Raw genomic sequence first — 288,358 nt, 5'->3', positions numbered from 1 at the left:
TCGTACGTGAGATGGCCCCCAAGTCGGACAGCAAGCTGAAGTCCATCTCCACCACGAGGCTCAACCCCCAGCACCACCTGTGGTACGCAGGCGAGCCGGCGTGAGCGGCGCGTAGAAGCAGCACCCCGCGCAGCGAACCCATCCCATAATGACCTGACAAATCCAACTGTCTTGACGTTTACCTGATGGATCCAACTGTTGTTAGAATCCGGTTGTATACAGAAGGCTAAAGGGCTCTGCTGCTACGTCCACGTCGTCAAACGCCGGCCACAGAACTCACATGTCGACGTGTTCTGCGTGGCTACTGGATGAGTCACACCTGCTAGATTACATCTCCTGCAGCCAAAGTCATTTTTAGAAATGTAAAGTAGCACGGTGCCCCAGTATATGAATGAATTTGAATTAATTAATGAATTTATGATGAATTGAAAATGGGGGACCCTGATGTAAACAAGACGAAAGTCTTTCTCTGGTCTGCATCCCCTTTCTGCAACCCATTCTGCAATCTGTTAATAAAATGTTCAATCAATCACTCAATCATATAGTTGAACTTATCTCAAACCCTGCCCTCTTTTCTCGATCCTCCAATGACAGCTGTTGCTGTCTGAGGGAAGCAACAGTTGTTATTGGAGGATCAAGAAAAGAGGGCGGGGTTTGCGATAGGTTCAATTGAGATACGTCTCAGCCGTATTTGGCTGCTTTCACCGGTAGTCTCAGCCTCTTGGTGGTGCGCCATTGAAAAACCCAACTCGCTCACCTCACTCCTCTGTCTCCTCCTTGGGAGAACATCTAGGAGGGTTATTACAGTGAATTAACTGGGAGGCAGGGGGTAACGCAGTGGGCGTGAAGGACAGATATACTGGATTCGATGCGGCTTGATGTTGAAAGATGTGGAAAGAATAGCCGCAGTGGGGGGAAGGCCGCAAACCACCTCAAAACACATTTCCACACCATATTAACTCAATTTTACTTAGCCACGCTTCATTCATTGGGGTCTGTAGTTCCAAGTTTAGTGAAATTGCCCCCCCGCCTTAAATTAGCTGCTAAACCACAAGTTAATTTGGAACATGTGCTTCCCTTACATGTTGGTTAATCAGCCTCTCTCTAAACACTGTGCTTCAGTTGACTAAAACCAGCTCCTCGCTGTCTCTCCTTTGTCTCTTCCCGGCGTCAGAGCAGCCCATCTGTCCCTACGTTACCATTTATCTTTGTTTTGTTTCTTTTTGGCCAACATTATAATACAATACTTAAGGGAGTTACTGCGACGACACTTCTTGCCCTTGTGTGCCGAGCGGCCTCAGCCCCGCCGGGATCTGCTGTGAGATGAGTCACCGCCGGTCTGTTATTATCGTGGCCGTCGTCCCGCCGCTCTCCCTCCATCTCTCCAGTCAGCGGCTCCATTTCGAACAACAAGAAAACACGGACGGCTCTACGGCACACCCCCCTTGCCAACCACAAAACCACTGCGACGTCCGGCGTCAAACAAAGTCAAACGGGTCGGCCATTTTGGAAACCTGAGTCAACCCGTGTATCGGAAAGCGTAGCCACGAAGCCGTGTGTTTGTATTGTGTGAGGTGTGTCGTGTCAGGTGTGCGTGTGTTTGTATCGTGTGTTTGTGTCGTGTCAGGTGTGCGTGTGTTTGTATCGTGTGTTTGTGTCGTGTCAGGTGTGTGTGTCTTTGTATTGTGTGTTTGTGTCGTGTGAGGTGTGCGTGTGTTTGTATCGTGTGTTTGTGTCGTGTCAGGTGTGCGTGTGTTTGTATCGTGTGTTTGTGTCGTGTCAGGTGTGTGTGTCTTTGTATTGTGTGTTTGTGTTGTGTTTGTGTCGTGTCAGGTGTGCGTGTGTTTGTGTCGTGTGTTTGTGTCGTGTGATGTGTGCATGTGTTTGTGTCGTGTGAGGTGTGTGTGTGTTTGTGTAGTGTGTTTGTGTCGTGTGAGGTGTGTGTGTGTTTGTGTAGTGTGATGTGTGCATGTGTTTGTGTAGTGTGATGTGTGCATGTGTTTGTGTCGTGTGAGGTGTGTGTGTGTTTGTGTCGTGTGATGTGTGCATGTGTTTGTGTAGTGTGATGTGTGCATGTGTTTGTGTCGTGTGAGGTGTGCGTGTGTGTGTGTCGTGTCAGGTGTGTGTGTGTTTGTGTCGTGTCAGGTGTGTGTGTGTTTGTGTAGTGTGATGTGTGCGTGTGTTTGTGTCGTGTCAGGTGTGTGTGTGTTTGTGTAGTGTGATGTGTGCATGTGTTTGTGTCGTGTGCATGTGTTTGTGTCGTGTGTTTGTGTCGTGTCAGGTGTGCGTGTGTTTGTGTAGTGTGTTTGTGTCGTGTGAGGTGTGTTTGTGTCATGTGAGGTGTGCGTGTGTTTGTCGTGTGTGTTTGTGTCGTGTGAGGTGTGTGTGTGTTTGTGAGATGTGCGTGTGTTTGTATCGTGTGCATGTGTTTGTGAGGCGTTTGTGTGCGTGTGTTATTGTGTGAGGTGTGTGTGTTCGTATTGTGTGTTTGTGTTGTGTTTGTGTCGTGTGAGGTGTGCGTGTGTTTGTATCGTGTGTTTGTGAGGTGTGCGTGTGTTTGTATCGTGTGTTTGTGAGGTGTGCGTGTGTTTGTATCGTGTGTTTGTGAGGTGTGCGTGTGTTTGTATCGTGTGTTTGTGAGGTGTGCGTGTGTTTGTATCGTGTGTTTGTGAGGTGTGCGTGTGTTTGTGTCATGTGAGGTGTGCGTGTGTTTGTGTCATGTGAGGTGTGCGTGTGTTTGTGTCATGTGAGGTGTGCGTGTGTTTGTGTCATGTGAGGTGTGCGTGTGTTTGTGTCATGTGAGGTGTGCGTGTGTTTGTGTCATGTGAGGTGTGCGTGTGTTTGTGTCATGTGAGGTGTGCGTGTGTTTGTGTCATGTGAGGTGTGCGTGTGTTTGTGTCATGTGAGGTGTGCGTGTGTTTGTCATGTGAGGTGTTTGTATCGTGTGTGTTTGAGTCGTGTGAGATGTGTTTGTATCGTGTGAGATGTGTGTGTGTTTGTATCGTGTGCATGTGTTTGTGAGGTGTGCGCATGTTTGTGTCGTCTGTGTGTGTTTGTGTCGTGCGAGGTGTGCATGTGTTTGTATCGTGTGCGGTTTGTGTGTGTTTGTATTGTGTGTGTGTTTGTATTGTGTCTGTGTTTGTATTGTGTGTGTGTTTGTATTGTGTCTGTGTTTGTATTGTGTGTGTGTTTGTATTGTGTGTGTGTTTGTATGGTGTGCAGTTTGTGTGTTGTTAAGGCATGTTTTTCTTTGGTATTTTCTTCCATGCGTCAGGTCCCTGGTTTGTGAAGACATGCAGACGGACGTGGAGGACGGCCAGCTTCAGTTCTTCTACCTTTTGGCTTTCCTCCTGCAAGGTGAGAGGGGGGGGGGGGGTAGCCAGGTAGTGTGACTGAAAAAAGATGCTTTTTGTACCTGTAGATATCCTAAAAGCATATTGATCCTCTTAATGTTTTCACTCATTCATCATAACTCTTTTATTTTATACTCTGAAATACAACTGAGAGACACTTTCATTTTCAATGCAGCCAAGAAAAAGCATTAAGAAGTAATACATTATAATCTTAACACAAACCAACAATTAAATAGGCTATAAAACAAGACGGCATAAACAAATAAATAGTTCAGACTCCACCATATATATATATATATATATATATATATATCAATTAAAACTGTTGATCAGAAACAGGAATGTTCAGAACACGTGGTCTGAACTGCCCATAAGTAGGTCAAGTGATGTTTCGAGAGCTGATGTTTGGAGCTTATTCCCCAAAGAGAAATGCTGACCTCCCAGGTTCCGAGGGGCCCTCATGGACCTCAGGCAGGAGCAGGTCATCGGAGCAGGTTACAGAGGGACCCGAGTTCCATTCCAACATGGATGTAATATATAAGGAGGGAGCATTCTAGCAATGTCCTTTTAAAAATGAACGGGTACCAGTGTTTATCCCACCTCTCTGTCAGAGACCATCCCTCTCCAGGGACCATCACTATCGCCAGTAATACATCAATATTCTAATCCTACGTATGTGTTTTGATCTGCAGTTTCAAATAAAGCATTTTCAGGCGGCTGGGTGGCGCAGCGGACATTGCGCTCGTCACCAACGCAAGATACACCGGGTTCAAATCTGGCTGTCGGCGTTGCCTCCGGTTTGGGCCAGCCGCCATACTAACTCAATTGGCAGAGTCAGCGGGTGGAAGTCGATGGGTGGTAATCTGGACGTTGTGGACAGCGACTCCTACAGGTCAGTTGGGGACGCCTGCACAGCAGAGACAGGAAATAGCGGGGGTAGTGTGAGCCTCCCACACGTTACACCTCGCCAATGAGAGTCCGCGCTGGCAGGTGAAAAGATGTGACAGGCTGCCTCCTCGTGTACCGGAGGGGACACGTGATGCAAGGCTTCTATCCTCCCTACGACCGACCTGTGGGGGGCATATGCGAGCAACGTTCAAGACAGGGGAGGGGAGAATTGGAAACAGCGAAATTGGGATGGGGGAAAAATAAGGAGAAAAAGTGGAGAAAAAAAAAAGCATTTTCAATTACGTGTGTGTGCGTGCGCAGGTACCGATATGCACGCTTGTTTTTCTGAGTTTTGTTTGTATGCGGTAAGCCGTGGCATCCTTGACAGAAAAGCGTGTGTTGATGTGGCGCGCGTGTCTGCACTGGTGGCAGACAGACATCTGTGGTGAAAACCCCTAGCTGCGGGCTACTTTGGCCCGTGGAGGAGTGCATGGAATTTCGAGAGCTGTAATTGTAACACGCGGCGACCTGCCCCCCTCTCACCACTTGCCCTGAAGATGCCGGAGCTTAACCCGGCGTTTAGAGCGGAGGCGAGAGAGGGGGGGGGGGTTGGGTCCTTGTTGTGACGAGAAACCGCGTTGTAACCTTATTGACCCCTGAACGGGTTGATCCAGGTTAAATCACTTGAGAAGGGATCAGGGACTTGGTGGAGGACAGGCCCACCCACTCAGTGCACACACCTGAAAGTGGAGAGGGATGATATGAGTCTTCCGCAGTGCAGAAGGAGATATGAATCTTTAATCCATAGTACACAATGCGTTACAGTAATTGGCGCCAAACAGATGCAAGTTACATGACCATAGGGTATTTTCTTTTTGAAATAGTACAAAACTATTTAGAAAAACCCACCCTCTTTTCTTGATCCTGCAATCATAACTGTTGCTTCCCAGCGATTGGAGGATCAAGAAAAGAGGGCGAGGTTTGATTTGACCACTGCATCACTCTTGACGAGTGTATCCGTGATCCACGGTGATGTATTGTATCATCTTCCCTTCAGAGGACTGTTGGACTCCGTTGACCGTCCTGGCGACCCGGCAAACCTTATACTTGCTCAACGAGGATCACCAGTGGAGCAAGAGCCTGGTCGACCCGCCAGCCAATGAGAGCGGAGAGCCCTGCAGCGGGAGGGTGGACGTCCTGGAGACCCAGCCAATCAGCTGTGTGAGCTCAGTTCACCCGTGGGCGTCTGACCCGTGCAGAATGGACATCAAGCTGTACGACGAGGCGAGTCCAAAAGGGTATTTCAGGGCATGTGATTGGTTAGGAATCAGGAAGTACTCACAGTTGACACCTAACTGTCACTTAATTTCCCTCCCACTGAACAGCTGAAGGACGGACCCACACCCCTAATTTCACAGTATTTCCACTATATGTCCGCACGCAATTTCCTGATTTGTCTTAAATAAACTTGTCTTAATAAACAAACTTGAACTTGCCCCCGGGAGACAACCGCTCTCTCCTAAAGCCAAAATAGCAGAGAGAGAAAACTCTCCAAGCGGTGACATCACTACGATATCAAACCTGGACTCGGAGCAGAAGTAGAGTAACGGCATTGACGGCGCTGTGTTTCTTCTTCTCCTCCCCTGTAGATGGTGAAGCAGGAGAAGACGTGGTGCGTGCGCTCGGAGAGCGAGGAGCTGCTGCAGGGCCTGCTGGCCTGGGTCCGAGCCCAGTGGGAGGCCATGTTCGGAGTCAAACTCACCACCCGCCTGCGAGACGCCACGGCCTGACGAGAGAGAGAGCAGTCATACCGCGGAGAAGAATCCCCACCGTGACGAGGCTTGTGTCGAGTCTTAAGATCTCACTTTCAGAAACAGTGTGTGGTCAAAAGGAATCTGCCAATGTGACGAGAGGATTTCACTTCCCTTCCGACCCGGCTGGACCCGCTTCAAGACGTTTCCAGAACCACGAGACATTATTGTGTTGAAACAAGGCAGATCAGTCTGTTTCAAGAGGATCCCTTGAAGACGTGTTCATTTCTATTGGAACAGGTGAAATAACCTCAACCCCCACTGGCAGATTTCTTCTCACGTATTTGAAGAAGATCTGGGTTTTTTTAGACTCGACAACAAATTGCTTATTAAGATTAAAATGTTCTGCAGAGTGTGTGTGTGTGTGTGTGTGTGTGTGTGTGTGTGTGTGTGTGTGTGTGTGTGTGTGTGTGTGTGTGTGTGTGTGTGTGTGTGTGTGTGTGTGTGTGTGTGTGTGTGTGTGTGTGTGTGTGTGTGTGTGTGTGTGTGTGTGTGTGTGTACTCTGTGAGCACAAGCTTGTGTGTAAATCCAGTATATTGCATAAGCGAGCGTCTCTATTTTTCTTGTGACTATAGACGGTTTCACTGGAATTCTATTGCTAGGGAACAGTCTGAACCCAAGTGTACGTCAATTATTGCATCAGCAAACATTGCAGCAGGAAATAAATGTGGGCCATTTTAGAATTGTATTGCTTTGAAACTGTGTAAACCACTTTGAAACCGTGAAAACCACTGGTTAAATAGTTTTTCTTCTGGGACACCGTCCGACTGAACCGTTCTGATGTCGAAAAAGGAGGCGTGCCTTATTTCCTTTGCAACTCCTGCCACGTTTTTTTTTCATTTTTTTAATATCGCAATGCACCTTAATGCACGCTTGATAATTATGGTTTTGAGCATGGAGACCATATGGAGCTGGGATGGGATGGGGAGGGTTTTTAGGGATTGGGGTGTGTTTGATGTTGTAGAGGATTACAGTGACGAGGGTGGAGCTGAACAAATAAGAATTAAAGAGGAAGAATGTGTGTGTGTCTGTGTGTCTGTGTGTGTGTGTTTGTCTGTCTGTGTGTGTGTGTGTGTGTGTGTGTGTGTGTGTGTGTGTGTGTGTGTGTGTGTGTGTTAGTCCGCTCCCTCAGTCAGGCTCAATCGAGTGTATAGCTGCCCCGGGCCTTCAGTGCAGTGAGTTGTGACATCACGCGCTCGACATAAGACCAACATCACCTCACAAGGCTTTTAAGTCTTGAAAAGAAAAAAGAGTATCCAGCTATTGCAGTGTGGCGTGTCATCTTGCCTTGCACTGCTACTTTGAGGTCTACATTTTCCGACACCATAAACTCACGCCTGAACTCCATTGATGCCTATTAATCAAAGTCCATTTAAAGAAACCAATATATATGTGTGTAACTTAATTTATTTGTCCAGATGACGGTAAAAGAAAAAAGGTTCCTTATGTTTTTTTTTTCTTTTTTACCTTTTTTATATAAATAAAAAATATATGATGTACAATTAACAATGAATTGTGGTCTTTTTTTTAACCAATGAATTGTGGTATTTTTTTTAAGCAGACAGTCCCACTAACTGATAAATGTCAGAGAGAGACAGAGACGACAGGTTCAGCCTCAGCATCAGGTATTGAAGAGTTAACTGAGTCTGTTCCCCTATACCCCCCCTCGGGCATCAGGGGCTTCCACTGAGGGGTGATGCAAATAGGGATGGGGTGTTATGGCAGCTCATGATGGAAAGAGTGCGCACCGAGTCTGATCCCGAGTTGAAGAATTGGCTCCAAAAGAGAGACAACTGGATGTCCAACAACATCCAAAACGAAATCTTACAGCTGTTTGCCCATGATATTCAGCGACAAATTAGAGGCAAAGCATCCAAAAGCCCATTCTTTGGCTTGAGCGCTGACGGAACCACTGATGTCACTCACTGGAAAAGAACAATTCTTGTGTAATATACAGTTCGCGGATGACAACTTGGAAGCTCAGAACTTCTTTTGGGGTTTTTACAATGCCCGGCCCAGACATGACAGCCGAGACGCTGTTTTTGTGTATAAAAGACTTTTACGCCTCGACCTGCCCATGGAGAGGCTGATAGGATACTGTTTTGACGGGGCCAGCAACATGTCTGGGGGGTACAGGCTAGACCAGTGGTTCCCAAACTTTTCAGGCCGCGACCCAAAAAAAACGGTGTCAGGAGGGGGGGGGAATTGAAATGTATGGGTGAAACATGCAAACGTTCAAACGCACACACACTAATAAGCATTGGAGGCTTTTAACCAGGGCCCGACTGGGAAAATCATTCAGGCCAGGAAATATAGTGCAAAATATAGCCCCAGTCAGGCCACTTTTTAAGCAGGGGGTCTGGGGGTCCCCCACCAGGAATCTTTTTGTTACAAAGACTTAATTTCCTGCATTCTGGTGTAGGATTTTTTTTATTTGTACCCTTTAAATGCCAGTGTTTGTGATGGCATCACAAATTATTGTTAAAAAACAGGCTAGCATATGTATGATTAGCAACAACACAGATTTTTATGGATTTTCAGTTTTTTTGTAATTGATAAATACAATTTATTCAACTTCAGCCCTGATCATAACACCACATATTCATTTTATAATTCTAACCATTTAAATGCCAGTGTGTGTGATGGCATATATTTGCAATATATCAAATGCAAAGTAGATTTTTCTGGGGGGGATTATTACAGGCTAGCATGTGTCAATGATTAGCAGTTTTTTGTAAGGGTCCCGCCTCCACCAATCACATGCGGCTCCCTTTGTGTGTGTGTGAGAGCAAGAGAGAGAGAGAGAGATAGTTCTCCAACTTGTGTGAGTTGCAGTGATCTCCTGGTTGTTCCCCACTTAGGTTATCTAACTATTGTGCTGCTGCAACTAGAAACACTGTCCTGGCCTGCTTCTAAGTTCAGTGGCCTGACAGCAAAAAAAAATAGATTTTTTTTTTCATCTGGCGACCCCCCGCGGCGGCTTTTTTTTTTCATCTGGCGACCCCCCCGCGGCGGCTCAAAGGCCGCACCCCCTACCGATTTAAAGTTCCAACGTGCCTGGATGGAATCTACGTCTTTCCAAGATGCTCTTCACAGACTTATGTCCGGTAATCAAACTGGCCCTTCCCTCCACACCCAGCATCTTGGTACAGTTCCATCTTTTAATGGGGTTCCACCAAAGATGTACATATACTGTAATACACTGTATTTTAATATTTAAACGGCGTTGCCTAAATCTTAACACCTCATTTCATACACGTGGAAGATTGAGCGTCATTGCTGCCCTCCTATGAGCACCTCCCTGTTCAACTGCTCACTCTACTGATCTCAACCACAGCCGTTAACAGTAAGTATGCAGATCTTTCTTCTACTGTACCGTTTTGCTCTTATGTCATGCTCAGGTTGGCTTCCTTTCCACCCTGTTCCCACCAAAGGAACCCAACCTGAGCATTCCCCTTGTTACCAGTAGACTTTCCCTCTAATTGACCATAATGCTTGTGTTGGGTTCCTTTCCACTCTGTTCCCACTAAACTAAAGGAACCCAACCTGAGCATATGGACAATTAGAGGGAAACTCTACTGGTAACAAGGGGAATACGTTCTAAAATGTGTGCTCTAAACAGGTACTGGCAGCCCCTCTCATCCTCCATTCAACCAGCCCATCTAACCCTACATCAAGTCAATGTTTGAACAGATTATTTTTCTATTTCCAGTTACTGTGTGAGTTAGCTGTTTCTATCCTTACATCCATCTCGAAAGTCATGAAAAAAATAGTATACGAACAGGTCGAAAAGTACCTCGCGGAAAAAAATCTAATCTACGAATTCCAATCTGGCTTCAGAACATCCCACTCCACTGACACGTGCCTTCTCTATTTGAACGACCACATCAAACAAGAGGTGGACGCAGGCAAATACTGCGGCATGGTCATGCTGGACCTACAAAAGGCCTTCGACACTGTCAATAACACCATTCTGATTGACAAGCTAAAAGCAATTGGTTTTGATAGTCTATCAGTGAGCTGGATACAATCCTAGCTGGAGGGGAGAGAACAGATGGTGGAGGTAAATGGTACCCTATCCCCCCCCCCCCCTCCCAGTGAGCTGTGGAAGCATACTAGGACCGCTACTGTTCCTAATTTATGCAAATGACATGTCGTCAGCTTGTGACTGCAACTTGTTCCTGTTTGCGGACGACTCAGCCCTGCTGGTCTCTGACAAGAACAAGTTACAGGTTGAAAAAACCCTCAGCTCAGAACTAGGCAAAATCTGCATAATATGGCTCGCCGACAACAAACTATCATTACACATGGGCAAAACAGAGTCCATTCTCTTCGGTTCAAATAACAAACTCAGCAAGACCGACGGCTTCTCAGTTACAGTGGGTGACAATATTGTCACAAGGAAAGATGAAATTACCTACCTGGGTTCCATCCTAGAGGCTAATCTTTCCTGTGACAAAATGGCATCCAATGTAATTAAAAAAGTCAACCAAACGAACTCGATTCTTGTACCGGATCTCCTCTTTGGTAAACAAGAATACCCTGAAGACTCTGGCAGGAGCACTCATTCAAGGCTACTACGACTATGCTTGCACCTCATGGTACCAAAGCACCTCAAAGGCACTAAAAACCAAATTACAAACATCTCAAAACAAACTAGTCAGACTACTGCTTGACCTGACTCCTAGAACCCACCTCACCCCTGCCCACTTTGACAACCTAGGATGGCTTAGAGTAGACGACAGAGTACAGCAACTTGCAATAGGCCTGGTCTACAAGATACACTACACGACCAAGGTACCCATGTACATGTCAAAATACTTCCCAAAGGTCAGTGAATACCACGATCACAACACCAGAGGGAGCTCCACAAATCATGTTAAACCCAGATTCGGCTCAAACAAGGGACTAAACACGTTTCGCAATTATGCCACATCAATGTGGAACGCCCTACCCAAAGCTGTAAAGGAATGTGAATCACTACCCACTTTCAAAAACACTCAAAGAACACCTACGGGAGACTGCAATTCGAAACTGGCCCCTACAAATGTCCTAACCCAGTTGTACAGTAAGTCAATCAATCAATCAGCTGGTATTATGGTATAATATCTGTGTATTGGGGTGTGTTGTAGATCAGCGGTTCTCAAACGTTTTCACGTCAAGAAACCTCCAAATTGGACCCCCATTTATTTAATCCCAGCGACCCCCATCTGTGAAGACTTTTACATAATGATTTCATCATCTGTTAGATAACAGAGGAAAGAGCAGAATAGTCACTCACTGTACTGTACTAACTTCTAGTGATGAAGATATTGGTGATATTAAACTATTCTCCATTTTTCCCGGGACCCCCTGGCACCCCTCCAAAGACCCCAGGTAGCCCCCCGGACCCCACTTTGAGAACCACCACTGTAGATGACTGGGTGGTGATACATTTGACATGGAATGTTTCAGGAAATAACTCTCATAATGTCTGACACAGAACACCCGCAAAATACAGCAGTCTTGTCAGGAACCTTGGCCGGCCTTTATGCAGTCAGACGTTTTCCCTCTGAGTTATGACTGTTGGAATCTTGACACGCGGCCTAAGCTAATGGCTTCTGAAGACAGCGCGCAGAACGTCTGGGCCATTTTTAAAAGCCCCATTCCATATTTTATTTCAGACCATATAAATGTGGTGTATGTTTCATCACATAGTCTGCATTTTTTGATGAGTTTGATTTGTAGATGAGAGATAAGCTTTTTTGGAACTTCCTCAACCCGTCGTAAATCAGAAGATGGGCCTGTTTTTACCCCAGTGTTGCTTACAAACGCTACCAACATAAACACTCATGTTTAGCTGTTTATTGTTAACTTATGTCGAGTTCAGTCAATCAACTAGACTAGAGAATGAAAACATGTCTCCATTTATGTATTTTGAGCGATTAAACCGGCAAATGGATTAAGTATCGGATTCAACGCCCATCCTGTTTGTGTCCTTACATGGTGCCGTCTCTTCATGCTCGCTCCACTTAGGAACATTGTCCTTCTCATAGCCTATAGGACAGAGTCCAACAACAGAGTCCAGCAACCCTCTCTCTCTCCCGAAGCCAGACAACTGGAACACTGGCCTGCGATGGAGGCTACAGCCTGGAGCTGCTCCTCTGGAAAACGGGGACGAATGGGAGTCTGTCTGTCTAAACATCCTGCATCGCAAGTGAAGCTTTATATTGTGATGGTGCCGTCTGTCACCCTGTTGTCACAGCCACCCTTTCCATCTTTGAATATCAACATCACAAATATACAATGGCAACTGTTAGAGAACTGTTTATAAGTGTCTGACTCCTTAAGGGTGGCCGGGTAGCGCAGCGGACTAAGCGTCTGTCTACCACCACAGAGACAGTGGGATCGAATCCAGCTGTGGTGCTTCCGGGTTGGCCGACCGTCCATACTAACACAATTGGCAGTGTTAGCGGGTGGGAAACCCGGTGAGGGTGGGTCCTGGTCGTTGTAAACAGCGACTCCTACAGTTCGGTCGGGGCGCCTGCACAGCAAGGAAAGGATCTAGGAGAGGTAGTGTGACCTTCCACATGTTACACTCTCCCAGTGAGAGTCCGCGCTGCCAGGTGAAAAGAAGCGGTGGGCTGGGTACACATGTGTCGGAGGAAGCCCTCCCAGACCGACGGTAGGGGGTAGAGTGTGCAACGACCAGGAAGGGGATTGGGAATTGGCATAACGACTAACATTGGGATGGGAGAAAAATCGGAAAAAGAAGGATGAAAAAGATAATATAAAAAAAATCTACTTTGCATTTGATATATTGCAAATATATGCCATCACACAATGGCATTTAAAGGGTTATAATTATAAAATGAATATGTGGTGTTATGATCAGGGCTTAAGTTGAATAAAATATTGTATTTTTTTCAATCTGACATTACAAGAAAACAGAAAATCCATCAAAATCAGTGTTGTTGCTAATCATATGCTAGCCTGTTTTTTAACAATAATTTGTGATGTCATCACAAACACTGGCATTTAAAGGGTACAAATAAAAAAAGTCCTGCACCAGAATGCAGGAAATTAAGTCTTTGTAACAAAACATGTCCTGGTGGGGGACCCCCTGCTTAAAAAGTGGCCTGACTGGGGCTATATTTTGCACTATATTTCCTGGCCTGAATGATTTCCCCAGTCCGGCCCTGGTTAAAAGCCTCCAATGCTTATTAGTGTGTGTGCGTTTGAACGTTTGCATGTTTCAACCATACATTTCCATTTATAAAAAATAAAAATTATAATATATATATATACCGTACTTTTCGGACTATAAGCCGTGGCTTTTTCCCCCATTTTTCGACCCTGCGGCTTATACAACGGTGCGGCTTATATGTGACTCGACGTGACCAAACTCGAAAGTGTAAACATCTAAATATTGCTTTTTTGACTGCATTGAAATGTTATTTATCTGTTCCCTTATTTGCTAAACTTAATACAACTTGTAAATGAGTTAATGCTTGTTATTTGTCCGACAGTATTGTGTCCCAATGCTAATTACATATGGTAATTAAACATTAAAACACCTGCGGCTTATAGTCCAGTGCGGCTTATATATGTACACATCATTCAATTTAGCTGCTGCGGCTTATAGTCAGGTGCGGCTTATAGTGCGAAAAGTACGGTATATATTTTTTACCTCCTATAATAGTGGGGGTTGCGGCCCTCTGACACCGTTATTTCGGGGGTCGCGGCCTGAAAACTTTGGGAACCCCTGCCTTAGTGCAGTGTGTATTATGACTCTTTACCACCAAACCCTAGCGCAGTGTGTATTATGACTTTACCACCAAACCCTAGCGCAGTGTGTATTATGACTTTACCACCAAACCCTAGCGCAGTGTATATTATGACTTTACCACCAAACCCTGGTGCAGTGCCTATTATGACTCTTTACCACCAAACCCTAGTGCAGTGTGTATTATGACTCTTTACCACCAAACCCTAGTGCAGTGTGTATTATGACTCTTTACCACCAAACCCTGCAGACTCTAGCACAGTGTGTATTATGACTCTGCAGTGCACCTTCTTTTTTTTCTACTGTTTACTTTTATCCATATGTTTTATATTGTCCTTTAATTAATGTTTTTTTGTATTACCTATATTTATTGTCTTACATTCCTGTCTATACCTGTACCTCCCCTCCCCCGCGCTGCTATGACACCTGGGTTTCCTCCATGGAGTTGTAAGTCAAGTCAGGTCAAGTTTCTTTTACTACCAGGCCAGCGGAATTGGTTTCCAGTAGAGGTTTAAAAGAGCTCGTTTAAATTCACCGCATACAAACAGCGTGAGCGCAAAAGGACAGGCAGGACCGTATAAAAGAACATATTCACATGTCATGCTCAGGTTGGGGTTCTTTCCACCCTTTTCCCACCAAAGGTGCATGACATGCGAATAAAATGGCCACTGTGTGAATAGTTCAAAAGTCATTAGTAAATTGGTACGTTTGGGTGCTCAGACTTTCTTGTTTCTCGCTATGAGGGTAAAAGGCTAGTCACTCTTCACCGTGTGCTTTGATTAAGCCATGTGTGGTGTTCGTGTTTTTGTTACTCACAGTGTTCTGCGGGTCTGGTGGACCCACAACATTATTGGGATTTTAAAAACAATAACGCCAAAAAAAAGCAGTAGGTGGCATTAGGTGGCGATGTAGTTCAAACATGAAGGCAATTTTCAGAAAAGTTGAATGTGCCAATACACTTCCTGCTAAAAATCAACAATCCACCATCTTTAAATGCCATTTAGCCACCGTAGCATTTATTTTTCAGCAAAGAAAGTGCAATAAAAGTGCAATAAACAAAACGGATACATTCACTGTGTGTTCTGCCTCTCATGTGTTGATGAAACAAAACTAACATCAACACAATTGACCACCAAGAGCGGAGTTTAGTCTCACAAAAAGATTGTCGCCGATTTTGTTAGCTTACGTGCTAACGTGATTGGGATATGCCAGTATAACAGTATAGCATTGTGGCTAGCAGCGAAGTTTGTTAGCTTACGTGCTAACGTGATTGGGATATGCCATTATAACAGTATAGCATTGTGGCTAGCAGCTTGTAATGTTAATGCTAGCAGAATGAATGGATGTAAACTTTATTTAACAGATTGCAGAATGGGTACAATACAATACGGCTCAATACAAACAATTGTTAAGGGAATGCAGACTGTTGTAGCTTGGACTGGGCTCCTTATAACAATAACTTGACAACACATGGTAGCCGCAGCTACTTTGGACAGCTCTGCTGTAAACACTGGAAATAACCGTGCGGGTCTCTACTGCGCATGGGCGTTGAGCAACAACGGCTCCGTATCCGGCTCACGCAGATTACATGGCACCATTGTCTGAGAGTTTTGGCGAGTATCCAAAACGGAAACACCTTTTCAGCGTTGCCAGTAGGACAACGCGCTCTCCTGCCAAAACGGCGTTTCTTTTTTATTTGGACAGCAAACGTAATCATTCAGCAACAAAAACGTTGCTGTATTCACCAGTGTAACCATGGCCTAAGAAATATAATTCATTGTATCATTTCTCTTTTAGTAAACATTGAAAACGGGTCCCACAGACCCGAACGGCGCACAAAGGAACACGCCAACATTTGGGGAAATTAGCTTACCGTCTTCTCCAGAGAGAGACAAGAAGATAGATACCAGTTTCCTCTTTGTGCGTTCAGTAGAAAGCTATCTGGCTGCATGTTAGCCTAGCTTAGCACAATGAATGGAAGCGGACATGGCCGGTTAGCCTTCGGGAGAGGTGTTAGTTGGACAATGCCTAGGCTAACCGGCCATGTCCGCTTCCATTCATTGTGCTAAGCTAGGCTAACATGCAGAACACAATGGAGTTGGTTGAAGGGAAGCTTCCGTAGTGCTGAACATCCCTTCACTGGTCTCTTACTCTCTTATCATGATGTTGATCTGAACGACTGAAGCGTCTCATTTTAATCAGTAGGCAGTTCCTCCGGGCAGACTTTTTCTATTTATTTCACAAGATAACATACAAAAATAATGCTCACCTTTAAGAAGGAGAGCTGAAAACCCCCCTCTACCCCCCCCCCCCCCCCCCCCCCCCCTCCTTTGCTCCATGCACGCAAGCTGCCGAAACTAAAGCTCCAAATACACAATGTCCAAATACATCAAAGTCTATTTCTGAGAGCAGTTCTGAGAGCAAGCGAATGAGGCGGTTTCTCGATGCAGACTTGAAGGCGTACCGTGCTGTTTCAGGGTCAGGGAGATTTCTTTACATTTGAGTCTGCAATTAGTCTAGAAAAACATGTTTACACTATACGTGTAATTCTGTACGTCGTGGATACAATAATGTTTGTGAACACATTTTGTGAATAACGGTGAAAGAGATAACGTCTCGGTTGGCTTCAAACTATCTTCCTCTGAGAACAGTTTATTCAGTTATAAAAATGAAAGAAAATGTTATTATTTCACTTCTCTGACTCTCCCAAAAAAATTCAAATGCACCTTTAACTGTTCCAGGGTGCAGAAGTAGCATATTTGAAAACAGAAATTCTGTGTTATTGCCCTTTGCACTATTCACTATTCCAACTCTTTCCTATATTCACAACAAAAAGCGCATTCTTTTTTTTTCCCCCTCTAACCAAAGCTTTTAGTTTGATCCGTGGTCTCAAATGAGGTCAGTTTGCGTGGAAAGGATGTCAAGTAATCCGCCGGTGTAAATACGTCTCTGACCGGCATGTTACTGCACATGTGCAGTACACATGTTTGGAGACTTGTTTCACCTTCAATTACACCCACATGTCTGACGGAGTCCTGATTTCAAAGGGGGCGTTACAGTAGCTGCTATATAGGCACACATGACTCAGCAACCACTGCTGCAGCCCCGGCCTCGGCTCCTAATAGAATCTGTTTTCATTTTTCTCCTACTTTCTCCTTTAAAGAATTTTATAGTTTATCTGGCAATTAAGCCCTCGCCGGGTGTTTTCCGCTGCTACGAGACCACTGTGTGAACCCACATGTGATATGCATTACAAGCTGGCGGCTCGACGAGGTATTAGGAGGCTTAGACAAAAGAGGAAATGTGCAAGCCAGTCAGTCTTATAGAAAGCGCGAGCCTAGCAAATGTAACACACGTTGACTTGTTACGTAATCCCAATGTACTTGTTTATTTATTTATTTATTCAAAATGCTAACGACTGTACAAGTACTGACAAGCCGAATAAGTCTACCTTAGTAATGATGAGCGAGGGTTGGAAAGTACCTTCGCTCAAATACTGTACTTATACACCCGCATTTGAGGTATGTCTACTTGTACTTTACTTCAGTACTTACTCTTTCCTGTTTTCATTTGTACTCCACTACATTTATTTGAACCCTACTAGTTACTTTGGAAAAAGAAGGTGCAATACAGTTGGATAAAAATGATGCACTTTCAAAGTTCAAAAGTCAAGATTGTCATATACCTGTAGAATGCATACTTTTACTTTACTTTACATTTTGCACATGAATGCATTCAGCATCAAACACATACGCTGTACGTTTTTGAATGGAGTGCAATTGTTTAACGTTAGTGCTACCACAGGGTATATGGTTCCCCCAGGACAGGGGGTGAATGGCGGTGCAATGTGTGCCTGTGATACAACTGCTAACTGTACCGTGATATGACATCCATCATCATTGGTGCATTCAACAAGGTCCATTAGAATGTAAACTGTACAGTCTTCGGCAAGAGTATGACATGTATACAGGATTAGTGAGCTTCACCATCTACACTTTTTTAAGAGATAAAAATGTGTGCAGAACAGGACAAAACAGTGATACAACGAGACAAGACAATAAAGTGCAATGGCTAATTATCTGTTTTCAGTGCAAAATTTAGTTACAAATTCCAGCCCTAGCAGCTCCCCATAGAGGGGGGGGGGTTGGAGCAGGGGGACACCTGACTCATTTACTAGGCGAGCTGCTGAGGGGAAGAAACTGAGTGGGAAACTGTGGCGGGTTTTCAATGTCCTGGGCAGCCGAAGCATGGTGAAAAGGTTGTGACCCGGGTGGGCGGGGTCTGCCAATATCTTCCTAGCCCTCCTCAAGGCCCTGGTGAAATATAGAGACTCGAGGGAGGGAAGGGCGCAGCCGATCACCCTCTCCGCCGAGCATATCACCCGCTGCAGCTTGGCCTTGACCATGGCCGCAGGAAACCAGGTAATGATGGAGAGGGTGAGGATGGACTCGATGATGGAGGTGTAAAACTGAGCCATCATGGTCCTCGGCAGCCTGAACTTCCTCAGCTGACGCAGGAAGAACATCCTATTCCGGGCCTTCTTGTTGAGAGCGTTGATGTTCAGCTCCCATTTCAGGTCCTGGGAGATTGTCAAGTCAAGTCAAGTCAAGAGTTTTATTTGTCACGGCATACGGATATACAATGAAATGCGGGTGGTCTTGCCCGCAACGATGTGCAATTGGTACAACATATAACATATAATAGAATCCAATACAAAAAATGTGTGCAATAAAATTGTGCAATAACAGGTAGCAGGTAACAATAAATTTGTGCAATGACGGGTAACAGTTGACAGTTAACAGTAGTAGTAATAGTAGTGCAATACACTGTTACTGTTGCTAATACTAATTTAAAGTGGCCTTTCCTTTTGGCAATAAGTGAGGGTGCGTGCGGCCTGAGTGTATGCCCGCTCATGCTAAAGTGTTACAGTGGTACTCAATGTTCATTGTTCAGGACTCTGATGGCCTGGGGGAAGAAGCTGAGCCTAAGCCGCTCTGTCCTAGTAGCTGGGGTTCGCAGGCGTCTGCCTGACCTCAGCAGCTGGAACAGGCTGTTATTGGGGTGGTGAGGGTCTTTCATTATCCTGCAGGCTCTGGATTTGCACCTCTTGTTGTATAGAACCTGCAGGGGAGGTAGTGCAATACCCGTGGTACGCTCGGCTGAGCGCACCACTCTCTGTAGGGCCTTCTTGTCTTGTGCCGTGCTGTTTCCATACCAGGCAGTGATGTTTCCGGTCAAGATGCTCTCTACAGCTCCTGAGTAGAAGGACTGGAGTATCTTCCCCGATACTCTGAACTTCCTTAACTGTCTCAGGTGGTAGAGGCGCTGTTTCGCCTTCTTTACTACTGTGTCTATGTGTGTTGACCATGTCAGATCCTCTGAGATGTGGACCCCCAGGTACTTAAAGCTGCTCACCCTGGTAGCCCTGTTAATCATCAGTGGTGTGTGTGTCTCCTGCTGTCCTCTCCTATAATCCACGATCAGCTCCTTGGTTTTACCAATGTTCAGGAGCAGGCTGTTGTCCTGGCACCAGCGTTCCAGTACCTCAACCTCCTCCCGGTAGGCCTTCTCGTCGTTGTCCGAGATCAGCCCCACCACCACCGTGTCGTCTGCGAACTTCACTATGGAGTTGGAGCTGAACTTGGCCACACAGTTGTGTGTGTAGAGTGAGTACAGCAGGGGGCTTAGAACACAGCCCTGGGGGGACCCGATGCTCAGGGTGATGGTGTTGGAGGTCTGACCCCCCACCCTGACCGCCTGGGGTCTTTCACTCAGAAAGTCCAGTACCCAGGCGCTCAGGGCGGAGCTCAGACCCAGCTCGATCAGCTTGTCCACCAGTCTGGTGGGGACTATGGTGTTGAACGCTGAGCTGTAGTCAATGAACAACAGTCTCACATAGCCCCCCTTCTGACGGTCAAGGTGGGAGAGGGTGCTGTGCAGTACCTGGGAGACCGCGTCGTCAGTGGACCTGTTTGTCCTGTATGCAAATTGCATAGGGTCCATATCACTGGGGAGGGAGGCACAAATGTGGTCCTTGACCAGCCTCTCAAAACATTTCATGACCACAGAGGTGAGTGCCACCGGTCTGTAGTCATTTGGACATGTTGGGGAGGGTTTCTTCGGTACAGGGATGATGGTAGACATCTTGAAGCAGGCAGGGACCACCGACTCCGCCAGGGATTGATTAAATATGGCGGTGAACACAGGGGCTAGCTGGTTGGCACAGGACTTAAGTATGCGTCCTGTTATTCCATCTGGGCCAGCAGCCTTCCTGGTGTTCACCTGCATAAATGCTCTTCTCACACTGTGTACCATCAATGAGAGAGCGTCCCCGCACCCCCGCCGATGCCCCCCCCCCTCCACAGCAGCCGGCGCACCAGTGACGTCACTAGCCGTTGGGCTAGCAGTGCCACTGTTTGCACCAAACCGAGCGTAAAAGGTGTTGAGCTTGTCCGCAAGGGAGGCGTAGTCGCTCCCCATTGAGGGGGCGCTGACAGAGGATGGCGCTGCTCCGACCGGCTGCCTTTCTGATCGCTCCGTCGAGACTGTGCTTACTTTTGTTAATATTTATAGTTTTAAGAGTTTTGTCTGTACCAACAGTAGGTGCATTTAATGTGTATGACCGTCAGTCACTTATAGACATCGGATTACGGGAAACTTACCGATTGGATTACTCCCTGGATCAGCTTTCCGAACCGCAGCAATGGCCTGTGGAGATTCTCCGGACATGGGACCAGATCCTGACCCCAGGAACAAAGGAACTACCAGACGGCGTGGGAAGAGAGCTGGGATCCGTAACAGGCTGAGATCCAGACGACACCGAACGCCACTACCCAGTATATTGCTAGCCAATGTACAATCAATTGACAATAAACTGGACGACATCCGAGCAAGGATTCAATACCAAAGAGACGTTAGAGACTGCAACGTTCTCTGCTTCACCGAGACGTGGTTGACGCCGGACGTCCCAGACCACGCCATACAACCGGCCGATCACTTCTTCATCCACCGCAAGGACAGATCAGCAGAGTCCGGCAAACAACGTGGAGGAGGTATCGCCTTCATGTTTAATAACAATTGGAGCGATCCAGCTAACGTGAAGGAATTATCGAACCACTGCTGCCCAGACCTGGAATATATAACCATCAAGTGTCGTCCTTTCTTCCTCCCGAGGGAGTTAACGGCGATCGTCCTGGTCGGAGTGTATATTCCACCGCAAGCCAGCAACAGCGTCGTGCTCTCCAGACTCCACGACGAGGTAAATAGAATACAAGCGGCGAACGTTAACGCCGCCATTATAGTGGTGGGTGATTTCAATAGCGCCAATCTGAGAAAGGTCTTACCTGACTTCTATCAGCATGTGACTTGTAACACCAGAGGCGGTAACATCCTAGATCACTGTTACACGCAATTTAAGGGTGGCTACAAGGCTCATTCTGCTAGTGGCTTTGGTAAGTCAGATCACGCGTCCATTTTCCTTTCACCAAAGTACAAACAGAGAATCAAAAGCACTCCTGTAGTCTCGCGAGAGGTGCAGAAATGGGATTTGACGTCAGAGGAGACGCTCCAGGCTGCGTTTGACTGCACAGACTGGAGCGTGTTCCGCGACACAGATAACATTAATGTCTACACGGAGACAGTGCTGGACTATGTTCGTACTTTGGTGGAAGAAACAATCCCCACTACCACAATGAGAGTTTACCCAAATCAAAAACCCTGGGTAGACAAATCCGTCCGTGAAGCTCTGAGAGCGCGCACCAAAGCATACAACGACGGCCTAGTGGCAGGCAACATGAATGACCACAAGGTGGCGCGATACAACGTAAGGAGGACAGTGACAGAGGCCAAACGGCGCTACAGGGATAAAATTGAACTCCAGTTTGAACAGGCTGACTCTAGAGCTATGTGGCAGGGGCTCAAAACGATGACAGACTACAAAGGCGCCTCCCTCAAACTGAACAGTGACATCTCCTTAGCAAATGACCTCAATACCTTCTATGCGAGGTTTGATGCTGGTAATAACAACACCAGCCCACAAGCCACGGCAATGGGGGGGGGGGGGGTCTGCTGCTGATGGAGACTCAGTGTTCAGGGTAACAGAGCATGAGGTGAGGCGGACCTTTAAAAAAGTGAATATCAGGAAGGCAGCAGGTCCGGACGGCATCCCCGGCCGCGTCCTAAAAGTCTGTGCCGACCAACTGGCCCCGGTATTCACTGACATATTTAACCTGTCCTTAGAACAGGCTGTCATCCCCACCTGCCTGAAGAAGTCCACTATTATCCCTGTACCCAAAAAATCCAAGCCTGCTTGCCTCAACGACTACCGCCCTGTAGCTCTCACCTCCATAGCCATGAAGTGCTTTGAGAAGCTAGTAAAGGGCTACATCTGCTCCTCCCTCCCCATCAACATGGACCCCCTGCAATTTGCATACCGCCCCAACAGGTCCACGGAGGACGCCATAGCCCATGTGCTGCACACAGCAGCATCACACCTGGACAAGAGGCAGGGGAACTATGTGAGAATGCTATTCATCGACTACAGCTCGGCATTCAATACCATAGTCCCCTCCATACTCATAGCCAAGCTCAGGGACCTGGGCTTGAACTATGACCTCTGCCAGTGGGTCTTGGACTTCCTGACGGGCAGACCCCAGGTGGTGAGAGCAGGCAACTGCACCTCCTCATCCATCACCCTCAACATAGGGGCCCCCCAGGGCTGTGTTCTGAGTCCCCTCCTCTACTCCCTGTACACACACGACTGTGTGGCTCAGCGGAGTAGCAATACAATCATCAAATTTGCTGACGACACAGTGGTGGTGGGCCTGATCTCTGCCAACGACGAGAGGGCCTACCTGGAAGAGGTCAAGGTCCTGGCGGGATGGTGCCAGGAAAACAGCCTCTCCCTGAACGTCAGCAAAACAAAGGAGATGATTGTGGACTTCAGGAGGTCGGGGGTCAAGGACTACAGCCCCCTCAGCATCGACGGGGCACCGGTTGAGAGAGTCAACAGCTTTAAGTACCTCGGAGCCTACATATCCGAGGACTTGACATGGACCACACACATTGACAGTGTTGTGAAGAAGGCACGACAACGCCTCTACTTCCTCAGGCGCCTAAGGAAGTTCCAAGTCAGTCAGAAGATCCTTAAGAACTTCTACTCATGTACAATAGAGAGCATCCTGACTGGCAACATCACCTCCTGGTTTGGGAATAGCACTGCACAAGACCGAAGCAGACTACAAAGAGTGACACGTTCAGCCGAACGCACAATTGGAGGGGGGCTCCCCACCCTCCAGAACATTTACAACAAGCGTTGCAGGGGCAAGGCTAAGAGAATCATTAAAGACTCCAGTCACCCGAACAACTGCCTCTTTGAACTGCTGCGGTCAGGCAAGCGATACCGGAGTCTCAAGGCGAGCACAGAAAGACTCAGAAGAAGCTTCTATCCCCAGGCCATCAGGCTGCTAAACGAACAATGAACACTACACAACAACAACCATCAAACGCACATAGCACACACATCCACACGCACACACTCACTTTAAACAAACACACTGTAGCACCCACTCCACACACTTTATAGCACACACTCACTTTAAACAAACACACTGTAGCACCCACTCCCCACACTTTATATTTATTGATGAAGGATTGCACTACAACTCGTACACCTTACTGTAAATTGTACCTAAATTGTACCTCATCCCATTTCTGCTTTGCACTATATAGTACTGTACATTAGTACACTGCATAGTATTGTATATTATATGGTAACTCAGTTACGTCTATTCTGCATCGAACATTGTACATATGTCTATACTGAACACTGTGACCTCATTTTCTACTTTTCTACTTCTAAATTACATGCTATACTATGTTATTTGATACTATCTTGTCTAGCACAGTCTCTGGAGCGTAACAGTAAGAAGCATTTTGTATGAAAGTATTCTGTACTTCTGTATGACAACTATTAAAGAAACTTGAAACTTGAAACTTGAGTTATAGCCCTCAGTCCTTGCCATAATCCTCTTGTGTCATTCTGTGCCATTTGTGCCTCCATCTTGTCGGCATACGTCCTCTTAGCAAGTTTGACAGCCTTGCGCAGAGTGTAGACTGTTGTCTTGTACTCTTTCATGTTTCCTGACTCTCTGCCCCGGTTATAAGCAGTGGTGCGAGAGTTCAGGGCTGCTCTGATAGTACTGTCCACCCATGGTTTCTGGTTTGGGAACACCCTTGCCTTTTTTGTGGGGACGATACTATCAGCCAGTGTTGTTATGAATGACACCACAGCGTCTGTGAAATCGCTGACGTCACTGTTACTCCTCCTGTTACATCCTATGTGTCCATTGTCATTGTCAATTGACAGTATAAACCTTCCCTTCAATATGCCATAAAGAAATAATTTTTTCATCAATACGTTCCCATTTTATAGCGTCGTGAATATGAACGTTATACCAGAATGGTCTAGGCTAATTCCTGCAAAGCTAGTTACAGGGTGCTAAGCTAATAACGTTAAATCGATTGGCGTTTCGGCCATACACAAGCTAGAGTTAAAAATCTAAATGCATATGATCGATATCATGTTCCACCATGAATGCATGAAAGGGGGGGGGGGGGGAAGTCGTTTCTGATTATTGATTACCAATAACGGCATTTGTTATTGCAGCATCATACGCTGACCAGAGGCTTGGCTATGAGAGCAAGGCCCGATCGCTCTTACCTGTGGCCGGTTGGATTCCAAAAAGGATTTCCCAGTTATTGATCGCCATCTGGTAGATTGATATGTCCATTGGCTGATGCTATATTCCTTTACTGCATACTGAATTCAGCGTCGCAATAAGTATTCCATGCGATCTGGTGACGCTATAGCTTCAGGCTAACAGAAAAAGTTGCCCAGAATGGAAAATAAGTTACATCCGGTCTGCAACAGGGAAACAATTTATATGAATATTACTATTCTACAAGCGTGTCTAATGTGAAATATATAAGCGTGTAAGCAAAACTAAATTTTAGGTCTGTGATGGAAAGTGATTGTTAACATTCTATTTATTTTTATTTTCATATATAAAAAAACAAAAAAAGATAATTTTTTTTTTTTTTTTTTTTATGCCTCCTAGGTGCGAGGCCCTGTGCGACCTCGGAGCAGGTCCTAAATTAAATTAAATTATTTACAGGATTAGTGAGCTTCACCATCTACATGTATATAATTATTAGGAATTAACTATTGGGAATATACAGTATGAGTACTACTCAGTTCAGTAAAATTCTTTATTGTCTATATTTATTGTAACATATAATATAACCGTTTGTTTATTTTTCTCATATTTTTATATTCAGAGTTAATTATATTGTGTACACCATTTATCTTTTCTCATATTTTTATATTCATATCTAATTGTATTGCCTATATTAATCAATAAAGGAATATCTTATCTTACATGTACAGGATTAGTGCCCTTCACCATCTAACTGAAGATCTCAAACAACACATGCAATAAACACTCAAATTAACCAAACCCATATGGAAAATATGTATACAAATCTTACAAGATGTTTATGGCCTGCATCCACGTAGGATTCTTGTGAAATGAGTGAAGTAATGATATATGAAGGCAGAAACTATATGTTTCCTATAAAACTTTCTGAAGGCAGAAACCACAGAATGCGTTTCTTCTTTTCCATACGGGCATGTAGGCCTATCAATATGATAGACAGTGAGCACATTTCCCATAATGCTGCTGTGTTCTTTTAAGGTATCTTTAGAGTCACTGTTTCTCATTACTCAGTACTCACACATGAACGAAGGTTATTCTATAACCCTAGTTATATGAATTATGGCGAGCGCTCTGCTCTATTGGAACTATCCCTTTAATCATATACTATCATGAAAACGTTCACCCACGTGTACGCACCCACCTGACCACGCCCACATCCGCTCACATATAAGCGGGGTCCTGGCCATACTACCAGCTCCTTCCCCAGTCTTTCACCACCGAAACGGAAGACTGTGGGGTCCTCAGTGAGTCAGAGCAGAGCGCTCGCCATAATTCATATAACTAGGGTTATAGAATCACCTTCGTTATATTTCATTTATGGCTTTGCGCTCTGCTCTATTGGAACACAAGAGTGGAGCAGAGCGGAAAGCTCGACAGATGTACCCACTGAGATCCCCTACAACCATCAGAATCCGGGGAGGATCCGGGCCCCCCGGCCCCCTCTAATGAGGGACGGGAGGGAGACCGGACCCGACTGTGCGAAGAGGGTTTAGCACCTCAAACGCACAGGGTGAGCAGACCGTGGGACTTACCGTCGTATAGAAGGGCCCGCGACTACTCGGACACGCATCCCGCATGCCACCAGGGAAGGGACGTGAAGCAAAAAAAAAAACGTCACAGCCCCCAACATCGCGGGGTCGGGGTAAAAAAAAAAAAAGCCCCGTGGCAAGGCCGTAGCAGCGGGGCGTGGAGTCGGTCCCAGGCCCAGACCACATCCCGGGGGCTAGGACCCCCTGAAAAAAGGGGCCTGGTGAGGTCAACGAGGCCGCGGCATCGAGACCCCACCAGACGGTCACTGGTGACACCACCCCCAGCGTATCGGACAGGGCCTAAAATAGGTGAAGGCCCTTCTCCCCCTGGCACACCGCTTTCGTTTGTGTAAAAAACTGGTTTTATTTCACGGCTCTGGCTTATGTGTGAAAAACTTGCCACCCACTATTTTTATCATTACCCTTAAGCAAAGAAAAAATATCAGACTAAAGAGAGGGACTCAAAAGGTCCTTGGTTCATATGCCACATATGTACAACTCTGTAAGCTAACACCCATACCAGTTGTGGACTCAATGCAATGTTTCCTAAACGTATTACATGAAACACACACAACTCTCATCATACAATAAAACCCCAAGTTCACTTTTACTCACGTAAGAAAGAACGCTGTCTTAAGTAGAGAGAAGGACATAAGCCCTGTGTTAGAACTACAGGCCTTGCTAAGTTATACACAATAGCAACCAATGCAAATTTTCTGAGAAAACTGCACAAACTCCAAGCAAGAAGGCGCCCCCAACATTTGTAGCTGCGGGTTCACATAGCACACGTCATAACCCCCAAAATACAGTGAAGTAAACACATGTTTTGTTAAACAAAAACATTGTTATTAACCAAAAACATTTTGGGGGGAGGGAGGGAGAGTGGGGCATAGTGTAACGTGTCCTACCTGACCCCCGGACGCAGGATGAATGGCCACAACAAATGGCTGGTCCACCATGTTGACGAGGCCTCTTGCTGGCGGGGCCAGAAGTGGCGACAGCTGGAGTTGGTCCCCGGGGCGCGGCTCACGTTGACGCCCTATCTGCTCCCGGCTGCCCATGGGGGGAAGGACGACGGGATGGGTTAGGCGCAGAGACTCTACCGCATCGGCGACTGAGGAAAGACAATGCATGTGTGTGTGTGTGTGTATCCCGGTGTGTGTGTGCCGCTCCAATTGCATGTCCAGTTCGTTGCATGCTGATTAAAGACCCCCTAAAGAGGTCCTGCATTATTATTATTACCAACGGCCAGCTACCGGCTAACAGCTAGCTCTTACCGGCCCGTCGATAGCCACCGGCTTACGTAGCAGCAAGCTAACGGTTAGCTCTCACGGGCCCACTGTTAGCTAACGGCTACTACTGAAGCTGTGCAATGTGAGGAATAGTGATGCAGGCCTGATCACTTCAGACAGCCGACTGCCTCTTCTTTAGCCCAAAGAAAAAAAGGGCAGACAAGACAACACCCATCTCCCTCACAGGACGGCGTTACCAGAGATACAGTGGCGTCGGCAGCAAGCCCTGTTCTATGCGGGCTGCTGCCGCCTTGAGTTCGGGCTAAAAAACACGCAAACTCGCACCCCTCTCGCCGGGAGGCTGCACTCACTGTCTCCATAGGATAGGCGGGAGCTAGCATCCGGTGCGGCTAGCAGAGGGCATCCCTCCTCAGAGACTTGGGACTCGAACCCAGACTCGGACTCGGGGCTCCCAGGAAAACAAAGCCTCTGTTTACGTGGGGCGTCAAACAAGAACCCCCCGTCCCCTCCATCCAGCGATGGGGAGGCAACGGAGGAATCCCCGCTTGGAGCCAGCTATCCTGCGGGGCCGCCCCGCACAACTGACACACCTGAGGCCCGCGTCGCAAGACACCACCATAGTATCCAGCTGCACAGCCGGAGTGCAATGCTGGCGGTGGAACAAATGTGAAACGCCGGTGGAGGTCAGAATAATCCTCTAGACTCTCCGGTGGTGACGACATTATCCTTTCTCTCTCCCGTAAATTAGTGAGAGAGGGAGAAACAAAAGACAACGCCAACACAGCTCCTATAACTAGCTAACTACTTTAACACATTAATTGCCAGTAACGAGTATACTCGTTATTGGCCGCCATGCGTTGAGTGCCAACAACGAGTAAACTTGTTTTTATGATCGTTATTTCTTTTCTTCGCTATTGGCATTCATAATTCATCCAGGAAGCCTCCGGGAGCCAGCTGGACCCTGTCTGATATTGCAACGCCGCAATACCGCTGCCTGGTGGATTTCGGGCGATTTACACTCCACTCTAAACCGGAAGTGGCGCTCGGTGCATCGGGGGGAAAAGCGCCGCCAGAGATATCTTGTAACGTGGATCAATATACACACCTCGAGTGCATTGGATCTCTTTCGAGACGCAAGAATCAATATTGTAGCTGAGGGGCTACAAAACCCGGACTGTATTAAAGATTGTTTAGATTAAACCACTACTAAATATTATTACTTGCCAGACAGTACAGTTAGGTAAATATGGCAGACACTCAATTGACGGCACGGGGACAAGGATATCAAGTTTACAGTATTTTAATAGTAATCAATATACAACTGAATTATCACGTTGCTCTTTAATAGTGGAATGATAGTAGAATGTCAGAGTATCAAAGTCAGGGGGAATGAATATTTCCTAGGTTAAGAATACTCGACCGGAGCTCTGCAGGGAGTGAGAGAAGGCGATACAGGGCAAAGCATGGTGGGTAGCTGGAGACGATGATTTCCCCTGTGGAGTTGTAAGCTCCGGAGGAATTGAAGAATAGTCGGATAATCCTGTGTCACTGAAGAAAAGGGGGTCTCGTACGGATCCAGTCCTTGTAATCCAAGTGCCCGATGGCAGGGTTAATAGCTCTTAATCCAAAGCCTGATGGCAGAGATGGTAGCTAGCTAGCTTTGTTTGTACTAGAAGCTAGCCCGATGTCTTCAGGGGGTAGTTAGATCCAAACGCTGATGGTCTTAACTATGCGCTTCTCCACGTTACTTCGCTTACACAAGTCACTATACTGCACCAATAATGGCTCTACAATATTAGGGTTGTATCTAAGTAGCTACTAGCTATCCGTAACGATACACCGCGGGTAGGCTTCCACTGCTCACATGTTCACTCGTTCTGTTGTTAGGTTAGGTTACTTCTCGTTTCTCTGCTTTCACTTCACACTTCACCTGCGGCTACTTGCGCCTTCTACAATATATATACTCAGAGTGATTTCTAGAACGCAACTGAATTACTTGTCCGGAATCAATGCGCCTGCTAAGGGCATGTCTGAACTTGCCCGGACACGTCTTTGAACTTGTCTGAGGGGCGCGTCTGCTGGCGCCTCCAATGTCAAGGGCGGTGCCCAGTGGGGCGAGCGAATAATACTATGATTCAAACGGAAGCTTAAAGGTATATAGCTTATATATATAAACAATATACAAGTTATACAAAATAATAAACGCAGATTCTCAGTGTTAATCTGGCCCTTCAGAACAAATATGCTTTCTGCGTTTATTGCGTCATACAAACGGAAAATGGATCTAGCAGATCGACGTCAAATAATTGGAATTTCTTTTCTCCAGACGCATCGGCCAGAGGTAAGAGGAATCTAACGTTATTTCCAGCTCGATTGTCCATTTATTTCATTGCAATCTGTCCGATCAACTTATGGTGTCTTACTAAAGAAAGCTGTTAGTGACAATCAAGGAATCATAAACGACCCCCCCCCCCTTTCCTTCACGCATGATGGAGCATAATGTATAGCGATCATATCCATTTGAAATTTTTTATATAGCGTGTTCTAGGAATTACTGCTATACAGTCTAAAAACATACTTATATTCTCGACGGTACTAACACGACAATGTATGAATGGAAAAATATAACATTCCCACATCCGGAACGATAGATACCCGATGTTGAATGGGCCATAGTAATGTCGATATAGCTATAATATTTAAAAAGTTATAGCCCTGCAAAGAAGGTGAGCCACTCCATAGGCTTACAGCACTGGCAGAGAGTGGTAAAGACGGGCATACTGCATGGCACCCAATGTGTTAAGCACTAAACTTGAAGCGGTGCTACAGTATACACGTGGGTGAACGTTTTCATGATAGTATATGATTAAAGGGATAGTTCCAATAGAGCAGAGCGCAAAGCCATAAATGAAATATAACTGATTATCCACTATGCAAAAGCTCCCCTCTTCCAAAAACCCCAATCCTCAACGTTTAAACCCTTTCACTGCTACACTACTAAAGGGTTAACCCTTTCACAGCGACAATACAGAAGGTTAACACTTTCACTGCCACACAACAAATGGTTAACCCTTTCACTACCACACTACAGACGGTTCCTTTTCACTACCACACTACAGTGGTAGTGAAAGGGTTAACCTTCTGTAGTGTGATTCAGATTCAGACAACTTTATTGATCCCGCATGGGACATTTCATATTGTAGCTTCACGAGTAACAAAAACAACAACAAAAACATCTCAACGACAGCACGGCAACAACAACATTCCATGCAATACACAATCCAGTAAAAGTTAAAAACAGACAACTAGGTGTAAAAGGGTACTTAAAATGACTACTGCCTGTGTTTAAAAGTCTGATAGCCGAGGGGACAAAATATTTGGCATAACGGTTGGTCCAACTTAATGGAACGTCATAACGGCGGCCAGAAGGCAACAGCGTAAACCGCTGAGACAGAGCGTGGAGAGGTTGATTTGTGACGCTCGTCCCCTTCTTGACCACCTGGTCCGTCCAGAGAGAACATAGGTCTCTCTGTTTTTTTTTGGAGCACACTTTCACAATATACTGTAGGCTGTTCTTATATTTAATAGATAGGCCACTGAACCAGTGGTATTGAAAGGGTTAAACCTACCGGTGAGTTCGGTGGGTTTGCACTTCACCGGAGAGGGATTGCGAGGCAATAGGCGGGCAAGAGCTTTTGGCCCTCTTCAGTGTTGGGCCCACGGCCATATTGGCTATTTGGTCCCGTGTGCACATCTGGCCTGGTGAGAGTTCCCACAGCTTTTAGTTTCAGGTCCCCCACTGGAGTATGACCACACCAGCTGTGCTGTGCATGTATATAGGAACTGACAGCAAGAATTCTGTAGACGACACTGTGGTTCTTCTCAGACTGGGCAGTCGGGACTCCCACAGAGTTCAGTTGTGAGATGACTATTTATAATATTTGGTATCGATGTCTTTTTCCTGTGAAATAGTGAATAGGGCCTATTTGAAGTCTATGGTCTGCCTCCAATTACAAATCAAATATTAAATGGTAAATGACTGCATTTATATAGCACTTTTATCCAAAACGCTACAATTTGTTCCTCACATTTTACCCATTCACTCACACATTCACACACCGACGGCGGAGGCGACCATGCAAGGTGCCAACCTGCTCATCGGGAGCAGTTAGGGGTTAAGTGTCTTGCTCAAGGACACTTCGACACGCTGCTCGGGAGGAGCGGGAATCGAACGGGGAACCTCAGGATTACCAGATGACTGCTCTACCTCCCGAGCCACTGTCGCCCCCCAAAATCAACTAGAATCACCTGGCAAAATGTCCAAGTTCACCATTCCATCTATGCGGGTCATGCTGAGGGTGGGGGGGCCACGAGCGGTTGGGAATTACTGGTTCTCGACATGGGGTCCTCGAGGAGGTTTCAGCGGGTCCCAGAATTCTTTTTGAATTTCACCATTTTGTTTACTAGAAGTTAGCCCAATGAGAGAATATACTGCACAGGGGCGAGACATCTTCTGAAGGAGGGGTCCCTGAGACTAATTCTAAAATGATGGTCTGTGGTCTTATGTGTATCAATTTACATTTACATTTAGTCATTTAGCTGACGCTTTTATCCAAAGTGACTTACAAGTTCTGTACGACAAACTCTTTTACCTGAGTAACAATGATCAAACAGTGCTGAAACTTGGGTGCTGCAGTATTGAGTGCATAGACATAAGACATATTTAGTATAGTAGGATGAGTGCATGGTAGTATAGGACAGTAAGAAGGTTAGTTATTATTTTTTTATTTCAAATATTGATTGAAGAAGTGTGTTTTTAGTCAACAGCGAAAGATTGGTCGGGATTCGGCTGTTGTGACTGTGGTGGGAAGCTCATTCCACCATTGTGGAGCGAGGACCGAGAATAGGCGGCTTCTCTTTGATGACCCTCCCGGAGCTCGGATTGGAGTAGGTCTGAGGCGGCCAGAGGATGTAGAGCAGAGGGTGTGTAGTTAGAGACCATTGATCGGAGGTAGGCGGGAGCCGCTCCCTTCGCCGTGCGATATGCCAGGTTGAGGGCCTTGAAGCGGATTCGTGTGGCGATGGGGAGCCAGTGCAGGTCCCTCAGAAGTGGGGTAACATGGGCTGACTTTGGGGCTCCTCCTTCACACCAAAAAGTGGGAGAACCACAATGTGAACCACTCGCTCAACCAGTTCCTAGAGAGGATGCTGGTCAACAAGCTTCAGTCAACAGTTTTTAGACTTCTACGTTTTAGCGGGAGTTACTTAGCCTATAGTTATGGGGAAACTTAAACACGTTTCTTCCACATAGCTCTACAGACTAAAAAAGGTGTCCTAGCTAGATAGGATAAGATATTCCTTTATTGAGCCCATTGGGGAAATTCTGTGTCATAGCAGCACGGGGGAGGGGAAGTACAGGTACAGGTATATAGGCAGGGTAATAGTAGAAATAAATAAAAATAAACAGTGTAAACAAGGTGCAGATGAGGGTCTATATATGCCCTATCGGTTATAGTATATTTACAATAAATAGATGTATGAATGAATGAAAACTTTATTTAACAGATTGCAGAATGGGTACAATACAGTACGGCTCAATACACACAATTGTTAAGGGGATGCAGACCAGAGAAAGACGTGCGTCTTGTTTACATCAGGGTCCCCCATTTTCAATGTAAATAACACTACATTGTGTAAATAATAATAATAATAATAATAATAATAATAATAATAATAATAATAATAATAATAATAATAATAATAATAATAATAATAATAATAATAATAATAATAATAATATTTTTTTTTACTTTTTTAAACACAATACACCATAGAAGAGAGACACAGACAGACAGCAAAACAGTAGTCAGTGTGTTGCAGCATCTCGGGTTTCAGGCAATTAGGGCCCCTCCTAACTGGGCCGGGCCAGGCGGAGGTGTGGGAGGAGGCAGAGCGGGTTTCAGGAATCAGGATTCTTCTCTTTTGTCCTCTCGTTGGTTTGGGACCCCGACACGGCAGGGGTCACATGGGCAGCCTAGCAATGGGTTAATAAAGAAGAGAGAGAGAGAGAGTTCAGTTGGTCGAGAGATGCCGATGAGACAGACGCGCTAATTAAGAAAGGCCCGTCCGTGCAATCAGAGAGGAGCCGAGGAGACGGACGCGTGGAGCCGCAGAAGCAGAAGGTAAGAAGCCGACGGTTTGTTTGAATCTTTTGACTGCATGGGGAACACTTTTTTTGTTTGAGATGAGTTGCTGAAGTTTTTCCACAACAGGTTGGTTGATCATGTAACATCGTGGTTACAACATTCGAGTGCGTGTTAAATGTTTTGAAGTTTCTCTGAAGTTTGTTTAACGGTTAACTTCTTCTGCTGATTTTCTGAGAGCCATGTGTCACTGTGGTGTCGTCGGGGTGATTATTAATCTTTAACAAACTCGCAGTGTCTTGAGTGTGTTTGCATACATTATCATTTATTTAATCTTCTTTTAAACGAACCACCAAATGTGAGTTATTTTTTTAAACCAAGGAGGCGAAAGACTGTTTGTCATTCCAGTGCAGGTTGACTGGACACACAGGTGACTTCATCACCGCCACCTCCTCCAATACTGAGTGTAATGACAATACTTTATTAGCAAAAGTATGTCAATACTTGGATAACTCAAAGCATGTTCGCTTTGCACGATATGCGGTTAAATAAATCTCTCGAAATTGCAACATGTGCCTCCGGATAAACTTTGATAAACTTATCGTTCAGCTCAGAGTAGGTAAATAACCACCCTGTGCGCTCTCCTATAGTAAAAGCGGTTGGAACCCCCCCCCCTGATGAATTGAAAATGGGGGACCCTGATGTAAACAAGACTAACGTATTTCTCTGGTCAGCATGCCCTTAACAATTGTGTGTATTGAGCCGTACTGCATTGTACCCATTCTGATCTGTTAATAAAGTTTTCAATGATTGATTGATTGAAAAGTTTATTAACAGATTGCAGAATTGGTACAGTACAGTACAGCTCAATCACCCCCCCCCCCCCCCCGCTTCAGAGTGACCCCACTGAAGTTGGGTGATTGACATTTGTAGTCTAGTATTGTCTCCACAGGCCCGTATAGATGGCAGCCTACTATACAGGGATCTCTTGTGTCCTCGGCCTGCTCCCTGGACCCTAAAACCCAGCGTTCTGGTTTTGGTTAGCCCAGGAATGTTAACTCGCCGTTGCTTTGTGTCCAGATGCCTTCCCCCCCCCCCCCACCCCCTTTAGCTGAGTGACTCGTTAAGCCCAAACAAAAAAAAGAGCCGTTAAACTTGGCTTGTGTTGGGATTAGCCCAGATGAGCAAATAGGCTACTGGGCTACTGTTAAACTTTATCTTTGGTCAGCTGGACGAGGACATACATGGGGGTGTTTGTCCTCCATTATTTGTGTTTACACGTCGTGTGTGTGTGTGCATTCTTTCTTTCTAAAATGCAGACTATAGGGCAGCATTTCTGCAGACTGGTGTGGTTGTCCCCTGGATAATGAATGGTCCCTGGGATAGTTGGCCTTTTTTTTTTTTTGTACTGTAGTATTGATGTCAACAAGTGTTACTTTTGATGGAGGCAGGCCCGTTAGATCAAAAGGCCTTCACATAATGATACTGGTATGCGTCTGGCCCAAACAGGGTAATTGGTATCGGAGCATTTCCCCCCAATACTAAAACCCAACACCAAAAGCCATGTGTAACACATGTCAAATCAAAGCAAAGATACTCGATCTTCTACATTTTTGGCACCTAATTGGTAGAAGCATCTTGGATCCCTTTCTAATGGAGAAAGGGGTATTGTATATCGGGATTTTACAATGACTCCAAACGATGTCTGTGCCGTTCGTTTAAATGAGTGGATCAGATCAGTAGCCAATAACATTACTTGTCTTTTCCCTGGACAAAAACAATTGCCCCGAAACCAACCAAAACATTTTAGTTTGAGAAACTGTATTGTAGAGGCATCACTGCACAGCCCCCATGACCAGAAATTGAACCATGGGCGGCCCACGTGTGTGTGTGGGGGGTTCACATCAGTTTGAGGGTCTGCTGACCCCCCCCCCCCCTCCCATCACGCTGTCTCATCCATTTGACTCAACGCTAGTTGTTTAATGGACCGGACAGTCTGCTGAAAGCCCATCTCTAGTCTGGTCGATACTAGGGTCCTCGACTCGGATCATTAGTCGACGGAATAGTCGTAGGACTTGTTTCACCTAATGGATTAGTTGATTTCATCAACACAATTGTGTTTACCTCATGCAGAGGGACCTCTTTAGATCTAGTGCTTTACCAGAAATGTTATTTTTCACAATGTCGTGAAAAATATCTCAGCATGGTTGATGGGAAGCATACCATTCAACTAAAGTCGACTAAGACCAACAGATTTGATTCAACTAAGGGCCAGTTGACTGTCTTGACAGGCTTTGGAAATTGGGACATCTAGTTTGGCAAGGTTAACTAAGTGGAATGACTCCTACTGCAGGGGAAACTGGTAGTCAGATTACTAAACTTTGGAGATAAGAGGTTGTATAACGGGTGATAAGGGGTTTGAACTATTTAATCTGACAAACACGGCCCTCTTTAGAGGTCAAGTCTAACGCGTATGAACTCTCGTCTCCTTTTCATAGTCAGTCATGCACTTCAATTTCATACCCCAGTGTAAAGCAAGTTTTTATGCAAACAACACTTTAATCCTGTGTTTATTGTTAATCCTGCTGTGTTGTCTTGAGCAGCTTCCTTGGAAGTGTTCTTTATGGAGAACGTTTTGAAGTATGATTTGATAACTGTAATTATGTAACCTGGATATGAAAGGGTGCTTTGCTCTGCTATATAATCAGAACCCCACCTGAGCCATTTTAATACAATGTGTAAGTAATACCTTCATTTTTCCAGTGTCCTTTTCTGTCTTCAATGGCCCCCTTTTTTTTTTTGGCTTATGCGATAATTCACACAAAAGGTAGTAAATCCGGGTTGAAACGGAGATGGCTGAATATTGGCTCACAGCAGAGATTTTCTCTGCAACAACAACCCAGACTCCCTTTTAATATGGGACAAGTGGAACTGGATGCCCCTTTTTTTTAAAGGGACAGTCCACCTCGAAAGGGCAAAGTGTCGAAACGCTCTTGTTACAGGTGCTGATGGTGTTAGCAGCAGAGCCACAATTCACTGGCAGATCATTGTCTCGTGGGACTGAAACAGGTGTCACTGTTGTGTTTTCCTCAACGGTTTAAACATGTCGGGCCTAGAGTGGAGTAAATGAGTGTCGGACTGTCCATGACTTAAGACATTCTTGGTCGACAAATACAATAGTCATAAGATTCTATTGATTCCTTAATTTAATCAACAAATCTGTAAAATTGAGTCGTCCAGTCATAGCTGTGCTTGTTGACTATGTTAAACAGGAGAAGTATTTACCAGGGGTTATTGTAGTAAACGGTTTCAGATTGCCATGTCTGATTACCCCAGGGCTGGCCTTTTGTTTTGGTTTTAGCCGACGAAGACTTGTAGTGGATTAGTCATTTGTATGCTTCCATCATGCTGTGAGTGACTCATTTCAAAGAGACTTCTGAACACATCCCTGGTGAGCAACGCATCCCTGCTGAGCACCAGGTCTGAAAGAGGCTCTCTTCTGTAGTATATTGTATGGGATTGTGGAGCAACTCAATTTCACAGATTTGACTGTTAGTCAACAAAATCCTATGACTTGTTATTCGACTAAGACATGTGAGGACCGCTGTCATAGCTTACACTCGAGTGCTGATTTACCCTTTGATTTATCACTTTTTCTCGAGTTGTAGGTACAGCTGTCCTTAGCCTTTTATTTATTTATTTATTTTTTACAAATGACTAGAATCACCACATTTCTCAGTTGTTGTGTTTGCCACTACCAGCTACACAACTCTCATCTGATATTGTTAGATATTCCAGTACATTTACATTTCCGTCATTTAGCTGACGCGTTAACCAAAGCGACAAGTCAGCAGGAAGGCTACAACTCAGCGGAGTAATAATGTTCATCAAAGTGTTGAGTGCTACAGTGTAGGTTGGTATATTAGGACAAGTGCATGACAGTAAGGTTAGTTAGGGTTAGTTTTTTTTTTTTTTTATATATATATTGATTGAAGAAGTGTCTAGTTGACGGTGAAAGATTGGACGGGTTTCGGCTGTCTTAACTGTGGTGGGAATTTTTACACTGAACTCCCAAGTCCCTCCTATTCTAACAGAATAATCACGAACTGAGAAGGTTTAGTCAAGAACCTAGTACCATGACACACTGAATGTAAGAAGAGGATGGCGAGACTGTAGGTAGAGTGTCGGTAGGTAGAGGATGTGTAGACTGTCGGTACATAGAGGATTGAGAGACTGTCTGTAGGTAGAGGATAATTTTTCTACTAAACATGGGAAAGCAGGTTCTATTTCTATAAGTTAAGGGCAAGTTTTGTTGCTGCTTTTTAACCAGATTTCAACATTAACTTGATGTGAATTTCTCATCAATCCAGATGCAAAATATCTAATGATGTGGGATTCTACCGAATAAAGTACTAATCTGAAGTTTGCTATAATACATTTTCTTAGCTCTTGTGATAATTTTTTTTTTATCAGCATATTTTCCTTTTCAGCATTTAACGCCTAGTTTGAGAAGACGCGGGCTGGGCAGAATTTTTATCTTGGACACTGTTTGAGGAGATGCATGCTCAGCAGAAGGTTTTGTTTTTAGTCTACATGACATTGACCTGGCATAGACCAGGCTCTTATCTCTGGATGCCAAGGTGGCTGCATGGAAACGGGGAGGATTTGACGAGATAAATGACTAAGCTGGGTAGGTCCCTGCATACAAATGAGACTGGATCAGTTCTCCAGGTGCAGCAATGGATAACTCCTCGCTCTGTTGGAATCTTAATTATGAAATGCTCGTTGTGTGACCAGTAAACCAAAGTCATGCACACTGGGTATATTCAGGGAGGACTGAGGCCAAGGGGTCACGATGATAATGGACTGTTCTGTCTGTTGCGCTGGAGGAGGCATTTGGACAGAACCAATGTTATTGGGTCATTATACTTCACTCGGATATCGGCATCCTGATTTTCTTAATATACGGATATTGTTGCAACAGGAAATGGTGTGTATAAATGGAATGTTGGCATTGAAGCCATATGTTCCTCAAGATATAGTAGTGTTCAAACTACCTGTATGGCATCCATTGAAGTACTTGATGAATCGCACGGTGGTGCCGGCCCTTGTTCTGGTAGACGTTGATTCAAATGAACACCTCAGAGGTGGTCCCTGTGGTGTGCGTGTGTGGGGGGGTCTGACTGTTTTGGAATTGTAACTCTGGACCTCCCATAGGCTTTAATGAAAAGGTTTCACATGGCTGCCATGTAGCTTAGCTAGGGGGGATTTTGTTGTTGCATGACGAGTAGAGTTTACATTTTCTTAACAAGTCGGCTCAAAGAGAGAAAAAAAACACACACCAACTTTCCTCTGTGAACTTTGACCTCACTGCTGCTTAGCTTCTCTTGGTGGGCCCACGGCCTCCCTTCAACACGGCCCCTGTGGCGGGTGACTCCCTCGCGGCTCGCCGAGACCTGCCCGCCGACACATTGTTGTCAAGAGTGAGCTGCTGATGTTTTGGAATGACGGGGAGCTGTCGGATTCATCGCTGCTCTGCTAGTTCGTGCCACTATAGTGGAGTTGTTTCTGATTTAGTAAATATAAAGTCCTTTTGATATTATTCACTTTTTTTCTTAATTGTCCTGGCATTTGGTTAAGTTCCTGCCTGGTTAAGTTCCTGGTCAAGTGCAGTGTTTCAAATCTCTATAAACTAAGGCTGAGATGATATGCCATTTGGAAGAATTGATAAATTGGGACAATTATCGATAAATATTATTATAATAAAATGTTGTATTATAATTATGGCATCTTCCTGGCAGCGTGCTCAGCACGACTCGCTGTCGTGGGCCAACTACAGCATCGCAAAAACTACAGTGAGTGCACGTGACTGACACGCACATGAACTAACGTTGAATAATGTATTTTAGTTAAGAAAAGTGTGCAAAAAAATTGATAAGTGATGCCACTTATCGATTTCATGCAGTTATCGATAAGTGGTGTCAGCCTTACTATAAACTCAATGGTCAAACTCTCAAATCGGCTCTACCAATTACCTATGGTGTGGCAGGAAACTGGATCCCTAGCCATGTTTCTTACTTGCCAATGATGTTGTTGATCGGTAGAGTCCTTTCTCGGCACAATCATGCTCATAGTAGCTCCGAATAGTTAGCCGCAAAGTCAGTGGGGTCAGGGTCCGACTCGGGGAACAAAATAAGCACACGCCATTCGCCAATGGCTTGTAGATTTAATGTTTGGCGACTAGAAATTAAGATCTGCCTGCCACCTGGCGGCTAACAAAATCCACTGCATCAGCTGAATTGCCAATGGCTGAATTAGAGTACTGGTGGGTTCTGTGGCTCTGCAGCTGGATGCTTCTCGCAAAATCCAGCACCAAGCTCCCGCTGACAACATCGTTGACATTCCTGCTTGGTGAAGCAACGATGAAACAAATGTAATGATTGTTTCGTTCACCGCATAGGCTTAATTTTAGCCTATTTTAATACAATTCAAATTGTGCTTAGAGGGAATTATTTTCACCGGACATTATGACCGGAGAGATTTAAATGTTCGGACTTCAACAGACTTCAACTTTTTTCTCACAACGGGTCAAGTGCATCTAACATGCTTTGCACCGTCGCCATTCCTTTATGCCCACATCGCCCGAAATGAACGTTACGTTATCAGAGGCAGAGCAGAGCCATAGAGAACAGTGTGGACTGAGGAAAGGGAAATAAGGGGGGGGGGGGGGGGGGATGCGTTTGGAAAGACGATGAAGTCAGTCAGGAGTATATTATAGTAAACTGAGGATTACTGAGGATGGAGAGATAATGTTGATATTCAAATATAAAAAAGTTTCGAGAAGAGTGGAAGTTTGAAGACAGACTAGACTACAATATGATGCGCGGGTGGTGAGTTGAAACAGTGTGATTGATTGATTGAAAAGTTTATTAACAGATTGCAGAATGGGTACAGTACAGCTCAATACATACAATTGTTAAGGGGATGCAGACCAGAGAGACTAGTCTTGTTTACATCAGGGTCCCCCATTTTCAATTCATCATAATATGTGTCCCGACCCCACTTCTATGTTTCAATAAATTATTTGTATTTAAAACTATTAACACTGACTCATTCCTTCAGTCCACTCAAAATTATGCTAATATTCCTTATGTTGTTTATGATATTAATTGAAAATAGCATATGAGAGTATTATAGTAATAACACATGGCGATATACTAAAAAGCTATTTATAATTTTTGGCTAGTAAAAATTCTGCCTGGCTGGTAGTTTTTAAAATCTACCAGCCAGCCAAATGGCTGGTAAGTTAAGTTTGTTCCCTGAGTGGGGTCTCTCTCCCGTCTGTACAAGCTGACCCGAGGCTCGCTCAAGTGTACTCGAGTGCCCACAAAGTGTTTTTATTGAGCCTCAAAATGACTACTCGGGTTTGACTTGCTGGTGCTAAAGGCAGTTTCGTAGAGCAAGTCTCGTCTTGTGGACTGGGCATAACAAAAAATATTGTTTGTTTCCTGTTGGTTGTGAGTTAAGGCCATGGGTAGGTAGGGGATTTATTTTATTTTTTATTTTATTCTTTCCCACGGCGACTATGGATAGGGAATTTCTTTATTTAATTAGAATGTTTACAACAACATGGATGCATGTACTCTGCCAGCATGTTTAATATCAAGATTTTTATGAAACTTTATTGTAAAAAAAAAAAAAAAAAATGTAATCTTTTATTTTTTATTTTTAAACTCATAAAATAAATTGGCAGGGTCGGTCGGCAACCGGAACCAAACCATTATTTTCGTTAGGCCCTATGACAAATAAGATGGTTCAATTACTTTATCTAAATCCAATCAATATTCCTAATGCCGTTTCAATGTAAGGTTATAAAAATAAACGTTCATATAATAATACAATAACCTAAATATACAGCTAAGCCCCATGTATTCTGAAATGTAGACTTTAACAGTGTAGGCAACTAAGCCAATAGAAATAAGGTATAACTCATGAGTGCTTTGGCTCATATAGGAGTCCTTAAGCTTTTAGTTTGTTTTAGTATTACGCTACATTTAATAATGTCATTTATCAGCTATCTGTGATAGGAGTGCAGATGTTTCTGCACTCCCTGCAAGAAGAATCACATATTAGTTGTTTCTCATGAGTGGGATAATTGGGATTCATCCAAAAACTGAGATAAGATTGTTCTTCATTACTGGAAGAGATTCACTCGGAGGCGCTTTAACAATGGATCACTAGAAGGCTTGCCAGGGGCAAGGTCATCTCTTTAGACTGAGGAATTTAATACCAATACTTCAGTTGCTTGAAGCCGTGAACCCCACGGCGACTATGGATAGGGAATTTCTTTATTTAATAATTTTTTTTACAACAACATGGATACTCTGCCAGCATGTTTAATATCCATAATACTAAAGGTTTGACTAAGATTTCTATGAAACCTTATTACATTTTTTTTAACTCATACAATATATTGGGTCGCACCTAAATCGGCAGGGTCGGTCGGCAACCGGAAACAAACCATTATTTTTTTTAGGCCCTGGAGGTCAGAACATGTTGTTGGTACGGCATGTCAACGTTTTTTGACGTTGAGCTTTCACTGTTTAATCAATTTTCAGTTCGGTACGGTTCAGCTGGGAGTAAAGATTAATTCCATTGCTAATAATTGCTGTAAAGCACTTTGGTTGGCTTAGTCATTGTAAACGTTAGGGTTGGGTACCTTTTCACATTTGAACCGGTACCTTTTTTCGCTACTTTAGTCTCAAAAAATTTAATCTACCTACCTCAGTTGTGAAAAAAATAATCCAAACTTCAAATAACCACACTTTCGACCGTCTTCGGCTTGCCATTGCCCCGACTGCTTTGTTGTTTAATCAAGTCAAATCCTAGGTGTAAGCGTGTATTGTGCGTGTTGACTTAAAACGTTTATTTTTTTAATCTTTTTTTACGGTACCGAAATGTGGCACAGACGGATCTCACGTGAATCGGTACTCGGTAGTACCGACGTGATTCGGTACCCATCCCTAGTAAACGTGCTATATAAATCAAGCTGACTTGATTAATTAAAAAAATATTTGATTAAATATGGTTGTGTTCAATGCATTAGCTGAAAGCATAAGGAACAAATATGATAAATAATTTGTTCATAATAATTTGTTTTGTTCATATTTGCTCTGGAGTCTATCCCTCTTTGTCAGTCTATAGTGGACATGTTGGATAACTGATAACAAAATGGCCTCTTGTCTGTTTCAAGTTTGGAAATTATGTGTTGTGTCTCAACGTTATGCACTGAAATGACAAACGTGACTGCATTGGGCAGGGCTGCATTAGGGGTGGGAATCACCAGAGGCCTCACTTATTGCGATACTAAATATATTGCGATATGCTGAGTATTGTGATATTAATATTGCGATTTATTACCTTTTTTCAACTGTCAACATGTTTTATCTAATAAAATAAAGTTCAGTCTCTTCATCTCACGTCAATAATTTTTATTGCAGAACATGGTATTTTCTCAAGCAGACAGATGTAAACACTAATGTACCTGACAAACTGAACTGTTTGTATTACAGTCATATTCCAACTTACTGAATGCACACGTGTGTGGACTACTGTACTATTACAGGTATTGAAATGAACAATGCAACTTCCTTATAAAAAAATATGATTTTTTTTAAAAATAATTAAATATCGATACTTGGCGTGACGTCCCTGTATCGATACAGTATCGCCACGCAAAGTATTGCGATACTACTACGTATCGATATTTCCCCGCACCACTAGGCTGCATGTAGTTCGATATAAATAACATTAAGGATTTGCTGGATTGTTAAATATATTAACGCTTGCATACCTGTGTTCTCCCTCTTATCATAGACTAAACCAAATCTGTAATGCACCCAGACAGAAATGATTCCAGATAATGTGATATAGCTCATCTTACCAGTAGCCTAATAGCCATTTTTCAAGACTGAATGACTCGGCTGCACTCACCACCTCGCCTGGACAAACTAAACGGTCCCTCTCAGTTTTGGATTTAAATGCAGCAGACATCAATTACTAATGTTAACTGAACTTGGTATTACAAGGACGGTCCATGGAAATAGTCAAAGGTCAGTTATACGAACAAATTAAAGCACTATTATACACAGCCCAGGAGTGACTCATTAGGCAAAGAGTGCCAAAGTAAACCAGTCTCTAGGTGCCCCGCCGGTTGAACTGAACGGTTCGAATTAATTTAAAAATGTTCCATCCCTAGTGCCCTCTAATGGTTAATTGATTCTATTGCAGGGGAAATCTGTTTAGCATCGCCATGGACTAGATGTGCTGATTTTTTTTTCCGTAGCCTGTGTGCGAAGACGCTCTCTGATTGGCTAGCCTCGTACAGCGAAGACCCTATCTGATTGGTTTAGCGCCGAAGGGTCTCTTCCGCCTTGTACATATATATTCTCTGCTTCAAAGTGGTTATGCTTTGGCCCTCTTTGGAAGTGGGTTATGCTTAGAGTTAGGGTTGGGGTTAGGCGGAAGAGACCCTTCAGCGCTAAACCAATCAGAGAGGGTCTTCGCTGTACGTGGCTAGCCAATCAGAGCGTCTTCGCACACATAGGCTACGGAAAAAAAACCATGCATGCAATGTTTTCATTTTGAGCCAGTTTCAGAAATATTTTATATTTACCCCAAGTACTAGGGGTGGGGGGAAAATCGTAGTATAGTAGTAGTATCGCGATACTGTATCGATACAGGGACGCCAAGTATCTATATTTAATTATTGAAGTTGCATTGTTCATTTCAATACCTGTAATAGTACAGTAGTCCACACACACAAATGTGCATTCAGTTAAGTTGGAATATGACTGTAATACAAACGGTTCAGTTCGTCAGGTACATGCAACACCGATTACAGTGTTCACATCTGTCTGCTTGAGAAAATACCATGTTCTGCAATAAAAATGATTGAAGTGAGATGAACAGACTGAACTTTATTTTATTAGATAAAACATGTTGACAAAGTTTTACTTTGCAGTTGAAAAAGATAATAAATTAAAAAAAAAATCGCAAAACATCGAGATTTTTAGTATCGTGAGGTCTCTGGCGATTCCCACCGCTACTAAACACTGGAAAAGGCCATTAAACATGTCTGGACCGATCTGTCATCATGAACATTCAAAAGAACTGTTTGATGTTAGAAGTTGAACCACAGATTTTTTTTAAAGTCTATATTATCACAGATAGTTTGGAGCAGTTAAGGCCATATCACCCCAGCTGCACTCTGCTTTTGGCCATATTTTACACGTGACTAGCATAGATTAGCTTGGCTGTAAAGATGGGTCTTATGTTGTTCAATTGAGCCCATTTTCATTCAATAATCTTGAGGTGAGAAGTCGAGGGACCCTTTTGAATGATAATGGCATTTTCCTCCCCATCAAATTGGAAGCCAACTTTGGAGCAAGATCTGCCCCATCTGCCAGTAAGCCATCATGACATGGCTGGTGCCTGTTTGCATTCTTATCTTCATGCTAGCTTAAGAAATTAGCCCGCTAGAAATATATTTTATAAAGACTGCTAAGAAAATGATGGGATTATCGGTAACAAACTATGGCGGCAATAGTTTGTGAAACATCTAGTTGAAATGTGTTTTTTAATTCATGTGACTAATCTCCATCTCTTTCTGTCCCCCAGAGCTGAACTAGCTCCCCGGGTCACCTTGGCACCATGAGCTGGAGCTTCCTGACCCGTCTGCTGGACGAGATCTCTAACCACTCCACCTTCGTGGGCAAGGTCTGGCTGACGGTCCTGATCGTCTTCCGCATTGTGCTGACTGCCGTCGGCGGGGAGAGCATCTACTACGATGAGCAAAGTAAATTTGTATGCAACACGCAGCAGCCGGGATGCGAGAACGTCTGCTACGATGCCTTCGCGCCCCTCTCGCACGTCCGTTTCTGGATCTTTCAGGTGAGCTGAAGGAGATTTGATCAGCTGTCGACGAAGGGGAAAGTATTGCGCTTCCAAGAGAACTGGGTCGTTTAGAAGAGTGCTGAACCTCAGAAATTACTAGAATATCTGAGCGGTTAAGCCAGAACATTAGAAATGCTCCAATACTATTTCACTGTCTATGGCAATTGGAGATCTAACATGCTTCTATCAATGCAGCAAATCTACATTGCTTTGATTTCTAGCATGTTGCATGTTTCTTGGCATTTGATTTTAGCATTTTCTTTTCTTTGAGTTGCCGACCTAACCGTGCTCTACATTCATGCTTGTACGTTGTCCTCCTCACGTGCGCCATGCTGACACCTGACACTGACTCCCTATCCGTCCAGGTCATCCTGATCACCACCCCCACGATCATGTACCTCGGCTTCGCCATGCACAAGATCGCCCGCATGGATGACTCGGAGTACAAGCCTCTCCACAGCGCTCGCAGGAAGAGGATGCCCATCGTCACCCGCGGCGCCGTGCGGGACTACGAGGAGGCGGAGGACAACGGCGAGGAGGACCCCATGGTCGCCGAGGAGATCGAACCCGAGAAGAAGGAGAATAAGAATAAGGAAGCGGGTACGTTGCAGAGAGAATTGATCGGAGAAACCCTGAGATTCTTGGCAATTGGTGTGGGAGAGCTTCCGGGTGAATCGGTAATTGGAAGGCTGTAATTGCCGTTGGGTATTTGGGTTATTGGCTACTAAACCCTCCCTCTTCCTGAAGTGTCAGTAAACCCTCACTGACCGGTCAGTAGGTCTGTTAATGTGCTGCACAGCCCCTGCTGTGTTTTGTCAAAAGCAGTCAGTTTGGTTTTAAAATGTCATTAACTTGAAGCGCCTCCTCCACAGGGTCTTTTGAGTCATGAGACTAAAGATGGATGATCATGTGACCAAAAGTAACTTGGTAGGCCCCTCATTTTGGCTCCGTTTTCAATTACTTAGAATAGGGAGGTGTAGTGGTTACGTCATTGCGGTTTTTCGTGTTCCACCCTCTGTCCAACGCAATGCATTTCCCCATTTCTAAAACGTCTCGTTAAAAACAAATAAAGCATTAACATTTGCATGGTGTACCTTTCTGTGCTTATTCATCCACAATCTATAGCTCAACATGGAAATATTCGCATCGCAATTAATCATAGAAAAAAATCACAATTTTATTTCAACCAAAAATGCTGAAACAATAATGTTAGTGATAGAAGGGAACTCATTTTGTGCATAAAAGGAAAGCTTTTCTATTTCCATGCAGCAGAATTGTTACAATAGCTGATAATCCATTTTCCCAATGATAAATCCCTATACGGGTGGAACAACCAGTGACGTCAGACTACACCTCCCTATTGTGGACGGGGATTAAAAAAACAACGGTTGATTTTCCATAGAAGGCGTACATCTAAAGAGAATTTTCCTATTAAAGTATGACTGGGATATGAGCTAGAAGTTGGTCCTCTCACCTTAAAGGAACGCGCCAACATTATGGGAAATGCGTTTGTTGTCTTCGACAAGAAGATGGATGCCAATTCCCTCTGTGCGTTCGGTAGAAAGCTATCCGGCTTGGGAGGCAGATACCTGGGTGGAGCTGAGCAGTGCTCTGCCCATCACTAGTCCTCCAACAGCATCCCTGCTCTCTGATGACCGGGGTGAATTTAGAGAAATCGCAACGGACAGATACGGGGCAGACAAGCCACATGGGGTCAATGGCACTCTACCTACAAACTGCCACTCCACTGTTAACCCTTTGTAGTGTGGTAGTAAAAGGGTCAACCCTTTGTAGTGTGCTGGTGAAGGGGTTAACCATTTGTAGTGTGGTAGTGAATGGGGTTAACCCTTTGTAGTGTGGTAGTGAAAGGGTTAACATCAATGTGGAACGCCCTACCCACGGCTGTAAAGAAATGTGAATCACTACCCACTTTCAAAACTACTCTCAAAGAGCACCTACGAGGGACTGCAATTCGAAACTGGCCCCTGTAAATGTCCTAACCCAACCCCCTCCAATGTACAGTAAATGTCCTAACCCAATAATACACGAGACCCTCTTCTTGGGACCAAGTAAGGTTTCGTCAATAATCCAATGTACAGTTACCCCCCACCCCACCTACCCCACCTACCAACTTCCTCCAATGTACAGTTTCTTCGTCAAATGTATATACTCTTTTTTTTTTTTTTAGACTCTTTTTGTATCACAAACGGTACTGTATTTGTAAATATGGTATGTCGTAAATGTATAGATGTAGCAGTACTGTCTATCTGTATGTCATATATGTTATGATTTGAAAATGGGGGACCCTGATGTAAACTAGACTAAAGTCTTTCTCTGGTCTGCATCCCCTTAACTGTACCATATTCTGCAATCTGTTAATTACATTTTCAATCAATTAAGGAAATAGCATGGTCATTGTTCATCACGTCACTTCCGACTGAGAGAATGTTGTGCACGTTTGGCTGCCGCTTATCAGTTTGTTTTTGTTGGCGGCAACACGTTAAAGTCCATGTACTGTGTTTGTCCATGTACTATAATTCAATGTCTGTATAGTGCTTTGAGATGCCTTATGTAAGGCGCTATATAAAATAAAGCTATTTTATAGCTAGCTAGCTTGACTACTTGCACAATGAGACAGAATGGCCATTTCTGCGTCACCGGGAAATCAAAAAGTATGTCCAGTAAAAAAAATTATAATTAAAGAGAATCTGGCTGCAAGCCTAGCTTAGAAGTTAATGGAAGTGGATACAAACCAGCTAGCCTAGCTGTTGGCCAAAACACCCCTCCTGGAATTTGAAGCTACATTTGTGCTAAGCTAGGCTAGCTTGCAGCCGGATAGCTTTCTACTGAACCCAACAGAGGGTATTTATTTACCTTCTTGTCTGACAATGGAGAAGACTTAATGTGCATTTCCCATAATGTTGGCATGTTCCTTAACATTGAAACCGGGGAAACACATTTGTGTCTATATGGAGATGCAATTTGTCAGTAGACCCTTGTTACTAAACCAGAATATCTGCCTTGCCTCCTCCCAGTCTCCGTGAGGAAGCACGACGGCCGGAGGCGCATCCAGCGCGACGGCCTGATGAAGGTCTACGTGTGCCAGCTGCTGGCTCGCACCGCCTTCGAGGTGGGCTTCCTGTTCGGCCAGTACGTGCTCTACGGCTTTGAGGTGGCGCCCTCCTACATCTGCACGCGCTCGCCGTGCCCGCACACCGTGGACTGCTTCGTGTCGCGTCCCACGGAGAAGACCATCTTCCTGCTGGTCATGTACGTGGTGTCCGTCCTCTGCGTGGTCCTCACCGCCCTGGAGATCCTGCACCTCGGCATCGGAGGCATCCGCGACACTTTCCGCCGCCGCGCCACCCTGCACGCCCACCGCCCTCTCGGCCCCGGCCGCTCGAGGGGCCCGCCGTCGGCCCCGCCCGGGTACCACGCGGCGGTGAACAAGCTGAAGAGCGACTCCGGCGGGCCGCTCGGCGACTCCGGGCGCGATAGCCTTGGCGACGAAGGCCAGTCCCGGGAGCTGGAGAGACTGGACCGCCTGCGGCACCTGAAGCTGGCGGCGCAGCACCTGGACCTGGCCTACCACGTAGAGGACGGCTGCCCGTCGCGGAGCAGCAGCCCCGAGGTGAACACGGCCTCGCTGGCAGCCGCCGAGCAGAACCGCCTCAACTTCGCCCAGGAGAAGCAGGGAGAGGCCAGCGAGAAAGGTGCGGCTGGCATGAGATGCTCTAACTGGTTTTGTTTTATTTGTCACATATAAGGTGCATGTACATTGTAACTGAGGGGTACAATTCCCTGACTGTATTAATCAAGTACTGATATCATTAAATCACTACCGTCTATGTACTCCTGGCCAATACTGTACATAAGTATTTTAGATTAGAACACTCCCACAATAACACGGTTTTCCACACAAAATACTCGTTTACAATATTTATTACATAAAGGGGATATTAGATTACATCACTTTGTCACTTTGGATGCGCTTATAAGGCAAATAGAATGTGCAGGCAAATCAATAATGAATAGTAAGTAATTAGATCTAGTATTCTGGGATAGGGGTGTACTACCCGTTGTAAGCCAGTAGAGGGGGGCAAAGCTCTAGGAATGTCAATGGTTCACGGAGCTGTAGCAAGGCACCTGTAGACGGTGTATTTACTCCCTGAGTCAACGGGGAAAAGCAGCCTGGTCCCAGGATGCGCGCCGTGTAGGTGAAAGCTGTGGAGTCTCTGGTACGACAAAGACGGGCTTGAGTGACGTCCCTACGGGCACGTAGATCCCACAGCCGTGGGTGTAGATGGTTCTCTGCTTCCAGCAGCGTGGTGAATAATAATCCTTGCCCGAAAGTGGCACTGCCGGTGGGGTGTAAATCCCCCGTGGTGCTGCTGGTCCGGTGTAGATATCCTCCGGTGCGGTAGTGCACGGTTGACCTTGACGTTACTATCCTTATTAGCACAGGCAATAAGTGCTCTATGTCGACGCACAATTACTCACTCCACGTGGTCTTTGACTCGTAATGAAGGTTTACTAATAAATAGAGAACGATACGACAAACAGACGTATTAGGATAACACGAGACTATCTTGGGGCGATGCGAGCCCTGCTCTGCCCACGTTGCGTAGTGGGTGAGACGTTGCTTGGATAACTGAACCAGACTGAACTGAAGGCGAACTGAGAGGGAACTGCAAGGGGGGTTCTGTATTCGCCGCGCTATATTTATATGTGCGGGGGGTAAACGATGGTGCCAGCCTGCTCACTGTCTCGTAGCCGTGGGCGAAAGCGGGCATGTTTGGGCAAGTCCTGGCGGTAGCTTTCAAGTCAGCTCGAGGGGGTATGGCGCTGGCGCCTAGGGGATCGCTTCCAATAGGAGAACGAATATTATGGTCTGTCCTGCTACCAGGTAAAGGGATATTCCGTATATATTGTACAAGGAATATACAGGGGATATCAAACGGTATACGAATATTATACATGGGATCTCAGGCAATAAATATATATATTCGGTTTAATCTGACCCTTTGTAACATACATAATACATTACAGTGAAATGCTTGGTTCTGTATGAGCCTCCCGAGATTGTGCTCCATTATACGCAACGTACTTGCGTTTCCACAATAACGATATGTCTCTCTCCATATGACATTGGCCCCCTAAGAAGTTCAGGTCTCCTAGAGTGTGGTAGCTTGTGTGTGTGTATATACAATCTAATGTCTCTCTTCCTCCCGTAGGAATACATGCCTGAGACGGAGCTTCCTGCTTAAAACGTCTGCGCTGCCGTTCCTACTGACCCGAGGCGTACGGGAGGGAAGCACATATGGGAATGCAGTCAAGACCACTGAGGAGGCTGGAGTCTGTCCGTCTGTGTGTGTGTGTGTGTGTGTGTCTGCCGGATGAGAGGATGAGAGAAATGTGCCTTTCAGTATTAAGGGCCCTTGTAGAACTAAGCTGCACATGCAGCGTTGTGGCCACAAGTACAGCTGTGCATCATGGCCCGCTAAACTTGAAAGCCTGCCAAATACTTTTGAGTCTCGAGTTTCAGCTTGCCGACCTACACTCCCTCACCTTGATGCTGCCTTGTAGCTGGAAAGCCTCGCCTACGCCCCGACTTCATTTCGCCCCCTTTTTTGTTTTGTTTTTTGTTGTTGTTGCCATGCAACATCAGTTGTCCATCAGAAACCATAAAATTTTTTTAAGGAGTTCATTATGGGCTTCAAATTCCTCTGTTCAGTTTTTTTTTGCTTCTCCTCCAGTCTTTCAGATGAAAGATGTTCAGAAATGTCTCGGAACGCTCGCTGCACGCTTTGCTGTTAAGTCGGGACTTGTTGTGTTTTGGCCTCGGGAGAGCGGGGCGAAGAACACAGCCGTGGGTTAGCTACCATATTGTCCCCAATATAAGACCTCTTTTTCAAGACTCCTTTTTCTTTTTTATACTTCTTTGAAGACTATCTTAAAGGAAATAATTTTATTTGAAGATAATGATAATAAAACACTTGTCTTATCGATGCACCACTGGTGCAGGCGTGAGGAGACTGTCGGGAGAGGCACGCTGGGAACCCGCTGACACACGGGGGGCCGTGGCTGGACAGAGCCCTGCAGAACAGCTGTTTGAAACCCATGGGGGTATGGTGCGCCTCGGGCAGAGGGAGGGTCCCAGCTCCAACCTCCACCCGCCGACACCCCTATTTCACTTTGTTTTCACAAAACGGTCTTATATTCGGGACAATACGGTATGTCAGTTTTGATTAAGTGTGTGCAGTGTTGTATGCCTTGACTGGCTTTGACTTAACCATTGGTAAGGCGAGATGCAAGTCTTACTTCCAACAGACTTGAGGAGCTGTTTAAGATTATTATTATTAGTGTTGGCCAATAGCGACTCTTGTTCCGTTTTCTTTTGAAGTCCAAGTCTTTTGTATAGTCACTCGAACTAAATTGGCCAAAATGTTTACCTGGGAAATGCTTGAATTCTTTACCGACTAGAAATGTTCTTTCCACGCTGTTTTAACATCTTTTCAAGTATCGTTCTTAAATAGCTTTTTTTTTGTTTTTGTAGTTGCTAGTTTTTTTGTGTGCGAATGGCACCAAACGGTTCAAATAACTCAACATTCCTGTCATCGCTATTATGCTGTCTTGACTATTCTGATCAAATTTCCAGTCTTATCTTTGTTGAGTCTCAAAGGAAATGTGTGTACTATTTTGTGTACTATTTTGTGATCCTTTCTCATTTCAAACCACCCCGGAAATATCAGCACTTTGTTGTTTTTAGAATAAAGACAAAGGGCACACTGTAAGCTTTAAATCCAAGTCTTTGCATCTCAACATGTGTCACTTTGTTTGTTTTTTCCGACTGCAGGGATTGGATTTGTTTCCTTCCATCTTAACCTTTTCAGCTGCTGTAACATGTATTTTTGTCTTGTGAAAACATGAATTATTTTAATTCCACACGTTTTCTGCCTCTACGTCCTTGACTCGTCTTAAAACCCCCACCCTCTCTTGATCCTCCAATGACCACCTGACCATTGCGCAATGTTTGTCAGAGGGAAGCGATTGTTGTGATTGGAGGACCAAGAAAACAGGGCCTGGGTTTGAGATGGGTAAGTTGGATGCACCCCCCCCCCTTTTTTTTAAAGCATGTTGTAAATGAGGCAGGAGAGGATTGTGGGAAATCATAAAGTCTCTTGATGCAATCTGTTGTTACCTGAAGGATAAGGCCATTTGAGCCGGTTCTGAAACACTTTGGTGCCATTTCAACTGTTCGTATTTGATTTAGAAATTAATTGAGCCTCCAATGTTCATGCTGGATACATTCCTTAATTCCTTCTCATGATTTGACATGTTGAAAGACTGCTTTGTTCTTGGAATGACTTTGAAAAATGACTTTGAAACTGGCGAGTGCCACGCGCCTATTTCATATGCTGAGTTATTATTTTTATACTTCATCTCACTTAACACTTGCAACAACGTTCTCATTTTTGAATATGGTACTGCTTTAACAGTTTGTTACTTCTGCAATTTGTTTCTCCAAGTTTTGTAGTTTTTGTAACTTTAGAGATTATTGTCCTTCAGAGAGAATTAATAAATATATTGTGAATAGAAATATTTGTGTTTCTGCATCTGATTGGTCCTGTTTGGCAAAGGTTGCCCCTCCCCTTTTACTGTGTACAATCGTGTTAGTCCCATAATGACTGCAGCCATGTAAGATGTGGACTTTGTAATGGGACTAGGCTATTTCATCAACTCAATTCAATATGAAGGTAGCGGGGTTATATTGTATGACCTTTTCTGGATTTAAATTGAGAGGTCTAGTCATTGAAATAATCTAAATGTACATGGGAAAACCTCCCAAGAATTAGTTACACACACACGGTTCAAAACCAGAACATTTAAGAATCCTCTTGGCTATTCAAGGAGCACAAAATGGTACTGTAGTATGTCTAGGGCAAAAAAAGATTACATTGTATTTAAGATTTATTTTGGAAACCTTTACTGTGTATTTGCTACACTTATTTTGGATTTGGCGCATATTGTCTACTTGTTGAGCTGTAGATTTTCAAATCAAAAGAATCATTGGTTTGGTTTGAATTATAACTCAGTATAAATGATTTATCTGGATCCATGTCAAATTAAGCCTACACTGCCCTCTACAGGTGATACAGAAATTACACATGCATACACACACTAAGGAAAATAAATCCATCAAGCACTTTTCATCAAACCAAAAGGTTTAATAGTTTATTTGATCACCAATTGTTATAGAGGGAATTATATTTGATAAAAGAGAAATAATTTCTCTTAAGTATAACATCGATAAGTATAAACAATGACTCAAGCTCGCTGAAAATTGTGTTGCTGCTACTTCAACAAAGCCCTGTTTTTATTATTTAAAAAGGCACTTAACAATTTTTTGCACATAATCTCGTGCTTTTATGTACTTTTGAGAGTAAATTAGTTTAACTATGGCCACCAGTGATGTCCTTGTGTTGTGTTAACAGCTAAATTAAATGACATGGTAGCAGTCCCTATGAGACAAGGTATTGCTCGTTTTTCCATCTACATTTCATGGCGCTGTGATTAACACAACGCAAGGATGTCCCCGATGACATCACTGGTGGCCCTATTCAAATTAATTTACTCTCAAAATCCCATTATTTTTATTTAAAAAATCTGACCTGTATCTGATTTACATATGAACGTGACAAATATAAAATAGAGTCCCATTATGAGCAAAAAAAATCACATTTGGGCCACTGTAGCCTGCAGTCGGAGCGTAGCCTGCTCCAGAACACGCGTCACTTAGATGCAGGTGCACTCCTCTGGCGTGATGTTGGGCAGGGTCTCGTACTGGAACGAGTACCCGCCATCGGACGTGGTGGTGACCCTCAGTGACCGCATGGTCCCCGGGACGGGGGCGCAGCACCGCCTGATCCCCGGCGAGGCGGTGCGATTGACGGCCGAGCAGTTGCCGTGGCAGTAGTGGAAGGTCAGCGCCTTGGGGTGCACGATCCAGTGCTCCCAGCCCAGCTCTTCGAAGCTGACCTCCATCTCTTCCCGTCGGCAGTCGCCGTAGTCTTCTCTTTCCCACAGGGGGCGCTGTAGCAGCTCGGCGGCGTTTGACGACCAGGGAATGGTGGTGGCGGCGGCTGCACGTGGTGAGCGCTCGGGATCCCGGGGCTGAGCACTGAGGTGGAGGAAAGGCGTTTTGTCCGGTTCGTCCGCACGGCACTCGCAGGTCGGGCAGCGTACCTGAAACACGAAGGGACCTTGGGACGCGGCGGCTCGGAAGTCCCACTCAAGGCGGTAGGTGATCCAGCCGTCTGAGCTGGCCGTCGACGGAGCCTCGGCCGCCTGAAGAAGCTGCTGCTCTGAAGTGAGGATGAAGAGGGGCGCGGAGGAGTTGATGCTGCCGGCCCCGGCGTAGAACCAGAAATGGGCTGAAGTGACCGTGAGCTCCTGGTTGTTCATGGACGGCTGGAAGTAATAGGTGAAGTGGCTGGTGGCCGTGTTTTCTGCAGAAGAGCCAGACCTGGTACAGGGTGAGTCTGTCGACGTGAGAAACCGAGAGCAAAAAGAGGTAGGCTAGATTATTGTACAGATGAGCATGATAAGCGTTTTCTTTTGCTCGCCCCAGACATAGACACACATGCACACATGCACAAACAATACTACATATGCCCCTACACGTGCAGAGGTCATGGGTCATAGTGTAGATAATCCATCGGAATATGAAGGGGAAGGGACAATGCAGACTAGATTAATATAGGCTTGATTATATTATATATATATATATATATACTGCTCAAAAACATAAAGGGAACACATAATCATTACAATGTAACTCCCAAGTCCATCACACTTCTGGGATATCAACCTGTCCAGTTAGGAAGCCACACTGATTGTGAATCGATTTCACCTGCTGTTGTGCAAAGGGAACAGGCGGAAATGAGAGGCAATTTGCAAGACGCCCCCTAAAAAGGACTGGTTTTGTAGTGGTGGCCACAGACCATTTCCCTGTCCTCATCCTTTCTGGCAGATTTAGTTACTTTTGCATTTTGCCAGTGCCCTCACCACTAGAGGTAGCATGAGGCGGTGTCTGCAACCCACAGAAGTTGTAGTGCAGTCGGGTAGTGCACCTCATCAAGGATGGCACATCAATGCACGCTGTGGCAAGAAGGTTTGCTGTGTCTCCCAGCACAGTGTCAAGAGCATGGAGGAGATACCAGGAGACGGGCCAGTACACCAGGAGACGTGGAGGGGGCCGTAGGAGGACGACAACCCAACAACCCACTATCTGGTCCTTTGTGCAAGGAGTAACAGGAGGAGCACTGCCAGAGCCCTACAAAACCACCTCCAGCAGGCCACTAATGTGCATGTTTCTGCTCAAACTGTGAGAAGCAGACTCCATGAGGGTGCTATGAGGGCCCGACGTCCACAAGTGGAGCCTGTGCTCACAGCCCAACACCGTGCATCCTGATTGGCATTTGCCAGAGAACACCAGGATTGGCATTCGCCATTGGCACCCTGTGCTCTTCACGGATGATAGCAGGTTCACACTGAGCACATGTCCGCCTACAGGTGGGAGATTGACCATCTGCTGACCTGGTGCAGCCAGAACAATCTGGAGCTCAACGCTCTCAAGACACTGGAGATGGTTGTGGATTACAGAAGGAACCCAGCCCCACTGAACCCCACCACCCTGTGTGACTCCCCAGTGGACACTGTGGAGTCCTTCCGATTCTTGGGAACAATCATCTCCCATGACCTCAAGTGGGAGCTGAACATCAGCTCCCTCCTAAAGAAAGCACAGCAGAGGATGTACTTCCTGTTGCAGCTGAAGAAATTCAACCTGCCAAAGACGTTGATGGTGCACTTTTACACAGCCATGTCCATCCTCACCTCCTCCATCACAGTATGGTACGCTGCAGCCACGGCCAAGGACAAATGCAGGCTGCAGCGTGTCATCCACTCTGCTGAGAAGGTGATTGGCTGCAATCTGCCATCCCTCCAGGACCTGTACGCCTCCAGAACTCTGAAGCATGCAGGTAAGATTGTGGCCGACCCCTACCACCCCGGCCACAACCTGTTTGAGTCACTCCCCTCTGGCAGGAGGCTGCGGTCCATCTGGGCCAAAACTTCATGCCACAAGAACAGTTTCTTCCCCTCTGCAGTGAGCCTCATCAACAAGGCTTGGGACCCTCACTGACACCCCCCCACTGTGTTACATTAACACACCCTACTGGACTATATACTTGCCCACTGTATTATTACTTCATTCTAATTAGTGTATATAATTGTATAATTCACCACATCTGCCCAGTTGCACAGCCCTGGCCTATTCATATTCCTACTTTATTTTTACTTAAAATGTATATATCTATTGAGCTATATCTAACTTAGTTTATATCCCACATAATTGTATTCAACCTCTTATACAGTCGTACAGCCCTGGCCTATATTTTATTTCATAAATATATTATTCTATTGTGCTTAACTTAACTTCATATTTCATTTTACTTTACTCCACCACTTTATTGTATTATCTGTCTGTTAATGTCTGTCCGCTAATGTCGCACCAGTAACGTCCAAAGCAAATTCCTTGTATGTGTAAAGTATACTTGGCAATAAAGACCATTCTGATTCTGATGTGACAGAGTCTGGAGACGCCGTGGAGAACGTTCTGCTGACGGCAACATCCTCCAGCATGACCGGTTTTGCGGTGGGTCAGTGATCATCTGGGGTGGCATATCCTTGGAGGGCCGCACAGACCTCCATGTGCTAGCCAGAGGTACCATGACTGCCATTAGGTACCGGGATGAGATCCTCAGGCCCATTGTCAGACCATATGCTGGTGCAGTGGGCCCTGGGTTCCTTCTCATGCATGACGATGCTCAGCCTCATGTGGCTGGAGTGCGTCAGCAGTTCCTGCATGATGATGGCATTGATGCTATGGACTGGCCTGCCCGTTCCCCAGACCTGAATCCAATCGAGCACCTCTGGGACATCATTTCTCGTTCCATCCGCTGACACCACGTCGCGCCACAGACTGTCCAGGAGTTGACTGATGCCCTGATCCAGGTCTGGGAGGAGATTCCAGTAGGGAGTGCATACAGGCACGTGGAGGCCACACACGTTACTGAGCCTCATTTGGAATTGTCTTGAGGAATTTCCACAGAAGTTGGATCAGCCTGTGATCAGATTTTTCCACTTTTATTTTGAGTATGATTCTGAATCCAGACCTCCATGGATGATTTAGATTTCCATTGATCATTCTGATGTTGTTTTGTTCTCAACGCATTCCACTATGTAATGAATAAAGATTTTCAACTGGAATATTTCATTCATCGAGATCTAGGATGTGTTGTTTAAGTGTTCCCTTTATTCTTTTTAGCAGTGTATATATATATATAGGAAAGCAGTTGATTAATTATGGTAATTGCTATGGCATTGTGTCATCAGCATATAACGGGACTATGCAAAGACGTGGGTAAAAGTATCTGTCCACATGATACCTTAACAATGAGGTATGAATGCCTTTTTAAGCACTATCTTTTTCATAGCATATCCTGCCCTGTTGTAAATTAGATTCACATTCAGATTTATTTGCCATATGCAACAAGTACAATGGAATTCTTACTCAGGATTATGAGAGATCAAATTCATAATCAAATACACAAATGTGCACAGCCTTTTTGTGTCAGGGGCTGAAGCCCCCTTTTCACTGTCCCTGTCTGTCCACATGCCTATCTATCAAACCATACTTTAAAGGAACACGCCAACTTTTTGGGAAATTAGCTTATTTGCCATCTACCCTGGAGTTAGACAAGCAGATACATACCCTTTTCTTCTCCGTGCATGCATTAGGCTTAGGGAACAGCCGATCCGTTAGCCTAACTTAGCGTCATTCACTGGAAGTAGGTGTGCCAGTGTAGCCTAGTTCCCAACAGTCACGAAATACACTCCAAATACAACTCAAACATTCCTGTATACATGTTGTGATGACCTGTGTATTTACCAAATGGAGAATTTTTTTTTAAGAATAATTAGACATTTTCGTTTTCTAAGCAGATATATACTCAAACATTTTTTGCCGAACCACTGCTGCCTGGGCGCAGTGATTTCATCACCTCAAAAGCCCTGTTTTTTTTAAAGCTTTTTGCAGTTGTATTTGGAGTGTATTTCGTGACTGTTGGAAACTAGGCTACACTGGCACACCTACTTCCAGTGAATGACGCTAAGCTAGGCTAACGGTGCGGCTGTTCCCTAAGCCTAATGCATGCACAGAGAAGAAAAGGGTATGTATCTGCTTGTCAAACTCCAGGGTAGATGGCAAATAAGCTAATTTCCCAAAAAGTTGGTGTGTTCCTTTAAAAGCAATGACATGAAAAATACTAGAGATTCAGTACAATGATGTTTTAATTCAGTCTTATTTTTTTGCTTATTGTATAATGTTATCGTCAGTTAAGTATAATTTCTTTCAGCTTCAGAAGTATCATTTTTGTTTTGATATAACTGTTTTAAGTAAAGTCACCCAGGCCAACTCCCTATGTTGAGGGGGTGTGGCCTTTTGTTCACTAGACACTATAGATGCTCGATAGGACTACGCTGATCAGTAAGCACCACTCAGCGAGATGTGACTGATGGGCCAATCGGAGTAACCTGTGTATATTATGCAATATTTCAGAGGAAGCAGATTGGATATCTGAAATGGCTTGATTTTGTTATCTGAAATAGCCCTTGATATCAAAGGGCTTCAGTCATCATTTTCACAACAGCTCTAACATGTTGGTTCATTTTATGCCATAGCTTCTGTTAAAAAATGCAACAAGCAAGATTGAAACAAGATTTAAAAACAACTTAAGTAAATGGAACAAAGTACTATAAAAGTACAACACACACAGATTAAGAGAGGAAGAGTGATATTCCATTCAAATTCCATACAAATTCAGACAAAGCTTCTCACCAGAACTGGGGAAGAGGATAATCTGTGAGTTCTCTGGGTGCAGCTTGTGGTGGTGATGGTGGAGGTGGTCGTCTACCCAGGCTGCCCTGCGAGCTCTGGAGGACCTCCGGTGACCTCTCCCAGCCCCCGCCTCGCCCCGCTCAGGGCCCTGCGCCCTGGATGCGGGGGGCTCCTCCAGCCCCAAGCCCTCCAGCACCCGTCCTTTGAACCAGGCCAGGACTTGGTCACGGGGCAGCTCGTCATCCCGGCAGGCTTGCGTCAGGGTGCAGGTCCACAGGGGGCCCAGGAAGACCAGAGCAGAGAAGATCAAGACCTGATTGCTGCACATGGTTAGGTATGAAGCCACTTGCGGTTACATCAACTAATATGGTGATGAAATACAAAAGAAAAGACGGAGAAATTGTAATATTGTGGATCGGATCCCGAGGCCTCGATATGCTATCGCAGACTTCACTGAGTGGGAAATGAGACCGTGTCAGTTTTCAAGGTTCAATATCCTCTAAAATGCGTGTTGACCTTTTTGTTATCTTTCTCTCAACCAGTCAGCTCCTTGCGTATTCCAATTCAACGCGAGAAGCTCTCCGCTCTGTTGCCGGGTTTGTTTTGATAACATCTATAGCTATCCGTTTGTTTTGGAAAAGCTGGAGAGAGAGAGATTTATGTTGCCAATATCCAGCATAGCTAGCGAAGGGTGACCTTGTGTGATCTTAAAGTATCTGCTGTTTCTATCGCCAGGAATGAGTCTTTCTGTTATGGTGTACTGTGTTCTGTACTGAGTAATGTCTTTGTGGTGCATGGTTCACAGTCCAACACATCATAAGGGTGTAGTTTGAGAAAAAAAATATATATGTATGTATATATATATGTGTGTGTGTTTTGATGCAGTAAAGTGTTTTTTCATTGCATGCGTCCAGTCAGCCCAACACAAAGTATGGTAGCTTTCATTCTATTGTGTTTTAATGTGTTATTTCATCAGCAAAAAAACGAACTCTAAAAACACTAACATGTACTATTACAAATTATTGAATGATTGGATTTCTGGTACAGTGGTCCTTTAATTAGGAAAGTAACAGCTGCACACTCAACCCCCCCACCCTCATCCTCCTCCCATTATTCCACAGCACCTGTTTTCCCAATAAACACGGAGGCGTTATCTAGCTTGCTGGTAAACCCTCACGTCTTCTCATATCTAACCGGCCTTGAATCTGTCCCACCTGGAAGCCCTTTCAGACAAAATCATTTTCATAATCCACTATTTCTAAACGTAGCACTACTGAACATGTTGTCGCTGAGGACGTACTGTAGAAGGAGGGGCTTCTGCACCAGGCCAAAGGGAAACTGACTGTTCTGAAGAAGAGGCTACAATTAAATCTTGTTTCAAACTTGCTCATAAAGGACACAGATGGATGGAATCCCTGTGGTGTGAAACTTGTGTTTTTCAGCCCTTGGAGATCTTGATATAGACTCAGGCATGCTTGGTGATATTTAATAGGCTTTTTGGGCAACATTTAAATTACACACACACACACACACACACACACACACACATGTTAATGCGCTTTAAAACTTAATTAATTTGTATCTATTGATCCGTTTAAATCTTTAATAACAAACCACAGTCTGCAGTTGTTTTTAATTATTTTAAATGTTTTAATTGATTGACTTTCTGTTTCTATATGTTCTTATGTGTTGTCTTTCTCGATGTCATTGTAAGTGAGAGCTTGCAGTCAATGATCATTCAAAATTAAATAAAGATTGAATGAATGAATGAACATGTTTACAGCCAACATTGACATGCATTAATTATCTAACCCCTAACCTTAATCCTAATAAATGCATGCCTATAACTACTAGCCTTAATCCTGCCCTAACCTTAACCACTAACCAGAAAATCAGCTTTTTCCAAATAGGGGATGGCGGTTTTGACCCCTATTGGACACCCCAATCAAAAGTTTGTGGACTACTGTATGTGTCCCCCCAATTTTTATAGTTAGAGAGAGAGAGACACGCACACACACACACTCACTCACTCACTCACTCACTCACATAGACTGTTGTAATGCAAACATCCTCTGACCAGGGGGTAAGTTTAGGCCTGGTCCGTGCCTCTTGCACACGATATTGATAGTGTCTCAGCAGACAGCCAGTCTGCACCATGACTAACTAGCAGTCACACCTCTTATCTGGGGCCACTGACCATTATTCACACCCTGCCAAGGAGGGAACAGGAAGGAAAGAAACCCCAACCTGAGCGTGGCATAAAAGTAAAATGGCCACCGTGTGACTGTGGTCAATTATCTGCTCTTTCATGTGACGCGTGGCACAGAGAAGACATGGAACCACTTCATGACGTACATGAAGACTCTTTAGTCGAGTAAAACAAACAAATAAATAATATTTAGTTAATTCTACCCAAGTAAAAAAGTATTTCAAATGAAATGTAGCCTATTTATGGTTTTATACCCTTAGAAGTAAAAAGTTAATTTTGTACCATGTTACTACCGGTTATAGTTTACTGCCTTGTCTCCATTATCTGTTCAGCCTGGCTGGGGCTAGCCATGGCCAGGTTTGGTATGGTATGATTGTGTTTGCGTCTCCATTGTGTTTCTTGTAAACTCTCCAGTTGCTAGGCAACCTTTCAAAATTCACACCACCAACTGTGGTGCACAAGCTAAACCATGATGATACAACGGTCCCAGCCTATGGCCAGGTTGTGAAAGGTGGCTGTCTCAGCCGGGGTCCAGGTTCTAAAGACGGCTAAACCCTGGCTAGTGGAGACGAGGCATAATTAACTGTGATGATGTCATGGTAAAGGTTATGTATCACCATGGTAGCCTAGCACATTTGTACTTCAATAATACCACAGTATAATCCAATTTAAACCACGACACTGATGGTAATATTATGGTATTTCCATACGTTTTGTTCACTACCATCATGGTGGAAATACCATGATGTTTTTTAAAGGGTCAAAATCAAATGTAAAAGGTTATTTAGTATAATATAATGTCCTCTCATTACAGTGACAGAAGGCTTGCCGTCTTCGGTATTCGAATAAGCTATGATTCTGATTCAGTCCATGACTTTTATGAACTGATCACATATGAAACACAGTATGTTTCTTTCTTAAAGGTAACTATTATAAATGTAATATGTATGCAAGTGTTATAAATGTAGTGAATACAAAAATATGATATTGGCTTCAAAATGTAGTAGAGAAAATTTTTCCCATGCAAGTATGCAAGTACAAGTACCTCAAAACAGTACGTAAGCGTCCCTGAGGAATAGTATGTTGAATTAAAAAAAGAATCGTTCATAAATTACATGTATTTTTTGTAAATGTTCAACTGTGTCACATGGCATTCAGAAAATAGACACTGACCTATATTCTGGACACCTGCTGTTAAAAGTGCTTTATTCTTGCCAGCAGAGGATGCTAAAATACAACATTGTTTTGCGTGTGTGTGTGTGTGTGTGCACGGGTGGGTATGTGCATGTGTATGTTATGCATTCTTGTGTGTTTCCAGGGAGCTTGTACTGTCATGAGACACTCATAATGTGCATAAAGGTACTCTTTATACCTCTTCTGTGTCTACTGTTGACCTAAACCTACCCCCTATAAAAAGAAAAAAAGAGCACTAGCCTAATGTCGCCCCTGGTACACAGTATTATTGCTTTTATGTCTTCATATATACCTTGTTCACAGCTGCTATTCTTATGTGTCATAGCAGGGTAAACACAGGTGTAACTGATAATGTTAAAGGTGCTATAGAGTAATCATTAAAAAGAATATATCAAATAAAAATGATAATAAATAGAAATACATCCACAGAGCTTTTAGAAAGGTGCAGAAAAAAAGTTAAAAAAAATTAGATGAATGAATTTATCATTTTGAAAGTTTTGGCAGGTCCAAAATGAATGTTGTTGTTTACATGGTGTGTGCATGTATCCCCTCCCTACTCCCCATTTCCCCACATGGAATGCACCTGATTGCATAAATGACATGTTGGTGCTCTAGTGTCACATCTAGTGGCTGAATGTTATCTATAGCACTTTTAATTATGGTTCCATTCCATTTAGGTCTTCCAGTCCGATACCCCTGGAATGTTGCTCGCAGGTTCGCTAGAACGGCTATGGCAAACCTAAATGGAACAGAACCCTAATTAATACAATTAGTTACACCTGACTTTACTCCGCTATGACTCATCAAAATGGCTGTGAGATGCTGTTGGACAAAGTGTTGGCCAATGTCATGGCAGCCATGTTGGCACCTGATTAATGGGTAGAAGGAATAGGAAAAGACAGATGGTGGCGATGAGAGGCTATACAACCTCTGGACGGCCTCCTATAGACACGTTTGAAAATCACAACAATAACCTTCTAAAAGAACCCACGTTTATTTCCTGTTGCAATGTTCGCTAATAGAATAGTTGACAAGGACACTATAAAAGAAGGAACGGTCATCGTGTCACTGTGTAGTTGGTGCCAAGTGTGGAAACTTTGAGTTCGGCCGACATTGAGTTGAATGGGATCAGCCATTTAAACAGGTTATTACCTCAGATCCAAAATCATCTGCAATTTGTTGCATTGTTAACTAGCTAACGTTTGATATATTGGTTTGTGTGTGTTTCCTCAGATAGCTTGTATATTTAGTATATTTTAATTCAGGCTTCAATAGAACTAGCACCAAAGTCTGACACCAAGAAGAGCATAGAACGCTGGTATTCTGATGTGATGACCCTTCCTTCTTGTATAGTTTCCTTGATAGTTGACAGGAAATTTTAGTTTGAGTCCAACTCCAAACAACAGAATTCCAGTGAAGCCATCTATTTAACATGATAGAACATCATCCTCAAGGGTTACACAGAGTATTTAGATAGATAGATAGATAGATAGATAGATAGATAGATAGATAGATAGATAGATAGATAGATAGATAGATAGATAGATAGATAGATAGATAGATAGATAGATAGATAGATAGATAGATAGATAGATACTGTATATAGAAATGATGGGAAATTACAACATTTTACATTGCCAATCTTTATTAATGAAACACTCTCAAAGTTGAAAGGTCATTGTTATAAATTAGAGTTGGATTAATTTGGAAGTGGTCAGGGATATTGCGTTCTGCTCCTCTACAGTCATCTAGTTACAATTATTTGCAAACGAAGGAGAAACAGCCACAGCTCTTTTTCACCTGTTGGGAGTGCCCCAGGGCTCAGTTCTTGGGCCAATTTTATTTATGCTGTATTTTCTCCCCCTAGGATCTATACTTAGAAAACATGGCGTCTCATTCCACGTGGATAACAGTCAAATCGACCTGCCATTGAAACAAAATGATCCTAACTCTTTAAAACCTTTGTTAACATGCCTTAAAGATGTCAAAGCATGGTTGGCCTTAAACGTTTTTGGTCATTTGGTTGAAGGCAGCTAGAAGCCGTTGGGTAGTGTAGTTCTTCGAAATTCCAATGCTCATTGAGAGCTCTGGATGTCCTCTTCTCAAAATTACTACAATCGTCATCATTCAGCGACGGCCGCTAATTCAAAATGGCGGATCTCTGCGATAAATATATACACATTTCAAAAACTAAAATCTCACTATTATTGCTGAAAATATACACTATGACTGCTGTTGTGACATGGTTAGGATGTTTACTCTTGAATATGTTTTTTTTTTATATACACTTTTTCTCCTCCTATTTTTCTGTATTTTTCTTCCATCCCTATTTAGTCGTTATGCCAATTCCCCCCTCCCCTTCCTGGTCGTTGCGCAATTTTTTTGTTGAAATGGTTATATATGCTTTTAGACCTCTCATCTTGATTATTGTAATGCCTTGTATGTTGGCATCAGTCAGGCCTCCCTCTCTCACAGTTGTAATGCCTTGTATGTTGGCATCAGTCAGGCCTCCCTCTCTCACAGTTGTAATGCCTTGTATGTTGGCATCAGTCAGGCCTCCCTCTCTCACAGTTGTAATGCCTTGTATGTTGGCATCAGTCAGGCCTCCCTCTCTTGCTTGCAGTCCTGCTGCTCCATCTTAACTGGTATACGTAAGCGAGAGCACATTTCCCCTGTACTGGCTTCCTCCACTGGCTTCCTGTGCGTTTTTGGATTGATTTTAAGATTTTGCTGTTTGCTTTTAAGTGCCTGAACGGCTTGGCACTGCTCTACCTCTCGGACCTGCTGGAACTTTATGTTCCTTCAAGGTCCCTCAGGTCGTCTGATCAGCTCCTTCTGGCTGTTCCTAAGTCCAGGCTAAAGTTTAGGGGGGGGGGGGGGGGGGGGGGGGGCGTGCTTTCCCAGTGGCAGCCCCAAAGCTCTGGAATGAGCTGCCTCTGCATGTTAGGCAGGCCCCCACTCTGCAGGTGTTTAAATCACGCCTCAAAACACATCTATTTTCTTAGTTCCTTTTAGACACTTGCCTTTTTATGCCTATGTACAGTATATGTGCTTTACTGTGTGCTTTTGATATATATTTTTTTTTTATACTTGTACAGCACTTTGGTCAACTTTGTTGTTTTTAAATGTGCTCTATAAATAAAGTGTATTGGATTGGAGTGCTGCTGCTTTTCTCTCCTCCAGCAATGGGATCTTATCTTTTAGTTCAGCCTCTCTCTCCCTTCCTCCACATGTCCATCACCATCCAGTTGGCTTCTTTCCAGAGGTTGAAGGTGCTCGACTTGATCCTTCTACAAGGTGTCCCTGTCTGCAGCCTGCTCCTCAAGGGGGGGGGGGGGGGGGCTATTGGCTTATGTTCATTAAAATGCTACAGCCAATCACCATTTATCCCATTCTCCAATCGTATTCCTCCGTCCGACAGCTCTCAGTATCGGATCTGTCTTCTTGCATCGCACCACCACCTCATTCTCCTCCTTAGATTTTAGAGTTGTGTTACTTGTAAAATAAAATAAAAAAAAATTAAAAAGAATACTAATAATAATAATTAAGCACAACCTAGGTGTCTACTACCTCGGGTTGATATCACCCTGCTGCATACAAGCCAAACCAGCCTTCACCTTCTACCCCGATCATCCTCATCAATCATCATCCTTTCATTATCAGTTGATAACAAGAATCTCAAACTCAATGTGAATTCTCACCTTCTCAGTGAACAGTTTCTTTCTCCTTCTCCCACTGGGTCAGCTGGCACCCCAGTTGTTCTTGGGTTACCATGATGATAGTGTCCTGGCTGGACTAGATGACTCTCCAGCTCAGAGATGGTATCATGATGAGACCTCAGCTGGTTTATAGAACCCACTATTTTCAACAACATGCTGGTGAGCTGAGCATGTATATCTTTTGTATTTTGTATTGTCTGTGAAATGTGGTTATATTTTGTGTTTGTGAAATATATGGTTATATTTTGTTTTGTCTGTGAAATATATAGTTATATTTTGGATTGTCTGCGAAATATATGGTTATATTTTGTATTATCTGTGAAATATGGTTTTCAGTCACCATGTTCCGCTGAACAACAGCAGTGTGACAACTTCCTGTAACATAATGTTCACTTGTTCCTTGAGTCAGCTCTAAAATAAAAAATATATATCAATTAGGCTGGTGGACTGGCACAGTAACACTAAAACACCTTTAATAAAGGATATAAATTCTTCTTTGAAGATTTCATCTTAACTGTGAAGGTGAGTAATTTCGTTCACTATGCCAGTGTTGGCTAACGTAAGCTAACATCAGCTAGCTAGCTAATGTGCAGAACGAGGCTGAAACACTGGGTCGCTGCTTTATGAAACGCTCGACACTTTTACTCGACAGGGACATCTGGTGGCAAACATAGTCATAGCAGGGGACCCTGATGTAAACAAAACAAGACGAAAGTATTTCTCGGTCTGCATCCCCTTAACAATTGTGTGTATTGAGCTGTACTGTATTGTACCCATTCTGCAATCTGTTAACATTTTCAATCAATCAATATTGGGGGTCCTGGAAATCTACTAGCCCGCTGTTGTAGGTAAGACACGTGGTGCAGGGTTTGTTATTGACACAACAACACATGTCTTGACTTTGTAATGTGACGTTAAACAAGTGGCATAATAATGTATATTGTAGCCTACTTTTGACAAACGCACGTTTGAACGAGTTGATTTTGAGCAAGATGTTTCATATTATTTGTTCAGATAACAATGCAAACTCGAGATGATAACATTGAATGGGATTCCCTATGTTCCCCGGGTTCTATGTTCCCCGCTTTGATTGATTAAAGGGGAACTATTTTACTATTTCTTACACTATTTGGGCACTTTTACACAATTCCTGTGAGTCTATGGAACACCTCTGTAATATATATATATATTTTTATTCATTGTTTTGTATTTCTAATCAAGTCCTCAAAAACAGCATTTTTCTACCTCAAGATCTCAAGCCGTTTTGAGCCTGGGCTCCAACCACTGTGTGCAGTTCATCTTGTACCTGATGCCACACAGCCACATTAACATGCAGCGGTGTCTTTCTGACATCACAAATCATCACATTTTCAAATGACTCAGTTCAGTGAAGGTGAATATTGTGAGAGGAGAATTGGAAGAATGCGCCAATATGAGAATTAGAGACATAGATCATATTAATATAAGTTCACATAGCTAGGAAACAATTTTTTATTATTTTTATTATTATTATTTTATTAATTATTAATGTCCGCCTTGTTTCGAACGGTTAAGCTTAGGCCCTCTTTCGAACTGGTTAAGGTTAGAGTTTGGAATCAGGGCTGGTGGTCTAAAATCTTCAATCAATCAATCAATCAAAGCGGGGAACATAGAACCCGCGGAACATAGGACCCGGGGAACATAGACATGCTCCCCATTGAATTGTGTTTCCATGTGCTTGTGCAATGGAACAGATGAGGGGGATGTGTGATGATAATTTTAACATTTAACTGTATTGATATATTGATATTGGGGGTGGGGGGGTTCAAGTGCTTGTGCAGTGGGGCAGGTTAACGCTCACAATTCTCAACAAACTTGCACCATGCAGAAAGGATATTGGGGTTTGTAGAGTTGCCAGAAACATACCTGAACATTAAAAATATGAAAAATATTGTTTATCAAGAGAGTAGAGTACCACATGCACTCTCAGAACAGAACCCGTACGTGTGTCCACTCCATAACTCAGTTATCTTCATGGCTATATGGCTTCATATAAACCGAATTCCCTCTGATTGATTGATTGAAAACTTTATTTGGTACAGTACAGTACAGCTCAATACATACAATTGTTAAGGGGATGCAGACCAGAGAAAGACTTTCGTCTTGTTTACATCAGGGTCCCCCATTTTCAATTCATCATAACATATATGACACACACGACATACAGATAGACAGTACTGCTACATCTATACATTTATGACATACCAGATTTGCAAATACAGTACTGTTTGTGATACAAAAAGAGTCCAGAAAAGAGAGTATATACATTTGACATAGAAACTGTACATTGGAGGAGGTTGGTGGGGTGGGGTTGGGTGGGTGGGGGACGGGACGGGACGGGGGGGACGGGGGACTGTACATTGGAGGTGGTTGGGTGGGGGGTTGGGTAGGGGGTGGGTGGGGGACACTGTACATTGGAATATTGACAAAGCCATACTTGGTCATTTACTGTACATTGGAGGGGGTTGGGTTAGGGCATTTGCAGGGGCCAGTTTCGAATTGCAGTCTCCCGTAGGTGCTCTTTGAGAGTGTTTTTGAAAGTGGGTAGTGATTCACATTCCTTTACAGCTTTGGGTAGGGTGTTCCACATTGATGTGGCATAATTGCGAAACGTGTTTAGTCCCTTGTTTGAGCCAAATCTGGGTTTAACATGATTTGTGGAGCTCCCTCTGGTGTTGTGATTGTGGTATTCACTGACCTTTGGGAAGTATTTTGACATGTACATGGGTACCTTGGTCGTGTAGTGTATCTTGTAGACCAGGCCCATTGCAAGTTGCTGTACTCTGTCGTCTACTCTAAGCCATCCTAGGTAGTCAAAGTGGGCAGGGGTGAGGTGGGTTCTCGGAGTCAGGTCAAGCAGTAGTCTGACCAGTTTGTTTTGAGATGTTTGTAATTTATTGATATCAATTCAGTTGTTTTTATATCTTTCCATTAGATAACACTCCCAACTGGGGGCTCCTGTGCTGCTGGGAGGTCCATGATGTGACCACCTCAGTATGCTCCTCTTCCAGACAGACGGCCCCTGACAGTGTGAGGAGGTTCACTCCAGACGTGGCGTAGAGGTAAAGCATTATATTGAAACTGATACTGCGTTCCAGACAACTCGCTACTGGGGATTTTACAACCTCCCTCCTACTTGGAAAAAGTACACTGGAACGATCCTCAAAGTCAGAGTTCCTACTCGAAAAATGGTAAATAATCAACTAAAATGTGCTTTTAAGTATACATTACATTTAAATTTTTACATTTAGTCATTTAGCTGACGCTTTTATCCAAAGCGACTTACAAGTTCTGTACGACAAGTCATCAGGAAGGGCACAACTCTAGCAGCTGAGTAACAATGTTCATCAAGTGCTACAGTGTAGGTTAGTTTATTAGGACAAGTGCATGACAGTAAGGTTAGTTAGGCTTAGATAAAAAAAAAAAAACATTATACAGTATCTGCTTGTATTTAATTGAAATAATACATACTATCCCATAGTAAAACATATTCTGTCTTGTCACATGCCACAAAAAAATATAACTGTTTGTCACGGTCAGCCATGTTTTTTAGTTTGTTTACATGCACCTGGAATGCTTGGAGGTCGGAACGAAGTTGGAATTTTCAACCGGGAAATCCCCTTCATGAGTTGTCTGGAACGCAGCATTAGATTGTTTACAGTGTTGCAGCAGCAACGCATCTCGTATGGGCTCCCCTTCCTGCTGGACCATGTGGGGGAAGAAAACCAGAGTTTCAGATTTGATATACAGAGTTGAAAATTAAATGTTATTTTTTATGTTTATTCCTACGCCACAATGTTATTATATAGAGCGTCCCTGTTTATTCCTCAGCGTTGTGTGAATCACCATGTCTCACAGTATCTGCACTGCTTGGACACCCTTTTGTTACCTCATCCCCCTCGTAGGAACATAAATACATACACACACAAGCTCACACAAACACTCTCTCTCTCTCTCTCTCTCACTCTCTATCTCTCTCTCTCTCTCTCTCTCTCTCTCTCTCTATCCCATGCACGCATACACATGGTACATAGCATAATCTAAAAGGGGTGGGCTCTACTAGTTTGCGTGTAGCCTCTGTGCGTGTGTGTGGGGGGGGGGGGGGGGGGGGCTGTCAGCAGCACATGGACAGTCCAGGAAATGTGACCTATCCATGTTGCAGCTGTCATTTCAAGGCTGGAGATGTGTGTGTGTGGGGGGGGGGGGGGGGTTGAGGTATAGGGGCTTGCCAGCCTCATAGCACCAGGGGTGCTTCACTGAAGGGGGGAACAACAAGAAAGAGAGAGAGAGACACCAGGGTGGGGGTTCTAAAACAAAATTTGGGGTCGCACAAATTGTGCAAAAAAATTAAAGAGAGAGAGAGAGTGCTTAAATGGTGTTGACATCAGTGACACCAGAGTTCAGTCTTGACAGAAGTGTCAGCCTCTCTCTCCCTCTCCCTCCCTCTCTCTCTATCTCCCCCTCGCTCTCTCCCTCTCTCTCTGGTGTAAGCAGACCCCAGCCTCTCAAAGGGGCCGTGGTGTGTTGGCTGCTAATGCTACTTGATCCTGGTGGGACTTACACCTCCAGCCTGAGCACAGCAAAGGACAGACAGAGTCGCAGGCTTTAGTAATTCATTCAAGATGAAATAGTTTGCTTCGTGGATCTCGTTTCCTTAACTAGGACTTTGCAAGGATGTCAAAGGGGATTCCTATCCGCTTTCAGGATGATGGTGAGGTGCCGTAAGTTACATTTCCTTAGGTTATCGGGCAAAGGCTATTTTAGGCAACACTTTTTTTAAGCATTATTTTTGGGTATCTATAATGTATAGCTTTGTAAAGTACAGCAAATTATTTCACAAGTATAAGTTCATAGTTCATTATTATTTAACTTAATAAAGATTAGACTACTTAAAAAATGGCTACATTCACTGAAATTAATTAGTGGCGGTGTTGCTACGGTGTGACATATTTTAAAGTATAACTATAATATTTATATTTACAAGTATATGATTTTCACTATGAGGGTAATTGCAATATAGGATCAACAGTTGGTCTAGTGCTTGGAGTGTTATGTGAAATGTATGACTCTTGACTGCCATAACTACTTACATCTAAACACTCACAGCCCGACTGAGAAAATAATCTTGATGCGCAAACACCCGCTGAATGTATAATTAATTAAATTACATTTCTGATTTATTTAATTAATGTGCTCAACATGGTCACAGGTTCTACAGTCTGGATCAAAATGGAGTTCTCCACAAGGATATCTGAACCAAGATGGGGTTCTCCGTACTCCCTGTGAACACAGGACTATCTGAACCCATGGAAGACTCCAGTTCACACCCCGAGGGCAGTCAATGAATGTCAATCTGAGACTCCCTTCAGCCACTAATCAAAAGTCCAACCTCCAAACCCAAAAATGATGTCTGAAGCCCAAGGAACCAGCCCCAGCCCCAGCCCCAGCCCCAGGATCCCCTCAAAGCGGGCCAAAGTCGCCAGCGACCAGGTGGTTCCAGACACCGGGGCTTCAACAGACGAGCCCACTCCGCCGGTGTTCATCCGTAAACTCCGCAAGGCGGCAGTGGGCACGCGGTGCGATATCCGGCTGAGGGTGTCCGTGGGAGGCCGTCCGAAGCCTTTGTTGACCTGGTACCACAATGAAGAGCTGCTTCCCCCGTCGGACTCCCAGGACTCAGGGGGGCTGTGGATAAGGGACTGCCACACCGGCGACGCCGGCCTGTACACCTGCGTGGCCAGCAACCACCTGGCGGAGACGAGCACCAGCGCCGTCCTGGCTGTCATGGACCTCGGCGATGGTAATTATTATGTCTTACTTAGATTCAAATGCAAAGCTCCCCAGAGACCTGCAATGTTACTAACTCACTCTGTCACACATTCACTCACTCACTCACTCACAGTTTGCCATTCTACCCCTTGTGGCGGTTCACTGGGCATGACACTTTGTGTAAGACTGGTGTTATGATTTAAAGGAAAACTCCAACATTTTGGGAAATTAGCTTATTTGCCATCTAGCCTGGAGTTAGACAAGAAGATACATACCTTTTTTCTTCTCTGTGCATGCAGTAGGAGTAGGAAGACACACACCGTTAGCCTAGCTTAGCGTCAGTCACTGGAAGTAGGTTCCTCCATTAGCCTAGTTCCCAACGTCTTCCTACTCCTACTGCATGCACAGAGAAGAAAAAGGTGTGTGTCTTCTTGGCTAACTCCAGGGTAGATGGCAAATAAGCTAATTTCCCAAAATGTTGGAGTTTTCCTTTAACTGGTGCCCACTCCATCTGGTGAGTAATTTACTTACTGCAGTGAGCACAACTTAAGTGATTGTTGTCAGTATTATGAAGACCAAGGCGTCCATCAAGATGGATTTGATTATTTGCAGCAATCGTTTAAAAGCGAAATAGACAATAGAACGTTTCTGGAAATTGGCAAGTCTTGCTCACAGTCTGATGCACGTCTGCTGCAGTAGTTCCAGTAAACAGAAAGTAAGGTCGGGTGGCGTCTATACTTTTACCAACCCATTTCCAGTTCCGCGTTCGCGTTCTGCGATCTGATTGGCCACTGACGTTTCTGGTCATGTGACATGTGCGCCAATAGCGTGACGCCTGTTTCTGCGCCTATTTCCGCGTCGAACAGCCTGCAAACTACCTAACGCCTAGTTTATCACTGGTTAAGCTTAGGCGACTCTTTCGAAGTTGGTTAAGGTTAGAGTTTGGAATCAGGGCTGGTGTTCTATCGCCCTGCTCTAAGACAAACTCTGACCTTAACCAACTTCGAAAGAGTGCCTAAGCTTAACCAGTGATAGAAACAGGCGTCACACGATTGGCGCAGATGTCACATGACCAGAAACGTCAGTGGCCAATCAGATCGCAGAACGCAACGCGGAACTGGAAATGTTGGTAAAAGTAATGACGCGGTCGGGTGAGACATTCACAGAGGTTAAAGGTAGAATCTGCAATGTTGTCAAACAGTGACATCTAGGCAAAAGAGCCCCGTTTGGAATTGCACTTTGTTTAAATGTCTTTAGTTTTGGTCTGATGTGCATGGGTTAGAGTTGAGCGGGGATAGGGGGAAGGGTGGCTACTGGTGGCCACACCCCATGCTCTGCCAAGAGAGGTCTGGATAAACTCACAGTGTAATAAGTTACTGAACTCCAACCCACACATCAGACCAAAACACAAAATGTTATGTTAACAAAGTGTAATAACAAGCACGGCTCTTTTGCCTAGAGGTCGCTGTTTGACAGCATTACAGATTGTACCTTAAAACTAGGCAAGAAACTAACAATGAGTCCTTCCCTAATATCCCTGGACATACAGCAGGACTACAGCAATGTGTTGTTGTTGTTGTTGTTGTTGTTGTTGTTGTTGTTGTTGTTGTTGTTGTTGTTGTTGTTGTTGTTGTTGTTGTTGTTGTTATTTACTGTGTAGGCTACTGTTTCTGTGCTTGTGTAATATTGTTGCTGAAATCTATGAACACCAGTAGCTAGCTACTCCCAACAGAATGCCGTTTGGTTTGATGATACTGCCTTTTATCATTCCTATCTGATCCCACAAATCATTAAGCACATCTCCAGACAAAACATCCCTCCAACACACATTGGAGGCGGCTTCTGTATTTGAGCAACCAGTAACACTATATTGTCCCATGTCTGTGGAGAAGGCTTAGGAGATGGGCTTGTTAAAATTAGCCTGTGAATGTAAATAGACGCTAAATGTTCAGGATGGGGTTGGTGCGACCACTATCATCTGCTGTTGCTTTCTATTAGCAGCACAGTTGACCTCTTGACCTTTTGACCCCCTGGGGGGGAATTGTTGTTGTGATTCTTGAGCTGAGGAACCTGAGGGCAAGAACATGGCAGCCATTTTCGTTCAGAGGATTAATGTTGCACGCAATCAAGACAAGATGGGTTCTCGGAAACTTCTGACTAATAAGCATCCTTGTATTCATAATCTATATGTAGGCTGTGGAAACAGCTATGGTAGCTAGCCTAATGATAACGTAAATGGACTGCATTCATATAGCTCTTTTATCACAAGCACAGAACTCACATTCATCGGGAGCAGTTAGTGTCTTGCTCAAGGACTTTGACACGCTGCCAGGAGGAGCGTGAATCAAACCGGCACCCTTGTGATTACCAGTTGACCGCTCTACCTTCTGAGCCAATGTTGCCCCCATAGCAAAGTTGGCAGCTTGTTTGCATTCAAGTCAGAATTCCAAGTAAGGACACTCTGACGAGTTCTATTTCATCTATTTCTTAAAGCACTGGATCTTCTATCTCGCGCACGCCCATGACCCGAGCCAGCCGGGGTACATCCCCCAGTGTAATCAGTGGCTCGGCTCATACAGAACCGTCATCTAGGATCCATAGAACCTCAGTTACATACCTAACTACTTGAGATGCATTTTTTTTTTACATCATGTCAAGATGGAGGCATAGGCTATAGGCTACTATAGTGAACAACATGGCTTTTAACACTTTCCGTGCCAGCCGTGCCAGTCCTATATACCCCGTTACGTGCCACTGCTCTATTCAATGACAGAGCACTCACATTTGTGAACGCATAAACTATATCTTAAATTATGGCTATGTGTCTAATACGACCGTCGCTTATCAATGACTTGTTTGCAGTCAACATTGTCGAAACGGATTGTTTTTTAATCGGTTCATTTCCGTTTTATACCATTTAGAAAAACACTCGTTTTTTGAAACTTTCAGAAAAAAAAAGATTCTGCAGGAATCGTGCTTTACTGTAATACACAAAACACAGTGTAATTTTTCTGCCTATTTATGAATCGTTTTCAAATAAATGCTAGATTATCGATAGTATATGTGTACTTATGCACGCTATAGAAGCGGGCTGAAAAATCCATTATCTTATTTCCTGATCAGCTACACACACTCACAGCCACATACACATATAGGGGGACACGTTGATATATAGGTGAAAACAGCTCTGATTATCCCAATACTGGTCAAATAGATTCCTTACCTCAGATCAGATGTTCTCCAAAAAGATTATTCCAATTCCTGATCGCCATTCCAAATATCGATCGCGTTTATTGATCCAACGCTGGGTGGTCGAAAGACATATTCCACGCTGTTCTGATGGTGGGCAATGACTGGGATCGTCTCCGGTTACTTGCCTGACAAGTAAAATGTGGAATCCGGACTCTTTTTTCCCCATGCGTTTCATTTAATCCAATCCAATGGGGTGCAGTACCATCCGGAGAGACGATAGGGGTCGGTATTTTCCCTGTTCGAGCTCAGACAGATCCCCACTGGTAACATGAGGCTATATTGATGAAATATGAATGGAAATCGATAATAAAAAAAATAACGATTAAACAACGAGAAGTTGGCACTCAGCGGTTGGCATGAACTAACGAGATTTCCCGTCGTTGGCACTGAAAGTGTTAATATAGTTATACTATTTAGAATACACTTTAGTTCCATTTTCAAAATGAAATAAATAACACTTTATTAAATAGTTTCTCTGCATATTGCTGCTGCTCCAAAGAGTTTAAAGCGAGTGTATAATACTTCCGACCTACACAGTACAGCCAACGCCTTCCCACTGCTGCCCTGCCATTAGAGGCAAGAAGACTGCTTCTTCTACATTTGAGATTCAGCTGTGGTTGGAACACTCAATCTTCTGCATCGCTTAGTGTAGCCCTTTCACACCGGCAGGGCTCCGTGCCGGTTCCCGAACCTAATCTTGAACCGGCCGGCGTGTTCAGATCGTAAATAATTGGTTCGGAACCTGAAAAGTCGGTTCTCAGCTGGAACCAAAACATTTTTGGTTTTCCCTTGCGAACCGTGACATCATCAGTGGGCGTGTCATATTCTAGGCTGTGAAGACAAGCGAAAATGGCGAAAGTGGCATTGCACTCAATTGATCCATTCAAGCGATTTGCGACTCATCTCAAAATGAGATTAGATTAAAATGTATTGTTATTATAGAGCACAACAGTACAGTACAATACACCATCCAACCAGAGTGGATAAATAAATGCTCCAGAAATAAATAGATGCGTGGAGAAAGGCAGCCTCAGCGTGCGAGCGCACACACACACACACACACACACACACACACACACACACACACACACACACACACACACACACACACACACACACACACACACACACACACACAACACACAACACACACACACACGTCTTCTTTTTTTATCCAAATTAGGGCATTTGTGTGGTGGTAGGTGAGAGTTGGGACCTCTGTCACCTCTCCACTTCTGTGGAGCTTCATTCATGTAGACAGACAAAATTACTATCTTTACTGTCATTATTATTCTTTGTTTTGGTAAATTGCTTGTACAATGTGCATGGAAGTATTGTTTTATTCTGATTGTACAATGATTTTATGTTTGAATGTGTTATGTTATTTTGAGAAGAGCCCAGGAAGAGTAGTTGTTACTGAGGTAACAATGGGGATCCTGAATAAACTAAACTAAACACACACACATACTGTATATGTGCGAAATGAATCGTTCCAGCAAAGTAGGCTTCTATTATTCGAATGAATTGTTTTATTGGGTATTATAGTAGTAAGTCCTACTGTAGAACATGACATAATTAGCATGACATCTCTTGACAAGTGTAAACTATAGATTAGTCGGTCGCAGTCAACCAGCACCTCCTAAGGGGTTGGCCCCTTTAGCTCAACTGGTTAGTGCGGCTGCCTGTGGATCCTATGGTCACAGGTTCAAATCTCTCGGTTACACAAATTAATTATTTTTTTATTTCATTCATTTATTTATGGAGCATTTATTTATCCACTCTGGTTGGATGGTGTATTGTACTTGTGCTGTATAATGACAATACATTTGAATTGAATCTAATTTCGCAAATAGTTTCAGGCTACCTGTTGAGTGGATCAGCATGGTGCAGATGCAATGCTGAACCTTTGAATCTGTTTTGCACACGGCACATTTAGCCACTGTTGTGTTTACTTCCGCCTGAGTAACGCCCCCCATTGATGACGGAGGACGTGGAACGTTGGTTCTGCTTAAATAGGTGTAAACGCGGGCTGGTTCGCCAGAAAGCACCAAGGTTCAGAGGCTCCAGAACAGAGCCAGAGCTTGAACCGGAGCCCTGCCGGAGTGAAAGGGCTAGTGGAAAGAGTGATGGGGATTAGTATCCTCATTTACAGAATAAATCGGGAGCCTCTAGGTGACAATATACACAACAGTCAATTTCCTCCTTAAACGTTGTAGAAGATTCATAGCAGTGTCATAGGGGTTTTCTGAGCCACAGTCTTGGAAATCACTAGGGCTGTCTTAAATACTTCGAAGCTTCGAAGCTTCGTTCGATGGCACAAGCTTCGAACATAAAAAAAAAAATCGGAGTAAAAAAAAAAGAAATCAATTTCTTTTTTTCAAATCTTTATTTTTTATTTTTATTTTTACTTCGGTGTGTGTGTGTGTGTGTGTGTGTGTGTGTGTGTGCATGGGGCCATTGGGTGGGGCCGGGGGACAAATACACTGGAGGAAAGGAACCCAGCTCAGCACTGCCCAAATTATATCATCACTATTGCCTGTTTGAAGGATATCATCCTCAAACACATATACACCACCTACATGCCTATTCTCAGTCCTTGCCCCACAATGGTGGAATGAACTACCCACCCCAGTTAGGACAGCCGAATCCCGTCCAATCTTTTGCCGTCGACTAAAGACGCACTTCTTTAAAAAAAAAAAAATACAAATAAAGTTATTATTCTTCAACCATTATCTGAAATAAAATTAACTAACCTTACTGTCATGCACTTGTCCTAATAAACTAACCTACACTGTAATACGCAACACTTTGATGAATATTGTTACTCAGCTGATAGAGTTGTATCCTTCCTGATGACCTGTCGTACAGAACTTGTAAGTCGCTTTGGATAAAAGCGTCAGCTAAATGACTAAATGTAAATGTGAATGTAAATGCCTTGTAGAATTCCACACATAAGAAAGAAAGATACTGGGATGAATAAACAAAATAGGAAATAAAATGTAGAAATGCATGCAATACATAAATAAATATGAATCTCCATATATGAAATAGAACATTTAGATAAGGTGCTACTGAGATGTTTTGGTGAGTTCTTTGTTTTTTTGTGGAAGTAGCCCTTCTTAAAAATGCATGAACATTCACTGATAATTGGTCTGTACGTGGAGTCTACAAGGTCTACATTGCCGGACCATGTAGAATCCGGACCTTGTAGACTGACATAATTCTGTGCATAGTTTAGTCTACACGGGCCATATTTCAAATAATCAAAATCTTACTTCATTCATCTTAACACTTTCAGTGCCACCAGGTGGCGCCAGAGTTAGCGCTTGAATGCCACCATCCACTTTAATGTTAACGTTAATATCGCCTAATCTATGTTTTAAATTATGGCTATGTGTCTAATTTGCCCGTCGCTTATCAAAGAATCATTTTCCAGTCAGTGCTGTCAAGGCAGATTGTTTTTTTATCGCTTCATTTCCGTTTGAGAGCATTTTGAAAAGCACCCGTTTTGAGGTAACAAAACAGCCCATTCTGGGCCATTCTGTAAATCGTCTTTTACTGGAATATTCCAGAACGTTGATATTTGTCTGCCTATTTATGAATCATTTTCAAATAAACGCTAGATGATCAATATTATACGTACACGCACGCCCATTCGAGGCGCGCGCTGATAATAGCCGTGTTCATTTCCTCATGGATTTTACAGTGAAACCGATAGAGGACATTTCACAAAACAGCTTATATCTTCATCAAAATGAGTCTGATTATCCTAACACTGATAACATAGATTCCTTACCTGACATCAGATGGTATCCAACTGGTATATTCCAATTCCTGATCACCATTAGAAAAAATCGATAAGTGTATAGATCTAACGTGTATACAGTAGAATTCATGATCCGCGGCGCTCAGAGGATCCATAATGAACTGTGGTAACCCCGGCTGCATCAGTGGACTGGAAAATGTGGAGTACAGGATTTTTTCCCCCATCCATTTTCATTGAGTCCATTCCAAAATCCCTTATGTCATCTGGGAGACGATAGGGGGCGCTTTTTTCCACATCTGATCGCCGGCGGCTCTCGGGTAGACTAGGGTAGGCTCGCGTGATGCAATATGATTTCAGATCGCTAAAAAGAAATTTAAATAAAAATTCTGAGAAATCTCGTGAGTGGCTTTCAACATAACTATTATAAATCCGAGAAAACTCGTGAGTGGCAATCAAAGTGTTAAACATTCTTGATTTGGGGGATTGGTAGTTCCCATGAAATCTGAAGTTGTTCAAACGACAACAGCGATCCACCTTGGATTAAATCACACAGCCGTGTTGGCTGCGTCACAGTCACGAAAGGGGCTACTTAATTCATTAATCCAATCCACTTTATTTATAGAGCACATTTAAAAACAACAAAGTTTACCAAAGTGCTGTACAAGTCCCACAACATAAGATAAAAAAATAAAAATAAAAAAAAAATTATAAAAATAAAAAAAAAATTATGAATTTTCTTTTTAATTCAAAGCTTCGAATTAAAATCGAAGCTCGGCCCCGAAGCTTCGATTGCCCAAAAAAAATTCTAACCCGGGAATATCCAACTTCAAATGGGATGCAGCATGTCATTACATTTCCTACTTGGAACTTCAGAGTTAAGTGTCCATTTTAGTGGTATTTGTCCTGCTTTGAGGGCAAACAACTTGTTCTGGGTTGTCTTGAATGCACAGTCACCTGCAGGACAACTGGTTAAAGCATGGCAGCCATCTTGGTTCAAACGATACTTTTGAAGGACAAGCGGTCACTACGTGGCAGGCCTTTTGTTTTAAACGTTTTGAGAGCAACTGGTTTAGCATGACGGCCTTTGGTGAAAATAATTTGGTGAAAATAATGCACACCAACTGTTTCCAAGGATGCATTAAAATCAGATTTGAAGTGGAAATTAGTTTGATAATGTATATTTGAAAAGCTCTCCATGCAAAGATTTTGCTTGATAAATTAGGCCTGTAGACTTTGATGTGAATCTGGTGAACAACACCAGGAGAATGTAGTAATAATCTGATTATCCCTTTTGTTGAGAAGACAAGTCTACCGGCGAGGTTTCTTAACACCTCTAAAATTAGAGCGCTGTGCTGGTGGCTGTGGGGTAGCTATGCGCAGGCAGGGTGATGGTTCTGTCAACATAAATTATCTCCAAGACTGAAGCCTGAGAGAGATGAATTGGTCTTTTGAAAGTCTTCCGTAGGAGTGAGGCGCCACTTGCTGTCTCATCTCTCTCACCCTGCTGTCTCATCTCTCTAATCATCTGACTAGAAGCCTCCTTCTCTCACTTATTTTCTCCATACTATCTCATTACTCACTTCCTTCTTTCTTTCTTTCTTTCTTTCTTTCTTTCTTTCTTTCTTTCTTTCTTTCTTTCTTTCTTTCTTTCTTTCTTTCTTTCTTTCTTTCTTTCTTTCTTTCTTTCTTTCTTTCTTTCTTTCTTTCTTTCTTTCTTTCTTTCTTTCTTTCTTTCTTTTGCTTCTGTTCTTGTTACATCAACCATAGCAAATTCTTTACATTTAGATCTAGATCAGGAGTGCTTAAAGGCCCAATCAGTGATCCAAATGTAAAGAAATAGTTAACCCGTCCACCAAAAGAAAAGAGAAGAAGAATGTCTAATTGTGGGCTTATCTCAAATCCTGCTGCACCACCCTTACATACTTTGCATGACCCCTCATCTCTCTCCCCCAGAGTCGTTGGCATTTGTCCTTATTTCAAGCTATTGGATATAATGGACCTTTCAGACCACAGTGGTGGAGTTATCTCATTCTAACTGAGAGACCCTGTAGCACCATCACTAGAACACAGTAGTGGTGGGCCTGATCTCTGCCAACGACGAAAGGGCCTACCTGGAAGAGGTAGAGAACCTGTCACAGTGGTGTCAGGAGAACTGCCTCTCCCTGAACGTCAGCAAAACAAAAGAGATGATTGTGGACTTCAGGAGGTCGGGGGTCAAGGACTACAGCCCCCTCAGCATCGACGGGGCACCGGTTGAGAGAGTGAACAGTTTCAAGTACCTCAGAGCCCACATATCCGAGGATTTTACATGGACCACACACATTGACAGTGTTGTGAAGAAGGCACGACAACGCCTCTACTTCCTCAGGCGCCTAAGGAAGTTCCAAGTCAGTCAGAAGATCCTTAGGAACTTCTACTCATGTACAATAGAGAGCATCCTGACCGGCAACATCACCTCCTGGTTTGGGAATAGCACTGCACAAGACCGTAGCAGACTACAAAGAGTGACACGTTCAGCCGAACGCACAATTGGAGGGGGGCTTCCCACCCTCCAGAACATTTACAACAAGCAGTGCAAGGGGAAGGCTAAGAGAATTATTAAGGACTCGAGCCACCCGAACAACTGCCTCTTTGAACTGCTGCGGTCAGGCAAGCGATACCGGAGTCTTAAGGCGAGCACAGAAAGACTCAGAAGAAGCTTCTATCCCCAGGCCATCAGGCTGCTAAACGAACAATAAACACTATGCAACAACCATCAAATGCACACAGCACACACACCCACACGCACACACTCACTTAAACAAACAACACACTGCAGCACCCACTCTCCACACTTTAGATCACACAAACACACTTTATATTTATTGATAAAGGATTTGCACTACAACTCGTACACCTACTGTAAATTGTACCTAAATTGCACCTCATCCCATTTCTGCCTTGCACTATATAGTATTGTATATTAGTACACTGCACAGTATTGTATATTATATGGTAACTCAGTTACGTCTATTCTGCATCGAACATTGTACATATGTCTAAACTGAACACTGTGACCTCATTTTTTTTTTACTTCTAATTTACATGCTATACTATGTTATTTTATTTCATACTTATCTTGTCTTGCACAGTCTCTGGAGCGTAACAGTAAGAAGCATTTTGTATAAAAGTATTCTGTACTTCTGTATGACAACTATTAAAGAAACTTGAACTTGAACTAGTCTCCAGTCCTGGTAAATGGCTGCATTTATATAGCGCTTTACAATTTGTTCCTCACATTTTACCCATTCACTCACACATTCACACACCGATGGCAGAGGCAACCATGCAAGGTGCCAACCTGCACATCGGGAGCAATTGGGGGTTAAGTGTCTTGCTCAAGGACACTTCGACACGCTGCCCGGCAGGAGTGGGAATCGAACCGGGAACCTCTGGATTACCAGACGACTGCTCTACCTCCTGAGCCACTGTCGCCCCTTAGCATCAATAACAGTCTCCAGTCCTGGTCCCAGGATCTAGCCTTAGCACCAATACTAGTCTCCAGTACTGGTCCCAGGATCTAGCCTTAGCACCAATACCAGTCTCCAGTACTGGTCCCAGGATCTAGCCTTAGCACCAATACCAGTCTCCAGTACTGGACCCAACACTCAGCCTTAGCAACGGCACCAGTCTCCAGTGTCATCTTCAGCTTCAGCCTATAGTTCCAGTCCATCAGTCTTAGTACCTGTCCCTTAGAGAAAGATGAGTCCATGTGTCACCAGCTCTCAAACTGTAACTATGCCAGGCACCATGGTCCAGCTGTCATATCACTCAGCACCTCTCTCTCTCTCTCTCTCTCTCTCTCTCTCTCTCTCTCTCTCTCTCTCTCTCTCTCTCTCTCTCTCTCTCTCTCTCTCTCTCTCTCTCTCTCTCTCTCACACACTTTCTCTGTCTCTCTCTCCCACTCTTATCTCTCTCTTTCTGAACTACTGTCTCTTCTGAGTCACTGTCTCTCCCACTATCTCACCCTCTCTCTCTCTTTATCTCTCCCACTATGTAACTCTTCCCCTCTCTCTGTCTCTCTCTCCCACTATGCCCCCCCCCCCTCTCTCTCTCTCTCTCACTCACTCACTCACTCACTCACTCACTCACTCACTCACTCACTCACTCACTCACTCTCTCACTCACTCTATCGCCCTGTCTGTCTTTCTCCTTGGTGGTTAATTATGGCACGGTATGTGCCAGGGGTGTCAGGGTGGGGGGTGGTGGGCCCGGTGGGGGGTAGTGGGCTCTGTAGTGATGTGTGAATGCCGACGGACCCCCCCCCCCCCTATTCCACCGGCAGACGTCACAGATAATTATAGCGCCAGCGTGGTCAAGATGCCACACTGCCACACTCAATCACTATCACCATGATGAAAGAGCCATAGAGGAGGTGTGTGTCTGTGTGTGTCTGTGTGTGTGTGTGTGTGTGTGTGTGTGTGTGTGTCATTTTCAGAGAGAAAGCATTTACTTGGCTTTAATGGCGGTAAACGCGATAGCGGCGCTGAACAGTGATTCAGTCCCAGATGCACGGCGGTCTGACCGTTTACAATGTTATCAGCTGACGGGATTCAGACTGACGCTGTGACCAGCGTCACGCATCACACGAGTCCCGCCGCTGCCCTTCATTGACGTCACCCCTTTTATTTCGGCGTATCGCATCTGATTGACACATTGTCGACGCCGCCTGAAAGCACGACTCGGTGGTGAGACAAAAGCTCCAGAGGGGGCGGGGGCTGCTGGGGCTGTCAGTCACCTGAGGTTTCTTTATTTTTTTCTTTTTCTTTTTTTGGGAGACACAGAGGAATACTCTTAATTCTGCATACGCCCGACGTGTTGAAAAGGATAACACTTTGTCCTTCCAATGATGAAATACCTGTGATATATTACATTCTTATATTATATTCAATTAATTAGGTTAATAGATAATTTAGTTCCATGAAAGTATTGTAGATAAGAAGAAGGTGTTGCATGGTTTTTATAATTGCCAGTCTGCTGATAAAGGTGCTTTGACGTCACCAGCTGTTTAAAAAAAAGGAGTTAAATTGTGTTATTGCCATCACATAGGACAGGCCATTCTGTATTTTTAAAACGTATTCAAGTATAAACATCATAACCATGTCACAACAGCATTTATAATGTATATTATCATCAATACGTTAGTTTACCAATAGGTTAAAGTGTTATTAGATAGATTTTCGTTTTGGTGTTGTATAGTTCGCGAAAGTCGACCATTTTGGAAAATTTGAACGTCGGGAATTGTAGTGTCTTTGCGGCGATTTTGTAGAGGACACCGAGATCTTTCGATGATCGTTGGAATTTTTCCGAAACGACACATCCCAAAAGCCTCTATGGGGTTTCAAGCAAATTACTTCTGTATGAATTTTTTTAATATCTCTTATTATTCTGGATAATAAACCACACAACTTAACGTTATTGACATATATTGAAGCACAGTTAGTTTATCTTCCCTATTTTTAGCATGTAGCAACAATTAGATTTGAAATTAGTTTCAAAATGGTGGCACCCTGATAAAAATAAAAAAGCTACTCTACATACAGTAGATTTCATTATCTGTTCTTATGCACACCTGGTGATACTAAATCCAAATTGAACTTTGGCATTTGAAATATAAGATTTGGCACAATCCATAAATGTGTGAATTGGCTATAATAAGGTAATTTATAAGCCTGCTATTCTATATTCTTTATTTTTATTTTTGTATTATCTTTTTCCCAGCTGGATTCGATCCCACTGTCTCTGCGGTGGTAGGCAGACGCTTGGTCCACTGCGCTACCCGGCCGCACCCTGCTATTCTATATTCTTAATAATATTTCAAATAGCATTGGTCCGGATGGGAGAATTCAGTACTGTATCTACAAAACCTTCTGTTTAATCATCTTCCCTTTATTAATTTCCTTAGATTTTTGTACACATGATCTCAAGAAGGTACTGAACGAAGGTACAAGTTTTTCATGTCTGGTCATTATTAAATGGTAAATGGCTGCTTTTTTATATAGCGCTTTTATCCAAAGCGCTTTACAATTTGTTACTCACATTTTACCCATTCACTCACACATTCACTCACACATTCACACACCGACGGCGGAGGCAACCATGCAAGGTGCCAACCTGCTCATCGGGAGCAGTTAGGGGTTATGTGTCTTGCTCAAGGACACATCGACACGCTACCCAGGAGGAGCGGGAATCGAACCGGGAACCTCTGGATTGCCAGACGACTGCTCTACCTCCTGAGCCATTGTCGCCCCATATTAGCATGGTGTTATTCACTGTCAAAGATGCAAAGAAAAATCATAATTCATATTCTCCTTTGTTTCATCACAATTTAAGCAAGCCTAGTAATAGACACAATATTTCGGACACTGGGAATACATTCACTGATGTCCATAGATGTCCCTAGATACCAAGCATATGCAAATGGACCTTGTAGAAGTGGAGCAATATTCCATTTACTTAGGTATGTATTTTAGGCGGATTTTCAGAAAATAGGGCTCTGGGCTTAAGAGGTTAAAGGGGAATGCCACTCAATTTAGGAGTTAAATTGTGTCATTGCCGTCACATATGACAGGCCATTCTGTATTAATGATGCAGTAAAGCTATTCCAAAGTATCCATTTTCATAATAGGTCCCCTTTTAACACATTGGACGCCAGAGGTCACTGTGGGCATATGGCCGTTTGTGCCAGCGCTGTAATGCAATGTAGATGCCGGTGTTTGTAGTGCTAAAACTATATTAAATATTATAGCTATGGATCTAATACGGATTGTCAGTGAGTTTCTTCAACATGCAACATGCAAAAAACAGATACTTTTTTCATCCATACATTTCCGTTTTATACCAGGGTGAATATTAGTATAGTTCTAGAGTGATTCTGTGTAATCCCAGGAAACTCCGCCAAACAGCGCTTTACTGCATTCCATTATAAATCGCGCCACTCCTCGCCTGGATCAATAATCATCCTGAAATCAATGCTAGATTATCGGTATTATGTTTCATCATCGATGCATGAAGGGGGGGGGGGGGGGGAAGCCGGCCCTCCGTGCTTTGATCGCAACCAACGGGACACGGCCCACACACACACCACAGACACACGCTCTGATCGCCGGAAAAAAATTATCGGATCAACGCAAGATTGATAACATATAGTCCTTACCTTGTCTATGATGTACTGCAAAAAGAATAATCCAATTATCTGATCGCCATTCCAAATACTGATCGCGATCATGTGCCCAACGTTATCCACCCTCGTCGATGCCATCCCTATAAGCGATTGTCTTGCTGGAGTGTTTAGACCCCGCCTGCACACTGCAGCTCGGCCAAGAAAACAAACCACATTGTTTCAAATGGAGTGCAATAGCGGCTGCAAGGCGTTAGGCGGTGGTATCGGACCGTTACGGTCTTAGACAGAGTGCCACACAGTCCTACAGCATAGCAGGATGAATTATGAATGGAAATAGCGAATAAGAGAAATAACGATCCAATAACGAGTTTATTAGTTGTTGGCGTTATTCGATTGGCGGGGCTATAACGAGTTAACTCGTTCTTGGCAATTAATGTGTTAATGGGGCTTTCAGACTTTAGTCTCTTTGACTCTCTCTGACATTGACTTCCTAGAAGGGACGCCTGGACGTAAAGACTATGTTACATGAATCCTGCCATGCTAGGTCCTTAAAATGGCTATGTTAAATCCACGCTCACGCTCACTTGATACTTGAACCCATACAGGTTGCACCAAATATATCTCATATGAATATTATGATGTCAGTGAGGGACGCTAAGCAACAGCTTGCAGTTGAAGGGACATTTTAACCCAGCATGCGTCTAGACTCTGTTTTGTCAGAGCTGTTGGTGTCATTGGTTACCGTAATTTTTGCTGTGTTCTTTCGTTCATAACATATTGTGCAGTTGTGCTTTGTTTTGATTTGTATTCCAATAAAGTCCTACTCAGTCCACCAAATACATCAACTTCCCCAAAACCAGGCTTTTAGACCCTGGTATCTTTTTTAATTATCATTTCAATAAGCCAAATGTGACGCCATGTAGATTTGTCGCCTGGATGACAATTGGTGTGGGACAAATTCTGTTAGGACTCGGTAACAGGTAGGCTCAAATACAAAACATGGGAGACGGGATAATGTTCAACCCCGTAGGCATTTACTAATAAGTTGAAAAAAGGGAAAAGAACAAGTGCAGTGTGTGTGCATCTTTAGCCTGGCGGCCGGATGACCGGTGGAGAGCACGGGAGTATAACTGTGAAGACACAGAGGGAGAAAACAAAACGAGTCTTCACAGGATTAAAAACTCAGGCACACAGGGAAAAGCACAACGACAAAAACACCATAACATAGAACGTCAGAAATCACAGATACACGGGAACACAACGGGAAGAGGATTAACACAAGACAGATGCAAAAACATTATTACGAGAAGTAATCTCAAATATACTTGCCAGGCCGTTCTTAAAGAAGATCTGACGCTGATGCCTCCATCCATCAGCGTGATTAGTATCACCTGTGCCGATTGCGCGCTTGTAGAGCGAGTGCCGAAGTGCAGGGGGTGTATGGGACAGACAGGGTGAGACGGACACGGAGGGTGAGACGGTGGTAGAGAGAGTTGTGGAGGTGGACATTGTTGGACATTGTGCACATATTAATTCAGCTTTGTTCATCAGTGCAACGTTCCTTAAAGGTGCTATAGATAACATTGAGCCACTAGATGTCCCACTAGAGCACCAGCATATCAGCGTGTCTCAACAGCACGTTTATCCAATCAGGTGCACTCCACGTGGGGACATGGGAAGCAGGGAGGGGATACATGCAACAACATTAATTTTGGAATCCGCCAAATGTTTTCAATGATAAAATTGAAATGATGATAAAAGCAATTATTTTATTCTGCACCTTTCTAAAAGCTCTGTGGATTATTATTATGTATATCTATATTTTAAATGATTAGTCTACACAATAAAACATGACCTGGCGAGTGGGTTTCATCCTAACAATTCTCCTATTTTGTTACTAAATCAAATTTCAAATCAAATTTATTTGTAAGGCCCGACAACAGGAGGAGAGAAACCTTAGAAGGGCCGTTCAAGGGGGGATCTCCCTTCTTAGATGTCGGTGATAGTAGTGTTGCTATGAATGATCGATGGGCGGAGATTAAAACAGGCATACTACTGAATGTTGAATGAAGAAATAGCCACAGCACTTCAACATTTGATATCCTCACACGTGAGATTGTTCTAGTCTCCGGCATAGCGACATATAACCGGCGTACTCATATTTAGAGCCACCACAATCTCAAAAATACTGTCAGTCACACACATGTCTAGCTTACAGTGGTGTTTTGACCTCTTTAAGTCCAAGGTTTATGGGTACCGGGGCACGGTCTGAAATAGATCAATAAGTCAGACTTTAACCAACGCGCCTGCGACTGTCCCTTTGTTCCGTGTGTTTAGCTGCTACCGGACCTCTTAATGCTCTTTTACAACATGTCGTCCCGCTGCGTTCCGCTGACCAAGAGAGCGACGCCGCTCAGTCCAAGCGGAGTGACCGACACGGGACAGTTAAGGTCGCGCCGTCTGTGTGTGCAGCGGTGAGAGTGTTTGCATGCTCGTGCGTGTGTGTGTGTGTGTGTGTGTGTGTGTGTGTGTGTGTGTGTGTGTAATCTCCAGCTCTTACTGGAAGGGGGGGTTGGTAAATGGGGAAGTACAGTACACCAGGAGGGGGTGTACGACGCCCCACTCGAAATAGACCGCGGGGGCCCGGCGGTCAAAGTTATGGGGGACAGCGGGAAGGAGGGGTGGGAGAGAAAGATATAATAAACAATAAACAGACAGGGGCAGCTAGGAGGCAAACTGGAGGGAACTATCAAGACCAGCAGCCATCTTGGGGTGCACACATCCACGCCTGGCCAAGACCACAACAAACTCAGAAGCCATTTTAAAAGACCTCATCTTTATCTCGGTAGGAGTTGTTAAGCAGGCCATGTTGGAGAAGACTCTCTGGGGATAGTTTGCCTTTCTTTGAGGAAGTTGTCTTTGTTTCTTTTTCGTTTTTTTGTATGGGGGGTGCTCCAGGGAGAGAAAGTGGAGAGGAGTTTTCACAACCAGAGTGGTTCTTCTTTTTTTGGATTGGAACATGGACACGGAGAACAGCATCCACTGAGAGCAAGTAGTCATCTAAAGGGCCTTGATCTTTTTAAAAGGAACACGAGCGAGGGAACGGCACAGAGCACAAGACAGTAGCCATGATACGGAAGGAGTATTTGGACGCCAGGAAGGCTCTGAGGAGTGTGAGGGACAAAGTGAGCGGGTTGAAGATGAAGAAGAAGAGAGGTGAGTGTGTGTCATACTGAGAAAGACACTGAAACACCTTGTCAAAGTGTCTGCTGACGGAGCCACCACGGGAGGTTAAGGTGACAACAAGGTCGTGTTTTCGCAGATACACATCTTAAAGGGATATTGCACTCTGAACATTTTGAAATGTAGCTGGTTGTTGTTATTCAGTCACATTGGGTAAATGTCTCCGGTTTCCTCTGGTTTCAATGAATGCTAACAATGCTAACATCCGATTTGAGGGAAACTGAAGGACAAAAGTAGAAGAACGCAATGTGAGGTGTCTGGTGCATTAATTTAAAGTATCACTTTAAAGGGGCACTTCACCAAAAAAAAACAATGCTGATTTATTTTGCACATAAGCTCACACACATCTCAAAACTCTAAACAGAGAGTAAATTGTTATGGAGAGTAAATGAGTTTGAATATGGCCACCAGTGATGTCCTCGGGGACGTTGAATCCTTGTGTTGTGTTAATTACAGCTCCATGAAATGATAAGGTAGCAGTTCCTACAAGACGAGGTATTGCTATTTCTTTTTCATCTACATAATTTCACGGAGCTGTAATTGATTAACACAACACAAGGATTCAAAGTCCCCCGATGACGTCACTGGTTTTGGATGTGCGTGAGAAATAAATCAGCATCCGTTTTTTGGCGAAGTGCCCCTTTTAAGAGTACAGCGCAGGTACAGTTGACTAAGCACTGTGGTCATCGTCAACCTTTATTTATGCCTCGGAAATGCAACTATGGCTCTCGTGAAAATCAAAGTGCTACAAGATAATGCACTTGATGCAGTTAATGTTGGCACTTAATTAGCTTCATCTCATATCTCCTTTTGGCTCTGACTTAAACTTTTGACAGATCCTTTCTTTCTTTTTGCTGACCCTTCGTAAAGGAGAGTGCCCACAGCCTCTCCCCTTCCACTAGAGTCCATTCCTCCAAAAGTGAGCAAGGAAGTCTTAAAGGAGCACCTCGCTGAAAAACAAAGAGTTATGATTCTCTCACAGGTGTCACAAAGCTGTCAACACTAAACAGTCGATTCAACGGCAGTTATTGACAGTGTTTGAATTTGTAAGTTGTTATACAGTGTATACTTGGAACAGTGAATTTGAAATTAAAACGGAGCATTATTAACAAATATCTAATGGACTAACTAAATAGTCTAACTGAAGATACTTCTGAAGGACAACACAAACTAGAGAAACGTGTTTTGGATGAATTGCCCCTTTTTAAATAGAAAGGAAAATATAGCACGTAAAAACCTTAAAAAATTGGCGTCGCCCGGCGTGTATATTTTCCCTAACGCACTTTCACTTCCGCGTTCGGGTTCCGCGATCTGATTGCGTTGCGCCTAGTTATGCCTCTAACAGCCTGCTAGCTAGCTAACGCCTAGTTCTATCACTGGTTAAGCTTGGCGACTCTTTCGAAGTTGGTTAAGGTTAGAGTTTGGAATCAGGGCTGGTTGTCTATCACCATGCTCTAAACCAAACTCTAACCTTAACCAACTTCGAAAGAGTCGCCAAGCTTAACACTTTGACTGCCGGGAAACGCTGTACAGCGTCATTCCCGGCCATGCTCAAGTTGCCGGAGGACGCTGTACAGGGTCCTTATATCAATATTTCAAAAATCTGCGATCGGATTCATATTTCCCCTCCGCTGGCCTGAGATCCACCAGGAGGACCCACTGAGCTCTCTGGCGTTTCAGGAGCGCCAATCGGCGCAATCGCCAAACAGGAAGTGCTATGGAGGTTGTGCTGGTCGGCCATATTACTTCCGGGCACTCTGTTTGGCTCCCGGGACTCGATCTCGACACAATACATAGCGATCGATTGCCAATAACTCGATAAACAACATGATTTGGACATATATACTATTATACAAGCTGGAAATGGACCCGATATTTCTACATACCATAATAGGTAAATGACTGTTCCACGCTCATCGCCCAACGGCGCGAGGAGGATACGGTAAGATTCAGCGTTATTTTTGATCGTATTCCATATAAACTGTTATGATGAACATATCACCCACACTAGATGAATGATATAACGCTGCCCACGGAATTATAAACGATCCCCCGCCCATCCGGTCATCATCAGATCATACGTAGATCATTCTAGAAGTACGTCCAATTGAAATTTTTTATATCGCCCCGATTGCCATCAAACTGTATTTCATCATCAATATAATGCATTTGGGGCTATATATCACGTTCTGGAGAAAGCTGCAGAAAGAGATGAAAACATACTTATACATTAGACCATACTTTACTATGAATATGTGAATGAAAAAGTTTAACGTTGCTACACAATGAACAATACATATAGGACTTTGAATGGGCCCTAATAATGGCAATGTAGCAATAGAATTTAAAAAGTTATAGCCCTGCAAAGAAGGGGAATTTCTCCATAGACAAATAGCGCTGGCAATCCACAGTCATTTTCCGGATTTCTGGCCGGCACCCATAGTGTTAACCAGTGATAGAACTAGGCGTAACGCGATTGGCGCTGAGAGAAACGTCAGTGGCCAATCAGATCGCGGAACCCGAACGCGGAAGTGAAAGTGCGTTAGGGAAAATATACACGCCACCCGTCCTAATCTCAGACTGCTTCCGGGAGAATCTCAGAAGGTTATGATGTCACTGCCCCATCCTTCTTCTTCCCCCAGTTTTAATCTTGAGACCAGCAGCTGTCTGCCCATAAGAGGCATGTTGTACATTCAGTGCCACACTAATGAGCAGGCTATTCGCAGAATTTCCCTGAAACTGAACAGCTTACATTCAAAGGTCCAGTGTGTTTTTACCCCCCCCCCCCCCAAAAAAGGAACTTTATTTATTAAAACTTTGATCCGAGACATGCTGAAATGATATTTATTTCAGTTTGTTTTTGTAACACACACGTCAGGGTCACATGCGCGCCCCACTGAGCCACAGGCATCTATCTCTATGTCGAGGCTCTCCATCTGCCCAGTCACGTTAGACGATCGCGATCACGTTTTAATGACTAATTTTAGCCCATTAGGGCACAGTTTAGCGTCGCCACTCTCGCCGTCTCTCTTATCGGGCGGCCCCTCTCGCCGGGGCCTGTGAGTGAGGCAGAGATACGCTCCGGACGTCTCAATTATTTCACATTCCCCCGAAGATTGCGTTTCGGAGCTGAGATAAAAAGGAACAATTATTGCCTAATTAGCTTCGATGTTCTCATGGTGAACGGGGGGATCTGAGGTGATATTTCAAGGGGAGTGGTGGAGGGTGTTGTGTCTGGCACGGCGTGTGTTTGGTGTTCCATCCCTCCTCGCGGGCACGCGGTCGTCCCAACAGGCTCCCTCAGGGGGATCTAGCCGGGATTAGTTGATAGGATCAGGTTGCAGTCAGCGCTGCCCACCGCCACGGCCGTGTATGTTTCTGAAGCACCGCGACTTGTGAAGCGAATCGGCACACGGCATACCACCGGCCGTCACGTCGGTCACCGTGACTACAGGGTTGATAAGCGACCCGGTTGTTCTCGTACTCTCTCTCTGTGCTATTAAAGCTGTGATTAATATTCCACAAATGAGATTGCAGAGAAAGTTAAAGGAACACGCCAACATTTGGGGAAATTAGCTTACCGTCTTCTCCAAAGAGAGACAAGAAGATAGATACCAGTTTTCTCTCTGTGCGTTCAGTAGAAAGCTATCTGGCTGCACGTTAGCCTAGCTTAGCACAATGAATGCAAGTGGACAGTGGCGATTAGCCTAGGCATTGTCCAACTAACACCTCTCCCGAAGGCTAACCGGCCATGTCCTCTTCCATGCATTGTGCTAAGCTAGGCTAACGTGCAGCCAGATAGCTTTCTACTGAACGCACAGAGAGGAAACTGGTATCTATCTTCTCGTCTCTCTCTGGAGAAGACGGTAAGCTAATTTCCCAAAATGTTGGCGTGTTCCTTTAATGATCTAATATGGTTATATTGTAATAAAAGTGTGTTATCCCAAGATTAACATTTCCACCCACTGTACAGTGGGGTCGATCCCCCCACATAAAGCACATTCATGTTATGCCACTTGTAATACTACAACTCTATACCTCTGATTAGCACTATACTACACTCAGTAGTACTAATTTATATATTTTATACCCAGTTTAATATCCTGTACATTGTATATTACTATTGCACTTCACTGTTACATTTGAAAAACTCTGGTTGGATGCCAAACTTCTGTTCATTGTACTGTATAATGATGACAATACATTTGAATCTAATCATCATTGGTGCCAAATGCTTTTAGCTACAAACAGCGACTAGTATAGGTTGGTCTGTTGGGGTGGGGGTGGGGAGGGGGGTAGTCCGGACTGTGTCTCCCTGAAAATGTAAATGTATTCAATATGTTATGGCAAAATAACAATATATAGCACCAGATATATATATATTTCTTTTAACCCTAAGATTTATATATTTCTTTTAATCTTTCCTCCATATCCCAATTTAGTCATTATGCCAATTCCCTTCCTGGTCGTTGCGCTGCCCTACTGTATGAGGCACCGATTCCCCCCTTGGGAAAATTCAGGAGTACACCACTTTATTCTTTTAAATAAAATAATAAAGTCACTGGGTATCCCGCGCCGCCCAGTTTTGGTCTGTGCCTGATCTGGTCATCTCTCGCGGACCAAAACTGGGCGGCGCGCGCGGACCAACTGGGTAGGCGTGTCTTGTATTCGACAGGCTTTTGTCCCAATCGGCGTCTCATACTACTGTTGGTCTGGGGAGGGTGTAGACTACCACATGCTGCCCTTCTGTTGGTCTGGGGAGGGTGTAGACTACCACATGCTGCCCTACTGTTGGTCTGGGGAGGGTGTAGACTACCACATGCTGCCCTTCTGTTGGTCTGGGGAGGGTGTAGACTACCACATGCTGCCCTTCTGTTGGTCTGGGGAGGGTGTAGACTACCACATGCTGCCCTACTGTCGGTCTGGGGAGGGTGTAGACTACCACATGCTGCCCTACTGTCAGTCTGAGGAGGGTGTAGACTACCACATGTGGACCTACTGTCATTCTGTGGAGGGTGTAGACTACCACATGCTGCCCTACTGCCATTCTGTGGAGGGTGTAGACTACCACATGCTGCCCTACTGTCATTCTGTGGAGGGTGTGTAGACTACCACATGCAGACGTTGCAGTTTATTATGAATTCCGTGCTTGTTCTGGGCAGCCTCACTGTGATAAGAACACCATGTTCATCCACCCCCACCGCTAATGACCTTTTAGTGTGTGTGTGTGTGTGTGTGTGTGTGTGTGTGTGTGTGTGTGTGTGTGTGTGTGTGTGTGTGTGTGTGTGTGTGTGTGTGTGTGTGTGTGTGTGTGTGTGTGTGTGTGTGTGTGTGTGTGTGTGTGTGTGTGTGTGTGTGTGTGTGTGTGTGTGTGTGTGTGTGTGTGTGTGTGTGTGTGTGTGTGTGTGTGTGTGTGTGTGTGTGTGTGTCAGAATGCCCTAAGTAACGATGTCCAGATCATTACAGGTGTGTGGTATTCAACAGACCACCTGCTGCTAACAACAGGACAGCACACACCAGCTCTCATCAGCCTATCTCTCTCTCCATCCACCCACTCATCTGTCTCTCTCTCTGTCTTTATTCTTCTCACTCCTTTTTTTTCTTACCTACTTTTTCTCCTCCTTTTTCTGTGATTTTTCTCCCATCCCAATTTCCTCTCGTGCCAATTATCCCTCCCCTGTCCTGACCGTTGCTCGCATGTGCCCCCCACTGGCCGGTCGTAGGGAGGATAGAAGCTAGGGGTGCACCGATGTATCGGTTGGGTATCGGTATCGGCCGATAAGTGCCTTGTTGACTGCAATCAGCCTATCGGCCGATAAGCTCGAATGTGCCGATGGCAGTAGCCGATAAATATCCATCAATTTGTGTAGCGTCAAAAGACAAAAAAAAGTTCACTCGCGACCTGCACAACGCCGTCCCCAGTCCCCCCCACACACAAGCTACTGCATCAAAGTTACTACTTATGATTAACAAGGCATTCGTTTTGTGGCATTAACGTTATATAGTTAGTGTAACTGAGGGGTACAATTCCCTGACTGTATTACTAGATATGATACTTACTACCACTACCTTTGTACTTAATATTCGGCCACCCAGTACACGGCATAAATATATTATCATGAACACTCTCACGTAGATGAAACGGATCCAACACAAATGTACGAATTAGAAACAGGTCTTTATTGCCTACACAGCGATGGTGTGTAGACTAAACACTTAATCACTTAATTACATTTATGAATTGAAATAGTATGCACTTTTATGGCAAGGAGTATTCGTCGGTATATCAATAGATAATGTCCAATCTCTGAAGGCGCAGGTGGTAAATATACGACCTGGAATAGTTAAGGAATAACAGCAATGATACTTTAATGACTATAGGCTGGATACACTAGAGGGGGTTAATCCGGTCGCTTGTAAGCCGACAGGAGTAGGAGGGGGGGGGGGGTAGAATCCAGCTGCCTCGTCCGGCCAAGGGTATCCCAGGAGAACCCACTGTAGTGCCGTTCAATGCGCCGGCGATCCTTGGACCACAGATGAAAGCAGGTGGACTCTTTGTGGGCCGGCTCTCTCTGGTCCACGGGGGAGAGATGTGGAGAGACCTCGTCTTGCAGAGCGTCTCCTCAACTTGCGTCCTCTCCAGGGGGGGGGTGTTCCAACACACAGTAGTGTCGGGGGTCTTTATCCATAGAATAATCAAAGTATCCAAAGCATAATCCGTGCCTGGGAAGGCGGGCTGTTGTCGGTAGAATAATCCGGTATACAGGTCCACTCGCTCGTCGGCTCTGGGGCTCCTCGGGTGCAGCTTCACATAGGGTCAACCACCCTGGGTAAGCAGCCAGTTCTCTGCCCGAAACGATGGGGTACTGACTACGGTAGTATTCTCACCGCACGAAGCACTATATATTAACAGACTATTATTAGCTTAATAGACTACGTCCAACTCGACGATATAGTGCCAAATATGACTATTCAAATATTAATATACACGATGTCTCAATACCGATGGTAGGCGAACTTGGCCTTACTCCCACACGTGGCATCGCGGGGAGGCTTTACGTCTGTGACTCTATTGGAGGGTAAGAAACTGGACTGAAAAGAAAGTCCTACTTTAGTAGCGCAGTATATATACGCACTATGAACAAATAGTCCCATTAGTGGTGCGGTAGCCAAATTCCTACGCGGAACTAGGACTTGTTCGTACATGTCGAGCGGTACGTTTGAACTGGGTCTGAGGGGTATGGCAGCCTGGCACCAAGGTCTCGACCAATAGTAGAATGGAGACTATTATGGGATGTTCAGTAGGCTAGAATGGATATTCAATGCATATTGTACAAGGAATATACAAGGGATATCAGGGAATATTAGAGAATATACAAATACAATTAAATATATATATATAAATAAATATATATATTCGGTTTAATCTGGCCCTTCACAACAGCCACCCCCTGAATAGGTCCCGGACCTAATCAGTTAAACGGAGACAGATTAATCGCGTTGTCTATTTACACATAAGGGTTTGCTGTAGGGGTCAGTCAACTTCACAAAGTCATAGGGTTGTAGGGTCATGGTCATCATCGATTGTGTCTGGGAGTCGAGGCAGTTCTATGAGCCTTGCCACGGGACGGGTGTAAGTGCGACCCTGGACGAGCACTTCAGCTGCTCGGACCTTGCCGTCGGCACCGGTGATCACTTTGCTTACGCGGCCGGCCGGCCACATAGCTCTGGGCAGTGATTGATCAATAATCATGACGACTGTTCCTTCTGTCAAATTGTCTCTCTCCTTTACCCACTTCTGGCGGGTCTGTAGAGACGGTAGGTAGTGCAGTAGGAAACTGTTCCAAAACTTGTCGGCTAATACTTGGCTGTACCTCCACATTCGTCGGCCGTTCGCTTCTTCAGGCCGGTACATTGTCTGGGGTAATGTGGGATCTAGCCGCCCCATCAGGAGTGTGTTGGGGGTAACTGGGTCGATATCCGCCACATCACTGGAGACATATCCGAGGGGCTTCGAGTTAAGTACTCCCTCAATCTCCGTGAGGACTGTCATTAGGACTTCTTCCGGTAGATTGGGGGCTCTGCGTAGGCGACCACCCACTCTGATGAGGGTATGAGCGTCGCTCTCGGGGGCCAGGTGAATTAATCTGCTGTCGGATGGGACGGGCTTTCCTCCCTGTAGACAGGCCAATTCATCGGGGAACGAGTCTCTCTGGGCTCGCTGCAGTAGAAGCAATTCTGCTTCCTCGTAGTTAGCTGCTGACATATCAGCGGGGGACTTGCACTCCGGGTGGTACCGCAGGAATGTTCTTTGTTGTGCACTCTCTATGGACGTGCAATCGTTTATGTTAGGGTCGGTGGAGGCTACGGTGCTCAATCCACAGAACACAGACTTCTTAATTTCCACCTCCTCTGGACTGGCTTCCCTCGGGATAGGCATGGGCCACTGTCCTTCCGGGAGTCTTAGGAATGCGGGGCCGTCACTGTAGACATTGCGACGGGTGAGGTCATCCAGGGGCATCCCCCGGGTGATGACGTCAGCTGGGTTCTGTTTTGTATCAACGTAACGCCACTCTGTTTCTCCGGTTAACTCTTCGGTTAAGTCTTGAATCTCGGTGACTCTGACTCCCACGAAGACTTTGTACTTGCATGAGTCCGATTTGATCCAGGCGAGTACCGTCGTGGAATCTGACCACAGGATTGTTCTAGACACCGGTATGGTGAGCTCACGTTGGATGAGCGTGGCTAGGTGCGCTCCGGCTAGGGCTGCGCAGAGCTCTAGACGTGGGATAGATTGTTGCTTGCGTGGGGCTATTCTCGAACGGGCGAGGACAAATGCTGTGTAGATCTCTCCCCCTTGGTCTTGGGCCCGCAAGTAGGCTACTGATCCGTATGCGACCTCTGAGGCGTCACTGAAGACGTGTAAGTCCATTTTACATGTCTCTGGCCTCACCGTGGGTGGGAAGTAGCTTCGGCGCATATTAACGCCTGGGAGTGAGTGGAGCTCCATCTCCCACTCTCTCCAGGTGGATGCAAGGCGTGCGGGAATGGGGTCGTCCCAGCCCTGGTCCTTGTCCCACAATGCTCGTACAATCATTTTTGCCCTGGTGGTGTACGGTAGAATACATCCTAGCGGGTCATATTGTCGGGCGAGTGTTGTGTACACACTCCGTCTGGTGGTCGGCGCCGCCGCCGGCCTTCCCTGCTCCGTAGTCAGGGGCTTGTGTCTGTAGTGAAGCGAATCTGTTTTGAATCGCCACACCAATCCCAGGGTCATCTCCTGGGCTTCTCCCGGGATTGTAGCCATCCAGGTCTCGCTGCTGGCTGCCTTGTCCTCGGAGGAGAGGCTGCGCAGTACTTGCGGATCGCTGCTGGCCCACTGCCTGAGATCAAAGCCGCCTTTGATCAATGAGGCGCGGAGTTTAATCAGGAGAGCCTCGGCTTCTTCCTGGGTTGAAAGGCTTTGTAGACAGTTGTCTACGTAGAAGCTGTTCTTTACGCTGTGTCGGACCTCTTCGTCCGCTGCTGGGTCCTCTGCTACATGTTTCTGTAGTGCAAATGTAGCACAGCAGGGGCTGCACGTCGTTCCGAAGGGGAGGACTTCCCATTGGTAGATGGCTGGGTGCTCATCTCCTGGCTTCTCTCTCCATAGGAACCGTAACAGGGGCTTGTCCGCCTCTACTAATCTCACCTGCAGGAACATTCCTTTAATGTCCCCGCTGATGGCCACCTTTTCCTGGCGGAAGCGGAGTAGAACGCCGAGTAGGGAGGGGCCGAGTGTGGGACCGGGCAGTAACTCTTTATTCAGATTTTGGGATCCGATCTGGTAGCTGCAGTTAAATACTATGCGGTCTTTACCGTTGTGATGGACCTTGTGGTGGGGCACGTACCACGATTCAGTGGTCTGGTCAGCCTCTTTAATGTCCATCTTTGTGACGTGTCCCGCTGTGATGAGCTTCTCAATCTCAGCGCGGTATACACTCTCTTGGGCGGGGTTCTTGGCTAAGCGCCGCTCCGTGTTCAGCAGGTACCGTTCTATGGCGTCTGTCTTGGCGTGGAAAGTAGGCATTCCTTCTCGCCGTAGGAGTGGCGTGGCGTATCTCAACACGCCGTTGACCGGGACTCTCTTGGTCCCTGTCTCGAGGAGGTGAATGGCGTAAATGTCATCTTTAGAGCGAATGTCTTTCTTTCCATTCTTAAAGGGCATTTGTTCCAAGCTCCATAGCCGCTCTACGTGTTGCAGGAGTGCGGTTTCTCCCTCTGTGACTCGGGAGTGGAGACATCTAGTGGCTGTACTTCGGTTGAGAGATTTGGCGAGCGGGCCTTGGAGAGTCCATCCCAAACGGGTCTCGACTGCTGCAGGACAGCCTCGGGGTCCGGTATGAACCCGGTCTATCGGGACAATGAGGTCTGCATGGTCGGAGCCTATCAACAGGGTCGGCATAGCATTGTCTATGAGCGGGATCGGTAACTTGCGCAGATGTGCATATTTCTCCATCAGCTTGGCGACGGGGTATGTGTACCGCGACAGTCCTATTTCTTGGCTGGTGAAAGCGTCTGCAATCTGGTACCGTTGCTCAGGCTGGCCGCTTGCTGCGATAGAGAATGAGACATTCTCGCCCTTTATCGTCTTCAAATCTCGTCTTATTGTCCGAATTGTCATTTGGGTTTCGCTTCCCCGCAGCCCTAGCTGGGCCGCAGCGGAGGCGAGCAGCAGGGTCTTCTCTGACCCGTCATCGAGGACGGCGTAAGTGTCCAGGACTTTATTCTGGTAGCTTAGTGTCACACGCACTACTTTTAGGAGTACTCGGGCTCCACTGCTGCTGGCGGGATCGATGTACATGACGCTCGCTTTGCGGCTGGATGGTGCAGGTGAAGGGCGCCGTCTGTTACTGTCGTGAAGTATGTCCAGATGGGCTCCATCGCACTTGGTGCACCTTTTCTTTAAGCGGCATTCGGCTGCCATGTGTGAGCGCGCACAGCGAAAACAGCGCTTGTTGGACTTTATCCATTGACCTGCTTCCTCCGCGTTCAGCTTGGGGAAGGAGTCACATTGCGCTAGCCAGTGTTCTTTCTCACAGTAGGGGCACACTATCTTCCACTTCTCCGTTCTGGAGGGGGTACTGTGGCTCCTGCTGCTCGGTACTGACTCCGATTGGTGCATCACAGTCACCGATCTTCTTCCATCATTTAGTCGTCTGGTTCCTTCTCTGGAGCCAGGGGTGCTCCGTCCGAATGTATCTAGCCGTAGGCTGCTGACTTCTCTCGCCAGGAAGTCTGCTAGATCGAGGAGGTTCGGTTCGGGGCCATTCGGGTCTCTGTGGTCCCTCTGCCGCCTAAAGCGCTCCTGACGAGCGGGCGGCAGCTTCTCCAGGATCCTTTCCACATTTGAGTTGGCGTAAAGTTCATACTTCCCCTTCTCTCTTTGCGCTCCCAACATCCCTACCAGGGACTGCACTCTGATGGACAGGTCGTCCAGTGCTCGATTGTCTATTGCTGGGGGTAAGCGGTCGATGTGTCGGATCTCCTGGATCACGTAATCCCATATGCGCCCATACCTCTGGTCCAATGCTACCAGCGCTGCTGTGTATGGGGTGGTGGAAGTCGCGTAGGCGAGCGCTATATTATGTGCGCGGGGCACCTTTAAGTGCTGCAGTAGGATGGCGTATTTGTGGCGTTCATCCAATACATCCACCAGCATGGTCTCCAGACACATGCGGAGTTCTGTATACTGGGCCCGGTTCTCTTGGGTGAAGTCGGGTACCATAGGCGTGCCAATGTATGACGCTGACTGTGGATACATCGGCGAGCGTTGGGGGAGAGGCCTCCTAGGCGAGTCTCCTCCCGCTCCTTGGTATGGGCTGGTACCGGCAGTGTACCATGGCCCGCTTGTCCAGGTGCTGTTCCTCGGTGCGGGTCGTGCGTCGTGCTCACCCGTGTATAGAGTCGGGGGTCTGTAGCGCAGCTCCGCAGGAGTATAGCCTGGGCTGTACCGGACCTCCTGGTCCGGTAGAGTACTGTGCTGTCTTCGGGCGTGGTTCTCCTCCTCTTCCTCTTCGTCTTCAGTTAGGTCATCCAGTGCTTGTAGTCTCTGGTTTAGCCTCTCCACAGGATATGCTGCTCCTTCCCGGTTGCTAGGTCTCGCTTGGACCGGTGGGGGGAGGTGGTCTGTGGGGGGTATAGACCTCGTCTGTTGGTCAAGTTCAGGGTTATTTACTCGGCTAGGGGATGCCGCCCTGGAGGTGTGTCTAGACGAGTTCCTGGAGCCTCTGGCGGAGGGAGAGGGTGTTGTCCGTCTGATCAGCTGTTCTATTAGTTGCGCTTGCTGTCTGTCGCGCTCTGCGTCCCGTAGAGCACCAGCAGCTGCTCGCTGGCTGTCTGCTCGGTCTCGGGCCACATTCTCTTCCATCTGAATGCGTCTTATTTCCAGGCGTATGTGCTCTTCTTCACTCCGTTGCTGTATCTGCAATCGATCGCGTTCACCCTGGAGTCTATCGCGTTCAGTAGAGGCTTTCAGGCTGACGAGGAATGCCTGCTGTAGGGTCCTCTCTGCCTCGCTGGGAGAAGGCGGTTGTATAGGGGAGCCTTCCCTCGGGGTACTCCTTGCGGAGCCTTGGAGCTCTATCTCCACGGTGCTCTCCCCGTCTTCTTCCGTGCCGAGTTCTCTCTCGGTAGCGTTGTATTCCTCCCGGGACTCATCGGGGACTACTTCTTCAGTACTGGCGGGGTGTGAAGTCATGTCTGGTTCCCACTGGTCCCCACCGTGAACTTGGTCAGTTACATTAGAGCCCGTAGGGGCCTCTATGGTCGGGGTAGTCTGGGCGTTGGGGTTAGACATACTTTTACTTTCTAGTTTTACCGCGTTTACTGTTAGTAGAAGACTAGGTTGTTGACTGACAGCGTAAGCCTCTAAGTACTGAGGGAGCCGTCGTTCGCGCTGCGGGCGTTGGTTAGGAGGATCGTTTCGTGGAGTGTTCATCATAGGCCATTTCAATATTAATAACACTATATTAATATTACACTGATTACCATCCGGCTCGAAGGACCAATTGTAACTGAGGGGTACAATTCCCTGACTGTATTACTAGATATGATACTTACTACCACTACCTTTGTACTTAATATTCGGCCACCCAGTACACGGCATAAATATATTATCATGAACACTCTCACGTAGATGAAACGGATCCAACACAAATGTACGAATTAGAAACAAGTCTTTATTGCCTACACAGCGATGGTGTGTAGACTAAACACTTAATCACTTAATTACATTTATGAATTGAAATAGTATGCACTTTTATGGCAAGGAGTATTCGTCGGTATATCAATAGATAATGTCCAATCTCTGAAGGCGCAGGTGGTAAATATACGACCTGGAATAGTTAAGGAATAACAGCAATGATACTTTAATGACTATAGGCTGGATACACTAGAGGGGGTTAATCCGGTCGCTTGTAAGCCGACAGGAGTAGGAGGGGGGGGGGGGGTAGAATCCAGCTGCCTCGTCCGGCCAAGGGTATCCCAGGAGAACCCACTGTAGTGCCGTTCAATGCGCCGGCGATCCTTGGACCACAGATGAAAGCAGGTGGACTCTTTGTGGGCCGGCTCTCTCCGGTCCACGGGGGAGAGATGTGGAGAGACCTCGTCTTGCAGAGCGTCTCCTCAACTTGCGTCCTCTCCAGGGGGGGGGTGTTCCAACACACGGTAGTGTCGGGGGTCTTTATCCATAGAATAATCAAAGTATCCAAAGCATAATCCGTGCCTGGGAAGGCGGGCTGTCGTCGGTAGAATAATCCGGTATACAGGTCCACTCGCTCGTCGGCTCTGGGGCTCCTCGGGTGCAGCTTCACATAGGATCAACCACCCTGGGTAAGCAGCCAGTTCTCTGCCCGAAACGATGGGGTACTGACTACGGTAGTATTCTCACCGCACGAAGCACTATATATTAACAGACTATTATTAGCTTAATAGACTACGTCCAACTCGACGATATAGTGCCAAATATGACTATTCAAATATTAATATACACGATGTCTCAATACCGATGGTAGGCGAACTTGGCCTTACTCCCACACGTGGCATCGCGGGGAGGCTTTACGTCTGTGACTCTATTGGAGGGTAAGAAACTGGACTGAAAAGAAAGTCCTACTTTAGTAGCGCAGTATATATACGCACTATGAACAAATAGTCCCATTAGTGGTGCGGTAGCCAAATTCCTACGCGGAACTAGGACTTGTTCGTACATGTCGAGCGGTACGTTTGAACTGGGTCTGAGGGGTATGGCAGCCTGGCACCAAGGTCTCGACCAATAGTAGAATGGAGACTATTATGGGATGTTCAGTAGGCTAGAATGGATATTCAATGCATATTGTACAAGGAATATACAAGGGATATCAGGGAATATTAGAGAATATACAAATACAATTAAATATATATATATAAATAAATATATATATTCGGTTTAATCTGGCCCTTCACAACAGTTAGTGTTACACGTTCAATAACATCAGCATATTATTTACCCGAACGTAGCAAGCATTACGAGTTCATACTAGCTCAGTTCCTTCCGTTGCTCATAGAGCCCTGAGTTTTACCCATTCTGCAATCTGTTAATAAAGTTAACATTCGTTGCAGTAAAATCATTATGCCTCGTTTAAGTCATCCTGCGGAGCTAAAAGCTAAACGTCGGCCGCGCCGCCATTGTTGTTGTTGTAGAATACCGCTCGTCAAAATCAATGGCGGACAAAAGCGGAAGTAAAAAATGTATACGCGCTTGCCGATTGGTGGTAACAGCAGATATTACAAATGTATTCATTTTTTTTGGTTCATTATAAAACTGTGGCGGGACCAATTAGGTAATTAATGGGAAACACTGAACACTACCTTATGCATACTGCACCTTATGTGAATACTGTGATACTGTGAATACTGTATATTTCAGTTGGTTAGATAGTAAATTATATTGACATATTTGTTTACACTGCTTGTGTTTTTTTTACTACCTGTACCCCCCCCCATCCCCCATGCTGCTATGATGCCTGAATTTCCCCAAGGGGATCAATAAAGGAATATCTTATCTTATCATGTTGGGTTGTGGTAGCCATTAGGTGCCATGTGGTAGGGTATGTATCATCTTTCTATCTACATGTTGGGTTGTGGTGGCCATTAGGTGCCATGTGGTAGGGAATGTAGCGTCTGCATTGTCAATACCTGACATCAAAGGGGTCTGTTGAAGTTGACAGTGCTGTTTGGGAGCCATTATGGGCCATATAATACAGTTATAATACAGTGTGTAATAGTGATGCACCGATGTGAAAATTGTGGCCGATACCGATAACCGATATTAATATTGCTGTTCTGGCCGATACCGATATTTACCGATGTCGATATCTCTGTATAGAAAACACTTTTTTATGATAATCAAATAAAGAGCTATTTTCCAAAACGCATAATTCTTTTTACTTTTGTAACTTATTTTCAGAAATGACTGATATTTTGAAACTATTTAAGGCCAAAACATGTAAAAAGAAAAAAAAATATTTTTTTTTTTTTTTTTTTTTTTTTATATCTGCCCTATCTTGATATCGGACCGATACCGATGTGTAAAAAAAACTGCCATATCGGCCGATATTATATCGGCGGCCGATATATCGTGCATCACTAGTGTGTAATTCGATAGTATTTATAGACATATGTAACGGGGAACCCCATGGGTATGTCCACAGTCACGGAAACAGGTGTGTTGACGAGTGACTGTGGCAGTGCGGGCTGGTAAATTAAACTCACTTCCCCATAACAGGGTTAACAGACGCATAGGTACGGTAGTTAGGAGTGAATTCACTTCTTAGTGCAGCGGCCTGTGTCGTCGCCCGCGGACGCGGGAGCCCCCTGTTCGACTCCCCCTCGGGACATTCTCATTTAACATCAAACACAACACAGACCAATATGATCCGTCACAGTGGTGCCGTGACCCGGATGTCCTGAGGGGCGTGAGTTTAGGGAGGTGAGTGTAACGGGGAAGCTCGTGGGTATGTCCACAGTCACGGAAACAGGTGTGTTGATGAGTGACTGTGGCAGTGCGGGCTGGTAAATTAAACTCACTTCCCCATAACAGGGTTAACAGACGCATAGGTACGGTAGTTAGGAGTGAATTCACTTCTTAGTGCAGCGGCCTGTGTCGTCGCCCGCGGACGCGGGAGCCCCCTGTTTGACTCCCCCTCGGGACATTCTCATTTAACATCAAACGCAACGCAGACCAATATGATCCGTCACACATATTAGACTTTCTTTTGGCAATGGGAGTGGGTTTCTTCAGTGAGGATTTATCCTTATCATCAGGGCACAAGTATCTTGTGTTTTATTATAAATGTAATAATTATTTTTCCAGAACCTCTTCCTTCACTTGTATTGAGCATATTGTTTTTGGTGGCTATAGCAACACACCACATTTGAACTAATCAGGTTATTTCCTTTCCTGCCTGGCTGCTCCACACACCCAAGAGTAAAAAAAAACATTTACAAACTGGGCAGTACATTGGGTAGGCAGGGTTCCTGGCTCCAAAAAGCACAGCTAATTGATTAATCAAAGCTAATGTATTGTTTGTTTCCCCCATGTGACACAATGAGCAATATTTCTGCTCAGACTTCAACGCCTGGCCAAATGGCAAGGAATGCCTATTTTCCTAAACACCATGTCAGACTGCTGCCAAGACTAGCCCTAACCCTAAACACCATGTTAGAATCTAGAATAGAATAGACTTTTAATTGTCATTGCACACAAAGTATACAACGAAATTTCAGGGGAGCTCCCACATGACCGTAGTACAACCATACATGTAACACATAACATAACACTGTACATATAACAGAAATATTTTAAAGTGCATGATGAGCGGTAAACATAATAGTTATCAAGTCCAGGTAAGGTGCATGGTGCACGTGAGGGGACAGTCAATGAGAGTTTAGCAGTCTGACTGCTTGGGGGGAAAAGCTGTTCATAAATCTTGAGCTCTTAGCATTTATGGACCGGTATCTCGTCCCTGAGGGAAGGAGCTGAAAGAGGTGATGTGCTGGGTGTGACTGGTCCTTGATTATACACTTGGAGCGGTGATGTTTGGTAGAGGATATAGATTCTACAGATATCTTAGATTTGAGATATCTACAGATATACAGTATCAGAATCTTTGTTGTCAGCCTTGTTTAAAGAAAGGAACAGTGCTTGGTCTCGTGCCAGACTCTCAGGTGGCACTTCACACACTATCATTCAAACAGATTAGAACTACATGCACATCTGCAGTGAGAAAAGACAAGTCAGAATTTTTTTTAGATCTCATTCCCAGCTTCTGCTCTAATCTGGCCAATTTCTGGAATGCAGCTAATTTAGGCGTGGCAGTCGTCCCGGTTCGATTCCCGCTCCTCCTTAACCCCTAATTGCTCCCGATGAGCAGGTTGGCACCTTGCATGGTTGCCTCCGCCGTCGGTGTGTGAATGTGTGAGTGAATGGGTAAAAATGTGAGGAACAAAATTGTAAAGCACTTTGGATAAAAGCGCTGTATAAATCCAGCAATTTACCATTTAATTTGAACAAAAACGAATTATTTGCCTACGCATATCAAGTATTCGATCTGGGACCGAAATTAGATTTGCCTAACATTTACCAAACTTTGTGGATGCACAGCATCAGGCACGTGCACACATAGAGCCCAAGGGGTGCTTGAGCACCTGCCCTTTTGAGCCTCATAAAAAAGTGCCGTTACGCATATAGTTAGACTGCCCTTCCAACAGAAAAATGTCAGGATAGAATCAAAATATTAGGTAAAGAGAGAGAGATGCCCCATATTCCATTGCAGTTTGCACGGCCTTCTCAGCGTACCTCTCCGCGGACCTATATATTTTATGCATATGCGTGGGTGGTGATGATGATGATGATAGAAACTGCTGTGGCGCATACAGTTGAATGCTGGTATTACACTCATTGAGGTACACGAAGAAGTCAAGTCCGATGGGATTTGGGAATCTCAAATACAAATCGGGATTGGAATAAAAAATGCATTTATATTAAACAATACAGAATATACAGCACTTCTTGGGGTCTGTAGGGTAAGCACTTATTCCCTCCCCCCTGAACATTTATGGAGATATATGGGCCTTTTAAGTCAGTGATAAAAGTGTCTTTCAAGGATAAGTGAGCTCCTGCACTGATTATTAGTTCAATATTCAATATTTGATCACCAAAACCCCAGAAGAAGCATAAAAAGGGGGCCCCCTGCCCGAAAAGGGCCCTTAAAATTCGGGCTTGCACGCTTCGTGCGCTCGGTTAAAACAAGTTCAAGTTCAAGTTTCTTTAATAGTTGTCATACAGAAGTACAGAATACTTTTATACAAAATGCTTCTTACTGTTGCGCTCCAGAGACTGTGCAAGACAAGATAAGTATGAAATAAAATAACATAGTAAAATTAGAAGTAAAAAAAATGAGGTCACAGTGTTCAGTTTAGACATATGTACAATGTTCGATGCAGAATAGACGTAGTTACCATACAATATACAATACTGTGCAGTGTACTAATATACAATACTATATAGTGCAAGGCAGAAATGGAGAAATGGGACGAGGTGCAATTTAGGTACAGTTCACAGTAGGTGTACGAGTTGTAGTGCAAATCCTTTATCAATAAATATAAAGTGTAAGTGTGTTTGTGTGATCTAAAGTGTGGAGAGTGGGTGCTGCAGTGTGTTGTTTGTTTGAGTGAGTGTGTGCGTGTGGGTGTGTGTGCTGTGTGCATTTGATGGTTGTTGCATAGTGATTATTGTTCGTTTAGCAGCCTGATGGCCTGGGGATAGAAGCTTCTTCTGAGTCTTTCTGTGCTCGCCTTAAGACTCCGGTATCGCTTGCCTGACCGCAGCAGTTCAAAGAGGCAGTTGTTCGGGTGGCTCGAGTCCTTAATAATTCTCTTAGCCTTCCCCTTGCACCGCTTGTTGTAAATGTTCTGGAGGGTGGGAAGCCCCCCTCCAATTGTGCGTTCGGCTGAACGTGTCACTCTTTGTAGTCTGCTACGGTCTTGTGCAGTGCTATTCCCAAACCAGGAGGTGATGTTGCCGGTCAGGATGCTCTCTATTGTACATGAGTAGAAGTTCCTAAGGATCTTCTGACTGACTTGGAACTTCCTTAGGCGCCTGAGGAAGTAGAGGCGTTGTCGTGCCTTCTTCACAACACTGTCAATGTGTGTGGTCCATGTCAAGTCCTCGGATATGTGGGCTCTGAGGTACTTGAAACTGTTCACTCTCTCAACCGGTGCCCCGTCGATGCTGAGGGGGCTGTAGTCCTTGACCCCCGACCTCCTGAAGTCCACAATCATCTCTTTTGTTTTGCTGACGTTCAGGGAGAGGCAGTTCTCCTGACACCACTGTGACAGGTTCTCTACCTCTTCCAGGTAGGCCCTTTCGTCGTTGGCAGAGATCAGGCCCACCACTACTGTGTCATCAGCAAATTTGATGATGGTGTTGTTGTTCCGCTGTGCTACGCAGTCATGTGTGTACAGGGAGTAGAGGAGGGGGCTCAGAACACAGCCCTGGGGGGCCCCTATGTTGAGCGTGATGGATGAGGAGGTGCAGTTGCCGGCTCTTACCACCTGGGGTCTGCCCGTCAGGAAGTCCAACAGACACAGGTATAGTGCGCTTTTCAGCCTTTGAGCACCTGCCCCTCTAAAGTCCTGTGCACGTCCCTGCACAGCATTGTTTAATAAGATCTACACAGGGCCCGCTCTGGCTGTTGATGATAGTATGTGCTCAATGGATCATGCTCCCAAATTTTCCTTTAATTCATTCACCCCTAGTGTTGTATTTAGAAGCATTGCAAGCCGAGCATAAATTGGATTCCTCTTTTTTTATAAAAACCTCCAATTATTGCGGAACAATTAACTCATATTTAATCTTTCCATTTTAGGAGGTAGTTTCCCTAGTGTTTGGAAAACAGTACACTTTTATATAAAGGTGGTGATAGAGAGGACCTAAGCAACTATCGACCAATTTCTAAATTACTCTGTTTAGCAAAAGTCATGGAATCATTAGTGAACAACCAACCCAAGCCTTTTCTCTCAATTTATTCAGTTTTATACCTGCACCAATCCGGTTTTAGAGCAAATCATAGTACTATTTCAGCTGTCACCTTAGTCAATAATGATTTAATAACTGCATTAGATAATAGAAAATAGGGATGCACCGATACGACTTTTTCAGTCCCGATACCGATACCGATACCTGGGTTTGGGTATCGGCCAATACCGATACTGATCCGGTACCCATTGTCCAATTTTCTTTTCTAAAAAAAAAAACCAAAAAAAAAAAATCTAAATTGAATCCACGTTTTTTTGTTTTTTTATATTAAAATATATTTTGTTTTTAAGAATTGTAAAGGATCACAATTGTGTTTTGGATTTGTTGTAAACAAAGACAGAAAATAAACTTCATTCATTCAATTAACACTTTCGCGGCCACTGGGATGAGTCTAATTAATCTCAAGAGGACCGGGAAATGTAAACAGACGTGGGGCTGTTTGTAGAGCTAAATCTATACTTTATAGTATTGCTATCTGTCCATTCTCATTGTGAATTGAGACCATAAACCGTCCCTTCAAAATGGCTTAAAGAATTTTTTTTTCATCAATTCTCATTTGGTCTAGTATATTTCCTGGAAGCTGAGATAATGGGCTAATAGCTAATAACGTTAAATCCAATGGCATTTCGGTTATAGATACGCTCCAGTTAAAACTCAAACTTATGATCGGCACGATCCTCACGCATGTATGCATGAAAGGGGGGGGCGGGGGATGTTGTTTCTGATTATTGATTACCAATAACCGCGTTAGCCTCATTAGCCTCATAGGCCGAACGCCTGGATGGCTATCAAAACAAGGCCCGATCGGGATGTACTTTACGTGAAACAGATCTTACCGTGGTCCGGTGGGATCCCCCCGAGCATTTCCCCGTTATCGATCGCCATCTGGTAAATCGATATGTCCATTGGCTGATGATAAATCCCCTTATTGCATGGTGAAATCTGCGATGCAAAACGTAATCCAAGCTACAGGCTGCAGATCCAGAATCGAGCTAACATAAAACTCCATTGAAAGTAAAAAAAAAAGAGTCCACCGTTCGGCCACAGGGAACACTGCAGTATCGCGATAGGGCCCCTAAGAGGATCTGGCTGGTATTGCACCTTCTCGAATTCAAAGAGTAGGGCACATCTGCAGTGCCGCTCGGCGACCTTGAATAGGTTATTAAAATGGAATAAAAGCAATAACAACTTGCCACAGATTTATCCGTGCTTCTGTCCACAACTGGTGGAATCGAAACACGGATATATACGTTGTTCGTCCCCATTGTGTTAATAAACTGTATGCCTCACTGTCACTGTGTGGAAGAGACTGGGATCATTCTTTTGTGCAAGGCAACATCAGGCTTGACTTAAAACATTACTTTCCTAACTTAGTGAAACTAAATGTAACAAATTAACACATAGATATAAATGTACTGAATGGTTATTTTTTATTTAAAAAAAGAATAATATGAATAATCCGATATATAATTTTTTTTTTACCGATACCCTATCCAGCTATTTTACTGATATCGGCGGCCGATACCGATACCAATATCGGATCGGTGCATCCCTAATAGAAAACACTGCTACCCTCTTTGTTGACCTGTCTAAAGCATTTGATACAGTTGTTGTCGACCATCATCTGCTCTTGCAAAAACTAGGTAATATTGGTCTTGATACAGTGAGTCGTGACTGGTTCCATCAGTGTGTGAAAACGGGTGATGCTCAGTTTTTGCAGATAACAAAGGGTGTACCGCAAGGTTCAATCATGGGCCCAGTCCTCTTCACCATTTATATAAACAATATAGTCTCTACATTGAGTGGTTGTCAAGCTCATTTGTATGCGGATGATATTACAAGTTATTGTATTGCTGTATCTGTTCAGCTAGCAATGCATAACCCCCAACATTCCTTGATGCTCTGCAGGAAGCCCTTGTCACCCTTAAACTGGTGCTGAATGCTAGTAAAACGAAATAATTGTTTACGTATATATCTACTAGGGATGTCCGATATTATCGGCCGATATCGGCATTAAAATGTGATATCTGAAAATATCGGTATTGGTTTTCATTTTTTTTTTTTTTTTTTTTTTACATTTCTATAACCTTTATTTACCCAGGCAAGCAAGTAAGAACAAATTCTGATTTTATTTATTGTCAAAAGTATGCATAATGTTGTGTTAATTCCACAACAAGAGATATGTAATGTTAATTACCTGAAATTATTCCATTTTTTGGGGGGGGGGAAACCCTGCATATATCGGTATCGGTTGGTATCGGTTGATATCGATATCGGAAATTAAGAGTTGGACAATATCGGTATATCGGTATCGGTAAAAAAGCCAATATCGAGCATCCCTAATATCTACTTTAATACATCTATTTTATATAGCGCTTTTCCAGGTGCTCAAAGACGCTTTACATGGGCAGGAGAGACAAACTATGGCAAAACAAAAAACAGAACAAAACAGAACAAAATAATACATGACAAAATAAAATAAAATAAAACCGACAGAATTAGAGGTCAAAAGCAAGATTGAAAAGGTGAGTTTTGAGGGCTGATTTAAAAGATGTCAGGGTGTTTGCATCACGGATATGGCTGGGGAGGGCATTCCAGAGGGAGGGGGCAGCAGCAGCAAAGGCCCTGTCGCCCCAGGTCCGGAGCTTGGTCGTGTGACGGTGGAGGAGGTCGGACAGGTAGGGAGGGGCAAGGTTGTTGAGGGCTTTAAATGTGATGAGTAGTATTTTAAAATGTATCCTGTATTTGATTGGAAGCCAGTGGAGGTCTTGGAGGACAGGGGTGATGTGATCAGAGCGACGGGTGGAGGTGAGCATGCGGGCAGCAGAGTTTTGGACATATTGGAGTTTATTGAGAATAGTGTTTGGTGAGCCGTAGAGGATGCTGTTGCAGTAATCTAGTCTTGATGATATGAATGCATGAACCAGTGTTTCAGCAGCGGAGAGTGATGGGGAGGGGCGAAGACGAGCAATGTTCCGGAGGTGATAGAAGGCCGATTTGGTTATGTGGTTCACATGGGGGAGGAAAGAAAGGGTGGAGTCCAGGATAGGGGTGGGACGATACATCGATCCAGATCGATACATCGATGTAATTATCAACAATCGAATCGGATCGATGCGATGTAATAAGATCGATTCATATCGATACTCTTATTTTGAAAATCCTGTGGCGAGTCTCATATCCGCCCAAGAACAACAGCAGTAGCTCCGTGTGTGTAGATGTTACAGCATAGCATTCTCCCTTTCTGTGTGTGTGTGTGTGCGCGCGTCTTTGGAAAGACCAGATGAGGTCAGAGGAGTTTGATGTTTAAATGTTATTTAAACATAAACAATATAATACATAATAAATGTAGGCCTATACATGATCATGCAACATCAACAAATTGTTGTAGGAACGGTTTGGGAGAGGGAGGTTGTGAGTTTTGAGTTCCAAAAAATGTAGCTTAAAGTTTAAAGCTCAATATATAAAAACGTGGCACTTTACAGTGAACAGGAGGTCTATTTGTATTAAAAACAATAGATTGATTTTCCTTTAAATGTCTGGAAGAGCTCAAAAATACAAATGTCAAATGATATTTTCATTACCTTTTTTTTGTTGATCTAAATGTTACTGATTGTGTTAAATGGGCATATGATATCATCTCATATCGATCGCAGGCACCTGAATCTAATCGTATCGTATTGTATCGTGAGAGACTTTGTGATATCGGCAAATATCGTATCGTTGTCCAAAGAATCGATATCGTATCGTATCATGATGAAACTGGTGATTCCCACCCCTAGTCCAGGATGATGCCAAGGTTACGGACGTGAGTGGAGGGGGTGACAATGGAACCATCAATATTTAGGGTGAAATCCTGGGTGTGGCTGGTGAGGGATTTTGGACCGATAATGATGATTTCTGATTTATTGCAGTTTAATTTGAGAAAGTTATTTTGCATCCATGTTTTGATGTCTGTGAGGCAGGTGCTGAGGGTGGAGAGAGTGGCTGGAGTGATGGTCTTTAAATTGATCTACTATCCAGAGAGAGAGTCACATATAAATATCTTGGCATTTGGCTTGATGAAAAACTTACTTTTAAATACCTCATAGCCAATTTCACCAGCAAATTGAGACTCGGTTTCTTTTATAGAAACAAATCCAGCTTCCCTATGATTTGCAGAAAGAGGATTGTTGAAGCAGTCTTTATGTCAGTTTTGGATTATTGGATTGTGCCCCTTCCACTGTTTACCCCTAGACACCATCTATCATTCTGCTCTTAGCACTCATCATTGCATCCTGTATGATGAGGTGGGTTGGTCTTCTCAATCAGAGAGGTGAAATAGGCATTGGTATCTGTTTATCTTTAAGGCCATTCATGGAAAATTGCCACCATATCACAATAATGCTAGATTGGAATTATGGACCTTATCTGACCTGCTCAAACGATTGGCGAACACTTAAGGTTCAACGGGTTCAGTCTGAACTTTGAAAGTCTGAAAGCCTTTTGTTTTGATGCACCAGCTTCCTGGACTGATCTTCAACTCTAATACTAAAAAGCAATACCCCACTATCTTATGGACAATTTAAAAATATGATAACAAACCTCCCTACCTCAGTATGTAACTGTTTTAAATTTGATTAAGTCTTTGTCCTATTTATGCAAATGTATTCTTCCTTTTCACATGTGTTTTGAACTGTTTGAACCTACTTGTAATCTCGACGGCATTGAAAATAAGGGTACAACCATTTCGAGAATAAATACAGGTTTCAAGCAATCAATCAGTCGATATGATTTGATAATCTTACACATAGTAATAATTATCGTGAACATTTTAATATAAATTTAAAAATAAATAAATGAAAAAAGTCTATTTTGCCACTCTCTATCGCCAACTGATATAACACAACCGTTCTGTATCGTATCGCTCTCGCTCGGCATCGCTCTCTGCACTATCTCGCATATGTGCACGCGCACTGAATAAAGACCACAATGTACCTTTAATCCCAATATTCGTCTGACCACACCCCTATCAGCTTACCCATATAAGCAGGGGTGGGGCCACCCACTCGCCTCCTTCTCGCTTTCACCACAAGGAATAAGTGCCTCGGTAGATCCCCACACTTGACACCATGATGGAAGAAATTGGATTAGGAACAGCTTTGGGAAACAAGGATACGTTGACATCATATCTTTATTTTCTCTCTCACTATTTTTCGAGAAAATACGGCGATATTGTCTTCGTACTGGAGTGTCTAGAAGATGATGATCATTCTAAAAACCCTCCACCGGTTTTTCGTATTGGGAGCACGCCGCTGCATGCTTCTCAACTGCAGTTCCTTGCTGTGTTTGTTGGGGTGAAACCTGTCAGGCCACAGCTGAACTGTCGGACATGCCGCTGTTGTGAGAAGCGGTGCGTTCCAGGTTGGGTGAGTAGTGTTTGCTGGCAGGCTCCACTTGTCTGTTAGTGCTATGGGGGCTACTTGACAATGTTTATGGAAACCGGCCCCAGGCTAGGGTCCTTTGTTCAGCCACCTAGGCGACAGGAGACCTTGGTCTGAAGACCATTATAGTTTTAACTAGTGGGCCGCGACCATTGACACTGGTGATCCCTGTGTGTTTTGGACGAGTGGATTCTCTCTGTCACCGTGTTAAGGCCCCATCTTTCATATCCAAATGAGAGTATTCCTTCACGAGGGGATATGTGCATGAATGTGCGGTAGCGGCAGATTCATGTTCAAAGTCAGCTACACAGGCCAGTTGGTATTGTGCTGATTCCGTCGGGTGTGGTAAAATCACCGTTGTGAAGCGGTGTTGACATCTTGTTTTCTCTTTTCTCTTAAAAAGTGAGGAGAGGTTCAGAACGGCGGCCTGTCTGGGTGAGTGTTATGTCATTGTTTACATGTTCATAGCTTACGGTTAGCCAGTCAGCTGTTAACTGCTGCGTTAGCCTGCTGGATCGCTGCATGGCCTGCTTAGGTTGGGCCTACTATTAGCCAGTCAGCTGTTAGCTGCGGGGCTAGCATGTCGTGGTCGCTAGGTAACGTTAGCTTGCTACTATAGGCCATGGCCTGGCGCGGGGTAGCTTAGCTTCTCGCGCGCCGCCGTGAGCTCGCTTCTGATCGCGTGCGTCGTTAGCTCGGCGTCTCGCGAGCAAAGTAAGAAGCAGTAGCACCCGAACGGTTGGAGCGGCCGTTAGCTTGATGCTATTCTGTTGAACGTGCTTTGATTTTAACATGTTTTACACTCTTGACCACGACGTCATCCTTGACAGGGGATGTTTCGTCGACCCTGCCCTGAGCCAGGACGGCAAGGTTGCATCAACAGGGGACTGTAGTGCGGGTTGGGGCGGTGACGCTGCCCAGTTCGGACAACACAGGAGCGGCTGTGTTCCTACGGTGTCTGTGACTGCACTTCGCTGATCTGCGTTCCGGGTAGGAACGGGGTTGACCAGACCTCATAACACGTCTTCTGGTTTTACTTTGCTAAATGTATTGTGAATAACGGTGTTTTTCCCAAAACGTGTGTTGCTACAATGCATTTAGGATACGTTGCGGGTTATGTGTGAGCTGTTTTTGTCACTGGCAGTTAGCTTCTCCGTGCAATTCGGGATGTAATGATCTGGTTGTTGTGTGAGAAACATCATGGTGTTTATATGTACCGTGTACTCACAACTAAGGTAACTAACCTATGAAGCTATGCTTGGTGACAAGTGAGTAAAAGAATGTTCTTTCTCAGACTGTGATGACAATGAACAGTGTGTTCACATATTAACAGGTTTTCCTGTTTTAACTGGCCGTATTGAGGGTAAAATAGGAGGATTGTGTTTTCCCCCCCGGTTCCCTGGGGACTTTTTCATCCTCCTATCAGACATGTTTGTGCACTATTTGTGTCTTTTGTGTGGTAGGGATGCGATGTAACTCTTAGCTTGATTGCTGAGGTTGTGCTAAATCTGCTGGAGAGACTTATTTTCCTAAAAAAAGAGAATGGTTTGGTTGCTGTCATGTGTGCTTGGCAAGGCCTGTGGCCGATACTAATCGAGAATGATGTATTCTCTCATTGTGAAAAAAACGGCGTTCCTCTGTTGAGTGTTTTTGCCATTTTTTGTAGGTGATGATGGGTTGTGTGTGTCATGTGACCTACAACTGGGTTGGACTGGCCACAGAAGCACATGTGTATGTTGGACCGGGGCTCTTAGAGCCCTCTCTATTCTGTGTTTTTCCTTAGTAAAAATCAGATAGCAGGTTAGCTCATGCGCTGTGTGGAGCTGTAAAACGCTTCATAGAGTTGACTATGACTGTGTCATATTCTCTTTTTGTCATTACATCGTATCATGGGTGTGGGGTCGTAAAGGGGTGAACTGGTAACCTTTCCTCTCCCCATTGTTTCTGTCGGTCAGGGGTACACCCCCTGTCCTTCAAGGTTCCCGTCACGTGGCGGTTCGGCACGTTACGGGGGGGGGGGGGGGGGGGGGGGGGGGAGGGAGTTCCTGGTCCCACGGCCTGGTATATTGGGCGTGTGCACCGCAGGAATTCCCCCGCCATAGAGTACGTCACCGTGCGCGTCTCTGTTGGTAGGACTTCCGTGTGCTGTTCAGGTCCATGTGATGGATCTGTTTTCAGGGGGGGTGGTCAGGGCTCCTCCTCACCAAGCGCCTGTTCAGGCCTTCTGTGAGTTCGGACTCCTTCTTCCATGTGAGGAAGCCTCCATCAGAGTACAGAGCCTTCCTCCTCAGATTGTCAAAGTGAGTGGACCCTCTAGAAGGGTCCTTTTTCTATTGTATGTGTATTCGATTCAATTCGTTTATTGAGTGTGTATGGGTTCAGTGTAGGGCTGGGCGATATGGCCTAAATATGATATCACGATATTTTCTGACCTTTCGGCGATACACGATACGCATCACGATGTTTTTCTTTTTTTCCCCAAACAATTCATTATGAGGCTTACCAAGACAGTATTTGAGTTTGCAAGCTAACATTAAAGACAAAATAAAATACCCATGCATTTAGCATTTTTATATTATATATTAGATTTAGATTATTGGATTATTAGATTATATATTGCATATATTTAGCAATGAGATATTATATGATTTAGATATGAAATATGATGAATTGAAAATGGGGGACCCTGATGTAAACAAGACGAAAGTCTTTCGCTGGTCTGCATCCCCTTAACAATTGTATGTATTGAGCTGTACTGTACCCATTCTGCAATATGTTAATAAAGTTTTAAATCAATCAATCAATCAATAGGATTTTAGCATTTTTATGAAACTACTGTATATTTGTATGTCTCTAAATGTTTTGATGAATTGAAAATGGAGGACCCTTATGTAAAAAAGCCGAAAGTCTTTTTCTGGTCTTCATCCTCCAGTCAGTCCACTGTTGTTGTATTGAGCTGTACTGTATTGTACCCATTCTGCAATCGTTAATAACGTTCATTCATTCAATCATTCAGCCGGCAACACAATAATTTTGATTGACAGTCGAGTCTGCCAATTACGTCACACCGCTTGTACCCGCCCTGCTGTTCTTAGCACCAATCGGCAAGCAGCGCTATTCTTTTTTTACTTCCTGAATGCCCTCCTTGATTTTAACGAGAGCTCAGCTCAACGACAACAACAACAGCTCACCGCAGCCGACGAGTGATTACTAGCGCACCGCAGCATGACAACGAGGCATAATGATTTTACTGCAACACATGTTATAATAAAAGTCTTTCAATACATCCGTCTGATTGAAAACTTTATTAACAGACCGCAGAATGGGCACGCACAACTCGGCACGGACTGAGATATGAACAGTAACGCTTGCTATCTATGTCGTCATCGGACGTTGCTATGTTTGGGTAAATACGCTGATGTGTAACTATATAACGTGTAACTATATAATGTTGATGCCACAAAACGAATGCCTTTGTTAATCATAACAAGTACTAACTTTGATGCAGTAGTGTGTGTGTGGGAGCGGCGTTGTTCAAAAGTTTGAACGGGGTGGACCAGATTGACGCGACACAATCCTCTTGGGCAAAACATCACGATATCCACGATACGTTAAAAAAGTGTATCGTTAATGAACTGTACCCGATATTTATATAATATCGTCATATCGCCCAGCCCTAGTTCAGTGCCTCTTCCCCGGAGAGCCCTAAAACCAGTTTTTTACATGGCTCAAGGTGCAATATATTCTTTTCAATCTGTACAGCTCGCGTGGGAAGTCTCTCTGGGGATCCCCGTCTCCTTCCTATGGGAGGGTGGTGGGATGTAAAAATGTGATAATTTTTTACCCCGGCTGTGTAGACTGGGATACATACTGTTGATGCTTCCTTCTTTCTATTCCAGAAGTGTTGGAGTTAGGGAGTGTCACACCCCTCTTGTCGTTCCCCTGGGCGCCTTGGGGATTCAATGACAGGTCTAAATAGCCTGTTCATTGATGGGGGTGTGTCCCGACGCACGTATAGTGCTAGCTCGCTGTAAACAGGCGATTGACTGGCACGCCTTGGTTGCTTGTGGTTGAAACAGCGTTTTTATAAAGCAACTGAGATGGGGGTTTTTCCTCTTCCGACGACCACATCCCATGACCTGGGTGGGTTGTCGACGGATTCTCGTTCATGTCTGGGGGATGATGACGGAATGGATCTGAACATATGTGGAGGGGTCTCACGCCCTTGGGGTGGGCCACCAGGCGCGGTTCGCCCGAACGTCTGGGTGGCGCCTTCTTTTCATGTTAAGATCGACACGCATATCTGCCCTTCTCCTGGAGTAGGCATGTTGGCGTGGTTAGGGCACGGGACTGGTTCTGGTCACGCTGGTCCAGATCAGTTGAACCCGTTGTCCGCCGGGGATGCAGATCTGCTGTTCTGGTACCCTGAGGGACTTGGGCTTTTTTCAGGGGGAAAAATGCCAGGTCGGTCTGGGTGTCACAGGGTTAAGCGCTATGGAGACCCTGGTTGGGTATGTTTTTACTCAGCACTGTCGTAATGGCTTACAGCCATGCCATTCTGTACACGCTCGATCTCGTCGGATCTCGGCCGCTACACAGGTTGGTCCTGGTTAGTACTTGGTTGGGAGACCGCCTGGGAATACCAAGTACGGTGTGCTTAGGGGCTGGTTCTCTATTATTTTTCGCTCCTCTCTCACGCATGGCGAAGAGGGGCCTGTGGGGGTGGTTTTTTGACCTCCTCTGGTGACCCTGTGCTTCCCGTACCGCCAGGCCCGGTCCGAAGTGATGTTTGCGACCCGTAGGCCTGGGTTAACCCTTTTTTGAAAACTGAAACACTTGTACTGCGGTATAGCCGGTGTATACCCGCAGGTGTGTTTTGGAGTTTTTTCTTGAGGGGTTATAGGAACAACCACCGCATTGGGTAACACCGAGGTGGTTGATTCCCTGGTGTGTTGGAGCAGTGTCAACTCCCGGGTTCACCGGTTGAGGGTGCCCCTGCACGTTCATGACGTCTGCCAATCGTGTCAGCCTTCTCTGCCTCGACCCCTCTGGGTGGGGTTTTTTAAATGGAGGCTTGGTCATGCAACAACGCCAGCATACGCCCCTTCCGCCGGGGCAGCTGTGTTCAGCTGTCCCCTCTGGCGCCTGTCTCGTCCGCAGTCTCCAGGCTAGGGTTAACAGCCTGTTGCCTGGTTTTTCCCCGGTGCGCTGCCTGCTTCCGTTGGTTAACCTTTTTTGTGTGCTTACGGCCATGCTGACTGCCTGTTCTGCAGGGTCAGTGTGCCAGGCGGTGTACTATTGGGGGGACGGGGCCCGCTCGGCTTACGGCCATACCGACCTGAACACGCCCGATCTCGTCCGATCTCGGTAGCTAAGCAGGTTCTGGCCTGGTTAGTACTTGGTTGGGATACCGCCTGGGTTACCAGGTGCAGTAACTGGGGGGCCTTTGTCCGAATACGCTGGCGATGTGGGGGGCGGGGCACTACGTGCCCACCTGGTGGGGTCTTGATGCTGGCATCATGGACTTCTCCGGGCCCCCATTCCAGGGAGTCCAGTCCTTTTGGTGGGTCTGGGTCTTCCTTCGCGCCACGGGGTTGGGTTTGCCCTTGACCCCGTGATTCTGGGGGCGGTAACGAGGTTGTTCCTCCGTTCGTTCCCGGGTGGCATGCGGGTTGTGCGTGTGTGTAGTCGTGGGGTCAAGCCACGGTCTGCTCACCCTGTGCGTTGAGTTGCTTGAGTGCCTCTTCGCACGGTCGGGTCTGTCGCCCTCCCGTGAAGCCCCTGATAGGGGGGGTGCCCGCCATTAGGGTGGGTCGGGGGGGCTCGGCCCTCCCTGTTCTGATGGTTTGTGGGGGGCTGTCAGCGGGGTGTATTTGTCGGCCGTTGGCTCTCGCTCGGCCTCCCTTGTGCAGAGAGCGATGCCGAGCGAGAGCGATACGATACAGAACGTTAGGTTATGACTATAACCAAGTTCTGTTAGTATAGCGACGCTCGGCATCCGACGCCGCTGCAGCCTTTGACCTCGCCTTGTGGCGAAAGCTTGGGAAGGAGGCGAGTGGGTGGCCCCACCCCTGCTTATATGGGTAAGCTGATAGGGGTGTGGTCAGACGAATATTGGGATTAAAGGTACATTGTGGTCTTTATTCAGTGCGCGTGCACATATGCGAGATAGTGCAGAGAGCGATGCCGAGCGTCGCTATACTAACAGAACTTGGTTATAGTCATAACCTAACGTTATTCTACCTATAACCAGATCATGAAGGTTTTTACATTTCTATTCTATTCTATTTTGGTAGGACATTCCTGGGGAAATCATCTGTCACACAGGAAGGGATGTGTTTTACGTCGGTTTGTTTCAAATGACTAGAAGATCAACTCAGTAGTTAGCGTGTATTTTCAAGATGGAAAGCAAGTCAATACAGTGCAAAACTACAACAACAAGGACCACTTATCACCAACCGGGATCTTAAGGATTGCCACTTTAATCCTAGCGTCTCTTATACTCTCTCCATGGTGTTAGTTTTGGTGGAGAGGGCCTCATCCATGATGTGAGCTGCTGTGGTGGCAGAGCCTTCAGGGGTCAGGGGTCAGGGATGGGGAGGTCAGCCATAGGAGAACCTACTGTTAACTTGGTCCAAATGTGCCCAGTGAAGTCAGCACTGTGCTGTAATTCCTCTGGTATAGTTTCACAACATAATGGAGACATGAAAGCAGATGAAACGTTTCTGTGCAATTATACAGTATTTCAATCATGAACGTTTTCAGTATCATGGCATGCATTTTATATTCATTGCATTTGTCATCAATTGTCTACTTAATTAGTGCATAACGCTAACGTCTACAAAAAACAAACTGGCCGATTGATACGTACAAAATATATGTAACCGGCCGCTACGGAAATATGTCCTTTACATTATTTGACGTGGTCATTATATATACCCAATTGTACTTTTCCGGATGACAACGTGTTGCAAGGTGGTTAAGTTACAAAGGATCGTCTAATGGATGTAAAACCACTGCCTATGAACAAAATATAAAACCCAGTGGTTTTAAATCCACATAGTAAAATACAGTAAAGCCAGGTAGATACAGAGAACAGGACGAGCTCCCATGCAGGGACCGAGTGTTCTGACGCTGCACTACTACAACAACGGCATCAACTTGATTAAGATGCACCGGTGCTGAGGCTCTGGTCTTCTGCGGCGGGCGTATGTCAGACGTGGCGCGGCTGATGAAGCTGTACGGTCTGGGGCATCCATCAGGGTGGCCCCACAGAGAGCTGCCCCCCCCATGTCACATAATCAATGCCTTTTTGGTGAAGTCTGCTCACTTTCTCATTGTTTTAAGCTAATTAAAGTGTAGAACGCTCAAAACGGTACCAGCCCGAATGGGGCCCATCTTTAAGTCAGTTTAATTCACATTCGCTTAACTTTAATCCCCCCCCCCATCTCATCTGCAAAGTGGGCCATCACTCCCTGGACGTGTAGGGATCTCTGTGCTAAGCTATGCTAACAAGAAATAGGTTGTACATTTCATCTAGCTGCTATGCGGATAACGATATTCTTTTTTTGTGACCAGACCATATGGGGGGGGGGGGGGGTTAGATAGTGATTAATGCTCTCTCCCCTTTCTCAACAACTTCCACCGAAGTGCCCTTGTGCAGGGCACAGAGTACCGGACTGCTCTGGCGGAGCGTCTCAGTGGGCAACAGTAGGGAGCTGTGGCTGTGCTTGGCAGCTCCCAGGTCTGGGTGTAATGTGGAACTGTAAGGTTGTGTATCCCGTAGCAGGGTGTAAGAACAGACCTGCCCAGCAGCATGGTGTAAGAACAGACCTGTCCAGCAGCAGGGTGTAAGAACAGACCTGCCCAGCAGCAGGGTGTAAGAACAGACCTGTCCAGCAGCAGGGAGTAAGAACAGACCTGTCCAGCAGCAGGGAGGGAGTAAGAACAGACCTGCCCAGCAGCAGGGAGTAAGAACAGACCTGTCCAGCAGCAGGGAGTAAGAACAGACCTGCCCAGCAGCAGGGTGTAAGAACAGACCTGTCCAGCAAGAGGGATTAAGAACAGACCTGTCCAGCAGCAGGGTGTAAGAACAGAACTGTCCAGCAACAGGGATTAAGAGCAGCAGGGTGTAAGAACAGACCTCGATCGAATTTCCGCAATTTTATCGTATTTCCGAATGACCCTTTGGCCGTGGGGTCAATTCGATAGGCGCAGACAAAAGGGGCAAAAATGGAAGGGGGAATTCTTCCATTTTCCATTTAATGGGATCTTTAAAAATGTTTACGTGTGCAGAACATGATTGACTATGGAAAGACGCAGACGTGAGTTGGTTCCCATGATGCTCCACAAAGTTGGCCCTCTCTCTCAGTCTTAGGAAAACCCAATGACCCTTTTGGTCCTAATGGCAGATGTTGGGTCGTCCACCCCCACTCCCCAGTGCCTGAATCCTAGAGCTTGCGATCCTCAAAATGGCAAAAAAACGGCCAATCTCATGAGGGGCGTTTTTCCCCAAGCATCGGTGAAATGAGCGCTCTGTCGCCTTCTCTGCCACATCATTGGACGACGGTCACGGAAGACCGTGTCCTGATTGGTTCATTGATTCCGGCCGAGTGAACTGTTACTTAAGGGGTGTATCTTATATCGCGCATAAAGCATTGGTATTGATTATGGCACTCTCTTCCTCTAGACCGAATCCCTCTCATTGGAGATGGGTGGGGGGAGGGTGGAGAGAGAGAGAGAGATACAGGGGAGTGGCAATAATAATTGAAAATAGGTGCCGCTACAGCCATCTAAAATGAACATCTATACATACACTGATATATATATACACAGTAACCATCACTTCAGCATTAAAAGGAGATCAAAATTAAACATCCTTGATTTTACAGAGCAATCAGCTGTCACTGGTTTATGGCAGTAATAGGTCTCACCATTGATTACCTGTTTCCGAGGCCCTAAACAGCGGCCACGCCTCGCTAAACAACGATAAAAGCACATTGTTCAGCAAAGCAAGTCAATATGGGGGGGGGGGGGGGGGGGGGGGGGGGGGGGGGGGTTGATGCTGTGGTGAAAATGCAAAAAATTTGTTTGTGGATGGTTAGCTCTTATGCTTAAATCGGAGTCTGCCTGTAATTGGCTTTAGATGCCATCTGATGGACGAGGTGTGGAGGATACAGGACAGGAGAGAGAAGAGGGGTGGACAAAGGAGGGAGACAATAGGAAGAGAGAGGCAGGGTAGGCAGGGACTACAGATGAAAACTAGCTCATTAGCTAATTGTGGCACATTTACATTGACGTGGAAAATGAAGATGTTGATTAATGTGCACTGTCTTTGGGTAAAAAATTTATAAATAACTTAACTTAGAGAGAGAGAGAGAGAGAGAGAGAGAGAGAGAGAGAGAGAGAGAGAGAAGGGGGTTAGATAGGAAGAGAGCGGGAGGAAGGGCGAGAGAGATTAATAGTGAATAGATTAGACAGGCTTAATTTTTCTGACCCAGATTGATAAGTGAGATGAGAGCAAGACAGCGCTGGATCATTTTACCCATTATACTTATAATGTACTCTTATAGATTCAGACATACACTGTCTGACTGACAAGCAACACCAAGCTAACACATGGTCATCAGTATCGGAGAATACTAAAAGCCAATACCAAGAAATGTGTAACTTGCCAGGAATCAAAACAAAGTGACTTGATTTGCTGCATTTCTAAACTCATTGAAGCACGTTAGATCCCTCTAATGGAGACACACATTGATTATATCATTTTCATCCAATGGCCCCAAACTGATACGTCTTAAGTATACTGTTCAGGAAAGGTCATTGATTGGATCGGTACTGAAAGCTCAGGACTCTGAATGGGTATCTGCGGTGAAAGACTCTGTATCCCTGTTTGTATGGTTTTTCATGCATCTTTACGGGGAATCATCAGCATCAATGTGTCTCGTCGCCCCTCAGACTAATTCCCTCTTTATTTCCGTTATCAGTACCGACCTGTACGCCTTGTCGAACACGTGTACCGTATGGCATTAATGGACGCGAGGGGGTGAGTGAGTGAGTGAGTGTGTGAGTGAGTGAGTGTGTGAGTGAGTGAGTGAGTGTGTGAGTGAGCGGGTGAGTGAGTGTGTGAGTGAGTGTGTGAGTGAGTGTGTGAAGTGAGTGAGTGAGTGAGTGTGTGAGTGAGCGGGTGAGTGAGTGAGTGAGTGAGTGAGTGAGTGTGTGAGTGAGTGAGTGAGTGAGTGAGTGAGTGAGTGAGTGAGTGTGTGAGTGAGTGAGTGTGTGAGTGAGCGGGTGAGTGAGTGAGTGAGTGAGTGAGTGAGTGTGTGAGTGAGTGAGTGTGTGAGTGAGCGGGTGAGTGAGTGTGTGAGTGTGTGGGTGAGTGAGTGAGTGAGTGTGTGGGTGAGTGAGTGAGTGTGTGAGTGAGCGGGTGAGTGAGTGTGTGAGTGTGTGGGTGAGTGAGTGAGTGAGTGTGGGTGAGTGAGTGAGTGAGTGAGTGAGTGAGTGAGTGAGTGTGAGCGAGCGGGTGGCGGTGTGATGCTTCAAGGCTGCGATCAGTCACCTTCCACCACCTGAGGACAGGGGGGGACAGGGGGTTGGAGAAGGGAGAAGGAGACAAAGGAAAAAAGAGGAAGAGGGGGATTATGGATGAAGGGGTTCTGGTTTGAACATATAGACAGCTCCTCGTCTACATCTCTCTCTCTCTCTCTCTCTCTCTCTCACAGCTGATATTCACCCGTCCTCTGACTCCATCCCGTTCCATCCCTCTCTCGTGCTCCCCACTCCATCCCCTGCTCTATCTCTCCTCTTTGTCTATTTCTCTCTCTCTCTCCCTCTCTGTATCGCTCCCTACATCATCTTTCTCCACCTTCTCTCTCTCATTCTCGCTCTGTGCCTGCGCTTGAGAAAGACAGAAAATTCTCTGCAGGCGGTTAATGTTTTCCTTTTGCCCCCCCCCCCACTCTTTCTCTCTCCTCTTCTCTCCTCGTTCATCGATGCATCAAGCTCTCTCTCTCTCTCTCTCTCTCTCTCTCTCTCCTCTCTCTCTCTCTCTCTCTCTCTCTCTCTCTCTCTCTCCCTCTCCCCCGATTTGTCATAACTGTCCTCTCTCGCTCTGAGGAGGACAGGGAGACGGAGTGGCTTAGAAGAGGCAGGAGAACTGCACCTCCCCCTCCTCTATTTCTCCCCTCCCCTCCTCCGTCAGCCACCATACGTCAGAGGAACGCTGCTCACATCACGACGGACACACATACACACTCTCAGACACACACACACACACACACACACACACACACACACACACACACACACACACACACACACACACACACACACAGACACACACACACAGACACACACACAAAGACACCTGGCTCCTCCAGTTTATTTGGATCTCCTCTGGGTACCGCTCTGTGTGTGTGTCTCTCTCTCTCTCTCTCTCTCTCTCTCTCTCTCTCTCTCTCTCTCTATCTCTCTCTCTCTCTCTCTCTCTCTCTCTCTCTCTCTCTCTCTCTCTCGCTCTCGTTTCCCGACCGGAGGATAACTACAGCCACACACACCCGCAACCAAAACACCAAAACAGCCGAATCCTACACCGTATTTTGACTCTGAATTGTTGGTGCCACACCTTGTTTTTTTTTGTTTGATTTAGCTTTTTTTGTAGTTTTCTTTTTATGGGGGGGTCGTTGCGAGGATGTTTTTGTGAGCGGAGCGCCACAGGTAAAGAGAGAGAGAGAGGGAGAGAGCGAGCGCGATAGAGAGAGAGCATCGCAAGCACCTTCTTTTCCTGAAAGATGAAGAAAATCTGGTCCAAAAAGCGATTCCAGGTGAGTTTTCTCCATTCAGAGAAGGAAAAGAAGAAAAGAAAAGTAAAATGTAATAGTGGATTTTATTTCAAATAACTGTGTTGCTTTTTGGATTTATGATATATTTTGACATATTGATGGATTCATACTATAGGATGCCATGCCACGCCCTTTTATTTAAAAACAATAGTGTTGATGCTAAGAAAAGAGAACAGTATAGCTAAAGTAAAGCCTGGGACCGATCTTTCATGCAAAATCTATATTTCATGAGGCTATTTTAAACAAACTAAGAGAAGGACAGGATGGATAGAGTGCAGCAGAAATATAACATTTATATGTATATAGAATATACATTTGAGCTCTGTAGAGTAGATGCTTCCTGCGTCTCAGAGACCTGCCTCCTCTGTTCCCCCACATCCCACAAAGGGTATAGCTCAGGACACAGCAACAGAGACGGTCACCCCAAGGGAACCGTGCCGTGTGGTTGCCATGGGTAGCGACGGTGGTCTGGGACAAGCGTGGAGAATCAAACCAACTTTTGCGTTGAAACACCGAATATGTACGTAATTCGAGGAATACCCTAAAGTCACAATATACACGGCTTGTAAACAAAAATATTCTTACTTAATTCAAGAAATCTAATTTGTTTACAGATAATTATTTTACTTATTTCAAGCACATATTTGTTTTTATTTCTTATTTTTACAATATGGAGTTCTCTCTCCTGATTGGATAAAGTGGGAGAACAGAAAATGTATCGTCTATTTTATTTCAGAGCGGAGGGACCGGGAGACCCGTGTTACTGACCAAAGACTCTGTGTCAGTGATGGCAGTTCGGAATGTAGAGCTATTATTTGTAGATGACTTATTTCATCAAAGGAAAACACCACTCACAGCACCTTTAACCCTTTCACTACCACACTAACCGTCTGTAGTGTGGTAGTGAAAGGGTTAACCCTTTGGTAGTGTGGTAGTGAAGGGGTTAAGGTGCTCTAGGTGTCACGCAGACGGAGCGGATGGAAAGTGTGTCAGTGGGCTACTCGGTCTGCAGCGACATCAGAACCAGCGCACACCCGGTGGAAAAGAGCACGTTGTAGGAGAGACACTTTGTTCGACCCTCTCAGAGTCTCTTCTCCAGCCGCGCTCAAAACCTCTGAGACACATTGCCCCCCCTTGTTGCCCCCCCCTTGTTGCCCCCCCCCCCCCTTGTTGCCAGAGATACAATTGTAATCCAGAGTTACTGGATCCGATGTACTGCTGGTAGGATTAGGATTAGGCCTACGCGTTGAATATTTCTCGAACCCGCTGCCAAACGCTTAGAAAAGGAGCAACAGAAAAAAGCCTGTGTTTGTGGCTGCCGTTAAGCTGATATGATTGCCTGGGGGGGGGGGCGTCACAATAGGGATCGAGAGACAGCGATGGAAGCTTCTGGCGGATTTCGTCACACTACAATAGCCGCCAGGCAACGCTTAATCTAACTGGCTGGCACCAAAGAAGGGGGATAACCAATGGGAAGGAGCACTGTGGTGGAGCGTGGGGAGAACTGTGAAATGAGGCTTCACACTTAGTTAACTTCGGTTATCTCTCCATTCACTGCAATGCAATGAGTCACTCCGAGGAGCTCTCCATGGTCCTGGTCGATAGAATGTCCAGGAAAAAGCCTTGGGTTCTTGAGCACTGCCCCGGTCACTGTTAGAAACCAGTATCTGCTTTATTTATTTAGTTTTTTTTTGTTAGATTTGACAACCAAATGACCAATATCCAATACATTTCCGCTGCTCTATGGTACAGACGACGCACAGCCATACTTTAGGTACCATCTGAGTCTTGACTGATGGCTACGGTAGAGCTGAGTTCTCTCTCAAGTCCAGTGTTGTAACCGTCAAAGTTACTGCCGGCAATAGACCTGTCTCAAACCCTGCCCCTTTTCTTGATCCTCCAATCACAGCTGTCGCTTACCTCTGACCTCTGAAGTTTGTACGAGGAAGTCAGAGGTAAGCGACAGCTGTGATTGGAGGATCAAGAAAAGAGGGCAGGGTTTTGAGACAGGTCCATTACGATATCTTCTATACAGCTAGGTTTATGATGTTGAGAGCTGCTTGGGTAAAGTGAAAGACTTTTTTTCCCTGTGCATTGTAATCCACTCTAGTGTGTTTTGTTGAACTTAAGTCTTGGACCGTCGCATGGTGTGTTCTGTTTTGAATAATACATGGTATCCTGTCTTGTTTCAGAAAACTGGGCATTCCACACGGACATTTGGCCGGTTCACCCATGGTGTGTTGTCAGGATGAGCTACTTTACACGGCTATTCCATTCAATTAAGTTCTGTTACTTTTCTTTTTCTGTCAAGTCAATATTCCTCCTGCCTATTCCGTTCTGTCAAGTCAATGTTCCTCTTTTACCTTGAAATGTGCTTCTGTCTCTCGTTTTCCCAGGTTGATTGCTTGACATTTTAAAAAGCTCTTAGTCTCAATGTTTATTCTAGTCACAGTATGCACACGTTTTGACTTATCCTTCAAATTAGTTGTTGATATTAACGGCGCAGCTGTAGAACATCTCTATTGCCGGAGTGCATTCCATACATTTTTAATGCTTTTAATGACCGCTGACGAGGCAAAGTGGGTTTTTATTGTACATCCACCCCCGCAAAAGCAATCTTTCTGTAATCGTATTGTTGCGTCTGATCATAACACCGTTTGAACGAGTGAATAATTTCTGCGCTCTCTGGTCTTTATGTTATTACATTTGGCATCTTCTCCTTGGCCAAATAAATCGGGAGCTTGCGGTCAGACTCCAAATCACATTGTGCCACCGAGCTGCAAACCTAATCCACTCGGCTGCAGGCCTGCTGTGTGCTGTTGGCCGCTGCACGACAGCTTGGAAATATAGCCTCTCATAATTACATTGCCGAGTCAATTTCCCCGTGCCGGGTGTGCAAAAGCTATTTAGCTCCATTTGATATAGGCGGTGGATCTACATAAACACGTGCATGTGCACACACACACACACACACACACACACACACACACACACACACACACACACACACACACACACACACACACACACACACACACACACACACACACACACACACACACACACACACACACACACACACACACACACACACACACACACACACACACACACAGAATCTGACACAAAAAGTGAGAAAATGTGTTGTTAAATGTGTGAGACAGGCCCTAATTGTGCCTGTTCATACTGGCTCTCTTGTCATTAAGCAGATGCTTCTATGCAATTACCATTAAAAAAAATTAAAAGAAATAAAGCTGATTTGACTCTAGACTCAATGAGGCAAAACCCATTCTGTGGTTGTCCCCTCCTCCTCCTCCTCCTCTAACCAGTAAACATATCTGTCAGACACCCGCCAGTTTGGCTGGTGATTGTAGACTCTAATGGGTACGAAGAGGATTGGTCGAGTGGGTGAGAGAGACGTTGGTTTCCATAGTAACGGTGCTCTCCCGTCTGCCCTCTCTTGCTGCCACTATGGAAGCGAAGTTTTCCGCTCCTGCAGAAAGCAAAGCTATGGTAAACCTGCCTGCCTGTCGGTATTCTCTCTCTCTCTCTCTCTCTCTCTCTCTCTCTCTCTCTCTCTCTCTCTCTCTCTCTCTCTCTCTCTCTCTCTCTCTCTCTCTCTTGCTCTCTCTATCTCTCCCTCTCTCTCTGTGTCTCTCTTTCTCTCTTGCTGTCTCTCTTCCTCTTTCTTTCAATTTCTCTCTCTCTCTTGCTCTGTCTCTCTCTTTCCCCTCTCTCTGTCTCTCTCTGTCTCTGTCTCTCTCTCTCTCTCTCTCTCTCTCTCTCTCTCTCTCTCTCTCTCTCTCTCTCTCTCTCTCTCTCTCTCCCCCTCCCTCAGTACATCCCATCATCCTAGTCCCGTGTTTGGTTTTGGCTTTACTGCATCTCAGACTCCATGGAAACATCCGTTGGAGTTTTTCTTTTTGCCTTCTCTTCTCCTCTGTCCTCCTTTCATTGTTTATTTTCCTTTTTTTCCCCATTACCTAACAGTATAGAAGGAATCTATTTTAATATCTACGCAATGTATTTCCCTTGGAGAAAAAAATAAATAATAAAAAAATAATCCAGGGTGGGTGTTTAGTGTTACCTCATCCACTTGGCAGCACAACATCGTCCTCATCCGCTCCTCATCCGCTCGCCCCGTGTCACGCTGTGGAGCATATCGCTGAGATCCCAGAGCAAACGTGAAATGAAAGCGTTGTTGTCCAGGCCGTGTCCGTCGCCTCACGCTGACAGATTCCATTTTCTCTGTCGTGTTCCAATTTCCTTTGAACTCTTAGCTCTCGCCTTGTTTCGTCTTTAATGCAAAGGATTTGATTTGATTAGATTAGATTCAAATGTATTGTTGTCATTATACAAGCATCCGTTTATACGGCATCCAACCAGAGTGCAAATGTAACAGTAAAATGCAATAGTAATATGTACAGTAATGTACAGGTGAGTAAACTGGATATGAAATATATAAACGAGTACTACTGAGTAATAGTGCTAATCGGATGTACGTACAGAGTTGTAGTATTAATATGTACAGTGATACAGGTACAGTATAAAGACACTATAGTAGTAAGTCATACTGGCCAGCAGCGTAACTAGTAAGAGTAGGTAAGGGATATGTACATGTATGTAAGACAGATGTGGGTAGATATATACGGTAAGAATAAATATGTACGGTATATACAGCATTATTGCACATGCTATCCTACAGAGTTATATGGGTTATATGCAGGTGTATAATAAGGAGGTATATAGAAGGATTATACTAATCATTAATCTACCATATGTAAAACGTAATAAATATTTTTTTTTATTCATTGTACCAATGATCTTGGACAGTTAAGTCAATATCTATAAACACAGAGGACCGTCTCTAATCTGGAAACCAGAGCGTCAAGACTTGAATTTGTGATGTCATCAAGTGACACTTTTTGGAGTTGGTCCATTGACAGTGAATTAGTAACTGACTTTGTGGGCTCAGTATCTTTGTTTGAGCTATTTTGTATTTAAACGTAGTGCTTATAGCTCTGAATCAGAACACGGTCCCATATCACAGTATAATCACCATGGATACCTGTCGTAGTGTCCGAGGAGTTAAATCACCATGGATACCTGTCGTAGTGTCCGAGGAGTTAAATCACCATGGATACCTGTCGTAGTGTCCGAGGAGTTAAATCACCATGGATACCTGTCGTAGTGTCCGAGGAGTTAAATCACCATGGATACCTGTCATAGTGTCCGAGGAGTTAAATCACCATGGATACCGGTCATAGTGTCCGAGGAGTTAAATCACCATGGATACCTGTCAGAGTGTCTGAGGAGTTAAATCACCATGGATACCTGTCGTAGTGTCCGAGGAGTTAAATCACCATGGATACCTGTTGTAGTGTCCGAGGAGTTAAATCACCATGGATACCTGTCGTAGTGTCCGAGGAGTTAAATCACCATGGATACCTGTCATAGTGTCCGAGGAGTTAAATCACCATGGATACCTGTCGTAGTGTCCGAGGAGTTAAATCACCATGGATACCTGTCATAGTGTCCGAGGAGTTAAATCACCATGGATACCTGTCGTAGTGTCCGAGGAGTTAAATCACCATGGATACCTGTCATAGTGTCCGAGGAGTTAAATCACCATGGATACCTGTCGTAGTGTCTGAGGAGTTAAATCACCATGGATACCTGTCGTAGTGTCTGAGGAGTTAAATCACCATGGATACCTGTCGTAGTGTCTGAGGAGTTAAATCACCATGGATACCTGTCATAGTGTCCGAGGAGTTGTTCCACTATTCACTGTTCACGGAGCAGCTGCAGGATTTGTCTCCTGATGACATCGTCACTAAAGTCACGTATCTCTTGTGTTCACCTTAATGAGAGACCTGTGCATATTCACATGAAAACTGAGCTGCACAATATTACACAGATAACTTTTGTGAATTCTGTTTTAGTGTGGACTTTCCCTTTTATTCTCGTAAAAAAGGTTTTCAACCCTGCTGATTCTGTCGAAGGGTCGTGACGTCAACAGCCATTTTTTCCTTTGAAACGATCTAGAATGGTCACCTGTGTCAAGCGCCGCGATCGAGCAACAAAAAACAATGAGTAAAAAAAACCATTAGAGGTTCCCGTCATGGGCTTCAAAGTAAAAGACCTGAAGGTCTTTGTTAAAACAAGCTTGCCTCGTGGGTGTCGCGTGTTTCAAATAGCGCCGCTCTCGCCGAAAAAGGTCAACGGGTTTCAAATGGGTTTCGTCTAATGGTTGCAGAAGAAGCGCAATTGAATCAGCGCAGCCGGGAATAGATGGCTAATCCGTCTCTAATGTTTTCGCCCTCCACAGATGTAAATTACTTAGCGTAGACCCTGGAGGGAGAGGCGCTGAGGGGGGTCGGCTGGTCCAGGGTCAGTGAGATGGAGGGAGAGGCGCTGAGGGGGGTCGGCTGGTCCAGGGTCAGTGAGATGGAGGGAGAGGCGCTGAGGGGGGTCGGCTGGTCCAGGGTCAGTGAGATGGAGGGAGAGGCGCTGAGGGGGGTCGGCTGGTCCAGGGTCAGTGAGATGGAGGGAGAGGCGCTGAGGGGGGTCGGCTGATTCAGGGTCAGTGAGATGGAGGGAGAGGCGCTGAGAGGGGTCGGCTGGTCCAGGGTCAGTGAGATGAAGGGAGAGGCGCTGAGAGGGGTCGGCTGGTCCAGGGTCAGTGAGATGAAGGGAGAGGCGCTGAGAGGGGTCGGCTAGTCCAGGGTCAGTGAGATGGAGGGAGAGGCGCTGAGAGGGGTCGGCTGATTCAGGGTCAGTGAGATGGAGGGAGAGGCGCTGAGAGGGAGAGGCTGATTCAGGGTCAGTGAGATGGAGGGAGAGGAGCTTAGAGGGGTCGGCTGGTCCAGGGTCAGTGAGATGGAGGGAGAGGCGCTGAGAGGGAGAGGCTGGTCCAGGGTCAGTGAGATGGAGGGAGAGGAGCTGAGAGGGGTCGGCTGGTCCAGGGTCAGTGAGATAGGAGCGTGGCTGTTTTGTAGCTGCTGCTACGCTAACTCCTCTGAGGCTAGTAATAGCATCGCTGGTCTAGGTCAAGTGTGTGGACATTTGAATTAGCTGGATCAGCCGACGTACGAACGTGCAAATTCGTATGTTCTAACTGGAAAGAGACTCGCCTCAAGCAACACAAATGACGCCTGTGACTTATAGTCATTAGTATCCCCTTTCAGGTGTAAGGTTTTTTGGGGAATATTTCCTCAGGATTCTATCTCATTCTAACTCCATAGGTTTCAACGACCAGGCACATCTCGTACACTCTGAAAAGGGTTTAAAGCGAACAGGATCAGTAAATCCCTCTGAGCCGCGCGCGCAGGGCAGGAGGGGGTTTATGAAGGCTAGTTTATCCTACCCCTGCTACAGTATCAACCAAATTCAAAAACTCATCCAGACCCAAGGGCACACAGCAGGTGCAGCCAACAAAGTACACCCAGTCTCCCCGCCCATGTGTTTTCATGCCACAGCTGGCTTTGTGTCACGGCTTAGCTGCAACTCATTTATCTCACTCCTGGGGGGGGGGGGGTGGGGGGGGGGGGGGGGGGGGGGGGGTTCCCGAGGGCCGTATTCTGTGACCCGCCAAGCTCTACCCCACATTATAAGTCGACGTGAAATGTCATTTTCTGCATGACTCAGATGTTGCTTTCTGCCTGCCTTCTCTCCCTTTCCTGTACATCATGTGCCACTGCTTTATTATTACCATCCACACCTCCATCTCATATCTCTCTCTCTCCCTCTCTTCCAATTCATTCCTTTGTTTTTCCTCAGACTCTGAGACCACAGAGGATGAGGCCACCGAACCCCAGGTACCCATGGAAACTAAGGAAGGGCCGGGGAGGCACCAGGACAAGGCTGGCCGCAGAGGGCCCGCAGGTACTTACATTCCTGTATCCTACGCTCCTAGCGTCAGCTATTTAAATTTTAGTTTTAGTCTTAGTCATGTGTCAAATGCTCCTTTTTCGTTTTCATCATATTTAGTCACCTTAATTCATTTTTTATTTAGTCAACTAACGGGTCTGAGCATTTTAGTCTTAGTCAGTTTTAGTCTCGATTTTGTCTTTTTTGTTTGAGTCTAGATTTAGTCAGGGGAAAAAGATTCGTTGACAACCCTATTTAGTCATCATTTTTGTTGACAAAATTAACACTGGGACTCGCCCAGTTACGCCTAAGGAACTACGACTCCATTTTACGTTTTAGACGGCCCCACGTATTTAGAATTACACATCCAAATCACTCGGGAGTGTGTGAATGTGATATATCAGTAGTGGAAAGTATTTTTTACTCAAGTACTGTACTTAAAGGAACACGCCAACACAATGAATGGAAGCGGACATGGCTGGTTATCCTAGGCATTGTCCAACTAACACCTCTCCCAAAGGCTAACCGGCCATGTCCGCTTCCATTCATTGTGCTAAGCTAGGCTAACGTGCAGCCAGATAGCTTTCTACTGAATGCACAGAGAGGAAACTGGTATCTAATCTATCTTCTTGTCTCTCTTTGGAGAAGACGGTAAGTTAATTCCCCAAGAATGTTGGCGTGTACCTTTAAGTACAATTTCGAGCTACTTGTACTTTACGTGAGTATTTTCATTTTAGGGAACTTTAAACTTTTACTCCACTACATGTATCTGAACCCATCAGTTACTAGTTACTTTGAAAAAAAGGATTTTGCATAGAAACACATGTATGAAGATTATATACTTTCACATTTGAAACCTGCCAGTTTCGAGAGCAGCATAACTGGCCCACATAACATAACTTTTAGAGGTCAATGGAATGAGGATGGGAATGTTCCCAAGCACTGGAATACACAAACGGCATGTAGAATGCATACTTTTACTTTAGATACACTCAATAGCAAATACTTCTCTACTTTTACTTAAAGGGGAACTCCACTTTTTTTGGAAATTAGCTTATTTAACATCTAACCTGGAGTTAGACAAGAAGATGCATACCTTTTTTGTCTCTGTGCGTGCATTTTAGCTTTGGGAATAGACGCTCCGTTAGCATAGCTTAGCTTCATCACTGGAAGTGAGGCAGGACAGTAGCCTTACAGTGCCTTACAGTGTATTGCAAGGTCTGACATTGACCAAACTTGATATGCATGACCTTGGTGGGCTCTAGGTCAACTCCTGAAAAGGGGGTCAATGTCAGACCTTGCAATCAAAAGTTTAGGGGGGGCGCACTGAAATTATGGCAAGGGTTATTAGCCCCCTAACTTTTGATTGCAAAGTCTGACATTGACCCCCCTTTTCAGGAGTTGACCTAGAGCCCACCAAGGTCATGCATATCTGGTCAATGTCCAGACCTTGCAAATACACTGTAAGGCACTGTAAGGCTACTGTCTGCCTCACTTTCCATTGATGAAGCTAAGCTATGCTAACGGAGCGTCTATTCCAAAGCTAAAATGCACGCACAGAGACAAAAAGGTATGCATCTTCTTGTCTAACTCCAGGGAAGATGTTAAATAATAAATTATTATTAAATAATTTCCAAAAAAAGTGGAGTCCCCTTTAAGTATAATTTGAATGGAGGACTTTTACTCGTACCAGAGTACTCATTTACTGGGTATTTATACTTTTAATTCAAGGAACTGTGTACTTCCACCACTGTATGAATGAGCACAATACCGTAACTTACGATATTTCAATATGATGTTTGGAAACATTGCTCTTTGTTCTTCGTCTTGACTCAATATTCGAGACATGGATCTGTGCTTGAAAGCCCCCCACGCGACCACACAAGTCTGTAAGTCCACTCACGGTGGTGCCGCCCGCCGCTGTCCCCGCGTCAACATGCTCTCTGTGCCTCTGATTAGCATTCTTGTACCTCTTTGCGTCTGATTGAAGCATTGATTTAAGTACCCCTGAGAGCCCAGCATGGGACATCTCTACATTCTGCTTCTCAATTGATGGCCGCCCTGAATTTTAAACTATGAGGAGTTGACAATGAGACCCAACGCGGCAGCTCGACCGCCCACTTAACTGTGAGTAATTTTCCTCGTGGACCTGACGTGCGTTGCGCTTGTGATTAGTAAGGCCGTTAACTTTGTTTTTACGAGCTTAGTACGCGCGTATGATTTACAGCCAGGACTTCCTCCTAAAAAAAAAACCAACCCTCCCCACGTTGCCATAAATTAACATTTTAAGCGGTTAGCTAGATTTTAATGGTTGGCTGTTAGCGGGGTTGGCACAAGACGCGTGTTGATGAAATCCGATATGGCAGAATGTTTTAATCCCTCCCTGGTGTGATGAAACAGGTGTGACACACTGACCTAGTTTCTATCACTAACCTGCCTCAGACCTGGGTCCCCACAGCACAGCTCCACACCCCCCCACCCATGAAACACCCATTAAATGCCACCAATTACTAAATTACAACCAATTCTCCTTTGGAACATTGTGTTCTCTCAAATTGAACACAATCAGAGGCAGTCTACCATCCAAGTTATCTATTTTTCTTTTCTTGTGCTTTTTCTCCCATTTTCTCCCCAATTTAGTCATTATGTCCAATTTCCCCCACGTGCGTCACGGTCCTGGTCGTTGCGCTACCCTCTGTTGGTCTGGGGAGGGTGTAGACTAACACATGCTACCCTCTGTTGGTCTGGGGAGGGTGTAGACATGCTACCCTCTGTTGTCTGGGGAGGGTGTAGACATGCTACCCTCTGTTGGTCTGGGGAGGGTGTAGACTACCACATGCTACCCTCTGTTGTTGGTCTGGAGAGGGTGTGTAGACTACCCTCTCTGTTGGTCTGGGGAGGGTGTAGACTACCCTCTGTTGGTCTGGGGAGGGTGTAGACGACCATATGCCTCGCCAGCCGCTTCTTTTCACCTGACAGCAAGGAGTTTAACAGAGAGAGTGTAACACACGCCCCCCAGATCCCCTCCCCACTGAACAGGCCCCCCCGACCGACCAGTAGGAGTCGCTAATGCAACGACTAATACCCCCCCCTGCGGACACTGCCAATAGCGTTCGTTGGGATGTCCGACCGCCAGAAGTACTGCTACCTGGGATTGAACCCAGGTCTCTGCGGTGGTAGGCGAGTGCTTTGACCTCTACACTCCTATCTATTTGATTAGATTAGATTAAAAAAAAATCTTTATATAGCACATTATACATATTGTATCCTATATTTACGGCTCATATTGTTAAGGAGAAGAGGACATCATCACCTTACTATTTCAGAAAGAATGTCGCATCTCAAGCACATTACGGAAAATCTGTTTCTTCTTGAGGTTCTATCAAGTGAATCTCGAGGCCTACTGAGTGTTGATTGTATGGATGAAAAGGATTTGACAAGAGGATGTGATGGCCGTCTGGGGCCTCTTCTAAAACAAATCCATTTAGTATTCTCTCTTCACTCGTGTAGAAACGGTTTGCACGCCCGGCTTCGGGTGTCGGGCCGGCAGAGTCGGGACTGTGGCTTTGTGCTTTCATTTCCCCCGAGGGGGTGACAGACAGAGAGGGTTGAAGGCAGGGTTGTGACGCAGCGACAGTCACACCGTGTTTGATCTCATTGTGTGAGAAGTGAGAACACACACGGTGAGAAACATACCCGCGTGCTCTCTCACATCGCCTCGCCGGAATTCTAAATCCAGACTATGTTAACAGGACATCTTTTAGTTTTTACTTCCCTACGGATGGGCACGCTTTTCACTCAATATGTCTAGTTTTTTTGGAAAGGTGTAATATTGAGTACTTCAAGTTATTACTGAGTACTAGTGAAATCCTAACCGGAATTTGCATATTGCTTTTGTTTTGTACGAGACAGAACAGGGGAATGGAAAATTTTCTTCAAAGGTTGAGAGAAATTCCTCATCAATTGAATCCGGGTATCTGAGGGGTATTAAAACGTCTTTAATTAATTTATTAATTAGCGATCTGTTGTGCATGTTTTTCCATTGGGTTTATCGGGAGGGAAAACCCTTGCAAGCATGGGGAGAACATGCAAACTCCACACAGAAAGGCCCGGGCGATACCCCACCTGGATAACTGGCAACCTGGTCCCCAAGCAGGAATCGAACCCTGGACCTTCTAGCTGTGAGGCGACAGTGTTAACCACTACACCCACCATAATAATATTACATTTATAATTCTCAATTTATTGTATCTTGCTAGTATGGTCGTGAAATTGTTATTAAATTGAGCTCTAAGTGATATTAAAAAGGTCTTAAAAAGTTTAAAATTGTACTTGTTGAAACCTGCAGATACCCTGTGAATGAATGAATGCGGTTGCATGATGATCAACACATCTTTCCTTATGAAGTTGTTAGACTCTCTGGCTGCGGTACGACGACAAACATACTCTGTACTGGTTGTGACATGTCAACGTGTACAGATTCAACAGTCATTTCTTTTTCAGTTTCATGCCTTTCTACCAGAATGACTTCCTGAAGTCTTGATTGGGTCCGGTATGGACCCTTTTGTTGTTCGCGCCGCTGATATTTGAAACAAGATTACTGTGGGAATAATAGAAATTCTCCATTAGCTTCAAAATGATCCACTCGAAGGGCCATTTCCACTGCCACATCTGCGTCAATCGCCACCCAAAAGAAAAAAAGCAGTCAAAGTGAACTTGTGAAATTGACTGGACCTTTGAAGCTCAATATGTCAAGGTTTTTGAAAGGTGTAATATATTTTTTCTCAGTGGGCCTCCAGCCTAAAATCATCCTCCCCCATCTTAAAAAAAATAAAGAAATTGACTTTTATTTTTTTGACTGATTGGGTTTGGTTTCCATGACTCAGTATCATCTGTGGCTGCAGTTGACGTCTTATACGACTTATACCCGCCAGGCCGCCACGCCCCGCCCCACTCCCGCCCTCCCGCCATCCCCCCTACCCCAGCCCACATTTTAAAGGTCCAAGTCGTTAACAGAAGATGCTGACGTCTCGCTCTTTTCGCTGCCAATGCACTTCTGTCTCAGCGGTCATCACTAAAGCCTCAATCGCCATCTGATTTGCGACGGGGGGGGGGGAGGATCTCATTTCAGTGCTACGCACATTTGCTTATTCCCTCGTTTCTCGCTTTCAATCAATCACTCAATCACTCTCCTCTTCTTCCCTCTAACCCCCCCTTTTCCATTTTTTCTATATGTTTGCCTGTTCCTTCCTGTACATACAATGCAATGTTCTCCCTTTCAGCTTCTCCTTCCCTCAATCTGGACCATAATGTTTTCCCATTCTCTGATCTTTAGGTTTAGGGTATTGGGTTAGATAATCTTTTGGGGGTTTTGGTTTTCTTTTGGGCTTAGCTGTTAGGGTTAGGGTTTGGGGTTTAAGGGGCACAATAATAATGATTAAGTACCTAGGAACAAATATGTTAACAAAACACTGATTAATCATCAGTTACTCAAGTCTCAGACCTGATGTCTGAGATGAAGGCTTCTACTTTGCAGTTAAATACTATTTAAGCATTACATCACACGCAGGAGTGTGTTATACTCATTAGATCATGCCTAGGGGTGGTTGTTAGGCCTGACATGCAGCGGAGGGTCGTTAGACCCCCCTAGGCGTGATCTAATGAGTATAACACACAACTTCAAGTGATGTAATTAGTGTTGTCAGGCGATTGAAAAAAGTTATCTAATTAATTACAGGATTTGTAATTAATGAATCTAATTAATCGCATAACCATTTTAGGCCTGATATTTTATATTCTATAATCATATTTCAAATTGCATGTGTCTGGATGGCAGAATTCAGTACTGTATCTACAAAACCTTCTGTTTAATCATCTTCCCTTTATTAATTTGCTTAGATTTTAGAAAGATTTGAATTGATATTCTCATTTGGTTCATTACAATTTACTCAAGCCTAGTAACAGACACAGTATTTCTGACACTGGGAATATATTCCCTGAGATCCATAGATGTCCCTAGAATCAGATACCAAGAACATGCAAATGGACCATTTAAAAAAAAAGTTTGTAAATGTTTATTCTACGTTCTTATGGAATGAATGAGATAAAAAAGAAAAAAAGAAATTATAATAAAAAATTATAACTATACAAAAAAAAATTAAGTAAATTTTCATAACGCGATACTTTGCTGTGTAATTAATTAATCTAATTAACGCAATAAACTGACAGAGATGTAATGCTTTTATACAATGGCCGAATTCACCCAACCTTCCCGCATTTCACTGTATGCCCTGTATGCCGTGACAAATAAAACTCTTGACTTGAACCTTATTGCTATACAATAAACACACAGTAATTGAAGCATAATGGAGATGTATTCACAAAACCATCCACAGAGAAAGTAGATCCAATAGTAGATCCAAGGTCTGAAATTTTTTTAAATAAAAAATCAACTGCAATTTTTTTTATTTAATTTTTTGTCCGCGATTTTTCTTTAGTTTCACAATGGGTCATGACAAACCAATTACATAATCCAACATATGTGTAACGAACTAACATATTCCAGTTGACTGTATCTTTTTTGGAGGATTCGTTCAAAAGATATTCATACTTCCATTTGTCTATCTATGGCGGACTCGTTCAGACTCATTTAAAAAAAAAAAAAAAAGGAAAAAAGATTCTTCGGTTGTGGGAGGGATATAATAATAATAATAATAATAATAATAATAGATCAAATTTATATAGCGCCTTTCATAGAACCCAAGGTCGCTTCACAATCAGGACAAAAAATATGGCTAGGGAAATAGGGGGAAAAAAGGGGATGAGGGAAGGTAAGGGATAATGGATAATGGACCTAATCTAATCTAAACTAACTAATGGGGAAAAGCCTTGGTGAAGAGGTGTGTTTTTAGAGCAGATTTGAAGGTGTCCAGGGTTGGGGAATTGCGGATTTCGGGGGGGGAGAGAGTTCCAGAGGGTAGGGCACGCCACGCTGAAGGCTCTGTCCCCGAAAGTCCGTAACCTGGTGCGAGGGATGGAGAGGAGACCCAGATCGTAGGTTCCGGGATGGAGTGTGCTGGTGGAGGAGATCAGACAGGTATCGGGGGGCGAGGGCATGGAGGGACTTGTAGGTGAGGAGCAGGAGTTTGAAGGTGATGCGGAACTTGACTGGGAGCCAGTGGAGGTGGATGAGGGTGGGGGTGATGTGCTGCCAGGGCTTGGTGTGAGTGAGAACCCTGGCAGCTGAGTTCTGAACATACTGGAGCCTGTCCAGGGCTTTGCTGGGTACCCACCGAACAGGACTCCGTTACAGTAGTCCAACCGGGAGGTGATGAATGAGTGGATCAGGGTCTGAGCCACAGAGTCTGAGAGTGAGGGTCGGAGACGGGAGATGTTTTTGAGATCTGGGGTCACGTGGAGTGTGTTATATGAAATAACAACGGCTAACTTGACTGTTTCAGCCAATCAGAATCAAGATATTTGCATGCATTGTATAAATGTTAATATTGTTCCTTATTATTTCCTAGTAACAATTATTCTCTCTCTCTCTCTCTCTCTCTCTCTCTCTCTCTCTCTCTCTCTCTCTCTCTCTCTCTCTCTCTCTTTCTCTCTCTCTCTCTCTCTCTCTCTCTCTCTCTCTCTCTCTCTCTCTCTCTCTCTCTCTCTCTCTCTCTCTCTCTCTCTCTCTCTCTCTCTCTCTCTCTCTCTCTCTCTCTCTCTCTCTATCTCAGGCGAGGGAGGACGGATGGCGGACTTCAACCCGGACGGCTCTGATCGCCGGGCCGCCCTGCCCGGGGGCTGTGACCCCGTCGTGGAGCGGGAGCTGATGGCGCTGGGCTCGCGCCCTCCGGGCCACCACCACCACCACCACCACGACCCCACGAACCCTGCCAGGCAAGCCACGGCGGGGGGTGGGGGCCGCACAGAGGACGGCGGCCCCCCTGTCCGTCACCTGGGTGTGGAACCCCTGATCCGGGCGTCTCACGCTAACCTAGCGCGCCCCGTCCAGGGCTCAGAGGAAAGTGTGTCTGCGGGCAGCGATTATTACGGAAGCATGTTCAGCCTCTACCGAGGGAGAACCTTCTCCATGCCTCTGTAGCCAACGGCTGGATTTTTCTTTCTTTTTTTGGATAACGCCACTGAAAAACAAAAACTAAAAAAAGACTGGCCACTAAACACCCAATTTGCAAAAGACTCGTATCTTTACAATACATTCCCCCATAAACCCCTATTCTCAAATTATAGTTTGTTTAGCCTTTTTATTTTTTATTATATTATTTCAAGTCCTTAAGCATTGTCATCCCATCATGGCTTCCTGTTTCGGGTCCATTTTTCTTATTTTTTTTATTCACACTTTCCTTCGACTCCCCTCGGCCTTGAATCGTGTTGCTCTTGAGTGTCAAACTAATCCCGAGAACCAGTATTAGGAAACTCTCATTCAGTTACCTCACTTCATTTCATACAACCATTTGAGAGGACAATCTGAGCTACATTCTCCTGTAACGCCCAAGCACTTAAAAAAAAGAAAAAACTGTGATTACACAATTAAACTCCACCCACTGCATGGTTTCCATAGCATCCCCCCCCCCCCCCCCCCCCCTCGTTGCTTACCTTTTGGATTAACATCACACACAGTGTCTTCATAATGGTTTGCCGTGGCATGCATGGGTTTGCTGGCTCCTGGCTAATGTTAGCATGGATTTAGCAATTGGCTCATATTAGAATAGAATATCTTTCACAGGTTGTTTTCAGGCACGCATTGTTGTGATTGGTAGTTGACCTAGAGGTCTTTCTCAGTTCTTTTGGAAGAGTTATGGTCGATGAAATGTACTTTTTCCTAGTTTCTCCTCTGTTGCCACAACATGCTCCAAATGTATGATTCACGAGTTCCATAAGAGATTCCACTGAGAATTCATTCATTTTTGTTTGGTCATCCATTTAGATTTTTATAGATTGTCTACCTTGTGTGGATTGTGTTCCTGCTGAACAATAAGATGCAGCGAACACGTCTTCACCCCCGTAGACACCTCCACGTAGCCGTGCACTCACCAATGGACACAGGAACACACACCCAGAACAAAATAAATACCCTAGAGACGTTTACACTAAGGAGCGTTTACAGGCTTGTGTCCCTCTTCCCAAAACGCTCTTTGCTTCCCACCTAACTCTCCATTTCCCCTCGATCCCGCACCTCCAGGATTCAAACTACCGATGAGTCAAAGAGGCTCTCCTCCGAAGCCTCCTCATCTCTTTCCGCCCTGCGCACTGTTCCCGCCTCTCCCCTGTTGTCCAACCAGCTGACATCTCGCAACAACGGCGTCGCCCCACCCGCGGCGCGGAACCACGACCGATCTCCGGAAGTCACAGTGGCCAAAACCCAGCCTTCGGATGCCCCCCACCCCCAGCCCACTAAGGCGGACCAGGCGTCTGGCTCCGGCGTCGCCATGACGCCCAAGCTGGCCCGCGCCGCGCCCAAGATCTTCGACAAGGTCCTGTCGTTCGAGGAGAAGATGGGAAGCGCGGACGGAGGGGGTCCCCGGCCGAGGTTCGGACGGGCGGCCTCCTGCGAAGCGGACGAGGACGGGCGGCAGGCGGCGGGCGGCCCCACCAAGGACGACGGGCGGGTCCTGAGAGACGCCGCCCAGAGGCGATCGGGCTTCAAAAAGCGGGCCTCGTCGCTAGAGGACCAGACTAACTACGCCCAGCAGGTCCAGACCTTCCAGAGTAAGTTCACAGAGGAGCTCCAGAGGATCAAGAGGCTGGTGGGGAAACCCAACCTGAAGAAGGCCTACTCCACCGAGCAGCTGCCCCAGAGGGAGCGCGTGCCCCTGGGCAAGCTGGAGCCCATCCCCCCTCAGGTGGTCAAGAAGCTGGAGGCGAGGGAGCGAGCCATGGAGGAGACGGGAGAAGGACGGAGACGGGACGAGGACGACCGGGGTCTTCTCGTAGGTGAGAAGAACAAACAGCAGCAGCAGGGGAAAACACCACAGCCAGCACTGATGAAGGCAGCCGTGGCTGGTTCGGCACCACACCATACTGGGAACATCCCTGTTACCATGGAGACAGCTCCGGTTAAGCAGTTACCAGGGCGACCGTTGCCAACAGCCGGGAGGAGAAGCCCAAACAGGTTGGGAGCGAGATAATCCTTTATTGATGATTGTGTGTGTGTGTGTGTGTGCATGTATGTGTGCTTTTGTGTGTGTGAAACTGTGAGACCAGATGATTCTCACCGCGCAAATAAGCAAAAGATTTATCTTTTATTTTTTTTACATAATTCTGTTTCAAATCCAGTTTCTGTTCCATACACGGTGCTGTCGTTCCATATCACCACGTTCCATTTGCATCTGTCTGTCCTCCATGCAGGGAAGCCCTCCAGAGCTCCCCCGCTGCCTCATCGCCACAACCCCCATCACCATCTAAAGACCTGGAGCAACCTCAACCCAAGACGGATTTGACCAAGACGAGTGACAAGACGGACGCCAGGTCGCCCAGCCCGAGCGGGACGGCGGTCTCTCCGATCAGACAGCCGGGGACCCCGTGCCCGTCGAAGCCCCCCCGCCTCACCCCGTCCCCCACCCCGCAGGCCCCCGTCAGCCCTCTGCAGAAGAGGCGAAGGGCGGAGGTGGGCAGAGCCTCCCCTGCTTTGAAGCTGACCATCCCCACCATCCTGGTGGAAGACGAGCCTGTGGAGCTGGAGGAGGAGGCGGGAGGGAGGAGCGACGAGGGGGGCCGGAGCAAGCCGCGACGGAAGGAGGCGGGGAGGAGTCGCAAGAGCAGGAGAGACCGTCCCAGCCAGCCGAGGTCTCCCGAGGAAGGTAAGAGACTGCAGAGGGAGGACACAATAAACTAAATCCATGTTTACGGTGTTCCAAGTTGGCGGATGATTCACCGTTTGCAAGAATTTTCTGCAAGTTGCGCCTCCCTTAGTTATTACTAGTGCTGTCAGGCGATACAAAAATGTATCTAATTAATTACGGGATTTGTAATTAATTAATTAATCTAATTAATCGCATTTTAATCACATAACCATTTTAGGCCTGATATTCTATATTTCAAATTGCATGTGTCCGGATGGCAGAATTCAGTACTGTATCTACAAAACCTTCTGTTTAATCATCTTCCATTCATTAATTTGCTTAGATTTTTCAGGTCTGGTCAATTATAGCATGGTGTTATTCACAGTAAAAAAAAATTAAAAAAATCTAAATGCGTATAAATATATTGGGATCTCAACCCGATCAAGAGTTGAATGGTGTGGGGGCGCTCCAGTAGCACACCACATAGCATGCTGAGTCGCGAAGCGGTCGCCCCGGGTTCGATTCCCCGACCCGGTGGCCATATGCTGCATGTCTTCCCCTCTTCTCCTCTCGTTTCACCCTCTCTCCTCTATCGGTCCTGCGTGGCCAAAAGGTCCTGCGTTGACCAAAAAAGCTGAAAATGCTATAAATAAAATCTTAATTTTTGGTGTGCTCTTTCCAGGGGGTTCTTCAGATGACTCGTACCTGTCTGCTGACGAGGCCGAGGCCCCTGTGATAGAGAAGCCCCTACAGGACACCAACACCCCGGCCGGCTCCGAGGCCACACTCACATGCAGCATCACAGGAAGTCCCCTCCCCACAGGTACTGCTTACAACAGGGTCCCCAAATAGACACGTGTTAGACCAAGGACCCCCAGGGGTAGGGAATGGATGAGTCCGAATCCAAATATGAATTTGGGAAAGCACAGATAATGAGATGGACACAAATATTTGTATTACACAGATATTAGTATTATTATTCAGGAAATTCATAAAATCATGTTATGAGCTCCATAGACGCAGCCGCTCCGCCTAGGTGCATCGTCTGTTAGCCGTCAAAAACTACATGTAGGACTACTGTCAAAACTGCCTTTAAGACCTGTAAGACTGCCCTGTTTCTTTGTTTGGACCCACAGAAATATCATTAATCATATTTTTTAAGTTGTGCGTCAAATGAGAGAAAGAATACGTTTTCTCGAGAGAAAGGTCTCCCCTATATTTTCAAAAGCCTAGAGAAAGCTTGTCTTAAATCATCATCATGAGTTATGCATGTGAAATTAATTATATTTATTGTGTGTGTGCACCTATTTCAGAAGGAACCCGAGACGCACAGTGCGCTTCCCGCCTCTCACTAAGAGCAGCCTTTACTTACTGTACACCAATTCCTGCAATATGATTTATAGATATAATTGATCTGTTCATGAGTTGTCATGGTTTGTCCTGGTATTACAAAAGCAGTTACTGGGGGGCGGTCAGGTGGCGTAACGGAGATTGCGTTCGTCACCAACCCCGGAGCGGCTGGATTCGCCTGTTCGAGTCCAGCTCACAGCTCCGGGGTTGTCACCAGCTTGGCTGGCCGTTCACACTAATACAATTGGCAGTATTAGAGGGTGGGAGAAGCTGGCGGGGTGGGTCCGGGTCGTTGTAAACAGCGACTCCTACAGTTCGGTCGGGGCGCCTGCTCAGCGCGGATAGGATCTAAGTGGGATAGTGTGATCCTCCCACACGCTACGCCCTCTCAGTGAGAATCCGCGCTGCCAGGTGAAAATAAGCGGTTGATTGGCTGGACGTGTGTCGGAGGAAGCACGTGGTAGCCTCCACTCTCCCAGACCGACTGTGGGGGGTAAGTGCGCAGCGACCAGGAAGGGGATTGGGAATTGGCATAACGACTAACATTGGGATGGGAGAAAATCGGAGGAAAAAAGAGGGGGAAAAAAGATAAATAAAAAAAAACAAAAAACAAAAGCAGTTACTGGTAAATGAATCGCATCGCAATGCTTGACACACATCGTTCCAAATATAATTAAACATATTTCCACTACTACTGAGAAAAAAACTAATTACTATAAATATCTTTTGAAGGCGGACATGATGGTCATGTCAGTTTAACTATCAGACACAATATCCGCTCGTCCTTCCTCATGTATGGAAAATAGCCCACGAATTTCATATTTATGCTATTTATCATTCTTATGTATGAATAATTCGTTAGATCTATAAAGCTTTTTGTTTCCAGAACATCACACAAATATTAGATTAGATTCAACTTTATTGTCCGAGAACAACAAAATCTTCTGGGCAGCCTATAGTCTACAGGCTGCGTAAAAATAACACATCTGATTTAGCAGCAGAGGGAAGGTGGGATGTGTGCAAAGCCCTGCTGTTCTACACTCTTAACAAAAATGTGCTAAATAGCTAATAAAGTGGGTCTTTGGCTCGTAATCATCTACAGGCTGCGTAAAAGATTATATTGTTCAATGTCCCCCAGTTAAAGGGGGGGGGGGGGGGGGGGGGGAGTAACTACGGTACTTTCTCTGTGGATGGTTTTGTGAATATATATATATATATATATTCAGAATTCATTATATAATAATAATTATAATAATACATTCAATTTATATAGTGCTTTTATGGTGCTCAAAGATGCACTAGAGACTATATATAGTATTATATGTCAATATTAAATCAATTTGATGCTTTGAAGGCACAACAATTGCAACGACTTCCTTTAATCTAATGTTCATTTGTTAATTTGATTACATCTGTTCCCATCTTGTATTGTACAATAATTGTAAAAAAGAAAAGAAAACATTTATTCCAGTATAAACCACGGCCATTTCCAAATCCAAATCCAGATAATTGTGTTGGTTGAACAGATACAGATACAGATAATGAAGTCTCTGCACACCCTACCCAGGGGCCCCCTGATCTGAGTAGACCTTTGTTGTTGTGCTGCTATTTGATTATAATTCGGAGGTCGGAAATTCTGACTTCCTACTAGCAAAAATCGAATAAAACTGCGCTCTTAGTTGCAAACTCTGGTATGATTTCTCAGTCTCAGCCACTCGCATCATATAAACGCTAATGTTGTTGTTAGCTGTTTTAAGAGTACATAATTGACGTGTTATGATATGATTTTCTGAATTCCACGACCATGCCCATGTCTATTTACTGTCGCTGGGTAAACTGTAGTGTGAAACCTATCATCAGAACAGTCAGTCCTATACCCTCCGTCATGGGGCTAGATTCTGGCAAATGAAAGAGCAGCGGATATAAGCTATTCCTCATTGTCTGGGGACCCCTAGAACCCTTTGGGGGTCCCGGACCCCACTTTAGGAACCAGTGGGTTAGAGACTGATGGTCCTGTTAGTCAACCACTAACTCCGAGGCCTCTCTTGAGTCCCCGTAGACACCTAAACTCATTTACTTTAATTTGGTAATAGTTTGGTAATAACTAAAAACTAGACTAACGCCAACTAGACCCACATTCTGTGTCCATGGTCTAAGATAAGATAATTATTTATTGTCTGTTGATACAGAAATACGTTTTGTGTCAGAACAGTACACACAATACTGCGTTACAAAAAAGAAAACATAAGACAACCATGTTACAGCAGAGACAGACATACAGACAAGATATCAGAGAAACAATGTAATTAACCTCTTCCTTCCTTCCTTCCTTCCTTCCTTCCTTCCTTCCTTCCTTCCTTCCTTCCTTCCTTCCTTCCTTCCTTCCTTCCTTCCTTCCTTCCTTCCTTCCTTCCTTCCTTCCTTCCTTCCTTCCTTCCTTCCTTCCTTCCTTCCTTCCCAACGGTTATTCATTTGATGTGGCACAGTACCATAAGTCCAAGGTTATTTTGTATCGCACAGCCCTTTTATATTGTATATATCCCGTGTAGGTCGCAATCGCATTCCAAGTAGAAGGTTTGCTCTTGTTTAACTGAGAGGTGGGGAGACACCTGGTCATAACAGGTGGTCACACGGCAGATCCTCTGCACAATAAATGGTGGAAGTCAATGGGCCCTGAACTCCTGCTGACGTAGTAACAAATTAAATATCACATTAAATGTACGCAGTTGTACAAAGTCAGCAGGCTATATTGTAGTGCAGCACTATATTCCTCAAATGACTGATTACCAGGCAAAGTCCCTTGTGGCTTCTAATTGTCTGGAAAGAGAACAACATGGGATTTTTAGCATTTAATTTTAATTTTTTTGTAACGATGGCTCCATCTGTATATATACACACTTAAACTGTATTCACCACCGCCGTGATAATATTCATGCTCAGGCTGTGAATCCAGGACAGGAGAGCGACTGTGGAGCAGAGCTCTATTGAAGCGGCTTCTAGGCACGCCACCAACGCCGCTGTTCCGTGGAGTAAGAGTCGAGTGTAAATCTTCAAAGAACAGGGACAGATTGAGATTATGCATCTATGCGGTACATGTGACACGACGGTGGGCGGGCGACGGTGGCTCGGGAGGTAGAGCGGTCGTCTGGTAATCGGAAGGTTCCCGGTGGTTCGATTCCGGCTTCTCCACCAACAGCGCGTCGAAGTGTCCTTGAGCAAAGACACACCTCGCTGCTCCCGAAGAGCAGGTTGGCACCTTGCGTGGTCGCCCTCCGTCGTCGGTGTGTGAATGTGTGAGTGAATGCATGGGTGAATGTGAGGCACAAAAGTTGAAAAGCGCTTTATAAATGCAGCCCATTTACCATGTGATACACACAAATATACATCTGTGACAGCTCTTTGAAGATTATTAAAGATCTTCAACAGACGACAAGCAAACGAGAATGCTCCGACTTGTACATATGGAATAATCCTAGAAGCATTTTTTTTATGTTCTAGTCCTAGTTGACCACCACAACTACTAATACTTATTCGGCTAATAATACTTTCCTTTGTGTGTGTGTGTGTGTGTGTGTGTGTGTGTGTTTCAAGTTCAAGTTTCAAGTTTGTTTATTATTTGTCACAACAAAATACGGAATACTTTATGATGAAATGCTTGTTTCTGTATGAGCCCCTGAGAGTGTGCTACATACAGTAAAAAGAAAGTAAGTAAAAAAAGTAATTAAGAAGTAAGTCAAAAGTAAGTCAAGTCAATATACATATATGCAATACAGAATAAAATGAGTAACAGTGAGGTACAATGCAGAGGTACAAAACTTAGGGTAGGGTGAAAATGAGGTATGAATGTAGTGCAAATCTCTTTAATAATAGATAAATATAAAGTGTGTTAAAGTGTCTAAAGTGTCTAAAGTGAGTGGTAAGGTGAGTGTTTGTTTAAAGTGAGTGTGTACATGTGGATGTGTGTGCACGCAGTGTGTGTAGATGATGGGTTGTTACATAGTGTCATTGTCATTGAGCATCCTGGTGGCCTGAAGCTCCTTCTGGGTCTTTCTGTACTGGCCATGAGACTCCGGTAGCGCTTGCCTGACCGCAGCAGTTCAAAGAGGCAGTTGTTTGGGTGACTAGAGTCTTTGATTATTCTCTTAGCCTTGGCTCTCTATTGTGCACAACTAGAAGTTCTTGAGGATCTTCTGACTCACTTTGAACTTCCCTAGGCGCCTAAGGAAGTAGAGACGTTGCCCGGCCTTCTTCACTACACTGTCAAGTCAAGTAATTTATTTATAAAGCACGTTTAAAAACTCAAGAGCCAACCAAAGTGCTGTACAATCAAAGCATAAAATCAATGTCCTAATATAAAATACACAAATAGAAAAAGGCACAACAGGACAAGACAGTACATTCAGAGAATAGGACAACAGTATGCCAACAAGCGGATAGGGGAGCACAAGGTACAGTATAGCACACAGGGGACAGAGGAGCACAAGAAGAGATACAAGAGGGAGGGGGCAGGATACAATTGCATGGGAGTGTGTGAGTTAGGGTGTGTGAGAAATTGAAGGCTAGAGAATAAAAGTGGGTTTTTAGACGGGCCTTAATGTCTCCAGCGAGGGGGCAGATCGGATCTCCAGGGCTAGCTGTCAATGTTGTGGTCGTGTGTGTGGTGCGTGCGTGTGACCTTTTCAGTCGAATTGCATTGCTAGGGAACAGCTTGGGCCCAAGTTTATTTACTATTTTATTTTCGATTATTTTCGATTGTATCAGCAAACACAACAACTGGTAGATCCAAGTCACCGACATGAACATTTCTGTGTTTGTTTACCTCTCGTCTCTCAGTGACGTGGAGGAAGGGCGGCGTGGAGATCAGGAGCGACGCGCAGCACGCGGTGAAGGCGGCAGGAGACGCACCGTCTGGTGATACGGCAGGCGGGGGCGCGGCGACGAGGGACTTACAGCGTCACCGCTAGCAACGCCGCCGGGAGGGCGTCGTCGAGCGCCACGCTCTTCATCAAGTCAGGTGAGAGAGAGAGAGAGAGAGAGAGAGAGAGAGAGAGAGAGAGAGAGAGAGAGAGAGAGAGAGGAGAGAGAGAGAGAGAGAGAGAGAGTCACACAAACACACACACACACACACACACAGAGAGAGACACACAGAGAGAGAGAGAGAGAGGGAGGGAGAGAGAGAGAGAGACACACAGAGAGAGAGAGACAGAGAGAAGAGAGAGAGAGAGAGAGACACACAGAGAGAGAGACATTCTCGCTGAAGCTTGTCATACAGACGAGGCCGCGTGGAGGCTGGCGCTGAGACGGAACAAAGCAGTGACTCACTCGAGTGACAGCACGGACCAGATGGGGACAAATTGAGTGTGATATAAAAATGTAATGATGGATCTGTGGGCACATGAGCACTGTACATGGATTTACAGACACACACACACACACACACACACACACACACACACACACACACACACACACACACACACACACACACACACACACACACACACACACACACACACATTGTATTGTACTGTATTACTATAAGTTTGAAGACTATTGACCACATCCACTGACTGACCTTTCATTACATTACACTAGACTATCTCTGTCCCCTTTTCTTGATCCTCCAATCACAACCGTCACTTCCCTCAGACAAACTTTGCAACAGTCGTGATTGTAGGATCAAGGAAAGAGGGCGGGGTTTGAGATTACCCTAGACCAGGGGTTCTCAAACTTTTTATACCACGACCCCCTTTTATTTAGGAATATTTTGGCGACCCCACACTTAATCGCGTAATTTCAAGGAATATCAAAATAAAGCACACGTTGTTGAACTTGATCACGCATATTTATTCGACGATTTTATTACAGAACTATGTTATCAATACACATTTATAAAACGAGGTATATTTAGCCAAAATATGTTGCCGAAATAAATATTATTTTTTGCCAATGTCACCTACTCACGACTCAACTTCCGCGACCCGTAGTTTGAGAACCACTGCCCTAGACCCTTACCCACATGCTTAACCTCAAACCTAACTCTAACCTTAAAGGAACACGCCAAAATGTTGGTAAATTTGCTTACCGTCTTCTCTAGAGAGAGACAAGAAGATAGATACCAGTTCTGTGCGTTCAGTAGAAAGCTATCTGGCTGCATGTTAGCCTAGCTTAGCACAATGATGGAAGCGGACATGGCCAGTTAGCCTAGGCATTGTCCAACTAAAACTCTCCCGAAGGCTAACCGGCCAAGTCTGCTTCCATTCATTGTGCTAAGCTAGGCTAACATGCAGCCAGATAGCTTTCTACTGAACGCACAGAGAGGAAACTGGTATCTATCTTCTTGTCTCTCTCTGGAGAAGGCGGTAAGCTAATTCTTAAAATGATGGCCGTGTTCTTTAACTTAACTTAACCTAACCCTATTTTGAGTGAGCACGAGCCAAAATGTCCTCACTTTAAATTTTAATGATGTTGTTCATCTTGCTATTCTGATGGACGTTTGGTCCTCACAAGGATACCAGTACAAGAGCACGCACACGCACGAAAGAAGCACGCACGCACACACACACACACACACACACACACACACACACACACACACACACACACACACACACACACACACACACACACAGAACAAACCCCATCTCACTCCCAGCTTTAATCCACTGCCAGCTTGCCTCAGTTTGACATTCCAGTCTTAATGACTACAAGGCCCCGCTAGTGGCCAGAATCCCCAACTAGGGGCTCCTTGCAGTGATAGTTGCCATGGCAACTCATCAATTCTTAAAGGCGTCCCGCCCCCCCCCCCCCCCCCCCCCCCCCCCCCACCGCGCAGTCAAAAGGCTGACTCGCCCCGCCACACAAGGTCCCTGTTTTTCAGAGGCAGGCGTGGCATTCAGAGAGGGGCGGAGTGGGATCCCTGCGGCACACCTGCTGGACGCCTGCTGGGGGTTTATAACCTGTGATGACGATGGGCCTGCGGTGCGTGGGCCTATGTGTATGGGGGGGGGGGGGGGGTCTTTGGTGTATGTGGTCTTTATTTACTGTACGTAAAGGAAAAGACAACATTCATTCTTGCGCAAGGCTAGCCAGAATCCACTGACTGAACATGTCATCATATGAGTGAGAGGCACGTCTGCAAGGTTGAGAGGGTACAGGATGGTCCTGTAGGGGGATCGAACATGTTTGGTTAATATATACAGTAGTTACAGGCGAGAAGGATATATACATGTTTTGAACCCCCTTATTTTTTTACCTCTTTTGAGGAGGGGGTTGTCTTTCATATTAGCTCTATATCTTGTGGGGATGGCAAATGTACCTCTTGAGGGGGACATGTCCCTGCAACCCCCCCATAAATATATGCCTGTGTGTGTGTGGGGGGGGGGGCATCTCTCTGTGTTGTGTGTTGTGTGTGGTGTGTGTGTGTGTGTGTGTGTGTGTGTGTGTGTGTGTGTGTGTGTGTGTGTGTGTGTGTGTGTGTGTGTGTGTGTGTGTGTGTGTGTGTGTGTGTGTGTGTGTGTGTGTGTGTGTGTGTGTGTGTGCCATGTCTGCCACGCGTGTGGTGAGATGAACGCGCTTGCAATTCTTAACATCTAAGCTCACATACACCCGTTGTAACTGCCATCGTTATTGCAGTTGGGACATAAGATGTGTGTGTGTGCGTGTGAGAGGGGGGGGGGGCATCTGTGTGTGTGTGTGTGTGTAGGTGTGTGTGCATAATATGCATGTCTATTTGTATGTACGTGTGTGTTTTTGCCTTAATGCCTACCTGTGAGAGGGGGGGCGTGTGTGTGTGTGTGTGTGTGTGTGTGTGTGTGTGTGTGTGTGTGTGTGTGTGTGGTGTGTGTGTGTGTGTGTGTGTGTGTGTGTGTGTGTGTGTGTGTGTGTGTGTGTGTGTGTGTGTGTGTGTGTGTGTGTGTGTGTGTGTGTGTGTGTGTGTGTGTGTGTGTGTGTGTGCCATGTCTGCCACGCGTGTGGTGAGATGAACGCGCTTGCAATTCTTAACATCTAAGCTCACATACACCCGTTGTAACTGCCATCGTTATTGCAGTTGGGACATAAGATGTGTGTGTGTGCGTGTGAGAGGGGGGGGGGGCATCTGTGTGTGTGTGTGTGTGTAGGTGTGTGTGCATAATATGCATGTCTATTTGTATGTACGTGTGTGTTTTTGCCTTAATGCCTACCTGTGAGAGGGGGGGCGTGTGTGTGTGTGTGTGTGTGTGTGTGTGTGTGTGTGTGTGTGTGTGTGTGTGTGTGTGTGTGTGTGTGTGTGTGTGTGTGTGTGTGTGTGTGTGTGTGTGTGTGTGTGTGTGTGTGTGTGTGTGTGTGTGTGTGTGTGTGTGTGTGTGTATTAGTGCCTGTGTGTGTGTGTGTGTGTGTGTGTGTGTGTGTGTGTGTGTGTGTGTGTGTGTGTGCTCATAGCTCCTGTCAACAGAGTCTATCTGGCTGCTCACCACTACAGCCTCAGCCTGTCTTGCCATATTTGGCGAGTGGAGTCCAACTCGGGACGAGTATTTTTAGCGCTCCCCCTGCCTCTTGTTCTGTCTGGTCATTGCAGTCTGCTTTATGTCCACAGTGTCAGAATAATATCACAATACCCCCCTCCCTCCCTTCTTCTTCTTCTTCTTCAACTACATCTTGGTAGATTTGGTGTCAGAAGTTGTCAAAATGTCCCGGCCGGGAGATTATGTGAGTCGCTGGTCAAGCTGGTTAGGAGGAGCAGAGGAGAGTTCTGGCACTGGAGCGGGGGAGAGTGTTCTGAGAGGAGAGAGAGAGAGAGGGAGACAGAGAGAGTATGAGAGAGACAGTGAGAGAGAGAGGGAGAGAGACATAGAGACAGATTGAGAGAGAGTTTAGAGAGTTTTTCTTTGTTAGGAGCCATGTAGGATCTTATAGGTAAGGCAGGCATCTTTGAATTTAACAAAATTGTCCCAGCTCAGTAGATTCTGATTTGTTATGCTTTGTTAGACAGAGAGAGTATGAGAGAGACAGTGAGAGAGAGAGAGGGAGAGAGACATAGAGTGAGAGAGAGTGGGAGAGAGAGTGGGGGAGAGAGTGGGGGAGAGAGTGAGACAGAGACAAAGTGAGAGAAAGAGAGTGAGAGACAGACAGAGACAGATTGAGAGAGAGTTTAGAGAGTTTTTCTTTGTTAGAATTGTGTTAGAATTCCTGCTTGACATTAAAGTACGAGAATGTACTCCTGTTCATGGTCCTACTGCCTTGTACTTACAAACAGTACTGTATTTGCAAATCTGGTATGTCATAAATGTATAGATGTAGCAGTACTGTCTATCTGTATGTCGTGTGTGTCATATGATGAATTGAAAATGGGGTAAACAAGACGAAAGTCTTTCTCTGGTCTGCATCCCCTTAACAATTGTATGTATTGAGCTGTACTGTACTGTACCCATTCTGCAATCTGTTAATACACTTTTCAATCAATCAATCAATCAATAAATCAATCAATCAATCAATTGTTATCCCACGAGGAGATAACAGATATAATATAAAACTTTAGGGGGAGAAGCTCAGCGAGCCACTGGTGAAATATGACCATCAAGTAGCTGCAAGTGAGAGCCCACGTCTCAAGCATGGACACCAGGAATGGCAGAGAGAGGAGAAACACAAGTGGGAGGAAAGCGAGAGAGAGGGAGAGAGAGAGGGAGAGAGAGAGAGAGAGAAGATTATGTTGATGGGTGGATGAGCTTGCAAAGTTCCTTTTTCTCTTGTGTAAGTGTTGGCAGGTTGATGTAAACACTCTGGGGAGAGCAGCTTCTCTGGAGACGCCGCACAGATGTGACTCTCCGGGTATGTTTCCTCATTCTGTCATACAGGACAACTTCAGAATATGACTTTTAACGTGAATGTTGATCGTATCTTTTGTGACGGGAAGCTTTAGAAGTGGCGCGTTGTTTTTGCAAGCTTTTGTACGTCGATAAACACAGAGTTAGACTCCTTAGCGTTTGAGCTTCTCTATTATTTCCACGGATGAGCGGATGAGCTGGTTCTTGTTTTGACACTGTTTGCAGTAATGAAATGGGGCTATGACACCAACTATGACAACAACTATGACACCAACTATGACAACAACTATGACAAAAACTTGAATGTGTGGCGTTTGTGTTGTTTTTACATGAGAGCGTCTTTTCATCCCGTTTCCATTTGAATGTGTTGGTGCTCTGTGACTGAGCGTTATCCGCTCACACCCACGAGACAGGATTTTAGAGGTTTGAGAGAGAGGGAGAGAGAGAGAGAGAGAGAGAGAGAGAGAGAGAGAGAGAGAGAGAGAGAGAGAGAGAGAGAGAGAGAGAGAGAGAGAGAGAGAGGAGAGGAGAGATGGAGAGAGAGAGAAAGGAGAGGAGCTTTATTTTTTCTCTATCTAGTAGTGACTTAATGTGGCCTCGAGACACGCTGTCTGCCCCAGTTCTCCACGGGAATGAGCGTGTGATTGGGTCAGGGAGTGAGGGATTAAGTCATTATCTGTTCAGCCATGGTCACTTCAGAGCGGTCCCTTAGCTGTGTCTCAGTGTGTGTGTGTGTACTGTATGTGTGTTTGTGTGAGGGTGCATGCATATGTCTTATGTCATGTGAATTTTGTATTTGTATTTAGTGGTTTGAAATACAGAGACAGTGCATATTAAGGAACATTACTGTAAATATGCCAGTTTAGCCAGGTTGGCACATTTCCAACTGTAGTCTCTGGGGCAGGTGTCATCAGCACTACAATAATTAAAGCACAGTACAATAATTAAAACACAGTAGGAATCAGTAGGTTACAAGCCTGCTGATAAAATACATTACAATATATTAAAATACATTACAACCCCTCAGTGAAAATGGCCGCACACTTGACCATCTCACAACCAAGATTTTAAGTTTGATTCAAATGAAATGTATCTTTGATACTCCCAAGCCATGTAGGATCTTATAGGTAAGGCAGGCATCTTTGAATTTAACAAAATTGTCCCAGCTCAGTAGATTCTGATTTGTTATGCTATGACAATGGTGGTGGCTGTTTGTTTTTCTGTCTAGTACTTTCACAGCCTGATGGTAAACTACCTGTACAGATCTTAGTGTTGTACAGGAGGCTTGTGTCCAGCTAGTCAGACAGTATGACAAATGTGACATAATAATAGCATTTAAATACAGCGCTGCTGCTTTTGTTGACAGAGTTTCTGATGTTTGATAAGTGAAACTTTGCGTTGTTTACTAGTGATTTGATTTGTTTTTTAAATGTAAGATTGGAGTTTTCATAAAAAATTTAATAAATATATAATATAAATATTAAATGTACTATAGACCCGGCTATCACCCGGTATCAACAAACTCTTTTGTAATTAGAAGCATGTGGATAGGATAGGCATAGAAGAAATGTGGAAAGTGTGGTGTGTGTAGGTACTAGGGAAATGGAGTTCCAAGACTTTGTGTGTAAGTAAAATGCATAAAAACTTGTTTTTAAGAAAACAACCTCAAATGTTTGTATTGTAATTGTGATCTATGGACACAATCAGACAAAATTAAGTAAAATAAACAACTAATTGTGTGTTTTCGATATTTTATTGCCACTAGTTTGAAATAAGACATGGGAAGCTAAATATAACAAAATCTCAATATCGTCGGAAAAAAGCAAAAAGGCGATTTTGGGGGTACTGTCTCGCCTTAAATGCAGACATGAGTTAGTCAACCATTCAGTGACCGATGTCATCGCTGCTGTTAACTTGTTTGCAGCTTGCTGCTTGGTTGCTGCATGAACATAAATTACTGTATCATCCGCATACATCTGGATGTCAGACTCATTGCATACAGATGGAAGATCATTAATGTAGAGACTAAACAACAGCGGTCCCAATATAGATCCCTGGTGGACACCAAAACCACAGGGGAAGAGGATAGCTCACCATTTTCCCTTACTCTCTGAGTTCTACCTTCAAGATAAGACTTCATGTATGTGATGGTATTAGGGGAGAAGTTGTACAGAGAAAGCTTGGTGAGCAGGACACCATGATCCACAGTGTCAAAGGCTTTCTTTAGATCAAAAAATGCGTCTGCAACAACTTTCCCCTTATCATGCTTAGATCCAATATTCTCCAAGAGGAAGCAGATTGCAGTCTCCGTTGAATGTTTTGACCTAAAACCAAACTGCATGGGGTGCAATCCAACGGAGCTGGTGCTAAGGTGACTTGTCAGTTGTTCTGCTATATGTCTCTCTGCTATTTTGGAAATAACAGGTAGAATGCTAATTGGCCTATAATTAGCTACCTCAGAGGATTTACCTGCTTTGTAGATGGGGGTTATTATAGCTTCCTTCCATGCTCATGGAAAAACGTCTTCAATATAGGATCTATTATGATAGTTGATATTGGTCCAGATAAGCATTCACTAAATGTTTTTAGTAGCATAGTGTTTAGACCATACATATCCTTGGCTTTGGAGTTCTTCTCACGGAATTTATAATTGTTGTCACTTTTGTTACAGTGATTTCACACAGCTCAAAAACAGGCTGATTTTGATCCACTGGAAACATACTCAGATTAGTAGGGGAGCTCTGTTGCAGAGTCTGCACTGACTCTACAAAATAGGAATTCAAGCTTAGGAATACATGCTCATAATATCTCCTATTTGTGTGTAGGGTAAGGGTCTAGGGCAGCGGTTCTCAAACTACGGGTCGCGAAAGTTGGGTCGTGAGTAGGTGACATTGGCAAAAGAAAAATGTATGTTCGGCAACATATTTTGGCTAAATATGCCTCATTTTATAAATGTGTATTGATAACATAGTGCTGTAATAAAATTGTCTAATAAATATGCATGATCAAGTTCAACAACGTGTGCTTTTATATTCCTTGAAATTACGCGATTAAGTGTGGGGTCGCCAAAAATATTCCTAAATAAAAGGGGGTCATGATATAAAAAAGTTTGAGAACCCCTGGTCTAGGGTAATCTCAAACCCCGCCCTCTTTCCTTGATCCTACAATCACGACTGTTGCAAAGTTTGTCTGAGGGAAGTGACGGTTGTGATTGGAGGATCAAGAAAAGGGGACAGAGATGAGTCTAGTGTAATGTAATGAAAGGTCAGTCAGTGGAATGTGGTCAATAGTCTTCAAAAGTATAGTAATACAGTACAATACAGTGTGTGTGTGTGTGTGCGTGTGTGCATGTGTGTGTGTGTGTGTGTCTGTAAATCCATGTACAGTGCTCATGTGCCCACAGATCCATCAATAGTCTTCAAAAGTATAGTAATACAGTACAATACAATGTGTGTGTGTGTGTGTGTGTGTGTGTGTGTGTGTGTGTGTGTGTGTGTGTGTGTGTGTGTGTGTGTGTGTGTGTGTGTGTGTGTGTGTGTGTGTGTGTGTGTGTGTGTGTGTGTGTGTGTGTGTGTGTGTGTGTGTGTGTGTGTGTGTGTGTGTGTGTGTGTGTGTGTGTGTGTGTGTGTGTGTGTGTGTGTGTGCACAAACCTGAGTGGGACACACACAAACACATGCACAAACTGCACGCGTACATGCACAGTTTGTGCACGTGTTTGTGTGTGTCCCACTCAGGTTTGTGTTTGTGTCCCACTTGTGTTTGTGTGTGTGTCCCACTCGTGTTTGTGTGTGTGTCACATTCGTTTGTGTGTCCCACTCAAGTTTGTGTGTGTCACACTTGTGTTTGTGTGTGTCACATTTGTGTTTGTGTGTGTGTCACATTTGTGTTTGTGTGTGTGTCACATTTGTGTTTGTGTGTGTGTCACACTTGTGTTTGTGTGTGTCACACTTGTGTTTGTGTGTGTGTCACACTTGTGTATGTGTCACACTTGTGTTTGTGTGTGTCACACTTCTGTTTGTGTGTGTCACACTTGTGTTTGTGTGTGTGTCACATTTGTGTTTGTGTGTGTCACACTTGTGTTTGTGTGTGTGTCACACTTGTGTTTGTGTGTGTGTCACACTTGTGTTTGTGTGTGTCACACAATTGTGTTTGTGTGTGTGTCACACTTGTGTTTGTGTGTGTCACATTTGTGTTTGTGTGTGTCACATTTGTGTTTGTGTGTGTGTCACACTTGTGTTTGTGTGTGTCACACTTCTGTTTGTGTCACACTTGTGTTTGTGTCACACTCGTGTTTGTGTCACACTTCTGTTTGTGTCACACTTGTGTTTGTGTCACACTTGTGTTTGTGTCACACTTGTGTTTGTGTGTGTGTCCCACTTGTGTTTGTGTCACACTTGTGTTTGTGTCACACTTGTGTTTGTGTGTGCGCTCACAAACAACCAGGCTCAATAGATTGTTCTTCCAAAAGACCACTAAACCATATTTCAGGGACTATGAGTTAACAACCCAAACTTAATACATTATGCAAATTAGCAGCTTATTGAAATTGGATTGGGACATCATTTTCATTACTTCAGATGAAAATGAATCACAATAACAGATCAAGAAAAGAGGGTGTAGTTTGAGATGGGTCAGTTTGATTACACCTCTATCTGATGTTGTTCTCCTCTTTTGGTTCTTCAAGAGCCGACCCACACGCAACGTGGGATGCCGACCTTGTCCACGGAGGTCAGCAGTCCCAACCAATCAGACGAGGAGTACCTCAGCCCCCTGGAGGACATCATGGAGTCCGAGGAGATGCCAACGCCGCGGGCGGCGACACCAAACAAACAAGTCCACTTCAGAGAACCTCCCACATTTCAGGTGTGGTAGATACAACTCCCTTCCCCCCTCGCTCTTTGATTGATTGATTGATTGATTGATTGATTGATTGATTGATTGATTGATTGAAAATTGTTATTAACAGATTGCAGAATGGGTACAATACAGTACGGCTCAATACACACAATTGTTAAGGGAATGCAGAGCAGAGAAAGACTTTCGTCTTGTTTACATCAGGGTCCCCCATTTTCAATACATAATGACATTTATGACATACTCAACGTACAGATATACAGATATATATCATGACATTTTTCTCTCACCCATCTTTCCTTCCTACCATCATCCCTCCCCCCATTCATCCCCCTCTCTCTCTTTCATCTTTCCTTCCTACCATCATCCCTCCCTCCATTCCTCCCCCTCTCTCTCTTTCATCTTTCCTTCCTATCCACATCCCTACCCCCATTCCTGTCTCACCTTCCCAGATGTCATATTCCATTGACCCCCACCCTTTCCAGTTTTGTATAAAGATGTTCCCAGATCCGGTGGAGGGTCTCTCATTATGGGTGTCCTAGCTAAACACTACGTTGAGAGTCATCCAGCCTAACTCTGACTATTTGTATCACTTTGACTGAGTTAATAAACTGAATTAACCAGGTCTTTTTTGACTGAGTAATTTATTCAGCTTTGGCTATTTTCCACCACACAGGTGGGGGAGGACCTTCTGATCAGCACAAAACTGACTGCGTCCCAATCTTGGCGTTGTCCTACCAACGCTTTGATGTGTTTCTTTTGAAGGTAGCACCAAGTGACCAAGGGGTGACCGAGGGTCAAGAGGTCACCCTGTCAGCCAAAGTGAGAGGACTGCCCAAACCCATGGTCTCCTGGTAAGACGTCTCCTGAAAAGTTGTCCGCGAGTCCCTATTGTGGACATGACACGCAGTATCCGTCGTCGGGTCATCAGCGTTTATCTCTGGTCATCAGATCTTCTAGAATGTTGTGGAATTTGAAGAGGTGTTTTCTAGGGGTTTTCTAAGGCCCCACGTACCTTTTTTCAACCGCTAATTATGTCCCCAATAGAAAACGTTGTTAAGATCTGCAATAAAAATATACTGTATAAATCTTCTGTTTTATCTAATACGATAAAATATTCAGTTTGTTCACCTCATTCCAATCATTCGTATTGCAGTAAAAAAGAAAAAAATCTATATAGTATCTGCATGCAAAATATTGCAATATATTGCTGTATTGATTTTTCCTCCACCCCTATTGTTTTCCAGGAAAATCTGGAAATTTCATAAATTATTAGGTAGAGTTGTAAAAGAGAATTAAACAGAATTGAGAATAAAAGACTCTTACTTAGATGGAGAAAAGCAGGACTAAGCACATTCTTGTAAGTCATGGGAAAAGTCTGTGAATAACGTCTTGTCCAGCGGCCTGCATCTGAACCCATTGCATAAGAAACAGTTTCAGTTTATTTAAAAAGGACAGTACACGTTTATCAACATTACTGTAGATGTGCCAGTTTTAGCCAGCTGGCTAATTCGCAACTGTAGTCCTTTTGGCAAGATGTTATAAAACCATACACCTAAAACAGAAGCATTAAAAGTTCAAAGTAAAACAAGGGACAAAGGCTGCTAGCTGTGTGTGTGTGTGTGTGTGTGTGTGTGTGTGTGTGTGTGTGTGTGTGTGTGTGTGTGTGTGTGTGTGTGTGTGTGTGTGTGTGTGTGTGTGTGTGTGTGTGTGTGTCTGTGTGTCTGTGTGTCTGTGTGTGCGTGCTCTGTGAACGTCCTTCTCGCTCTGACAAGTGGCCTCTCGTGTCGATCCACCAGGACAAAGGACAAAGTGGCGCTGAAGACCGCCGGGCGCGTCACCGTGAGCACAGACACGGAGGACAGCGGCAGCGAAGTGAGGATCTCCTCGGCCCAGCGGTGCGACGCCGGGGTGTACGTCTGTAAGATCATCAACGAGTACGGGACCAAGCAGGGCGAGTGCAGATTAGAGGTCAAAGGTAGAGAACCAAGAGTTTACTGAAACCACATTCCATTCATACAAAGCTCAGATATATATACTGTATTTATATATATATATGTATATACAGTAGTTTACAGTTCCTAACGCACACCTTGATCAAATAAAAAAATGTATAATAATAATAATTCATTACATTTATATAGCGCTTTTCTAGACACTCAAAGCGCTCCCCACATTGCCTCCATTGCACACATCACACAACACAATGGCTGAACGGCTCAGGACACAGGGATTGATATCAGCCAATTAAGGGGAAGGGATGATTAGGTGGCCTTGATGTCAGAGACCTGATTGGGAATTTGGCCAGGAACGTCGGGGAACCCCCTACTCTTTGTGATAGGCATCCTGGGTTCTTTAACGACGAGATTCAGTCAGGACCTCGGTTTAGCGTCTCATCCGAAGGAAGATCAAATCAAATGTATTTGTATAGCCTGAGATCACATTGAATTGTCCCCATGGGCTGTACAAGTCAAGAAGAGACATCACAATAGATCAAGAACAAAAACCACCATGAAATCCAAATATGCGACACTACCAGACTTTCCCCAATGAAGATAAAGAACGACTCACTAAAAACTTAGCAATAGGGGAGGAAAAAAAGCACCACAGGCGGCTGTGGAGGAGAGAAACCTCAAATGTGCTGTTCAAAGGGGATCCCCCAACAGGATGTCGGTGATAATATAGTGTTGCTATGGATGATAGATGGATGGACTACTGTAGTGACTTTTCATTTGCAACTCCTTCAAGGACAGAGCTCACTTTTTTCTTTGCACACAGTTTACCAAAATCGCTCTGAATCACCCATTTCTGAACGGATTTTCATGAAATTTGGACCTGTACTACATAAGACTTCAGGCTATGGAACTGCAGTGTTTTCCAGCGTATACAAATTTTTTGGATATTATATTTTTGGATATTTCAACTACTACAGAAAAACGTGATTACAAGTACAACTCAAGTTCAGACCTATGTTACTCTAGCACTAAAAGTGATTTTTCTTTATTGTGTAAGAAACTTCAGAATGTTATCTTTCAAAAGAGACCAGGCTTGTGCATGTGCTATAAGTATAAAGATACGCTTTGCAAAAGAAAGTATGCAGTCCTCAAAAAATAAAATGGCCACTTTTCTGCCATTAATATATTTTTTGTATCATTCTTTCCAAAAGCAAAGAGGCCTAGAAGCGTGGCTAACGCTAATGGCGCGCATACCAGAGAGGCTAACTGCCTAAGAAAACAGGCACAAAGGCACTGAAAGAGGATTTCACCCATCTAATGAGCACACTAGACAAATATCCAGATGTATCCATCAGTGGACCAATTGCATGCTTTCGCAGAGGACAAGAAGCCTTCGGTCGACTCCTTCAGACATTAAGCACCTGACCCCACAGCCCAAATGGAATGATAAAATAATTATTATAAATTTTTTTGCATTCAGGGGGGTAGTCAACTATCGGCAAATGTTGGCCAATCAAAGTCAACAAATCCTTAGTCGCACCATTCATGTTTCTACACTAGAAGATGTGTTGAATCGACTCGGAATAGAATTTCCGAGCCCTTTGTCTCAGTGGTGAATAATTGATGTCCTTCTACTAGCCTCTTTCATACCGAGCCCTCAGGCCCCACCTTCATTCAATCAAAATGAGGAAATGAATAAAACAAGAATGAAATTGTAATGAAATAATAACTGTGGGAATTCTTACGTCGTCCTCAGCGGCTCAGGCCCAGGCGGCGCTCTCCATCATGAGGGAGTTGAGGGACGTGGCGGTGAGGGCGGGCGAGTCCGCCATGTTCGAGTGTCACATGACGGGGCCTCCGGACATCGACGTGGACTGGCTATCCAGCGGGAAGCTGATCCAGCCGGCGTTGCTCAACTGCAAGATGCACTTTGACGGCAAAAGGTGGGTTCACATACAGTACCACACTCTGGAATCTGGAAGGAAGGGGTTCATCACTTGGCACCGTGGTACCGGCCATCGGATAAATGATTTCCCACGGTACTGCCATGGTAGGGCTGGGCGATATGGCCAAAAATGATATCACGATAACGATATCACTCGATATCGATAATTATAATTAAGTATTAAAAAAAAGATGTTACATTTTAAATTTTAAACAACAGTTGTATGTTTATTTTGCAGCAATTCTTTGTCGTTGCCGCCATCTTTAGTGTTACATCCCCTCACACTCCAGTTATCAGGCTGCAGCTGGTTTGAAAGCTAAAGTAAACCGGCTTCTCTGCTGCCTGTGGCTCCAGGGGAGTTGAATAGTTCTGGCTCTGCTAGTTTCTTTTCTATCTTTTGGCGCTTTTTTGGTGGACAAACCACTGCACATGTGCACCGTGACATGCGACTGGAGACTACACTGTAAAAAATTTATTTATTTCACAGGAAATTCACAGATTACTTTTGTTTTTCTACTTTAAGTGTAAATGCCATAAAAATACAGTAAATTAACTTTTATCAAAATATTAACCATTAAATAAAGGTTGTAATCTGTAAATTTATTTGGTTTGACTGTAATTTGACAGTAAGTATTTGGTAACCATTTATGCCAGACATTTGCCGTTTTCGTGCAGCTTTTTTTCTTACAGTGTAGCTCTGCTAGCACACCTACTGTGTACAGACGGTTTCAAACTGTATTTTAAATTAGAAAGCAAACAAAATAAATGGACAAGAGAAAAAGAAATCTCAATTTGGTCAGTATTGTCATTTGGACAAGCAAAGCCATTACTTTAAGTTGCAGGCAAGAAAGACAAGTCTGTCCACTGTCTCTGGTTTTAAAACTGCCCTGTTGCAGGTAAAAAAAAGAAGAAAAAAAAAGATAATTTTTTATCAATTATAAAAATTTTAGTTATCGTTTTATCGCCCAGCCCTATGCCATGGTGAAAGTCATGCATCGCCATGGTACCACTTTTGCACTTAGATGATACTGTACCATGATATAATCCAATTTGAACCACGATACCGATGGTAATATCATGGTATTTACATCATCTTTTGGGTACTGACCAAAAAAAGGGGGGAAATACCATGATACCTTTTGGTAAATACCATGATACCTTTTGGTAAATACCATGATACTTTTTGGTACATACATACAAGAAATAAATTGTTTACAGTGTAGTCTCCAGTCTTCTTCCTGCTCCTTTTGTCCATGGAATGGCTATTTATGATTTTTTTAATGAAGAAACTATGATTGTATTATTCCATGTGGCAAATAAAAACTCTGAACTGAACTGAACTGAACATACAATACAATAACATTTTTCTCCTCCTGTTTTTCTGTATTTTTCTCCCATCCCAATTTAGTCGTGCCAATTCCCCCCTCCCCTTCCTGGCCGTTGCTCGCATGTGCCCCCCACTGGTCGGTCTAGGGAGGGTTGATAGATACTATCGCATGTCCCCTCCGATACATGCAGAGTCAGCCAGCCACTTCTTTTCACCTGCCAGCACGGACTCTCATTGGTGAGGTGTAACGTGTGGGAGGCTCACACTACCCTCACCATCTCCCTTCCTTGCTGTGCAGGCGCCCTGACCGACCTGTAGGAGTCGCTGTTTACAACGACCAGATTACCACCCACCGGCTTCCCTCCCGCTGACTCTGCCAATTGAGCCAGTATGACGGCCGGCCAAGCCGGAGGCAACGCTGACAGCCGGATTCGATACCAGTGTCTCTCGCGTTGGTGACGAGCGCTTAGTCCGCTGCGCCACTCAGCCGCCACCATGATACTTTTTTGTAAGGAACAATAGCTTTCGGTGGCGTCTCTCTTCCCTTCGTCATGTCGTCATGTTTCCTGTTGGCCATTTGGCCGCTGCAAGGGGTTTGACAGTTGTGTGTTTTTTCATTTGGACCTTGCAGGTGCCGTCTCCTGCTAAATTCAGTGCACGAAGACGACAGCGGAACGTACACCTGCAAGCTGAGCACTGCCAAAGGTGAACGAGACGTTCAGACAGTCGTTTAAAGTGGTTTAAAGAGAGGTGGAAAAGGGCACACTTACTATCACTTCACCGGGGATGATTCATTGCTATTGGAAGCCAGTTCCTATGAAGGCTCATGCCCTAGTAGTTTATACTTATACGTATATATTGATATTATTTTTTCAATATCTTCTTGCGTTTCACAGAACTTAACAATACAGTGTAATGATAAAATTACAAAAATATATCTACAAAAGTATAATACAGTTAAGTATTAAATACAATACTGCATATTGAATCATTCACATTTCTTTCGGTAGACAGAATCACTGGCTCCTATTGAGAGAGAGAGAGAAAAGAATCTCAGAGCATATAGATACAGGTTGAATCAATAAAAGATTTATTCTGTTATGGCCTGGGATCCTAAATGGGTCAGAGACATATTACTGCTGGTTACCCACTCGAAAGAAAAGGCAATATGTTATAATGACTCACCGGGGTCACAGGACTACATTTCCCAGGTGGGGTCCCAGGACTACATTTATCCTCCAATGTGAAATTGAGAAGGTTATGAAGCTTGGATGATAGTGGACTCAAAGTGAGGGAAACTCTCTGTACTATATCTGAATTATTTCTCTCTCCCCTTCCAGAGGAATTGATCTCCAGCGGCAAGCTCAAGGTCACGCCCTCCAAGGAGCCGCTGTTCACCCGGAAGCTAGATGTCCTGGAGGTCATCGAAGGTCGCACCGCACGCTTCGACTGCAAGGTCAGCGGGTCACCTGCTCCCCGCGTGACCTGGATGCATTTCGGTAAGAATCTGAATATTAAGCACATCATGCTATCGGACAGGTAGATAATAGCATTTGCAAATGAGTTTCTTTGTTTTGGTGTAAGAAAATAAACAAGATCAAATAAATAATAATAATAATAATAATAATAATAATAATAATAATAATAATAATAATAATAATAATAATAATAATAACTTTATTTGTATAGCACCTTTCATACAGGGGATTGCAGTTCAAAGTGCTTTACACCAGTAAGAAATAAGACATCAACTCTGTGTAAAACAAGCAGCAAGAGCAAAGCATAAAGTGGGATAACATAATGCAGATATATTAATCAAATCATATCAGACCCTCACGTTCCAATAGGCTTCTTGAATTTCTGTAATCTTACAAAACATGATAAAGGTCATAGTATGCACCCAGCGGATAGTGGGGAGTATAAATAAAAGTAAAAAAGAAGTCAAATAATAGCAAGGGTAAAATGAGCAGACATATAATCACAGTTGTTCACATTAGGATCTAACATCCCAACAGGCCACTTTGTTTATGGTTTGATTCAGTTTTAGTAGAATAGAAAAGACATGAATGATGAAATGAGCACATGAAGTGCAGACATACTATAAAATCACAGTTTTTTACAGTGCAATAAAATTGTTCTGGATTACTGTTTAACAGTTCAAAGTTGTCTTTACCTTCTGTTTGGTATCCACAGTTTAAAACCTGACAGTTTAAATAATGAAATAGAAGCAATACATCATGTCTTATCTGCTTTGTCTCGACCTGCCTTTCAGAGACACCGGTGGAGGAGGACGATGATAACGTGCGTGTCCTTCAGGACGGCGGTCGCCACTCGCTGGTCATCACCCACGTCAGCAGTGACACGGAGGGCTTCTACACCGCCGTCGCTGAGAACACTCACGGGAAGTCTGACTGCGCGGCGGAGCTCTACATGCAGGAACCACGGACCGCCATCTCTTCTCACATGTATGGAAACACTGTCTTGCTTTTACAGCACTTAAACAGTTGGAAGGATGAGAGTGAGACGGAGAGGCAGAGACACAAGAGATAAGGTTCTTTGTTGAGACAGTTGGAAGGATGAGAGGGAGACGGAGAGGCAGAGACACAGGAGAGAAGGTTCTTTATTGAGACAGTAGGAAGGATGAGATGGAGACAGAGTAGGGGAGACACAGGAGAGAAGGTTCTTTATTGAGACAGTAGGAAGGATGAGAGGGAGACAGAGTAGCGGAGACACAGGACAGACTGTTCTTTATTGAGACAGTAGGAAGGATAAGAGGGAGACAGAGTAGTGGAGACACAGGAGAGAAGGTTCTTTATTGAGACAGTAGGAAGGATGAGAGGGAGACAGAGTAGGGGAGACACAGGAGAGAAGGTTTTTTATTGAGACAGTAGGAAGGATGAGAGGGAGACAGAGTAGCAGAGACACAGGAGAGACGGTTCTTTATTGAGACAGTAGGAAGGATGAGAGGGAGAGGGAGAGACACAGGAGAGAAGGTTCTTTATTGAGACAGTAGGAAGGATGAGAGGGAGACAGAGTAGGGGAGACACAGGAGAAAAGGTTCTTTATTGAGACAGTAGGAAGGATGAGAGGGAGACGGAGTAGTGGAGACACAGGAGAAAAGGTTCTTTATTGAGACAGTAGGAAGGATGAGAGGGAGACGGAGTAGTGGAGACACAGGAGAGAAGGTTCTTTATTGAGACAGTAGGAAGGCTGAGAGGGAGACAGAGTAGCGGAGACACAGGAGAGACGGTTCTGAAGGTTCTTTGATCCCAGGCCAGCAGGGCTACATGTGGTTTCAGAAGCATGGGTCTTAACCACTAACACCAACTCTGGGCACATTCTGTTTATAATACAATAACCCCCCCCCCCCCTTTCTCAGATTCTAACTTCCACTACCTCCTCCCTGTCAGGGCTAAGTTGGAGAAGATGCCGTCCATCCCAGAGGAGCCGGAGGTCCTGGAGAGCGACGTGGAGAAGAGGACCATGCCAGACTTCGCTAAGCCCCTGGCTGACGTGGAGGTGATCGAGGGGAGGGAGGCGGTGTTGAACTGCAAGGTGACGGGCCTGCCCTACCCAACCATCGCCTGGTACCACAACGGCAAGCACATCGACAGCACTGAGGAGAGGAAGATGACCCAGTGTAAGGCACTAAAAGCAAACAGACTTGTAATACAATTACATTTTATTGAGCCAAGAATTGATTGACCCCAAGACTTACGACCCTTCAGATCAACGACAAGGTTATTTAAAGGTATAATTCCGATTTATTTTTGGAGAATCCCTTCTCACTCTGCGTCTCCGTCCATCCAGACAGGGACGTCCACAGCCTGGTCATACGGAGTGCGTGTCATGCCCACGGTGGCGTCTACAAGAGCGTCATCGCCAACAAAACCGGCAAGGCGGCCTGCTACGCACACCTCTATGTCACAGGTACAGGTTCTGCATGCTTAAAGTCAGCCGTCGGGTATCTACCTGAGCTCTTCCAATAATACAACAGTCCATGAAATATATATACATTCAGAGGTCAAGTAAAAGGATTAGATAAACTATAATCTACCAGTCGATGATGATCACAGTTACAGCAATAATCACCAATATAAGAATAGTATTACATCATTTTATTTCCTCAAAAGTAAAATAAAAAAATAAAATATGTTAAATAAATACAATAACATTATTTTGTGTGTATGTGTGTTTTTTGTAACAGACATAGTTCCTGACCCCCCCGATGGTCCCCCAGTGGTAGAGGCCGTTACTGGGAAGACTCTAACGCTTAGCTGGAAGAGACCAAAGAGACATGACCCCTCTTACGGTAGGGGAACAGTAGATTGGATCTTGATATTTCTTTGATTCACATTTCAGTTTCTGGTTCATGAGTTATGAGTCCAGGATTAACCTGAACCTGAAGTATGCTATTAATCTAAACGGCTCAGATAAAAAACGCTAACTAACTACTCACTATTTTTCAGGAATGATATGATGAGGATGAGTCAGTGACATCACAATGTTAGGCTAGATGATACAGCAGGTTGTTAGCTAGATGATACAAAAGGTTATTAGCTAGATGATACAACAGGTTGCTACGGTAGATGGGACACCAGGTTGTTAGCTAGATGGGACACCAGGTTGTTAGTTAGATGGGATAACAGGTTGTTAGCTAGATGGGATAACAGGTTGTTAGCTAGATGGGATAACAGGTTGTTAGCTAGATGGGACAGCAGGTTGTTAGCTAGATGGGATAACAGGTTGTTAGCTAGATGGGATAACAGGTTGTTAGCTAGATGGGATAACAGGTTGTTAGTTAGATGGGACAGCAGGTTGTTAGCTAGATGGGATAACAGGTTGTTAGCTAGATGGGATAACAGGTTGTTAGCTAGATGGGACAGCAGGTTGTTAGCTAGATGGGATAACAGGTTGTTAGCTAGATGGGATAACAGGTTGTTAGCTAGATGGGATAACAGGTTGTTAGTTAGATGGGACAGCAGGTTGTTAGCTAGATGGGACAGCAGGTTGTTAGCTAGATGGGACAGCAGGTTGTTAGCTAGATGGGACAGCAGGTTGTTAGCTAGATGGGACAGCAGGTTGTTAGTTAGATGGGACAGCAGGTTGTTAGCTAGATGGGACAGCAGGTTGTTAGTTAGATGGGACAGCAGGTTGTTAGCTAGATGGGACATCAGGTTGTTAGTTAGATGGGACAGCAGGTTGTTAGCTAGATGGGACAGCAGGTTGTTAGCTAGATGGGACAGCAGGTTGTTAGCTAGATGGGACAGCAGGTTGTTAGCTAGATGGGACATCAGGTTGTTAGCTAGATGGGACAGCAGGTTGTTAGCTAGATGGGATAACAGGTTGTTAGCTAGATGGGACAGCAGGTTGTTAGCTAGATGGGACAGCAGGTTGTTAGCTAGATGGGATAACAGGTTGTTAGCTAGATGGGACAGCAGGTTGTTAGCTAGATGGGACGCTTATTGCTTAATAACAGCGGAGCAGTGCTGCCGTTGCTTCCGCGTTTTCCCTGATTGGCTGCGACACGCCCCGTGGCAGGCGCGGCAACCGCAGAGCGGAGCGGCAGAGCTTGCGGCATTATGTAACCGCCCTAATCCGCCATGATTTTCATTCGGCGCTCAGCTCACCTGGCAACGCAGCGGTCCTGCGGTCCTGCGGTCCGTTGTTGACAAGTTCGAATCCCATCAAATTCTTTTTTTTAACGTGATTTTTTTTTTTTACATGTATTCTTTCGCCGGTTAAGGTTAGGCAAGTTTAGGCGCTGTTAAGGAGCTGGTTAAGGTTAGAGTTTGTCTTAGAGAATGGCAATATTCTTTCTATGGTTAAGGTTAAGGTTAGGCATGGTTAAGGTTAAGGTTAGGCATTGTTTCGGAGTTGGTTAAGGTTAGAACGGTTAAGTTTAGGCGCTGTTAAGGAGCTGGTTAAGGTTAGAGTTTGTCTTAGAGAATGGCAATATTCTTTCTATGGTTAAGGTTAAGGTTAGGCATGGTTAAGGTTAAGGTTAGGCATTGTTTCGGAGTTGGTTAAGGTTAGAACGGTTAAGTTTAGGCGCTGTTAAGGAGCTTAGAGAATGGCAATAGACAGCCTATTTCCGCACTGCCGCTCTCCCGCGTTGCCGCGGTCACATGGTCAAATTGTCACATTCTTGCACTGCTCCGCTGTTAAAAAGTAACACGCAGATGGGACAGCAGGTTGTTAGCTAGATGGGACAGCAGGTTGTTAGCTAGATGGGATAACAGGTTGTTAGATAGATGGGACAGCAGGTTGTTAGCTAGATGAGATAACAGGTTGTTAGCTAGATGGGACAGCAGGTTGTTAGCTAGATGGGACAGCAGGTTGTTAGCTAGATGGGACTACAGATGGGACACAAACTTGACAGCATCTTAAACGGTGTGCTTGCAGACAGCAGCTCTTTGCTGTATGCAGTCCAGCAGCAAGCTCTGGGCTCGATCCAGTGGACCGTCATAGCATCCAGTCTGAGGGAGACCACCTACACGGTCACCTCCTTGTCCAAGGGTGTACGCTATGCCTTCAGGGTCCTAACGTCCACCGGCAAGACCTCCAGCAGACCGTCGCCCCCCACGGACCTGGTCCAGCTCGTAGATAAAGGTACCAAGGCTGCAAAGTCAAGTCAATAATAGTACAAAATAAACATAATGTGTTGAGGAAAAATAACACAACATTGTTCCCTTGTTGATTACACTATGATGCATTGACAAGACCAGAATCATAACATTTCAGTCTACCACTGATTTTGCCCCAGAATATGTTAAAGGAACAGTTCACTTTGTTCAAGAATTTGTCACAAACTTGGGAGTCATTTCAGTCTGATACGATATTGGAAGCAGACATTTTTATCACTATGAATTGAAAATGGGGGACCCTGATGTAAACAAGACAAACATCTTTCTCTGGTCTGCATCCCCTTAACAATTGTGTGTATTGAGCCGTACTATATTGTACCCATTCTGCAATCTGTTAAATAAAGTTTTCATTCATTCATTCATTCATTCATTCATTCATTCATTCATTCATTCATTCATTCATTCATTCATTCATTCATTCATCACTTGTTAGCAATGCTGGTAGAAGTGAATTGGGTCACGGGGCGCCCCAGTGGCACACCACATAAATACGCTTGCAGCGTAATCGCAACGTCCTGGGTTTGAATCCGGCCCAGGACGTTGCGATTACGCTGCAAGCGTATTTACGTGGTGTGCCACTGGGGCGCCCCGCGACCCAATTCACCTCTACCAGCATGTGTTGCATGTGTCCTCCCCATCTCTCTCCCAATTTCTCTCTGTCCTGTCAATAAAAGCACTTAAAAATGCCCTAGAAATATATTTAAAAAAAAATAAAATAAAAAGTGAATTGGGTCTGTTAGCATGTCTCTAGTAAAAATAAACAAATAAATAAATTAGTCTATAAACAAATACAATTTCTACTTTCAATATCTAAAATAAATACAGAAAACCCTGGTGCTTTTTGGATAGATTGAACTAACTCCCGATTTGTGACAAATCAGATTATTATTATATTATAACTATTATTTCTGGGAACTGTTGGGGCTGTTTGTCTCCACCCTCTAGCAGCCACAGGCTTCCCTCCTAGGAGGCTGAGGTTTGGCACGGAGGTCAAGTGTGTGTGTGAATGGACGTGTACGCAGTCACAGCTATTGCTGATTCACACTTGTTTTGCACATGATCTCACACACATTCGCTTAGTTTGACAGATATCAAGAGGAATGTTTTTGAGTACGTCATCGGAAGACAGTGAATCCTTGTGTTGTGTCAATATCTCAATGAAATGATGTAGATGAAAAGATAGTAATAGGAATATGTAATTAACACACAGGAATCAGATGACATATTCAAACACATACAATATATATATTATTATAATTGTATTTGATTATTATTATTATTTATTGTGAAGTGCCCATTTAAGTAATGTTTTGGCCTTTGACCCCTATAGGCCCTTTCTTGAGGAAAGCACCAGTCATGGTGGACAGACCAGACGTTGTGTATGTGATTGAGAACCAGCCAGTGAGCATTACTATTACCTTGAATCACGTCCACGCAGTCGTCACCTGGAAAAGGTTGGTTCCATCTACTGTATCAATGAAAACAAATATATTTGAATGTGCCTGATGATGCTTATATAGCCAAAAAATTATTGCTGCGACGAGCAGCTCTATATTGCCACTCTGTTGGTCGGCTGGCCGGTTGGCTGGTCGACAAAGGTTTCTCCACTCTGGCCACAGGTGTCGTCCTAGGAGACTGAAATTTGGCATGGAGGTCAAGTGTATGTGTGTGGGTGTAAAGGTGTGTGTTCATGCCAATAGACCACCGCAACACTTCTGGTATTCTGAAATCATGGGAGAGAGAGCGGGGGGAGAAAATTAATGAATGTGGATGAGAGCCTCGACATTAAGTGGTAGTAGCTACGGCTGTTGGGGTGCTGGAGACATGATCCAATAGACTTTTATACGCCTGAGTCTGCTGAACACGGAGCGACCAATTCCAAGTCGATTGGCACTTTCTCGGCCGAGCTATAGTCACTTTTCCGCACCTACTCCAGAACTCTGCATGCCCAGATTGCCCACGGAGTCTCACTGGATTGTCCAGAGATCTAGGTTTATCAATCTGCACATGCGTAGTTCGGGAGCAGGTGCGAAAAAGTGACTATAGCTCGGCAGAGAAAGTGGGTTGACTTGGGATTGGTCTCTCCGTGTTCAGGAGACTCATGCGTATAAAAGTATATTGGATCATGTCTCCAGCACCCCCACAGCCGTAGCTGCAACCACTTAATGTCAAGGCTCTCATCCACATTCATTAATTTTCTCCCCCCACTCTCTCCTCCATGAGCTCAATGTAACGCGGAAGTGCAGTGGTCTATTGGCTAAAAGGGGGCATGATGACAATGGGTGTGGCCTATCGCAAGAAGGTTGCACTCGCAGCTATTGCAAATTTGCGCTTGTTGCACCTAAAGACGGGTCAGAGCATCGATGTGTACGGGAACACGTCCGCCCGGCACGTTCTTCTACCTCTGTGGTTTGAACGTACACCTGCAAAGGGCTTTAAGGGTTTCATAGTCGTCTGAAGAGAGATTGCAGACGGTCGTACCGTGCCACGTCTCTAATCCACTCTTTGGTTCCTGCGTGGCCCCAGGAGAGGGGTGGCGCTGGTCAACAGACCCGGCATGTACGAGATGAGCATGCCCGACGACGACCAGCACACCCTGAGGCTCCTGCGCGTCAGGAACACCGACGTGGGTCACATGACGGTGATGGCCAACAACCAGTTCGGCGCTGACCTCTGCACCCTGCTGCTGGCCATGGCAGGTCAGTTCGAGGTCAAGACGAAGACTCTTAAAGGGGGGGGGGGGGGGGGGGGGTGCTTTGCTGAAGAACAACGTTGATTTATTTTCGCACATAATCTCATACATATCCCAAGGCTCTAAACCACACATTCATTTAGTTTGACAGTTATTGAGAGTTAATGAGTTTGAAGATCCCCTCCCGTGATGTCATCAGAGGACACTGAATCATTGTGTTGTGTTAATTACAGCTCAATGAAACGATGTAGATGAAAACATAGAGATAAGGATCGCAATAGGGATTGCTATTTTTGCCTCTGCATCATTTTGTTTAGCTGTAATGAACACAACACAAGGATTCTCCTCCGATGACATCACATTCAAACTCACGAGCTCTCAATAACTCTCAAACTAAAGTAGAGTAACTAGAGATTATGTGCAAAATAAATCAGCATTGTTTTTGCGGTGAAGTGACCCTTTAAGGCCTCTTTTGCCGTTTTGATTGTTCACTCTGCATGGGCTGTTTCACGCCACTGGTAGTGCCATCTTAGAACACGCTCATATCCTCTGAGGGGTCATTTATGCTTTACCCAGGTACCCACAGTTGTTCTCAAACGCATGGACTAGATTTAAAGGAACACGCCAACATTTTGGGAAATTAGCTTACCATCTTCTCTTACTTAGGCTACCCGTCACTGTCCGTTTCCATTCATTGTGCTAAGCTAGGCTAACATGCAGCCAGATAGCTTTCTACTGAACGCACAGAGAGGAAACTGGTATCTATCTTCTTGTCTCTCTCTGGAGAAGACGATAAGCTAATTTCCCCAAATGTTGGCGTGTTCCTTTAAGAGCAGTTGTACAGATATACTGAAACCAACAACACAAGATAACCTTACTATACTGTAGTCAGATGACACTGATGATATGAGATCAGGAGAGCCCATTTGTATTGATTTGATACACATTTTAGTCATGTGTTTTTCAGATCTAAGTTACCAGTTACTGTATTGTATTGCATTGTATTGTATAATCCATGATCATTGACTGCGGGGTAGGGAAAAGATTTTAAATGAAGAAATCAATTCACAAATTCCCCCAAATGCTTTTTTGGTTTCATCTTGCTCATGACCTTTAGGTTTAGGTTTAGGTTTAGGTTTACTTTATTTGATCAAGGGGGACAGTGTACATTAATAAAACATTTTACAAATGTAAATGCACCCAATTTTAGCCAAAAGGCTCATTTCCATTGGCAGTCCCCCTGCCAGAAGGTACAGGCTAAAATCCTGTGTGAAAAAAGGGTTAGCAATAAAATCAGAATAAAATCAAGATAAGTAACATTAGAATAAAAACAAAAGCACATAGACATACGATAGGGATACAGGTCACAATACGGTCATGGACACAAGGACAGAGCACATCATGACATATTAAGAGACCCAGACATAGACAGACGCACCATATCCACACACACACATACACACACAGACACCTCAGTGTTGACAGTTCTGGTTTTCAATGAGCCATTCCCTAACCTTGCACTTGAATGAATGATATGATGTGGACATTCTAATTGTTTGAGGAATTGAGTTCCATTGGTGGGATGCTCTGTATGAAAAGACGGCCTGGCCAAATACACTTTTTTTTAAAGGGATTGTACACAGTCCCCCCTTGCCGCACCTCTAGTGTTCCTGGCAGACTTGAGGTTGATGAAACCGGACAAAGGAGGAGGAGCCAATCCACACTTTATTTTTAAAACTAGACAGATGTTTTAGAACTACACACATTCTAGTCGGCAATCTAGAAGCCTCCCGCCTCTGGTAGCAGTGTTTTCACGTAGCAGTGTGGACTCGGCTCACAGGTTTGTCTCTCCTCATGCCCCATCAGTGCCGCCCAAGTTTGAGTCCATCATGGAGGACCTGGACGTGGACGTCGGAGAGACCTCTCGTTTAGCTGTTGTTGTTGAGGGGAAACCAGACCCAGACATACTCTGGTTTAAGGTATGAGAGAATGGATAAATATAACAAATAAATGCATGAATAAATACAAAAATAAATAGATGGATAAAAAAAAATGCATTCAAGTCCCTACATTTGATAATTGATGGCTGCTTCTTGTTAACAAATCTTGACCTTAAAAGTACAATATCTCTACAAAAAGGCAGATATAGGTGCTTTTCAAATGGAATCCTTTCTCATTAATAAATGTAGTGATATATATACTGATTGGTTGATTCCAGGACGCCGCCCTCCTATCAGAGAGCAGCCAGTTCACGTTTGTGTACGACGACGCGGAGTGCTCCCTCGTGGTCCTCAACGCCCGCGCGGAGGACTCTGGCGTGTACACCTGCACCGCCAAGAACGTGGCGGGGGCCGTGACCTGCAAGGCCGAACTCACCGTCCACACAGGTGAGACAACATGCTGGATTATTATACATAATAGGGCTGGGAGGTGTTCCAAATATTAAGGTACACCATCATGGATCCATGCAAAAGTATGGATTCGTACTATACCATCGTCCATGACATAAATATATTGTAATTTTTTTCTATAATAATAAATAAAATAATAATAATAATACATTTAAATAATTATATATATATATTAGGGCTGACCCCTATTAGTCGATTAGTCGACTAATCGGTCGAAAGGAGCCGTAGTCGACTGCCAACCTCTTAGTCGAAAAAAATAAAAATAAAGAAATTCTTTATAAAAAGATATATTAAAAAGAAAATTATCATTCTTTCCAAAAGAAAAGAGGCATAGAAGCGTGGCTAACGCTAATGGCATGCATACCAGAGGCTAACTGCCTACAAAAACAGGCACAGAGGCACTGAAAGAGGATTTCACCCATCTAATGAACACACTAGACTCACTAGACAAAAGATGTATCCATCAGTGGACCAATTGTATGCTTTTGCAGAGGACAAGAAGCCTTCAGTCGACTCCTTCAGACATTAAGCCCAAATGGAATGATAAAAAATTAAAATAAATAAATTATATATATATATATATTTTTTTTACCAATAGTCGACTAACGGCAAATTTTGGCCAATCATAGTCGACTATCCAAATCCTTAGTCGTGGACAGCCCTAATATATATACATATATATAATGTATATTTTTAAGTTAATAAAAAATGTGTTCCTTGCAGCAATATTTAAAAAGTTTAAGAAAATAGACTATTTTGAATGAAATAGCACTATGACAACTGTATTACAAGATAAAGACGTATAGAAATACCACATTGTAATTTGTAGTGGAAAACTAGATTATACCAGGAAACATATTGTGTTTTGTAATATGTTGGCCATATGACCCAGCCCTAATCCATAATATCTACAATATAGGTAAAACAATACACAATAAAATACCATAGACATACAATATTCAGCATTATGAAACATGGCATTTGAGGCATTGCATAGCTAGACATTATTTATTTTAAATGAAAAGGAATGGTGCTATAAAAATTATATATATAATTATATACAAATAGAAATTATATATTGTATATATAAATACTGTAGCAATTATATATAGTAGATATAAATAGTAATAAATAATAAGTGGCATGTTACAGCTATTTGTTGACTGTGATTGTAATTCTGGTGAGATTACAGTATATCAGTCTGATCATTGTGCCCATGTAATAAATGCTATCTTATTTTCTGGCTGTAATTACAAGTTTCATATCCAAATCAACCATATGGGTGGGACCACAAGGTGCTCTGAGACTGGAATTTGAAACCATCTGTCTCTACACACAGACACACACACACACACACACACACGCACACGCACACACGCACACGCACACGCACACACACTGAGCTCCTGTTCCCACTCCCTGCAGAGAGAAAACAAGTGGTGGAGCCAATGGAAGATGAGGGGACCATTCTGAGGAAGATGAGGCGTCTGAGTGACTACTACGACATCCACAAGGAGATAGGGAGGTGAGAGAGAGAGAGAGCAAGAGTATGTGGGTGTGCGTGTTGTGCACGTGCACGTGTGTATATGTATGAGTGTGTGTGTGTGTGTTTGTGTGTAAGTGAGTCGGCATGTCGGTAAAGCATCCACTCAGACAGGCAGCCTATCTATGTTAATGGCTCAGCGAGTACTCTGAGGGTCATGGGGGTGGTGGTGGTGGGGGGGGCGGGGTAATGACACTAGCCAGCCAATAGAGGTGAGTCACCAGTCTGCTCGGAGGAGAAGAAATATCACTTACATAAGCCCATTTGTGTTGGTCTGACCTGCTGAGGCCAGGCACGACCTTGAGTTGGAACAGAAACAACGGTGACTGTGGATAGTGTTGCTGGAAAGGTGTTGGGGGGACAGAGGGGTCCCTTCCCCTTGTCCTCTGGGTTCACAAGTGCTCCTCTGGAGGGAACATTTCCAAAGGGATGTCCAATTATCAGAAGTGAGAGGCTGGGCAAACGTGCAGTCACAGCCTGGAGAGCCTACATTTTATACTTAAAGGTCACGCCATCAGAGGAGGGCTTTTCCTGGGGTTCTCTAAAGGGACGACGGCACAGTTGTGTGGGATGATTTGGAGCTAGTGCCTGGGGGTGGTTGCCTTTCAAAGGAACACGGCAACATTATGGGCAAATGTGCTTACCGTCTTCTCCAGAGTCAAACAAGATGATAGATAAATGTATCTTATCTTCTTGTCTGACTCTGGAGAAAACAGTAAGTGCAAACTCATTTGACATCATTTGAACATATTTGGGCTGTCAGAATATGACCTTTATAGCTCCAATCCCATCCAGGTCCAGTTCTGTGTTCTGGACACAGCGCTGATCCTTGGCATCATTTGTTGAAGTCTGGTCTTGTATCATATTCATTAAACATTCTTATTCAAATATATAATTTTTATGTTGTAGGCTATAAATAAATTGATCTATTTCTGGTATTTTGAATGAATTGTTGCAAATCTTTCCAAACCCAAATGAATCATTAAAATGTGTTATTTCCATGGCCTAGGAAAGTTCAATCAATATTTGTGAACATGAGCTACTCTCTCTCAAAGCCAGAAACCAGAGAAGTAAGAATCAAACTTGATGTCATCATCAGGTATAAAGTCTGGAGCTGCTCCATTGACAATGGATGGGAGACTGATTTTGTGGACCTGCGGACTCTTTGTTTGAGATTTTATACTCAAATGAGCTTTATTCTATGGTAATGTTTTCACTTCTGAAACAGAAATAGTATACGTAGTACATCCCATTGGGTGCTCTCAGTGTCACCTTTACCATTTTACTCTATTCATTGTCTATGGAGAAGCTCCAGACTTTGTACATGATGACATCACAAGTTTGAGTTTTAGCACTCTAGTTTTTGTGTCCGGGAGAGAGTTGTTTGTGTTGTACTGTCTTAGACCATGGGAATAACATGTATGAATTCTTAAATTGGGTGAAGTTTCCTTTTAACTATCCATTTGTTTGGGCCTAAGGATTCTTGGAAGAAAAGCAAGCATGCAAATAAATGAACCGAGAAGCCAATTAAACAGTCGGTTGATGGGGCGTTTGCGAAGCCTACGATGTCATTACTGCCCATTGCTGTTTATGCAGGGGGGCTTTCTCCTACGTGAAGCGGGTGACTCAGAAGAAAGGGAAGGCGGAGTTTGCCGCCAAGTTCATCTCGGCGAGAGGCAAGAGGAAGGCCGTGGCCCTCAGGGAGATGGGTCTCCTGTCGGACCTGGACCACGCGGCGATCCTCTACTTCCACGACGCTTTCGAGAAGAAGAACGTGGTCGTGCTCATCACCGAATTGTATCCTTTCATTGTGCTGATATTCGCGTGTTCGTTTTCAGTGATGTGAGTTGTCAAGACTTTTGTAAAGAGATTTTAGACCACTAGTTTGGAAGCATTGGACAAAAGAGTTTTAAAGGAACACGGCAACATTATGGGAAATGTGCTTACTGTCTTCTCCAATACCAATTTCCTCTCAGTTCAGTAGAAAGTTATCCGGCTGCAAGCTAACCTAGCTTAGCACAAATTAATGGAAGCGGATATGGACCACTAGCCTAGCTTAAAACTCCGGGAGAGGTGTTTTTCGCCAACGCCTAGGCTAGCTGTTCATGTCTGCTAAACTAGGCTAGCTTGCAGACGGATAGCTTTCTACTGAACGCACAGAGAGGAAATTGGTATCTATCTTCTTGTCTCTCTCTGGAGAAGGCGGTAAGCATGTTAATTTAAGACGGATGTAATAAAAAAAATTGATCTTGTATACATGCCAACAATCACATGACTTTGGTTTGAGTTCTGACATGTTGCACGTGGCTCTTGATAAGGGGATTTTCACCTTGAGGAAATTAATTCTACAATACCGTGTTTTTAGCCCCCGATGTCAGTATCAGTATCAAAGGAACTACATAATAAACTGCCTCATGTCATTACTAGAATCAGCTAAATTCACCCTCGCCCTATCCCTACCACTGAACCCTATCCCTACCACTGAGCCCTATCCCTACCACTGATCCCTATCACTGAGCCCTACCACTGATCCCTACCACTGAGCCCTATCACTGAGCCCTATCCCTACCACTGAGCCCTATCCCTACCACTGAGCCCTATCCCTACCACTGAGCCCTATCCCTACCACTGAGCCCTATCCCTACCACTGAGCCCTATCCCTACCACTGAGCCCTATCCCTACCACTGAACCCTATCCCTACCACTGAGCCCTATCACTGAGCCCTATCCCTACCACTGATCCATATCACTGAGCCCTATCACTGAGCCCTATCCCTACCACTGAACCCTATCCCTACCACTGATCCATATCACTGATCCCTATCACTGAGCCCTATCCCTACCACTGATCCATATCACTGAGCCCCATCACTGAGCCCTATCCCCACCACTGATCCATATCACTGATCCCTATCACTGAGCCCTATCACTGAGCCCTATCCCTACCACTGAGCCCTATCCCTATCACTGATCCCTATCTCTATCACTGAGCCCTATCACTATTACTGAGCCCTATCCCTACCACTGAACCCTATCCCTACCACTGAGCCCTATCCCTACCACTGATCCCTATCCCTACCACTGAGCACAAGATTGTTGCTGCTACAATATCGACCATAACGTGTGGTATAGAATCTGTAGCCCTGAGGAGGGTACGGAAGATTCAGGAATCTAATCCCTCCCCTGGCCTTGGCTGTGCAGTGAGCAAGGCAGCAGAGCATAAATCTCCACCTCCTTCGCAGTTCCAGCCGGAGGCACGACTGAACCGAAACAGCCTATTTTTTCTTTTTTAAACCCTGCTGACTCATCATAGATCAGTGGCTCATCTATTATTCACTCCTCATTCTCCTACCACTGGGACGGTGCTATATAGGGTTCTATATCTGGTTCTGTTTTTGTTCCATGACTGTTTTGTGTGAAGATGTCATGAGGAGCTACTGGAAAGACTGGGCAAGAAAACAAGCGTTCTGGAGTCAGAGGTTTGTTGAAGCTGGTGACATAATGTACTGTAGGGTTATATTACAAATGGTTTGTTGAGGATTTTTTTTAAATGTATTTATCTTTTGCTCTGTAGATCCGATCCAGTATTCATCAGGTGCTAGAGGGACTCAGCTACCTTCACCAAAAAGACATTGTGCATCTCGACGTAAAGGTCAGTCCATTCACACTCTGCCAACGGAGACATAAAAGCACCGCCATTCACTGGCGTACGTCGTCGGTGATGAATATGATCACACCGGTTTATCGCATAACGGCATGTTTTTGGTTCGCGGGGCCACGGTTGGATGAAGCCTAATGAGTCTTCAAAGACATAACGAGGTGGTTCTGTCACTCTGCCCGTTCCCTCTCCAGCCAGAGAACATCCTCATGACGAGCCCGGTCAGCGATCGGATCCGCATCTGTGACTTTGGCAGCGCCGCGAAGCTGGAGGCCGCCGACTCTCACTACTGCAAGTACGGCACTCCGGAATATGTCGCGCCGGAGATTGTTAACCAAACACCCGTCTCCAAGGCGACGGACATCTGGTGAGCCACCTGTCCTGCTCCGCAGGCTCTGAGGGGGTCTGTTATGGATGCTTTTATCTCACACACAATAAACCGTTTGGCCTCCTCTCTTGCCTGTTAACCTTGTGTCCTAATGAATTTCTCTCTCTTTCCCAACAGGCCCGTCGGTGTTATCACTTACCTCTGGTACGTCCCTTTCTCGTGACATCACGACGGTGGTTCGGCGCAGTGGTTAGAACCGTTGCCTGGGTTTTGGAAGCCCTCTCTGTGTGTGCCCGTGTGTTTCCTCCGGGGGACTTTGGTTTCCTCCCACAGCATGAAAATGAGCTAACCCCGGCACATTAACATCCATGTGGAAACTGAAAATGTTGATTAATGTGCATTGTCCCTGAGTAAGAAATAAATTAATGAAATAAATTTAAAAAAATTATTAAATCTTATGCCACATATATCAACTTGGTATTTTCAATAACCATTATTTGGTTATATAAACTATAACAGAACACAAATAAATCCATCTTCCATGTCACACTTATCTCTATTTAGATTGTTTCTCCTTAAATCCCTCTTGTGTTTTGTCGGTATTTCCATGTCTTTGACCCATTCCGAGAAACTGGAGAACTGGACTGGAGAACTTAAGTGGAGAGAGTTTGCGTAAAAAGTCTGAATATATGTGTATATTTCTTCTCCTCATTTCAGCCTAACTGGCGTATCTCCCTTCGCTGGTGAGAACGACCGAGCCACCGTCCTAAACATCCGCAGCTACAACGTGGCTTTCGAGGAGAACATGTTCTCTGATCTCTGCAAAGAGGCGAAGGGATTCGTCATCAAGCTTCTCATGGTGGACAGCCTGTAAGTGTACTGATAATTTTTTAATACACTGCAAAAAGACAGTCTTAACATGTAAAGTCTTGTACTGAGCCTTAAAATCTCTATGCAAATTTCTCCCTCAAAGCTGCATAGTGCAACTTTAAGATGGAGATGTTGCAACGTAAGGCCAATGAATCTTTCCAATATGATAGTCTTTTGACAGTCACTCTTTCAATAAATCACAATTCCTTGTACTACGATAGCACAGTACTTTTTTAATATAGGTAGCAAAATCTATCTCAGTATGTACACAATATTATATATAATATTATAAAAAATATTATTATTTTCTCTTCTAGGAGGCCTAATGCCATTGAGTGCCTTCGTCATCCTTGGTTTAAGGTGAGCTAAGCAATTAAGACATATTCATACTGTTTATTATAGACTGCATTAGATTCCATATTAGCCCACTGGTAATAATTTGGCCTTTTATTCCTTGATACTACATTTTTTATTGATTTATTTTATTTTCTTGTTCTATATATTTATACTTGGACTTGACAAATTTTGACTTCCTTCTCCGTTTCATCACAGTCATCAACAAGCAAAAGCATCAACACAGCTATGCTGAAGCAAGTGTTGTCTAGAAGAAAATGGCAGGTATGTCGTATACTGCCGCTACTGACTGGTCAACCCTCCAGCCAAAAGCATACACACATAAACACTGACTCACAGTGCAGCTGTATACTGTACATCCAGTTATACATATCCAGATATCTACTATATCTTATATTTGTATTATTTTCTACATTAAAGCAAAGTACTGTATACTACAACATACATAACATAGGACATAAGTAGATACAGTATGCCTGGGATGTTTCTGTATCCGCTGTCTCAAGAAACTCAAATACAAAAACACTTCACTCATCTCATCCTCTCTTGACCCTTCTGGTTCCAGCGCTCCCTCATCAGCTATAAATCCAAGATGGTGATGCGCACCATCCCGGAGCTCCTCGACGACTCGACCAGCCACATCTCCATCGCTGTGGGCCGGCACCTGAAAGAGGGCTCGCCGCCGCCCTCCTCATCCTCGGACTCGGACGAAGATGTGGACGAGCTTCCCTCGCTTTCCATGGTCTTCTCCGGGTCCAGGGTCTCCCTGAACGAGATGGATGAGGCCAACGGACATTCCAACGGGACCGCAGAGTCGGCAAGCAAAGTGGAGGACATGGAGGTGACAGAGGAAGGCGGAGGAACGGGGGAGAGGATGACGGAGGGAGGCAAGTCGGTAGATGAGGAGAAGGGTGCGACAAAGCGGTTTCCCCTCAAAAAGGGATCTAGCGTAGAGGACGAGGAGGAGTCGCAGACGAAAGCCAGGCGGGCGACGATGAGGAGGGGCAGCTCTGCCGACTCCGCCCTGCTTCTCCACATCGACCCCGAGGAGGGCGACGCCAAAGAGGACTCCGTGGCGACCTGTAACAGCCTGAAAAAAGCCGTTTCTATGGAACTCCCCAACCGTAGCCGGAGTCCCGGACCGGTGAAGTTAAACCAGGAGGACTATGCCCTCAAATTGGAGCTGATGAGACAGCGGCTCCTCAGAGGAGGAGGCGTGGACAAGAAGATGAGTGGCCTGCGAGGCCCGCTGTTTGAGACCCTGGGTATGGACGACGAGAGGCGAACAGGGTCCCTTGATCGGAATTTGAGGAGATCCCGAGTGGGGCCACCGACACTCACCAGAGCCGCCTCCTCTGAAGGCACTGGAGAGGATACACCGAAGACCAGAGTTTTTAGGAAAAGCACCTCCTTCGGGGACTCTGAGCCCATGCCCCTGCATCGGAGATTTGGAGCCCCACTGGAGATCCCGTCGGCGGCCCATGGTAGTATAGAGGATGGGAAACTTCAAGAGGCAAACTCCATGTCGGCGCTAACGGAGCAAACGAGACTCGATTCTCAACCTGCCACGCCCACCGGTAGCACATCCTTTACACTACCAGCCCCAGAAAGAGTGGACCAACAGCAAAAGCAGAAAGATGAAGAACCGGAAACGATGGAAAGCGTGGACGAGGATAACACTGAAAGAGATGAGATGACGGAGGCACGGACCAATGGCAGCTCGGAAAGCGAAGATGAGCCGGAATCAGTCAGGTCGCATCTGCAAGAGAGGTCTGCCTCTGTATTCACCCCCACAATTGTCATAGAGGAAGACTACAAGGGAATAGAAGAGCTGAACGAAAACCAGGAAATAATAAAAGAGGTAAAAACAGATGAGGAATCAGTAGACGGCAAACCATCATCTGCATACGCTAGTGTTATGCAGGCCATTGTAGTACCGAATGGAAAATCTGACATCAACCAATCTATAGGTCATCCTGCTAAACCCAGAGATTCCCCCACATTGCCTGAGCATCCTGCCGTATTTGCCAAGGTAGCGACCACATGTACAGTCCCAGATCGTCCTACAACCCCTCGGCAGCCTGTGCTCAGAACAGATATCAAAGACATTTACTCAGAGGAGGTTTTCGAAGCCAGGTTCAAGAAACGGGAATCGTCTTTGACCCGCGGCCTCCGGAAACTGACCAGGACCAAATCGGATGACAAATCCCCTGTGCTAGGCCGGAGGGCGGGGGAGGGGGGTGAGGGGGGCGAGGAGGTTTACAGACCAGGGGCAAGAGGGGCACCTCTTGAGATGGTGTCCAAAGGACTTCAGGAGAAAGCCAAATCTGTCCAGGATTTGAGGGAAGTGGAAAAGGAAACGGGATTGGGACGTATTGGGAGGTTCTCAATGCGGTCCAAGAGATCATCATCTGTCGATACGAAAGAGGGGAAACCAAAACAGGAGAAGATAAAGGAGGAGAAGATAAAGGAGGAAAAGCCTAAGGAGGCGCAGGAAGCCTCTGCCGGCAAACGAAGGGTGTCTTGGGCCATTGGTCGCAGTAAATCCCTGGACACCAAAGAGCCAGACAGTGCAGGGACAGGGAAGAACGTAGAGGAGGGAGAAGAATCTGCCGTGTTTGCTATGCGGCGTAAGTTTGAGTCCAAAGTGGCAGGGATTTCTGCCAAAATAAGGACCCAGTCAGATGAGAGAAAGGAGAAAGAGGCCAAGGGGGATAGTCAGAAAGATCTGGAACAAAAGGATCTGAAGAAAGTCAGTGATTCGCCTGTCCTGGCAATGAGACAGAGGTTTGAGAACAAGATGGCAGGAATATCCACAAAAATCCGAAGTCAGTCCGAGGAGAGACGAGCGGAATCGGAGTCCAAGTCTGAGGGGAAGAGGACCCCTTTGTTTACCCGCCATCGTCATTCCCAGTCTGAGGGGCGTGGAATCAAGGGGATGGGCATCCCTGAGAATCAGCTAGCAAAACAGACCGGCGCGGGTGCATCCAAGGAGTCAATCGAATCTGCGTCTAGCATTAATTCCGAAAAAGTCTCTCGCACCCCAGAGAATGACAGGCGGTCACGTTGGGACAGGTGGGGATTGACCAGGGGCAAGAAAGACAAGACCCCCTCCCAAACTGACCTTCCTTCATCCGTCCCTACAGAGGAGGATTCGTCAAGCAGCCCGCGGTTTTTACGGTCGTCTTCAGATTTCCCTCCTGTGTTCCACATCAAGCTGAGAGACCACGTCTTATTGGAGGGAGACCCTGTCACTCTTAGCTGTCTTCCAGCGGGGAGTCCACACCCAGAAATAATGTGGTTGAAAGGTAGGTAATGAGATGCTGTTTTCAAAAGCATAGCACCCAGAGCCCTGACCCTGCACTTCAGAGATGACGGGGATTAAACAAAGCACTTGGGGCTTATATTCTATACCATATTTGTTGAATTTGATGCAAGAGGATGTGTGGATGCAGAAGTGCACATTCACCTCAATGTTAAAACTAATACCACTTCAAGATAGTCGAAACAACAGGCAGAATACAATTGCAAACTCATTACCTGGCTCAGTTTTTCACCACTGTAGTTATATATCGTGTTTTGATATATAAGGACTGAATTACCGTAATTCCTCTAATAGTAACCCCGGCTTGTATTTGTTTCAACTGTAGCGGATACCAGGCTTGTATTAGGAGGAGGCATGTATAAGAGAGAGGCCTATATTTCCAAATGTTGTGTCAGTTTGAACCCAGTAAAATGTACTGGGTTCATTTATTGAAACCAAGCAAGTACTGTATGAAATACGGTAGTAAACAGTGCAATTACAGGTAGTCAAAAAAGTTAAATAAAGTAAAATAGTGCAATCACAATACTGGTATAATAATAATAATAATAATAATAATAATAATAATAATAATAATAATAATAATAATAATAATAATAATAATAATAATAATAATAATAATAATAACTTCGTTTTATACAATTCTGAGGTAGGCTTACTCTCTTGGTAAACATTAGCACCATACCATTATATGGTATTTACTGCACAGCCAGGCCAGCATATAACAACAATAACTCTAATATACATGAAACCCGGCTTGTATTAGGAGGCCGGCTTATAATTGCTTAGCTCAACAGCGCACCCGGTCATTAATAGAGACCCGGTTTTTAATTGAATACCGGTTACTATTAGAGGAATTACGGTAGTCATCTGCTCAGTGCAAATGCCTTCACAGCGATGTGAGAAAATGAAGACAATGTGAATAAAGCCAAATAGCATCTTCTTCCCGTTGTGATGCGTAGGACCATGTGCTCCCGCTGGCCAGGATCCCAGAGCTGCTCCTCAAATCCTTGATTTTGTTCCCAGATAAGAAGCCGTTGGAAGTAGACGACAGGATGAACCTGATATCCCACCCGGACGGCAGACAGCTTCTCATGATAATGAGGACCAGCCGGAGGGATGCCGGGCTTTACGAATGCGTGGCGACCAACCCTCTAGCCGCCATCACCAGCTCCTGTACACTGTCCCTAGCCTGTAAGTAGCTTGGCACTGTATTTATTACTGCTTATTGTAAGTTTATGAAGCGTATTAAAATACTTTCCTTTTCTTTAAATTTTTTACTCTACATTTGCGACAATCTTTATCTTCCCTGTGTTTCCATACAATTGCCCGCAAATCCATTTCGCATGTAAAGTTAAACTGTGTAAATCAGACGACACGTTGCACGTCAAATTGAACAACCAGAACAAGCTCCTTGGCCTTTCGTGGGAAAATATTTGTCATCATAATGCGTTGTATCATCAAGGACTTTGATATAATTGGATTTAAATTAGCGTGTGAATGATATGAATACTAATGGCGTGGATATGAATATTAATGTTCACAGCAGATTAACTTAATGGCTTTTTTGGTGCCGCATTCATCGCCTAATGAGTGGGTGGTGCTTATTGCAAGCGGGTAAATGCCATGCTCTTGTAATCTGCCGTGGCTGGTCATACCCCATAGCCCAAACACAACGGGGTGGTAAATAACAACAGGGGTCAAATATTACCGGCGTCACTCAGGATAGGAACGGGAGGAAGGTGACCTTTGCTTGATAGTTTCTTGGATGTCTGCGGCAATAGCTTTTTTCGCAACTGATGTAATTTGAATTGTTCTGGGTGACAGAGTGGCTATTACTCATCTACTACGACACTGCCGCTGTTTGTCTCTCCTTGATCGCCTGGTCTCACCCTGAGGCCCTGGCTGTCAGCCACAGTGGCTCATGCTACCGGTGGACATCCATCCTTTGGGAGATTTAGGGAGGGATGCGATGAGTGTCAGGCTCGGTTCGGTTTCATGACGACAAAGAAGACAAGATAAGATAAGATATTCCTTTATTGATCCCCTTTGGGGAAATTCAGGCAAACTTAAAGCGTCAAACCTACCCCTCGTTCTGTTCTCTAAAAATAAACATTCATTTTTAGAAATGAATCATATGATCATATATATTTATGATGACTGGCTTCACAAGTCATTGGTCACTTGAATCTCAACCACTGGACGTATACAACTAATAAATTAAATCAAATACAGTTGTACACTTACACCAACCCATCCTCTCTCCCCTCTCTCCCCCTAGGCATCCCTAAGCGGCCGGGGACTCCGGAGATCCCCCAGACCTACAACAACACAGCTCTGGTGCTCTGGAAGCCGGCGGACACCAAGGCCCCCTGCAGCTACACCCTGGAGAGAAAGACAGACAGTGAGTCAGTGGTCATTAACCAGGAACGTGTTGGAGTTTCCCCTTCATCATTTCAGACAGAAGGCGTCTTGGTGATAATGTGAAGGGCGACACTGGTCAGTGTTTCCCCTACCACTTTATTGCCGGGGCGCCAATATTCACATAGTCAGCATCACTGTTATACAAAGTAGAAAATACTATAATAATACAAATAAATAAAACTGTAATAAAAGATACTAGAAACATATAATAATTTAAAACACTCAAACAAAATTTAAAAACAATTACAGATTGTGGTGACATGCTTGGTCACCCGTGCTCTAAATCGACACATGGACGCTAGTGTTCCACGATTCAGGACGGAGCACAGAAGTCAAAGGCAGATCTACCAAGTTCAGTATAAACTCTAGGCACTTTAAGTGTGAGCCAGTCATTGGGTCCAGAGGTCCATTCCAGTAATGAAGTAATGTCATTTGGACAATCTCCCATTATGGATTCATATATAAATGTTATTTACATGCCAGTCCAGGACCTAATGGCTAATGGCGAGTGGGAGCTGTCGCACGTCTATAAATCACATCTCCGTAATCAAAAACAGACAGGGGAACAAAAATCCAATATGTTGCCGCAATTTACTGACAAGAACGCTCACATGGTATTTAAGTGTAAATGTAAACCATGTTACATTATAATGCTGATATTTGTTAGTGTGTACCTCTAAATGCGCTTTATAAAGTAAAGTTTACTAGTATGCTTATCCAGCGTGACTGCAGTGACAGAGTACGCCCTTCCCTCTGAGGTCTCTGCGAGTTGTTTTGATGGGAATTAGGAATATAATGGAGATAACTGGGAGCACAACAACAGCTGAGAAACAGAAAAGAGGTCTGTAGGTAAAAGTCACCACAACAGTTTAGACTAGCGCGGCCTGAGGCTGGCCGTGAGCCAAGGTGAAGCCAGACACAGTGTTCTCCTTCAGGGCCTTCCTGCACAACACAGTGCCTCGGCTAGAAAGCCTCCCTAGTGTATTATTCTCGCTATGTGACCTCATTTATAAACCCTTTGATTTTTCAGACATTAGGCGTTAAAACCTACCGCTAGTTTGAGTAGCTTTCAGACACGAACGTGACCGGAACAGATTCCCTGCCTATGACACCAGTATGGCCTTTTGTAGTCACGTCTAAAAGAGATTAGTGTCTAACCTACTTTTGATTTGAATATGGAATACTCCACATCTACCACTTCTGCTGATATTTCAGTCGGTAGAAATAGCATCCTGGACGTGTACTATTTTCAAAGTGCTGTTGTCGCAACAAACGCTGATCACAAGGGATGTTTGTTTAAAGGAAGCAGCCAAGATTCAAAGGAGCAGTAAGAACAATAGTTATATATATAGAATTTGGCTGATTGGACGTTATTGTTTATTAAAAACAGGTTCCAAATCTATATAGAGCTGTATGAACTCTGAAGTCTGTTGCCTATACTCAATCCATACGTATCTACTGCCTACAGCTGTCTTACACTGTACTCATAACTACCTACTGTACCTCAGTCTATAGTCTATCCATATAACACTGTATGACTGAAATGTAACAGTAAATAACACTGTATACACCATATATACATAAATATATATATATATTAGAGCTGGGCCGTTAACGGCGTTAACGTGCGGCGTTAACGCTATACTAGTATCGTGCGATAATATAATTAACGCATTAATCTAAAAAAAAAAAAAAAAGACATTCTTTTGCATTTTGGAAACGGGAGATGGGCTCATGGTGTAATGGGCCACCTGGCCTGAGAAACATAAGGAGGAAAGAAAAAGTAAGGACTTACTTCTGGTCATTATTTGGGTAGAACACACATATTTTGAATGCCTTCGGCAGGTTTTTTTTTTTTTTTTTTTGAGACATTTTAATCTAGATTAATCTAGATTAAATCCAGGATTGCAGATAGATTAATCTAGATTAAAAAAATGTATCTATGCCCACCTCTAATATATATATTTATTTATATATATATGTGTGTATATACCTACACTGTACACATTGTATATAAATGTATCTATATCTGTATATATGTCCATACCAGGCACGTGCACACATAGAGGCCAAGGGGTGCTTGAGCACCTGCCTTTTTGAGACTCATCAAAAAAGTGCCTTTTTTTTTTTTTTTTTTTTTTTTTTACCGTTATGCATATAGACTGCCCTTCCAACTGAAAAAATGTCAGGATAGAATCAAAATATTAGGTAAAGAGAGAGAGATGCCCCATATTCCATTGCAGTTTGCACGGCTTCTTCACCGTGCCTCTCCGCGGACCTATATATTTTATGCATAGCGTGGGTGGTGATGATGATGATAGAAACCGCTGTGGCGCATACAGTTGAATGCTGGTATTACACTCATTGAGGGATTTGATTTGATTTTTATTTAGTACATACAATTTATACAATAGTATAAAAACAAGGGGTACAAGGATAACATGTGAAAGTCTTTCGACTTGTTTCCAACATGGTCCCAAGAAGAATACAATAAATCACAAAGAAAGAGTTAAGAAGATAAGATAGATACAACAAGTAGATAAAATAGACAACACAATTTTCTGAAAGAGCCTCATTACAGCATGTCATGTTCCTGTTCTTCAAGAGTGGTGGCCAAGCACCCTCTGCAACCTATTGTTGCAGATGTCGCTTCACACCCCTCTTGAAGACAGCAATAGTGAGGGAGTTTTGGATGGCCCTGGGCAGAGTGTTCAACGAAGAAGTCAAGTCCGATGGGATTTGGGAATCTCAAATACAAATCGGGATTGGAATAAAAAATGCATTTATATTAAACAATACAGAATATACAGCACTTCTTGGGGTCTGTAGGGTAAGCACTTATTCCCTCCCCCCTGAACATTTATGGAGATGTGTGGGCCTTTTAAGTCAGTGATAAAAGTGTCTTTCAAGGATAAGTGAGCTCCTGCACTGATTATTATAGTTCAATATTCAATATTTGATCACCAAAACCCCCCAAAAAGCATAAAAAGGGGGCCCACCGCCCGAAAGGGGCCCTTAAAAATCGTGCTGTTAATATATACACACAAGTATAGTGCCCTTTTCAGCCTCTGAGCACCTGCCCCTCTAAAGTCCTGTGCACGTCCCTGTCCATACCTACTATGTCCTGGTATGTACAGTATGTGATGAATAAAACTCTTGAATCTTGAATCCTATTAGTTAAACCACTATCTAGAATGGTTAGTGTATTCATACTCGTACCACTGTATATTATAATACAGTACATACATTAGTCTAGTCATACACGTACCACTGGTATGGGTACCACACGTATGGGGGACCCTGTTGTAAACAAGACAAATGTCTTTCTCTGGTCTTTGTGTGTATTGAGCCGTACTGTATTGTACCCATTCTGCAATCTGTTAAATAAAGTTTTCATTAATTCATTCATTCACTGTATATAATAATAATAATACAGTAAATACATTAGTATTTTCATACTCCATACCACTGTATATAATAATAATAATAATAATAATAATAATAATAATAATAATAATAATAATAATAATAATAATAATAATAATAATAATAATAATAATAATAATAATAATACAGTACATACAGTACATTAGTCTAGTCATACTCGTACCACTGTATATAATAATTATACAGTACATACATTAGTCTAGTCATACTCATACCACTGTATATAATAATAATAATACAGTACATACATTAGTCTTTTCATACTCCATATCACTGTATATAATAATAATAATAATAATAATACAGTACATACATTAGTCTAGTCATACTCATACCACTGTATATATAATAATAATACAGTACATACATTATTCTATTCATACTAGACTAACTATACTGCTCAATGACAATGACACTATGTAACAACTAAGGCTGTCAAAGTTAACGCATCATTAACGCGTTAACGCACAATTCTGTTAACGCCACTATTTTTTTAACGCACGATTAACGTTTTAGAAAAAAAATCTATATTTTAACTTTTTTTTTTCACTAGACTTCACTCAGGTGTATTATTGATACTCTCATTGATACTATGTTTGTTTCTGACTCAAAGTGTGTGTGTGAGAGATAGAGAGAGAGAGAGAGAGAGAGGGGGGGGGGGGGTGAGAGAGATGAGGAAGGGGCAAGAGAGAAAGAGAGCTGGGAGAGTGTGTGTGTGAGAGAGAGAGAGAGAGAGAGAGAGAGAGAGAGAGAGAGAGAGAGAGAGAGAGAGAGAGAGAGAGAGAGAGAGCGAGAGGGAGAGGGGGTGGGGGGGTGAGTCCTCAGCCTGATGCATGAGGGTCATCCTTTTGTGTTAAATGGCTGCATAAAGCTAGCATTTGTTGACTCATGTTGATAATTAGTATTAAATTGAGTATTAAAACTTGAAAAATATCCATTTAAGGTAGATTTAGAAAAGAAAAATGCGATTCATTTCCGATTAATCGCGAGTTAACTATGGACAATCAAGCGATTAATCAGATTAAATATTTTAATCGATTGACAGCACTAGTAACAACCCATCATCTACACTCACTGCACACACATCCACATGTACACACTCACTTTAAACAAACACTCACCTTACCATTCACTTTAGACACTTTAACACACTTTATATGTATCTATTATTAAAGAGATTTGCACTACATTCATACCTCATTTGCACCTTACCCTAAGTTTTGTACCTCATTTAATTTATGCATTGTACCTGACTGTTACTAATTTTACTCTGTATTGTATATTGTATATATGTATATTGACTGAACATTCCTTTACTTACTTTTTAATTACTGTATTTTCTTTTACTTACTTTTTTTTTTACTGTATGTAGCACACTCTCAGGGGTTCATACAGAAACAAGCATTTCATCATAAAGAAGTATTCTGTATTTTATTATGACAAATAATAAACTAACTTGAACTTGAAACTCATATTCATACCACTGTATATAATAATAATAATACAGTACATACATTAGCGTATCATCTTTACCTTTATCATCTTTGTTTTTTATATATACTCCACATTACACTGTCTACTCAGTACTGCAATGCACTTTACACTCTGGTCAGATGCCAACTTCATTGTGTTGTCAATGAATTGAATCTAATCTCGTCTAATGTACAGGAGAGAAAAGAATGACTCATTACTTGGGCAGGTGGTCACTGTACTGTACTTTGACTATAAATGCTTTTTCATTATGCACCCTCAGTCCCTCACTCACCTCTTATAATTTGATGGATCACATTTAGATAATCAGCTTTGTATCAGAGTAAAAGATTATATGAATATTGATTGGATTTCTTTGAGGGGTCTGATACATTTCAGTGGCATCTTGGCCTTGTGTCACTGCATTGCCGCTTGCCAAATGTAATCTTTGGCTGGTGTTCACCCCTATTCACAGGAATATGTGTGTGTGTGTGTGTGTGTGTGTGTGTGTGTGTGTGTGTGTGTGTGTGTGTGTGTGTGTGTGTGTGTGTGTGTGTGTGTGTGTGTGTGTGTGTGTGTGTGTGTGTGTGTGTGTGTGTGTGTGTGTGTGTGTGTGTGTGTGTGTGTGTGTGTGTGTGTGTGTGTGTGTGTGTGTGTGTGTGTGTGTGTGTGTGTGTGTGTGTGTGTGTGTGTGTGTGTGTGTGTGTGTGTGTGTGTGTCATTACCTCATTTCCATTTCCCTACCCATCTGCTTTCCCATGCCAGGATGAGCAGTGAAACGCAATTATTATGATGCATCTGTTCTCAACGTGGCGTCTCTTGTTATACTGTCTGTATTGTTTATATTTATATTGTTAGTATTATTTATATTGTTTGTATTTGCCTCACGTTTTGCACTGAGCGTCATTTCAAGATTTGGGTTTTTCTCGCCTGCCTGCACGAGCCTCCTCCACAACTGTGTCCGTTTGACAACACCGCCACCCGGTGTTCAGTATGATAACTGCAGCACACGGTTTGCAATCTGAAACAACGAGTGTTGTTTTCTCGTTTCCTATGTTTTCTCTTGAACTGCATGCATCTTCAGTCGTTTATTTCATGGGTCGTCTCGCTTATGGTTTGCACTACTACCGTCTACCATGCAGTACCTTTTTTCCCATGTGAGTCTCTCACCTTCCTTTATAATAATAATAATAATAATAATAATAATAATAATAATAATAATAATAATAATAATAATAATAATAATAATAATAATAATAATAATAATAATAATAATAATAATAAGCATGATTTTATACAGCACTTTTTAAAAACAGTGCAATAAAATGTCAAAGTAAAAAAAAAAAAAAAAAAAGTACAGTAATAAAAAATAAATCCCATTCAATTCACAACCATATAATAAAGAATACAATACAAGAAGATATAAAACAAAGGAATGTTTTCCTTTTATGGTTGGGAGGAGGAGGAATCCAGGCACAACAGTGAGTCATACAGTAAAAAGCCTTTATCTGAGGGCAGAGAGAACATTAAAAACACTGACGCCGCACTGCGCCTTCCTCAGGCGGCACTGCTGACAAACAATAACAGCAATAAACCACCTGTGAGGCGCTGCTCCAACACCACAGAATGTACTGTGAGAACAACCTGGCGAGGAGAACTGTGACCTCACAACTGAACAGGACAAACCTAACTAGGGGCGAAGCACAGCATGCTGCACAGGATAGAACCCGATGTACAAGATAGAACCCGATGTACAAGATAGAACCCGATGTACGAGATAGAACCCGATGTACAAGATAGAACCCGATGTACAAGATAGAACCCGATGTACAAGATAGAACCCGATGTACGAGATAGAACCCGATGTACAAGATAGAACCCGATGTACGAGAGAGAACCCGATGTACAGGATAGGACCAGGTTTAAAGGACCAGGTGTACAGGATAGGACCAGGTGAACAGGATAGGACCAGGTGTAAAGGATAGAACCAGGTGTAAAGGATAGAACCCGATGTACAGGATAGGGCCAGGTGTAAAGGATAGGACCAGGTGTAAAGGATAGAACCATGTGTAAAGGATAGGACCAGGTTTAAAGGACCAGGTGTAAAGGATAGAACCCGTTGTACAGGATAGGGCCAGATGTAAAGGATAGGACCAGGTGTAAAGGATAGGACCAGGTGTAAAGGATAGGACCAGGTGAACAGGATAGGACCAGGTGTAAAGGATAGGACCAGGTGTAAAGGATAGGACCAGGTTTAAAGGACCAGGTGTAAAGGATAGAACCCGTTGTACAGGATAGGACCAGGTGTAAAGGATAGGACCAGGTGTAAAGGATAGGACCAGGTGTAAAGGATAGGACCAGGTGTAAAGGATAGGGCCAGGTGTAAAGGATAGGACCAGGTGTAAAGGATAGGACCAGGTGAACAGGATAGGACCAGGTGAACAGGATAGGACCAGGTGAACAGGATAGGGCCAGGTGTAAAGGATAGGACCAGGTGAACAGGATAGGACCAGGTGTACAGGATAGGGCCAGGTGAACAGGATAGGGCCAGGTGTAAAGGATAGGACCAGGTGAACAGGATAGGACCAGGTGTAAAGGATAGGACCAGGTGAACAGGATAGGACCAGGTGTAAAGGATAGGACCAGGTGAACAGGATAGGACCAGGTGAACAGGATAGGACCAGGTGTAAAGGATAGGACCAGGTTTAAAGGATAGGACCAGGTGTAAAGGATAGGACCAGGTGTAAAGGATAGGACCAGGTTTAAAGGATAGGACCAGGTGTAAAGGATAGGACCAGGTTTAAAGGATAGGACCAGGTGTAAAGGATAGGACCAGGTGTAAAGGATAGGGCCAGGTTTAAAGGACCAGGTGAACAGGATAGGACCAGGTGTAAAGGATAGGGCCAGGTGTAAAGGATAGGACCAGGTGAACAGGATAGGACCAGGTTTAAAGGATATGACCAGGTGTAAAGGATAGGGCCAGGTTTAAAGGACCAGGTGAACAGGATAGGACCAGGTGTAAAGGATAGGGCCAGGTGTAAAGGATAGGACCAGGTGAACAGGATAGGACCAGGTTTAAAGGATATGACCAGGTGTAAAGGATAGGACCAGGTGAACAGGATAGGACCAGGTGTAAAGGATAGGACCAGGTGTAAAGGATAGGACCAGGTGTAAAGGATAGGACCAGGTGTAAAGGATAGGACCAGGTGAACAGGATAGGACCAGGTGTAAAGGATAGGACCAGGTGTAAAGGATAGGACCAGGTTTAAAGGACCAGGTTTAAAGGATAGGACCAGGTGAACAGGATAGGACCAGGTTTAAAGGATCAGGTTTAAAGGATATGACCAGGTGTAAAGGATAGGACCAGGTGAACAGGATAGGACCAGGTGAACAGGATAGGACCAGGTGTAAAGGATAGGACCAGGTGTAAAGGATAGGACCAGGTGTAAAGGATAGGACCAGGTGTACAGGATAGTCGCAGCCTTACGTTCCACAGGAAACAAAGGGGATTAAGTAAGAAAGTAAGTAATATATATCCTACATTTAATCTCTCCTTTGCCTCTCTTCCGCTCTGCTTTGCAGGAGACGAAAATTGGATGATCGTAGCCACTGGAGTGGCCGACTGCTACTACAACGTCACAGACCTGCCACCAGGGGGCGCGTTTAGGTTCCGTGTCGCCTGTGTCAACAAGGCGGGCCAGGGGCCTTACAGCAGCTGGTCAGCTAGAATCAGCCTAGACTCATCAGGTATACAATACTTGTACGGTTTTGATAAAGTATGCGGTTCATACCCGATGAGGGTGTATCACAAAGATGGGGGGGGAAGCTAGAGCGGCTGGGTAGCGCAGTGGACTAAGCACTCGCCTACCACCGCAGAGACTCGGGATCTAATCCAGCTGTCGGCGGTACCTCCGGCTTGGTCAGTCGTCCCTACTAACACAATTGGCAGTGTTAGCGGGTGGGAAGCCGGTGGGGTATGTGTCCTGGTCGTTGTAAACTCCTACTGGTCGGTCGGGGCACCTGTTCAGCAGGGAGGGGATCTGTGGGAAATAGTGTGAACCTCCGCATGCGTTACGCTCCCCCAGTGAAACTCCTTGCTGTCAGATGAAAAGAAGCGGCTGGCGACTCCACGTGTATCGGAGGAGGCATGTGGTAGTTCTACACCCTCCCCAGGCCGACAGTGGGGCAATGCGCGCAATGACCAGGAAGGGAATTGGCGTAACGACTAAATTGGGATGGGTGAAAAATACAGAAAGCCCAAAAATAAATAGAATAAAACTAAAAAAGATGGGGGGGGGGAGCACTGTCTTGAGCTTACGTGATAATGGCGAAATCTCCTGGGTTGCCAGGAACTCACGTTGAGTTTGTCAACGTGGCCTTATGTTTGTCTTGTTTGTACTGGCTACTTTGTCTCATCTCTGTGCTTCTCCTAAAGGATGTGTCGTCTCCTACTACTATCCTAGTTTCAACGTTTCAACATCTCGTCCTTCGAAAGAACAGCTTGAAAAGAACTACAGAAGGACAAGTTGAAGTTTAAACAGTATGTTTGTTTCCTTGTCTTCGCAGTTGGTGGAGCCCGCCCTCCAGTGGCTATTGTGAAAACAGTCCCGTCTCCACCCGCCTCGACCGTCACCTCTTCAATAACAATCCCCCCCCTCAGACTAGTCCAGACCCAACCTCCCACTAAAACCGTGACCACCATCTCCTCTTCGTCCTCCCCCAAAGACACCGGTCCCCCTGCCCCCAAAGAGACCGCTCCCCCTGCCCTCTTCCCTCTGCCGGACGCCACGCCGACCCCTCCATCCTCCACCCCCTCCAGTCCCACATCTAAAACCCCTCCTTCCCTGTCTGCCAACGCTGTTATACAGGAGGTTCCTAAAACGAACCCCAAACTCCCGCCTTCACCCCCGGTCAAGCCACCCCCACCCTTTGTCCTCCCCAAGCCTCAGAGTCCCATCAACGTGGTGCCGCCCATGACTCAGGCCCCGCCCCTGTCCCCGCCCTCGCTTCTCGTCACTCCGCCGCCCACCCCCCCCAAGCCCACCCTGGCCTCGGTGCCTACCTACGCTCCGGCGGCCACGGCGCGCGTCGTCCCCACCCCCGTCGTGGCCCCCTCCTTCTCCCCGCAAGTGCTCGAAGTGTCCAGCCTGAGCCCCATCGCTGAGGGCGCCAGCACGCCCACGCCCACGAGAGGGACGCCCTCCGGAACGGGACGCGCCACGCCGTCGCTTCGCCAGGCGGTCCCCCAGAAACCCTACACATTCCTGGACGAGAAAGCCAGGTGAGAAAGCACCACTGGGTTTAGTCAAAGGCACTTTTTTCAAGTTTTTCAAGTTTGTTTATTATTTGTCACAACAAAATACAGAATACTTTATGATGAAATGCTTGTTTCTGTATGAGCCCCGGAGAGTGTGCTACGTACAGTAAAAAGAAAGTAAGTAAAAAAAATGTATTAAGAAGTAAGTAAAAAGTAAGTAAAGTCAATATACATATATACAATATACAATACAGAGTAAAATGTGTAACAGTGAGGTACAATGCAGAGGTACAAAACTTAGGGTAGGGTGCAAATGAGGTATGAATGTAGTGCAAATCTCTTTAATAATAAATAGAAGATAAAGTGTGTTAAAGTGTCTAAAGTGAATACAGTGAGTGGTAAGGTGAGTGTTTGTTTAAAGTGAGTGTGTACATGTGGATGTGTGTGCAGTGAGTGTGGATGATGGCTTGTTACATAGTGTCATTGTCATTGAGCATCCTGATGGCCTGGAGCTCCTTCTGAGTCTCTCTGTGCTGAGTGGCCATGAGACGTGAGAGGCAGGGGCCCGAGCATTAAGGCAGGACGTGCCGAGAGCCTCAGTTCCACGTCAGCAGTGGGCCAGAAACACATCTTGGATTAATTATTTAGAAAATATAACAAGTTTAAAAAGATGGCTTCTTAGCTTTTATATAATCTTTTCACCTTTAAACTCCTTGACTAGGTTGTTCTTTCCTTCTTAAACATGATGTTGTGGTGTTGTGTGACCCAGGGGCCGCTTCGGAGTGGTCCGGGAGTGCCGTGAGAACGCTACCGGCAACATCTACATGGCAAAGATCATCCCATACGACCAGGAGACCAAACCCATGGTCCTGAAAGAGTACGAGATCCTCAAGTCGCTCCACAGCGATAAGATCATGGCCCTTCGTGAGGCCTACGTTACGCCCCGCTACCTGGTGCTGGTGGCAGAATACTGCACGGGCAAGGAGCTGCTCTACACCCTCATAGACAGGTAGGTGGTGAAGCTCTCTCTCTCTCTCTCTCTCTCTCTCTCTCTCTCTCTCTCTCTCTCTCTCTCTGTCTCTGTCTCTCTCTTTCTCTCTCTCTCGCTCTCTCTCTCTCTCATAGACAGGTACTGTAGGGTGGTGAATCTCTCTCTCTCTCTCTCTCTCTCTCATAGACAGGTAGGTGGTGAATCTCTATCTCTCTCACTCTCTCTCTCTCTCTCTCATAGACAGGTAGGGTGGTGAATCTCTCTCTCTCATAGACAGGTAGGTGGTGAATCTCTCTCTCTCACTCTCTCATAGACAGGTAGGGTGGTGAAGCTCTCGCTCTCTCTCATAGACAGGTACTGTAGGGTGGTGAATCGCTCTTGCTCTCTCTCTCTCATAGACAGGTAGAGTGGATAACCTCTCTCTCTTTCTCATAAACAGGTAGAGTGGATAACCTCTCTCTCTTTCTCATAGACGGGTAGAGTGGATAACCTCTCTCTCTTTCTCATAAACGGGTAGAGTGGATAACCTCTCTCTCTTTCTCATAGACAGGTAGAGTGGATAACCTCTCTCTCTTTCTCATAGACAGGTAGAGTGGATAACCTCTCTCTCTTTCTCATAAACAGGTAGAGTGGATAACCTCTCTCTCTCTCATAGACAGGTAGAGTGGATAACCTCTCTCTCTCTCTCTCTCATAGACAGGTAGAGTGGATAACCTCTCTCTCTTTCTCATAGACAGGTTGAGTGGATAACCTCTCTCTCTTTCTCATAAACAGGTAGAGTGGATAACCTCTCTCTCTCTCTTTCTCATAGACAGGTAGGGTGGATAACCTCTCTCTCTTTCTCATAGACAGGTAGAGTGGATAACCTCTCTCTCTTTCTCATAGACAGGTAGAGTGGAGAACCTCTCTCTCTTTCTCATAGACAGGTAGAGTGGATAACCTCTCTCTCTTTCTCATAGACAGGTAGGGTGGATAACCTCTCTCTCTTTCTCATAGACAGGTAGGGTGGAGAACCTCTCTCTTTCTCATAGACAGGTAGGGTGGAGAACCTATCTCTCTTTCTCATAGACAGGTAGAGTGGATAACCTCTCTCTTTCTCATAGACAGGTAGGGTGGAGAACCTCTCTCTCTTTCTCATAGACAGGTAGAGTGGAGAACCTCTCTCTTTCTCATAGACAGGTAGGGTGGAGAACCTCTCTCTCTCTTTCTCATAGACAGGTAGAGTGGAGAACCTCGCTCTCTTTCTCATAGACAGGTAGGGTGGAGAACCTCTCTCTCTTTCTCATAGACAGGTAGAGTGGAGAACCTCTCTCTCTTTCTCATAGACAGGTAGGGTGGAGAACCTCTCTCTCTTTCTCATAGACAGGTAGAGTGGAGAACCTCTCTCTTTCTCATATACAGGTAGGGTGGAGAACCTCTCTCTCTTTCTCATAGACAGGTAGTGTGGAGAACCTCTCTCTCTTTCTCATAGACAGGTAGAGTGGAGAACCTCTCTCTTTCTCATAGACAGGTAGGGTGGAGAACCTCTCTTTCTTTATCATAGACAGGTAGAGTGGAGAACCTCTCTCTTTCTCATAGACAGGTAGGGTGGGGAACCTCTCTCTTTCTCAGACGGGTAGGGTGGGGAATGTTTCTCTCTCAGGGAGGGTGGAGAATGTTTCTCTCTCAGGGAGGGGTCCTTTATTCAGGACTGTAGGAGTCGAGGAGTCAACTATTTTGGGGTCGACTCTCCAACACCATTCCACTCACTCTCACATACGCACATTCCTCTAAGGATGGAAAACTCACTGGCCTGTCATTCTGGTGAAAACTAGCCTACTTTACAGATCAGGATAGTGCAGACTTCTTCCCACTAGCCAGCATCTTAATGTGGCTTTTAATGGAAATCATCCTGAGGTTCTATTCCTGCACATTTATACTGTATAACAAGAGAATTCAGAGAATTGTTAGTTAGCTGTATAAGACTCTGTTACTGTAAAGATGATAAGATGAGCCTCTTGCCCAAAGGTCTTTCAGGGATCACACACACACACACACACACACACATACACACACACACATGCGCACGCACACGCACACAGATAGAGAGGTTCATCATGGTGTTAAGGACATTTAAGGATATAAAGTGAATTGTCTCCAGCACAAAGCCTGGCTACCTATTGCAACACAAAGGTATGGGCATGGTAATAGTAGAAGACATAGATACAGGCAATATAATTATAATACAGTAGAAAAGTAGAAAAATAGGCAGTGTAATAGCTTTCACAGGCCTTCCATTTTCAAACCACTAACAGCAAGTTCATGAACATGCCAGTGGCTGCCAGATTGCCAAACCATTGGTCTCTAGAAGCACATCTGAAGACCTGTGACAGCTATGGGCTGATCTGGGTCCGTTTGTCCAAGAAGGCTTTGTTCTATATACAGTACAGGTAGTTCAAGTTTGTTTATTATTTGTCATAATAAAATACAGAATACTTTATGATGAAATGCTTGTTTATGTATGAGCCCCTGAGAGTGTGCTACATACAGTAAAAAAAATAAGTAAAACAAATAAATGAAAGAAAAAGGTAAGAAGTAAGTAAAAAGTAAGTAAAGGAATGTTCAGTCAATATACATACAGTATATACAATATACAATACAGAGTCAAATGAGTAACAGTGAGGTACAATGCAGAAATGAGATGAGGTACAAAACTTAGGGTAGGGTGCAAATGAGGTATGACTGTAGTGCAAATCTCTGTAATAATAGATAAATATTATTATTTAGAAAGTAGAGAGTACAACACACACACACACACACACCAGTGAAGCCCTGCTCTTCCTCCTCCTCAGGTTCCGTTACTCGGAGGACGACGTGGTGATGTACCTGGTCCAGATCCTGCAGGGCCTGGAGTACCTCCACAACCGACGCGTGCTCCACCTGGACCTCAGGCCGGACAACATCATGGTGACCAACCTCAACGTCGTCAAGATCGTGGACTTCGGCAGCGCTCAGAGCTACAACCCCCTCAACCTCAAGCAGTACGACTCTGCCCTGGGGGTCCTGGAGTACATGGGTGAGCAGCGTGAAACGAGACGCCTGGGGACGACTGGAGACGACTGTGGATGACTGGGGACTGATTGATTGATTGAAAACTTTATTTAACAGATTGCAGAATGAGTACAGTACAGTACAGCTCAATACACACAATTGTTAAAGGGGAACTATCTTATAAATGGCCTTTTTGAGTGTTTAGCATTGTTTCCTAGCTATGTGAACTTATATTAATATGATCTATGTCTCAAAATTCTCATATTGGCGCATTCTTCCAATTCTCCTCTCACAATATTCACCCTCACTGAACTGAGTCATCTGAAAATGTGCACGATATGTGATGTCAGAAAGACACCGCTGCATGTTAATGTTGAGATACAAGAACAGCTGCACACAGTGGTTGGAGCCCAGGCTCAAAACGGCTCGAGATCTTGAGGTAGAAAAATGCTGTTTTTGAGGACTTGATTAGAAATACAAAACAATGAATAAAAAAAATATATATATTACAGAGGTGTTCCATAGACTCACAGGAATTGTGTAAAAGTGCCCAAATAGTGAAAGAAATAGTAAAATAGTTCCCCTTTAAGGGGATGCAGACCAGAGAAAGACTTTCGTCTTGTTTACATCAGGGTCCCCCATTTTCAATTCATCATAACATATATGACATACATGACATACAGATAGACAGTACTGCTACATCTAGACATTTATGACATACCAGATTTGCAAATACAGTACTGTTTGTGATACAAAAAGAGTCTAGAAAAGAGAGTATGTACATTTGATGTAGAAACTGTACATTGGAGGAGGTTGGGTAGGTGGGGGGGGGGGGGGGGGGTTGGGTGGGGGGGGGGACTGTACATTTGGACAACTGGGGACATCCTGTAGGTCATAGCCTTCCATGACTTCCACCACAGTCAAGAGAGATCAGGAAAGATGTTGAATTTGTGGTCTCCGCCAATAATTTATTCATTACAATAAATCCACTCTATAGCCACTATATTTTAAACACTTTTTTTTTTAATATACCAAATTGTACAGTAGACTTAAAATGTCTTGGCAGCATCTCTACACCTTTACCCTTATTAAGAATGCAAGGATCTATGAATGCAAATAGGCAACAAGCAGCACCCATTGATATTTACCGGGAATTTCAAGTCGGCATCTTATTATATTCTTTCAAAACATGTCAATACCTGCTCAGCTTTCTGCGTGTCTGCTGAAGCTACAGGTGTCACGTTACCACATATTGGACCATATTAGGTTTGACCGACATCACACATGCAACTCAAGATTTCAGTACAGAGAAGCTCTCTCTCTAGAATGTGAACAAGGCGCTCTGGTGGCAAGTTCTGCACAAATAACAATCTGTGTGGTCAAGGTCCTAAATAACAATCTGTGTGGTCAAGGTCCTAAATAACAATCTGTGTGGTCAAGGTCCTAAATAACAATCTGTGTGGTCAAGGTCCTAAATAACAATCTGTGTGGTCAAGGTCCTAAATAACAATCTGTGTGGTCAAGGTCCTAAATAACAATCTGTGTGGTCAAGGTCCTAAATAACAATCTGTGTGGTCAAGGTCCTAAATAACAATCTGTGTGGTCAAGGTCATAAATAACAATCTGTGTGGTCAAGGTCATGCCTCCAAGAGGAGTTAAAGGAAAACTCCAACATTTTGGGAAATTAGCTTATTTAACATCTTCCCTGGAGTTAGACAAGAAGATACATACCTTTTTTGTCTCTGTGCGTGCATTTAGCTTTGGGAACAATCGCTCCGTTAGCATAGCTTAGCTTCATCACTGGAAGTGAGGGGGGGCCGGAGCCTGACGTTCCCTTACAGTGTATAGTTTGATTGATTGATTGAAAAGTTTATTAACAGATTGCAGAATACACTCCAAATACAACTCCAAAATGTTCATGTAAACATGTTGTGACCTGTGTATTCACCACGTGGAGAAATAAAAAATAATTGAATTAGACAATTACGTTTTATAAGCAAATATACTCGGAACAATTTTTTGCCTAACCACTCCTCTCTGAGCGCAGCCAGTGATTTCAACGTGTCGTCGTGATTGTTGACATTCTCATTCATTCAAAGGATCCGAACCGATTGAAGTTTATGGATACCATGACTTAAAATCCTCTTACCTTGACGATTAAAAGCCTCCCCAATTTAGAAAACAGTAATCCAATGGCTGGTATTGTTATACCGGACGCTCTGAGCTAACCGGAGCTAACACAGATCAGGATGGTAAAGCATATATAATGACTTCCTTTCTGGGGTTTTCAAAATAAAAGTGCGACGTTTATAGCAGCGGAAAACGTTTATTTTGTACATTATCTAACGTTAACACGAACCTAAACTAACTTTAGGTTAGTTGTAACGTTAGTTTAGGTTCGTGTTAACGTTAGATAATGTACAAAATAAACGTTTTCCGCTGCTATAAACGTCGCACTTTTATTTTGAAAACCCCAGAAAGGAAGTCATTATATATGCTTTACCATCCTGGTCTGTGTTAGCTCCGGTTAGCTCAGAGCATCCGGTATAACAATACCAGCCATTGGATTACTGTTTTCTAAATTGGGGAGGCTTTTAATCGTCAAGGTAAGAGGATTTTAAGTCATGGTATCCATAAACTTCAATCGGTTCGGATCCTTTGAATGAATGAGAATGTCAACAATCACGACGACACGTTGAAATCACTGGCTGCGCTCAGAGAGGAGTGTGGTTAGGCAAAAAATTGTTCCGAGTATATTTGCTTATAAAACGTAATTGTCTAATTCAATTATTTTTTATTTCTCCACGTGGTGAATACACAGGTCACAACATGTTTACATGAACGTTTTGGAGTTGTATTTGGAGTGTATTCTGCAATCTGTTAATAAACTTTTCAATCAATCAATCAAACTATACACTGTAAGGGAATGTCAGGCTCCGGCCCCCCCTCACTTCCAGTGATGAAGCTAAGCTATGCTAACGGAGCGACTGTTCCCAAAGCTAAATGCACGCACAGAGACAAAAAAGGTATGTATCTTCTTGTCTAACTCCAGGGAAGATGTTAAATAAGCTAATTTCCCAAAATGTTGGAGTTTTCCTTTAACCATAAAGAAAACACTTTATTAATTTTTATTTTTTTTATCCTCTCTTCTCCGATTTTTCTCTGTTTTCTCCCCGTCCCAATTTTAGTCGTTGTGCCAATTCCCCCCCTCCCCTACCTGGTTGTTGTGCGCATGTTCTCCCACTGGTCGGTACAAGGGAACCCTAAAGTCATCCGCACGCTTCCTCCGACACGTGCGGCGACAGCCAGTGACTCTTTTTTCACCTGGCAGCGAGGGCTCTCATTGGTGAAGCGTAACGCGTGGGAGGTCACGCTGCCTTCATCAAGTCCTGCCTCCGCTGAGCAAGCGCCCAGACCTGACCTGTAGTGACCTGCGCCCAGAGCTGACCTGTCCACAATGCCAGATTACCACCCATGACTTGCCCTCCCCCTAACCCAGCCAAACGAGTTAGTATGACGATCAGCCAAAGCCTCAAGCAATGCTGACTCCGGGAGTCGAGACCGCAGCCTCTTGCATTGGTGACGAGCGCAATCTCCGCTACGCCACCTGACCGCCCAGAGTGGAGGGGATCTTTAATAACTTGTTGTTTTATCCTTTCCTCTATTATGTAGGTCAACTATAAACAGTTTGCCAAAAAACTGTGTAGAATTAATTATGTAGAAATGTTTTATGCTTTGTTGTTGTTGTTTCAAGTAACCCCACTGTATGCTGACCCCTGTCTGTGTGTCCTCCGTGTGCCCAGCTCCTGAGATGGTGAAAGGAGACCTGGTGGGACCTCCAGCGGACATCTGGTGCCTAGGGGTGGTCACTTACATCATGTGCGTAGATCCACAATACCTCCTTTCTACCAACGAGCACGTTCATATCATATTCTGCACATCTTCCTACCACCACTTCCCAATTAAACTCTCTCACTTTCTCATGTGCTGCTTTGTGACCAGGCTTAGTGGCAGGCTGCCCTACCAAGACAAGGACCCTCAGCGGACCGAGGCCAACATCCAGGCGGCCAAGTTTGACCCAATTAAACTGTACCCAAACGTGTCCCAAAGTGCCTCCAACTTTCTGAAGAAGATGCTGAGCAGCTACGCTTGGTGAGTGAGCGCCCACGACCAGGGATAACGATACCCTATATATCAGGGGTTCTCAAACTTTTTTTATACCACAACCCCATTTTATTTGGGATTTCTTTTTTGGCGATCCCACACTTTTAACGTATCGCGTCATTTCAAACGTGGAAATAAGGAATATCAAAATAAAAGCACACGTTGAACTTGATCATGCATATTTATTAGAAAATGAAATTACAGCACTATGTTATCAATGAAATTAATGAATATTATCAACAAAAGCAACGGAATTGTTTCTGTATACACTTATGCGCATTATATTGTTATATTGTTTACACTGCCTATTTTTTATCCTAATTCCACTTCTCCACTGTACGATAAGTTTACGACCTGTATCATGTCTTCTACTACCTGTACCTCCCCTCCCTCCTCCCCCATGCTGCTATATGATGCCTGAATTTCCCCCAAGGGGATCAATAAAGGAATATCTTATCTTACGTGTGTGTGTGTGTGTGTGTCTGTGTGTGCGTGCATGCGTGTGTGCGTGTGTGTGTGCATGTGTGCGTGCGCGTGTGCGTGTGCGTGTGTGACACAGGGCTCGTCCGACCACGAGGGACCTCTTCACCCACGCCTGGCTGCAGGACTCCTACCTGATGAAGCTGCGGCGGCAGACGCTCACCTTCACCACCGCGCGGCTCAAGGAGTTCCTGGTGGAGCAGCAGGGCCGCCGCACGGAGGGCGCCACCAAGCACAGGGTGCTCCTGCGCACCTACCAGAGCTCGCCCCAGACGCCCCCCGCAGGGACCACGGCGCACGCCCCGGGAGCCATGTGACACCATTATTAAAGGCAGACGAGCGTCCGCGTCAGTTACCCAGCTCGGGGGGGGGGGTACCTCCAGTGGAGCAGAAGAGTGACATATTTTAGTGTTACTATCTCCTACCCCGCCACCGCAGAACTCCTCTTAACCCTTTCACTACTACCAACGGGTTAACCCTTTCACTACCACACTACAGACAGTTGACCGTCTGTAGTGTGGTAGTGAAATTGGTTAACCTTCTGTAGTGTGGCAGTGAAAGGGTTAAAGGTCACCGCTGCATAGGGGGGGGGGGGCGTCAGCGCCACCTTGTGAGTTTAAAGGTGAAATGAGCAGGAGACGTGTCCAGGTGGTGAGAAGAACCTTCCGAAGCGGACCAGGTGAGTCCCACTCACAGCTTCAGCCGAGCGGACCGCTCCGCACACCGATGGGATTCGGAGATGAAACAAACGGACATCCCAAGGGAAGAGACGTCGGCTGTCATTTGATATGGTTGTCAAATGTAAGATTTTCAGTGCTGATCGTACAGTGATGCCCGGTGAGGACTACAGGAACTTTTCCACTTCTTGACTGCACGTTTATTTTTTTTTCTCCCTTTTCTTTTCTTTTCAGGCGAAATATCTTTTACTTCAGACAATTCTGGTCCTTTTGTGAATTTTGAAAACTGCATATTGATATTTGGTTTTTAGACAAACATCAGTCTGCACTCTGCACAATCAGCCTGGAACATGTATATCCATTCTTACAGCACAGCTGTGTTTCTGTCAGTGGGTTTGGTAAGAAATTACTTTATGTGAATGTACCATAATTTAAGCTGCTAATTTATGTTGCATTTATTTACACATTTTAAAAGGCAAAACCAAAAATAATATTTTTTTTGTTCTTGAAATTGTTTACTTTATTTCATGTTAATTTATTTGCATGTGTGTGCGCAAGCCTTTTTTGTATTCACTTTCCGAATAATATTTGAATATTATGTTAGCAAAACAAGGCAAAAATAAGGAGTGTCTTTGTGATTGGTGTTCATAGGATTCACACAGAAAAAAAAGAAAAAAAACTATTTTAGAGTAACCTAGCAATTTGTGGTACAACCTATTGTCCTGTGGTTAATACTGAAGTTTAACTGTAATACAATTGTATGAAAAACAGTCAATAATGTAGATAACATTTTACTTGAAAAAGTCACACTGTTGAATTGCCGTGGTTTTTCAGTATTGCCCGTTGGTTGGTCAGGTTACTCCCAGCATGATCATCCAATCAGTGCCTCGAATGGATCGACATCCTAACATATTTATCTTGTAAATGTGTTGTCATTGCTACTTATTTCACAGTTGATCAGTTATTGATTTGATTTAAAATAAAGCAAAGATTTCACTGTATTAAACTATTTAGAAATCATGACGACATACATACATGCATACAGTGCATAGGCTAACACACACACACACACGTACGTACATACATACAATGACTTGTGCAATGCTGTATCACAGTGTTTCTTTTTGTATGAATTTGAATGGTTGAAGATTTGTAAATGTACCAATTTGCAGTGTTTATATGTGGAAAAGTTTAAAATGTTTTTATGATCTAGTATGTAATAAACTATTGATACAATGGGAAATAACTCAGTGTTTGTTGATTGATTGATTGATTGATTGATTGAAAACTTTATTAACAGATTGCAGAATTGGTACAGTACAGTACAGCTCAATACATACAATTGTTAAGGGGATGCAGACCAGAGAAAGACTTTCGTCTTGTTTACATCAGGGTCCCCCATTTTCAATTAATCATAACATATTATGACATACATGACATACAGATACAGTACTGCTACATCTATACATTTATGACATACCAGATTTGCAAATACAGTAGTGTTTGTGATACGAAAAGAGACCAGAAAAGAGAGTATATACATTTGACGTAGAAACTGTACATTGGAGGTGGTTGGGGGGGGGGGGGGTAGGAGGGGTGGGGGGGGGGGACACTGTACAACTGTACAAGCAAAACTGTACATTGGAATATTGACAAGACCATACTTGGTCATTTACTGTACATTGGAGGGGGTTGTGATTGATTGATTGATTGAAAAGTTTATTAACAGATTGCAGAATGGGTACAGTACAGTACAGCTCAATACATACAATTGTTAAGGGGATGCAGACCAGAGAAAGACTTTCGTCTTGTTTACATCAGGGTCCCCCATTTTCAATTCATCATAACATATATGACATACATGACATACAGATAGACAGTACTGCTACATCTATACATTTATGACATATCAGATTTGCAAATACAGTACTGTTTGTGATACAAACGTGTCCAGAAAAAGAGTGTATATACATTTGACGTAGAAACTGTACATTGGAGGAGGTTGGGTGGGTGGGGTGGGGTTGGGTGGGTGGGGGGAGACACTGTACACTGTACATTGGAATACTGACAAAGCCATACTTGGTCATTTACTGTACAACTGGGTTAGGACATTTGTGTTAGGACATTTACAGGGGCCAGTTTCGAATTGCAGTCTCCCGTAGGTGTTTTTTGAGAGTGTTTTTGAAAGTGGGTAGTGATTCACATTCCTTTACAGCTTTGGGTAGGGCGTTCCACATTGATGTGGCATAATTGCTAAACGTGTTTAGTCCCTTGTTCCCCTTGTTTGAGCGAATCTGGGTTTAACATGATTTGTGGAGCTCCCTCTGGTGTTGTGATCGTGGTATTCACTGACCTTTGGGAAGTATTTTGACATGTACATGGGTACCTTGGTCGTGTAGTGTATCTTGTAGACCAGGCCCATTGCAAGTTGCTGTACTCTGTCGTCTACTCTAAGCCATCCTAAGTTGTCAAAGTGGGCAGGGGTGAGGTGGGTTCTAGGCGAAACTGTTTGTTTCAGTAGGAAGCAATACTAAAGAGAATAGGACCTATATAATTATATGAATAGCCTTGGCCATAACTGTAGTGCTGCTCACCAACATTAGTGCTCGCACTTGTGCGACGCTCCCTTACTCAGTGCAGTTTCAAGGGACCCCGAACTGGGCGTTCCTTTGCCTATTGATCTGAAGTTTGCTCTGACTTTTGGACAAACAAGGCGATACAAAGTGACAGCAGGACATCCAGTAGATATATACGTTCAGTTTATGTTAGAATAAAACGATTGTGGGAAGATATAGCTATTTCTGGCCTTTTAAAATGAAAAACCATCGTGTTTTCTAAGATCGCCACATTGTTATCGTCTGGCCAGGCAGCGGGAAATATGCGAGATTGTGCAGGCCTCCACATTAAAACAAATGACTTTGTAAATCTAGTCTATAATCGACCGTAACATATTATAGATAAGTAAAAAAAAAAAAAAAAAAAAACTATAAACAAACAAACCGGGCAAAAGTTCTGCAGTAATTTATAGTTCGTGTTACTTAGTTTAAGGGACCGTCGGGAAAGTCGTACATACTCATTTATACAATCTACATCAAATTTAATCGCCTGTACATTGTACATTACTTTATATGTGCACTAGTCTGTTTGGACGCCAACCCTCTCTTCGCTGTATAATAATGACAACACATTTGAATATAAACTCATCAATTTAGTGAAAGTGCGGGTGTCTTTAAGTGAAGCGGGGCGCCTTGAAACCGCCACCGTGTTTGTATCTTGAAGCCGAGAGGAGCTCCATGTTGAAACAAAGTTACAAACTCTCCGACAAACGCGTTATCATTTCCACACGTCACACTTTATTACCAGTTGTAGAACAGCCGACAGATGCAGCTATCTCATGGATGCGCGTCGTTTGTAGAATTGTTTTTATTATTGTAAAAAAAAATGTTTTGCAAATGTTAATGTACAGTCTTGAAAGGTGCACGTTATTAAAAGTGTAAGATTTCTACTCCGGGTCCAACCTTGATGTACTAAATGGACAATCCTTCCTCGATAATCACGCAAGTTAGTCGCGATGAAGAGGCCGGTAAAGCGACGCGGGAGAAGGGTGAGTGTTCTGGGGGTTTGTTTGGAGTTTAGCACCGCGGTCCGGAGCCACACATGTTGGAACCAGCGGACCGGAGGAGCGACATGTCGGCCTGCAGCCTCGCCTCGACACACTGTCTCTATCGAAAATAATTGCCAGACAGTAGTAGTGATGTTCTTACGTTTACATTGAGTCATTTAGCTGACGCTTTTATCCAACGCGACTTACAAGTTGTGTACAACTTGTTGAATTGAAAATGGGGGACCCTGATGTAAACAAGACGAAAGTCTTTCTCTGGTCTGCATCCCCCTAACAATTGTGTGTATTGAGCTGTACTGTACTGTACTGTACCCATTCTGCAATCTGTTAATAAAGTTATCAATCAATCAGGAAGGGAAAGGTACAACTCTGGCAGCTAAGGGTCAGTGATATTGTTTGTCAAACAGTGCGTCTCATGTTTCAAGTTCAAGTTTAGTCACACATACGGTGCATGTACATTACAGTGAAAGGCTTGGTTCTGTATGAGCCCCCTGAAAATGTGCTTCATACAGTAAACAGAATAAAGTCCAAACCTATACGAAAATAATAAATATACAATATATAAACTAAAGTAGCCTACAACCTAAAAGTACAAAATGCAAACTTTTAAATGTAAAAATGCAGTCTTGATTGCATAGTAGTAGTATAGACATATTATTAGCGCAGTAGGTAGTAATATAGGCAAGGTAGATTACTTGGTAGCAAAGTGCATAATAGTAAATAGTTCTTGTCTCTGCATACTGTACAATAGTAATGCAAGCAACAAGGCCCAACAGTCTTATTTATGAAACATCCAAAGTAACCTAGCGAGGACAGAACGCCTACTGACTAGGTACAGCAGGCTATGCCCCCCGGTGCTAATTGAATTTATTAAAGAAATGTTAACAGTCAGAAGTTTGTGTGAAATAATATTTCTTTTTTAAATCACTCGTTCACTCGTTGGGCCCTTTCCCCATATTGCATGTGGTAAAAACATTGTTAAATATTATAATTGGGGTCAATAGTCCTGTCTTTTTTAGTATAGTGCAGCAAATTTGTGCCTCCTTTACGATCTGTCACAACATTTAAATTATGACACATTTGTAACCCATCTCTAAAACTAGAATTATTTAGCATAAAAATTGATTTGCGAAGTAGTTGAATGTTGATTACTAACCACTATTACAAAGGCAAGACACTTGGACGACCTATAACGAGATCCTGAATTTCCCCAAGGGGATTAATAAAGGATCATCTTATCATCTTATCTTGTCTTGGATAAACACAGAAATGACAGGACTTTTTTTTGTATCACTCATCCATCAGGGTTGGAAAGTAACAAAGTACTTTGACTCAACTACTGTAGGCTTGACTGCCTAAATAAAGATGTTAGGCACGTGCACTTTATCTAGGCTATCTATTAATGGGGCAGGCAGCTTGAAGGTGAGAGAAACGGACGTGTGACCGGAAAAAGTCGACGGTTTGATCCCCACACCGGCAGGGAAATCGATGTGGTTTAAGCGAATGGTGAACAACCCCCCCCCCCCCCCCCCACACACACACACACACATTGTTTAAGTGCCCTTGAGCAAGGTATTTGAGCCCCAGCTGTTCAGTGTCCAACAGGTAGAAGAGCTGTGTGAATGTTGGAGGATGGAGCAGGGTGTTGCTGAATGCCATCTTTACATATGACAAAAACAAATTGACAATTGGCACCAATATGTGAATTGTATCCTAGCAGACACATGTTAGTTAGGCTATGATTAGTTAGGCTATATCTACTAAAAAAATAAGTGTTTTAAGTTTGATGTAGCCAAATGAGAGCGACTACTTTCATCCCCTGTCCATATTAGATTATTCATAAATGGTGTCAATATAAAGGCGTTAGGGGGCGGGGGGGGGGGGGGGGGTGATTCACAGCCTGTCCATTCACATATTATTGCTTTTTCTGTTGTTGGGTTAGAGTCAGTGTGTGTGTAGGTGGTGGTTGACGTGTTTAGAGGTGATGTTCATTAAAGATGTTGCCTGTAAATCCATTACCTAACCGTGTTCTCTCTCATGATGTTACCTTGTTTACCCGCTCAAAACGCACATTTGCCCCCCCCCCCCCCCCCACAATCCCTGCTATTAATAGATTGGCAGAAAAACTCACGTCTGACTTTGAAGAGAACTTTGGTGGAAGAGAGATTGGTTTTCATCATGTCACCGTCTTGTGATTTATCATAGGCTTTATTATTTAATTGGTTTCCCATTTTGACTTAATTTCAGATCAATTTCACACAAATATATATTTTGCTATTAGTAGTTCAGTTTCTGTTCACAGAGGACTATTATTGGATTCCATGAGTCCTATGCCTCTTTTATGAGGGAAAACTAACTCCACTGTCTTTTGGAGCCAGTGATCCGAGAGTTTATCTATTTGTCTTTGCATTTGAACTTAGAGGAACACGCCAACATTATGGAAAATGAGCTTACCGTCTTCTCTAGAGTCAGAAAATATATACTAGTTTCCTTCCATTCATTTCTGCTAAGCTAGGCTAGCTTTAGCCCCTTTCGTGACTGATGCACGCCAACAAGGTTTGGCCGAGTGAATCCACAGTCCCTTGCTCCGCAATGGGAAACCAACCTAGATTTACCCTGAAGAACTGGTCCTACCTGAACCGTTCGTGAATCGTTATACAAGTATCACAGAGAAATTTCAAAGGTACTCACAGTTGCACGAGGGTTTCGAACAGACACACGTTAGGGTTTGAAAGCTTGGCGTTGCTAAAGCTGTGTTGACCAGTGTTGACCAGTGACCACCAATGTAAACTACAGCATAAGCAAAGTTATGGAATTATGGACTTAATCATATCTAACTACAAAAGCCATCTCAGATGCGGGTCCCAGAGACATAATCTTATCAAATGAGTGGGTCCGCTGTCTTATGTGTATTAATTTAGGGGTCAAAGATTGAGAACCAATGGTCACTTGCTTCAAACATAGAAGAAGGGGGGGGGGGGAAACACTCCAAACGGTAGGCTGAATCAGTGCAATTGACAAAAATGAAACCATCAGCTATAGTAGAATATCTTCATTATTTCCAATTTCGAATATAAATGCTCATTCCTAGGTCATAAAAAAAAAAAAACATTCTGTGAGTCTCCCAGTGTCGCTGTCAACGGAGGCTGTCCAGGCGGTGTGACATCACAGATTAGAATCTTTGCTGTGTGTTTTCTAGCCTTTGGCAAACAGTGGCTGGACAGTCCAAGGCCACAGTGTGAGCGATGCACTGATTCCATGTTTCCTCTGCTCACACAGGAGTCCTCGTAAAGTACAGACGGGGGACTCGTCCAATCCATTACTCGTACTGAACATTATAGCCCACATCGAGACCACCGGCTTGTGGTCACAGGACAGAAATGATGAGATACAGGAATCCATTTGTCGCTGTTAGAGAGACGGGTCTAATGATCACAGGCGGGTTTCTGTCTGCCAGAAATGCAGAGGATCAAGTTGCTTCACTTTTGATTAGTCACGTCACACCTCGCTCTTGATATTTGGCTTAAGAAGGCAGGGTTTCCCGCTAGAAAGAATCTGTGCCCGCCCGTCCACATGTCCTGGAAGATTTCAATGTCCCGGACAAATGGGATGAATTCCACTCAAATATTATCTGTTTATTGAGCTTATTGCAATAACGGATAACATTGTACCCAATGCTTAATACTTATTGTCAATGAAAACGGTCACAGTTGCCATTTATAATAATTCACGTTACATTGCCTCCACTCTGTCTGCACTGCAGCAGCTCTCTCCACTCATGGAATTATGGCTGATTATTTTGGTACAGGAGTGTTTGTGTCCATGTAGCACAACTCGGTTAGCCACAATTTCAGCGTGTCCGTCCGTATTTATAGTAATAATGAACGTTACATTACCTCCACTCTGTCTCCACTGATTTCTTGATTTAATTTAGTTTAATAAATAAATAAATTCAAAAAGAATATTTTTTTTGGTACAGCCAGGCTGTTTGGGTAGATGTAGTACAAGCTAGTCAAGTCAAGTCAAGAGTTTTAATTGTCACGGCATACAAGTATACAATGAAATGCGGGTGGTCTTGCCCGCAACGATGTGCAATACAGTGTTACAACATATAATAGAATCCAATAAAAAACAACATTGTGCAATAAACAGGTAACAGGTAACATGGTGTGACATCTCGGTATCTGTACATAGTTATTTACAGAGCATATAGGACATGCTAGGTAGCTTTGGTAGTGCAATACACTGTTCCTGTTATTCTAATTTAAAGTGGCCTTTCCTTTTGGCCATAAGTGTGCGGCATGAGTGTGTGCCCGCTCATGTTAAAGTGTTAAGTGGCTGCTAGTGTGTGAGCGTGCACAGCGTGCGTGTCGTGTGTGTGTTCATGTGTGCTTGTGTATGGATAGTTCAGTGTTCTGTGGCACTCAATGTTCATTGTTCAGGGCTCTGATGGCCTGGGGGAAGAAGCTGAGCCTAAGCCGCTCTGTCCTAGTAGCTGGGGTTCGCAGGCGTCTGCCTGACCTCAGCAGCTGGAACAGGCTGTTATTGGGGTGGTGAGGGTCTTTCATTATCCTGCAGGCTCTGGATTTGCACCTCTTGTTGTATAGAACCTGCAGGGGAGGTAGTGCAATACCCGTGGTACGCTCGGCTGAGCGCACCACTCTCTGTAGGGCCTTCTTGTCCTGTGCCGTGCTGTTTCCATACCAGGCAGTGATGTTTCCGGTCAAGATGCTCTCTACAGCTCCTGAGTAGAAGGACTGGAGTATCTTCCCCGATACTCTGAACTTCCTTAACTGTCTCAGGTGGTAGAGGCGCTGTTTCGCCTTCTTTACTACTGTCTATGTGTGTTGACCATGTCAGATCCTCTGAGATGTGGACCCCCAGGTACTTAAAGCTGCTCACCCTGTCCACGGTAGCCCCGTTAATCATCAGTGGTGTGTGTGTCTCCTGCTGTCCTCTCCTATAATCCACGATCAGCTCCTTGGTTTTCCCAATGTTCAGGAGCAGGCTGTTGTCCTGGCACCAGCGTTCCAGTACCTCAACCTCCTCCCGGTAGGCCTTCTCGTCGTTGTCCGAGATCAGCCCCACCACCACCGTGTCGTCTGCGAACTTCACTATGGAGTTGGAGCTGAACTTGGCCACACAGTTGTGTGTGTAGAGTGAGTACAGCAGGGGGCTTAGAACACAGCCCTGGGGGGACCCGATGCTCAGGGTGATGGTGTTGGAGGTCTGACCCCCCACCCTGACCGCCTGGGGTCTTTCACTCAGAAAGTCCAGTACCCAGGCGCTCAGGGCGGAGCTCAGACCCAGCTCGATCAGCTTGTCCACCAGTCTGGTGGGGACTATGGTGTTGAACGCTGAGCTGTAGTCAATGAACAACAGTCTCACATAGCCCCCCTTCTGACGGTCAAGGTGGGAGAGGGTGCTGTGCAGTACCTGGGAGACCGCGTCGTCAGTGGACCTGTTTGTCCTGTATGCAAATTGCATAGGGTCCATATCACTGGGGAGGGAGGCACAAATGTGGTCCTTGACCAGCCTCTCAAAACATGATGTTGTTAACTTGCATGCTAATGTCATTGGGATTTGCCATTATAATAGTTAGCATTGCGCCTAGCGTACATTAGCGTAGTAACGTTAACGCTAGTAGAATGAATGGATGAAAACGTTATTTAACAGATTGCAGAATGGGTACAATACGGCTCAATACAAACAATTGTTAAGGGGATGCAGACTGTTGTAGTTTGGACTGGGTTCCTTATAACAATAACTTGACAACACATGAGCTTAGTTGGTAGCCGCAGCTACTTGGGACAGCTCTGCCGTAAACACTGGAAATAATCTCGGTTACTATGTCCACACGCAACCACTGCAACCGGGATGCGCGCAAAACTCCACCCTGGACTCCGGTTGTAAAAGATCACGGTTGCATTATTCCAAAAACCCGGTTGCGTGTGGACGAACAGTGCAACTGCGCACTGTTAAATCACGGTTACATAAAACCCTGCGTTCGTGTGGACAGGGCCTTAGGCCTTCGTTTTTTAGTGTGAAGTATTCGATATCTCTCCTACCTCTCGTCACAGTGTTTTGTCTCTGACAGGGTGGTGTTTACGTACATTGATGATGGCAAATGATGATCCTCCTGGGCCCTGTTCCTCGTACCTGGCTAACTGAGTTAGCCGGATCATTTTCATGATAACTTGACATAAGCCAGATCTTTCAGTTCCCCGACGCGCGATTGTCTAAATCACTATGGCAACAGATCAGAAACTTTGAACCTGGTCCAGCACAGGGTTTAGTTCAGTTAGCTGGATAACCTGGCCACGCCCTCGCAAAAAGAAATGCCAGCTCCCTTCCTCACAGTCTAGATCCCATTATACCATTCTGAATTATGTTTTTGTGCTTCGTTTTTCTAGAGGGGGCTTTTGAAATGTAAAATAATAGACCTAAAATGCTGATAATGAATCATATTCAGCTATGGATTTACTTAAATGTCCTAAATAATGCACGTCATAGTTATACGGATACGGCGCTCGTCGTACGGAGCATTGCAAATGTGAATCCCGCAGGGATATTTTTTTTTATGAATGAAACCTATCGGGCGTTTGGCTCTGATTCGTTTCATATTCTCTTTATGCATGGATTGTGGATGTGAATTACGACGAATCTGAATCTGTGGATTGTTGAATTGTATCACTGTCGCTCACACGTTATTGTGATATTGTAACTGGGATTAAAATGTCTGAGGAGATGCGCTGTTTGACGGATTTGATGACGTGGACGTGACTTGAGAAAATGAATGAGCAATATTAAGCCTTTGACGTTTTGATGAATGAATTTGAGAAAATGCATTTATCTGTTCAAGCGCTGTTATCTGATGATGAACAAGAGGGTGATGAACATGACTGGTGTCACTGGTATAAATTCAATGCATGTATGGATGATGTCCGAAACCTGTTCCACCCCAGGTGAAAATCTGCATAAAATGTATACCTAGGTAAATGGAATATTGCTCCACTTCTACAAGGGCTATTTGCATATTCTTGGTATCTAGGAACATCTATGGACCTCAATGAATGTATTCTCAGTGTCAGAAATATTGTGTCTATTACTAGGCTTGCTTAAATTGTGATGAAACAAAGGAAAATATGAATTATGATTTTTCTTTTCATCTTTGACAGTGAATAAAACCATGATAATAATGACCAAACTTAAAAAAAAATGCCACTGAGCTCATTCAGTACCCTCTTGAGATCATGTGTACAAAAGATCTAAGGAAATTAATAAAGGGAAGATGATCAAATTGAAGGTTCTGTATATACAGTACTGAATTCTCCCATCCGGACCAATGCAATTTGAAATATTATTATAGAATATAGAATATATGCTTATACATTACCTTATTATAGCCAATTCGCACATTTATATATATATACATATAGTATCTTTCAAATGGCCGAGTTCAATTTGGATATAGTATCACCAGGCTTGCATAATAACAGATACTGATATTTACTGTAATCGACTGTAATATTTTATTTCCCCCACAGTGTAACCATATTGAAACTAATTTCAGATCTAATTCTTCCTACATGTTAACAATAGTGTGGAGAAACTGACTGCGTTTCAATATTTGTCAAACGTTACCTTTTGTAGCTTATTATCGCGAATCATAACAATTATTGATATGATTCATTCAGAACGCTGAACTTTGAACCACCATAGTGGACCACAGGAAGTGTAGATTGGAGAAATTCCAACGCTGGCAGATAGCTAGCGATGTCCTCTGCAAAATGGCCGCAAAAAGATTCCAATTCCCATGGTTCAACATTTCCATATCCGGTTCCGGGTCAAAAAAACGAGTGCACATAAAAAACTTAAAATTATATAAATACACTTTTAACCTATTGCTAAACTATTTCCAACCTAACGTTTTACATTCTACATGTATTTGTGACATAGTAGTGATAATAATACTTGAAAACGGTTGATTTTAAAATCACAAATTATTTTCCATCTTCATAAAATTATAATAATAATTTAATAAGGTCAAAAGGGGTCGGTACCGACCCTGTCGAGTGGAACAGGTTAAAACCTGATTAATAGTGAAACTGTATAGCTATGATTTTATTTATTTTTGTATCTACTTTTTCTCCCATTTTTCTATATTTTCTCTCATCCCAATTTCGTATCATCCAATTCAACCCTCCCCTGTCACGAACGCTGTTTCTTGCCTCCCACAAGCCGGCTGCAATGTGGACTAAGTCATACATAGCACAAGTCCCCTCCGGTACTTGAGGTAACAGCAGTCGCATCTTTTCACCTGCGCAGCTCGATCTCTCGGTGGCGAGGAGTAATGCGTGGGAGGCTCACGCTGCCCCCGACACTTCCTGATTCTACTGCGCAGGCGCACCAACCGACCTGTAGGAGTCGCTGTCCACAACGCCCGATCCCCACCCATCAGTTTCCCACCCCCTAATATGGCCAATGTGTATTAGTATGAACGACCAGCTAAACTGAAAGCAATGTGGAGCGCTGGGCTCGAACAGGCGAGCCCAGTGTCTCCGCATTCGTGGCGAGCGCCTTGCCCACTACGCCACGTAGCCACCCGGGAACCATGTATTTATATAGTACATGATACCTAAGCACATACAGTACAGATATTCTCTATATATCCTCGACTATAAGTGCCTTGTTGACTGCCATCGGCCTATCGGCCGATAAGCTCAAGTTTGCCGATGGCAGTGGCCGATAAATATCCATCAATTTGTGTCGAGTCAATCTGGCCCACACATTCAAACTTTGAAAAAAGTTTCAGTCAAGCGACCTGCACAACGCCGCCCCCACACACACACGCGCTACTGCATCAAAGTTACTTATGATTAACAAAGGCATTCGTTTTGTGGCATTAACGTTATATAGTTACACGTTCAATAACATCCGCATATTATTTACCCTAAGATAGCAAGCATTACTCATTCATAACTCTCACTTCCTTCCTTTGCTCAGAGAGCCCGTACTGAATTGTACCCATTCTGCAATCTGTTAATAAAGTTTTCAATCAGACAAATGTATAGAAAAGCTTTTATTATAACATTCGTTGCAGTAAAATCATTATGCCTCGTTTAGTACTCCTGTGGAGTGCTGGTAGTCTACTTGTGGGCCGCGGGGAGCTAACTTTATTAGCTTTGTTGTTGAGCTCTCGTCAAAATCAATGGCGGACTTCCCGGAAGTAAAAAAACGAATAAGCGCTTGCCGATTGGTGGTAAGAACAGCAGGAGGTGGGTGCTAGCGGTGTGACGTAATTGGCAGAATCGACTGTCAATCAAAATGGTTCTGTTGTACCTGACACGACACATGCATTGCAAACTCAGATTATGGAGATATTACTGGAGAACGTGGAGCTTTGTTTGAGAGAGATACAGTGAGTGCTGTCTCTTAAACTCTTAAAACTCATAAACTTTTTTGTCTTTTTAGTCGAGTTAGTCTGTTGAAGATGTAAGCCAGTGGGTATTGTATGACTCAGACTTCAGCAATAATCATGAGCATTATAAAATATATAAAAAACACACATGGCATGATGGAATACCATAAACATATTTCTTGATGTTTCCTTTTTTAAGTAAGTAAAGAGGCCTATGTTGATATCGGTGAGCACAATTTGTAACACAAAAAGAGAGATGTGTAGCCTATTTATTTATTTAATATTTTATTTATTCATTTTATTATTATTATTTTATTTTATTTGTTGCCATGCCTAAAATAATAGTCAAGCATAGGGCTAACACATTTTCATAAACAATAATATAATTTGTTATATGGTTATAATAAAAGCTTTTCTATACATTTGTCTGATTGATTGATTGATTGAAAACGTTATTAACAGATTGCAGAATGGGTACAGTACAGCTCAATACAACAACAGTGCTAAGACTGGAGGATGAAGACCAGAAAAAGACTTTCGGCTTTTTTACATAAGGGTCCTCTATTTTCAATTCATCAAAACATTTAGAGACATACAAATATACAGTAGTTTCATAAAAAAAATATTACTATTTTTTAAAATTTTTGGCCACAAATATTGGTATCGGTATCGGCCGATTGTGTTAGTTGAACAATCGGTATTGGTATCGGCCACAAATTTTCATATCTGTGCATCCCTAAATTAGATATACTCTTTGGGCTTGTTTTTATCTACTTATTCTGAAAGAGTTGAACTAATTATTTTCGCTAGCAAGATCTTATTCGATTATTCATTCCATTAAGCCTACTGCCAGCAGGCACATTTAAAGAAATATAATCTGATTGATTGGGGTAATGAGGGACTTAAAATTAGCCTATAGATTATGCATTTAACTTGTTGGCGAGGCTATTGAGCCGTACTATATTGTACCCATTCTGCAATCTGTTAATAAAGTTTTCAATCAATCAATCAATCAATCAATGCCGTTAGAAAATCAGGATTTCTGCGATCGACACCTGCTGTCTTTTCAGGTGAGGCGGCCGTGCGCACTTATCCTGAGTATCGAGTCTGGTTCGAATTAACAAGACTGAATCAGCGTTCGAGGAACAGGGAAAGCCTGGATTCAAACATCGGGTTAATTGAATCTGGCTAATGGGACTTTTGATCGACTTAGTTGAACCACGTACGGGGAATAGGGCCCTGTTGTAGTTGGTCTGGTTAGAAGCTGCATGGTGGCCTATCGGGTTCAGTCAGTGTGCCGGTCAGTGTGCCGGTCAGCGGAGATTGTTGTGAATTGGCTGCTGGATGTCTCTTCTTAACTCTTTGGATGCCACGGACTTGAGCATCGTTTGTTCCTACCGTGCCAATGCTCTAAGACAGCGTTTCCCAAACTTAGGGTCGCGACCCAAAATGGGTCTTATTGGGTCGCCAATAAATGTAAAATTTAAAACGATATGCAGCAATACGTGAATTTCACTAAAAGCGTTGGCGTTTCTTGCCTGGACACGCTACTATTTCCAATCAAATGTATATAATAGGTATAATGTTTCATCATGAATGCATGAAAGGGAGGGGGGGGGGTCGTCTTTTGATGATGCTTTGATCGTCACCAACGGCATACGTTGTGGAGTAACGTTACACACAAACGTTGCGATCGAGGTGAAATCATGGTTGGATCAAAGCAGGATTGATGTCATATAGTCCTTACCTCCACTAGGAGGTACCCCAAAAAGAATATTCCAATTGTCTGATTGCGAGTCCCAGTATTGGTGTCCAACGTGTCGCCAACATATTCCACCACAACAGATGCATCTGGGGCATTTGACGCTTCTCAATGCGATCGGGATAACCGCTCGACTCGCCTGAAAAAACTGCACCCGGAGACATTTGAACGTAACACAGGCCAAGATATAAGGTTTCAAAGGGTGCTCAATACTGCCACCTGGTAGGATGCGGCCGGTATTGCACTTTGGCGATCTCAGGATCAGCGTTTCCATTAGAACATATTCGTGCCGGTCTGGGTGTCCTGCAATATTTCTATCACCGGACATATTCAAGAAATTCCGGTCAGAGTTTTAAACAGCAGTCTATTATAATCACATTTTTATGAGCTAACGAATTCCGTTATAATTGGACATGTGTATTAATTACATCAAGCGAAGAATGAGAAATTGATTTGCAGAATCAAATTACTATCTCTCGCCTCTCAAGTTAGTGCGATACGCTACCAGCATCAAGCTTGAGAGAGTCAACAGCTTTAAGTACCTCGGAGCCTACATATCCGAGGACTTGACATGGACCACACACATTAACAGTGTTGTGAAGAAGGCACGACAACGCCTCTACTTCCTCAGGCGCCTAAGGAAGTTCCAAGTCAGCCAGAAGATCCTTAAGAACTTCTACTCATGTACAATAGAGAGCATCTTGACCGGCAACATCACCTCCTGGTTTGGGAATAGCACTGCACAAGACCAAAGCAGACTACAAAGAGTGACACGTTCAGCCGAACGCACAATTGGAGGGGGGCTCCCCACCCTCCAGAACATTTACTACAAGCGTTGCAAGGGCAAGGCTAAGATAATCATTAAAGACTCCAGTCACCCGAACAACTGCCTCTTTGAACTGCTGCGGTCAGGCAAGCGATACAGGAGTCTCAAGGCGAGCACAGAAAGACTCAGAAGAAGCTTCTATCCCCAGGCCATCAGGCTGCTAAACGAACAATGAATGAACACTACACAACAACAACCACCAAACGCACATAGCACACACATCCACACGCACACACTCACTTTAAACAAACACACTGTAGCACCCACTCCACACACTTATAGCACACACCCACTTTAAACAAACACTGTAGCACCCACTCCCCACACTTTATATTTATGGATGAAGGATTGCACTACAACTCGTACACCTTACTGTAAATTGTACCTAAAATTGTACCTCATCCCATTTCTGCTTTGCACTAGATAGTACTGTACATTAGTACACTGCATAGTATTGTGTATTGTATATTATATGGTAACTCAGAACATTGTACATATGTCTATACCGAACACTGTGACCTCATTTTCTTCTTCTAAATTCATGCTATATTATGTTATTATGTTATTTGATACTATCTTGTCTAGCACAGTCTCTGGAGCGTAACAGTAAGAAGCATTTTGTATGAAAGTATTCTGTACTTCTGTATGACAACTATTAAAGAACTTGAACTTGAAGCTCCCGCCCCGCAGGCTTGCGCTGCAGCAGCTGTCGCACGCACCCCCAAATGAATCTCAAGTCGACATCGCTTCACCTCGTTGTATCAGACACGTCACACATATCATAATGTTCAACTTCACACACAGCAAACTGTAGTTGATCATCACATTGCCACGTTTGCTAGCTCGTCGCCACATGCAGAGAGGACGAGCCACGTGCGAGTAACGCATTTGTTAATTTCATTATAGGTTATAGCCTACATTTAGTTATAATCAATAATATGCATTACTATGTGACACGGCAGTCACACTCACTCACCCCGTCTCTCGTTGTGCCTATCCGTTTTGTACCTGCATGCGAGAACAGCGGGGGGGGGGAACAGCGAGGAGCCAGCACGGCATCAGCGTCAGCGGTCTCTGTGACTTCAAGTTCAGAAGATTCATCTTCGTTGTCATTATTAGACCTGCTTGTGCTTGGTTTCGTGAAATATTTACTAAGCTTAGCTTGTTTCGCCATCTCTCTCTCTTCCTCGTATACCTGTTTGTCGTTATGGTGGCCAGAGCGTGCAGGCTCAAAAAAAAAAGAAAATTAAGTTTCACATCTGAGCGGCGCCATCCTATCAGAGTGAAGCAACAATGAAACTGAAAATGGAATTATTGTTTCGTTCATCGCATAGGCTATTTAATTTTAGCCGATTTTAATACAATTCAAATAATAAAATTGTGCTTGGAGGAATTATTTTCACCGGACATTAAGACCGGAGAGATTTAAATATTTGGACTTCAACATATTTTGCCGGTCAAATACCGGTAATTACCGGCTAACGGAAACGCTGCTCAGGATGATTCCCCATGTTAACCCCGATGTCTGTGTGCCTGTAATGAATAGAAATATTGAATAAAATAAATAACGATGAAAACCCGACTATACTCGGGTCTGGCGTTGATTGAGTTAAAAGCCACATGTGGTCAAGCCACATTTTACTTTGACTGAACTAAGACATTAGTTTGCCATCATATTAGACAAAAAATATTGATATTCAAAGAGTAGGGATGTCCCTCATCGGACGGATCACAATTCATATTTAAATTGATTGGTATTGGCTATATTAAGCCCTGATCAAATTCAGATTATATATAAAAAAAAAATTATTAAAAGAAACATTAAGGAAAAGCTGTGATGTAATAATAATAATAATAACTTTACTTTTATTTTTCAGCCATTGGGTGGGATGGTCACGTGACCCAAATCAGCCAATGGGAGCGAGGGTCTGGAGAGTATGGGTCCGCAAAGTGTCGTGGTCCAGAGTGTGTCGGTGCTGTGGTCCTGCAGCTAGATACTATTGCTCGGCTTTGCAATGCATTGGTTTGTGACGTCGCCTGATTTTTTAATTTTAAATATAAGAGGGTATTGGAACGAGGCATTAAATTAACAACATTTAAATCATAATGCGGAATATTAAATTGTGCTTTGAACATGTACCATTTGACTCTTGGTATCGGATTGATAGGAAACGTTTTGATAAAGGTTCCTTGTTTTAGCCTGATATTCGCCTGATATCATGCACCAGTTATATAAAAAAACAAGGCCTAATTCCAATTTCATATCCATAAACGGTCAATCAGGCCAAAAGTAGGTCTGCAATGGCCATCAACGTCAGTTGATCTCACCCCGGCGTCTGTGAAAGGGACTACCCGGCATTGCGGAACAGAGGTGTGATGTTTTGAGGATGTGGTTAATACTGTGAGGGGTTAGCTTGTGGGGAATATCATAAACACAATAATTTTCTTTACTACTATAAGTGGAGACCTGCCCCATGCCATTATACACCACCAACCCGCGGGAATATTGCTTCATCTAGCTATCCGTTGTTGCATGAAAGGTGGGATAGAACAAAGGCTGACCACATGATATCATAATTGTAATAGGCTACATGTTTTATGTCTGGCTGCATATAATCTGATGCAATCTGTTGACAAATTATAATTCCTTTATTCTAATTTGAAATGTGGCACAACGGTGCAATTTAAGTATCCGTATTCATCTTTGAATGTTTGAATGCTGCTGGCCATCCAGAAATGCTGCTAAAAGTTGTCTTGTGTGAGAAAACATTTGAGCTTCACAGCAGTATTGCATCACAGAGTTGTGTTGCAAGGCTACTGTGTTTCCTCCTTCAGGGGAGTCTTTGTGTTGCCGTTTGCTCATGATGTTTTTTAGATGGCTATCTAAGTGCTTCCATACAAAATGGATTATTATCAGTTTAGTAGTTTCAGAGGGAGGAAAGGGGTATTGGCAGATACTTGTTGTGGCATCTGTATCGTTATGGGAAAAGTGCTGTTGAGTCGTCCCTAGACCCAATAATCCCACTCAGAGGAGTATTCATCACACATACCGACATCCCCGGGTGACGATAGGAATTTTCGGACCGGAGGGACTTTTTTCGTAGCCACTTTTTTTGCTGTGTTCACACTGCAGGAACTGAGGACGATCATAGTAGTTCCTGAACTCTGTGTTTCGGGGGATTTATTTGAGCTCCCTCCTCCCAGCACTAAGGAACCACGAGTGACGCAAGTGTACAGTGACTGGTCCAGACATCAAGTTCACGGTATCGGACTGTGTGTTCAGCTGTGCTCTGCTGCACGTAGGCTGCAGGGCTTGAGAGACAGACAATGCCTCTTAGTGACGTCAATATTGCGCTGTCGGAACAGTGTCGTATTTGTAGGTTAAGTATTTAAATATCTCCTTAGTTACAACAAGATTGTATAAGTTAAAAGAACATGCCAACATTTTGGGAAATTTACTTAGTCTTCTCCAGAGAGAGAGACAAGAAGATAGATACCAGTTTCCTCTCTGTGCGTTCAGTAGAAAGCTATCTGGCTGCATGTTAGCCTAGCTTAGCACAATGAATGGAAGCGGACATGACCGGTTAGCCTAGGCATTGTCCAACTAACACCTCTCCCGAAGGCTAACCGGTCATGTCCACATGCAGCCAGATAGCTTTCTACTGAACGCACAGAGAGGAAACTGGTATCTATCATCTCGTCTCTCTCTGGAGAAGACGGTAAGCTAATTTCCCAAAATGTTGGCGTGTTCCTTTTAAGCAGTGTTGTTGTGTTTATAGGTGAAGTCACGTCATTTCCCATGTTCGCCATTTGACCAAACTGGAATGCAGGCATGTTTTCTCACTACACGCCCAGCTGCTGGCCTCCTCCGGGGAAGGCAGAAACGCGGTCAGGCTCGTGTCATTTCAGCGTTCCTATTAACTATGCGCAAGCAAACAGGAAAAAAGCCCTGAAGATATGTAGTTCTTGGGGGAGCTCCACAGTGGGCAGCAGAGTCTCCAGAACTGTTTGGTCCGAACACAAAACAGATTCTAGTCTAGTCAGGACAGTCCTAGTCAGGACAGTAGATGGAAAAAAGGCAAATTTGAGCCACATTTTGTGGATCAAGTTTAGAGGGCCTTGACAGTTCTAAAGGCTTATGCAACCACATTTTGTGGATCAAGGTGGGAGCCTCGACAGTTCTCCAGTTTTGGGATGAATAGAACTAGTGTGGGAAGTTTTCTTGGACATTGTGGGAAGGAAAATGTTAATTGTAATAGTCTTATGTAGGTTAAACAAATATGTCCTGGGAGCATGAAGGCGATAAGGATGCAGAAGGGAGGTCAACGCGGAGCGAGGTCGGTCTGCCTGGAAGTTGCAGACGCCTGCGCGTTACATAGCTGGTCTAGTTATAGTAACTTTGAGAGCACTCCGTTCTGTTACATTCCTGCCTTCTGGATGTTCCCTTAATAACTTCTCTGCATACATCTAAGACAAACATACCGTCTGTGTGTTTTGTTTGCGTTGTTCACACCCCGCCAGCCCTATCTATCAGATCTGTCAAGAGACCGAATATTTAAGGACATAGGCTTCCCATTGTAGTAACCTGAGAATCTGATACTGTACCGACTGAGACTGGAGTTTCCCCCCACAAAGGCATTCATACTATTAAGATGGTATCATTTACCATCAGAATGAAACTGAAATGATTTTATGATGATGCGTCTGTAAACCCGGGTCATGTTCTTGGTTCAAAGAAGTTGCCGATTTGAGTTCTGTGTTCCGCTCGTATCCTGAATGTCTTTCTGTAGTCTAGCTTGAGAAGATGATTGATGACTATCGGAGCAATTCATTGGAAGTAAAGTGCAAAACAAAAACAAAATCCCTGCATCCCCCTGATAACGAGTCACCAAAATCTGCCAGTCAGGTGAGAATTACACCTAGTGTTCGCCAATCTTAACAGTTTCAGGAATTGTCTTGAGGCGAGTGACGATACCTTGAAATAAGGCTCGTCACATTTTCAGTTTCAAGATAATTTGGGTGCTTTCAACAAGCTAATTGGTATCAGATTGAGTAGAATAATCAACCTTGTTTTTTCCTGCTCACATTTTACGATTTGTGTTTTCAATGGAGATTTCCTTTATCTTGTTACATGTATTCCATCAGTACAGTCGTACACTGTTGCCACAGTGAGCTGCAGCAGTCCGCTTCCTTCTCTGATGCCCTTATGTTTCCTCTTCCTGTTTTGGTCTGGACCGTGGCAGTAGCCAGCAGAGTGGTGGCTGGTCCAAGTGCACACTGCACAGAAAGAGTGGGAGAGAAGAATTGTTGGTGGGGGGGGGGGGGGGGGGGGGAGTGAAAGAAAGGGGGAGAAGAGTTGGACAACAGAGGTTTGTGTGTTTGTAACACAGTCACGTTTGGAGTGGGAGAGGAAGAGAGTGGGTGTATGAGACTGAAGGGGAGAAGAAAGAAACAAGAGTTAATGCTGAGAAGTGACAGTGAGAAATGTGTGAATGAAAGGATAACCAGGTATCGAACACAACGCCAGTTATCAAGTAGGATGGAACAATATTTGGAATTTACGTCGATATCAACAATATGGAATGAGCGCAAAAGCAGGCTGCAATGTGGGCATGTTTTTAGAATTCATGCTAGTAATTAGGGGTGTAAAGGTATCCGTACCAAACCATTTCAGTACTGGACCTCAGCAGGTTCAGTACGGCTGTGTACCGAACGAATACAACGGTATGTTAACCACTAACGACCGCCCACTGTGGGCTGTTTTCTTTCACAATCTAATATAATATATATATTATATATATATTTTTTACAAGTCTATTATTAATTTCAATATAGAATATTTGTTGACAGCCCTACAAGTACAATTAGTTACTACACACTACATCACCCCTGAGTGGAACATGGGAAGCCAAACTTTCCCCCACTGTACCGAAAACCCATACCGAACCGTGACTTCAAAACCGAGGTACGTACCGAACCGTGGTTTTTGTGTACCGTTACACCCCTAGTAATACACATGTTGTGTTTTTAATGGGGGCGAATGAGAAGGATTTGCTTGACATGCCTCCTGTTATCCCAGGAAACACTAGATATGTTTTTCCTCATTAATGAGATAATTAGTGGGAAGGCCAATAGCAGCTATTCTTACAATGTACCATTATACAGCGAGTGAGTGTTTCAAACACAGTTAAAAGGTTATATATGAAGTGAAGACTAGACCTTATTGTGGGGTCCTTTATGAAGTGAAAACTATACGTTATTGTGGGGTCCTTTTATGAAGTGAAGACTAGACCTTATTGAGCGGTTGAGTTAAACTGCAGTTAAATATTGATAGGGGAAAAGACGGGGTAGAATCTCCAAACAACCACCAGTTTATATGTAACCTCCAATGTCAGGCCATGTTAGTGATTAACAGGAATGCTGTATGATTTAAACCCCATAGGCTAAGGACCTTTGCATATTTCATACAGGCATTGACTATGAAGAAAGATCTTTGCATATGTTCATGTATCTCCAAGCTGCTCAATCATGTCTCTTGGCCCCGGGGGAATTCCTCTCCCACACTATCGCCAGCTCACAGTGAACAGAAACATAGATCTAGCTGATGGTGAACAGATATACCTAGCTCATATAGTGAAAAAACATATAGACCTAGCTGATGTGAACAGAAACATATATCTAGCTGGTGAACAGAAACATATAGACCTAGCTCATATAGTGAACAGAAACATATAGACCTAGCTCTTAGTGAACACAAACATATAGACCTAGCTCATATAGTGAACAGAAACATATAGACCTAGCTCATACATTTTAAATTCACATCTGAAACATAAATTACAACTGAAATTAATTTAAATGTGAACCTAGCTAAGCTAACTCTCTTCCTTTCTCTGTCTCTTACACAGTAACGTTAGCAGCTAACGTCTTTTACATTATGGTCAGCCGCATCTCACTGGTTATGCTTCTTGGGGGCATTGAGCTGCCAATATCATTGTTCACCCCTCACATAATAAAATAAATGTAATGCAGCATGGACATTTGCAATTTTGCATCAAACTTGGCTTAATTCTCAATTTTAGATGTGCAAGTGTACCAACCTATTATGGGTTGTGCATGTTGCCTACAAATAGCTATATGATTTGTGTGTGTTCACACAGCTACTTGTCGCCAATATAATGTCAGGACTTCTCCAAACAAATCTAATGTGTAGGCTGTCAGCTGTCTTTTGGTATGCTAGTGATCTCACTGACCTGTCAAAACAGCTGGGCTTTTTCTTTTTTTCTTTTTTTGTGCAAACGGGATGATGTGTTGTGTGTTTGGATACCGGTAATAATTATAATGAATGGTAATAGATGTTAGATAGTGTAGTTGTTTGCTCTGTGAGAGAGAGAAGAAATGTGACTCCTGCATCTCCCAGGTTTGTTGGACTAATTGTGTGCTGTTTTGTGTCCTCCCTGTGATGTTCAGAGGATGAGGCACATTGAACAAACTGACTGGATATTCAATCTAGTTGGACTAGATCAGGGGTTCTCAAACTTTTTTATACCACAACCCCATTTTATTTAGGATTCTCTTTGGCGACCCCACACTTTAAGGTCGCTTTCACATATAGTTTTGGTGGACTCGGTGCGGTTCTGGTGGTGAAGTTGCAACATTGTTGCATTCTTCATTTGGTTCGCCTGCGTTCACATAGCAATCTGTCAGGCGCACCAAACTATCTGAACAATGTCACGCGGTCGAAAAGGGCGCTACTCTATTGGACAGTGGAAATGTGTGTGTGGCTGCGAGCCCGTGTGTGTGCGCGCGCGCGCGCGTGTGTGTCTGTGTGTGGACTGCGAGCTCTGTCTGACTCCAGATCAGCGGAGGCGAGTTGTTCTATTGAAGCCGATTACCACCATCCTCTCACTAAACAACTTGTACACCACGTTGTTATATATATAATAATAACAATATAATAAGCCGCGTTTTTTCTTCCTTCTTCCCAAGATGCACAGTTAGATATATAGATAGATAGATAGAGAGATAGATGCAGTGTGCTTGTTTTGCATTGAATGCTGCGAGCAGTGGTAATAATAAGCACTTCCTATATTTGGTTCGTGTTTGGTCCGATGAAGCGAACCGAGACCTACGTTTTCAGGCGGACCAGAGTTTGGTCCGGCGGACCGAGTTCGACCGCATTCACACAAACCCGAAAAACCGGACTATCGAATTCTGGTCCGATAATCCGGACCAAACAGCCCCTGTGTGAAAGCGTAATTTCAACGTGGAATTAAGGAATATCAAAATAAAAGCACATTGTTGAACTTGATCATGCATATTTATTAGAAAATGTAATTACAGCACTATGTTATCAATACACATTTATTAAACGGGGCATATCGGGGCTCTACCTACGCTAACCTTTTTCACTAGGGGCACAGGTGCTCCTAAATGAAAAAAGTTAGGAGCACACAAAGAAATTTAGGAGCACCCAAAAATATTTAGGAGCACAGTGAAAATATTTCAAGTAAAAGATTTTTTTTTTTTTTCAAAAATAAATGTATATTTGTACTGTGTGTGCATGTGTGTAAATTAGCTCTTGCTACAACCCTGCATGTTTACATTTTGTATTTTGTACTTGATGTTCATTAACATGTGCTATCCCTATCAAATAAACTATCAAATCAAACTACTGCTACAAAAGTAACAGTCACTTAACTTTAGCTTTTGCCCCTTTCATGCATACAATGCCTATGTTTTGGCTGTGTTGCTCTTCTAGAGAAATAATCCTTTCAGGGTTGCCTATTGAAATACTGTACACCTCCAGTACAGAAACATTGTTTATGAGTTTGCATGTCAGGTAGACCATTGATTGACAGTCGAGTCTGCCAATTACGTCACACCGCTTGCACTCCGGCCGTCCGGCGCTGCAGCTGGACCCTATTGCCCACCTCTGCTGTTCATAACGCTAGCCAAGTTAGCTGTACACACAGATACACAGTGGGCCAGTGACTTTGGTGTAGGGGTGTAACAATGCATCGATCCTAAGGGGGAAATTCAACTGCATCGATTTGAAAATGTTAGAATCGATTATCGCAATTTGAATGTGTACACAGTGTTATGTTGTTATCATGTCCGTTACAGTCAACACAACGGCATACGCTACTGCATCAACTAGGGATGCCCCGATCGATCGGCCACCGATCGTTATCGGCCGATAATTAGTATAAATATGCGATCGGGGAATTCCGATAATTAGTCATATTCGCCGATCGCGGAAACTGATCAAGTGGATATCTCACTCGCTTGTCTCAGACGCACAGGACCTGCAAACTGCTCCTCCTCCCTAGCCCCGCCCGTACCCGTGTAGAGTTTGTAAACACAGAGGAGGCGGACCTCCTCTGCTGAGTCTAGATAGACCACTACACTTCCGCGTTACATTGAAATCAGGGAGGAGATTGCGGGGGGGTCAAATGAATGGATGTGGACGAGAGCCGTGATGGAAGTGGTTGCCGATACGGCTGTGGGGGTGCTAGAGACATGATCGAATAGACGTTTATGCGCCTCGCTCTCCTGAACACGGCGTGACCCATAACTAATCGATCAGAACTAAATCGGCAGAGAAAAAGCCCATTTTAAAACACCTATTCCGCATGGACATGCGCATAGTGCCCATGGAGTCTGGACGACGCGAGATGACGCTCGAATGAATGTGGACTGTTCTATCAGAGGGGGGAGCTTCTGGGGAACAAAATTACCCAGTCAACTATTCACTTTTAGTAGGCATTGTCTAACGGTATTTAGCCGGCTAGCTACCGATAGCTCCTGATATCAACAAATGCTCCAGCAAGTCTTGTAGTGCATGTTGATACCTCCGTTAGCTGACGTTAATTCACTGTTCAAAACGAAATGTCCGATTGAACTAAATAGTTGTCTTAACGTCATCTAGCCGGCTAGCAGTAGCTACAGATAGCTCCTGATATCAATGTCTTAATTATAACATTGATTGAATGCGTATTCGAGCTGAGGGCTTGCTGAATGTGAAATGACCAAAGCATAACGTTACCAATAGGGTCCCGCTGCAGCGCCGGAGAATCCTTTTTGGTAGCTGGAGGCTACTAGAGTACACACAGACAGTGGAGCTGTTTGCAGATAGCGAGCATTTTGACTTGTTGCGTGGTGGCGATGTCTCGCAGATAATACAAGTACAAGTCTAATTATATAATATATATATTTTATTAAAAAAAAATATATATAAAATAATTTTTAATTTCTTTTTAATCAAAAACGATCGGTATCGGATCGGTATCGGCCGATATGGCTCACGACGATCGGTGATCGGTGGCAAAAAACGTGATCGGGGCATCCCTAGCATCAACGTTATGATTAACAAAGCAAGGCATTCGTTTTGTTGCATTAACGTTATATTACTATTGTTATCGCTAAATCTAGGTATTCTAAAATATATTGCTATTGGTAAGACTAGAAGTTACATGTCTCAGGAAACTCTCGCATATCGCAATGGTGGCGTTTCAGGAAGTAAACAAGCCAAATGAGAGCTTCCGATTGGTCATTTGCTTTCTTTCTCTTGAAACCAGTCACGTCACTCTACTGTGATTGGACCGTTGGCTTGAGTGCAATGTGGGACTTGTAGTTTTTTAACGTTTCTCGCGGCGGAGAAAAAAAGCGTAATTGGGTTTTATGGTTCGCACACACATATTTTTAGGGGCATATGCGAGCAATTTCGTCGCACTGTAGAGCCCTGCATATTTAGCCAAACCACTTTGGGTTGCGCCCCGTAGTTTGAGAACTGCTGAACTAGATAATAACAAGCTTAACAACGTTGTTTTGCACATAGCAAGTAGGGGTGGGAATCACCAGAGGCCCCACGATACGATATTATTGCGATACTCGGTAAGACTATATTGCGATTTATTACCTCTTTAGTAGTATCTGAGTACAAGTGCATGAGCACAATATCGAAGCATGATGTCATGGTGGCCAGGTCACTAGTAGCCATGTCCCCAAGTGGAATGTGTGCCGCTGACATCAGTGCTCTCTGGTTACACAAGAGCTCCTGCTGGACACGTGTTTCCACCCGGGTGTTGTGTTGGAATGAAATGACTAAAGGAAGTAGGTTCGCTAGTTTGGACGCCCTGATTTCAGTCCTCCTACACTTTAATACTTTAATGAGTAGTTGACCCAACTGTGTATATAGGAATTCTGTTTGTAATGGAGTTATCTCAAACCCCGCCCTCTTTTCTTGATCCTCCAATCCAAACAGTTTCTTCCCTCAGACTTTGCTTTTCTTTTTTTTCCGAGGAAAGCAACGGTTTATAATTGCAAACCTTTATTTCAACTCGTAAGACGCTGAGGTTACCCTATTTCACGGCGACGATGAGCTTACAAAACAAGACACAGTTCATCAGCAATTTCATACATGAAATAATATAGACACTAGGACAGTAACTTACAAGTTGACACACAGTGGTCAGAGGTCATACTTTTAAATGCAGCAAAAGAAGGAAGGACCTTCAGCTTCAGAATCAGTCGGAGGGCATTGCAGGTGTTGGAAGCATCAAAGGAAAAAGCAGTTTTTCCTAGTTCAGAGCAAACTCGAGGAATCCTAAGAACCAGCCAGTCATTTGAACATGTAGAATAGGTTCCAAGATTCCATTCCAACAGTGTTGTGATGTAAGGGGGGAGTTTACCAATAAGGGCTTTAAAAATAAATAAATACCAATGATAATTACGCCTTTCAACCAGAGAAGGCCATCCAACGGTACCGTTTCATAAAGGACACAGTGGTGGGTATCACATCTGTCACCAGTAATACATCTGAAGGCAGAATGATGGACTGAGTCCAGCGGTTTAAGAGTTGAAGCCGCAGCCTATAAATCACATCACCATCGTCCAAAATTGATAAGAAAACAGGAAGCCAGTTTTCTGTTGCAGCTTGGAAGCAAGAATATCCACATGGAACATAAACGAAAACTTCTCATTGAGCCACAAGCCAAGATATTTATACTCCGTGACTCTCAATGTTATGTTTATGGTAGATATATGCACTTCATCATAATCAACATTTCTGGCTTTGGAGAACAGCATACATTTAGTTTTACTAGCATTGAGGGCTAATTTTAAGATTTTATAAAAAGCTTCCTGGGGAACTTTAAAAGAAATCTGCAAGTTCTCAGTGGCCAACTGAACAGTGTTACATTTAATTATGGACAAGAATTCAGATTTCACACACTGACATTCTAGAAGATGGATAATCCTGAAAACAATCACATGCACCACTATCCATGCCAATACTAAAACGATACTACAGCAAAAACCAAACATTTTAAAGGAAAAGTAATGGAATATAATATTAGATGACAGAACAGGGAAAATAGTTTTATAAACTGACACACCCACTACGCAAAGCGTGTGCTCTCTCGCACACACACACACTGGTCTGCTCCTGTCATGCATCTACTCAACTCATAGAAAATGCACCATCAGGCTATTATTCTAAAAGTATCGATACTAATAAAATAGAGTATTGGACTGTTTTTGATGCCTGGGTATCGTGATACTCTTCTGGTATCTGTGTATCATGCAACCCTAAGTACAGTAGCTGCTGTATGTCACTAGTAGTGTTGTCACAATACCAACATTTTGACTTCGAAACCGATACCAGCCTAAGTATCACAATACAGATAAAAAAATGATACCACAGCAAAAACCTAAAATATCAGGAAAAGTTATGGAATATATTATTAGATGACAGAACATGGACAATTCAAAAATTCTAATTAATATTTTGACACTGTTGAAACGTAAATAATCAATTGATTTTGTTATAGCTGCTGAGCTATATACTATAGATAGAGCAGGGGTCTCAAACTCAATTTACCTGGGGGCCGCTGGAGGTAGAGTCTGGGTGAGGCTGGGCCGCATCAAATATTCCACAAAAGGGTTTAAAGTATTCAAAAAAAAAGTACAACTGATCTTCTCACAACCTCACTAAAACCTCACAAACACCAGCAACTGAGCATTCTCAGTGGTGTCAGTGGACTCATCCACAGCTATGGAAATGCACTGTGCATTTTTTCTATTCTATCACAAAGCTGTTTAATCAAATCATCAGCCAGTATTTCAGTTATTCTGGTTGCTGTGCTATCTGAGGAGAATTTGCTTTTGTTTGCCTTCAAACATCGTCTCCATCACTTCAGTCATACATTTTTATTATTTATGCATCAGAGAATGGCTACTTGTTTTTAGCCAACACCCATGCCACTGAGTGAGGACTTCTTGGTTGCTTTTTCTCGTTGTGACATAGCTTTAACAATAATTCTGCTTGTAGCTTGATATGATGATTTCATTCCATTTATTTTTGTGGTTCTTAGCACTGAATTTGAGGAAATGTTGCATCAAAATAACTGTTTTGTTTCGTAGTGGCTTTTCAAATATGCCACTCTTCACAAGAGCTACCGTTTCTTGGCATATTAGACACATTGGTTTGGTGCTGGGAGGATGCACGCATATTTTTCAGTCCATTCATCTTTGAATTGCAGTGATTTTCACTGTCGACTTTTCTTTTACTGACCATCTTTGAACATGCCACATTTATCTACTAGCTGCCTGCTGGCGAAACTAGGCTACTAGCTACATTTATCTCACAGAGATAAAACTTGGAACTAGGCTACTCGCTACAGTACCTGCAGATTAGACTACCTATAGATGCGCTGTCAACTCGCTCTGACTGGGACCCGTTGAAAGAGACGACACGCATTCCGTGAAGACCCGCCCTACTCCCCTAGTCTGTCTCTGATTCGCAGACTGTGGGTGGGGGGGGGGGAAGCTGACGGGACGCTGAATGTGATTGGACCAGAGTAGACAGACACAGACAGTAGTGCAGCCGGACAGTCTGCTTGCAGATGAGATAGCGGAGAATTTCGAGGATGCCTGCCATACGCACTGCACTGGATATATTTTCCTTCCACTTGGTATCACTCCGGAATCACGTTTCAACCAAGTCACTAACATAACGTTGCTGTCATGAGCCTGCGCTATGGTAGCCTACAAGTGATAAAATAAATAAAACATCCAACTCGCACAACGACGCGGCAAAAAGTTGCGCACGGGCCGCACTAACACTAAACTTTGATGTCAAGTAGGGGGCCGCAAAATATCATCCAGCGGGCCTCAATTGGTCCGCGGGCCGCGAGTTTGAGACCCCTGCTATAGAGCTAATGTCCATTTGTTATGTGTTGTGTAATCTCTCCACTCCACACTGTTAGTGCTTGTTGTGCCAGCACAGGAGATACAATTATATATTTAAAAAAGGCAATATATATATATATATATATATATATATATATATATATATATATATATATATATACACACACATTTAAATCAATATCTTCCATTTGAATTAAATAGGTTCAGGAATCAGGATTGTTAGCCAAATGTGAGAAAAATTTCTCCCCTGTGCCTTTGAGCGTTTACAACCTTAGCTTAGTTAGCATTAGCACCTAACGTTAGTTAAGGTTTTTACCGTGGTGTGGGCATAAAGGAATGGTGAGGATGCAAAGCATGTTGGACTCATTGGACCTGTTGCTCGCTGAGTTTTCACTCTACATAGAAACCGCGCGACTCGTGATGTGAGAGGAGTTGTCACAGGGCTGTTGAACGCAGAGCTGAAGAGCTAACGTTAGATGTCATAGCTTCTTTTTTGTATCCACTTTTTTCTCCTTTTTCTATTTTTCTCCCATCCCAATTCCAGTGTGCCAATTCTCCCCTCCCCTGTCTTGAACGTTGCTCGCATATTCCCCCCACTGGCTGGTTGTAGGGAGGATAGAAGCCTTGCATCACGTGTGCCCTCCGATACACGAGGAGGCAGCCTGTCACATCTTTTCACCTGCCAGCGCGGACTCTCATTGGCGAGGTGTAACGTGTGGGAGGCTCGCACTACCCCCGCCATTTCCTGTCTCTGCTGTGCAGGCGTCCCCAACCGACCTGTAGGAGTCGCTGTCCACAACGTCCAGATTACCACCCATCGACTTCCACCCGCTAACTCTGCCAATTGAGTTAGTATGACGGCTGGCCCAAGCCGGAGGCAACGCCGACAGCCGGAGTCGAACCCGGTGTCTCTTGCGTTGGTGACGAGCGCAATGTCCGCTGCGCCACCTAGCCGCCCTCCTCCTATTTTTCTTGTATTTTCCTCCCATCCCAATTTAGTCGTTATGCCAATTCCCCCTTCCCCTTCCTGGTCGTTGCGCGCATTTTACCCCTACTTGCCGGTCTAGGGAGCCCTGAAGTCTATCACATGCTTCCTCCGATACATAGGAGACAGCCAGCAGTCTCTTTTCACCTGGCAGCGAGGACTCTCATTGGGTGAGTGTAACGAGTGGGAGGGCACACTACCTCACCCAGATCCCTTCCTCGCTGTGCAGGCGCCCTGACCGACCTGTAGGAGTCGCTGTTTACCGGAGGCACCGCTGACGGCTGGATTCGATAGCAGTGTCTCTGCGGTGGTAGACATATGCTTAGTCCACTGCGCTACTACCCGGCCGCCTAGATGTCATAGCTTCTAAAATGTAAGGTCCGCGCTGGTCTGTGTCCATTATGAAATGACAATTGCGTGTCGACACTATTGACACGCCCACTACGCAAAGCGTGCTCTCTCACTCACTCTCGGACACTCACACACTCACACACTCGCACACTCGCACACTCACACACACAGCTCCCCTCAACTCATAGAAAATACGCATCAGGCTATTATTCTAAAAGTATCGATACTAAAAAAAAATAGTATTGAACAGCTGGGTATCGGTGTATCATGCAACCCTAGACTAGAGCAGTTGATGATCAAAGGCTTTTGACAGATCTATAAAGAGAGCAGCACAGTGTTTCCTATCATCTAAAGCCAAAATTATGTCATCAGTAATCAATGTGGTGGCTGAAACTGTGCTGTGATTGGCTCTGAATCCAGATTGATGTGGACTCGGTAAGTAATTTGAGAGAAAAAATTTATTTCAAGTTGCAACCAACCACGATTTAACAAATATTTCTGAGTTAGGATTCATCAAACATCAAGTTCATTTGGAAACAATAACGACGTGAGCGGAGTGACTTCCGCCCGGTATCAGTCATGTATTCTGAGGCGTATTTGACTTGGATGTTGGGACTCCTCTGCCCTCAGGTTCTTCGTCCTCTAAGAAGCCCAGGAGCGGCGGCCTCTTCTCCAGTCTCTTCTGCTGCCTGTGTCACGACCAGGCGGAGCCGCAGCCTGTCAACAACAACGCCCCGCTGCTGGTGGAGGAAAACGGAACCGTCTCCAAGGTGGGGATTGACCTCTCGGCTCGTCTCTCTGGTCCAGGATTATATCGGGAGAAGAATACATTTTTTCTGTTCTTTTCCGTCTTTGTTTTGACAGCAGCGAAAAGATAACATCTGTTACATAAGTGAAAAAGATTTGGGCTGGCGGTGTAAATTCAGTCTCTTCCCTCTCTTTATTATTGTTTTGAGGGTTTTGTAGGTCGAGCTAAATGTTGTTTTGAGTAAAATATCCTTCTCTGTGGTGTTGACAGGTTCAGGTGAAGCCACTGCTGCCTGCAGCCAAGTCGAAAGATTCTGGAAAGATCTGTGTGGTCATAGACCTGGACGAGACGTTAGTTCACAGCTCCTTCAAGGTAAGAGAAGAGGAGAAACGCGTAGAGCCGACCTCAGTAGAGTCAACCTCAGAGCCAACCTCAGTAGAGTCAACCTCAGAGCCAACCTCAGTAGAGTCAACCTCAGAGCCGACCTCAGTAGAGCCAACCTCAGTAGAGTCAACCTCAGAGCCAACCTCAGTAGAGTCAACCTCAGAGCCGACCTCAGTAGAGTCAACCTCAGAGCCAACCTCAGTAGAGTCAACCTCAGAGCCAACCTCAGTAGAGTCAACCTCAGAGCCAACCTCAGTAGAGTCAACCTCAGTAGAGTCAACCTCAGAGCCAACCTCAGTAGAGTCAACCTCAGAGCCGACCTCAGTAGAGTCAACCTCAGAGCCAACCTCAGTAGAGTCAACCTCAGAGCCGACCTCAGTAGAGTCAACCTCAGTAGAGCCAACCTCAGTAGAGCCAACCTCAGTAGAGCCAACCTCAGTAGAGTCAACCTCAGTAGAGTCAACCTCAGTAGAGTCAACCTCAGTAGAGTCAACCTCAGTAGAGTCAACCTCAGAGCCGACCTCAGTAGAGTCAACCTCAGTAGAGTCAACCTCAGAGTCAACCTCAGTAGAGTCAACCTCAGAGCCGACCTCAGTAGAGTCAACCTCAGAGCCGACCTCAGTAGAGTCAACCTCAGTAGAGCCAACCTCAGTAGAGTCAACCTCAGTAGAGTCAACCTCAGTAGAGTCAACCTCAGTAGAGTCAACCTCAGTAGAGTCAACCTCAGAGCCGACCTCAGTAGAGTCAACCTCAGTAGAGTCAACCTCAGAGCCAACCTCAGTAGAGTCAACCTCAGTAGAGTCAACCTCAGAGCCAACCTCAGTAGAGTCAACCTCAGAGCCGACCTCAGTAGAGTCAACCTCAGAGCCGACCTCAGTAGAGCCAACCTCAGTAGAGTCAACCTCAGAGCCAGCTTCAGTAGTGCAGACCTCAGTATAACCATTCTCAGTAGAGCAGACCTCAGTATAACCATTCTCAGTAGAGCAGACCTCAGTATAACCATCCTCAGTATAGCCATCCTCAGTAGAGCTGACCTCAGTAGAGCTGACCTCAGAGCCGACCTCAGTAGAGTCAACCTCAGTAGAGTCAACCTCAGTAGAGCCGTTATTGAGCTACTGACCAGCCCTGGATTTGGATCTTCCACACAGTGTAATTACTAATTAGGAGTTTTAATTCTTCACACATTGCTCTGAGAAACACAGCCATACATGCAGGCATTTGCTTTCACCAGAGGAAGTCTCTGCGTTTGGGTCAGCCATTTGCAGTATCCCCAGAGCAGGTGTCTTCCATCAGGGATGAGCACATAAAGCTATTGCAAGGAATCAAACCTGTGACCCTTCAGTCAGGAGTGGTCTTTCTAAACCGTACAGACCGCTCTTCCAGCCCAATCACTATGTTCTTTGCCAATATTATGTTCTATGTCCGTGTACCAGTTCAGATGTTAACCGTCTCTCCACGTATCTCTGCATGTGTTATGGTCTTGATGCAGCTATTGTTCTGTTTATGGAAATGTTTTTTATTATTATTATTATTATTATTATTATTTTTTTTTGCCATTACTTCATCCGATAGTTATGGTAGAAGCACTCTACAAGGTCTAGAGACTTTCTCCCAACTGGTTGTTGTTGGCGTTGCCAGTGACATTTCTCTCATGGTTGACAGATGTCAAACCCAGACGAGCTGGTTTTCTTTCCCCAAATACACACACACACACACACATTTTAATACTTTATTTGGTTCCACAAATTATATTACATAAACAGGGAATCAAATGTATCGGGGCCAAGCAGCACTGAACACTTAAGGGTACACATAGCACCTCTTTCTCCATGTGGCTAAGCTGCCAATAATAGCTGAGACAGAGCAATATTTGCAAATTTGTTTGTCTTTTCTTTTAGACATTGCAGCAATTCTCAGACCGGTCATGGTGCATTTGTGTACATGGCCAAGACTTCCAAACACAAGTACACCATATCTACACCTATACCCAAGGTCAGCCATCACACTGAGCAGTGGTTGGTATTTGATATACTTGTCCCGGAAGGCCTGGTCCATGTACAGATCAAAGGTATAGCCTACTTCTATGACCAGCACCTCCCTGTGGCTGGTGTCAACAAAAACAACATCCGGTGTATTTGGTATGTTAGTAAAAACATCGTTGGTAAGGCCAAACCACTCTGGTTTCACTCTGGCATGTTTGTACATTGCTGCACTAGATGGTGATATGTTCCGTACCGCATCAGACACAATGTCCACAATACGGTCATGACGAGCGATGTACAGGTGTTTGTATGCATTACATCCGTTTGTTATGTGTGCAATGGATTCTAGGTGTTGGGAATCCTGATGGTTTAAACAGAATGTGAGTTTGAGGATACCAAGTGGACAGATTGTATTGAGTAGGTAATACCTGCAGTCTTGCTTTGATGGTAAATTTTAAAACATCCTCACCAACAGCGGCGTTCTTATACACTGAGTGTGAGACCGAGTGGTCAGCAAACTCCAAACAAGCTAGCTTTCCCTGTAGTCTGAGTCCACACCAGTGCTGCCTGATCTCAGACTGCTACACACACACACACACACACGCACGCACGCACGCACGCAGTCACACATGCAGTCACACACACAGTCACACACTCTACGGAGGAAGTAGTTTGAGGCCTCAGACTTGTTTGTTAAAGGGCCCATATTGTAGTATTTTTCAATCAGTTAAATACCGTACTTTTCGGACTATAATTAAGCCGCAGCTTTTTCCCCCATTTTTCGACCCTGCGGCTTATATAACGGTGCGGCTTATATGTGACTCAACGTGACCAAACCCGAAAATGTAAAAATCTAAATATTGCTTTTTTGACTGCATTGAAATGTTATTTATCTGTTCCCTTATTTGCTAAACTTAATACAACTTGTAAATGAGTTAATTCTTGTTATTTGTCCGACAGTATTGTGTCCCAATGCTAATTACATATGGTAATTAAACATTAAAACACCTGCGGCTTATAGTCCAGTGCGGCTTATATATGTACACATCGTTCAATTTAGCTGCTGCGGCTTATAGTCAGGTGCGGCTTATAGTGCGAAAAGTACGGTAGGTCTTTGAGGTTCCATAAATATGTAAAAATACTCACATTATGCATTTTAGCATCTCTGTTTCAGTCCTGTTCTCAACAGGCTTTTTCTGTTGTCTGTAATGAGCGAGCTGCCTTGATTGTACAAATCTAGCAATGCTGTACGAGCCTGTACCGTAGAACGAAATTCAGATCAAACTGTCAAACTAGGCGTTGCAGATCAAATATGACTCCAGATCCAGCAATATCATATCACACTTACCGTTAAAATGTTGTCAGAATTTTTTTTTATGTTCAACTTTAGGTAGAAAAGAGTCCAAATGACACATTTAAAGGCACAGTCTCTGAATATGGGCTGGGTGCTAAATTACTTCACAGTTTGAGTGTTAGGCCCATCAGAGACCCAGGCATATGTACTGTATGTACCGCACAAGCACTGAAATAGTGAGTTTTTCACAATATGGCACCTTTTAATCTGTTGTTTTTGTTACCTCACACAGCCTGTGAACAACGCAGACTTCATCATTCCAGTGGAGATCGATGGAACGGTCCACCAGGTAAGGATGTCCATATGGTCCACGTTAGCATTTTATCCTAGGGGTCTTTGAAGATGGATGACGTTTCCCGGGTCTTGGCTCGGGCCTGATTCAAGTAATCCAGGATAGGTTTGTTCAGACAAGCAGAGCCTATTCCGGATGACTTGGTTCAGGAACGCTGCCCTCGGTCACAGACGCCGCGGGAGGAAGATTCAAGAGGGATTCCAAAGAAACGAATGCAGATTGTTGTTGTGTCGTTGGTCTAAATGAGTTGTATAAGCCAACAACCGTGTATCTCCAAAGGTATACTTTTGTAGGAATTAAATAATCAATATTAGGGCTGACCCCTATTAGTCTAATATTCGACTAATCGATCGAAATGAGCCGTAGTCGACTGCGAACCTCTTAGTTGAATGCAAAAAAAATATATATATATTATAATTTTGTTTTTATTATTTAAAAAAAATGAAAATGTTTATCATTCTTTCCAAAAGAAAAGAGGCCTAGAAGCGTTACTAACGCTAATGGCACGCATACCAGAGGCTAACTGCCTAAGAAAACAGGCACAGAGGCACTGAAAGAGGATTTCACCCATCTAATGAACACACTAGACTAGACAAATATCAAGATGTATCCATCAGTGGACCAATTGCATGCTTTTGCAGAGGACAAGAAGCCTTCCGTCGACTCCTTCAGACATTAAGCACCCCCCACAGCCCAAATGGAATGATATTTTTATTTTTAATTTCGGCCAATCAAAGTCGACTATCCAAATCCTTAGTCGGGGACTGCCCTAATCAATATTGTATTTTGAAGTTTTAAAGAAACACGCCAACATTTTGGGAAATTAGCTTACCGTCTTCTCCAGAGAGAGACAAGAAAATAGATACCAGTTTCCTCTCTGTGCGTTCAGTAGAAAGCTATCTGGCTGCACGTTAGCCTAGCTTAGCACAATTAATGGAAGCGGACATGACCGGTTAGCCTAGGCATTGTCCAACTAACACCTCTCCCGAAGGCTAACCGGTCATGTCCGCTTCCATTCATTGTGCTAAGCTAGCTAACATGCAGCCAGATAGCTTTCTACTGAACGCACGGAGAGGAAACTGGTATCTATCTTCTTGTCTCTCTCTGGAGAAGACATGAAAATCACAGAAATCAGGGATGCAAGGTTTTTTTTAGCCAAAAGCAGCAAAGGCTTTGTTTGCAGATTCATAATTGATCTCCATCTCGATGATTTAACGCTGGGTTCCTCTTGGTGAACCCGCGGACTCCAGGTGTACGTGCTGAAGAGGCCGCACGTGGACGAGTTCCTGAAGAGGATGGGAGAACTCTTTGAGTGTGTCCTGTTCACTGCCAGCCTAGCCAAGGTGAGAGAACCCTTAGTACGTTGTGTAGACGACCCCTCCTATAGCGGCTAATTGGTCCTTTCTGAAATCCACGGTGAAGAATCTACTGAAACACAATTTTGCACGAGCAATTTGAAAAAAAGGGGGGGGGGGAGCAACATTTGACGGTGATTGTCGTACTGAAGCATATCTCATGTTTCTACCTGAAGAGCATTATTTTCAGTTGAATGACGCTATAGAATGTACAAATGGATGGCAGTAGACCTTTTAATTAATATATTCGATTTTTTTTTTATAAGATGATCCTTTATTAATCCCCTTGGGGAAATTCGGGTGTCAAAGCAGCATGGGGGGGGATACATAGCTTCACAGTCCTATACAGTCCAGTATCTATAGTTCAAGTTCAAGTTCTTTAATAGTTGTCATACAGAAGTACAGAATACTTTCATACAAAATGCTTCTTACTGTTACGCTCCAGAGACTGTGCTAGACAAGATAGTATCAAACATAATATAGCATGTAATTTAGAAGAAGAAAAATGAGGTCACAGTGTTCGGTATAGACATATGTACAATGTTCTGAGTTACCATATAATATACAATACTATGCAGTGTACTAATGTACAGTACTATCTAGTGCAAAGCAGAAATGGGATGAGGTACAATTTTAGGTACAATTTACAGTAAGGTGTACGAGTTGTAGTGCAATCCTTCATCAATAAATATAAAGTGTGGGGAGTGGGTGCTACAGTGTGTTTGTTTAAAGTGGGTGTGTGCTATAAAGTGTGTGGAGTGGGTGCTACAGTGTGTTTGTTTAAAGTGAGTGTGTGCGTGTGGATGTGTGTGCTATGTGCGTTTGGTGGTTGTTGTTGTGTAGTGTTCATTCATTGTTCGTTTAGCAGCCTGATGGCCTGGGGATAGAAGCTTCTTCTGAGTCTTTCTGTGCTCGCCTTGAGACTCCGGTATCGCTTGCCTGACCGCAGCAGTTCAAAGAGGCAGTTGTTCGGGTGACTGGAGTCTTTAATGATTCTCTTAGCCTTGCCCTTGCAACGCTTGTTGTAAATGTTCTGGAGGGTGGGGAGCCCCCCTCCAATTGTGCGTTCGGCTGAACGTGTCACTCTTTGTAGTCTGCTTCGGTCTTGTGCAGTGCTATTCCCAAACCAGGAGGTGATGTTGCCGGTCAAGATGCTCTCTATTGTACATGAGTAGAAGTTCTTAAGGATCTTCTGACTGACTTGGAACTTCCTTAGGCGCCTGAGGAAGTAGAGGCGTTGTCGTGCCTTCTTCACAACACTGTCAATGTGTGTGGTCCATGTCAAGTCCTCGGATATGTAGGCTCCGAGGTACTTAAAGCTGTTGACTCTCTCAACCGGTGCCCCGTCGATGCTGAGGGGGCTGTAGTCCTTGACCCCCGACCTCCTGAAGTCCACAATCATCTCCTTTGTTTTGCTGACGTTCAGGGAGAGGCTGTGTTCCTGGCACCATCCCGCCAGGACCTTGACCTCTTCCAGGTAGGCCCTCTCGTCGTTGGCAGAGATCAGGCCCACCACCACTGTGTCGTCAGCAAATTTGATGATTGTATTGCTACTCCGCTGAGCCACACAGTCGTGTGTGTACAGGGAGTAGAGGAGGGGACTCAGAACACAGCCCTGGGGGGCCCCTATGTTGAGGGTGATGGATGAGGAGGTGCAGTTGCCTGCTCTCACCACCTGGGGTCTGCCAGTCAGGAAGTCCAAGACCCACTGGCAGAGGTCATAGCCCAAGCCCAGGTCCCTGAGCTTGGCTATGAGTATGGAGGGGACTATGGTATTGAATGCCGAGCTGTAGTCGATGAATAGCATTCTCACATAGTTCCCCTGCCTCTTGTCCAGGTGTGATGCTATATACACTATAGATACACTTAAAATTATAGATACAAATACAATATAATATAAAAAGAAAGTACAAACACAAGATAGTCCAGTGATGAGAGTCCAGTGATATGAGTCTCTAGTGCAAAATACAAGATAGTCAGTACGGTGATGTGAGTCTCTAGTTCTCAAGTCCCGAGTTCTGACGGTGATCGTTCTGGCAGCAGATACGGCCGTCCAAGCCCTTTGTTGTAGAGCCTGATGGCTGCCAGGACCGGCCCAGACGGTTTGTGGTGTGTCGGGGGGGGGGGGGGGGGGGGGGGGGGGATTGTCTTAGGCTGTTCATTCTGGCTAGCTCCTCGTAGAGGGGGTGAGAGGGGTTCTCCAGGATGGCTTCTAGCTTTTTCCTCATCCTCCTCTCAGCCACCACCTCTAAGGTTATCTCTAGGTTATCCAGCCCACCACCCACTACTGAGCTAGCATTAAATACATTTTTTATTAGCCTTTTGATAATGATGGATTAGCCTAGACTTCACTTGAGTAACAGAAAAATACTCCACTAATCCCTTTGAGATGATCAATTATGCATCTACTGTGCAGTGGGAATGAAATGTCCTCTGTGCGATCAACCCTTTATCTCCATTGTAACGCCGCTCCTCCGTGTTGCCGTGGCAGTACGCGGACCCCGTGTCGGACCTCCTGGACAAGTGGGGCGCGTTCCGCTGCCGGCTGTTCCGCGAGTCCTGCTACCTCCACCACGGCAACTACGTCAAGGACCTGAGTCGCCTGGGACGCTCCCTCAACAAGGTCATCATCTTGGACAACTCCCCCGCCTCCTACATCTTCCACCCAGACAACGCGGTAAGAGTCCGGGGGCTGATCTGTCCCCTTCATAAAGGGAGCATCAGGCTGACCTGTCCTCTTCATAAAGGGAGCGTCAGGCTGACCTGTCCCCTTCATAAAGGGAGCGGCAGGCTGACCTGTCCCCTTCATAAAGGGAGCGTCAGGCTGACCTGTCCTCTTCATAAAGGGAGCGTCAGGCTGACCTGTCCCCTTCATAAAGGGAGCGTCAGGCTGACCTGTCCCCTTCATAAAGGGAGCGTCAGGCTGACCTGTCCCCTTCATAAAGGGAGCGTCAGGCTGATCTGTCCCCTTCATAAAGGGAGCGTCAGGCTGACCTGTCCCCTTCATAAAGGGAGCGTCAGGCTGACCTGTCCCCTTCATAAAGGGAGCGTCAGGCTGACCTGTCCCCTTCATAAAGGGAGCGTCAGGCTGACCTGTCCCCTTCATAAAGGGAGCATCAGGCTGACCTGTCCTCTTCATAAAGGGAGCGGCAGGCTGACCTGTCCCCTTCATAAAGGGAGCATCAGGCTGACCTGTCCCCTTCATAAAGGGAGCGTCAGGCTGACCTGTCCCCTTCATAAAGGGAGCATCAGGCTGACCTGTCCTCTTCATAAAGGGAGCGTCAGGCTGACCTGTCCCCTTCATAAAGGGAGCGTCAGGCTGACCTGTCCCCTTCATAAAGGGAGCGTCAGGCTGACCTGTCCCCTTCATAAAGGGAGCGTCAGGCTGACCTGTCCCCTTCATAAAGGGAGCGTCAGGCTGACCTGTCCCCTTCATAAAGGGAGCGTCAGGCTGACCTGTCCCCTTCATAAAGGGAGCGGCAGGCTGACCTGTCCCCTTCATAAAGGGAGCGGCAGGCTGACCTGTACGTCCCACTCTGTTTCTCCACGTACCTTTCCCCCCTTGTCACACTGTGCAGTCCAGCAAAATCAACAATTTATAACAAGTTGATTGACTCAATGGTAAAACATGAAGTGCAAAACTGTATAAACTTGATTGACTGATTGGGGATCAATCAACAATTTCTACCTTAATTAATTATGGAAATCAACAGTTTATCACTTGATTGATAGAATTTTGACCTGATTTCAGTGTGGTCCCTGATCGTTTCTCTTCTCTTCTCTTTTCTCTTCTCTTCTCTTCTCTTCTCTTCTCTTCTCTTCTCTTCTCTTCTCTTCTCTTCTCTTCTCTTCTCTTCTCTTCTCTTCTCTTCTCTTCTCTTCTCTTCTCTTCTCTTCTCTTCTCTTCTCTTCTCTTCTCTTCTCTTCTCTTCTCTTCTCTCTCTCCTGTGTCACTCAGGTGCCCGTGGCCTCGTGGTTCGACGACATGTCCGACACGGAGCTCCTGGACCTCATCCCGTTCTTCGAGAGGCTGAGCAGAGTGGACAACGTGTACAGCATCCTCAAGCAGCAAGGGTCCTCCAGCTAGCAGGCAGCACGCCGCTCCCGTCGTCGTCGTCCCCATCCGGAACAAAGTGAATACCAGCACCCGTAACACGGCAACTCCACAGCACCCAGGCTATTACTCCGTTAACAAAACTGAAAAAAGTAAAGGGAGGGAAAAAAAACGAAGCAGACTTCCTAAAAGCTCACCGACCCTGTGCCTTCACAACCGTTGGCCCTTTAACACGATAGAACAGTGGAATTCATGTTTGGGAGATGTTAGGCCCCCCACTGTGCCAATACTGACCCCCCCCCCCCCCCCCCCCTCCCAGTGGAATGGGGAGAACCATGTGACTTTGTGTTATAACTGACCCCCCCCCCCCCCCCCCCATCGATCCTCGACGATCCATTGTGGAATGATTGACATGAAGGGGTGGACATCTCGGAGGAAAGGCCAACGTTTTTTCAGCACCTTTTTTCTTTTTCTTCTCTCTCCCTCACATCTCAGTGAAGCTACAGGATAAAGAGGGCGTCTGCGGTTATGCGTTCTCTGCACAGAGCGGCTACTGGAAATGGACTTGACTCGTATAGCGTGGAGACTGAAGTAGGGAGGACGAGGAGCGCAGGATTAGTAACGGGAGGACTTTTTGGACCGGGTCCCCCTCAGGGGGGGGCGAATAAAGTTGATGAATCTTGTGTCACTGCCAAGCAATTGATTTGTGCGTTCAAGCAATTTATAGGAGCGGGGAAAAGAAAAGGTTTTATTGTTGTTATACACCCTCTTTATTTTTTTCTTGTAGCATTTTTACAGTTTTCCCCTTTTATGAGTCTGGAGTACTCTTCTGTGACTTACTTTCTTTCTTTTTTTCAGATTGAAACTCAAGACGCATGGGCCTCGTTTTTTCCCCTTCATTGTTCAGAGTTTGTGGATTATAATACTGTTATTGTCAAGTTACAGTACTATTATCGCATAGAAAAAAGAAAAAAGATTTCAATTTTTATTTGTATTTTCTTTTTATCAAGCCGGACAGTAATAGCAGGTAGAAATATGGGTACCTTTTAACGCACTCATATAACCAAGCAATATCAGACTGGACTGCACTTTATAAAGATAATCTATTTCGTAGTACTGGCCTTGTTTTCATCGTGGCTTGGATAGTGATTTTTAGCTCAAGTGCAACGACGGTGGTTCCCAAAGTGGGTGTCGTAGCACCCTGGCGTGTCGTGGGAACTGTCCAGGGGTGCCGCCACAATCTGCTCATTTCGCCTTCTAATTCTACATGATCCATTGTACCACACGGCTTCTAAAAACGTTATTTAAATGCATGTCGAAACTCAGTTTGTAAGCTGAATAAACACATACTGTTCCTAATTTAAAAATGGTATTTCACATTTAATAGGCTATACTTGCCACTGAATGCAAAGAGTTTCTCAACTTTCAACCAAGTGTTTCCCACTCGAGTCTCGAGTCTAATATTACCCCCTACAGTATGAATGAGGACTACGATTAGCTCCGTGATCCTAGCTCTCTACACAGTATCAGCTGCTAGTTTGGCCGCCCAGGAAGAGCTAGTTTGGCCGCCCAGGAAGGACTCGCAGAGTTATCTCACACTAGTCTCTCGTTGCCAGACCTGTCTCCACACTGCGTCTTAGCGCTGTGCCAGCAGCACACAGGAAACTGAGTTTGGACAGCTTTTGTCTTCTGGAGACAAATGTCCCGGAATGTCAACGGACAGAGAGAGAGAGAGAGAGAGTGCATGCATGCAAGTTCCACAATCTCTCTCTGCTCTCTCAGAAGCACAAGTTAATATTTTTTAAATATCATCATAGCCTATGCCTGTGTGTTTTTAACTCTGCTAAATGATTTTAATTCTATCTACTGTATTACTTATTGTCATTGAAAATTCTTATTTGCTCATAAGGACAAGTTGTCAATTAGTTCAATGGAATTGTATTCTGAAAGTGGTGTGACTCATTTATAATTTTTAAGTACATTCTATAAGTCAAATAGTTTAATATTTGACATGTTGCAAAACATGCATTTTATTTACATTTTTAAGTTTGAGTGCCGTGGAGGAAAACTATTTTCAGGGGTGCCTTGGTCAAAAAAGGTTTTGGAACCACTGGCCTACCTGATGTAACAAAAAATGTAACAATTGTACAGCACTCAAATGTTGGATGGTTTCAGTGTGTGAACTAGGTGATTTTCCTAACCCTGACGCTTCAAAATCAGATGCACATCAGTTGCAAACTGGGGGACAATGAAAACACTGCCGTTAAAGAACAGGGAGCTCCAAAGCAGGGTCGGGATCAATTCACATTCAAAACTGAATTTGCTGTTATATTGCTGATGATAGAATCTCCATTTTCATTTACTTTTCATTAGGTCGGAGGGTACAACCTTGTCACGCTGAATGTTTTCAATGTTTGAATTTGAGAGAGAGAATCCACTTCCTGAATGATGTGAATTGATCCCAACCCTGCTACAAACTGTAGCTAAACAGACCACTAAGTAAAGGCCAGCTAGGTGCATTCTAATCTCTGTGTGCCATTAGATGTCATGGATAGATGGTACCATAGGTGAGAGGAGGGATGATTTGTATGTGCATTAATGAAAACAAGGTATTTCTTGTTGCAGCGTTGTCATCTTTGTACACGCGTGTCGACGTGTCATTCTTATGTGTGTTCAGATTGGCCGCCTAGAGCAAAGTAGAAGTGACATGATGATTGCATGCAGTCAAGAGAAGGAGGCGAACTGAGCGAGAGGGACGCAGTTTTGCAGTAGGCGGAAGAGGCGCTCACTGACATTGAAAATGTGTGGGCTAGAGCAAGGAATTCGGCTGCAGAAATGAAGCGAACGTGGGCGCACTCTTTCCAAAACATACAAAATAGACCGCTATTAATTAATGCCCGGTAGCCTATACGATTATCTTGAGGAGGTTACGATTAGAAGTCGTCCAGTTTGTGCAAATGTCGACTATGCTACTGTTGAGACCAAACATAATTCCATATCTTCACAGCGGTTTCAAGTCAAGTAGTGAAACTTGGAGTACAGCGAGACAGAGTTTTTCTCTGTCTGACTCTGAACGCGGCATTACAGTGGCCTCAGTTGAGTTTATGTATTTTCTTTTTTTGTGCAACGCATGTCCTCTTTGTTTATATAACCACAAACAAACTTGAAATCTCAGCAGCATTAAATGACTGCAGTTGAGTGGTGGTTACATTTTATAATGCGAAAGGTGATGCTTCATGCTTGCGACAAGTTACTTTTGTTCTTTAAGGTTCACCTTGTTTCCTCTAACCGGTACATATCGGCTTGAAAGCATTTCATAACTTGACAATAAAACTGATTAGGAAAAGATGAGGTCATGAGAACTCGACAACACGCAGGTCTTTGTACCTGGAAAGCATGGACACGCCTTTAAAAATCTGTTGTGCTAACATTGTTTTATTCAGCCCACTCAGAGAGAGACCGTAGTGGTGATGCCTTGGGTCTGTAATGATGTCTTCTGTCTCAAGTTACTATATATTATGAGTTTAAAAAAAAAGGTTTTTATATTTACCCTTTTGGATTGATAATGGATGTTTTCATTGGTAATACCACCTGTTGACACCGATTAATGCAATGTTGGGATTTGACTAAGGGCCTAGATAACAGGCTTGTTAAACAAGAGGGAACATTAACTAGCATGGCCAGGATAACAGATAAATCTACAGAATCAGTATTAAGAAATATCACAATTTGTCTGTCTTAACAAATTGTCATCAATCAAATTTAAGATTTCTTGTAATTTAAATTTTTTTGATAATCACTCTGATTTTATTTCAGATTTCCTTCTACAAGAGAGTTCTCGTCTGATACTGTTTTCCGACAGGGAAGCGTGGTTCTTGCAGTTGTAACGCAAGATGTGGTTGGTTACCTCACATAGCGATTGATGGCTAAACTATAACATACAGTACACCAGAAAAAAAGGCTATCTACTGTTGTACATAACAGGGTAAACAATTAGAAAATATACACGAGTATATCTGATTTATGTAAGCCATTTATCATATGTCTTTGTTTCGGTGAATTTCTTTTTGTGCGTTTTGGAAATCAGGATAAAGCAGAAATGGTTATTTATAGGAATATCCACTTCAGTTGCTTGTCACTTCTTTGATTTGCATTTTAAAATGAGTGTTCTGTCACAATGGGGGCCCCATCCCCCCATTACTGTACTTCTTACACATTCAATAGATATGTATATTTTGTTTTGCACAGTAATAAAGCAAACAAATTACATTAATATATGGAATATTCATGTTACTGTACTCATGATTTGAATAGATGTAACCTAGTTTTTTTTATCATACCAAATTGTATTGAACTGTATGTAATAATGACTTTCTTTTTCCATAAATGCTAAATGAAAGATGCAACCACTTAGTTTGTGAAGTATTTCTATTCTTCCAGGGGAGGGGTTACTTAAAGGTGCTATAGATACCATATTTATGTAGAGTAATATATATATATTCTAAATAATGCAACCACAGAGCCTTTAGAAAGGTTCAGAATAAAAGTATTGCTGATTATTGTTGTTTGCATGTCCCATTCCCCATGTGGAATGCACCTGATTGGTGGCTGAATGTTATCTATAGCACCTTTTAAATATTTCACAATTAACCTCTCCCCATTTTATTGTTATTTCCTCACTCCTTACAATTCAAGTTAAAAACCTGCATTGCACCTTGTACTAATGTAATGTTTTTCAAAGATTGGCTTTCCATTTGGATAACTTTTTCTTTCAAATTTAGGATTCCTGAATAATGTGACCAGTACATGAATGGGTCAATGCTGTCGCTCGTCATAAATCGATCTATATTAATTCATGTTGTTTCTTTTTCAAATGTAGCCAAGAGTAAAGACCCTAACCCTATCAAAACAGCAGTCAAAGTGTATATTTTCAGCACTACGTTTGTTTACCAATGATTTTAAGTAGGGATGCTCGATATTGGCTTTTTTACCGATACCGATATTGTCCAACTCTTAATTTCCGATACCGATATATGCAGGGCCCCCCCCACCCCAAAATGGAATAATTTCAGGTAATTAACATTACATATATCTTGTTGTGGAATTAACACAACATTATCCATACTTTTGACAATAAATAAAATCAGAATTTGTTCTTACTTGCTTGCCTGGGTAAATAAAGGTTATAGAAATGAATATTCCATTTTGAAAACCGATACCGATATTTTCCGATATCACATTTTAATGCCGATATCGGCCGATAATATCGGACATCCCTAATTTTAAGTTTTATTAGCGAAATATGAGTATGAATATGAATTCTCTGTGCATTGCATCTGAAAAAGGCAAGTATTCACACAAGGAAATTACTAAATCCAGATTGAACTCTGCCATTGGAAAGAGGAGATTTGTCCCGATCCATAGATGACTTGGCCATAATAAGGTCATTTATAGGCCCGATATTCTATATTCAAATTGCATGTGTCCGGATGGCAAGATTCAGTACTGTATCTACAAAAAAAACTGTAAATCATCTCCCCTTTATTCTTTTGCTTAGATCTTTTGTACACTTGATCTCAAGAAGGTGCTGAATGAGCTCAGTGAATTAGTTTATTTCGTGGTCAATGTTAGCATGTTGTTACCGGTATTCACTGTCAAAGATGAAAAGAAAAAATATAATTGAATATAAAATATTTCTGACAATGGGAATACATTCCCTGAGGTCCATAGATGTCCCAAGATAGAACATGCAAATGGACCTTGTAGAAGTGGAGCAATCTTCCATTTACTTGGGTATGTACTTTTAGGCAGGTTTTCTGAAAATATGGCTAGAGCTCATTCCCCGCCAACAACGAGTTTACTCGTTATTTGATCGTTTTTCCTTCCCCCCCCCCCCCCCCCCCCCCCGATATTTTCATTCATTATTCATCCGGGGACCTCTGTGTTACCATAGGGCAGTGCTTCTCAAACTTTTTCTGTCAGGCCCCCCTTTGGCGGACCAAAATATTTTGGGCCCCCCTCGCCCCAACAAAATAGTCATGAAATGGGCCATGTTTAAATTTATTGAAATAACACCAATATCGTGACCTTTCAAATTGGCCCTATATTTTGTTTTCAGAGCTGTCATGGATGAAAAGCCAGCTTCACACCGATACTGTATGTGGTGCTGAATGGTATCAACACCTTAACTGCTGCATCATGAGATATTTGGTGGGCCATGAGATGAGATACTTGGTACTCAGCACCACACTCTGAAACTAGCTCTCTAGGTGGTATCAGATGAGATTTCAAAGAGTTCTTCCAAGAGTTTGGATGGAGATGTGTCAGGAAGCTTTGTCTCAATGTTGTCTGTAAAGGTTTTTTTTATCCAGAGTAACTTGGTGATCCTTTTCTGTGTTTTATTAAATAATGATTTTCAGATTTTGAGAAATGGTATTTTCATGGAGAACAGTGCAGCTGCAACAGATAGCACTTTAGTGATAATTTTCTGTAATCCAATTTCAAGGCCCCCCCTGTCATGCCTCTGCGCCCCCCCTGGGGGGCGCGCCCCCCACTTTGAGAAACACTGCCATAGGGAATGAGTCTCAGATCGCCAAAGTACAATACCGGCCGCATCCAGCTAGGTGGCGGTATCGAGCACCCTTTGAAACCTTGTATCTTGGCCTGTGCAACGGTCAAATGTCACCGGGCTCTTTGTTGGGCGAATGGAGCGGTTATAACAATCGGATTGAGAAGCGTCGAATGCTCCCGATGCATGATGTGTGGTGGATTATGTTGGCGACACGATCGACACCAATACTGGGACTCGCAATCCGATAATTGGAATATTCTTTTTGGGGTACATCCTAGTGAAGGTAAGGGCTATATGATATCAATCCTGCGTTGATCCAACCATGTCTTCACCCTGATCGCAACATGTGTGTGTAACGTTACTCCACAACTTATGCCGTTGGTGACGATCAAAGCATTAAACCCCCCCCTTTCATGCATTCATGATGAAACATAATACCTATGATATAGCTTTGATTTGGGAATAATAGCGTGTACAGGCAAGAAACGGCAACGTTTATAGTAGAATTGACGTATAAGGCTATTACTCAGCCTTTCCGGGAATTACCCCAGACCACGCTATAACATACTTATATTCACCACGGTATAACACGGGAACGTATGTGTAACGGGGAAGCCCGTGGGTATGTCCACAGTCACGGAAACAGGTGTGTTGACGAGTGACTGTGGCAGTGCGGGCTGGTAAGTTAAACTCACTTCCTCATAACAGGGTTAACAGACGCATAGGTAAGGTAGTTAGGAGTGAATTCACTTCTTAGTGCAGCGGCCTGTGTCGTCGGACGCGGGAGCTCCCCTGTTCGACTCCCCCTCGGGACATCAGCATTTAACATTAATGCAGAGTAACCCAATACGATCCGTCACAGTGGTGCCCAGTGACCCGGATGTCCTGAGGGGCGTGAGTTTAGGGAGGTGAGTGTAACGGGGAAGCCCGTGGGTATGTCCACAGTCACGGAAACAGGTGTGTTGACGAGTGACTGTGGCAGTGCGGGCTGGTAAGTTAAACTCACTTCCTCATAACAGGGTTAACAGACGCATAGGTACGGTAGTTAGGAGTGAATTCACTTCTTAGTGCAGAGGCCTGTGTCATCGGACGCGGGAGCCCCCTGTTCGACTCCCCCTCGGGACATAAGCATTTAACATCAAACACAACGCAGACCCAGTATGATCCGTCACATATGGATGGAAAATTGTATTCTTTTTCACATATTGAACGATAGATAGGTGATGTCAAATGGGCCATAGTATTGTATCCATAGCTATAATATATAATATAGTTGTGGGGTTGTAGTTGTGGGGCGGCTTTGGCTCAGGGGTAGAACGGGTCGTCCAATGATCGAATGGTTGGTGGTTCGAATCCCGCTCAAGCCCATGTCCATCCCATCGCCGTTGTGTCCTTGGGCAAGACACTTAACCTACTTGCCTCGTATGAATGTGTATGCATGTGAATGAATGTTGGTGGTGGTGGTCGGAGGGGCCGTAGGCGATGATTATTCGCCACGCTTCCGTGAGTCTGCCTCAGGGCAGCTCTGGCTGCAATTGTAGCTTACCAAGTTTCAAGTTTCAAGTTTCTGTGTGTATGAACGAATAATGGACTCTGTGAAGCGCTCTGGGTGTCATGAAGAGCGCTATATAAATCCAAGCCATTATTATAGTTATAGCTCTGCTCTACAAACAAGGTGACGCACTCCTATCTTTTAAAGCGTGGCAGTGCTAGAACAGGGCCCCGTCTAATCCCCGGCGGTCAACGAGTTAAGAGGTTAAAAAAGGCCCAATCAGTGATCCAAACGTAGACAAATGAATTGCCCCACCACCACAAATAAGAAATAGAAATGAAGATGTGCTGTCATTCTCTAGTTGACTGACTGAGCTCTTGATACAAGGACTAACACTAGACAACATGCTGTCATTCTCTAGTTGACTGACTGAGCTCTTGATACAAGGACTAACACTAGACAACATGCTGTCATTCTCTAGTTGACTGACTGAGCTCTTGATACAAGGACTAACACTAGACAACATGCTGTCATTCTCTAGTTGACTGACTGAGCTCTTGATACAAGGACTAATACTAGACAACATGCTGTCATTCTCTAGTTGATTGACTGAGCTCTTGATACAAGGACTAACACTAGACAACATGCTGTCACTCTCTAGTTGACTGACTGAGCTCTTGATACAAGGACTAACACTAGACAACATGCTGTCATTCTCTAGTTGACTGACTGAGCTCTTGATACAAGGACTAACACTAGACAACATGCTGTCACTCTCTAGTTGATTGACTGAGCTCTTGATACAAGGACTAACACTAGACAACATGCTGTCATTCTCTAGTTGACTGACTGAGCTCTTGATACAAGGACTAACACTAGACAACATGCTGTCATTCTCTAGTTGACTGACTGAGCTCTTGATACAAGGACTAACACTAGACAACATGCTGTCATTCTCTAGTTGACTGACTGAGCTCTTGATACAAGGACTAACACTAGACAACATGCTGTCACTCTCTAGTTGACTGACTGAGCTCTTGATACAAGGACTAACACTAGACAACATGCTGTCATTCTCTAGTTGACTGACTGAGCTCTTGATACAAGGACTAACACTAGACAACATGCTGTCACTCTCTAGTTGATTGACTGAGCTCTTGATACAAGGACTAACACTAGACAACATGCTGTCACTCTCTAGTTGACTGACTGAGCTCTTGATACAAGGACTAACACTAGACAACATGCTGTCATTCTCTAGTTGACTGACTGAGCTCTTGATACAAGGACTAACACTAGACAACATGCTGTCATTCTCTAGTTGACTGACTGAGCTCTTGATACAAGGACTAACACTAGACAACATGCTGTCACTCTCTAGTTGACTGACTGAGCTCTTGATACAAGGACTAATACTACACAACCGGTAAATATGTATTTATTGTTGTTGTATTTTGTGGCTGTTTATGCTGGTAATATTTGTAAACACGAGTAAAACTAATCTACAATTTATTATAATTTGTGACGTGTTAAGAAAGTTTAAAAAAGCTTATTTCCCTTCTACAGATCAAACTCTTCAAATTGAATATACCTTTAATATCTCAAAACATACTGTATATATACTGTACAGGCACTCAGGAGTCCACTAAAAGTCACTGCCACAATCCGTCTGAATAGGTTTTATTCATCTTGTCAGTTGCATTTGCTGGAGATCAGATACCGTTAGTTACCTTGTTTTACTGTATGCCTGGAGACCTGCCCAGGAGAACACAGGAACACATGCGTATCGTCATAGGATTCCGTATCGGGAAAACAATGTCTGCTGTGGTATATGGAGAACTCTGGTTTTATATTTTGACTTAAGCCAGTGTTTCTCAACCCCTTTTAATGTTGTAAAAGATAATTTATTTATTTATTCGTAAAAGAACAAGAAAATTCCAAGGCACCTAATAATTTAGCTTGTAAATATCGTAGAAAACGTAGAATGATCATACATGAATTATTAACTTTAATTGGAGAAAGTATTATTATAGGCTGATTTCATTATATTGTAATGAATAAAATTGTATTGTGTGTCTTGACAATTGTCTACATTTGAGAAAAATGTCAAGACACACCAGTTGAGAACCAGTGACGTAAGCAACAACACTGAGAATAATATAAAACCTCAATAAATAATAATTTATCAATTTGAAACAGAGTAAGGTGTAACCATATCCATAAAAGTGATAAAAAAAACCGCTTGTAGAAAAAAATAAATGGGGGGGAGGGGGGTATATATTGCAATCCGTATTTCCAAAGTCACTTTCTTATACTCTCCGAATCACTTCCTCTTCTCTCTCTCATCATCTCGTTCACTTCCCCTTGACGCTCAGGGCGGCGCTGCTCTTGGCCTTGCCCACTGTGAACCTCACGGTCCCGCTCATGTCGGCGCTGGTGTCCCTCAGGGTGAGTTTGTGGACCATCCCGTTGTTCTCCAGGCGGACCAAGGGGCCGTGCTGGAGGGTCTCCCCGTTCAGAGTCCACGCGGCGGCCTTGCCGATGTCCATCGACACCTCACACTGGAAACACGCCTGTTCCGACTCCGTCACTTCCACGTCCTCCAACTCTCTGACCATCAGGAGGGCCTGGGCTGCGGTCGCAAAGGTGAGAGAGAGAGAGAGAGAGAGACAGAGAGGGAGAGAGAGAGAGAGAGGTAAGACTACTTAATTTGATTTTTCTACTCAAGAGACCCATGTTCACAGCTAGGTTATTATAGTTAACTAAAACTAGGTGTGGAAAAAACATATATATATCTTTTTTTAGTTTACTGATTGTTCTGAAGGGCCAGATTAACACTGAGAATCTACGTTTTATTGTTTTATATAACTTGTATATTATTTATATATATAAGCTATATCCCTTTAAGCCTCCGTTTGAATCATAGCATTATTCGCTTTCCTCATTGGATAATGCCCTTGACGTTGGTGGCGCCAAGAATCGCGCCCCTCAGACAAGTTCAAAGACGAGTCTGGACAAGTTGAGACATGCCTGGGGCCAGCGCATTGATTCCAGACAAGAGCTTCGGCTGCGCACTAGAAAGCCCTCTAAGTATATATATTGTGGAAGGCGCAAACAGTAGTTCGTTCGTCCGAAGTAATGCAACAGCAGTAGTTGAACCTAACGTATTGTGCAGTTCGTCATTACAGTTAACGCAGTAACGTTAACCCAGTTCGTCTAGTAGCAGAGTCAAGTTCGACCTAACTTAACGTGAAGTAAAGAGTCGTCATTTAGTGTGAATCGTATTACAGCAGTTCGTTCGGTGTGCAGCATTAACAAGCAGTTCGTTCGTTTAGTAACTAGCGTGAACCTTAGCAAGTGTGTGTGGACTTAAAGTAATTAGTGCCAGAACACGAGGTGGACCTAGCAGCAGAACTATTGGACATGTGAGCATTGGAACCTACCGCAGCGATATTGTAGAACCATTATTGGTGGATTATAGTGATTTGTGGAAACGTCGTATCGTGGAGAAGAGCATCGTTAATACCATTGTCGTTTGGATTTAACTACCCTGAAGATTCTACATCGGGCTAGCTTCGGGGACGAAGCTGGCTGGCTATCATCATTGCTATCGGGCATTGGATTACAGCTATTACCTTGCTACCGTGCACTTGGATTATAAAGACCGGATCCGTATGAGAACCCCTTTCTTCAAGTGACCAGCCTGAGTATCCGTATATTCTTCATTCCTCTGGAGCTTACAACTCTGTGGGAGGATATCACCAGTCTCCAGCTATACCCTCGTTTGCCCACTATATTGCCATCTCACGCCATGCGGCGTCCGGTCTAGTATACTTATCCTAGGAATTATTCATTCCCACTGACTTTGCTACTCTCTGACTTTCTAATATCATTCGCCATAAAAGAGCGACCCAGTAATTATCAGTTGTATCTTCTGCATAATAATAAAATACTGTAAATGATATCTCTTTGTCACTGTGCCGTCTATTTGAGTGTCTGCCATAATAACTGTACTGTCTGGCAAGTAATAATAATAATAATATGTAGTAGTGGTTTAATCTATCACAATCTTTAATACAGTCAGGGTTTTGTAACCCCTCAGTTACACTGATATTTAAATAGAAGCTAGACTATAAAAAACTATTATAATAACTTGTGTACTAAAATAAAAATACAGAACATTTCTTTAGTTTCAGTCTGTCAAATATGTCAACACAGCAAACATGAGGAAGCACTGTCAGTCAATTGCCTTCACAAAGTGATGTGTTTGTATGACACAATACCTATTCTGAACTTCTCAAGTCTAGCCCTTGACAAATACCCCCCATATTGTAATAAACCAAACAAACAAACATTCTAAAACACATAAACTAATAAAAACTATACAAAATCAGTTAAAGTTGCACTGGGCAGCTTTGGGAGAGAAATTTGTAACTTGAAATAAAAATATTTATTATAAAATATTTTTTTTACAACTGAATAAACAAAACATCTGAAAGGGTTTACGTTTGGTTCTTGGTGCCTCAAAATTATTTAGTTTTGATTTATGAAGACAAAAGATACAATAATTCTAAGGATTACATGTATAGTAAATATATTTGTAAACTAATTGAAGCTTATGCAAATGTGTACAAACAACCCCCCTCCCCTGAAACTGCATAGTGCACCTTTAAACTAAACTGAAACTTGCAAACCCACTCTGGAATCTGACTCGCAACTAAACTGAATTGGAAACGAATGAGGCACACGGTATTCCAAATACTAAGTTTACATCCTGGCCAAGGTCGTAGACAGGATATGACGTTGTTTTATGCATTGTCACATCACAATCAGAATCCCCAGAAGACTATTATTGCAACTATAAACAGCAGAAATGGAACGTAACAGGATGAGGTGTTTACACGCCTTATCATTTTTATTTTCCTAGGTACATACATACTGTACATAGCCCTGGCCCCTACACATCAGGGTTGGCAGGTACAGCTGCCCTTCAGCGTAGTTATTATGCCCATGTTCTGCCCATATCTAGTAATGGTGCATTCCATTGATGTCAGAAGTAGGAAAAATCCAACCTCCTACTAAGACAAATGCAATACGGAGAACTCCTGCCTGTGCAACATGGAGAGAAGATAAGATATTCCTTTATTGATCCCCTTGGGGAAATTCAGGCATCATAGCAGCAGGGGGAGGGGAGAGGGGAGGTACAGGTAGTAGAAGACATGGTACAGGTCAGAATTATAGTACAGTGGACAAGTAAAAATAAAAATAGAATAAAAAGGCAGTGTAAACAATATAACAATATAATTAACTCTGGACATGCGCATAATGAGCAACAAGGTGCGAGATGAGGGTATGTATGCCCTCTCAGTTATATTTGCCCTACAATAATAGTCACAATATATAATCTAATAATCCAATAATCTAAATTGAATCTAATATATAATTTAAAAAAATTACGAAATGCTAAATATATGCAATATATAATCTAATAATCCAATAATCTAAATCTAGTCTAATATATAATCTTAAAATGCTAAATATATGCTCTGATGAAGTATACAGTATACACATAAGGTGTGGTATGCATAAGGTAAGTATATATTGTCCATTTAGGTGGGAGTCAGAATAGAATAAAATAGAAATACTTGAATCATCCCAAGGGATAGGTTCCTAGTAGTAGTAGTAGGAACTACACATTCTATTTATGACTATTTACATAATGATCTGTATGGTATGTATCTATGGTCTGTAATTCTGAGCCGGATATTGGAATGCACCGAGGTCGTCAATTCCGAGCTCCCAGCTGGGAACTTCCAACCTCCGATTTTGAATAGAATGCGGTAAAAATTATAGGAAGTTAAAAACTTGTCGATCGACCCCGTCACCCCCAGCCCCCCCCCCCAGGAACGTACCCTCCACCAACAGCTTGGCCTTGGACGTGTGCTCCCCGACCCGGATGCTGTAGGTGCCCTCGTCGCTCACCGCCACTTCCTGGATCACCAGCTTGTGGCAGCAGCCGTCGGAGGTGATCTCCAGGCGCTCCGAGGAGGACAGCTCCTCCCGGCCCTTGTACCAGGTGGCGTGGGAGCGCGCCGTGGACACGGTGCACTCCAGGATCAGGCGGTGCTTCTCCAGCGCGGTGCGGTCGCGAAGCGGCTTCACGATGGAGACGGGGAGTTCTGGGGTGACGAGAAGAGAGAGTGTCGCTTTTTTAAATCTATCTGTCTGTCTGTCAGTCTATCAGTCTGTCTGTCAGTCTTTCAGTCTATCAGTCTATCAGTCAGGCGGAGAGTTTGATTAGCATTTGTCTGCTGCCCATCTGTGCCATATAGGGGCGACAGTGGCTCGGGAGGTAGAGCAGTCGTCTGGGATAATCTGGAGGTTCCCGGTTCGATTCCCGCACCTCCCGGCCAGTGTGTCGAAATGACACTTGAACCCTAATTGGTCCCGTTGGCACATTGCATGGTTGCCTCCACCGTCGGTGTGTGAATGTGTGAGTGAATGGGTAAAATGTGAGGAACAAATTGAAAAGCGATTTGGATAAATGCGCTATATAAATGCACCATTTACCATTTACCATATTGGGGTTCCTCAACGCCCACCCCTTCTCTGGTTCTAGAAGTATTGATGTACACACTAATCAATATATTGAGAGTGATCTGTGATGCGATGTGATGTCTGTTGTCGTCATGCTTTGTTTGTGAGTTGTCCTGTTTTATTGTACCCTGTGTATCCGTCCTGCTGTGAAGCCTGTAAGAATGTCTCTGTGCTGTTGTCAAGGTCCTGTACATTCTTAGTCATACTAGCCCAATCAAGTGTTTGTGATCCTAATTCTGGTGAACTCATTCTGCGCCAATCACGGAAAAAGTCGGGTTAACTCGCCAATCATTCAGCGCCAATCACTGAGCAGTATTTGGAATGGCGATCAGATAATTGGATTATTTCTTTTGCATTACATCAGATACCAGGTAAGGACTCTATATATAAAATCTTGTGTTGATCTGATATTTCTTTCTACCCCGATCGTGGCTGTCTGTGTGTGTGTATGTGTGGCTGTGTGCCGTTGGGTGCAGGAGGGGACTGGGGGAGCCTCGCGCTACGAGGGCCATTTCATTCTTGCATGAGGAAGGATAATAAATAATGATAATCTAGTGTTGATTTCAGGAAGATAATCAGGCGAAAAATTACAACGTGTTTAGTGTATTCCACTAAAGGGCTATTATCGCGTCTTTTCCTGGGATTACTAAGAATCGCCAAAACCATATTCATATTCAAAATGGTATAAAACAGAAATGTACGGATGAAAAAACAATCCGTTTTGTGCATGTTGACTGGAAGCAACTCACTGACACCCCATAGCTATAATATAAGATATATTTTAAGCACTCGCAAATCTCGCAGTCCCCCCATTGATTAAAGCGATGGCGTAATAGCGCCCCCTCTGGCGCATTAAGTGATGGCGCAGAATGAGTTAAGAGTAGACAACAACAAATCTTGCCTTTGGCGGGGGCGGCTAGGTGGTGTAGTGGGCAAGGCACTCGCCACCAGTGTGGAGACGCTAGGATTCGCGTGTTCGAATCCAGCTCTCCACATTGTTTTCAGTTTAGCTGGTCGTCCGCAGTAATACACATTGGCCGTATTACGGGGAGGGAAACTGAAGGGTGGGGATCGGGCGTTGTGAACAAGCGACAAGTCGGTTGGTGCGCCTGCGCAGTAGAATCAGGAAGTGTCGGGGGCAGCGTGAGCCTCCCACGCGTTACTCCTCGACACTGAGAGATCGAGCTGCGCAGGTGAAAAGATGCGACTGCTGTTACCTCAAGTACCGGAGGGGACTTGTGCTATGTATGACTTAGTCCACATTGCAGCCGGCTTGTGGGAGGCAAGAAACAGCGTTCGTGACAGGGGAGGGTTGAATTGGATGATACGAAATTGGGATGGGAGAAAAATATAGAAAAATGGGAGAAAAAGTGGATAAAAAAAAAAAAATCTTGCCTTTGGCCTTTTGGAAAACCCAACCCAGAGCAGGTTAGCAACAAGTAATATACCTCACACATTGTTTCTCTTAGTAGCTCTGACCCACTTTTGATGTAGCAGACAAAGAGGAGAGATATCCTCTATAGGGAAACAGACCATTACCTTCAACTTCCAGGTAGGCGGTGGATTCAACCTCTTTGGCGACAAAGCGGATGTCCCCAGAGTCCTCGGCTTTGACGTTGCACATCAACAGGAAGTGCTTGATCCCTGGAGAGAGGAAACAATGTTATAGAATTATAATTTGACTGCAGTTACATTTTATGTTTTACATATATAATACTTTTTTTCCCTGTCCATATCTGGTGTACATATTTATTTTTTATGTTTTCTCAGAATCCTATCTTGGAATCCTAGGCCTCCACATCCTTCGGTGGCCATTGTAACATCATCAAAATGTATCTCAAAAATCTAATCACACAGGTGAGATGGTGCAAGAATGAATCAATCAACCGATCGACCGATCGTTCAGCCCAGTCAACCCTGTCCTGTACCTTCGGTGCGGATCTTGATGGTGCTGGTGGGCCGTATCTTGTGTCCGTCCTTGTACCAGTCCGCGGCCACGTTCTCCAAGGACACCTCACACATGAAGACGGCGTTCTGGTCCTCCTTGACGAGGAGGTCCTCCAAGTGATGGATGATCTCCAGTTTATGCGCTGTGGGCGAGTAACAGCAGATCAGAGATGTTAGGTATGGATCAGATGTTGGGTATGGATCAGATGTTAGGTATGGATCAGATGTTAGGAATGGATCAGATGTTAGGAATGGATCAGATGTTAGGAATGGATCAGATGTTAGGTATGGATCAGATGTTAGGTATGGATCAGAGATGTTAGGAATGGATCAGATGTTAAAGTATGGATCAGATGTTAAAGTATGGATCAGATGTTAGGTATGGATCAGAGATGTTAGGCTCAACAGAAGCCAAGTGATTTGACAGATACGTTTTCCCCCTAAAAAGTGGGATCAAAGTTAAGATAAGTCTGCGGAGCATCACTAAGGTGTCCTGTCTCCTGTCGGACAAACACAGCCCTACCTATTCAAGAAAAGACAGGGAGGTATGTCAAAAATACATTTATAGACTTAAAATTACAAGTGTCTATCATCAGGTGTGTACATCTTACATGTCTTGTCTTCCTACCATTTCTGCCACCCCTCCCGTATCAGAAGCCGTTATATAACACCACTTCCCTCCTGTAGCCTCTAGGTGGCGGTATCACTCAGTACAGGCACTAAGTCTGGCCGCATGCTTGCTGTTCCACAACAGGCCGTCCAGCATGCAACACAGAACTGTTGAAATCAAAAGGTCATTCAAACGTGTTTAAATGATAGTACATGTATCATTACCATAGATTCACTGATTCACTAACAGATTCACTGAGAACGTGGGGATGCTTACCATAGACCTCCAGTGTACAGGAAGTAGTGATTTCTCCTGTGTCACATGTATAGGTGCCTGAGTCGGCCAGGCTGCACTGCATGACCTGACAGAAGCGCTTCCTCCCCATGGAGTAGATCCTGTAGTCCTTCCCTGGCTTCAGCTCCACCGTGTCCTGATTCACACACAAGTCAGAGGCCTTGGTTGCATTTTCACACTTTGGAGATTTTTGTGTGGTGTTAGGGTCCGAACTGACCCGTTTCAAGAATCTAAAATGCAATAATTGCCATCTCGTTTATTTATTTTTTTCGGAACAAGGCTTTGAGTATGTGCTCATGGCGGCTATTTAAACACAAAAACACTCATGTTTACAATTTTAGCAAATTCTGAATCTCTTCTAGAAATGTTTTTACATCTGTGGTGTTCGGCTCCAAACGGACCCGGTATAGAAAAATGGCTATAGACATCAGTTGGCTTCATAGAAATGCTACGGCTAGCTCTGTGGATCACATGTCATTCAAGGTTCATATTTGACTAGACACTTCACCCCCCCCCCCCCCCCCCCCTCTCCATGGGATTAAGAGCAGGAGCGAGAGAGGGAGGTGGAGAGGAGGAACAGAGTGATAGGGAGAGGAGGAACAGAGTGATAGGGAGAGGAGGAACAGAGTGATAGGGAGGTGGAGAGGGAAAGGGAACAGAGCGATAGGTAGAGGGAGAGGAGGAACAGAGTGATAGGGAGGTGGAGAGGAGGAACAGAGTGATAGGGAGAGGAGGAACAGAGTGATAGGGAGGTGGAGAGGAGGAACAGAGTGATAGGGAGAGGAGGAACAGAGTGATAGGGAGGTGGAGAGGGAAAGGGAACGGAGCAAGAGGGAGAGGAGGAACAGAGTGATAGGGAGGTGGAGAGGGAAAGGGAACAGAGTGATAGGGAGGTGGAGAAGGAGAGGAGGTGGAGAGGGAGAGGAGGAACAGAGTGATAGGGAGGTGGAGAGGGAGAGGAGGAACAGAGCGATGGGGAGAGGGAGAGGAGGAACAGAGTGATAGGGAGGTGGAGAGGGAAAGGGAACAGAGTGATAGGGAGGTGGAGAGGGAGAGGAGGAACAGAGCGATGGGGAGAGGAGGGACAGAGGTGGAGAGGTAGAGGAGGAACAGAGTGATAGGGAGGTGGAGAGGAGTGGTGTTCGGCTCCAAACGGACCCGGTATAGAAAAATGGCTATAGACATCAGTTGGCTTCATAGAAATGCTACGGCTAGCTCTGTGGATCACATGTCATTCAAGGTTCATATTTGACTAGACACTTCACCCCCCCCCCCCCCTCTCCATGGGATTAAGAGCAGGAGCGAGAGAGGGAGGTGGAGAGGAGGAACAGAGTGATAGGGAGAGGAGGAACAGAGTGATAGGGAGGTGGAGAGGGAAAGGGAACAGAGCGATAGGTAGAGGGAGAGGAGGAACAGAGTGATAGGGAGGTGGAGAGGAGGAACAGAGTGATAGGGAGAGGAGGAACAGAGTGATAGGGAGGTGGAGAGGAGGAACAGAGTGATAGGGAGAGGAGGAACAGAGTGATAGGGAGGTGGAGAGGGAAAGGGAACGGAGCAAGAGGGAGAGGAGGAACAGAGTGATAGGGAGGTGGAGAGGGAAAGGGAACAGAGTGATAGGGAGGTGGAGAAGGAGAGGAGGTGGAGAGGGAGAGGAGGAACAGAGTGATAGGGAGGTGGAGAGGGAGAGGAGGAACAGAGCGATGGGGAGAGGGAGAGGAGGAACAGAGTGATAGGGAGGTGGAGAGGGAAAGGGAACAGAGTGATAGGGAGGTGGAGAGGGAGAGGAGGAACAGAGCGATGGGGAGAGGAGGGACAGAGGTGGAGAGGTAGAGGAGGAACAGAGTGATAGGGAGGTGGAGAGGAGGAACAGAGTGATAGGGAGAGGAGGAACAGAGAGGTGGAGAGGTAGAGGAGGAACAGAGTGATAGGGAGGTGGAGAGGGAGAGGAGGAACAGAGTGATAGGGAGAGGAGGAACATAGAGGTGGAGAGGAAGAGGAACAGAGTGATAGGGAGGTGGATGAGGAAGAGTGATAGGGAGGTGGATGAGGAAGCATTATAGGAAGGTGGAGAGGAGGAAGAGAGTGATAGGGAGGTGGAGAGGGAGAGGAACAGAGTGATAGGGAGAGGAGGAACAGTGTGATAGGGAGGTGGAGAGGGAGAGAAGGAAGAGAGTGATATGGAGGTGGAGAGGGAGAGGAGGAAGAGAGTGATATGGAGGTGGAGAGGAGGAAGAGAGTGATATGGAGGTGGAGAGGGAGAGGAGGGAGAGAGTGATAGGGAGGTGGAGAGGGAGAGGAACAGAGTGATAGGGAGAGGGAGAGGAGGAACAGTGTGATAGGGAGGTGGAGAGGGGGAGGAAGAAGAGAGTGATAGGGAGGTGGAGAGGGGGAGGAGGAAGAGCGATAGGGAGGTGGAGAGGGGGAGGAGGAAGAGAGTTATAGGGAGGTGGAGAGGGAGAGGAGGAAGAGAGTGATAGGGAGGTGGAGAGGGGGAGGAAGAAGACAGTGATAGGGAGGTGGAGAGGGGGAGGAAGAAGAGAGTGATAGGGAGGTGGAGAGGGAGAGGAAGAAGATAGTGATAGGGAGGTGGAGAGGGGGAGGAAGAGTGATATGGAGAGGGAGAGGAACAGAGTGATAGGGAGAGGGAGAGGAGGAAGAGAGTGATAGGGAGGTGGAGAGGGAGAGGAACAGAGTGATAGGGAGGTGGAGAGTGAGAGGAGGAAGAGAGTGATAGGGAGGTGGAGAGGGAGAGGAACAGAGTGATGGGGAGGTGGAGAGGGAGAGGAGGAAGAGAGAGATAGGGAGGTGGAGAGGGAGAGGAGGAAGAGAGCGATAGGGAGGTGGAGAGGGAGAGATGGAAGAGAGTGATAGGGAGGTGGAGAGGGAGAGGAACAGAGTGATAGGGAGGTGGAGAGGGAGAGGAGGAAGAGAGTGATAGGGAGGTGGAGAGGGAGAGGAACAGAGTGATAGGGAGGTGGATAGGGAGAGGAACAGCGTGATGGGGAGAGGGAGAGGAGGAAGAGAGATAGGGAGGCTGAGAGGGAGAGGAGGAAGAGAGTGATATGGAGGTGAAGAGGGAGAGGAGGAAGAGAGCGATAGGGAGGTGGAGAGGGAGAGGAGGAAGAGAGATAGGGAGGTGGAGAGGGCGAGGAGGAAGAGAGTGATAGGGAGGTGGAGAGGGAGAGAAGGAAGAGAGTGATAGGGAGGTGGAGTTCTTTTGTTCCTTGATTTATTTCCATAATACAGTTCTAAAACCCACAAAGCAGTTTACTCAATAAAGTGTCTTCATATATTAGCCTGTTATAGTCAGATTGCATAAATATTTCCCCTTTTTCTTCAATATGGGGAACAGCATGAGTGAATATAATCCTATTTTCGATTGAAAAAATATGTATATTGTGTCTTGGGGCCATATAGAATAATGTTTGATATGGGTACTGGTTATGATGAGCTAATAAGTTAGTAATGAAGTACAAAACAAAACTGGATAATAATCCTTATTTTTTGGGGTGGTTGGTACTGAGTTACACACCGGGTCCATTCGGACCCAGAGTTTTTGTTAACACCAATGAACCACAAACATGAAACAACAGTTCCAACGTCCTGTCCATCACCTCTGCTGTATCCATGCTGTATGCATTATGTATCATCTGTGTCCAATAGACTTATCCGGATTGTTCTTTTTGGTTTATTTAAAATATATATATTATTGTATTTTATATATACCATAATATATATATTCTTTTCTTTATTCTTCAAGGGATCCTTTTCTCCTCGTCATTGTTTTTTTTTTCTTAATCGACCTGCCTGGTTATATAAAAATAAATAAATGAATAAAACCAGCAAGATGAGTTATGATTCTTTGTGTTACCTTGCACCACTTGACCTCCACCATCTGCCTGGAGAACTCACACTCCAGCGTGACGGACAGCTCCTCCTCCACGCGCATTGGAGTCAGCTTCCTCAGGAGAGACACTGGTGTTTCTGTCAGTCACACAGTCAACAGTCTGGGTATTAGTCCATGTTAGTATACATTCACACCATCCACTTCTCCATCCATCTGTCCATACTTTCATCATCCATTCATCCACCCACCATCCATCCATCCATCCACACATCCACCAAAACAAGCCCCCCCTCCACATTACCACCACACATCCACCAAAACAAGCCCCCCCCCCCCACATTACCAACACACATCCACCAAAACAAGCTCCCCCCCACATTACCAACACACATCCACCAAAACAAGCCCCCCCCCCCCACCACCACACATCCACCAAAACAAGCCCCCCCCCACACATCCACCAAAACAAGCCCCCCCCACCACCACACATCCACCAAAACAAGCCCCCCCCCACCACCACACATCCACCAAAACAAGCCCCCCCCCACCACCACACATCCACCAAAACAAGCCCCCCCCCACCACCACACATCCACCAAAACAAGCCCCCCCCCCCACCACAACACATCCACCAAAACAAGCTCCCCCCTCCCCACCACAACACATCCACCAAAACAAGCTCCCCCCTCCCCACCACAACACATCCACCAAAACAAGCCCCCCCCACCACCACACATCCACCAAAACAAGCCCCCCCCCCACCACCACACATCCACCAAAACAAGCCCCCCCCACATTACCACCACACATCCACCAAAACAAGCCCCCCCCCCCCCACATTACCGCTGATGGTGAGCCTGGCGGTGCTGCGCGCCCCCTCGGCTGAGAACACGATGGTGCCCGTGTCCTCCAGGGTGAGGTTGGACAGGGTGAGACTGTGGGCCAGCCCGTTGCTGCTCACCCTCCACAGGTTGCTGGGTTTCACCCGGATCCCGTCCTTCTGCCACACCCCCTCCACGTCCGCGTGGGACAGCTCCACCTCGAAGGTGGCCGTCTCCCGCTCGTACGTCTCCGTGTCGGTCAGACCCTTGCGGATGGAGATCTTACGGGCTAGAGGTGGACGCGAGAGAGGAGAGGCTATGTCAATGTGGCCCACCACAATATCAGGTAGACCCACCACAAATAGTTTTTTTTTCCAAAAACTGACACAATGACATGTTAACAATGCTTCTTGTGGGGTATGTGAACATCTCTTCCCACTGCTGAATCCAACTCAAATGGATTATGGACCGTGGTGTGGTATCATTATTGTCACATGCTCAACTTTCTATAAACAACACTGGACTGCTCTTTAGCCTTTTGTAACTGGCGGCAACATGCCAGTTAGCAGAAGCACTGCCCAGTTCCTGTTCTGAGTATACCCTCTCTGGTCCAAATTAACCCTGATATCCTGTTTCATCGATAGACCACTACACTTCCGCGTTACATTGAAATCGGGGAGGAGATTGCGGGGGGACCAAATGAATCAATGTGGATGAGAGCCGTGATGTAAGTGGTTGCAGATACGGCTGTGGGGGTGATAGAGACATGATCGAATAGACGTTTATGCGCCTCAATCTCCTGAACACAGCGCGACCCATTCCTAAATCGGCAGAGAAAAAGCCCATTTTAAAGCACCTATTTCCCATGCACATGCGCAGATTGCCCATGGAGTCTGGACGACGCGAGATGACGCATGAATGAATGTGGACTGTTCCATCAGACGGGGGAGCTTCGGTGGTAATGTGAGTGGCTACAGACCGCTGCACTTAAATATAAACATTAGTCTACCTGGAGACTCAATGAGGTAATTGTAGATGTCGCCATAAGATGCGTCTGGCCATTTAGTGGGATAATTTTTTCATTATCCTGTTCGGCTGAAAGGACACTGGCCACCGAAGCTCCCCCCTCTGATAGAACAGTCCACATTCATTCGTGCGTCATCTCGCGTCGTCCAGACTCCATGGGCAATCTGCGCATGTGCATGGGGAATAGGTGCTTTAAAATTGGCTTTTTCTCTGCCAATTTAGTTCTGATCGATTAGGAATGGGTCGCGCCGTGTTCAGGAGATTGAGGCGCATAAACGTCTATTCGATCATGTCTGCATTAAATACCACTGCTACGCAGACGACATACAGCTACTCTGCTCTTCCGATAAATTGGAGAAACTCAGCCTTCTCCAGGAGTGCCTGCTCAGCATTGAGAGTTGGATGGGGAGTAACTTCCTCCAGTTAAATGCTGCAAAAACGGAGGTGCTGATCGTAGCAGCTGAAAAGACTGCAGCTAGATTGGCCACTCACTTGGGGTCCCTTAAAGACAACATACACCCCCATCTGAGAAACCTGGGTGTTGTCTTCGACCAGGCCATGAATCTTGACAAACATGTCAAAACACTCACACGCACCTGCTTTTTTCACCTCAGAAATATTTCAAAACTACGCACCATCATATCTCACTCTGAATTAGAACTGTCCGTGCATGCTTTTATTTCCTCTAGGCTTGACTACTGCAACTCACTTTTCACCTGTCTCACCAAATCATCCACTGACAAACTACAAATGGTCCAAAATGCTGCAGCCAGGCTTCTCACAAGGTCAAAAAAAATCATGTCACATCACTCCCATTCTGGCATCTCTGCACTGGCTCCTGGTACACTATAGAATTCACTTCAAAGTCCTCACTTTTACTCTCGGAGCACTCCACGGTCAGGCCCCTATCTACATCACTCACAACTCATCCATCCCTACACCAACACCCGCTCACTCAGAGCTGCCGATCAGCATCTCCTGGTGGTCCCCAAGTCCAGGCTTAAAACAAGGGGTGATCGAGCCTTCGAGGTGACGGCACCAAGGCCCCCTCTGAAAACTCTGAAAACTCTGAAAACAACTAAAGTAAAAACACATATGTTTAGACAGGCCTTTGGTCATACTTAGGCACTCTTTCTTGTCCTCACTGTTCCTATAGTTATTTTTTTTATTTTTATTATTTTTTATTATTAGTGACTGAAGATTTTATCTCAATTCTTTTATTCTACTATTTTATCTGGTTTCACTGTTTTTAACTGCTGTCTGTTGTTGTTATCATTTATTTCTGATAAAAAAAAAAAAAAAAAAAAATAAGCTGCAGTGTAAAGCACCCTGTGCATTCGTGCTGTGAAGGGTGCTATATAAATAAAAGTAATTCATTCATTCACTACTCTCTGAACATGATTGTATTTTTCAGGAACTGGGCAGTGCTTCTGCTAACTGGCTAGCCCAGTGTTGTTTATAGAAAGCTAAGTTTAGCATGTGACAATAATGATACCACACCATGGTCCATAATCCATTTTAGTCCTAGTATCACTCAGTACACTATTGTATGACAGTATAATGGCATTGCACCAGCCTTTTCCTGCCTCAGGAGAGACCTTACCCTTTGGAAGTTATTTAGTATCTGGTTACAGCTACTTTTTTGTAAGACCCTGTATAGTCCAGCCAGGATGATATGAAAGTGTGAATGATCAACTCTAGCTCAGGTTGTGATACAACAGACCTGAGTTTGGCAATGTTTCTTAAATGGAAGAAATATGTACAGGTCAAAGCTTTGATTGAAGTACAATACTGACAAAAATGTTTCTAAGGTTAGAACGTACAGCCGAAGAAAGGGACCCAATACACAGAGAAACCTTGGAGCTATGATATCTGAAGCAACGATAAGGACCTCGGTCGTATCTGCATTTAGTTGTAATACATCTTTGTAAAGATCTGCCGTAATGGCAGTCAGACCATTGTGCAAAGCAGGCTTAAAAGAGATATACAGCTGAATATCATCAGCATTACAGTGATATGAGATACCTTTAAATTGACTAATAATATGACCAAAGGTAAGCACATACAAGGCTAATAGTATAGGACCCAAGACAGAACCCTGAGGCACACCATAGGTGTGAGCAGGAGTTTCAGACATGTAGGGACCAAGCCACACAGAGGAACTACAGTCTGAGAGATAGGAGGAGAACCAGTCCAGGATGCTCCCAGAAACACCCGCCCTAAGTCCAAGCCTCTCAGTCAGGATGCTGTGATCTACAGTATCAAAAGCTGCACCAAGACCCAGCAGCACCAAAACAGAGCATTCACCCACATCAGAGGCTGTTATTATATCATTTGAGACTCTGAGAGCTGCTGAATGCTTCTGGCAGAGATTTGTATTTATCTCAAATGGTGTGTGCAGTCAAGCTGTTTGGCAACAACTTTATAAATGTTTTTTGGCATAAAATACATTGTGTGTGTGTGTGTGTGTGTGTGTGTGTGTGTGTGTGTGTGTGTGTGTGAGAGAGAGTGCAGGAAACACGTGAGAGTGTGTGTATGCACTATGTGTGTGTGTGTGCACGTGCATGAGTGTGAGTGAGTGTGTGTGTATATGTAACGGTTGTGACAACGTCACCTCAAACTTCGATGCCCCGAGGGAGATTCGAACATGGGTCTGCCACGCCACGTGCAACAACACAGACCGCTATACCAAGAGGTGAATCCACTTCTTTGTACCGTGTCTATGCGTCTTTTGAGGATGTGAGAGTGAGTTTAACCCATAGCACCGCTACTCACCCCAGCCCTTCATGACTGCGCTTCACGATACCATCCGTTACATATATACTGTATCAAGCTGTTCATTAAAAGGAGCCTATGTGCAAGAAATCCAAATATCCATGCCTGACCGGATCTACTTACGCTCCACGTTGACCTTGACCTGCGTGCGGTCATGCAGGGTCTCGCAGCGGTAGGTTCCCCGGTCGGACAGCGTCAGCTCTCGGATGGTCAGGCTGCGCTTGCAGCCGCTCTGTCCCAGCGTGTGTCGGGGGCCGGTCTGGATGACCACCCCCTGTCTCATCCACTGGACCTCGCCACTCTCCAGGCTCACCTCTGTCTCCATGGTGGCGTCGCCGTACTCCTCCGCCATGACGGGCTCCATCTTCTTAGTAAACATGACCTGGGCCTCTGAACGCAGCGCAGAGAGAGAGAGAGAGAGAGAGAGAGAGAGAGAGGGGGGTAAATGTTATGTTCTTAGACAGTAAACCTCTCGTATTTAGGGAAGTGTAAAAAGAAATTTTTCATTTGACCCCGATTTAGGAAGAACCCTTCATTCTACTCAGGCTGTGATGGAGCTCAGTGACCACGGGTTGTACTGAGACAGGACTCTACCTGGTCACAGACCAGAAGGAAATAGCTTTTTAACCCCTTTCTAACTGCCGTCCCTATAGCGCTCTCACCCTGTACTTTGAGGCTGGCCTTGCTCACGCTCCCCTCGGCCTCGGCGGTGATCTTGGAGCAGTCCAGCATCTGACACTTCCTGACCACCAGCGTGTGGCACAGGCCATTACGGGTCGCCTGGAAGCGGTCGCCGAGGACGACGGGCTCGTTGTCCATGAGCCACACCAGCTCCACGTCCTCGGGGGACACCACGCACTTGAAGGTGGCGTCCTCGCCCTCCAGCACCATGGTGTTGTGCAGCTCCGTCACGAACTCCACCACGCGGGGCACTGAGGGATGGAGGGAAGAGATTGTGATGGAGGAGAGGGTGGAGGAGGAGAGGGTGATGGAGGAGAGGGTGGAGGAGTGACGGTTGAGGCAGAGGAGAGGAGGAGGAGCAGAGGAGAAAGAAGTGAGTGGTGGAACTCCACTGGGAGTTGATAGGAGCCTCGCTTGGTTTTAAAGGTATAATCTGTAATGTTGTCAAACAGTGACCTCTAGGCAAAAGTGCCCTGCTTGCTTGGTATTGCACTTTGTTTACATTTGTTTTTGTTTTGTTTTGATGTTTGGGTTGGAGTTTAGCAACTTATTATAGTGTGAATTTCTCCAGACCTCTCTTGGCCAGCAATAGAAACCCCTCCCCTATCCTCCCTCAACTCCAACCCACACATCATACCAAAACAAAACATGTAAACAAAGTACAATACTAAGCGGGGCTCTTTTGCATAGAGGTCGCTGTTTGGCGGCATTACGGAGTCTACCTTTAAGTCCTAATTGGTACATCAATATAATAATGATGCTTCCATGAAGTTAGATTTTGATTATTGTGTAATATGTGAAAACAACATTCAATCAGTCAATTGTCCCGACATATAGTATACCTCTATACGTAGTGCAGTGTGGCTTATCAACAGCATCAGAGTCCGGGTATACTTACTCTCTACGGTCAGGAAAGACACCGTCCTGTCGTCTTTGGACTCGCAGGCGTATTCCCCGGCGTCGTCTCTGGTCAGCCGGTGGATGGCCAAGCTTCGCTCCACGCCGTCTGCCCGGATGGTGTAGCGCCTGCTGGGGACCACCTCCACGCCGTTCCTCAGCCACTGGACGTCCGCTTTGGGCTTGCACACCTCGCAGCGGAGGGTCACCATGCCGTCGGCGTGAGCCAGCGTGTTTCGGAGAGGCACCACAAACTTGATCCTCATTTCTAGGAGATAGAGAGGCATGAAGACCCAGAGGAGGCACGGGTACTACGTTCTCAAGTTTCAAGTTTGTTTATTATTTGTCACAACAAAATACAGAATACTTTATGATGAAATGCTTGTTTCTGTATGAGCCCCTGAGATTGTGCTACATACAGTAAGTAGGCCTAAAGTCAATATACATTATACAATATATAATACAGAGTAAAATGAGTAACAGTGAGGTACAATGCAGAGGTACAAAACTTAGGGTAAGGCGCAAATGAGGTATGAATGTAGTGTTCTGAGTTCTTCTGAGTCATACATTTCACCCATACCGAGTACTGATCCGGTCATTGGTTAATTTTACATTTCAGAAAATCAGCCTCGCAGATGTATAGTTGTAAACGCTTGTCCTGCCGGAGTATTTAAACCCCTGCCCGCTAAGGCTGAGCCCGAATCCTGTTTTTAGGGTTCGAACGTTCGCCAGGGTTTATCGAACGAACGTTCGAACGTTCGTTTTTTGTACATTTTTTAATAAAAAAACATTTTTATTACATTTTTTTTTTTTTATATATAATTTTTTTTTGTGTTATAGATCCTACGGAGGGCGGCATTGCATAATCTATTGGTGAAAAAACATGTTGTTTACAGTGGTGGCTGTTCATGTAAACATGTAATTAAACAAAGCACTCAGAAGAAAATAAACAAGCTACTGAGTACTGCATCAAAGTTCCTACTTATGATAAACAATAGCCCTTGCACACCGCAGTCACGTAAGGGGCTAGTTAAACAAAGGCATTCGTTTTGTGGCATTAACGTTATATAGTTAGTGTTACACGTTCAATAACAGGTATTCACTCTTGGTCGACGGGAAGGAGAGAGGCGCGCGCCTCGGCTCCTTCCACCGTCTAAGTCGGAAATGGGGGACGGCAGAGAGACAGAGAGACACCGGCGCGGGGGTCCCGCCGGGCTCCCAACACGCCTGCTGCCTCGGCCAGAGTTGTTTCCAACGCAACCACCTCCCGCCATGAAGCTCGCGCTCCGTGGCCGAAAAAGGCTGGTATTCATTAATGATCCTTCCGCAGGTTCACCTATGGAAACCTTGTTACGACTTTTACTTCCTCGGCGGGGAGCTAACGCTACGTTAATGCTTCTCGCAAGCAGATCAATGGTGGCATTGCCAGAAGTAAAAAAAATAATAAACGCTTGCCGATTGGTGGTAACAGCAGAGGCGGGTGCAAGCGGTGTGACGTAATTGGCAGAATCGCCTGTCATTCAATCAAAATTGTTCTATTGCATTCGTTGAGACTAGAGCTCTGGTTGAGTATCCAGCAACAGCCCTGCAGAGACCATACTGGTTGAGCCGAGCGACTCGGGGGACGCGCCGCTTCACATCGCCTCACCGTCGTTGCGCCTGCTTTATTTTTTTTCACCGAACGTTCGAACCCATTAATTAAAGTCCGAATGTCAGCTTAACGAACGAACGTTCGAACGTTCGGGCTCAGCCTTACCGCCCGCACGGCTCAGATCGGCCCAGAAAAGAAACTACACCATTTCTAATAGAGTGCAATACCGGCTGGAAGGCGTAGGTGGCGGTATTTGCCCTTTTGCGAGCTCAGACCCATTCCCAATGATAACATCAGGCTTGATGGATGAAAAATGAATGGATATAGCTAATAAAATAAATAACGATTAAAACCCGACTTTACTCGTGATTGGCGCTGAACGGTTGGCGAGTTAACCCGACTTTACTCATGACTGGCGCTGAATGAGTTAAGAATGAGTGACGTACTTGATTCAAGGAGTTCGGAGCTGTAATAATTTTGGCCACTTAAGAGCACCTATCCACGGGTTGATGTCTCCGGAGAGGACTATCGTAGCTTTCCTCTTATGAACTTCCTACAAGATTATTTATGAGGAAACTTACGAGAACGTTAGTGAATGAGGTCCAATTCTGACACCCTGTATCACCCTGGTAACAGTACAATATCTGACACCCTGTATCACCCTGGTAACAGGACAATATCTGACACCCTGTATCACCCTGGTAACAGGACAATATCTGACACCCTGTATCACCCTGGTAACAGGACAATATCTGACACCCTGTATCACCCTGGTAACAGGACAATATCTGACACCCTGTATCACCCTGGTAACAGGACAATATCTGACACCCTGTATCACCCTGGTAACAGGACAATATCTGACACCCTGTATCACCCTGGTAACAGGACAATATCTGGTATCAATTTACATTGGTGTGGAAACTGAAGATGTTGATTAATGTGCACTGTCCCTGAATTTTTATTTATTATAAAAAGCAAAACCAAGTGTTACCTTTGACCAACAGGCTGAAGTGCATCTGGTCTGAGTTGGCATCACAGGTGTACTCCCCGGCGTCAGAGCGCCTCAGCGGGTCGATGGTCAGGGTGCGGTGGTGGCCCTCCATGGACCTGCGGTAGCGCTCCCCCTCGACATGCGTCCCGTCTTTCATCCAGTGCACCATGGCGCTCTCCTTGGACACCATGCTCAGCAGGGTCACACTCTCCGCCTCGTAGCCCGTCACTACGATGTCATTCTCCTTGTTTACAAAGGTGACCGGAGTGTCTGCAGGCGAAAGAAGGGGAGTCAGTCCGATGTTAGCTTTTAAAGCCTGTTTTAGGTTAATGAGTTTATACTTAATATACTTGAGTTGTGGAAAGGGCTTACCCAAAGCTATGCCCTTTGTTATGTTCATCAGCTACTTGTGGTCATCAAAGTTGGCCCATTTGCTGACCATTTATGTCTATAGCTCCCCTTAGATTCCACACCAAATTGAGTCTTTATAGTACAAACATTTTAAAGGCCCGGACCAGCAGACTCCAGAACAGTTTTGTCCCCCAGTCAGACTCATGAACAAATAACACTAACAGCTACCGGCTTGTGACTGAGGAAAAAGCCAGTGCTATTTAATTTTACCGCTGTCTCTACTACTGATTTGCACACACTACACTTGTATTGTAAATTGATGCTATTATTTTTTTGTCATTGCTATGCCGGTCATTTTAAAATCTTCATACTGTTTTTATTGCTTCTTCTTGTACTACTCTGTGTTGATGCTGCTGCTAGGCTGAAAGTTGATTCTGTCTACTGTGGTGGAAAATAGCCGAAGATAACTTACTCAGTCCAAAGAGACTTGGTTATTACGATTTATTAACTCAATCAAAGTATCAATACAAAATAGTCAACAATAGTAGGCTGGATGACTCTCAACGAGGTGGTTAGCTAGGACACCCGGAATGAGAGACCCCTCACTGGATCTTGAATGGACTACGGGTATTGCACTACCACCCCTGCAGGACTTATACAATAGGAGGTGCAAATCCAGAGCCTGCAGAATAATGAAGGACCCCCACCACCCCAACAACAGCCTGTTCAAGCTGCTGCGGTCAGGCAAGCGCCTCCGTATACACGCAACAAGAACAGAGAGACTAAGTCTCAGCTTCTTCCCTCAGGCCATCAGAACAATGAACACTGATCTCTCCACACACAAGCACACATGAACACACACATACACACACACAACATTCTGCACTCGCACACACACAAACGCACCATAGGTCACTTTAAACACACAAGAAAAGGACACTTTAAAGGAAGGAAAAGGACACTTTAAGAAAATAACTTGTTGTGAAGTATAGCATAGGGACATAGAAGAAAAACTGCACATTGAATAGGAGTGTACATAGGATCCAGTGCCTTTAAGCGATTTATTAACATGTCTATTTACCATGTGTATAGTTATCTTATTATTATTACTACTATTACTATTGTTTTATTGCACAATCGTAGCAGGTATGGCCAACGGCATTTCACTGTATGCCCTGGTATGTGATAAATAAACTCTTGAATCTTGAATCTTGAACCATCTTTATACATACAATGTAAAGTAGGGGGGGTCAATGGAATGAGACATCTGGGATGGTGAGAAAGGAAGGAATGAGGGTAGGGATGTGGATAGGAAGGAAAGAGGGGGGGTCTTATCTCCCACACTACCTTGAATCCGGACGATGCTGGTCATCTTGTCGGTCGCAGCGTCGCACACGTACTTCCCGGACTCCGAGGCCGCGATGTTGGTTATGATGATCTTCCTCAGCGCGCCGTGGCTCTCGATGTGTGTCCGGGCGTTAGCGACCAGCGGGGTGTCGTTGTAGTACCACTGGACGGGCGCGTCTTCCCGGGACACCTCGCAGGCCAAGATGAGGTCATCACCCGCCATATACTCCTGGAAGTCAGGGGCATTCGAGTTGCCCACGATTTTCACCGGAGGCTCTGGTGACATAAGGAGGTATTTATTTTTAATAACGAAATGACTGATTTAGCTGATGATGTGTAATTTTCATCCACAAGCTACCAAATTAACCTCATAAAATTAACTTTAGAACAACAGGTGACTTGAAATACAAAAAGAGAAGCATGGAGAGGTCCAACACCTGGCACTTCATGGTCATCACCTAGAATGATGTGACGCTAAGATTGATGTGATGTGAATGATAATGAAGTCAGACACAGGCCTTTCTGGCTTGTCTGGAAGTTGGAAAATAAAGTACATTGGTTGCAAATAATATGAAGGAAAGTACCTTCTACTTTAACCCGGAAGGTGATACTATCATCTCCGACATCCAGGAAGTACTCTCCTGAATCTTGCAGCTCAGCATTGATGATGACCAGCGAGCGGAACGCCCCTTCTTCCTCCTCGCAAAACCTCTCGTCGCCTTCAAGGCGGCGGCCATCCTTGTACCATTTGGCGACGGCGTTGGCCCTGGAGAGCTCGCACTCCAGCACGACTTCATCAGATATCACGGACTTCACGTCCGTCTTCAGCTCCGACTTCTTCAGGATCTTTGCTGGAGCCTCTGGAGGATAAAGAATCACAGGTTACACAGAGGTAACCTAACCCTGTATTTTTTTTTAAAGACAACCATATTATAATGGTCTTCTTGACAGACAGACAGACAGACAGACAGACAGACAGACAGACAGACAGACAGACAGACAGACAGACAGACAGACAGACAGACAGACAGACAGACAGACAGACAGACAGACAGACAGACAGACAGACAGACAGACAGACCTTTTTTCCCCCTTTATTTACCCAGGATAGGTTATCTGAACACGAATGCTCTTTTTCAGCAACGCCCTGCTTCACATTCACACCTGGAAGCTTCCCAGTACAAACACAGTCTGACACTGTTGACCACTAGAAGCTGCCCAGTACAACCACAGTCTGACACTGTTGACCACTAGGAGCTGCCCAGTACAAACACAGTCTGACACTGTTGACCACTAGGAGCTGCCCAGTACAAACACAGTCTGATACTGTTGACCACTAGGAGCTGCCCAGTACAACCACAGTCTGACACTGTTGACCACTAGGAGCCGCCCAGTACAAACACAGTCTGACACTGTTGACCACTAGGAGCTGCCCAGTACAACCACAGTCTGACACTGGTGGCCACTGTGCAGCTACACTGGAGCAGTTGGGGGTTAAGTGCGGCATTTTGGCGGTTGGTATTGAGGGACGGGAGAGCGTTACTCATTCACTTCCCCACCAATATTTTTCCTACCGGTCCGGGGGATCGAACCGTCGACCTTCCGGTTACAAACCCGCTTCTCTAACCTTTAGGCCTCCTCTGCCCCCAAAACATTTCAAGACCGGTCTCTCGTCGTACCTGAAACCTTAACCCGGAAGTCAATCTTGTCATCGGTAGCGTCGCAGGTATATTTCCCAGAATCCTTCGGCGTGGGAGAGTGAATGGTCAGACGGCGGATGAGTCCGTCCTCGGTGGCGGTGATGTTGCTACTCTCCCACACCTCTCTCCCATCCACCCACCACTTCACCCGTGCGCCGGGGCGCGACACCTGGATCTCCAGCACGACGGGGTCGCCGGCAAAACGCTCCACTTCATCAGGAGTCTTTTCGGGACGAGTGAGCTTCACCGGTGGCTCTGAGGATCAGAAGAAGGAGGAGATTCACAGGTGCCAGACACAGATGTCACAATGCAGTAACTGATAGACATGAATGGAACCTCTGTGTGTCCTATTACTATTTTTTATCATCACTAATGATAGAGTCGACACTCATCACTGTGTCCTTTATGAGAAGGTTGGTTGGTCCTTGCTGATGGAGAGGCACAACAAAGGTCCCTCAAGGTTTCTCGGAACAGGGTAAATCTGCATTTAGCTATGATGCCCATAGCTCATGGAATGAACTCCAACAGTCCTTAAAGCTTGAGATTCTCCCCTCTGTTGCAGAGTTTAAAACCTTGATCTCCAACCTTTGTCAATCAAATTGTACATGTTTTAACTGATTGTTATCCTTACTTGTATATTGTTATGATTTTATATTCTGTGTGATTTTCTATGCCTTTTTTTTGCTTAACTCTGTATGTACACTCGACATGACTGTAAATGAGGGAAACATTTTCAAGTTTAAATAAAGGTTTGAAATGAAAATGTAATTAGGGACAAGATTTGAAGGTAGAACCCGCACACAGAGGTATAATTTAGACGTCTTTATTAATCTGACAATTAGGGATGTCCGATATTATCGGCCGACCGATATTATCGGCCGATATCGGCAGTAAAATGTGATATCGGAAAATATCGGTATCGGTAAAAAATAAATAAATAATTTTTTTTTTTTTTTTTTTTTTACATTTATTTAACCTTTATTTACCCAGGCAAGCAAGTAAGAACCAATTCTTATTTTATTTATTGTCAAAAGTATGCATGTTGGTTTAATTCAACAACAAGAGATATGTAATGTTAATTTTTACTTTTTTAATTATCATATTTTGCACAGATAATGCTTACATTTAGAAAGCCTTTTGAATGCATCCAGTGAAATTATTAATTACCTGAAATTATTCAGTTTTTTTGGGGGGAAACCCTGCATATATCGGTATCGGTTGATATCGGTATCGGTATCGGTATCGAAATTAAGAGTTGGACAATATCGGAATATCGGTATCGGTAAAAAAGCCAATATCGAGCATCCCTACTGACAATGTTTCGATCCATGGTGGATCTTTGTCATGCCCTTACCGTCTTCTCCAGAGTCAGACAAGATAGATACCAGTTATCTATCTTCTTGTCTGAGTCTGGAGAAGACAGTAAGCGCATTTCCCATAATATTGGCGTGTTCCTTTAAAAAACTACAGTGTGCCTTTGATTTAATGGAGGAGACTTGCTTTTTACAGTCCTGTTTGAGAATAAATATACCTCAATCAGCTCAATGAGCCCTTCCTAGCGTCTCATTAGGGCTGGACAATATGAAAGAAATCCCAGATCACCATAATCATCTGGAATCGTTCCAAGAGCAATATACATATATCATAAGTGAATAATATGCAAAATCACAATAAATAATCCAGTTGGTGTTCATCACATTGAACTGCATGATAATAGTTAAGTGTGATATCAAACCAAAACTCTGTTATTTTCAAATATCATCTCCTCAAATAATGAAAATCTAATCTTGAGAGAATCTTTTTCATCATTGATTTAGATGACAGAATTGTGCAAATTATATCATATCAAAATGTCATCACGATATGATACCAATCATCATCATACCAATAATACTGAATCATCACCCTGAATCAATCATCGTTACCTGCAATAGTCACCACGTAGGTCACGCAGTCGTCCTCCGTGTCACAGACATACTCCCCGCTGTCCTCCACAGTGGTCAGCGGGACGATCAGCCTGCGGTGGGCGCCGTCCACCTCCACGATCAGGTTGGCGGTCTCTTCCACCTCCAGCCCGTCTCGGTACCACCGCACCCGGGCCTCCGACTGGGAGATCTCGCAGCTCAGCTCCAGCCTCTCGGAGGCCAGTCGGGTCAGCGACAGCTCCGACTCGCTGGGCGAAACGATTTTGACCGGAGGTTCTGGTGAAGAGAGGGGTGAAGTTAAATAGTGATAACGAATGGTGAATGAACGGTGACTTGAATTTTTATAACACAGATGATCTACGATTGACCTGAAGTTCCACTCTCGCTCTCCCACTGCAGTGACTTACTTTGACTTAAAGAGGAGAATAGGCTACTGGAGTTCACATATCACGTTGTAAATCTTTATCAGGTGCAAGATTGAGCAAGTATTTCCGATTCACAAGAGTATCTGTGTGCTCTTTGATGCTGGTTCTGAGAGCACCTGGCCGGCAGCTCCACAACAGGTTGAAAAGCATGCGTAATCCCTCTCTATGTTTACTTTGACTTAACTCACTGAGTGCCACGGCATTTGGAACCATGAAAGCAGAGGTGCCCTTGAATATAATCGAAACAAAGCAATAAAAGGAACTGACCACACAAAGGCGTCCTA

General features: G+C 44.4%; 6 protein-coding genes across 9 annotated transcripts in view; 4 read left to right on the top strand and 2 right to left on the bottom strand.

Annotated features, from left to right (window-relative positions):
- The window catches only part of stk11ip (serine/threonine kinase 11 interacting protein), a 145,408-nt gene extending 137,937 nt beyond the window's left edge, over positions 1-7,471 (top strand). The window contains exons 23-26 of the mRNA XM_084316217.1: positions 1-82; positions 3,275-3,357; positions 5,299-5,525; positions 5,891-7,471. The exon at positions 1-82 is cut by the window's left edge and continues 3 nt beyond it. Of these exons, the coding sequence (XP_084172343.1) occupies positions 1-82; positions 3,275-3,357; positions 5,299-5,525; positions 5,891-6,031 (533 nt within the window). The 3' untranslated portion in view covers positions 6,032-7,471. The remainder of the gene's footprint in view (positions 83-3,274; positions 3,358-5,298; positions 5,526-5,890) is intronic.
- Positions 7,472-33,385: 25,914 nt separating this feature from the next.
- Positions 33,386-53,073, top strand: LOC311238495 (gap junction gamma-1 protein-like). 2 transcript variants are annotated; one of them, XM_084326581.1, is made up of 5 exons: positions 33,386-33,557; positions 45,198-45,470; positions 45,839-46,073; positions 48,509-49,186; positions 50,708-53,073. In XM_084326581.1, exons 2-5 carry the CDS (start codon positions 45,231-45,233, stop codon positions 50,719-50,721), a joined length of 1,167 nt encoding a protein of 388 aa, XP_084182707.1. In that variant the 5' UTR covers positions 33,386-33,557; positions 45,198-45,230; the 3' UTR covers positions 50,722-53,073. The 2 variants fall into 2 exon arrangements, with proteins under 2 accessions (XP_084182707.1, XP_084182708.1); XM_084326582.1 differs by lacking the exon at positions 33,386-33,557 and adding an exon at positions 33,559-33,647.
- Positions 53,074-54,269: 1,196 nt separating this feature from the next.
- On the bottom strand, positions 54,270-59,761 carry inha (inhibin subunit alpha; the record flags this gene model as incomplete). The annotated part of the gene is made up of 3 exons (XM_084316100.1): positions 54,270-54,999; positions 57,313-57,550; positions 59,434-59,761. 3 exons carry the CDS (start codon positions 59,759-59,761, stop codon positions 54,270-54,272), a joined length of 1,296 nt encoding a protein of 431 aa, XP_084172226.1.
- A 12,236-nt stretch (positions 59,762-71,997) lies between these two features.
- spega (striated muscle enriched protein kinase a) lies at positions 71,998-210,473 on the top strand (the record flags this gene model as incomplete). Its single annotated transcript, XM_084315971.1, has 41 exons — positions 71,998-72,394; positions 134,948-135,052; positions 142,768-143,131; positions 144,234-145,163; positions 145,400-145,851; positions 146,516-146,656; positions 152,017-152,094; positions 161,672-161,850; positions 162,607-162,695; positions 163,641-163,819; positions 165,553-165,739; positions 167,700-167,773; positions 168,409-168,567; positions 169,341-169,533; positions 170,479-170,708; positions 170,879-170,998; positions 171,276-171,380; positions 173,474-173,680; positions 175,046-175,169; positions 176,242-176,414; positions 178,274-178,386; positions 178,626-178,794; positions 180,244-180,343; positions 181,958-182,158; positions 183,783-183,840; positions 183,936-184,013; positions 184,214-184,386; positions 184,525-184,551; positions 185,065-185,217; positions 185,535-185,577; positions 185,770-185,835; positions 186,137-188,879; positions 189,920-190,087; positions 191,175-191,297; positions 199,817-199,981; positions 200,801-201,515; positions 202,261-202,500; positions 205,314-205,537; positions 209,316-209,391; positions 209,515-209,664; positions 210,236-210,473. 41 exons carry the CDS (start codon positions 71,998-72,000, stop codon positions 210,471-210,473), a joined length of 10,509 nt encoding a protein of 3,502 aa, XP_084172097.1.
- A 3,651-nt stretch (positions 210,474-214,124) lies between these two features.
- Positions 214,125-257,072, top strand: LOC311232901 (carboxy-terminal domain RNA polymerase II polypeptide A small phosphatase 1-like). 3 transcript variants are annotated; one of them, XM_084319736.1, is made up of 8 exons: positions 214,125-214,437; positions 242,645-242,784; positions 243,033-243,134; positions 246,715-246,771; positions 248,025-248,117; positions 250,621-250,806; positions 252,088-252,262; positions 252,679-257,072. In XM_084319736.1, the coding sequence occupies exons 1-7, from the start codon at positions 214,365-214,367 to the stop codon at positions 252,214-252,216; spliced, it is 780 nt and encodes a 259-aa protein (XP_084175862.1). In that variant the 5' UTR covers positions 214,125-214,364; the 3' UTR covers positions 252,217-252,262; positions 252,679-257,072. The 3 variants fall into 3 exon arrangements, with proteins under 3 accessions (XP_084175862.1, XP_084175863.1, XP_084175861.1); XM_084319737.1 differs by having other exon boundaries at positions 250,621-250,752; positions 252,088-257,072; XM_084319735.1 differs by having other exon boundaries at positions 252,088-257,072.
- A 5,528-nt stretch (positions 257,073-262,600) lies between these two features.
- The window catches only part of obsl1a (obscurin like cytoskeletal adaptor 1a), a gene marked incomplete at both ends in the record, with an annotated part of 53,159 nt that continues 27,401 nt past the window's right edge, over positions 262,601-288,358 (bottom strand). Inside the window, 15 exons of the mRNA XM_084315867.1 lie at positions 262,601-262,878; positions 266,159-266,425; positions 268,383-268,487; positions 268,772-268,933; positions 269,677-269,830; positions 273,566-273,678; positions 274,385-274,651; positions 278,287-278,553; positions 278,826-279,095; positions 279,743-280,009; positions 282,327-282,596; positions 284,025-284,300; positions 284,609-284,884; positions 285,704-285,979; positions 287,650-287,925. Of these exons, the coding sequence (XP_084171993.1) occupies positions 262,601-262,878; positions 266,159-266,425; positions 268,383-268,487; positions 268,772-268,933; positions 269,677-269,830; positions 273,566-273,678; positions 274,385-274,651; positions 278,287-278,553; positions 278,826-279,095; positions 279,743-280,009; positions 282,327-282,596; positions 284,025-284,300; positions 284,609-284,884; positions 285,704-285,979; positions 287,650-287,925 (3,524 nt within the window). The remainder of the gene's footprint in view (positions 262,879-266,158; positions 266,426-268,382; positions 268,488-268,771; positions 268,934-269,676; positions 269,831-273,565; positions 273,679-274,384; positions 274,652-278,286; positions 278,554-278,825; positions 279,096-279,742; positions 280,010-282,326; positions 282,597-284,024; positions 284,301-284,608; positions 284,885-285,703; positions 285,980-287,649; positions 287,926-288,358) is intronic.

The sequence above is a fragment of the Notolepis coatsorum genome, assembly GCF_963971535.1.
Source record: "Notolepis coatsorum genome assembly, chromosome: 1".
Classification (NCBI taxonomy): Eukaryota; Metazoa; Chordata; class Actinopteri; order Aulopiformes; family Paralepididae; genus Notolepis; species Notolepis coatsorum.
Note: the sequence above shows the minus strand (reverse complement) of the source record. Positions and strands in the feature narration are given on the sequence as shown.

Excerpts from the sequence above, each read along its gene's own strand:
- LOC311238495 (XM_084326581.1), top strand. The coding sequence starts at position 45,231 with ATGAGCTGGAGCTTCCTGACCCGTCTGCTGGACGAGATCTCTAACCAC. Across the intron at positions 45,471-45,838 it reads TCCGTTTCTGGATCTTTCAG|GTCATCCTGATCACCACCCC; the intron begins GTGAGCTGAAGG and ends CTATCCGTCCAG. Across the intron at positions 46,074-48,508 it reads GAATAAGAATAAGGAAGCGG|TCTCCGTGAGGAAGCACGAC; the intron begins GTACGTTGCAGA and ends GCCTCCTCCCAG.
- LOC311232901 (XM_084319736.1), top strand. The coding sequence starts at position 214,365 with ATGGACAATCCTTCCTCGATAATCACGCAAGTTAGTCGCGATGAAGAG. Across the intron at positions 214,438-242,644 it reads TAAAGCGACGCGGGAGAAGG|GTTCTTCGTCCTCTAAGAAG; the intron begins GTGAGTGTTCTG and ends CTCTGCCCTCAG. Across the intron at positions 243,135-246,714 it reads TAGTTCACAGCTCCTTCAAG|CCTGTGAACAACGCAGACTT; the intron begins GTAAGAGAAGAG and ends TACCTCACACAG.